The following is a 288,358-nucleotide window of genomic DNA, read 5'->3' as shown; positions in this document are numbered from 1 at the left end:
TTTGATTTTTTTTCTGTGCTTAGTCACACAGTCTGAACGGCACAGGGTCAGCCTAGTCCAAAGCTTTCTGAACATGCATCGGACTGGGATTTGTTTACTTACCCATAAAGTTATCACAGAAAATACCTTACTGTTTTTGAAACAATTTGCACAGTACACCATGTATTTCACTGTATACCCCACTAAAAAAGCAGTCTTTAAAGCTGTCAGGGGAATCAGTAGTGAACAGAACCAAATGATTTGATCCCTGAATTTCCCCCCAACTCATTGGTAGCCATTTGCAAGCAGGGCTGATGCACAACATGATGGAAGAGGCATGTACCCAGCTCCTACATGCTGAGACCACCTTGGGTCTTTCTTGCTTTTTGTTCTAAGTGTAATAACAAAAATAAAGCATTCAAACAAGAAATATACGGGCTTTTATTTAGGAAAACAGAAGAGATAACTCAAAGTGAGGTGTAAGTACCACTGAAAATACCCTCCCAGAGGAGACCGGAGCCAGTGCTGAATGTGGCCACTCACGCCAAATATTAGAGTATGAATTATAGGCGACCTGTGATCCATGAAAGTGCACCTGGAGAGTCTTTATGTAGCTCCTTTGTGTGTCACACCAGTATGAGGTCAGCAGGACTTGTAGTTGAACCAGAAGAAAAGGAAGGAGTGTAGCATCAGATGCCTGACATGTTGCTGGTGGAATCAAGTGGCCTTGAGACGAGCAGAGGAGTACTGAGTGATGGGGAACCACTGATGGCAGCAGGACACACCAATACCAACACCTTGTCCCTCAGGAAGCAGCTTTCTGTGAAAAGATGGGGCAGATGGATGGGATATGCAGAACATTCCCCAGCTGAATAACCAAGTATCTCCCAGGTGCTTGGTGCTGCTGACCCTCCTGCTGGGATTTACCTTTTTGTTCTGCTTATGGAGTCCCAGGCAGGCTGACATACCTGTGATCTTTTCCTAATAACCAGCAGGAAATGATGATACTTTTAGATTTTTTTGATACTTTTACATACTTTTACATTTTCCTTCAGCTCAGGGTGAGGTTCTGGGAGTTATTTTTCACTTTTATATTTTATATTGGTATAGAAATGCTTTCCCTTTTCAATCACATCTTCCAAGGACCAGCTGTTGCCTGGAGGGCTGAGAGAAAGAAGAGAGAGTAAAATTTTTAAATCCCAGAAAGCAGGCTTGTAAGCAGCCAAATCAGTGGCACATATTTTCCTACAAATACAAAACCTCAATTCCCTAAACTTCTTCCTTCAATAACCTCTGCTCCTCCCTTTGTCCTCTATGACATTCCCACTTGGCAGGACACATCACATGTTGTGGTAGATCCAAAACGAAGCGGGTGCTATGGCCTGGCAGCCTGCATGTGCTGCTTGGTTGGCTAGGAGCCAACAAGCTATCAGTAATAAGGTTTTCTGTGCTCTTTTCTTGGTTAAAGTCACAGCCTTTTTTGGTCAAAGAGGGACCAAAAAAATGCCTACAGGTGAGGCACACTGCACCTCGTGTTCATCTAGGAGAGCTTGGATGCTGTAGACCAGGGAGCATTGGCACTGTCCATGGATGGAAACCAAACTGAGGGTTGCTGGCAACAAAATCATGGACCTCAGTAACTCGGTGATGCACACATATTTAAGGTGTGGATTTCTGGATTTCCATGAAACATATAATAGCATAGCATCAAAATAATAAATTAGTTAAATAAAATAATCACTAAGTGAAAAGACAATTAACCGCAGTAATACACAGGGTCTTTCTCCCTCCTGGATGTTCGTCAGTGCAGAGCCCTTTCAAATCATTTGCGCAGTAGGTCAGCTTGTCTCCCTACAAAGAAAGAAAAAATAATAATTAAAAAAAAAAAATGCTTGCAGTATGAAGTGAAGGGCACAGTGACTCACGTTGTACCACAGTGGAAGCAAATTCCAGAGCCACGGGCCTTTCATCAAGAGCTGGGACCTTCCAGGTGAACAAGGTAGCCTCGTTTCAGATGCAGCAGCTCCTCTTCATTTGCTGCTTGTTGAAAGAAAACATTCCATTTTCCTGATCATTTACTAGGCCAGCTCCACTCCAGGCAATGCCTGGGCATGTTTTTTTGTATGGGGGCAGTGGGGCATGGTAGGAAATGGTTTACAGGTGGTTCTATTTACCTCTGCAACTCAAGCTCTGAGATCACAAATAAATCTTTCTCCAGTGAACATAAGCGGCTATTTCAGTCATTTTCTGCTGTATGCCTCACAGTGTAGCAGGCAGGTCATTTTTCAATTTGTTTAGATTCAGTTGGCAGTGCTAAATGAAATGTGGTTGATGATTTCAGCCTCCCTTTTGGGTGGCGTTCCAAAACCCTGCAATGAGATGTAATGGGTAGTCCAAGTGCAAAGGAACTGCCGTGATTAAGGCAGCATATTGACTGAATTTCCCATTACCCTTCAGGCAGGTAAAAACGAGCATGTACATGGTACAGACTGTAGAAAAGCTCAGGCTTTGGCACTTGCGCTGTGTTTGTCTGGCTGTCTGCTGTAATAGTCTCTTGGCTTTTGTGGAACAAATATTTTCCCAATTTGTCATTTTCTCCCATGAGCTGTGAACACATGCAAAATTAAGATAAACATCAGAGGGCAAAGCAAATTCTCTTTGCATGCTGCAGCACAACGTAGACTAAAAACCATATAGCTCCCAGCCTCAGAGGAGCTTCTGTTTGTGCAGCACTGACCATGGTTCACTTCACCCTACACCAAAAAACCTGCAGGCTCTGGCTAACACCCCGACTGTCACATGGCGTGAGCTGTCACCTGCTGAAAGATCCACTTCTGGCATCAGCATTTCCAGTGGGATCTGTATTGTTCCTCGCTTCTCTGTACAGATATGTGTAACAAGTCAGCCAATCTATCAAAGGTCCCTGCAGCCGAGCAGCAAAACACTTTACTAACAACTCTGTGTTTGTGTCAGGATACCGTAGCACGTCTTCATGCTGGTGGGAGCTCAGCTGGCTCCTTGGTAGACCAGGATGGTGGTTGTTCTCCTGTCCCCAGGATGATCACAGCCCCTACATCCCTCCTGAGCACTGGGATCTCCCTTCCCAGGATGCACTACCTGGATTATAGCTGTCTTTCAAAGTCTCTTTTTTAATTTTTATTTATTTATTTTTATGATACTCCTGGGCTACTCATCTGGGCTGTCCCCTTGGAGCAATTTACTCTGATGCACTGTTCAGCAGATGTCCCACTACCTCTTCGGTCCTAGATTTTTACCCATTTTTCCTACTAAATTTTCCCTTTCTCAGCACAGAGACACATCACTGATCTTGCCCCCTCCCGATGTTTTCTATACCAAGAAAATGAGAAGGCATTTGCCTTTTTCTCAGTCCCAGATCTTTCCCTATGGTGCTCCCTTGCCCCATCTCCCACGATGGCAGAGGACAGAAATATTTAGTCCAGCTGTATCTTCTGCACAGGTTCTTACTTTGGTTATTCTCATTGCAGTATTCAGTCACCTTCCAGAAATACACAAAGCAAAGTGACTGGCACCTGTCACATCTTTGCACTTTCCTCTTCTCCCCTAGGGAAGAAGTGTGAGCAAAGGAGTATCTTGGCTTTGAGCCTGTATATTTTAAGCTTGTTTTTCATAAAACAGGGCATATGCGTGTCATTTCCCCACCCCAGAGACTACCAGACCATCTGCTCACTTTCAATCTAACTTGACAGGGGGACGGTGGTCTTGAAGACAAGGTGTTATGGTGAAGGCGAGGTAGAAGAGAGACGGGTCCCATCAGCAGGAGAACCTGCAGCAGCGTCTCATCCCTGTTCAGATGTCTAAGAGGATGGGTCCTTGGCTCCAGAGCAACAGTTCTTTGGAAAGAAGGTTTTGTAGGTTTCCCCACTGAAGTCTGTGGCAGCCCTCTTTCAGCCCTTGAAAGAGGAGCATGCTATTCCTAGGCATTGCTACAGAGCTGGACATTGACACTGAATGTGAGAGAAGTGGTACAGCTGAGACTCATGCCATGAGTGTGAATCTTCAGAAGAAGGCACCGTGTGTAAATCGATTTCTTTCAAAACACTGCCCTATGCCTACTGCTACTGCCACCTCCATCCCACTCGGATCTCAGAGAAGGAGGATCAGATTGCATTGGAGAGCCATCTCTCAAGACTTAAGCAACCCACTTAAGTGACTCAAGACCTTCAAGCCTTTCTCCACAACCCTAAGAAACAGAAACACATTGCTGAAAGTAAAGCTGAGGCATGGAGCTCGTCACAGAGCTCATTCAGAAATGCACCCAGTCCTGGGTGGCTACTTGAAATAATGGGATTTGCCACACTGTGTGCACTGTTTCAGGGGTGCCCTCAAAGCAGAAGTGCTGCAGAGGTAACTGGGTGTCTCTGTCAGCGCAGGACACAATCCTGGGACATCTTTCTCACACTGCATTTTTGGCTGCCAAACCACAGACCAGGAGCATCGCTAAGAGGACCATCAGCCAAGGTAGCCCTCTTATCAGCCAGAGGTGTTCTTACAGCAGGTGGAGGTTGCATGAGTGGGGCCGGAGAGTGACGTCCCACCTTGCTTAGCCCTGGTGTAAAGCAGCTATGTCTCCTTTCCCCAGCCTGGGCTGGTTGCAGAAGACCTGCAGAACTTAGCCAAATGTTTTCTCTCGAATCTGTTCTCCATTCCAAGCATGACTTCTGTCAGGAAGGATTAATGAAGCATTTCATTTATTAAATGGGAGCATTTGGCTGCAGTGAACTCATCTGGTTGTTTACTGTTTTCTTTTATGAACATTTGTTTTTGACAAATGTTTCTGTTTTAATCTGTACCTTTGCTATAATCTCTTCCTTTACCCAGACATTTTTCAAAGTTAACAGCATTAATAATCATTTGTATATCACATGCTGAACAAAAACACCTGCCCACAAACACTATTTACTTAATTTGCTTAAGCCAGTATTTATTTACCTGGCATCCAGCTAAAAGGGATAGCAGACAGCTTTCTAGCTTAATACTGTGTTGGTAAAAAGTATTGTCTTTAGAATTGTACATAACACAATCATCAGCAGAGAAAAGCAGCTCTCTTAAATTATTCTGAGCCTCTGAATACCTTATCTCACACTTGACCATTTATTTTCTGATTTTTTGACTTTTTTTGTTTGTTTGTAGTGAAAGCAGAGAGAGGAAAAAAAAAAAAAAAAAAAAGAATCTTTAAAACTTTTACCAGATTTTAAAGAACACTTAAAATGTGTTTGGTTTTTCTTCTGATCTTCTTAAAAGCTATTGAGAAAATATGAAAGTTAATTTATTGGATACAGAGGACTGTGAATACTTGCCTGTGTCTGATTTAAACAGGTACAGCTTGTACTGCTTATGCAAGCAGACTAAGAGGGGGCTTGAGATGACAACTGATTAGTCACCTTTGTACCCACCATTTGTTACTTGTTTTGATTTAGGCTTTCATTTTTCTTTCACTGTCTTTCAAAACAGATGATTTTAGGAGCTTCAGATATTTGAAATAATTGTCTGGTGTCCAGTCCAAATGGACATTTCTCAAGGAAGCAAAGTATTCTTTGCCACATGGATGTGTTGGTCCTGAATGTTTTATTAAATATAATAATAATGTGAGATATGTTCATCTGATTCATGTCAGTATGGAACAATGCTAGGGCCGCATGGTATGATGAATGTGACCTTCTGTCTTACATACCCTTGTATAACCACAAGTCTAAGAAAAACAGAGTGGTTAATGTATATAATTCTTGTATCCTGCAAAGGAATGTTTTAGCAATTCGTGTCAATAGAGAGCTTGAAGGGAAATGTATTTGTAGGCTTTTCCTTGAAGTCTCTGATATCTGGGGGGTTTCAGAACAACTGCTAACTATTATGACTATTGCATGGGACACTGTGCAAGTCTCTGGCCAGGAGATTAAGGAGACTGGGAGAGCTGAAGAACAACTAAAAGACAAAGCTTGTAGGGGACGTTGCACAAGTCTCTGACATACATTCAAGTTGGACAAAGGAGAAGGACAAGAGGGAGGAAGACTATGAGCCTTCAGCACGAGAGACCCCCAGAGGGACTAACAGAGACTGATACGCATGCTCCAGTAGGAGGGTTTGGATTCCGGAAACTAATTATAATAACCCTGTTTTTTTAGAAGTAGTAAAGAATATGTATCAGCCTAGGAGCATAAAAATCAGCTGCTTGATGTACCTGGTGTGCGTCTTGGTGGAGCAGAGACTCCTGGCACACCCAGCGCTGTTTGCTTACCTCTATTCCTTTAATAAATTGTAAACTTTGATTATAGTCCTATTTTCAAGACTGAGCCATTTATTACAATAATAATAATCCTACAAAAATAGGTAGGAGATATATAAAAATGAAAATAAAGGTGGGTGTCTGTACTGTACAGCCAAGGTGAGGTTCTGGGAGAAGATAAGGTCCTAGATGTGAGATGCAGTAGGACGCCACCTGTATTATTTGGAAACATCTGGCAACATCTTGCTCGGCTGCAAAACACCATTTGTCTCTGAAGTTCTGATTGTTTCTGGCCCCTGCCTTCAAGACTGTTTATGCATTTTCTATTTCACATTAAAAACAAGGCAGCTACTAACTGAGGAACCAAGAGTGAAGCTCAGGTCTCCTCCCTCCCATTGAGGTCTGCAGTTGATGAGGGTGAAGTTTTACTCCTCATCTTCTCCCATTGCACTTCATATTGCTGGACATATAGCTGGCCCTTTTGAGACTTTCAGGTCACTGCAGTTTTCCCTTTGGAGCTGTGTCATAAGCAGAGCATAGACAGGGAGCCTGACTTCATCTCTCTGAATTACCTTGCTGTGCATAGTTTCACACAGAGGCTTAGTGGACAGCACAAAAATATTGCAATTCATATGCAGGGAAAAAGGCCTCTGTAATAGAATGTGTTTTGACTATGTGTCTCATGCGGTTTGCCTCTCAGCAGCAATGTAGAAAGCACTTACTCTTCTTTCTTTTCCATAATATGAAGGTGCCTAAAGCTTTCAAGTGAAAATCAGAGCTGCTCTGAACAGGTCATCACAGAAATAGCCAAAAGACCAGTCTTACCAGAAGGACCTGGGCAGCACAAGGATGGAGCATGAGAAGGAGACAAGACAGGGGAAACATCAAAAAGAATTAATAAAAAAAAAAAAAAAGGGACAAGAGAAAGTTTCTTACCTTTTGTATGAGAAGAGGGGGAGGACAGGTCCAGCAAAGTCACGTTGTGAGCCATGCACACATATTGCCTGTCAAAGAGTTGGAGCTGAACAGAAGCAGGGAATGGATTCAATCCACCCTCAAATTTGTCACCTGTTTCCACAGCATGAGAATCCTTTTTATGTCAAATAGTAAATTCATCAAAACATACTAACTCTTCTTTTTTTTTTTTTTTTTTTTTTTTTTTTCGTATGGGACTTGGCATAGCCAGACTAAACCCTTAAAAAATAACTGTTTTGTTTCTTTTTGTTTGCTCCAATATATTCCGAATTTCATTAGAGCATGACATTCCCACTCCAGCGATGACCCAAGGTTTCAAAAAACCCTTAAGAGATTCAGTCCTCCAAAAACAAACATTGTTTCTGATGGGGTTAACTCACTATTTGCACAGTTCTGGACCCGAATCCTGCTGACAGCTCCTGAACACAGGTGATACTGGCTGGCATCTGCCAGATGAAAACTTTCCATAATGGTCTGATTCACTCACACTGACAGTTTCATGCTTGAAATTCCAGTGTTAAAGATTATTTTAATTGGCTTATGTTTTCCCACCATCTATTGCCTCAGACCAGAACTGCCCTTGTCTAAGAGTGAACTTCTGAAATATTTGTTCTCTGAACCCTTTTTATGCAAATATCCTTCCATTTTAAATTAAAATTTGTTTCAAGTGGAGATTAGGACACTGTTTTAGAAATGCGTTGGTTTGTTTTAACAAACTGTGCCATCTGGCGAGGTAATATGTCCCTGTCATTGTGCTTTTAGCTTTATTGCATTAAAAACTTTCCCAGTATCAATGACTGAGTTTGTGTTGTGTATTAATCTGTGCGTATTAATTAATTGCCAAGCTTTAAACATACATCTTAATATGATGGCAATTATTTCTGTAGATCCTAAATGTGGATTTGAATGAATGGATTGATAATGAGTTACTTCACACTGACATTGAGTGGTGTCTCTTCAGTCAACACGCACCAGCCCAGCTGCCATAAGCCGCAACCAGCTCAGCACTGGCACAGCAGCGAGGCCCCACCTGCAGTACTGTTTCCAGCTCTGGGGATGGTAGTGTGGGTCCAGAGGGGGGCCATGAGGATGATCAGAGGGCTGGAGCTCCTCTCCTGTGAAGAAAGATTGAGAGAGCTGGGGTTGTTCAGCCTGGAGAAGAGAAGGCTGCAGGGAGACCTTACAGCGGCCTTCCAGTGCCTAAAGGGGGCCTGCAGGAAAGCTGGAGAGGGACTCCTTGTCAGGGGGTGTGGTGATAGGACAAAGGGGAATGGCTTTAAACTAAAGGAGGGGAGATTTAGATTAGACACGTGGAAGAAATTCTTCACTCTGAGGGTGGTGAGGCCCTGGCACAGGCTGCCCAGAGAAGCTGTGGATGCCCCATCCCTGGAGGTGCTCAAGGCCAGGCTGGATGGGGCTTTGGGCAACCTGGTCTGGTGGGAGGTGTCCCAGCCCATGGCAGGGGGTTGGAATTAGAAGGTCTTAAATGTCTCTTTAATGTCCCTTCCAACTCAAACTCACAGAATCCTTGTACATGTCAAGGTCCAGCCATTCATTTCACACAGCTGCATTGCTTGTTGGGTTGAGAAACACAACAAACTTCTCCATGTAGGCACCCCTGCAGCTCCCACCATTCCTGCAAATCCCCCCCCATTGTGGCTCCTGCCATGGCCAGGACTGCTCAGCAGGCATTAAGACAAATTGGCTGTTGTCTTCAGACACAAGACAGCCGGTACCTTGCAAAACCACACTCCCTGCTTTGTTGTTTTTCCCTCAGTGTGATTTGTGTGCAACTGGAGATATTCAGGCTGAGATAATTTCCCCAGCTGGCTGACGTGCTGCGGGCAGGTCCCTGCGCGGCAGGCTGGGGGGCAGCGCAGAGGTGGCTAATGAGGGTTTAACCAAAGGATGCTTTGCTGGTTTTGAAGGCCTCTCACAGCTGACAGTTCTCCTCCCGTTTGGCTTCAGCCACAAGGCAGGCAGGAGGGTTTAAAGCCCTGTTAGAAGTGACAGAAACGTGCTCAGCTGGAGGGATGAGGCTCTCGGAAAGCCGTGACTCAGCCAGCCCCCGGCACGCAACTGCCTCGCGCACACAACGCTCCCTTCCGCCGTGCGCTTAGCCAGCCTCGTTAAAGCCCAACATAAAACTAAAATCATTCATCATCCGTGATTAAATTAGTGCCCCCATAAAACTTTAATATGTTCTCTGAAAATTAGCCACATTCAGAAAGCGCTCTCCTAAATATTTCATCAAAAGCTTCCCACCACAAAGGCCGTGCGGCACATTTTTTTTTTTATTTACAAGGACAATGTTTGAGTTTAATTGCAGTGTTTAAAGACAATGCGAGTTCTGCTCTGAATTGCCCATTGCACTGCTGCTCGGGACCTGCAGCCCACTCCTGCCTTCCGATGGCTGAGCACAGCTTCTGTACAGAATGTGCCTCATTGTGTTCCAAAACATACATCATTTCTTATGCAAAGATTCATAATTTGGGGAAGTTATTTTAAGTAGGCCGAACAAGAAACTATGGGAGCAGCGTGGGGAAGGATGATTAAATGCATTTGTGCATTGCACAATGCCGTTGTTGAGGCACATCAGGCAGTCACTCAGCTTGCAGCATAGACTATGTAGGAGGACATAATTCCTCTCTGTGTGTCGTAATGACTGGGATTCGTGGTTTAAAGCCAGGGTAGGGTCTGCGGTGCAGCTCAATGCAGACAGAAGCATAAAGTCTTCATTAGTGCAGGAGTACGATTGTTATCATTAGTGCTATTTGTTAAGCATTAATTATATTCTAGGCTTAATACAAGCCATGAAATCACAGCTCCTGCTCTGAACTGTTTACAGACCTGGCGGTCTCTGCAGCATCGGGTGGTGGGGTCCTGGTTGGCAGGGGCCCTCCACGCTCCTGCTGTGGGGTTTGCCCTGCTTGGTGCTTGTGGCTGAGCCCCATGCCTGCCATGCCTTGTGTGAGGGAGAAGTTGCTTCTCCAGCAGAAACTTGGTAAGAGACAGGAGAGATTTGGAGCTGGGGCTTTCATGTGCTGCATAAATACCATCAGAAGCAAATTCATGGGCAATTTTAGAATGAGGGTGTCAGTTTTCTTATCAAATTGTAGAGGGCCCTCAATTCATCCCCATGAGGAAGGGAAATTGCAGTATTATTAATTTGCAGTAATTAGGGAGGACTCCGGTAAAGCAAACCTTGATGTGCTTTTACTGTAACTGCCGATAAACCAAGAAACAGAGCAGAGAATATGTAGGGGAGGGCGTAGGAACAATGTTGTAGAGCTCTTTGTTAAGCTGGTAACAGCATCCATCACTGGGTTTTATCAACCAGGATATTCCCCAGGGTGTTGCGTTACGTTCCAGCCCTCTTAAGAGCTAGTTATTCCTTCAGGAATGACTTTGAAATCTCAAACACTTTCACACTTTTTCTTGCCTAAAATTATTTTTAAAAAGGGCTCCCTTCCTGGGAAAAAAAAAAAATGCTGTCTCCTGAAAGCTTCACTATTTGTTATGCTCAGGAAAATACAAGTGCTTTCTGATTCATTTTTTCTCTGGGGAACTCATTTACAGAACTCGATAATGAGAGAAACTTTTTAATCTTTTAATATAAATAGGATTCTTTTATTAATATAAATAGATGGCAGGTTTTAATGTATATAAATAGACGTGCTCAAGACACCAGTGAATCCTTCAGCAGACATCACTACTGTCAGCTTTACAGGAGGGACAGGCTCTCTGTTAAAGGCAAAACCATATTAGCATTCATGACACACACAGCACTTGCATTTTTAGGTGAGGGGAATGTGTGCCACATCCCAGGTTGTTGTCTAGGCTTGGCAGGGGGATGAAAAAGCCATTCACAGTCTCTGTTTTCTAATTCTTACCGAAATGTTCTCAGGTTGCCAGTTTCTCCTCTCACCATCAGAAGGGGTTTCAGACAAGACGTGCCACATCTAAGAGGAGGGAGAAACCACACACTGCTTTATGGGTGACAAATCTTGGCTGATCCTTCAGATGAGGGTTGACCCAGAGGATTTGTGTTTACCCAGGACAAATTCCAGCCCCAGCCTCAGCCATGGGCCATGTGCACATGTTCAGAGCCCAGTGCCCCACTGCAAGCAATGGGTTTGCCACACTGCAGGACCCCCAGCAGCCCTGGCTCCATTCCCATGTGCCCATCACTGAACATTGCATACTGGTATTGACAGATAACTGGCATAAAAGCAGGCTGGGAAAGTAACCCCAAACCTCCTTCCAGTGTCATTCCAGACCCAGTGGCCACCTTGGAGGAACAGGGAAATATGTGCCCACAAGCAGAATGTTTTCGGAAAGCTCTATATATTCACAGTGGTGGTGCGCTGCTGGGTGTTGGTGAGTGATGAGACACAGGTTCAAAGAGTATAGAAACATCACAACGTGCTCTTGCAGAAAAAGAATTGCTTTTGGGTGGTATTGTGTAAAAAGAGCATGGTAGCAATAACTCTGAGAAGGAAGAAAGCATTAGGGAGCTGACAAAACAGGCTGTAGGGACCCATAACTCAGGGAGCAGAACATACTTTCCATCAGAAGGAAGAGGATTTGTGAAGTGCTGATAGCACTGCTTAGAGACAAGGTGCTGGAGAGAGGCAGTGGCTCCAGATTTTCCTTATTGCTCCAGCTGTTACCGTTTGGGCACCAGCAATAAAAAGAACAAAATTAATAGTGCAAAATGCTGTAAAATAGGTCATCCAGATTCTGAATATTCTGCAATGGAAAATGTTGAACGAGGAGCAGTTCCTCATCATCATAAAACTTGCTAACCCAGAGGCAGTAGGAATGAATGATCTTGCAACAAGAATGGCCACATCTTTGAAGTTACATAAACACAGCAGATAGGAGCTTAGACCACAAAAGATCATCATGCATGACAGTAAGGAAAAATGTTTCTGGTAAGCCAACAACTTACCATTTCTGTGAATAACTGATGAGCTTCAGCCAGTGATCACCAGGTGCTGACAGCTGACCTGCAAGCAGCCAACAGCCCAGCCATCAGGCAGACCAGGCTGCAGGTGAGGAAACCTCCACACAGGAGGCTGGAGCCTCAAGACTTGATCAACACACCTCCTTCAGGCAGGTGCTTCTTTTGTATTATTTCAACAATACAGAAAGAAAATTATGATCATTACTTAGGGTGAAATAACTGATAAAATACTCTGACAAGTATTCTTACTCCATATATCTTCATCGAAATCTTGTTTAGATCTTGTGTGTTTTGAAGGCATCAACAGCTAGCATGGATCTTATTCACATCCTAGATAAACTGGAGACTGCATGCTTTGTTCAGTTCCTGAAGAAACAGGCAATGCCCTTTTCTTCTAACAGTTAAAATGAGCCTCACTACATGACGTTTTCCTGCCAGGAAAGATTCACTCCTACATCAACTAGTCTTATCTGGGGAAACATTAATGGAAAAGTGAAAAAAGATTTTCTGCATCATGTGAATGGAACTATCCATCAGGCTGCTCTCATTGAATCACAGGAAGATGACTGAGCATCTACCATGTGAAGGAGAACAGTCTGGTGTGGACTTACTGTATTTAAACACCAAACTAAATTCCCACAGGATTAGGTTTAATCTTCTCAGAGACCTTGGAGACCTGCCTGCAGTTTGGTCCCCTTACAAAAAAATTCTGCACCCAAGGAGATGTTGCAAATCAGTCATTGCAGATGGTAGCAATACAAGAGTTCTCAAAACACTGAGAGGGAGTTGGCCAGCCTAAACCAACACGGTGATTTTTTGCTGTTATCCAGGCTCCCACTCCTTGCCCCACAGAATCACAGAATCATCTAGGTTGGAAGAGACCTCCAAGATCACCAAGTCCAACCTCTGACCTAACACTGACAAGTTCTCCACTAAACCATATCACTAAGCTCTACATCTAAACATCTTTTAAAGACCTCCAGGGATCAGCCATGTCCTTCATCCTTCTCCTCTGCACTGACATTTGCATGGCTAGAGATGAACCCCACCATAAACCTGCTAGATCCGAGACACGGATGAGACCCATGCACCAGCTCAACTGCCTGAGCAAGGGAAGGGCCACATTTCTAGGGCCAAGGTGTAGGACAACAAAAGGATGTTGTAGCCTTGCCCAAGAGCTATCAAATAGATGATGAAGGAGCATCATCACCATCCTAACTGTGCTGTAGAGCTCCACAAGGTTGCTTATGAGGCCCTTCATGCATTAACATGAAAAGCATGACTTCAGTGGCAATGGGATAATTATGCTGCCAAGTGTCCTATCACCGCTTGCTGCAAGAAGTGTTTAAGTATTTCAGCAATGTTTGTGACAACATCTGCCAGGCACAATTCAACTCAATCCCCTTTAATGATTCATTTCCATGAATTGTACATCTGTTTTAAGTGCACTGCAGTTACTTCAGAGAGAATAGTAATGAAAACTTAACGTTTTGGGTGTCTTACACTGACATGGTAATCACAAGATGCAGACCATTGCAGTCAAACCAGGCTAAGTGCCTTACCAGAGCTCTAATGTGCTTTCTTGGAAAATGATCCAGATTATTTATGGCATAATTAAGGGAAGAATACATATTTGTAATTCTTCATTTGCAGGAAGGATCTCTTTTTGATTAGTAAATATGTAAAGCTTAAATGCTATTATGTAAAAATACACCAGGCAAATGGTGTCATCGTTAAGCATGTAATTACAAATCTGTAATTATAGAAAACTCTATGTAGGCAAAGTTTAGAGATAAAGACATCTTCAGAAAAAAAAACTCATCACTGCTGAGGGGCACAAACAGTTGAATTGGGTCCCAAGCGCTGCATGCCCATCAGGAGCTGGGGATGGCACGGGGCACACCAGTGTGGTTCACCTCCCCGTGACAGCCACCCTCTGAACTTCTTGGTGGAAACTGGCTGTGAAGTAGGTCTAAAACAGAAGGAGAAAGAGGATTGTCTGCTTGGAGAGTTTGCCTTGCAGATTGTGTAGTGATTTACGTCCTGCATTGGGCAAACAAAATTGGTGAAAACTGCATCTTCTCCAGGCAGGTCACATTTCAGAGTAATTCTGCCTTCCTTCTAGAGCCATAAATCATCACAAGGCATACAAAACAGTAGAAAAACAAGCTCTGGCTGTTTCATTTAAATTCTCAGGGTCACATTTTTTCCTTGCTAAGGTCGGTGTTGAAGGTGAGCTGCAGAGCGTGGGACAGGCAGTTGGGATAGAAATGTCAGGTGACAGACCGCCCATCACTGTACCACACTGAAATGCTTCTCCTCCCCCTTTTATTGCATACTGTTTGGTACTTGTTCAGTGTATGCTACTAGTATAGCTGTATAATAACCTGCTTAAGCCATTTTGACCTGAAAATTGGACTTCAGACACTTTTTGGAAAAATAACCTTTAAATGCTGAAACCTAGACATAAGAGGATTCCCAAATAAAAGGCACTGGCTGCTCTGCCAAGCCTTCCAGAGGTTTCTGACACTCCTTTTTAACATTTTGTCCATCCAGTCCCGCTATTCACAAGGCAGCAGGGATGAAAACCATAAATAAAGCCTACGGTGCGTGATCTGCATCTTTAGCTGGAAGCTCTGACACAAAGGATCACTCCAACTTCTCTGGATAATATCGCAGAGCGCCGTGCACGTGACTAGTGGTAACAAATGTGCACACTCCCCTCATTTCGCAGAGCACACAATGTATGTGAGTGTTCATGCAGCATTGTGAAGGATCAATTTCTATGCAAACTTTGTCAGCTTGCAACGGGGCTCCTCCAATTAGTGTAGGTAGTGAATATTTGTTCTTGTGTCGCAAGTGTTCAGTCCAGATATAAACCTTTCAAGGAACTATTGAGAATAAATTCTCATTTGCTCTCTGCTTTTCAAGGCTTCTCTAGCAAAGCTGCTCTGATTCCTGCAGGTACTGAAGAATATAGCCCAATAAAACTAAAAAAAAAAAAAAAACCACAGCAGAAATGTCACTCTGAGGGAAAGGTCTGAAGCATGCCTGAGGATGCGTGGTCTCGGCAATGAGCACTCAGAGATGTTCATTTGTAGGCCAGTTTCTTGTAAAACCTTGCCCGTTGCTTTTATACACATAATATAAGATGCTTCCCAAGCAGTGGGCATTAGACCAAATGTCCAATAAATATTTAAATTGGTGTCAAGCAACCTCTCCAAAGAGCTGGCTGGAGCAGCAGCTGCTGTGGAAGCAGATGCATCAGCTCAACCAAAAGGAGCTGCAGAGCAGAGGACAGCCAGGGGAGCCACGGGCTCGATCAGCGTCAGACCTCCCCCAGCAGAGGCTGCAAATGAACTGCAATAAATTTCCACCACCTTCCCGTGTCTCTCCCCAAGGAGAAATTTGTAGCACTGCAGCTTAGATGGAGTTACAGAATCACAGAATCACAGAGAGCTGAGGCTGGCGGGACCCTCTGGAGGCCGGCTGCTCCACCCCTGCCCAAACAGGGACACCCAGAGCAGGCTGCCCAGGACCACGTCCAGGCAGCTTCTGAAGGTCTACAAGGAGGAGACCCCACAGCCTCTGTGGGCAGCCTGTGCCAGTGCTCAGTCACCCACACAGCGCAGAAGTGCTCCTGGTGGTCAGACAGAGCCTCCTGTGTCCCAGGTTGTGCCCACCACCTCTTCTCCCAGCAACGGGCACCACTGAAATGAGGCTGGCTTTGACTTCATCACATCCTCCCTTCAAGTATTTACATACATTGATGAGATATCCCCTTAGCCTTGTCTTCTCCAGACTAAAAAGCACCAACAGTCTTAGCCTTTTCTCATCAGAGAGATCCCAGTCCCTTCATCACCTTTGTGGCCCTACGCTGGACTTTTTCCAGTGTGTCCATGTTGCCCGTACTGGGTTTTCTGTCTTGTACTCAAGTGTTTCTGCACATCTATGCTAGCAAGGCTTTCACCCACATCACCTGTTCTTCTGCCAGCCAAAATGTGCATCATCCACCATTCCTGAGTGCACAATGAATTGCTCCCAGCACCTCCAGTGGGGAACTTCTGGTGCACAGCATGAGGCCCAGTGGTCCCAGCTGCCTTCTACAACTCCCTGGTGTCTTGCTGCAGCTGGGGATGAGCATTACTTCATCATCTGAAATGCCAAGCAAATACATTTTAATTTGATTCAGAGTTGATCATAATATTGATTAAAGCTGGAAGATAGCCTGTGCTTTTCTGTGCATGCAGGCAAGACATATTTGAATGAAGAGGAGCCATTTACAGCTACCCAAGGGAGAATAATTCTAGCTATAAATGATGTTTGCCAAAATACATTACCTAGCATTATAGACAGAGGGTATAAATTAATATCATGATTACCTTTTTTAAATCTGATAAGTTATCCAGGGCTTGCAGTGCGGATTCCTTTATGCTCAGTCTGTGTAAATGAGCTGAAAGATATATAGCCTTTGCCCAAGTCCTTATAGCTGAGCAATGTCCCTGAAGTCTAGTCCCAGTGTATGCCTTTAGCAGGTGTTTGTTTTTTTTTTTAATATTTTTTTCATTCTAGGGCTATATTTAGGAGTATGTAAGAAACAGAGCTGAATTTTCTTGCTCTCATTTTAAGTGAGAACAAATCTGGTGTAGCTGCTACTGATGTATATTGATACAAGGCTCTGGAAATGATGGGTGGATGAGAGGAGATGGGTTTCTCCCACATAATTAACAAGCAAAACAAACACATTCTCAGTGCTGATCTTATGGGAACAACAAATTTCCTCTGACATTGCAGCTATAAATTCTATAAATTCTGAAGTTGTTTTTTTTTTTTCATCAGAAGTTTAAGGAAACTGAGAAAAGTTTAAGTTTATTATACCCTACCAGATGGTTAAAAGCTCTGTGTGCAGGAACACCATATATTAGAAGTTATCCACTCTTTCAGGGGAGAAATAATGTCAGAGTTGAAGCTATCAGTCACCACTTACCTGTTTTATCAACTAGCAGCCAGACTTGGACTTCATCAACACTGGGACTGATCCTGACAAGCTCAGTTTGACTGTAGGTAAGCTAATATTACGGGAGGAAATGTGAGTACCAAATCAGTCTCAGAATGCAGGTTCTTCTGGGTGTATTTAGCCTGGCTGACAAATATCTGGGGCTGGGAAGAGAGGGGATTGTCAATGACATTTACAAGCATGAGGTGGGCTTCATCTCACCCCATTCAAGCTTCTGAAGCTGTGAGGACACATCTCTATTGCTAAATAAAAGCAGGTCTGATTCCTGGCTCTGAAGCCAGGTGATTGTCTCAATTCATTTGTGTGAGGGCAGGATCTTCTAGGGCCATGTCAGCTCCACGGGACCCCAAGACTTGAGTCTCTGCTGGACTCGGTGTGATGCACCTGTAGACCTAAAATGTCATTATTCTTGTGTGTGTATTCCTTTTCAGTTCAAAGGCTCTGAAATGACATGAGGGCTGTGCTGCTGCCTGCCGTGCTTGTGTTGTTACATCCCAGTTGTATCAATGCATGTTGCATGCTGTGGGGATGCTGTGAGACATATGCAGGGTACTCGAGGTCACAATTTCTGCACAGATAACACTGGCAAAGAGAGGAAGGTAGAGGGAGTCAGACCTGATTCTTTTCCTGGAGGGAATTATCCAGCAACCATGGCTACGTTTTCCAGGAAAGGGCTGGCAGGGATGGCCCAAGGCAGAGCCAGAGAACGAGCCAGCAGGTCAAGGAACGTTCTTAATAGTTTTTAAGTTTGTGATTCCTTTTAGAGTTGTAAAATAATCAAATACGTATGTGTAAAGATACATGTTTGTACTTTATCTATCTATATATATGTATACATAAGTACTGTGTCTATTATCCTAGATAAGTAGGTATCTAAGTAAGCAATAATAAAGCATATTGTAGGATACCCAACTGGCAAGCATGGGAGCTACCAAAATATCTGGAAGTCTTCCAGATTATGCTAATTTATACAAAAGAAAAAGCAGCTCCATACATTCAAAGAAAAAACAGATTTTCTTACTATTTTTTGAGCACTGACAGTGTGCTCATCTCTGAAAACCTTATCTCCAAGCATCTTACCAGTGAAGGACTGTAATCAGATCCTGATCCGCTATATGAGAATTGAGTCACAGGGCTAAGCAGTAGTTAGACATCACCCTTAAAATGTGAATATTATTATTAATTTTAATATAAAGACTGCTATGCATCATTATTTCTTGCTTTCTGTGTTTATTGTTTAATATTCACCTGTTCATCACAGCTTTTTTCTCTGATGCAATATTTTTGAACAGTAAATAACACTTCAAAATGTGTGCACATTTCTGAAATAAAATAAGAAAATAGTGTATTTGAACAGATTTCATTTTGCTTTAAATCTGCAGAATCCTTCAACACGGTCTTTTTCCAGGTCAGCCTCGGGTACACCTTCTGTTCATTTTGGTTTATTAATTAGTCTCCTATGCTCTTCTGGAAATCAGGATACACAGTTGTCTGATTTTGATGTAAGACAAAGCCTGAAAAAAAATGATATTTCCTTAGTTCGTTTCTCTTCATTTAAATTAAATGTAATTTAAATAGCATCTGAAATAAAGGTATGCAACTGGCTGGGTGTAGGTCATGATTCATATGCCTTTCATAAACAGCAGGGAAATAATAGCTATTCTGACTGCTATTGCATATATTTTTGGCTTCAGAAACCCATCTACCATGTCAGTTAATAGTCACTATTTGAGCCAAAAATAACTGTCACTTTTTCATTTTTAATTACTGCATCTGTTATCCTATTTAATCTTGGCATAATAACACAATAGGACATTGCCAAAAATAATGCCACAAATTATTTCCAGGCTCACGAAGAAACCACCGGTGGATTTGCATAGCAAGAAGGCAGACCCACAGAAAGGGTTGCAGCAGTAAACACTGCTTTTTCGGGTGCAGAAATGTTCCTAGTTAACAACCAGGTGCTTCTCTAACTGAATATGCCTTGGTGGCATCTCTGACTTGTGGCACTCACCAGGGATGCTCTGGTCCATGAGAGGAGGTGGGATGGGAGCTGATGATGTGCCCAAGCAGTACGTGGTACTAGAGCCACAGTGCTGTCTCCCTCCACTAACTAAAGTCATTGATGACACCCATGGGATCACCCAGTCCTCTCCAGGCTCTCCAGCAGGAATTGGTTCCATTTTGGGTCCCTTTAGATCATGCTGTGTTGAGTGGATGTGGAGATGGGCTAGAAAAGTGGGGGGATGCAGGTGATGCTGAGAGTCCAACCTGGCCCCTGGGACAGGTCACTAGTGGAGTCCCCCAGGGCTCAGTACTGGGGCCAGTTCTCTTTAATATCTTTATTTGTTTTAATGGAATAATTTTAGCATAGGGCTAGAGTGGAGAGAGAATTCATAACCAAAATGGGCGGTTAAGCTGGTTTCTCTGGTTTCTCTACAAAGCTGCTATTGATGTTCTTTCTATTCAAGGAACGTTTAGGAAACCTTTTCTTTTGGTCTCCAACGTATGAAGATGTAGCAGTGTACATGTGAAGTCTAGTGGCTGTCTTCCCCAGCAAATTGAAATGTATTTTGACAAAGCAACTAGCAAAAGCACTGTAAAATTTTCTAAGTATGGTTTAGGTTATCAGTAGTTGCTGGGTCCTGCTTGGATTATTATTGTCATTTTAAATGAAAATATCTGTAGAATGATTTATGACACTTACGTTTTGTTTTCATCTGCCTTGGGAGTTTTGGAAGTTAATAAAATCAACCTGCATATCTCAGTAATTTTGTTTACAGAAAGCTAGTCTGTAAATTCAGATTTTTTGCTTAATATTGTAAGATTACTGTCTTCAATTGCTCAATTAGCCATTCTAAGCATTTTCTTTTTGCTGGAAACTTCAAATAAGTTAACAGATTTATCTGCACATATCAAGTATATAAGATACAGTGTTTATTTTCCCTCCTTTTAGGATAATAACGTCTGTGGGGAATGCTGGAAGCTGTTTTTTAAGATGTTGCAGAGCAGAAGCAGTGAGAGGGGAGAAAGCAAAGCATTGAGAACACAGAAAGAGAGAGAAAGAGACTGAGCTTTATTCAAATAATTGGCTCCCGGTGGCAAATAAAAAAAAAAAAAAAAAAAATCAGAACCCCATTGCTGACAATTTAGAGGTAAAAGCTTTGAGAGAGTTGTGCCTTCATTTAATCTCAATGTCAGTCCCTGCGTGCTGAAGCCAGCTGAATTACACAGCCATATCCTTCACACGAGCAGCACAGCTGTATCTTTTGCTGAGTAGTGAGCTGTAACAGGTTGATGTTGTGTTTGAAAGGGCGGCTCTAAGGTGGCAACATCACAAGAAGATAAAACATCCACTAGCAGCCAAGACTAGTAGGTCTGACCCAATTGTGCTTTTATAAATATTCTCCAGAAATTCTGGGCTTGATTTACAGTGATTTGAAAGCTGCGTTTTCTAGTCATCAAATGAAATTATCAGAAGGAAACTACTTCAGATAAATACATCACTTGAAATGCTGATGAGTGCATTTCTGGCATTTAGGGAGCATTTCAATCAGCAATAACAACATACCCCTTTTGGGTATATTACAGGACAGATTACGAAACTCCTCTAGCATGCCATACCAAGAAGATAACTAATATAAACTGGATCATCTTTGAGGGTGCCAGCAATAATGTTATGGACTGGAGATTAACCATGAAAAACATATTCAGTAAATGCTAGAAACTGTGCTTGTCTCATGAGAGAGAATATCTTAGGAAAAAAAAAAAAAGAGGATGTATTATGGAAACAAGATGAAAATGATGTTCTTTTAAGTTAAAGTGATTGCCTGCTGCATTGTACAGTACATGACTGGAAATCCTTTTCATAAATTCATCCATTTTGATCAGACAGTGTTTCCAGACTTTGGAGAGCTGTATGTGTTTGACCTCATGGCTACACGTAATGGGATCACGGTGAGTGCACCCAAGCACCCATGTGTATAAATACCATACACGTTGTCACTCCTGCTCCCCTGGTCTCCCGCTTCATCTTCATTCAGAATCCCATCCTCAACCAACATCATGTGAATGCGGTATGGACCTGTGCATACACAAACTTCTCCCAGTTTTCATTTCTAAGATTTTTTTTCACCTACTTCAGGCTTTCAGAAAATCTTACAAAGCATTCCTCGGGTACTGCGTCTTGTTCTTAGCAGTAAGGACAAGGTTTGACTAACCTGAGCAGTGTGGGGGTTAGTTCTGAGAGAAGCTCTGGAGGTCCTGCCTCAGCCCCAGGAGAGATGGTTTGCTCTGTCCTCCTGGGGCCAGGAGAAGATCAACCTTTGCAGTTAAGCCAGAGCCCTCCTTGGGACTTGTGTCCCTTGTCATGCTGGCCATGGGGTCATCTGGTTCTGCAGAGCTGCTCTGTAGACCTCATCCTGGCCCTGTTGAGAGCTAGAGCAGTTGTGCAGTTCATTTAGCAAACCAGGAGTTTCCCTCATTTCCTTCCTCGGGCTGGGTACCAGCACCCTACAGCATTGCTGGGATGGAGGCTGGTCTGAAATGGGGCCCTGGGCCCTGGGCAAGGCCCAGGGCAGGTGGGCAGGGACATGAGTGCCCTCAGGGCCCTGCCATAGCCAGAGGCCTGCCTGTCATCACGGGGTGATAAAAACAGGGCTATAGAAAACATGATCTGCTGTCTTTACCATGGAATAAGCAATACTTTCTCTTACATTCAGGACATGATAAATACAGAGAATTATGGAGCATTTTGCCATGATGCTACCTGACTACCTCTGTGATTTTTTTCTCTAGGCGATCCCTTTTTAAGTTACTACATTTCACTGAGACATCTTCACAATTCTGTTCTTGCCTAAATCTGCTCTTTGTCGTGTCCTGCTGCTTCCTTTCTTCCTCCTTGGTTGGACTGTCTGATCCATTACCCTAACAGCTCAAATCACAGGCTGCTTTGTAGCATCTGAGTTGAGAGCATTCCTGCTCACAGAAAAAAGTCTTTGCTGGGCTTTATCCATCCCTGGAAGCTGTTATTCTTTTCTTCTTTGCTTGCCCATCTATTGAAGAAAGATTTTTCATCTGTTGCTTTCCTAGAGCTACATAACGGTTACTAATCCTAATCCATTTCCTACACGGAAAAATGCAGGAAAGTAATAAGACTTTTAAAGCTGCTCCTGAAGCCTTTGAGGGGTCATCAGAGAGCCCAGGCAGGTGGGTCCTGCTGCTAGAAGACATTTTTTCAATATTTTGGCAATGACTCCATAAGAAGCTAAAATTTAGAGAGTAAAAGCATTAATGAAAACCAGAGAAAGCAGGAGAATCTTGATGTAATGAAATCACTAGCAAATATTTTTCCTGGTAACATTTCACATATTTTGTCCAACATGAAATAAAATGAGGAGGTGATTTTAAAAATTACACACACACAAACAAAAACCAACTAACAGTCTGAGGAATAAGGAGGCAATGATTTTCTTTCCATAAAATATTTAAAGAAATTCTTCTGTACTCAAAAGCTCAAAAGACTCTTAACATGCTAAATTTCTGTTGTAACCTTATCAAGGACCTACAGCATAAATGTTCTGATTACTTATAGGCTGGCATTTATTTTCTGGGAGCAAATTCAAACTTGCTAGGAAATTTTTTATGAAATTGCAAAAAAGTTCCCCATATTACAAGGTACAACAGCACCAGTAGAAATCCATTTACTATTGCTGTTAATATAAAATAGTTGAAATGGTGGTGTTATGAGGTACAGGTGTAGCTAAGCTCTACTACAAAGAGAATTAAATTGGGTTTTAGAAGCAGCCAGACTAGAGGGCCCATGCCTAGATGACTTCATTCGAGTCCCAAGACACGTCTTCCTGGTCATTTGGTCATCACATGTTTTAACAAAAGGATTCTGATAGAGTTTAGGTAGAGCAGAAAGAAATTAAAAGCAATAAAAGGAAAGGAGGCAAGGCAATACAAGACTGCCAATCAAAACATTAATCCCTGTCCATACAAGTGTATCAATATGAGTCAACTTTTTGATTTTTCAAGCCAGTGGGTCAAATCAAGTTAAATTATTCCATCTTGTTGCATGTTCCAGAACTGAATACAAAGGCAATTTTAAGATTTCTTGGACAGATCCAGTGGACAGGTTTTCAATTTGTTTTAGCACAAGGCACTTGCTATAAGGCTTATTAAACTTTTGCATTCTGTACAAACTTGCTTAAAGGAACTCCTTTCTTCTGTAGAAACATGTTTGTAGCCTTGGAAATTAAGGTCCATCAGTTTGTATGAAAAGTACTTGCACAACCAATGTTCAGACAGTCTTGGAACTAGTACAGTGCAGGATATGGCAACTTTGGAAGTCAGTTTTGAGTCACTAAGAGCCCCATGTGTCCTAACCACCTGTGACTCTTTGGGTAGAAAATTCACTGTAGGGAGCAGATTACAGGAACCAAAGTGACCCTTTAGTTCTGAGCTATGCCCCAAGGCAGCCAGATATTTGTACACATTCACACCACGAGCAGCTGCTCAGGGGAGCACACAGAGTGCAGCACACTCAGGTTTTGCAGGGTGAAACACCTGCACTGCATCAGAAAGGTGAGGGGGCAGCATCTCCGTGTGCTCCGCAAGCTTTCTGCAACTTCAGGATGCTGTGCTCAGCTCCGAAAGTAAATTTTAGACAGATCTGGTAAACTTGAAACCTGTCAGTGACAGATGGCTTTCTTTCAGGACAAAAGAGCCAGCTCCCAGGACTCAAAGCCACCAAAGCAGCCTGGTCAAATACAGAGGGATCTGCTTTAAAGCATTTGTGGTAGGACAAGCTCTTAGGAGGAGACGCTAAGCAAGTACAAAGGGAATATGAAGGGATGGAAGGAGTACATATTTCTGTCACACAAAGCACAGTTTGTCTCTTACAAAAGTCTTCGGTTATTTGTAATAAGAGATTAAACCTATGTTTAAGAAGTGATTTCTAAATTGATGGCTCTACAATCCTTCTCCTGCTGCATGTACATAAACAATACCGAGTACCAACATTAGCAGGAATAAGTTTGTTTCCCTGGTCTTCTCAGTAGAAGATCTTCACTGGAATAGTAATGAATGTCCCATTAGCCTCTTCAGCCTTCCCTTCCCCCTGTTACCTTGAAATCTGATGTCCCCCTTCAATTTGTTTGTGTTTTACGGGACGACATGTAGCCTTTGACTCTAACCCAAAGAGATGCACTTCACTACAGATCAAAGGAAGGCTGGTTTCAGAGGGCTTATTTTAGATTCACGACCACAGGCTTAACTAAGGCAAAGCAAGAGCAGGAGGCTATAGCCTGCCTTGTGGTGGGTATCTCATCCAGGGTGCTCAGCTGAGCATGGAGATCAGGCTACGTGTACCACCGCTGGCATGAAGGCAGCCAGAAAACAGCAGATGTTCACCATGACCCAGACAGACTGGCTTAAAAATGACATATCCATGTATTCAAACATGCATTCCCGAGGTCTGGAATTTGCTGTAGGCCACTTAGATATGGCTGACGAGGTTCCTGGCCAGAGCTGATCTCATTTCTCAGGTTTGCAGAAGAGGGAACCATTCCCAAATGCAGGCTGCCCTGCAAGATCTGTTTATTTCCTCTTTTCCATCCAAATCCTGCAGTAAAACACCACTTTTAACCTTTGTAATAATCCAGAAGCACAGTCACTGACTTGAGTGTCCTGGACTTCCCAAGGAGGGTCTGCTCTTTCACTGGTGACCATGCTGGAGCCCACCAAGACCAGCTTTCCATCTCCTTCCATGGTTTGGGAGCCTCAGGACAGACAGCATGGAGCCCCTCTTTTCAGTGCTCTACACTCACACAAGGTGTTAACTCATTTTCCTAAATGAGGGATAAATATGCGAGTGGGTGTTCTTTCTGACCTATTTCTCCTGTCAGTTTACTGTCTGTCACCATATTTTCAAGGCAGTGCCTGGGGTCGTGGCTGCGTTATCCCTGCTTGAGCCGACGGAGAGCGCGAGGCAGCCTTTGGAAATGCAGCAGCTCAAGTGCCAACATCAACACAGACTGATTTCATTAAGCTGCATAAGCTGTCTGATGCTATTTAAAGCTCTCTTCGGCAAGACCTATGGACAATGGGCATGCTTGTGAAGGGAGGTTATTTAAAAATACACCAACTTTTTTTCACCTGGCAGCATACCCTGCCTTGCCATCCAAGGAAAGCTCCTGCATCGCTCTCCAGCAAGGAACAAGGTGTCTGTCCCCACAGGGCAATGTCAACACTGTCCTCATAGTGCTCGGATGAAGGCCAGGAAGGACCCTGAGTCCTGGCAGAGCCTTTTGGCACATCTCCCCAAGTCCTTTTTCTTTCCCAGTCCAAACCTTGCAGGGAGCACTGCTGGGGTGATGGGTTGCACCTCCTGCAGCCTGAGGGGCAACCAGGGTGCTCAGCAGCTGAATTCTCATTAGCAATGAATTAAAATGAAAGGCAAACCCCTCTCTTCATCCTTATGGCCAAGATTAGGAAACTGAAATACAAATTTCAGGTCTCTGTGGTACAGCTTTCTACCTTACTCATGCATCTTCCTCAAAGCCGAGTCTATTTTTCTCCGTTTCATGCTGTTAAAAATAGCTCTGAGAATGTGGCTTTTAAGTGCTATAGAGATGATGACACGATACAATACAGGGCACTTTTTTCACTGTTTTGTAGCTGATTAAAATAGAAGATCGAAAGTGCTACTTACTATAATATTAATCTCCTACACAAAGACTATTTATCCCTCCTCCCCCAAAGTAAATTGCAGGCTTCGTTACTAAAATAGTGAATCAATTTGTAGACATGCCCGAGTCATTGATAACTTTGCAATCTTCTAACCCAGCTAGGATTATTTAGGGTATATTTTGGCTCCCAATTACCAGACAGCATTTATATATGAGTTCATATTCCTTGCAAGTCTTCGCTATTTTATATCAAGAATAGAATTATCCAAGCCCTCCTCTGGGATCCTGATGCTACAGGCAAATTCTTCATTATTTTGGGGAAGGTGTGCTCTGTAGAAAAAGAATGCCCCATCAAAGTTTTAGCATGCATTATAGTAAAGAGAAGTTATGGTTTTAAAGGAGAAATAAAAATGAAAATCCAATTATTTTTTAATTCTAGAATATGGAGTTTCTTGTTGCACTGTGATTGGTACTAGATTTATGGGTCAAGTAAGAATTTACAATAAAGTAGATAAATTAGAATTAGATACGTTTTGGGCCAGATACTGCAATATCCTGTGAACCCTTACAGGCTAGCAATCAACAAATTGATTGTGATGGATGTTGGTAACATTAACGGGGAAACGTTATGACTGTTGATCACCAAGTGTGTCATCATCAGCTTCAATTACAATAATTTGTCTCTAGTCAGGTAGATCAAAATCTGAGTGATTTTCGCTATGAAAAATGCACATGCCTTCAACTAACTGTTAAAGACATCCTAATTAAATCCGCGTGGCTCAAATCAGACTACATTGTTTTGGTTTAAATCTCAGGGGATCAGAAGGCTCTTTCGCCCTGAGCTAAATCATAGCAGTTATTTATGAGAGACTGATGCACTGATATAGAGAACTGCTTCTGATCCATTGCTAGGTCTAAAATATCAGAGGAAGAACTAAACACAAGGACAAAGGATGAAGTTAAATTTTCCTTTAAGATGAATGTCTTTTGGAAATTTTGGCTTTTTGGAAACTAGTTAAGTCATCAGCTATTACCTCTGCCTGGATTCTGACCACAAGAACATGACAGACTTATTTTCTTTGCATCTTGTTTAATTAACGTGCCTTCAGAGGAGCAGTGGCAGTGGCAGCACGGCCCACCCCTGACACTCACTGAATTCCAATCAGAATCTTCTGTCCTCCTGCAGACAGCCTTTATTTGACAAGCTCTTTCTGGCTGACTAATGCGCCTTGGGTCATGCTCATGGTTAGCATAGATACTTGTAGAGCAGATATGACTTATTACAACATGTGCCACTTGTAATGAAAATCTCATACTCTCTAGGAGAGGGGAAAAAAAAAAAAAAAAAGAAACAAGCAACAGCTTTATAAAGGAATGTCTTTTGAGCTGTTATGTTTAGGCAACACCTAATTCCACGCATACCAGCATTTTATTTTCATTCAGACAAAAAATAATTACTTTTGGAAGCAGGATTGCTTTGTGTTAGAGAAATGCTGTTTTAAAATGCATTACGTTTCTAGAAATGCCAGGGATTAAAGAGAAATACAGCACCATTTGCAATGAACTGGAAAACTAACATGAAAGAGGCAGTGCTAAGGCCTCTGCTTTTTCCTTATTATCAGTGTTGTACAGTAATAGGTGAGGTGAAGAGCAAAAAATGTCAGTGTTTGAATCAGGAGCGCCCAGAGCTGTGGCTTTCATCAGTAGGTCACCTACTTGCTCTCAAGTTTTAAATCATCAGCAATTATTTTAAAGTTTCCATGAGGGAAAATTGTCCCAGATAATCACAGAACAGGAAAACTTTACATTTGCTAACACTGCACTGTACAGTTTTGTGTGTTTCTTGGACTCACTTTGACATCAGATTTATGTCATCACTGCACAGCTATTACAAGGACAATTGGAAGAGCATCCTCTTTCTCCCGGGTTAATACTAGGCTAAATAAAACCTTGAGCTGCACAGTAAGTCATGCACCAGTGAGCATAAGCAGAGGCATGGCCACTTCTCCCCCCATCCAGCGACACCGATTGCCATGTCTCTGTGCTGCTTTTCAGGCAGAAACACGTGTGTTTGTGCTTTGCTGTGTGAGGGTACCTGGCGTGCCTGGGATGCTCCCGACTGGCTGCCTGTGTGCGGTGGGGCTGATCTGCACACAGGACTGAGTTCACTTGGAAATCCTACCCAAGTTTTTCAAATCCTCTAACACTATGTGAGCGAGACTTTCAGCTGGAGAAAGAGGATGTTCCTAGGAAAACAAAGGCATGTGCTCTGTCTCCATATCCATCTGGGCTCCTGCACAGCATCAAAACCTTCCAAAAACGTTTGATTTTCTCTCCTGTGCAATGATTTGTGAGGTGCACGGAGATAATAGGTAGCTACAGCCACCCACAGAGCAGGTGCAGGGGTAGCTCCAGCACCTCCATGAAGATGTGTGCTTTTAACAGTGTGCAGCCAATGTGCTCTGAGAGCTGCACTTCAGGGGCTACTGCAGCATTTTTAGGTGATCACTGCAAGTCTGTGCCAGAGCTTATAACTGCAGTGAGTTTTTAACAGGGAAAGATAGAGAAACAAGTGCTATAGGAAAGGAGGAGCGCGGGAGGGAGCAGGATGTGCTTCTCTTCTCAGGCTGCCACCAGCAGCCCCAGCAACATCTGGTTCAAACCACAGTGTTGCCAGTTTCCCAAGCAGCTAGTGCTCCTTTTCCTTCCCTTTTTCTTGTAAATATTCAGGGGCTTATGAGCTCTGGTTACCGCTGTATCACCCCTGGTGTTTCTAATTGCTACAACAGTCGCTCACCCTGCAGCAGGTTGTTGTGGGTTGGGGCTGGGGCTGGGGCTCCTCCCTTGGCTGCAGGATACTTGTCAGATGCTCTGACATTCACAGCAAAAGCACCAACTTCATTACCTATCATTGCCTTTTGCACTCATGTTTGGCCTTGTTATACATCTGTTTGTCTCTTGGTGCAAGGACTTTCATCCCCGTGGTTATTTATATAGTACATTTTATATATATCTTCATTACAGTGTTAGTAAGAATATTCATTGCCCATTTTAACTATCATTTTAGCAAGTCCAAATCCAAGCCTTGAAGGTGTTGTCCTTTTAGTAATGTCCGTTAGGCATTTTTACGTATTTTTTAACTTTTTATAGACATTCATTTAACAAACCTGAATGCTGTGGGCTCTCATTCATGACTTTAAGAAGTACTTTAACTTCTAACAGTCAAATCCTGGTTTACTGTCTGCCATTACTACAACAGGCATGTCATCCTAGTAAATACAAATTTCATTCTTGAAAGTCCTCATTTACCAGAGTATTTTCTAGCAATGTTATTTCTGAAAAGTAACGATCTGGTATAACTCTACTTCTCTGTTAAAAAATAAATAAATATAAATATAAAAATAAATCCATGTTAGCTTTGTGTCTGGTATATCTGGAATTCCCACCAGAGGCTATATTCCTTTTCAGTAGCTTCATTTGCCTACAGATACGGCATAAAGCTTGATTGAACCTTTCCAGTCATGTCCTGCACCTGTTACCATTCCCAGCTGCTGCAAAGCCCTGTTATAAGCCCCAGTCATTTATGACCCCAGCCAGTGGCTTCTTTGCTGGTTTTGCCCCAGTTCCAGTAGCAGATTTTGCTATTCACCATCGCTTAGCTATGATGGCAGAAAATGCCAAAATAGATCAGAAGAAATAGCTACTATAAAAATGCCAAATGGGCAGTTTCCCCTGAACCAGGGTGAGGAGAGAGCAAGTTAAGCTTATAATGAGAAAAGCCAAAATCTGGGCTCAGCTGGTGGGAGGTCAGCTCTCCAGGAAACACAGAAAGTATTGCAATGGGTGTGTGGACTTCTTGCACACCATCACAGCACCCCTGCTCACTCCTGTGAAGGACCTCTTCAGATGGCAGGAAATAACCTTATTAGAAGTTTGGAAACTCAAAGATCTGTTAACAGCCAACACTACTTAACACCCTGGTTTCTCTTCATTTACCCATTATTTTTTTTTAATTGTCCAGAAGCATTATTTTTATGTGTATGTATCATTTGCAAATTATTTTTTTAAGGGGACCAACAAAGAGAAGGTTTTATAGGAGCAGCAGAGATTAGAGGATATTGACTCCTGCTGTCCAAGAGGAGAATAATACCAGTCTGTGCCTTGTGAGAGGAGCCAAAACATGAAGGTCAGCTTTTACAACCCCACTATTTCCAAACAAAGTCTCTTTTATCGTTAGTGATAAAAGATAAGTCTTCAGTCTAATGTTTTTCCTTCAGTGAGGATTTTTTTTAATCCACAAAGGAAGAAAACTATACAATATATTTCCTTTAAAAAGCACTGGTTATAAGTCTTTGTTGGGTTATATGTATCCTAAACAGATTTTAAATATTGCAAATTAAAAATAAATAAAAAAGGAATGAGAGAACAACACAGTTCTACCTAATTAACTCTTATCTTCACTTTATACTAAAACATTTTTTTGCCATAAGATAAAGGAAAAAATAAAAAGTAACACAAAATTGGAAAAAATATCCTTCTCCAGTAAGAGGAAAGACAACGAGACTAGTTTGCCACATATCACAGATGAAATACAAAAAGAAGAAAGCAACTAGAAATGAAAGAAAAAAAGTCATTTCCAAATGCCACTTATCCTCTAACAGCAGCTGCACTCATGCATTTTGAAGAACATCAAACTATAATGGGCCACCGAGAGAATCTGTCTCACCAGAAAAAAAAAAAAAAAAAAAAAAAAAGTAAGATTTTCTAATCTTTTACAGGGATACATGTGCATGGAGAGCAATGAAAAGTGAATTTTATTCTGTAGGCATATTTCTAGTGAAGAAATATCCTTTTGTGCATTATCTCATTCTGTCTCGACTACCTCCGGTGGGACACTGCACAGAACAAAAAGGAACACCACCGAAAAAGTGTTACAAGGTCATCTGGCATACTTCAGTTTTCCACATCCATGGATATTTCCATATCCATGCCACTTTTAACAAAACTACATTTAGTGAATCTCTGAGTCTGAGAGATTAAGAACACCTGACAGAAAATGTCCTTTCCTTTAATTTTGAGCCACAGGATTTCTGGAACTTGAATCATAATAATTCAGTGCTTGCGACTGGCAGGTATGTATTTGTGTCTTTGAAGTCATCTTCCAGCAGTGGTTTAGTGACACAGTTTACACTAGCTCCAGTCCGAGTTAAACCGTTAGCAAGTTCTGAAAACACTGAAATGCAGCCCCTGGATCTTGGGTTGCTCAAGAGCTACACATCTCCAGGACGAGTAGGTTGGGACACCACAGCACCTCAGACGAGGAAGCCTAAGGGCTAACAAGTTGCTGGTAATTTTGGGGCTGTCTGTAACACTTGTTGAGGGTGGAGCAATGCAATCTGCTGAGCTCGGCCACTTTGTAGCTGCCATTTTAGGACTAAGGAGAAAGGGCTTTCAGCCCCTCCCAGCTAAAATGGCACAATCATCTGGAGAGGCCTGTGAAAATCAAGACCAGCAAAGCCTCCCTCTGCAAATTTTGCTTCTGACAGCTAGGCAGGATCATCACGCACTCCTTTCCCCAGACAAATCTTTTCCTATCGAGGTGCCATCCCACCACGCTGATGATAAGTACAGCCTACGTTCAGATTTCTTGAAGTCCTTGACAGAAGGAGCTCTGGATTCTGTTTTTCAGTAGCAAAAATGATGGTAGGGGATGGCCTCAGGTTGCCAGGTGGTCAGTATGAAGTCAGTATGACTGCAGATGGCCTGTGGCATGTGCTTATGTGAAGAAGAGAAAGTTGCACCAAAGGAGGAACAGTCAAGCAGCTGCAGGAGGTGTAGGGGCTAAGATGTGGAGAGACAGGGCAAGAGATGGGGATCTCTAAAAGAGGGGGATTTAGGAATATGAAAGAGAATTGAGAGCTTGAGGAATTTGTGCCATGGAAGCCAGCAATAGGAGGCCTGGGGAGCTCTGCTTAAGGTGATAAAAAATGCAGGAATTTGCTCAGTTGCTGAAGGTGGATGGCAGGAATGATGGGTCCTTGGGTCAGGCAAAGATAGGCCTGAGGTGGGAAAAAGAGGGATGGCCTATGACGGGAGGAATGGGTTCATCCTGCAGAGGGATGAAACTGGATGCTGAGGGGCCAGGGTTGCCATTACCACAGAATATATTCCTGGCCCAAACTCTCTGCAGACACATACACAATTATTTTCATCTTTCTTCTCTTCCATGGGACCACCAGGCACAGCCCTCACTTTATTCTCTTATTTGTTAACAAAATACAGAAGTCCTAATGATGGTTCAAAGAAAAAGATCAGATTTGTTAAGGTATTTAGGTCCACATAAATGGTGATGAGCACCTGCACTATGAGGTCCTACTTTTTTAGATTCAATCCACATCTGTTTTCTACCTTATCAGAGCTGACGATAGAAAAACTGTTACAAAAAAAAAAAAAAAAAAAAAAAAAAAGTCTTTTCAGCTTATTTCCCTATATATTATCTGATTGTTTTAAATATTAAATGGTACCTTGCATAAAAAAAAAGCAGTCACTGCTGTGAGTTTTACTTCATTTTTTTGTATCATTTCATATTTTACTAAATAGACCAAATCCAAAAATCTTCCAAGGTCTTCATGACTGCTTTTTCAGTTTGTAAGACTGAGAGTATGTGGCTGAAGTGTTTGAAGAAGGCATTATTATTTCTTTAGTGTGCAAGTTCCTGTTGATTTAGATCCTCCAGATAGTGTCCTTGGAGAATGCGGTATTGAAATGAAAATAGATCCATCTCATGAAGTTGTACTTACAACAATTTCAATTAACTTAGTGTGTGAGTAATGGAAAAGAGAGTTAGATTGTAATTATCTTCCTCAACTCTGCCTCAGAAGTATATGTTCAAAGCACCCAAAAAAATTGTCAATATCCATACACTTTCAGAGTAACATTAAAGGTTAAATCTGATTCCCAATTATTCTGCTTACTTTATGTTAGATGTAATGAGAAAATAAAGTATTGAATGTAGGCTGTCAACAAGTGCCACTGCCTGCGTTTCGATTACAGCGTATAGGTCCGTTTCTAACTCTGGCATTAACATTGCAGCAGCACTGCAAAGGCAGTAGGGATCTTTCTCAATGTTCCTTGTAACTTTGAATAACTACCTTGGTGTCATGTAATTAAACATCTTACCACAGATGCTGATGCTATAGACTGCAAGTTCCTAGCTGTTAAAAATGTGTGCAGAACCACTCGCTCACTTATGTATACTCTCCTTTACCTTTACATTAGTTAAGAAGACCCCCAAATCAGGTGTTCATCTAAGAGCTAATAAAGCCAAATACTGCAAAAAGGATCCTACAAAAAGAAAAAACAAAAAGGGCTGAAGAGCATTTACCCTGAGATCCATCACAGCAAAAACTACCAGAAATCTTCTAGTGCTGCTTACAGAAAGAAAGGTGTTGACTACCAGCTGATTTTGACATGCTATTTTTTTCCCCGAGTAACTGCAGACTATCAAGATTTTATAGCTGACTTTAAAGCTTTTTCTTGTTTGTTTGCTTACTCTCTGGCAAAATGATGGGCAAGAAAATTCAAGAGCATCAAGTCCTCTATTATGTATGACTTAAATAGCAAGTTGGAATCTTTGCAAGTGTTTAACATCTTTGACTCAGATTCAGTCACAAACAACTTACGTTAACTGATCTGTACCATAATTGTATGCCAAGGTTTAAAGAAGCCTTAATTGCTGGCAAGATTGACATTTATTTTACAGAAAGGCTCCCTATTCACAAAGTTTTAATTATAAAGCTAGGATTTGAAAACGCAAGAGGAATGTGCCCACGAGTTTTGGTGGCAGAGTTAATTTGGTTTTAGAAATCAAAGGTTTCTTGCCAAGTTAAAATGAATAAAACAAAGCCATAAACCCACAAGTGGACTGGCTTCATGGTTAGAGAGTAGTTAGAGCCCCATCAGGGCAATTGCAATTTGACTTAATCAAGCTAAGGAAAAGGAAAGGTGGTCTTCCAGAGCCACCCCATCATCTGGATACCTCTACTTCAAACCACACAGGAAACAAAAAATGATGTGCTCAAATTCCACAAAGAAATCATATCTTGAGGCAAATTTAAGAAGCTTCTCAATACAACAGCAAGCTACTCAAGGTAGCCCTGGCTCTACAGACCAAGACAGCAGACGGTCTACCCAATTTACCTCCCTAAGCATTTAAGGAGTTCTAGGGGAGGGGAAACAGCCAAATCATTAGCTGCTTGGCCAAACCTCACAGGCTGTTCCCCTTTCTCTAGCCACAGCAAAGCAGTTGTTATGGGACTTGTTAGCAAGTCTAAGTTGTATTTTCTGGTATTTTTCCATTACCATGACCTTAGAAGTCCAAAAGCAATGCTTCACCTACAAGATAATGGGCACGCTGTTCAAAATAAGGGTATACAGACAAGGTGCCATGGAGCTTGCCTTGCCTAAGTAGAGCAAGCTGTATGTATGCCTAGGTTGATGATACTGCTTCTATACAAAACAGAACAAAACAAAACAAAACCAAGAAAATAAAAATGAAGAAAATAGAAGAACAGAAGAGGTCAAAAGTGTTGTTCTGACATCAATTCTGGTGACCATATTTGTTCACATGTTGGGAAGAAAAAAAAAAGAAAAAAAAAAAACAAAACACACAAAGCCAGAGGAAGAACTATCTGGAAGGAAAGAGTCCTCATGGTTTTGTGGGTCAGTAGGTTAAGACATTGGTGGGTTGTGATCTGCATGTAGCAGCATAAATGGAAGCGAGCATATCCAGAGGTACAAGAGGAAAATGGGGAGATCTATCTGTCTGCACACAGATGTAGCATAAAGCCAATAACCAGAGGAAAAAAGCTTTTTTTTTTTTTCCTAGTAAAAGTTATTATATCTTTGAAAAAGCTTGTCAAAGGGCATAGCGAATTCATCACTACTTGATGGCATTAAATAGAGTGTGTTTTCAGAAGATGTGCTCCATTTCAGCCACAAGATATTAAACTCTACAGGACTCATAATTTGGAAGCTAATTCCCTCTCAGTGGAAGTTGCTGGATGAAGTTCGATGGCCTACTGCCATGCATCAGCTGGATTGGGTCATTACAACGCTGCCTCCTCCGCCGCCCCCTCCAAAATTTAAGCAGCGTATATTGTACAAGCAGCAAAGGAGGGAGGTGGGAAATTAATAGTATTTATCTTGGAGGCAAACTTAAAGCTCCCTCCAGACATCAGAGAGCCCCAAAATCCCAAACATTATTTCTTCTTAATTCTTTAGGAAAGTGCAAGTTTTTCTTTTGGCTTTTAAGCAATGAGCTATCACTCTTCCCCATTTCAGAAAAGAATGCAGAAAATGTTTCCATCTTAGCGATAATTAACTGAACAAAACTCACTGTTGTTGAAGCAAATCTGTACCAGTATATTTTTAGCACAGACACATCCAACTCCATGCTGATTATAGTAATAATCAGCAAATAAATTCCTTTTCCTTTGACAGGCTGCTGGTTCTTCTGTAGGAAGGGAACTGGACAGGGCAAGTTATTCCCCAACTTTTCTTGAGACTTTAAAAACAAGCTAACATTTCACACTGAGCTGAAAGTTTCCACGTTTAGCCAGCAGAGTGGTTATCAGGGAAATCAGCTCAAACCTTGGTCCTTCTGGCCTAACTGCTGGCTGTGGGGGCCTCCCCAGCTCACAATACACTGCCGAAACACACCAGGCTCTGGAAAGTAGGTGCCAGCAGCAGGTAGCTTTGGCAAGACGCCTGACAGATGAATTCCTACCTTCATAGCTATCTCAGTTGACCACTGCCATAAAATCATCTCCTTGGTAATGAGAAGCATACAGTGTTTTTTAACAGTGCACAAGTGCACAGAGTAAGGAATCCTATCTGAAACAAAGAAAATGTTAGATAAAAAGCAGCCAGGCTGCTCCTGGCCAGCACTACCGTTCTGAAGTGCCTCCTCCCACCCAGCACCAATGCTGTGGCATTTGCTCAGCACTGACCCAGAGGGCAAAATGCTCTCTCTGAATTCAGTAATATTCCTGGGCGTCTCTCCTTTGTTCTTTTCGAGCTTGTCATTTAGATTCCAATTCAACCAGGCAGTGTTTTGTTTGAGATTCGATGGGAACCCAGGAAAATGAGGCACGAGTTATGTGTCTGAAATGTGCAGGTCTGAAGCAGTGCCCTAAAATTAGAGACTCTTGTCAGCGATAATCACCATAAACATTCCTTTTGCGCTGTGCAGGCACAAGATTATTTCTATGACAATACTTCTAGGACAGTTGATACGAAAACATGGAAACGTAATCTCGTTAGAGAAGATCTGAAGGTAGCTAAGGACACAAACTTCTGCAATTACATCTTTGAGAAGATATAGTGCTACCACTAATACCAATTCATACTGATTCCAGTCAAATGCACTGTGTATTAATCTACATCTGCGTAGATCCAGGAAATAAAGCACATGCAAAGACTGTTTTCAAAGTTTATTTTTTTAAGATATGAGATTTTTTTGCTTTATAAATACAGCAGAGTATCTGGACAACAAATGATCTGAAAACAAAAGCAACCCCTTCCCCACTACTGACACAGGGGTGCAATTCAAGTAGGCTCATATTTCTTGAAAACCTTAAAGTTATAGATCCACATCTACGTAGCAGAAACATCATTTGATAAACCAATTAATTCCTAAGTTTACCAAGACCGTTCTACCAGTGATCAGGCCAGCTCCAGCAACAGGCAGCCTCTCCTTCATGTGGAGAAGACATTTTCCCTCGGGCATGGCAAACCCCTCTCCCACACCACCACACGCTTAACCAAGCTACAGAGCACTGCTCAGTGCAGCAGTGCCCCAGAGCATCCCATCCATGTCTGCTGCTGGTAGTGTTGCAACAACAATTGGCTGTAGCAATCCTTTCCCTTTTGCTTCCTGCTCCTGAAATTCCAACTTTCCCCGGAGCTAAGGAACAGCATGAGGTCCTGAGCACACTCTGAGATTAAGCACAAAGCCCAGTGACAAAAACTCACAAATTAAGGACATTTTAGCTACAGGTTGCCAGCTAGGTTAGCATTTCTGTCTCATGGACAGATTCCTTTTGTCTGCAAAACGATGTTTGCTAGTAAAAAACAGTTCTCTGGATTCATCTAAAGCATACTTTTAAGAGTTTTGTTTGTTTGTTTGTTTGTTTCCTATAAAAGACATCTCAGCTGACGTACAAATGTCACTGACTCAAAAATAAAAGGTGTATACAAACCAACAAGGAAAGCAAAGCTTTTTTAAGGAAAGAAAAAAAAAAAAACAGGGCAGTGAATAGAAACACAGAATTTGAGGTAATTGGAAGCAGATATTTTCATGGACTCTGGCTACAGACTTTTTCATTACACAAAAAGCAGATGATGCATATAAAATGCTGTGTGTCAGCTACTACAGGGCTAACAGACATTTGAACATTTGTATTTTGTATGCGCATCATCTAACAAAAAGAGCGAATACTTCAGAAAATCACCATGTGTCAGTCTCAAAAGTATAATTACTTTGCTTTCCTCAGTTTGTCCTCCAATGTATTTTTCTTATTTTAAATGGCAATTAATGGACCATATGAAGGAAATAACAATCTGTGAAAGTCCGTAATAAAAGCAGAAGGAAATCTAACTTTCTAAGCAACTGTAGTGTTTAAAGTATTGACATCATGTCAAGAATAAGCTTTCAAATTTCATTTTTGTTATCTAAGACCTGACATGAAAACTTGATAAACAAAAATATCAAATACATTTTAAAGATGAGCAAAAACAGTGCTTCTTCTAAAACTTATCATACACTCTAAATTGATAATTAAAAACATGAACGTTTTAGCTAAACCAGTTACTGAAACAAGCACTCAGCCATGACAGAACTCGAAGTTTTCTAATTCTCAGGAAATAGCCAAGCTAAGAAACCTGATGCTGTGATTTCAAGCAGCATTGCATTAAGCAGTTGGTCACCCCAACAGGATGGCACAAGGCTGCCACCTTGTGAAAAAATGCAAACCAGCATTCAAAGAGCAAAAATCAACAGTCTTGTCTCTAGGCTATAGAAGACTTTTTCCTACAGTATTTTAACAGAAGTAATCCTTCTGGTTTACCTACTTGCAATCAAAGTAATAGGTAAAAAAAAAATCTTTCAGCTTGCACATATTGCTTTTGGTGTAAAATTCATACTAATTTTGAACACAAACATGTTGTCAAAGGACTTTAGAGGAACAAAACCAATACAGAATACTCACAAATAACAGAAAATACAGGTTACTGTTTACAAACAATCTACCTACCTTCCCAAATAACCACCTATATGTAACTTCGAAAGTTTTCCATTACTTTCCTTGTGTTTTTCACCTCAAAACAATTCAGCCACACTGTGGCTGTTCAGTTCTCTGCTTGGGTTCTTCTGAGAATGATTGAAAAATCGCCTTCTTTCTGTCTCAGGAAAACTGAACCTGAGCCTTTATTTTTCAATGGCAATTATAAAATTGTTAGCTGCATTTTCTTTTAATCTCAGACATTACATTTCAACGAATTACTGCAGCTTTTTTCTCTAAATGGATAGCTGATTAATAAAATTTACAGTGATAATTGTTTTAATGCTGTTGGAAGTAATTTCATTGCCAATTTACACCAGCGCAGGAATTAACCAGAAGTAATTCCTCCTGAAGCTAGAAGACCATGGCAACAAAACCAGGATAAACACAGCCCTTTCTGCATGTCTCTACACCGAATGGGTCATGCATTACAAACAGCCACAATGGAAATATTGCAGAAGCAAAATACTAAGATGAATTTTCCAAGAGATGCTCCAAGATTATCCAAGTATGTTAAACGAATTCTTATATCTAGATTTTAAAACTGCCACTGCTACTGATACTTCTGAAATGTCTAGGAAAGACTTTCTTTGTGATTAATCATAATGTAATTACAACCATCTTGATTTATGAAACTGAATCAGACTAATACGTGTAAAGTCCCTCTGGCTCATCAGCAAAAGTGAAAATACAGCTTTACTCCAAAAACAAATTTCTTCTTTCATGTTTTAATAATTCATGGATTTTCATATTTCTTATTATAACTTGTAACTTATTTCAACCCAGCTTGATTTAACTTTGCAAAAAACATTGAGAATTGTAGAGTTACATTAAAATATACAAGTACATTGGTGAATCCCATTATAAAATATTATGCTGTCTTACAACGTTCTTAAAAAACAAACTAATAAAACAGCTCACAGAAACCTCTCTCTATATAATTTTTCCAGTATCTTTTAACATGGTCATTAGTCATTATCATGGTCATTTGGGGGTCTTTTGCATTTACTTTTCTTTTTGAAACAAATGTTTAGTTGCATTAAATAGTATTTATCTAAACTAATTTCTTTTCACTGGAAACATGGCTGCTATCTCAGTTGAGGGTAAGTTTGAAGCATAAGCACTCTCATCATTAACAGATGATTACAGGCATTCAAATACCAACATGGATAGACATCATGGACAAAATAAAACAGCCGTGCCCTATAGAAGTACAGGAATGTTTTCATTTTGTCGAGGAAATGAACAACAGCTCCTCTATATAAGCCAAAAAAATCAAAGAGATCTTGAAGACAGGTCAAAGTAGTGTCCAGGGCCCCATTACTTCCCACGTTACCCTTCCAACTCATTCAGTACCACAAGTTGAGGACACATATGCAGTTGCACTGAAACATGCATATATGCTCTTTACCTTGTTTACATTTTTGTAATGTTACAGAAAAGCAAAACTGGATGCAGAAGGCATGCAAGACTTCCCCCCAAACCCATCATAATAAAATCACTGCACAGCATCCTGGCTTCTGCAAGAACCATGCTGGATGCTTGAAAAGCAAGCCAATTCAGGCTTCTCTTGGCCTGTCAGCTTGATATAAAGCCAAACAGGGAGTGATGGAAAATTGCTTTCCCTATTGTACGCACGTTGTCAGCAAATTACCATACTGGCAACAGGGCAAAAAGAAAGCAGTGACCTGGCAAATGTTTCAAATGCAATATAAATAAACCTACTCATTGAGTAGCTTTAAGGTTTCCTTAGAAGAAACAGGGTCGCAAAGACAGTGGACAGGAGGATCCGAGCCAAGCACACTCTTCATGGTGTTAGTACAGAGAAGGGCTCAGAGCCAGAACATTGATCTGTATACTATAAAGAAAACACAAAATAACAGCACTGCTGCGAGTACTGACCTTTCGAAGCGCAATTCCATTTCAGAGTGACTGGAGTGGCAATAAGATAATATGTTTGCATAGATGTGACTGCAGTATTTTCATTACAGGGCAAGAAAGACCTTAGAGATGTTAAACAGTATGTGAAGCTTTGCATCTCCCCAGCACGTAATTTAGTTATATTTATAAAACCGCTCAACTGTTAACTTGAGGTGATCAAATATTTTTTAGTCTAATTAAAGACATTTACTGACAGGAACCATTACAGTACTCAAACTTCTTTTATTCTGAAGATAATGTGCTAGATGCTTTAAAAAAATCACATACATTGTATTTTACCTTTGTAAAACAAAATATATACTCCCTTGTTCCATTAGATTTGTACATATAAGAAAAACATTTAAAAGAACAATTCAGTAATGCCATTAGTGCTTATTTAAGATTGCACGGCAAAGATCTTAGAAACACCGAGTTCAACTTGGGAGTGTACTCATATCCTACACTTCAATACAAATCTGCAAGCACAGAACTTCAGGACATAAAAGCCTTATTATTTGGAAGGGTATTCATTATACCGCATTCCACTGTGTAACGACACATTTCAGTCTGACACACGTAAATTGCTCCCCTTCTAATAGGCCACATTATCAACTGCAATTTATCTTTTGTTGTACAATAACATTTATTCCCCCAACGAAGGTAGATGCATACAGCTTCCACTGTATTTTCTAAATATCAGTTTGAAGTAAAATTTTCCAAATGTCCTAATCATTAAAGAGCCTACATTCTGTTTGCAAAACTAATGTAAGCGTTTATTGACAAAAAAACTCATGAAAATTCAGTGGGACGTAGGTGTTTTTGCAAACATTATACTTTAGCAGTGTTTCATACCTTGACCTTTAGCAGCCGTAGATGGAAGCGGCCTGTTCCAGTGAGTAAACATGCCAGAAGTAACAAGGAGGTTAAACACTTAGGTACTCTGTTTTAAAGAGAAGCCTCTGAAACATCAACTGTCATATCTTCAAGTACATTAGAGAATATATTATAATGCGAAATGACTGTAAACATCCCCCATATTTCACATTAATTACTGGAAAGTGTTCTCAAATTTCCTCTCCTACTGAATTTGTTAATTCCAGGAGCTCAGAAATTCAATATTTATAATACCTTCACTTTACGAGATACCAGACCTCACATTCAGTTCCAAGAACATAAGCAACTTCCTTCCTTCCCCAATCCCCACTGGGGCATAAATGTTCATACATAATGCAAAACACAGTACTTCATTCCAGAGTGCACAGCCTTGAAATGGTACTGGCTTTTCCTCAAGGTATGAAGGTTAAAAAAAAAAAAAAAAAAGTCACCACATAAACCTCTGGACTTCCACGCTATTTGGCCATTGAAATGTTTTGTTTAGAAAAAGAAAAAAAGCTACCACGTTCACAGCAATATAAAAAGCCAACTCAAGGAGTTGTCTGGAAAGAGAGGGAAATGGAATATTGAGCCTGTATACTAAGAATGGTAAAATAAAGTAACGAAATTCTAGCAGCTTTTGAGGAACGGTGACTGCTAATAAGCACACAAAATACATTAAGGTCCAGAATACTGGTTTTGTTTTTAGGGTATCAAAAAAACTCCAGCCAGCAAATATATAGGCTGGAACTAATGCATATTTAACAAGTTCGTGCCTTTGGAAGATTTTTCTCCAGACATAGAACGTGTAATGTCTGTTATCTGCTAGTAAATACTTATGAACGTAGGTAAATTTCCAAACCAGGAATAAAGAGATGATGGTGATTAAGCCGTATTGCACAGGGTGTTTCCGCAACGACAGAAGGAATTTGCTGATTTTAGTAGGGGTCAGTAAGTGAGGGAAGGAAAAAAAGACAGTAAAGGACAGAAAATAGAACAGCTGAGGAAAGTGCAAACAGGCTTCGTGGCTACTTCTGTCACCAACAACTATCCCACCATTGACGAAGACAAAAACAAAGAACGCAGTGACTAATACGATATACGGCCAAGTTAAAGCAACAAGCGTAACTAAGTTTTTAGGTGATGTAAGATATTCAATAAGAAACTTCAATACTCTGATCAGATCTGGAAACGATCCTTTCATGGCAGAGATCTTTTCATCTTTCTTTTTCAGTAACTCTGTCTTCCAGGCTTCATTCAGCTTCTCTGCAACAACATTTCCAGCACAAAAAACTGTCCACACAATATTTGTCTGGCGAAACATGAAGCCACAAAATCCGAGCAGAGCTGAAGCTTTATGGTTACCATAAAGGCACATTAAATATGCAAAGAGAGTAAAAAATACTGATCCCGGGTCCGTATAATAAAGGAATGTAAAAAAATAAAGGGTGGGAAATATTGCAAGAGTCAATGCAGACAAAATTCTCTGGAAACCAGACACAGCCTAGAGAAAGAGCAGAAAAATGTGATTAGTAACATCCAATAAATTTATATATTATTTGTGAGAATTCAATTACCACAATATAGCATCTCTAATGCTCTTTGATTCCATTGCTGCACGAGCACACACGCTAGTTTTGTTAAGCTCCTGCTATGTTAATATAGAGTGCTGGATGATACAATGGTAAAAGACAAACGAGAACATGGCACGTTATTGCTGGTGAGATAAAATACGGCGAAGAAAATGCACCAACTCCTTTCATAAGTCAAGTGTTCACAGATTTGTGGTATCAAAATTATTATGGGAGTATAACTGCTCCCATACCTAGGATAAAAGAACTATAACAGACAAAATAAAGAGGGAAAAAAAATCAGTTCTTCACCAGGTTCTGTTTGTGAGACAGCAGAACACATCATTCTGTGCTTTTACTATTGCATCTTTTGAGGCCAGCACACGAAACAGTCAGTTCAAGTTTCTAATCTTTGGTGCAGCTTTTGTTTTTTATTTTCATTATAATCCACAAATTAAAAAAAAAAAAAAAAAAAGAAACTTTAAAGAAGGTAGGAGATCATACAGTTAAAAACTTCTCCCAAGTATGCCACTCACTACATGACATGATGCAACTCACAGTGTTAAAAAATGCTGCGTGTTCCTGAAGGATGTAGTCTGAGATGAAACAGACGGTCACCACCAAACAGAAAGGAGAATACAGAAAACGCTCAGAGCTCAAAGTGGCAACAACACAAGCACATTTTCTCACACTTATACTACTATCAAGAAACTTTTTGTTTGCTTATATTTATATTCCCACTTCCAAACACAAACTTATTTGTACCAAAAAAAGAAACAATGTATTGAATTTGACCTAATTCTGTGTCTTATCCTGTGCTTAAGCATGAAGAGTTTTCTGTATGATAACACATCAGAGGAAGTTTTCTTTACAGTAGTGGAATCCTTGAATTAACAGAGAGCAAGAAAAAACGTTCTTATGGTTAAAAGAGAAACAAAAGAACTTTCACTAAGGCAAAAGGTTTTGAATAGGCCATTAACCACTGTAACAATTTACCTACAAGAATGGTAGATACTCCATCATTTTAAAAATACAATAGTCTTGTATCCAAGTTGGAATGTTATGTTCTGGATGGGTGGATAGCTACACAGGTAAAAAAATTGGCTGGATCAGTGTACCTAAAGATTACAAGAATATTGCAGAGATCTGTACTAGTATCTGTCCTGTTTAACATTAACATTTGTTGATGATCTGAAACAACAGAGTACAACTTCATCACGTTTGTAGGTGATGCTAACCTGTGGGGACTTGGGCAGTATGCTCAAGGGAAGGGCTGCCACCCAGAGTGACCTGCACGGGCCAGAGGAAGGGTGCAACAGAAATCTTATGAAATTCAACAATGGCCTATAGCAAATGCCAGCATCTGGGAAAGCAGACCCCTTACAATGATACAACCTGAGCATGGAGTAGCTGAGGATCTGCTGCACTTTGGAAATTGACCTGGGGTTCTCAGCAGGCAGCAAGGTGAACATAAGCTAGCAGGACGCATTGGCAGCAAAGGAACAGCAAGAACCTCTTGAGCTGCTTTAATAATAGGGTAGCAGCAGATCAAGGAAAGTGACTATCCCTTTTTACTCCGTATTTGTCAGGCTGCATTTAGCGTACCGTGTCCAGTTTTGTGCTCCACGATATAAAAAAGCCATCACTAAACTGGAAGAAGTTTAAGGCTACCTGCAAGCAAAGGGCTACCAGGAGAGACAAGGGCTGAAGCACCTGGCCTGGGAGGAGAGGCTGAGAGGGCTGGCCTTGTTCAGCCTGGAGAACAGATGGATTTGGGGTGTCTGAACAGCAGCCTACCAGTACCTATAGGGAGGTTAAGGTAAAGTGAGGTAAATGGAGCCAGGATTCTCAAATGGTGCATGGTGGGAGAACAAGAGACAATGGGTATAAATTGAAATGAGAGGCTCAGACTGGATGTAAAAAAATATATATAAATAAAAAAGAACCCCCACACACACTCCTTTTCCACCACAAGGACAGTCAGGCAGTGGAACACGTTGCCCAGTGCGGTTGTGCAGTCACTCTCCATCCTTGGAGATTTTTCCAGTCCCCACCCTGAGCAACCTGGTCTGATCTCAGGGCTTGCCTGCTTTGTGCTAGAGACCTCATGAGATCCCTTCTAACTTGGATTATTCTCCAGTTCTAAATATTGACATCAAATGTGGTATATTTCTAAAGAACGCATTTTGGTTCACACACAGCTTACAGGGCTGCATTCAGGATTCGGTGGTTAAAAGTTTTGTGGAGAATCTTAACCAACTAGATGAGTTAGTATCTAATAATTTTATATGTGCATTTCAATGGGACTACTTATAGGTATGCGTAACGCCGAAGTTTTAGAGGATCACACCCTGACAGAGAAAAAATACTACGTTTTTAAAAGAAAAGGAATGACAAAAGTGGTAGGAGTACCTGCAGTTATTTAAAACTGACAGTAGTTCATATATGCAGTGAAGTAAACACACAGTCAAGAAGTTGTTTGTACTAGTGCATAAAATAACCCAACTTTGACCGTACCTTATTTTTCTGGTGGATCTTTAGGAGCAGTAAATAGAGCAGGTAGAAGTTGCCAGCGCTGAAGAGGAGGTTGATAAAGCGGAGCATTCCCGTGGAGCACACGATGGGGCCCGTCCACCCAAAGAGCCAGGCCGCGGGTTTCACCACCCCGACCGACAGCAGGTACAGACCCGGCAGGGTCGTGATCATGGGGTCCCACTGGAGGACGGGGACAAGCAGAGAGGGGGGTCAAAGATGTGTGACAGAGATCTGAGACGTGCAGCAGGGTTAGGATATGCAATGCCAATCCCTGCTCTGTTTCATCGTGTGGGTCAGGGAGTTATTATGGTTGGAGAAGCCCTCGAAGACCATCTGGTCCAACCACCCCCTGCCACCAATGCCACCACTAACCCATGTCCCCAAGGACCACGTCCAACCCCTCCTTGAACACCCCCAGGGACGGTGACCCCACCACCTCCCTGGGCAACCCGTCCCGATGTCTGAGCACTGTTTCTGAGCAGAAAATGCCGTTTTGTTGGACTTGAGGCGTTCTTAGCCCGAGATCTCCTTCATGGCTGACCTCGCGTCCCACCGCCCTCGCTCGCCCCACCCGCGGCAACAAGCGGGCAGGGCTCGGGGAGCAGCCGAGCCCGGGGGAGAGGAGGGAGCCGGGGCACCTGCAGGAAGCTGCCATGGCAGTAAGCTTGTGCCTGGGGGACGTGGAAGACCTCGTCCATGTAGGGCTCCCGCAGGCGGCGGTTGAATGCCGCGAAGAGCAGGGAGGAGACGAGGAAGGCGCCGCTCATGGCGGCGGAGAAGCCGTACGCCTCCACGCCCTCCATGCTGCCGGCTGGGGAGGGCAGGACGGACAGGGGGAAGGAAGAATGGATGGAGGAAGAGGAGGAGTAAGAGGAGGAAGAGGAGGAGGGGAAGGAGGAGCCAGGCGCAGGCTCCCGCTGCTGTGCAGGAAGGAGCGAGGGGTGCTGCAGGCGGATCGGGGGTTTTTAGGGGTGCCGCAGCCGGTTTTTCCCCCTTCACCAGCACCCCTAGGCGGGTGCATGCAGCGAGAGCTCTGTTTGCTGTGAGAAAAGGGCGAAAGGGTCCCACAGCCCTGCGGGCAGCAGCCCCACGGCCGCCCAGCCTCGGGCATGGAGGCGCCCCGTGAGGCGGGGCTGGAGCTGCAGCAGGAGCTGGAGCTCTTCCCCGGCCGCAGCGTCGCCCTCCTCCTCTTCACCGGCGTGCAAAACGCGGCCGCCCTGCGGAGGAAAGCCATGGAGGGGGCCGTGGAAGGAGCGCTCCTCAACCCCGCCATGGTGAGGGGGGCCCGGTGCTAGCGGGGGGCGGTGCGGAGGGGCCGCCGGGCGCCCCCCTGCAGGCGCCATGGCGGGGCCGCCACGGGGCCGCTGCCCCCGCGGGGCCCTTCAGCGTCGTGCGAGGGCTCCTCTGTGTAAAACATGCTGCCAGGGAAGGATGAGAGGCATAAAAAGGTGTCTTCTTGGTTCCCGTGGCATCTGATTTCCTGGAGTTATTTAAATGTAGCGCCACCTGCAGAACGTATTATGAGCTGTGCGCTGCTCTTGTCAAAAATCAATGGTGTGGAGAGCCTTAGTGCTTGTGTAAACTCCTTACTACTTTCTGAACCGATTGTTTGTTGTCACTAGAATTAGCAAAGCAGTAGTCATGAAGGAAAACAAGATTTGAATCTGTCAACTTACCCATAGGAGATTTATTAACGCAATTATTTTTCATAAGATTCCAGTAATCTGACTGAGAGTGTAATCATTATTTTTACATCAAGCATTGCCCCTCTCAGTAAGCCATCCCACTCGCTTTGGAAGAACAAGAATTGCTAAAAACATAAAGTACACTTAATTGCTCACTCTTAAAATTACAGACTCAAGCCATCAAAGTTATTTGGTCAGGTGTTTTTTTTCAGAGTTCAGAATATTATGTTGAATTTCTGTTTAATTTATGTCATATTTTACAGATCGTAGATCCTTTTCAAGTTCTTGTGGCAGCCAACAAAGCAGTTCATCTACAAACGATAGGTAAAATGAAGACCAGATCTCTCAACGCAGAAATTATTTTCAGCCTTTCACCAAACAACAACGTAAGATTTACTGATCAAATATCATTTTTGCCAAAGAAGCTTGCTAATATCCCTGCAGCCAGATTAAATACGGGTATCCACCTAACAGTTTACCTGGAATACTAATAGAAGTTACTGTTATTTTTAGTAACACTGATATGCTGTTATTTCTTGTAAGCTCATCAGAATTCCATTATCATAAAATGTTTGTTAATTTATACTTCGGGTTTATTTGATCCAGTAGCTGAAAAGATTGTTTAGATGTAGTGAGAAAATGACTTGCAGTATTTTGATCTTTTCCATCTTTTTCCATCTTTTCATAGATTTCAGATGCATTTAAAAAGTTTGGCATTTCAGACAGTGACACAGCAGTACTCATTGTTCTGGTTGTAGACAGAGAAAAACCTCTAAATCTGGAGGATATAGCATCTCATGTAGAAGGCCAACAGGTTGCTCTAGATAAACTTTCCCAACTGACAGACACTGCCAAAGTTAAAAAGGTATGTAACCAAAAGAGATGACGGGTAGAGAAAAGAAATAACGTATATAAATTGTCTATGTATATGCTTCAATTTACATAATTCACGTAGGGTTTGCTTTTCTTTACTATGACTGAAAACTTGTTTTACATGCAGCTTTTTCTTATAATGCCTTTTTACTCTGGAAAAAAGTTGTAGTCCTAATGCTCTGACATCACAAATTTTAAGATATCAGATTCTTAATGTTGTCAGGAAATTGAAACATAAAAAATGAATTCCAGATTCATTTTGATTTTCGAGGGGGAAATCTTTGTGTATGTGTACTTTTTTTAAACGTATGCAATGGACTTTTCTTCCTGCCACAGCTTTCATGTTTTTCTTTTTTTTTTTTTCCTGCAGATGTACAAGATTACTCCACAGGAAGAAAAAATGGGCACCTTATTAGACAGTATTGTTTGCAGAATGTCAACAAAAGATGTTTAGTGAAAATGTGGAAATAAATTTATTTTGAAGGAAAAAGTGGACTTCTTAAGACGTAAAAACACTCTGCAACTCTGCATCTCAAGACAATGTGGTGTAGTACTGAGTTGTTGGTTACATCTGAGCTTTAACTGAGTAAGCTTGGATGTGGGGGTTATCCGGGCTGTATTCTAAGCACAGAGATTAGTTTGGCTGTGCTAAGCAGAATTTGCCATTGACAAATTGTCCATTTTCCTAATGATAAAAAATGACTTTTGCCAGAACCTTAAGCTAATCATAAACAGAAAGTTTGGAAATTTGTACTTACTTTTTTTTTTCCAGCAAATGTTCTGTTATCCCTCCACAGGTTTCAGATATTTTTTATCAACCCTACCTTGATTTGATACCTGAATTTGATGCACAATATCATTTTAATGATACTACTGACAGATTTTTCTGTCTCTGTAGTGTGAAGTATTGCTGATGGCCTAGGAAAATGGAAAGTTTCTAAACTGTCTTCAGTACTGTCTTTCTACTAATGGGATAATCATTGCCCAGCATTTGGGAAAAGGAATGGGGGTGCATCATGGCACCCAGCAATGTGTGCAGAGGTGCGATGTGGAGCAGGGGTTTCAGTGATGTGCTGAGGAATGATTAAGGTCAGTATGGATGGTGTTAGCACCAGACAATCTGATGTCATCGGATGCAGTGTTGTGCTGAAATACTGCTGTATTGCTGAGTTATTTTAGTGTTAGGTTTAAAGGATAATGAGAGCTTCTTTTACTGTATAACACCAAGAGGCAGTGCTGACATCTGAAAGCTTGGTTCCAGGTACAGAATTCACAGAGAAGTTTGCACCGTAGATTTACTCACTTTACATTGTGGATATAATTTACGTGGCATTCCAAAAGAATTGTTGAAATAATTTTGCTCGGCAGAACCACTGTTAGGAAAGAGCATCAAAGGCAGCTAAAGAGAATGCTGATTTCCAGCAGTCACCAGGTCTGAGTGCCCTGAGTATCATTTGATCACAGGCACCCTGATTAAGACAAATGACTGTCCTAATTATGTAGCAGTCTTTAGTTTACTGTTATGCTTTATTGTTTTTCTGGGACATGTATAAAACTGTATATTTCTCTGCATTTTTTTCCCGATGTTCTGAGTTGTTAGGTTTTTTGTACTGTAGCCCTGTGATGGAAGCATTCTTAGGACATTATTATGGGTTCAAATCCTTCTTCTGGATTGTTGCAATTAGAGATCTTAAAGAATTGATTAGAGGTCCTTTGCAGCCATTTTTTCTAGGATATAGCCAATACTTAGCAAATGCTAAGGGAATGGCAAGGTTTATCAAAATAAAATATTCAAGAGAAGTGGGTGTGCTGATTTCTTGATATGAAAATGGTTTTACAGAATGTGTTATCCTTTCTAAAGGAAATGTGAGGCATTATTAAGAGATGGAGCTTAGGCAAGGCTTGAGTCTTCCTGACATAAAATGTGAGTTACATCAGCATGGCAGAATGACTGTGGAAAATAAAAGACTTGTTTTTATTTTATGACAGTCCAGTTGGTACATGGAGTATGTCATCAGATTTGCTGGCTCCACTGCTGACATCGGTTTGAGTAGTTTAGAATAACAGCAGACAGGTATGCTTAAACCACAGCCTTTTTTGAACATGTGTAAATCATCAGTCTGGTCTGGTTAATATAAAAGAAATATTAATGAAAAGATCACTGTGTAATAACCGATACACACATTCCAAACGTGGGTTCTCAGTTTTTAATTCTAGTGAGGTTACTTCATTGGTGCAGAACCCATAACTAGTTTGTTACTGTTGTCATGTATTCCGAGTTAGATTATGAAAGTGATTTACTGTGGGAGCTGTTTTCCTGGGTGGATTTACAGGGAATGATTTCAAGAGCTGTAGACTCCATAACATTCGGTCAGAGAGGTGATTTGGATCTGTTGACAGAGAGGGACTGTGCCATCACCCTACATGACCACATTTTTCCCCTACCCATGACTGCGTTATCAACTTATTTACAAAAATAAAAACAGTAATAAATGTAGATTCTGTTGACCCTGCAAATTTCTGTTTGTCTTTCTGAATACATTAAATATTAGTGAGTTTATGCCTATAATTTAACTGTTAGTCAACTACCCCTTCTATCCAGCAAGGCAAAAGTTTGAGAAAAAATATTTAACACTTTGTAACTTACAGTATTGATGCATCCAAGCCAGCCTAGATACATTTAACAGCTTAAGATACTATTTGATGGTACAGATAAGCCAGTCTAAGAGTCCACTCTTGCTGGAAGGCTGTGGTCTGATTTCCCCTTTGATTCACGTTCTCACAATTTTCCTCGTTTGTCCCAGCATGCGTTGGACTAGCTACGTCAAGTCAATTTGCAGAACAGTAATCCAAAAAAGAAGTGGGTTGCTTTCTGCCACATTAACGTGCCAAGTCAGGAGAGCCAGCATGGGAGCAGTGAAAGGGTACGTCTAGAGAGAAGAACACCCCAGCTGTCCCAGCATTTCCACGGCTGTTCCCAGTGCTGCCTTAGCCATCAAGTGCGAGTCTGCTTCTTTGTCAAAAAACGTGGCTAGCCACTGGGGCAAAAGTGAGCCACCAGTTACCATGTTCTCTCTCAGGGTGGTGCCATTTGTTCTGCTAGTAATCTTTAATATGACTTCTTTGTTCCATTTCACAGAATCACAGAAAGGCTGAGGTTGGCAGGGCCCTCTGGAGGCCAGCTGCTCTAACCCTGCCCAAGCAGGGACACCCAGAGAAGCCTGTCCAGGACCATGTCCAGATGGCTTTTAAGTATCTCCAGGAAAGGAGACTCCACAGCCTCTCTGGGCAGTTGAATTTCATTTATTAGGAAACTTAATTCGGTACAGTCTTTCACACACAAAGAAATCTTGCAAGTACACCTGTCCTACCTCTGAAAAGTACAGTACTAGATTGCTTTCAGAGTCCTCGGTATAACTGAGAGTACTTTTCCACAAAGCTCAATGATGAAGTCTGAGAGATGATTATGGAGGAATCTGAAAGAGGCATTTTGTGATCAACATCAGTGCAGCAAGTGATTATTCCCCACTCCTGCATTGCAATCCTTAGCTAAGGAGAGCAGGGAAGAATCATGAACGCAATCTTTTCATAAGGAGACTATGAAAGCTACATTCTGCCTTCTCAACTTCATGCTGATTACCCCCCGCCTCCTTTTTTTTTTGGTGGTATCTCAAACTCCAGATACCTTTATGTATTCTTCAAGAAAATAGAGAATTTTTTTAATAAAGATGAAAATTTGGTGGTTTTCAAACCATTGAACGTTCTGCTATGTCCTCTGAACTTTCATGTTTTCTTCTCCTCTGTCATAAGGTGAGAGAGAGGAAACAACCATTTTCAATACCCTATTTGGGTCTCCAGCGCTTCACAGGCAGGAATATATCTGCAGTATTTACAAAATCAGTGAATAAATCCTAAACTCTGATGTGCAGCCAATTGCTCTAGCCTTGTGTGTGTAGTGTGCAGCCAAATCCTCCAGCTCTGTTTGTGTGTGTGTGTGGTGGTGGTTCTTTTTGTTTGTGCCGCCCTTTCACTATTAGGCCTGTACATGACATGGATTGAACAAAACCAGCAGCCTGTGCTTCTAAAAGTCAATGACTAAAACCTCCTATTCTGCAGAACAAACTTTCCTGATTAAATGCTTTGCAATACACGAGTTTCTTGGAGGGGGACTACGTAGCAGAATACACAAAGCTGTATTTTACAATGAGTTTATAGTTCTTGCTAAAGCCAGCAAATCATTACTGTTTGAGTTAAAGATGATGCCAAGCTTTCAGCCTAGGCAGATCTGATACACGACACATCTGAACTACTGGCCAGTCCATCATGTAACAGGTGTATATAACCACCTCTGGGCACGTGGTGGATATATCCTTCAGGAAAACCTCATGCTCTCATGGCTGAGGCAGTCGTCCTCCCCTCAGGGGGCTGCAGACAGCCTTCACCTGTGGGATGGTGAAGGATCAGAAGTATACCCACCACATGGCTGGGGAAATGTATGTTTTGGCATAAGATGTGAGAGGTTCTTGAAGGAAAGAATCTGATGACAGATTCTTCAAGGAAAGAGGGAAGCAGAGAGTAGGCTGCCTGCACATCCAACCAATTCCACCTGATTGTGCTCTGGCCATATCCAAAAGCAACTGTGAAGAACATAGCACATAAAACATAGCATAGAACATAGATTACTTTTTCTCCAGTCCAGTTTATGAGCTGCAGCCTGTGCACCTCTGAACTATGTGTTTAATACCAACGAAATGTGTGTTTCTTAAAGCTGTGTATGTAGCTTATGATTCTGTATATCAGGTTCTTAGAACAAGTAGCCAATCTGATGCACAAAATCTTAAGCAAAGGAAAAAAGTGCTTCAGCCCTTGGTTAAGAGTTCAGCAAGTTAATTCCCTTCACCTTTGAGTGTGCCTGCTCCTTCTCTGTTCAGTGGCTTCCTCTCTTGTCATCCTAAGCCTCAATTGCCTGGTTTTACTTCCCGAGCCCTTCATGGTTTACATCTGTCTCCTCAAGCATAAGCTTGTTCTCTTGCTTAGTTATGTTTTCAAAGCAGCAGCGTCAGGCCTCCTTCTGTGCCTACTTAAGCCAGGGGAAACTCTCTTCATCACTTTCAAAATAGGTGATTACAGAGGACCACTCCTTGACCTCTTGTCATAACCATCTCTCTCTCTCTCCTATAAAAGCCGTGATGATGGTAAACGTCCAGAGTGCTGAGCCCGGTGCCCATCTCACAGCCCTAGTAGCCTGTTTCTTTTCACACTGTTGTCAGGACATATAAATCCCTCTGTCTCCTCTTGTACTTAAAAGGTACATTAACAAGGGAAGGGACGGTGCTTGTGCTCTCACTTGTAATATTAATTCATCATCCGTGCTTTATGACTGGACCTGTGTGTTCTATGGCAATGTATTTAATACAGCAAGCATCTGTTTTCTTATTCCCATGTGTGCTGCTCTTCAGGCAGCATTATCAAAGCTCAGCTCTCATCACAAACCACGAAGAGATGCTGCCTTACCCAGGGTGTTTACCTGGGGCTGCAGGAGCACTGATTCCACACTGGCCTGCTTACAGCCGACTTGGGTCTCTGCTCGGAGCTGCACTGAGCTTTGTGAATACTCCTTGGGGTAACTCATGTAGGCCTTCTCAGAAACATCTTTGTTTCCATACCCCTCCTGGTTATGCATAGATAGCAGAATAAAGTACATTGTGCTTACAGGAATTGTGTGAATACGGTGGTAGCTTAATCTCAATTTCCAATATCCTCTTTTTACACATCCAACAATCACAAACCCTATTGGCTCTAGTAGCACACTCAGAGCTCACATTGAGTTGTTGTCTGCTATAACAGCCAAAGCTTTGGGTGGTTTTTGTTTGTTTCCTTTGTATTGCTACTTCCTAGGACAGAATCCTCTGTCCTTTAATATGACTTAAGCATTCTCCATACAAGCGTACCATCTGCCCAGATTCCAAGGAGGAAAGTCGTCTGCAGCTACTACTTAATTAAAAACATGTATCTATCCTTAAATATTAAAGATGTCTTGCAGTTCTTTAGTTATTGGAATATTATTTGTTAGTTTAGGCAATGCTGAAATCTAGAAACTAAGCTAAGTTTGAGCTCCAAAGGATCAGACTCTGTTCCCAACAGCCACTGCCCTTCAGAGCTGCCAATCAACCTGAACTAATCAGGGCTAGGTTACCATGCAAAGCTGAAGACTGAGCCACATGGTCCTGCAACAAAGGATGCTTAGAAATACAGTTTATTTCATGGGTTCATTCCTGAGGTTACACCAGAAGTTGAACGCATGCAGATGCAAGCCCCGTCATCCATATAAACTCCCTTCAGCAACTGAGATGAGAATTTGATTTGTTCAGAAGTCCTTTGTCTGCAGGATAGCTGTTTTTATTGATTGATTAATTTATTTTTTTCCTATGTTGTTGTGGCAAGGCAGATAGTTGCCTGTTCATAAAGCATGTTTTACCATGGATTTGGACAGGTAATCTTAGCAGAGGTAGAGACTGGACAACGTAAGATTAGAAAATGGAAAACTGCTTTGATATACTAAACACTGACAGATAAAAATACATGTATTAGTTGAACTCTTCTTCCCAAGAGTGTATTATGCTTAGAATGTTTCATATACATGCAGAGGGTACTACAAACAATTTTATATGTTATATACAAACAGTTATATTATTCACAATGTCATGTTCTGTACATTGCCTATTAAATCGCTTCACAGCTTCAGTTCCACAAGTAGCAGTAGTCTAGGCAGTTTCAAGTACACCATAATAGGCAGGGACCATTCTTTGTGTACCTCCTGGGTACAAATAATCAATACGAGTGTTTTTTTTTAATATTTGACAAAGAAAGCGTACTGCTACTACTATATGTATGAATCCTTCCTTGTCCAGGCTCCCCAGATTGCCATCAGAAGGACCATGACGATCACTGTGTAAAGCGTAAGGACTGTAGCAAGCTCATCTCCACGCTGTCGCTTGAACCCAGAGGTACTGTGCCAGTTCTCATGTGTGTTGGCATTGTTTCTCTGTCTGTTGTGAGCACGGAGCGAATGTATCCTACCACCAAAAAAAAAAAAAAAATATGAAAACAAAACCGATTCTGTTTATTAACAGTTCAATAGTGTTTATAACAAGTCCAGAGTGTGCGTTGAATCACAGGCTAGATTTGGGAAAGAGCTCTTCAAAGTGGATGGGGCTAATAAAGGAATTTCCATAATTGGAAACGCAGAACATTTACTGGCCGTTTGGTATATCTCTCCCACTGACACGCAGAGAGATTGGACACAGGCTCCTGAGAGGATGCACAGTGCTCTTATTCTCTGCTGTTGATACAGATCAGTTTTATGAGAAAAAACACACCCTTATGTTTGGCAATATTATGCAAGTGGCACGGTGAAAAAGAAAACAAACAAACAAAAAACCACAACAATTTCTAAAGCTTTAATCCATGGGAATAAGCACAGCATATGCTGTGAGAGTTTCCCATTCTGCTCTGATGATGGGTTTCTCTCTCTGCTTTTTAAAGGGGATTACCCCCAGTGATCTATGTCACCGTATTCTTTAGCCAGCGATACCAGTCAGGAGCAAATACACAAACAGTATCTCCAGTGTTCTCTGAAGTAACATTTTATTCTCTCTGATTCGGATTCTACATTGCTTTGCCACCTTTCCCAAATGGTTTGAAAGTGGAAGTGCTAGTCTAGAGTAAGTGACCTCCAGCTATTGTTATCTCAACTGAAAAATTGCCTGTTAAGCTCCAGTGAACCTGCTTTCTATTTATTTATTTATTTGTTTATAGAGAGAAAAATGTTAAATGCCTACAGTTTCTCTTAAATGGAACGCCAAAGGGAGATCAATCAGCCTGTGACTTTGCTGTATCTTAGGAAGGGGTCTGAGGAGTATTAGACGCATTACAGCTCTGGTTCATGCATTTTTCTGCTGTCATTATCACAAAAGAGTAGGAGTTACCAAGAAAAATGTTATGGCAGATACAGCCTATAAATAAAGAGCTTTAAATACAAACTATATTTAGATACCTATGCACTCTTGGAAGAGAGCTGTCAGAACCGAAAGAATGAAAAATGAGGAAGTGCAATCTGCAAAGGTAATTCATCAATAAAAGAGAAGTTCTGCAGCTGAGATTTTACAGGAATTTGTTTTAGAATAAGAAATGCACATTTATCAATGGTATAAGGACAAGGGCTACCTTCTGTGTAATCAAAAATTAGGTAACATAGATCATGATTATCTGGCAGCATTATGTTAAGACTGCGAGGTGAATGTTGTCAATATTTTGCTTTCCCATTTCTACCTGCCTGAGGTGAATGCAGCTTACCTCCTGCAAGCATTCATGGTATCGTAGTGATTGTGTTCCCAATGAATCGGATTTCTTCTCGCAGAGAGGAAGAAGTAGTCCTTGTTTATCCTCTTCTCTCCTTTCACAAAAGAGGAAAATCTTCACTCTACCAGCAAAAAGAATCTTTCTTCTGAGCGCACCAATTTGACCAACGCTGGTCTGGGAGTGCCTGATATGTGTCCATAAAAGCTCTCAAATTGCTGGTCTTCTAAAGCTAATTTTGACACAATTCTTCAAGAAATTCCCTGGAGCAGCTCACCAGGCAAGTGATGAGTAATCCCAATGACTGACTTCTAGCTGCTGGGATCCCTTCTTATAAACAGTGGCTAGCTGCTAAAATGCTGCCAGATTCATAGCAACAGAAGTAACGCACAGATGGAGGGTGCTGCTGGTGAAACATGCAGGATGAGCTGTAACTCAGAACTTTCTATTAGATCACAGGCTATTTTTGCGTAAAACTTAGTTCCTTTCTATAATTGTAATTGGGTTTAACTTGCCTAGAGTGAAATTTCAAGCTACCACCACTTAGATGTACTCTAATATTCAAACATTTTAATGAAAAATATGAATCTTCTTTAATAATTTGTTGATTTTTATAAGACAATCATATTCTGTAAGCAGTCAATAGCCAGTATATCAGCACAAAACAAAATATTTGGGCATTTAGGATTAATAAATAAGTCACATACATCCTATTCTTCCCTGCTCACCAGAAACCATCATTAACAAGAGACTGTGCTAATAGAAAAGTTCTCCCCAAAATTGTGCATTGCATCATTAGCTGGGTTTATGATGGTTTAAACATAATAAGTCAAACAGGCCATCAAGCATTTGTAGGGCTCATTAATAGAGGGGATTTAAATTTGTAGTTTAGAGAAACAGCCAAAAGCCTTTCTTTCCCGATAGAAAATCTAAACATCATGCATCATCTTTAAAATGCCGCACAAATAAAATAACCTTACTACTTATTTAAATGTTACTATAACCTTATTGTCACATTTAATTGCTGTTGACTTAAGACAATTCCAAACTTGTACTTCTGGTACGTGTGTAAAGGTTTTTGCCATTCTCTCCCATGGCGTTTTTGTATAAATCGTATTTGATTCCTTTAGTTTTACTAAAATCATTACCAATGCCCAAATATCTCTTGGGATATCACTTACACTCTAGAAAGTCTGTTAGATAAAATTTAAAATACAAAATAAATGTTCAAGTTTACAGAATTAAATGCTTTAAATCTTGAGACTGAGCTTGTTTACTCATGCTCTCATCTGTCTTAAAACTCTATTCCGTGAATACCATTTGTAAAAAAGGGCTATTTTGTTCTCATCAAGACTGTACCGGTTTAATAGAAACTGTTTGGAGTCTCCATTTCCTTTAAATGAAGGCACTGCAACTATAAAGGCAGTACATCAGTGTGCACTTCTACAGGCGTGCATGTGCCCTTTACGTCACAGCTATGTGAGGAGCAACACAGTGTCCCTGTAACCAGTGGAGTTACTGAGGGTATCGCATTTTTCATTATTGAGAATATTTTAAGCATAGAATAACAGAAATATTACAGTGACTTCAAGGTAGAAATGTAGACATCAGTAAAAAATTATAGGCTTCCACTGATTTTAATCAGTTATAGCTTTTACAGATCTCGTTCTGAGGATATAGACAGTTACAATTTTTGGATTCTGCAAAAAGAGCTGGATGCCTGTATTCTTAAACAGAGGGGTAGATGCCACAATAAAAGCTGTACGCTATTTTTTTTCTGTATATTTTTAGTTTTCATCATTGTTTGTTTTGTTTTGTTTTGTTTTGTTTTCTACTTTAATCCTAAGATCTATACCACTTGCTGCCTACTTGTCCCTTTCTCCATTAGTTTCATCTCATTTTTCTGCTTCTTTTTGATCATTTCACTTTTTGACTGAACTAAGCAAAAATAAGTAGGTGGAAGCCTAATGTTAGAAGTGTGAGATTGATGATCTTTGGACACACAATAAACTTTTGAGATCTCCCAAATTTTCTTCATCACTCTGTTTCTATCTCTTTCTGTCTCTTTCCCATCCAGTATCATAATTTTCTGTGGGGAGTATTATCCTTTATAGTGCACATGGCCCAGTTTTGTTAATACAGGCACGGATGCTTGCTCATCTTTATGGAAAAATAATCACTGTTGAGCTGTTGGTGAAACATTCTCTAGGATAAAGCAATGCAAGAGAAGAAAGGTAAAAGCATAGAATTGAAATGGTTACATCAGTAATAGTAATTCAGGGACCCATGAGAAAAACACAAAAGGGAACAGCTATAAAATCCTGAGAGAAAAAGCCAGAAGTTGAAAGATAGCAATTCTTAATTAGCAAAGATTTGTCCTTTTTACAAGCAACAAAACCAGACAATTCCCACCTCACTGACAAGCGCCTGCCAGGAGAGACTCAGGTACTTTTGCTGGGTGATGGGGAGAGAGGGAGAGATGGAGGGACATGAGCATGTTAATTTTCAGCCTGGTAGCCTATTAGTCCCATTCATTTACTGTTGATAAGACAAGAAATAGGACATTTGTAATAACACTCAAGTTGCATATATACTGCTTTGAAGTCTCCATCAACAGTGAAAGACACCAGAATTGGTGGCCAGATAGAGATAGAGTTACACAATATTTTCTTTGCCTATATGAAAATCTGCAGGTCATGATTAATTATTGTCATTCAGCTCCTAAATTCCAATCCAATGATTTAGATAGTCATACTCGAACGCTCAGAAAAGAATACACCACTTGACTTTTATTTCTGAAACAATGTAAACCCATATATATCTTAGGAGACAACCCTGAGCGCTGTGTAGCACAGGATTATATGTCAAGAGGTAATGGGCACAACACAGGAGGCGCTGCCTGAACATCAGGAAGCACTTCTTTATCGTGTGGGTGACTGAGCACTGGCACAGGTTGCCCTGAGACGTGGTGTATAGTCTCTGTCCTTGGAGACCTTCAGAAGCTGCCTGGACGTGGTCCTGGGCAGCCTGCTCTGGGTGTCCCTGCTTGGGCAGGGCTTGGAGCAGCTGGCACCAGAGGGCCCTGCCAGCCTCAGCCATGCTGCGTTTTGGTTAGAACTGTTAAAAAGCGGCGTTGTCCTGGTGTTTCTTAGTGGCATTATTCTAAACCTACCGCATTGATCAGACAGCCCATTTCAGCTGGCGCTGACAGGGATTGACATCCAGGAAGGTCATAGCTCCTTGTAACCTCCCTGCACGGGATTTTTCCCTTGTGTGCATGCTGCCGGGGTCAGGCAGGTGAACAAGAAGCGGGGATGACATTTCAAGCCCCTGAACTTGAGGGGTGTCAAGTGTTGAGGGGCAGCCAGGTGTGTGCGCCCAAGTGGAGCAGGAGGAGCAACCGCCTTGGGCATGTGCGCCACAGCAGCCCCTGAAGACCCTGTGACTCTCCAGGGGAGCCATCCTAATTGCAGGTGACTAATTACGTGTGTTTAATTTGTTAAAAACTGGCCGCTGTGGGAGCCGCCGGGGTCCCGCGGCCAACTACAACCCCCACAATGCCCCGAGGCGAAGCCGTATCGTTCGAACGGGCCAATGAGGGCGCGCGGGGGGCGTCACGTGAGGGGGCCGCCATTTCAAACGGCAGCCCCGCGGAGGTGAGGCGGCTGAGGGGGGACGGGTGGGCGCCGTGTGGAGAAGGGCCCGCTGAGGGGGGCTGGGCTTTATTATTATTATTATTTTAAATATATATCCCGGCTGATTTATTTTTAATTTAGAGCTGTGGAAGGTGCTCGTAGCCTTGGGGGCGGTGGGGTTCTGGTACAGGGCTCTAGGAACGTTGCCCACCTCAGTTGTGTGAGTCTAGCTGTAGAGCTTCGAAGTTCTTAAGGAATTTCGTTTAAGGAATTAAGGAATTTCATGAGTCTTAGGCATCACTGCCGTGTTTGAAAGCTTTTTATAAAGGTTGCAGAACCGTATGTATTTATATGGTCTATATCTATCCACATGTATTCATATGGATATATATCTATATGTTTAAACGTGTGTATATATATATAATCAGATAATTCAATACTTCATTTCAAAAGAGTGTGGTGAGATCTTTCTCGTAAGCCATGTTTATGTGGCTGTCACTCACCATTACATATATGGGTGTGTGATGGTTTTACCCAGCTGAGCTCTGCCACTCTCACCCCTCAAAGGGAAAAGGGGAGAAAATCTGATGGAAGGGGCTCCACAGGCTGCAGGGAAGCTTCAGATGAAGCTTAAGAAACTTCATGGTGGAGTTGGACTCAATGATCCTTATGGGTCCCTTCCAACTCGGGATATTCCATGATTCTGCTCTGGCACCTGGAGCACCTCCTGTCCTCCTGCACTGACCTTGGTGTCTGTAGGGCTGTTCCTCACTCCTCTCTCCCAGCAGCTGTTGTGTAGCAGTTTGTTTTTTTCCCTGTTGTTAAATCTGCCCTCACAGAGGCACAACCATCATCACTTACTGGCTCTGCTCTGGCCAGCAGTGGGCCCTTTTGGAGCTGGCTGGAACTGGCCTGTATCTGACATGGGGCAGCTGCTGGGCACATCTCACAGAGGCCACTCCTGCAGCCCCCCCGCTATCAAAACCTTGCTACGTAAACCCAATACAGGATCTTCAAACAGAATGTTCACCTCCTTACTAAGTTGGTGGTAACAAAAGAAATCTGTGACCTAATTGTTGCTTTTTAAACCCAACTGCATAGGTAATTCTTTGTTTTTTAGACACTATGGAGGAAGGAAAGGAAACAGTATCACGTCACTCAAGTTGTGTGATTGAAGAAAAACTGGGTATTTGCATGAGCGATGGTAGGTGGAAGAGATAATGGGATATTTTCTAGCTATTCCTCATTAAAAATTAAGACAGTTCAGATTGTTAGACCTCTTGTAATTGCTTTGCATCTTGTTTTGTGTACTTCTTTTCTTCATTGCCGGTTTCAGGCTTAAATGTCCTCAGGATTTTGTGGAACTCTGGTTTTTAGAGTATGCAGTGATGTGGGTGACACGAGGTCATCAACTTTTCTCCTATATACCCAATCTGAGCTCTTCTCTTTTCCTTATCTGCCTGCTGCTGATTCAATTAGTATTCAGTGTATATATTAGTGAACAGGAAAACTTCTTCTCATTGCCTTGTCTTAATGTTATGTAGCGGTCTCAACTGGAAGAGAACTGACTGACTGGATGTCTGGCTTGTCATCTAGCTTTTGATTATGTATTCTCAATTTTCGTGATTGGGGGCTGCTGATAACCCTTTCCCACAGTCAGATCCCATGCTCCTGGTATGGATGCTTAGAAGTTACTGTCTAGATCTTTCATGATGTTTGGGAATCTGTCACAATTATGATCATATTTGCAGCTGTACCTTTAAAATAATAAAAAACATGTTCAAAGAAGTTACATAAACCTGACAACTAAAATGTCCTTTGCCATCTGACATTGGCTTCACAGAGTTACAAAAACACAATGTAGTAATTTTTATTGAAAATCTACACAGACAGAATTCTAATGAAGTTGTTGTAGTTTCAGACATTCCTCTTCTGACTGATGAGAAGTTTGATTTTGACCTTTCACTCTCTCCTGCGAGGTATGTTAAGTGCATACAGGTAAATAAACCTTTTAACACATACATAACAAGCTCTTGATTTACTTATTTTTCTTTATAGTGGAAATGAAGATGAAGTTTTTGTTGGACCTTTGGGACACAAAGAAAAATGTATTGCTGTCAGTATTGAAGCAAAAAGAAGCACTGAAAGGAGTGAACCTGCTTCTGATGAGAAACTCATGTGGAGCCCACTGACAGGAGAGAAATTTGTGCAAATTTTCAAAGAAGCTCACTTGTTAGCTCTGCAAATAGAAAGAGGAAGTAAGACTGAACAGGATAAAATAAGCCAGGCAGAAGAACAGGAAAAGCAGACTATAGAAAAATTTGTTGAGGACTCAAAATCAAAGCTAAAAATACTGAGAAATGAAAATATAGAGCAAAGTCCCAGGGCTGTTAAGAGGGAGACGTACTGCGTGTGGGATAGCCCAGCATCAAATCTGCCGCCTGGTTTTCAGAAGGGATCAGATAAACTTTTGTCAGGTAACGAAACGTACGTTCTTCATACTCCTTCAGACAGAAGCCCCGTCAAAATTCATTTATCTCCTGCAAAAATCACTGGCACCCCTCTGACCCAAGAACAGAAAACTAAAGAAAAAAATAAGAAAGCAGCTGGCAAACTGCCAATGGCTAAGCCTTCAGCTACTCTTGGAAAGAGCATTATGTTGACTGTAGAAAAGGTAAAGACATATCTGGGTAATGATTTCCTTAAACATGCCCTTTTTTACAGGAACACTTAAACTGCCTACAAGGTTTTTATTTTTATAAGTTAACTTTAATCTTCTGGGGTTTTTCTACTTCTTAAAATCCTCAGGCAGGAAATTTGCACGTTCAAAAGAAAAGTGGGCAGGTAGTATAGTTTAGAAGCCAGCTACTTTACCTATTATGGCAATGTAGAGTAACTGCTGGCAAACTTCTTTTCCATTGTATTCTGTTTTGGGGAATACCTTTATTCCTGGCTTCTGTTTAAATGCTGTTGTTTGGTGGTTTGTTTCTGCTTGTAAAATTACTGTCTGTTCTTTGCAACTTACTGTGCAAAAATGGGTTTGTGCTGATAACTCGTCAAGGGAGCTAAGGAAAAATGCAAATTATTTTGATATGACAGGATTTTTTTTTTTAGTTCTGGATCTTGTTCATATCTCTTCCCCAATTGTGGGAAGGACTGATGAGTGGTATAAGATTTAGGTTGTGGCTATGGGACAAACTGAAAATAGAATTCTAGGAAAAATTATCAGAATTGTAAGGGAACAGGTGTTTGCTAGTGACCTTGTGCATACAAATCCCAGTCTAGTATACCTTCTGGATTTTAATGCTCTGTATTTTATGACTTAGGTTCCATTATGTAATCCAGATTTTACTAAAAATGGGAAATTTCCATCACCTATAAAAATGGAAGATTTTTTTTTTCAGGTGCTTTAAGAAAAAGCACAGACTTAATGCTTTAAGTAGCCAAATTTTACACTATTGCCAGCCTAAATAGGCACTTCAGATAATGCGATCTACTATTATAGTCTCATCCTTTGCAAGTTTAGAGTAAAGCAGAAGAGTACACATTAAATGGTGATCTTAAAGGTGTTAAAAAACAGCCATTACAGCATGCAGGTAAACATGATTACATGAAGTGTGCTGATGACAGTTGCAGAACTGTCATTTGGTTGATTTCTAATCTGTTCAAGGCTGTTCTAATAACTTACCAAATATACTTGCTAATCTAAGATAAACTATATGGTATAAAGACTAAGTAAGGGCTTGACTGGATTCAACAGCTGGTTTATTGTCTATTGTCTTGGTTTCTTAACAAAACAGCTTGAGCAAAACCTTTGTAGTGGTTTCTAGAAACACTTGCGGCTTTTAAAATGTTGTGTTGAAATTTGCAGCCCAAACAAGGAAAACCTAGTACTTCTGCAAAAAGAGATGTGACCAGCGTGGGATCATCTGAAGATCTAACTTCTGATAAATCAAGTGCTGCTTCAGATGTCTTTGAGTCTTCGTTCAGTGGCAGTTCCTCAGTGCAAGGCAAAAAAGTCCTTCCTGCACCAAGTAAGGTAATGGCAAGCATTCTTAATATGAAATTTGTCTTTGTGATGCTCCTGTAAGATGACAAAACCGAATCTAGCTTGCTTTCTTATTTAAACCTGTATTTCTGCATGTGATGGGTTCAAGGAAAGGTAGCTCCTATGCTGTAATTGTCATCTTGACTGTGTCTTCTATGTCAATAACACAATGAACATACTTGAGAGCAACTAAAATGCATTGGAGTAGTAAGCACTGCCTTTGTTTTTAAAGCACGAGCTGCAGATAAGGGATTGGCAGTTTGCTGTAAGCAGCAGTGTGTAGTACTACCTGAAAAGGCTGCCGTAACTTCCTAGCAGGAAGGAAACCTACAGCTGTCATTTCATTTGCAGCTGTAGACATCTGCTTAGCCCTGGGTGCCACTACTCTGCTGCTTTACACTTCTTTCAGTATGGTGCTGCAGTTTCCTTGAGGATGGTGTGGGTGGTGTAGAAAGGTAGAAGGAAGAAGGCATGAGATGTGTAGCAGAAGACAGATCAGTGGAACTTGGTGTTGGGTTTGGCTCGTGTGCACTTGTGGGGACTGGTTGCCATCTAGTTGGCCTTTCTGTAAGTGGCAGTAGCTTGCTTGCTTCTAAGTAGATGGCAGTGTATTTAACAGAAGGTATTTGTTCACCCTCACATGACAGCATAGCCCTATGGTCCTGAAAAATTACTCAGTGTTGTGGCATCTACTTAATTAAAATAGTGCAGAGAAGTTTGTAGGAGTCCTGTATAATATTTACAAGAGGATAAGTAAGATACAGAAAGTCCTTTTAAGTCTACACTTAGGTTTCTGGCAGAAATAGAAATCATGTTCCTAGATCTTGTATTCCAGTTCTATATAACGACCCAGTTATAATGAACTGTTTCCACGAAAATTCACTTTTTAAACTGTAATTTGAGAAAAGAATTTTTCCAATGGTCACTAGCAAATTACTGTAATGCCCAGCAGAAGCATAGCAGAGTAATGTGTTGAATAATCTTTCTGCTCACAAATGATATCTTCTGATTCAGCCTGATCTCAAGAAAACACATCTGAAACTTCCTGGTGTTGCCAGTCGACTCCCATGGAAAACTAGTTCCTCGTCATCTTTGTCAGCTTCCAGCCTGAACTCAAGTTTGCCCATTTCTCCCATAGGAAAGAATGGTAAATGCTCTTACTACAGAAATCAATTCTGAAGTAGATAAGTGTCTCTTGGCCTGTGGGTTTGAATGTTTTTAATGGTGTCTAGTACATCCAAGCAGTAAGAAATGTTTTGAGTGGAGAATAATATTTTTTAGGCTACCCAAATAAATCCCTGTGGACTAAAGATAAAATTTTAAGCTTCTATTGCTGGTGATAAATACATTCAGGTATGCATGATACCTGCATGTGAGTGACACAGCTAGAAAGTAAGCAATGCCTCAGGAAACCAGCTTTTGTTGTGTGCTATCTTTTATTATAGCCAAGCGTGTGAGCTTCTGAATGTTGTAAGCTTATCCAACTTGAATTTAAAAAAGAAAACAACCAATACAAAACACCTGGAACTACAGAAGTGAGATGGAAAGCCTAGTTCCAGGTACTGAGTTTCTGTAAGACTAATAAAAATTCAAGCAGATTGAAAAGACTCTGGAGATAATCCTCTTCGTTGTATTCAGGTTTTTTATTCCTTACTGTAGTAAGGATATTAATTTGACCCTTACAGGAAGCCTCAGAGGATCAAGAAAAAAGTCTCCTAAAAGCACTGACAGATGTCACCACACTTCTTGTAGATGTAGCAATATGCCAAATTACAGCAAATTTTTATCATGTACTTTTTCTGGACAGACTATAAGGTATCAGTAGAAGTTAAGCCTTGGTAAGAATTTTTATGAGAGGAAGTATCTAGTCAAGATTCATCCTAGTCTGTAGGTTGCTTTCTGTAGAAGAAGTAAGAACCATACTGAAAACTGAAAAAAGCACCTATGGAGTAGTTCAGGTTGTGCTGTTAATCGGCATAACTTAAAGCATTAACCACTAAATGTCTGTTTAAGGGAATGATCCCAACTCTGCAGAGCAAAAATGCTGAAAATCTAACTTGGATCTGCTAGCTGTTTTGGCATTCTTTGAAGAGTATTATTTGACTTAATTGCAGTAATTCGGGTAGTTGGTGAGAAGAGTTTCCAAAGCAAACAACACTGAGTGTTCAGGGAGTAAGTTTTCAACAGTTGTATATTTTGTCTTTAAACCTGAGTTGTTTGAATATAAATTGCTGTTTTCCTGTGTGAGCTTAATCATTTTGATTAGCCAAAAACTTGTTATTTCTGAATCATTGCTTGTTGTCTTTCTATTTCAGGAAAATCAAGCACATCTTCAAAAGCTAGCATGAGTGGCTCTAAACTTTCAACTGGTACGAATAGGCTGGCCCTGGTCAGACCTACTAGGGTGTCATCTCTGCAGTCTGTCAGCACTGAGAGATCCAGCAAGCAAGAAAGATCAGCTAGTACTCCCAAACAATCTAGTGCTGTAAGCCTGGCTAAACCTTCAGCTTCTGCAATGTCATCTGATACTGTAGGCAGTGGAATTCAGAGGATGAGCTCTCTTCCCAATCTGCGTAAGCTATGCCAACAAAGTAAAGATGGAAGTGCAATAAAAGGAAGCCTGTTTCAGAAGCCCAAGTCTAGAGTTTTGTCCGTTCTTCCAAGTCAAAATAAGGGTCCAGTGAAAGCTGGAGGTAAGCATATGCTTTACATGGCCTGTCTTCTACTGACTTGGCTGTTAAATGTTCCTTTGATTGCTTGTTGTTCATTTCACCATACTTCTATCTACCTCTTGGTAGAAACAGGTATTTTAATCAAAAGGTATCTGTAGTTATAAAAAGCAATACGAATGTGAATAGCAATTAACGAAGTGTTTCTTTTTAGATACAACACCAAACAAGTTGGCACCAAAAGTAGCACCATCTCTTGGATTAACGTTTTGTGGCACAATTGGAAGGTAGGTCCAGGTTGAATGTACCAAAGTATACTTAGAATGCAACATGGACGGTTGTTGCAACAATCTTTAAAAGTTCTAACTACTTTGAAAGAAACTTCCTCTAGCCCCTTAAGACCCTCCAGGTTAGGCTGTGTTAATGGTTATAGGAACCAATTTCAAAATTAAAAAAACACTACAACCAAAGCACTTGAGAAAGAGGGTCACTTTTGTAGGGCTAAACTAGAGTTGTTCATGGAAGGATTGTGAAGTCCCTACAGTAATGTAGTTATTGACTTCACAATATTGCCATTCTTTTATTGAACAAAGGCTAATTGATTTCTATTGTCTGGTTTAAAAAAAAAAAAATTTTTGAATAAAACTGTTTCTAGGAGCTTTTGGTTAGCATGTGTTCCTTTCTTAGTGCCATGGCAGTCAGCACTCCTGTGAAAGCTTCAGAAGATGGGGTATTTCAGAATTCTGGTGTTCGTGAGAGGTCTGTCTCTGTGACTCCTGCCAGTCTGAAACAGTCTGCCTTACCCACACCTGTCCGTCGTATCTCGGGATTTCCAGCAGCGACTCCTAGAACTGCACCAAGAATGGCATCTTCTCCATGTGTTGCATCTATTCAAAGCTCTAGCTTTTCTACCAAGAAAACGCATACAAATGGGTAAGGAACACCACCACCATCCCCCCAAAACTAAGTATTGTAGGCAAACTGCCTCTGAATAAAGTTTAATGACTTTCAGGCTTCAGGGTTCTCAGCTAAATGTGAGAATATAGCACTTGAGCATTTAGATGCTGTATAGGACGTGTGTGTGTGTGTATCTTGTGATTAGTAAAATACTGTCAGCCTTCAGATAAACCAACATTAAAGAACTATAGGAATTACTTGTATTTCTTGAGCTAGTGGGCAACTTAAAGCTTGTGTCTGATGCTTTGACTGAAAACCAGATTTTTAGCTGGTGGTTTTTTTTTTTTTTGCTATTGTCTTTTGTTGAAGAGAATTAAGTAGATAAAATTAATTTTGCCCCATGCTGTCGCTAATGGTTCTGTAAAATTCCTTGGAAGCATCAGTCAAAAGGTCAAGGATTTAGTTGACAGCTTCAGTTTGAGATTTCCATTGATGTAATGGCTTGTACAAAGGGGGAATCCTATGCAGGTAGTTAGCAACAGCAGGTTTTCTGTGAAGAGAATGTTATTGCCTTCTTATTAACTCAGCATCTTCTCACAAGTGCCATATATACACTTGCAGGCTTGCTTCAGGTTTGGTGGTGGTGAACACTCTAAGAGATCAGGCATCATTCCTACTTTGTCATGTTACTTAAGCTAAACATCCCAAATAGTCTTTTTCTCTCAACGAAACAAAATTTCTGTAATCTTCAAGATTACAATTCTTTACAAAAACCGATGTGTGAAACAGACAGCATGTATATGTCAATTTAAGATTAAAGTCTTCACCATCCTAGCTCACTTCTTTGCTATAGGCTATAAATTTATTGCAGCACAAGATATTTTGTATTTTTCAATTAACTAGCATGCTTTTGGATCAAAATATGGGAAGCTGTATAGCCATTAAAACTTGGGGTGAAGAAAAAGAGAAAATGAAGTTAGAGTGCTGCAGCTTTTCTGGAACAGTTTGACTTTATCTGTCTTTCATATTTCCTGCTGAGTAAAGAACTCAGCCCATGTTCTTCTCCCTAGTTCTAAACAGGTGAAGGATGCACAAATACCTTCCTCAGAAGATGATATATCTCCTCCACCCGTGCTGCCTCTTATGCTTGACTTCTCACCAGAAAAACCTGCAACAGAAATAGAAGAAAAATCAAAAGAGGCTGAAGTACAAAATCAGCTGGCTGAAGAGAAACAAACTAAGGAGGTAAGAAATGAGAATCCGTTTTTCTACAGAACTAAAACTGCTTGAAAATAAATTAATTCAAGCCAAGGGATAAGTAGGAAAAAACACTTCAGTACACACCATTAAAAATGGGTTAGCTTGAAGTGTGCACCCTCTAGTGCCTACTTCTAGTACTGAACATTTAGGTTTATACACTGTTTAATCCTGTGTCAAAGCCAAGTGGTCACATACTTGCAGGTTGTACAATTAAACTTCTAGATAAGCACTGCAAAGTCTTTGGATTCGGTTAGGGAAGCAGTGTCACAGGGTGGCTCCTAACACAAAGCTCAAGCTTTTTAGAGGAAAAAAATGCACTGAAGTAGAGAAATACAGTTGCTTAGCAGCGATGCAAATCTACATACAATGCTTAAGGATTAAACCCCAAAGTTCATGTAGCAATAAACTTAGTTAACTGTCACCTACTTAGTCCAGCAAATGCTGTGTTATCCCCACTGTCAGTAAAATTAATCTGGCTTCATGTTGAAAGCTGGCACTCAACAGGTATTAAGGAAAAAATCTTTCAGATGTACCAGTTCAGACCTATTAACCTGTCAAAATGTGGCTATAGGTTTCCAAGTATTCAGGCGTAGAATAAAAGCTGTAGATGAATTACATGTTATTGTGTCAGTTTCTTACTGCATTAGCTTGACCTACTGACAGACTTGAAGTATCTGTTACAGAATTACTTAGTACCTGGATAGAGAAGCTAAGCCAGACAAAATGTAACAAAGTCTGGAGCTCTTCAGATTTTGTTTAAATATTTTAATTGGCTAAGTAACATTGTGCAACTGTAGTCAAGTCTTAAATATTTTTATTACTCTTATGTTCTAAATTTGACTTAATTTACAAGGAAAAAAAATGTTTTATGTTCCAGATTTCTTTTGCTTTGCCTTACTGTAACTTCCCTATTTGTGGTGCTAGCCATTAGCAGAACAAAAGCTGAGTTTTCATAATGTGTGCAAACAATCCTGCAAGAAAAATACCCAAACTTTAAACTAAACCTGTCCTGTGATTATTATAGCTGTGTAAACCAAATTGACTATATAAGTGCTTATGAAGGAAGCATGGAAAACAGAAGAAAACCTTGAACTATTTTTTTTTCAGGTGTTACTGATAGATATTGAAGTAGATAAATCTCCCCCGGAAGCTTTGGAATGTGAAAGTAGACCTCTGATTGATCTTTCCAATACACCTGAGTTCAATAAGATTATTCCCCTAAAGCCTACGTTCTCAGGGCAGGTAAAGGTAAGTTGTATTCATGTCCTCTGGAGAAAAAAATAACAAACTGGTGCAGATATGCTAGCAGAAAAACGTCAGGTGGCTGCATATGCTTGTCTGCAGAGCAGCTCTACAGTAGTGTAGGAATTAATACCAGCTCAATATGTTCAGTATGATGCCGGATGTTAATCTGCTCTTCAGTAAAGAACATAATGTTTAAAATCTATGTGCACTGAACTAGAGCTGAGTGAACAGTTTGCAAATAAGAAAGAGGAGGAGGCTGGAGAAGAGCCTAATGCTTAAAGTATTTGTTAAAGAATGAAACTGTTCCTGAAGCAGGAAGTGAATTGTCTTCAGTAGAGTAAGCATGGTGACTACAAGTCTGTCTCTCCTGTGTAACTCCTCTCCTAAACCCCTCCTCATCTGGAAGATGTGTTGGAACCCAGTCTAAATTTGACAAGAATTTCTTGGCAATTTTTTTTTTTGTACAAAAGGTGCATTCCTCCAGATGCTTTCAGATGAATGGTGGTAACTATGAGGATGTAGCCTCTGACATTAGATGTACTTGAGATCAATTTAATATCAGGCACTTTAAAACTTCAAAGCATCCTCAAAAGAGGATCACAGAAGTCTGACTTCATATGATGTTTGGGGCTATGTGTAGAGGAGTTCAGAAATGCTCTGCCCTGCCTGGATGATAGTGTCACTTGAATATGCATAGTAGTGAAACCTAAAAGCATTTTAGGTTTTTAAAGGTAAGCATGGGGGAATATCTACCTTGTAAGAAGCTTTGAGAAGCTTGTGCTTGTCTAAGAATGAGCTAGATCTTTTTTTTTTTTAAAATACTAATCTGAACCTTAATGCTTGAGCACAGTGCTTGTATCTGTACTTTGGATACTAATAGGAATTCTAAACGAAAATTTAGAATGTTAATAGAGACTAGCTCTTTGTACATTATTAGTGGTGTTAAACTTTATCGTTTATTTTCTTTCAGTTAATTGATTTGAGTTCTCCTCTTATCACTCTGAGTCCTGATGTAAACAAAGAAAATCTGGATTCCCCTCTGCTGAAGTTCTGAACTTGGACTGCAATGAAGAGTTCCCAGTATCTGTGATTTTTAAAGTCTTAGGTGCTACTCTTCACTCACACAGCTTTATGAAGATGAATGTTGAAATGCTGTAGCAATAGAATTCTAACAGTCCTTATACAGTAAAACTCAATCTGACGTGGTATATCCATGAGGAAAACCTTAACGGCGTATTTAAACTTAAGTCAGGGATAGTCTCTGTATTGGAAGCCTGCCTTTTTTAAAGTTTCCTACTAGTTGTCCTTTGCCTCTATTTCCTATGTGCAATGAAGATGTAACTTAAAAATAAATTGGTTTAACTAACAAACTTTCCTACAAAATAGGAACCTTTTTTACAGGATTTGGTCAGACTATTTTAGCATTTCACTAAAATCTTAAAATGCAGGTGAAACTAGTGGATTTCAGTTTTTAATGCAAAACTATTGCAAGTCAGGAAATAAATTCTTTACTGTTGAATTAGTGGAATATACTAATGTTATTAGCTGAATGGTTGTATGATTCAAAGAAGAAAGCAACAGCATGTTATTGCCAGATGGCTTGGTCTTGACATTTGAAGACTTAAATTTCTCCCTTTCAAATAGCAAAAAAAATAGAGTTTGCAACACTTTCATGATATGTGGAAACTTTAAATACAGAGAGGTGAGTGGAAATGAAAATGTACGCAATAGTAGCATAACTGTTGAAGTGAGATACCTGTTTTGGAGACCAGAAGCTTCTGCTGTGCATATATTAGCTTAGTATGTCAATGTATAAAAGGTAATCAGCTTCTGGAAATATCCTACCCATGGGTAACTTTGAGACCAACAGTCTAAATAGGAGAAAGTGTTCAGGGAAGTTTGGTAAACACTCATGTTGAACAAGGCTGCTTTAGCTGGAGGTACTTTACTTTTTACCTTTCCTGTGGTTGCTGCAGTGTCAGACTTGTGAACCAAGACTTTGGCAAGGTTGTGAAGACATTCTGAGTCAGAGGGAACAACCATGCCACCTCCTCCTACTAAGTGTGACCCACAGTCATGTAGAATGTGTATACTTTTTTTTTTGGTTGTTCCTGCTTTCCCTCTGCAAAAAATGAGATGGATAACCAAGGCATTTATTAAACTTTCACTTATGAGTCAGTGCTGCTCAGTTAAAGCAATACTCAAACCATGTCTTTATATAACCTTTCAGCAGGGACCAGAAATCAGTTCTTTGTACAGTTCCAAATGAAAACAAAGAGAGAGACTTGAAAAACAAAAACAACCACCAAGGAAATGCCACACACACTCTTTCTCACCTTATTGGTGTATTCGTGATTTTCTTTCAAATCAGGTTATGCCCTATTTCAGAAACAGTGACTATCAACTGTTATGGTCATGCCCCACAACTGTGCTTAACTGACACCTAACAATAACTATTTTACTGGCAATTCTCAGTGGGCTGTGTCAGCTGCACTGCAAGGTCCTAAAGCAGGCATCTGGCTAGCTGAATAGTTTTGGGATTCCCTGAGAGCTGAAGGAGAGCTAGGCATGTAGATATATCCATCCCACTTGCCCAAACTTCACAGTGATTAGTCCAGAATGGGGGTGGGCTGCCCTGACCTGCAGCCTGTGGCACAGCTCCTGGCTCATTAAATAGTGACGAACGTGAAGCAGTCGATCCTAGACATTAATATTTTCACCGGGTGTAACCGGGGCTTGGTTTGTCCGGTACAACTGGAGTCCTGCTGCCGGTGAGCAGCTGGCAGGGGTGGCTCCCACTGACTGCGTAGGGGGTCAAGGGCAGCAAATTCAGGCAACCTCCTCTAACTTTCACACCTTAATTACCTTAATAACACCTGCTCCACCCACCTCAGATAACCCCCGGTGCCCAAAAAAACCTCCCCGGGCTCGCCAGCTGCGGCCAAGCCCCACTCCCCTCACGCCAATCCCGCCCCCGGGGCCATGGCGGCGGAAGGGGCGGGCGGCGGGGAGGAAGGGGCGGTGGAGCCGGGCCGGGCCGATTGTGGCCGTGGCGATGCTGAGGGCGGCGGGGGGTCGCCATGTCGCCTGCGCCGTGTCCGGCGGGGTGGACAGCGCCGTGGCAGCGCTGCTGCTGAGGCGCCGAGGTGGGAGAGGGCGGCCGGGGCCCCGCCGGGTCCCCCCGGGGCTGAGGGGGAGAGCGGGAGGCAGGGCGGGGGGAGCCGGAGCGACTCCGCGTTGTGTGGTGTCACCGTGAGGGGTTTCATAAACGGCTGATCTGGGTGCCAGCCATCGCCCTGCCCTCAGCAAAAATAATATGTGGTAGCACTGCTGCGGAACTCCTGACAGGCTGCATGCGTAATGCGGGGTTTCTCACGTATGAAGGACGCGGTTGCCTTGAAAAACACAATTTGAAAGCCCACCCCATAAGAGTTTGAGTTTATCAGTCACTCCCTGCCTTCCCTTGGTAGGCTACCAAGTGACGGGCGTCTTCATGAAGAACTGGGACCCTCTGGATGAGCAGGGAGCTTGCTCCGTCGACAGAGACTGTGAAGATGCTTACCGGGTCTGCCAGAAGCTCGACATCCCTTTCCACCAGGTTTCCTACGTGAAGGAGTACTGGAACGAAGTGTTCAGGTAGAAACCCACTGAAACAGGTGGCCTTTCGGAAATAGATGAACGTAGTGCCCTGTTCCTGTGAAAAGTGAGGATGGCAAAGGCAGCTTATTGTGGTGTTATCGGTGCTAAAAGGAAGTACTGATGCTCCTTAAACGCAGAATTGTGTCCTCGTTCATGTTTAACATCACATGAATGAGAGAAATACTGGTTTTAATGTACTCATTAATTTTGAAATTAATAGGTTTATCCACAGTTATTACAAATGTGTAGTAATTCCATTGTTGCAGCTCATTTCTTTTTCCTACGTACTGGCCCAACCTTATCGTAAGCTTGAGGAAAAATTATGTTATGGGATGCTATTACCCTTGTTTGTTTTATGTAATTTATGCAGTGCATTGTACATTATATTAATATATACTGAATCCAGTTTACCACAGAGCAATCATGACTTAGCCTTATTAAAATTTCTGACAAATTTGAAGTTGTTCTTTAAAGTGGATGTTCAAATTTGCTCTTCCTATGGCTTTGTTCCACTGTAATGGAAGAAAATTATGCATGGAGAAAGCAGAAAGATTTTATTGGAAGGGAGAAAAAGGGAAATATTGATGTAACAACCAAGTTTCTCTTCTACTTATTCAACATAAGCTCATCTTCATCCTTCTTTAAGTAGTGCTGTTGTTAACTTGTCTTCGAAGAAACTAAGGAGTAACCTGGTTGTTCTGTTTCTGTGCCACATTGCAGTGGCATCAAGTTAAGCACAAAACTTTTACAGTCAGTGAAGAAAATGGTCCTGATCTGGGAAGGCTCACTCTGTTTTCCCTCTTGGTGCGACAGAATGAATGAATGGTATCAAAACTCGTGTGGGGTGGGGGATGGCTGTAAATGATGAATTAAAGGTCACAGAAGATCAGCTTTCCTCTTTTGCTTCTCATCATTTATTAGTACAGCATTTTGGTTTGTTCCAGAAGCCTTTTTTCCTTACTGTCATCGTTGAGCTTGAATTTGTTCCCTGAAGTTTCTCTTTAAAGGATTATTCAGTAAAAAATACCTTTTATCAAGAGAAGTATCTCAGGTCTTGTCTTTCCCATGGTTTGTACAGAGTCTGTTCTATGTCTTTGCATCAGAGAGATTCAATAGGTCTTTTAAATACAGGTAAAGATGGTTTACCACGCTCTGCCCTTCATCCCTCTTGACTTGAGTGACCACCAAGGGCAAGCAAAATAAAGCAAACATTGGGCCTTCTGCTCTGTGCATCACTGTATGCTAGTTTAATTTTATTAGTAATTAAATGTTTTCAAGCAAACAACGCTAAGCAGTTTAGTTGCATGAAAGTGTGAAAACTAGAACTCGGCTATGAGAAACTGTACTTATTTTTTGAGGTGGGGGGAAGCAGGAAAAATGTCTATGAAAGTTAAGGCAAGGTCCCATGACTGCTTATCATATGCTCTTACAGATTAAGGTAGTGTCCTTGCAGATGAAACACAATATCTTCTGGTGCATGCTGCACTGCTCAGCTGCTTTGAAAAATTGATTAAGCTTGTTTAATTCTGAAAAGTACTTTGTAAGGGATGAGTAGGATGTGCACAGTGCATAGCCATGTCTCCCCCGAGTAATGGTAGTTTAATAAATCAGCGGTACAGTACAAGATTGTGAGTTAGATTTTGACCATGCCCTCAGTCTGTAGCATTGTTTTTTATAGGTTAAAAGCTAATGGATATTTTATCTCTTGCATAAAATGCTTCATATGACTGGGTCTCAAGTTTTCATGTTTAGCAGATCTTCCAGTCTTGGAGAGTATTATGTGATGTTAATAATGTTAATATACACGTGACTCTTTATTTTACAGTGACTTCTTAAAAGAATATGAATTGGGAAGGACGCCTAATCCTGATATTGTGTGTAACAAGCATATAAAATTCAACTACTTTCTTCACTATGCTATGGATAACCTAGGTAAGGCTTTTTGAAGTGTGTCAGTACATAGCATATGTGGGGGATGTGCTAAGATGGTAGCAGCTTTTGGAAAGGTGGGGAAAAACAGGAATTCACTTGTATGCATAAATTGTGCATCTCTGTAGCAGTATTTCAATATTTGCAAAGTATTTGGGATTGAATTTACTATTATATATGTAGGAATAGGTTTAAATCAGGGATGCATATTGACCTGAGCATTAAATTTTACATTCTTAGGTGTTCCTTAAAGTACAAAAACACAAGTTCCAACATGCTGATGAACAGTTCATGTTGATTAAATAGCAGGACTGTGATGTATAAGACTTCTTAGTATTAGACTTAGGCTTCTTCCTTCATTGTTTTCTGCTTTTTTCCTAGATGTTTATAGCCCTGCTTTACGCTGTGAATTTCAAATATGTGCCTTTGTGAGTTTTTTGTTTATGTTTTGCCTTTTTTTTTCCTTGCTAGGAGCTGATGCAATTGCTACTGGGCATTACGCTAGGACGTCACTGGAGGATGAGGAAGTTTTTAAACAGAAATATACTAAAAGACCACAAGGGCTTTTCCGAAACCGGTTTGAAGTTAGAAATAGTAAGTGGTTTTATATTTCATCCCAGGTATCAAAGAGAAATTTAAACTATATTTTGTGTCACATAATGGGGGAAGTGAGCAACTTCACATGTGCTGATTACTGTTTAAACCCCAGCCTCTAGAAGGCTGATTGGGCAAAAACAGGAGATTTGCCTCACTGAGAATTACACTGACCAGTCAAGTGTTACATTTGCTAATCCAGGTGCAGAGGGGTAAGAATGAGCATTTCAGGAGTAATCAGCATTCTAGAGGAGCTGTAATGTGGATTACGGAGACAGGGCTATCTTCCATACCCTGGAGAAGTATTTCAGGAAATATTTGTCAAGTTTTTCAGTGACTTGTGTAAAAATTACTCGATGTGTTTCTTCTATTTTCATGAATGCCTTCTTTGGCTATTCAGTATATAGCATAGATAAACCTTATCGTGGGGATATGCTTAGGTAGTATCTTCAGATTTAAGACCTTTGAAACATTAAAATTAATAACATTGTTTTATACGGTAATTGGACTCTGTATTATTTTACTGGCAGAAAAAAGAATCTTTCATTCAGTGCCTTCTCCGTTCTCCTGTAGAAGCCAGATTTTCCCAGGCAGATTAAGGTTCTGCCTATGCTGAAATTGGAAGGTACAAGTGCAGCATGTGTAGATGTTTTTAAGGCTGCAATTCCCAGCTCAGCAAAGGTACTAACAGCAGCAGCAGGTTTTGCTCTTCACTTTAATAGGCTGCCTGTGGCTGTACATAATCAGAAGTTGATACCTGCACCGCAGTGGTTCTGTTGTTACCAGTACCTGAGCCAGCTTGATTAATGCTGTTCTGGGTCTGACTCTGCATGGAACTATTGCGGTTTGGATGGCAATGTGGGCATCTCCCAAACAGCTCTGCTGTGGGCCATAAGGCAGGAAAATAACTCAGCTGAAGCTCTGGTGAAGCACATAGTACACCCAAAGGAAAAGAAACCTGCAGACTACCTCTCTTGCAAACCTGCCACAGTGATGTTTGTATATTACAGCTTCTTGACTTCTGTTCCTTTGTTCTGGACTTGAGGGGCTTTATATGATTTGTTGTTTTGGATTTTATTTCTGGGAAGTTGAAACATCTCCAGTGGGACCAATGGTCTGTCCTTGTGGCAGCCTGATTCAGTTGTAATATCTTGTAATATTCTAAGCAGGCTTCCTGCCCTGTTACTGAGAATTTGTAACAGTTGTGACTGAGCTACTGGCCTGTAGTAAGTGTTCACTTGAGCTGAGAAATGCATCAGTAGAGTTTGTACCTCCCCAGAGGTATGAGCTCTTAAAGAAAGTGGACAGAACATGACTGAAAAACTGCACTGAATTTATTTCATCTGGGTTATCAGGAGGCTTCATTTACTGTTCACTTTTTATATGAAAGAAGGAAGTCAAACTCCTCTCCTTAGATCATCTATTGGAAATAGCTGCGATGGCTGTTCAAATCACTGAGTTATAGCAGTGTGATTTCTGTGCAAAAATTGATTTATTTTAAGAACAGGATGCTCTAGCATGTTTCAATATTCATTCTCCCTTTCACATGAAACATGAAAGCTGTTTTCATCTTCCATACTGTTGATGTCCTTGCAAGAGAAACTTGCAGTAGTGTAATAGATCAGGCAGTGTAAGACTCTTTCAGATTCTGCGTTGTACAAGATCAGAATGTTTCTGTACCTTTTCAGGGGTAAGGAAATACTCAAACATTTTCAATTAGATTTTGAAAATCCTGAACAATGCTGTCTCTCACATGTATTTGAAAATAATAAAAATTAAAGTGTTGATTACTGAACGAAATGCTAAAGGAAGTTGAGATATTAAAGGCAGTTACTGAATTGTTTTTTGTGTTTTGTGCTTTGCAGCTGTAAAACTTCTTCAAGGAGCTGACCTCTTTAAAGACCAGACCTTCTTTCTAAGTCAGGTCTCCCAGGATGCTTTGAGGAAAACCATTTTTCCTTTAGGGGATTTAACAAAAAGCTTCGTAAAGAAGATAGCATCGGAACATGGCCTTCATCATGTGCTAAAGAAAAAAGAGGCATGGTAACACTTAAACTCTTTTGATTTGTATTTCTCTCCGAAATGGACTTTTCTGAACTTCCTGAACCTTAATCTCTGAGAAATCAGCTGTTTAAGCAAACAATAATAGAATAGGTTGGGAAGCAGTTTTATAGTTGTCTGCCTGCTTAAAAGTACTTTTATGAGCTTGCGGTTAGTTCTGTATTTTAGCTGGCAGATAATTTGTGTGCCATTGTGTCTGAGAAGAGCTAAGGTGGGGGTGAGTGTAAGAGGAAGCTGTAAGCCTTAAGGAAAGTGTTCTGTTACAGCAGGTGAGAAGCCTTGATGTTTATTTCCTGTAGCTTTCAAGGGCTTCTGCACTAGAAGTGTTTCTGAATATGCCTTCACAGAGACTGGGTCACACTGTTCTTCAGTCACTTTGTCTAAATAAATAAATAAATAAATCTGTTTCCCTGGCTAAGAGCTTACACTTCATGATTTGATCCTAACAAACGTGATGCAGGCAGCAATTGTAGGTTGATATGGTCTTGACTGCTCGAAATGTTCGTATTTCTCCACGTAAATGGTTATCTGAAGAATGTAGGCAGTAACTGAAAGGAAAATCTGTTTATTTACAGAATCACAGAATTTCTAGGTTGGAAGAGACCTCAAGATCATCGAGTCCAACCTCTACCTAACGCTAACAATCCCCACTAAACCATTTCCCTAAGCTCTACATCTAAACGTCTTTTGAAGACTTCCAGGGATGGTGACTCCACCACTTCCCTGGGCAGCCTGTTCCAGTGCCTCACAACCCTTTCAGTGAAGAAGTTCTTCCTAACATCTAACCTAAAACTCCCCTGCCGCAGTTGACTTTGGTGACTAGCTGACTTTGGTATTTCAGACAATTCTTATTTAAGTTTTACTTCAAGACATAGACTGAGTCTACATAATTTGTCAGTTTTGTATGTTATCTGAAAGAGACTTATGTTTATAATATATCTACGACGTAGTCACCAATGTTTTAACCTATGCCTTTACTGAACACGTTCTAAATTTATTATTTCTCTTCTGTGCTCGTGGCTCTCACTGATACTGTATAGGAGTTGTTTACATATGTTGGAGAAGATGTTGTGGGTTTGTTCTTTTTATGAGATTACATAAGTAATATGCGTTACTTCCAGTGTTTTTCTCTGCTTTTTATGGATTCAGTACCGCATTTCCTTTTCAGAGTATGGGAGTTTGTTTCATTGGTGAAAGAAACTTCAAGAAATTCCTTCTTGAGGTGAGTAACATTAAACCTACGGCAATGTCTGTGTTCTGTTCTGGTTCTGTCTACAGAAGAATCTCTGCCAGCTGGTGGCTGGCACTTTGTAGCATCTCCCTTGGCAGTCCCAAGCCTACCAGAAGGTAACACCAGCAACCTGTATGAGGAAGCTCGCCCCTGCCCCTCCACCTGTGCATAGCTGCTAGGCTCTGACATGCGACTGGGATACGAGAGGGGCAAATGGTTGAAACCTGCTGTTCCCTGCCATAGATGAGGATGGGGGGAGTGAAGCACAGAATTAGTGCTGATAGGGACTGCCCCTCCTGCTTTTCTCCCTCAGGCAGCCTGAGGGAAGAAGCAGAAAGCTGCTTGAACGGTGCTTGCTTGTTGAACAGCTATTTTCCAACTCCAAGAGAGCTCAGTGACAGAACTTGAATCACATTTTGTTTGGAGATCATCTTGTGACTTAAATCTCTTCCTATTTGGTAGTATTTAGAACCTCGACCAGGGAACTTTGTTTCCATTGAGGATAAGAAGGTGCTGGGAACACACAAAGGTAATTGGCTAACCCACCTTGATAACTGCTTTTAGAGAAATATTGCTTACATTTAGGAGAACAAAGTTTTTGTGAAATTCCAAAGATTTTTGCTAGTTTGATTTCTCTAATAATCATGGAAAACTTGCTCTGTACAGCATGTACAACCTTGAAACCCCTAGTAAGGGGAAATACTAAGACTGAAAGATAGCAAAACCACAAGTTGAAACTGAAATAGAGAAATGTTTGTCTCTTGTAAGAGTACCACAATAGAAATGGATTAGTTTGAAATCGTGTGCTTCAGGTACAGATAGAAACTTTCAGGTAGATGTTGTCTTAACTTGTGATTGGCACGCTTCTCTAAAGCACTTGGTTCTTTATTCTTTGCTTAGTGGTAAAGTTTTGGCTTTTAATATATTAAAAAAAAAAAAAAAAAAAAAAAAAAGCTTTGCTTTGAATACATTTTAAATTATTTTTTGAAAGTAAAAGATTAAAAGATGCTAGCAACCCTCCATTTTCCTGTTTTTTAGGTTGGTTCCTCTACACAATAGGCCAGAGGGCTGGGCTAACAAATGTGAAGGATGCTTGGTTTGTTGTAGATAAAGATGTCAGCACTGGAGATATCTTTGTGGTGAGTTAATTAACACTGGTGTTGTGAATGCCTCATGCAAGCATTTCATGACTCCTGCTCTACGGAATGTGATCTGAGTTTGGGCAGAATTCCTGGCTCTGCTGCTGGGGGAAACAAGTGCCAGCTAGCGCCGCATCTGCGGGTTTCAAACACCTTGTCCAGACTGGCTGCTGAGTGGAAGATTGCCTTAGATGTTGGCAGCAAGCTTTTTCCAGTTAAATGGCAAACACCGGAAAAACTCAACCAGCCTACTGAGCTCTCATTTTTTACTCTAAAAATAAGAGTTTTCTGTAATAATTGTGACACAGTACATAAAATGTGTATTGTCTTGGTTCGCTATGTTTTGCTATTTTGTTTTTTGGGTAAAGGAGGTAGCAGCCAATAATACAGTTTTATCATTTTGAAAACTGAGGCAGAATATAATATTGTGAATCATTGGCGTTTTAATGACTAATCATAGGAGATGATTGGAGCTCTGCACCTCACCAGCTTCGTTAATGTTTCCTGCTGTTCTTAAAGTTGTTATTTTGATACTGACATGATTATAATGAGGTGTGTTGCTACTTGCAGACTTGCCTGAGGGGGAAAAAAATTGTAATCAAAACAGAGGTGAGAGGAAGCAGACAGGACCACTAAGAATTTAAGGCTGTGTGTGTGCAACACCTTCCCAACAAAGGAGTGACTGGGGCTTGGCAGGCCACCCTTTATACAGACTTTGATTTCGTTCAGTAATGATGTACAAAATATGAGATTTACCCTTGTTTTCGCACAGTGCTTCTCCCTGCTTTTTCCCATTGTGAGAAACGACTCGAAGGTTTTAAATTCTGCTTTTCTGCAAGGCACATCCTCTTGATTTCAGTGAAGATGTCTGACTTGCATCTTCAATTTTATTTCTCATATGACAGCAGTAGGTTTTGGAGGGTAAAAAAAAAAAAAAAACAAGTATGAGGGATTGCATTTATAATGTTCTTTCTTGAGTTCTAAGGACAGTCCCTGTCCAGAAGTGGGATACTGAAGATTTGATTTGTAGCGTAGCCTATATTATAAACATATACTGTCTTGTGTATTTTTTCTGCCAAATGAAAGAGCTTCTTCATTATATTGCAGCACTAGAAATACACTTTTTGCTTCTAGAACGAAAGGAAGAGTGTTACAAATCAACAAGGGATCTGAACTCAGCCTGAAGAAGGCAGAAATAGGACTGGAGAAAAAAATATAAGTGACATAGCTCTTGAGATGTAGAGGACTGACAAATAATTCAGGCTTGCTTTAGCATATTATTTCATTAAAGGCTTCCACCTGGAAGCTGGTAAATGCTAATAAATTCTTGATTTTGTACTCATTTTGCCTTTATTTTGTTGTAGCTTGATGCTGCTTCTCTATTTCATGCTTTACTTCACAGCAGTCCTAGGCTCTTTGGCAAAAACATCACCACTGAGTGAACGTTGTATTTGCAGGCACCATCAACAAATCACCCTGCTCTGTACAGAGACCTGTTGCGGACAAATCGAGTGCACTGGATAGCAGAGGAACCTCCCGCAGAGCTCGTTAGGGATAAAATGATGGAATGTCATTTCAGGTTTCAGCACCAGATGGCACTGGGTAATCAAACCTTGTTCTGTTTTTCTTGTGGCTTTTTTATTTTTTTATTCATTTTTTTTTATTCTAGTATTGTGTTCAGTGTAGTTTTGCAGAAACAGCTGAAATGTTTGGTTTGCCTTTCTGTTTCTGTAGTAGCTTTATCAAACAATTCTGTGTGGTGGTGTGTTGACTTAGATCTGTTTAACCTGGTGATGAAAGTTGGTTTTGTTTTAATGTGAACATAAGGATTAACTGGCAGGTGTTTGGCCATTTTCTGCTCCAGTGCCTTGTGTGCTGACTCTGAACCAAGATGGGAGTGTGTGGGTGACACTGGTGAAGCCAACAAGAGCTCTCACACCTGGGCAGGTGAGTTATTAAAGTGACTTTCTTTCCATTTTGGGGTGTTAAAATAGAGTAACTAGTAAAACAGAGAAGTGTTTTTAATAGCTGGAGCAAAATAGGTGATTTATTTGCATGTGAGAGCAGTTAGTTTTATTTTGGTTATTCATCCACTACTTTACAAGATGTTTGTTTCCAGCTTAAGGTAATTTTAGAAGTATACGAAAAGATTTTGGATAATCAGTTTTATATGCAGAAATGGTATCTGTTGTCCTCAAGAAATAGATTTTAGAAGTCGTTAGGTTGTGTCATGTGGGTTTAGCATTCAAATTTGTTTAGTGAGGGTCTGTGTTCAGCAACCCTCATTTTCCAGGATGGGCAATGTGCAGTGATGCCTCTCAGCACCACTGATAGAAGGGTATGCTCCGTCCCATTATGAATTAAAGGGTTTCAAACATCTCCTGCATGCCCCAAAACTGGGCCTCTGTGGGATACATCCTGAGGCCAATTGTCTGAGGGCTGTTTGTAACAGAGAGGGACGAAGTAAGAGAAGCGAGCTGAGCTGTGAAGACTCCTGCCAGAGCGGATGGTAGGTCTGAGAAACCCCTGAGTGCCTGGAGCCTGTAACTGTTTTTTTTTCCTCAGAGGGACAGGCCGGGAGGTCTGTGCTCCTCCTCTCCTTCACAAACCTGCACATGAGTCCCAGCTGCTTCCTCCAGGTGGATTGTCTCAGTAGTCCTTAACAGCAGGCTACCTTGGTCCCCTCCTTTTTTGAGAAGTGCCGTGGTAGCCTGGGCAGAGTTGTCAAAGGAAAGTCCAGTGAAAATGCAGGTGAATTTATGTGTGTCATCTCCCCTGGGAAAGGAAGCTTTTTGGAACAAAACATTCCACCACAGTAACTGAAGAGTTTTCAGATAATCTTGCAGAAGTTCATGAGGGAATTCCTACTAACATACTGACATTTAGACTCTTGTGAGTCGGCAATTCCTGTACATTTTTCTTTTTTTTTTTTTTTTCTTGAGATTTGGCTAGAACAAACATAAATGCATACAGTCACTGTCCAGCAGGCATTGCACAGCCTGCAGTTGCAGAAGCTGAAAAATACTTTCCCTGTTTTCATCTCCTAGTTTGCTGTGTTCTACAAGGGCGATGAATGCCTCGGCAGTGGGAAGATCCTAAGGCTGGGCCCGTCGGTGTTCACCCTGCAACAGGGCAAAAACCGAGAGGAGGGTGCAAAGAAGGAAGACATTGATACAGTAGAACCTGCAACATAGCGTCTGCGTTTGCTTATTGAAGGACTTTGAAAAAAATGCTGCCTGAGAATGAGAAAAACAATAATAAAAATATTTTTATTGATCTGTATGTTCTGAAGGTCAGTTGACTATCTAGTCCCAGCTCTTGACTGTTAGCACTGAAGAGGCTTAAAACAAAAGCTTTGGTACAATGTTATTGAACTGGGTGGTGATATTTATGTTAATACATATCAAGGAATATCTTAAAGTTGTTTGGTAATAGTAGTTGCAAATACAAGAATTTTAATATAAAAAGAATCATGGCTGAAATTGCGAACTTATATTTTATGTATAAGTGAGATATTTTTTTTCTTGAAGATACCTGGTTTCTAGGTAAAGTCTGTGGGTTTTACAGTAAATGTGTGCTCATGCATTGAACTCTGGGAAGGGAATGAATGATGCGTAAGTCCAGTATTTTGCCTGAAGACTGAGCAACAGATATTTATTTTTAATCTGATATAGTTTTATAAAGAATGTTCTAGATTCTTAAACTGTACTAAGTAATGTTTTAAAACATTTGCTATTCAGAAATAGAGATCTAGGAGCTTTAAAACAGTCTTAATATTTATTTTTTTCACATGATTGACTAATTTTCTGTTAACTACTGAGAGCAGAGGCTGTTTTCTGTCCTGGAAGAGAGAATATGTTGTTGTGCTTCAGAAAAATGCAATTTCGTATGCATTTCTTTATTATATAGCTAACTTAATATAGATCAGATAATAATTCAATCTTGGATTGTGCCAGGTGTCAAAATGGAGTGGTTATTAGGAAGAACCAAATACCTCTGTCCAAATTATGCACAGGACTGAGTGTATATCGCAAACACCCTACACTTTCAATAAAACTTCATTATAGCAAGTCAACAAAAATAAATTCCTATATTTCCACACAGTAGTAGAAGGTAACTCATTAAAGTGCATCTATGCAGGAGCAAGATTTATTAAATGGGTGTAGAATTTTGAAATTGCATCCAATTTGGGCAGTAGGAAAGCTCTAACATGAATAGATCTCTTCAGTAGATTTGAAAGCTTGGGTTACAAATCACCTCCTGTCCTTTTCTGGTGTTTTATTTTTTTCTAAGAATTCCTTTTAGTCCTTCTTGTGAGAAAAGTTACAAGTAATCACTTTTCTCCAAAGTGTGGAAATAAAAGTGGGCAAAGACATTTTTCTGTGTTCAGCTGCTAACCTGGCAAAGTTAAACACACGGTTCAGTTCAGGGAGCATTGTGGGGGGAAGAAGAAAACAGGACTGTTAAAATTTTCGGTATTTGTTTGACATAACAAAAGATATGTTTGAGAGCAGAAAAAAGCCATCCTTTTTCACTGGTGCTGAAATCGATCCAATTTAAGTCTGTGTTCAGAGTGCCTGGCCATGTGCAGGCTGACAGTAAAGACTGTTGATGCTTCATGTCAGCTCTTGACTTGTGTTAGGGTAGTCATGTTATGGGTCTTGGTCATGATTGTGTTTTCCCAGTATTCCCCTCGTCTTTCCTAAATTTTTTCTTCGCAAAATGTGTCATTAATTGCTAATGTGTTAATGCTCTGTGTTTTCCTCATCTGAATTTTCCAGTCAATGTCCCCATTAAAATCTTCGGAGATGTTTTGTGTAATACTGGTGTGGTTTTCATTGTTACGTCCTCTTACATCACTCACAGGTGTGTTTGTTACTTGATACATCCCTGGTAGAGATAGCTTTGGCTTTAACTGTGAGTACAAGAAAAAGGACACAGATATTTCCGTGTCTTCAAAATTCACTTTCTTTAAAATTCACAGGACTGCAGAAGTTAGAAGGGACCTCTGGAGAACATGTAGTCCAACTCCTCTACTCAAAGCAGGGGCAGCTAGAGCTGATTGCTTAGGACCATATCGTCAGGTTTTGAATATCTCCAAGGATGGAGACTCCACAAACCTGCATTGATAAGATCCCTCTAACCCTTCCTTTCTAAAGGCTGGGTAGTCACAGCTTCTTCATGTCTGACAGATGCTCCAATCCGCCCTCATCGGCTCTTCCGTATCTGTGTCAGAAAGTTATTGTTAACACTCCAGAGACCTCCTGGTGCCTTAGTGCTGTCCCTCCAGCAACTATCGGGGTGGTTGAAGTCTACTATGGGGAGCAGGGCCTGTAAACACGAGACTTCTTCCAGTTGGCTGAAGAAGGCCTCACCTAGTTCTTCCTGATTACGCAGTCTGTAGCAGACACCCACAGCAACGTCACCCTTGTAGGTCAGGCCCCTAATCCTAATACATAACCCCGAGGTAGCTCCCTGCGCACCCCCAGGCAGAGCTCCACACCTTCCTGCTGCTCTCTAACGTCCTAGGAGGCAACCACAGCAAAAAACACTGAGGTGTGCTCGCTTGGCTAAGGCACAGTTGATGCCGAAGTCACAAGTGCTTTCAACATCCGTGTGAGGACTTCAGCAGTTCTGGCAGGGAGATCCCACTTCTGCTCATGGCAGGAAAGTTTCCCAGAGCTTCTTGTAGTGCAGCTACAGTAGGGGGGAGGTGTGCTTCCCTGCTTTTCTTTAAGCATTCTTAAAACTGGATACAACAGCAATCCAGGATGGCCAGTGTAGAAGAGTAAGTAGAAATTTGTTGTTTAAAGAATGGAGGCTGCAGTTTAGCCCTCGTGCCCTGGTGATGAGCAAAGAGCTTTGACACAGTAAAGCAGCTGCTGATACTGCTCACAGTGAATCTCACTGTACCTCTGAGAGAAATAAATCAGCAGGCATCTGTGAAATTCACATTGCATGGGGTGTTTTACAACAGGTTGCACACTTTGAGCAACATGAGGTTGCATGTTTAAAGCTCAGCGTTTCCAAATAGCTTGCACTGTTTGAAGGGGACAGTACATTTCTCTTTCCTTCCCACACATTTCTCCCAGGTAAGGATCTTGACTGCTCCTTGCTCCTCTCCCACGTAGGCTATCTGGCGCAGTGAATTTTATTTTCTGAGGCACATTTCTAACACTGAACCTAGGCTGTGATACAGAAGCTGACTGCATTTGTGCAGAGAGGGGTGGTTTCAGTGCTAGCAGGCAGCGCCGAGATGAGGATTCAGTGGCCTGAATCCTGCCCAGCCCTGAGGCCTGCAACCCGGCCAGGCCTGTTGTGAAATGGTGGTGAAAATGGTGAAGAAACAGCTGTAACACACCTTGGCAGCACCAAGGAAAGAGTTCAGTGCTTGAGGGCTTGGCCACCACGATGGCAGTGCCTGTGGGGCAGCCGGGCCTGGTGCTGAGCCACCACGGTCTCCTCAATGGCAGCCCCTGTGGGGCAGCCGGCCTGGTGCTGATGCTGTCTCTCACAGGAAACCTTTGTCAAGGCTGGAACTTGGCTTGGTTTAGATCAAATTTGATAGGAACGGGCTGGCTGGCATGTGAATTTTCATTTTGCTCTCCTGTGGAAGTCCTCAAGTAGATCAGTATCTGCATGCTTTTTAAAACGCATTGGATTTTTGTCATTTTTCTCCCATTTCAGGCAGCAAACTGCAAGCAGGTGATTTCACCTTCAAGTTGTCATTAGGCTTTTTAGGTCTTGAAATACTTGGCTTCAGCGGCTTAACTGAGTGGCTATTTTAAAAGGACTTTTCCCTTCCAGAGCAGAGAAAAGGATAACAAGATTTGGGTCGCGGAACTGAAAAACCATGACTTATTCCAGCTAACTGAATAGAAATTGCTCTTGTACCCCGTGAGCATGTTTAAAACCCGTGTTGCTGAGTGTATAATGTCTGAAAACTTGCACCCCGAGTGCAGTCTTTTTTCTAAAAGTGTTTGTGTTAAAGCTGGCTTCATGGCTCTCCTGGCTTTCCTCCTTCTCCAATCAAGGGACACTGTGGCGGCACCCCCGCCTGTGGCTGGCCCTGCAGAGCTGCAGGACGGGGATGTTCCCACAGGCATTACAATCAAGAGTCTCCTCTAACTTTTTTCACCTGAGCAGCTTTTTGGAAAGGTGAGGCATCTCTCAGGAGTTGTAAAGGGCTTAATTCACACTGCAGCAGCTCAGTATTTGGGGTCTGGCAATAAAAGCACTGGCTCCTGGTGTTCAAATGAGCTTGTAGGGCTGGAAGCAGCTTTCATCTCTCTGCTTCAAAATTAAATTAGCTGGAAACCACCACAGGAAACAAAGTTAATTTTTATTTTGGGATAGATCTATCTTTTCAGCATATTTGTAACAACAAAAAAAATAACAGCTTTGGATCTGGTGTCAACATTTGGATTTGTACATCTATATTGAGATTCGTCCCTTATGGACAGAGCTGAGCTCTCCTTGGGATCTGGAGCGTAGTAACAGGGCACAAGGCAATAGTTTTAGACTAAAAGGGGAGATTTAGATGAGATGTTAGGAGGAAATTCTTCACTCAGAGGGTGGGGAGGCCCTGGCACAGGCTGCTCAGAGAAGCTGTGGATGCCCCATCCCTGGAGGTGCTCAAGGCCAGGCTGGATGGGGCTTTGGGCAACCTGGTCTGGTGGGAGGTGTCCCTGCCCATGGCAGGGGGTTGGAGTTAGATGACCTTTAAGGTCCCTTCCACCCCAAAGCATTCTGTGATTCTATGTTGCAGCCACCTCACTCCAGCAGGTGAGGGGAAGGACCACTGTGAAGATTCACATGGGTTTCAGGGTCCTGCCCTTTCAGATTTAAGCATACAACCTCCTCCTCCTCCACCTTTATTTCCAAAACTGTATTTTCACATCCCTTTTCCTTTGCCCCAACAAACAAACCCATTTTCAGCTTGGACACTCCAGCACAGGAAGGTGCAGTGAAGGACTGTGCTGCCACTTTCCTATGTGGGAAGTCTTTGGGTTCTGTAGCAAGGGACAGCAGAATAAGCTACAAAGGCCTCTCTGTGTTACCAAACAGCCTCTGGGGCAGGCAAATCTGTAAAGCAGGCCATGGCAAGCGTGCAGCACCATCTGCTCTGCAGGGATGCCTTCCTCAGGCTGGATCCCCTTTAAAGGATGGAACTGCTACCAGGAGATGGAGCCTTTCCATCTCCCACCTGCTGGTCCTGATGCTGATGAGCATTTCTTCAGCTTCTCCAGAGGTCTGGTGAGCTGGAGACCAGGGAATCACTTCTGAATGAAGGAGGCTGTTCAAGGGAAGGGGGCTTATAAGAAAAGCTGGTGTGGAGGGAGGCTAAGGTGTGTGAGCTTGGAGGTTTGGGGCCAGCTGATAGCTCCGTCAGTCAGTATGAGCATGGGTGGAGGAAGTCAGGTTGAAACTGCAGATTTTTCTGAATTTTTCTGAATGCAGGTTTTTCTGAACCCAGCCTTAGGTGCTGGGTTCCTTAACTAAAGCCAGATTGTTCAATTTCTCCAAGCAAAGCAAATCCGACAGCCCTGGATACTCCCAAACCCTCTGCACCACCACTGCAATACCACCAGAAAACTAAACCTCAAGCCCAACCAGTTATATAAATGAAAAAGTTAGGCTACGTGCCCATAACGAAGCAGGTTTTCCAGTTTTTAGATTTTGCTGAGCCAGCCATTTCTGTGCATTAAAACCTTTTCTGATTTTAACAGAATTTGGCCAGGACAGCAGTGAGAGGTTCATCTAAATCCTCTGGGAGAGGGAACGAAGCTGCCCACGTGCTCCTCTCCCCTGCGGTAGGTGCAGGGAAGGTCCTGTCTCTGTCTCCTAGTCTGTTGCATGCTCCAGGGCTGATGCATGCCAGCACAGCAGGGAAATCCTGGGCTGGCCGCTGCTCACTGCAACACACGAGGGTTTCAGCAAGAGATGTAAGGGTTGAACCATCCCTGTAACATTTCATTTCTTATTTCAAGCAGTTCAGGGAGATTTCCATCTGGAAATGAGTTAGTAGCACAGATCTCTGACCACCCGCACGCCTCGAAGGTTGAGTCCCCAGTCCTGCTGCAGCTCCTGCCCGATGGCAATGCTCAGCCACCCTGGTGCAGGTTTGTGCTGCTGGGTGAGGAGCTATATAAAATTGTAAACATCAAAGAAGGGTGGATTATAAATGCAAAAAAAAGACAGCAACGTGCCATAACTAGATACGATGAGGCATCTGGTGGATTTAAGTTTGGTGCTGGATTAAAGGTAGATTTTATTTTAATCTAGTTACTTAAGGTGGAAGGGTTTTTTTTTCCTGCACACACATTTATCTATCACTCCTCCCTAGGAGTACATAAGGACTCTGCAGGTCGTGTCATGCCAGCCAGCTCCATGGCAGAGGAACTCAGCGAATTTGCTGTGTGCAGTGAAAACATGCAATTCATTTATTTCGAGGCTGAAAGGTTTGGCAATAAAGACATGGCTTTAAAACTGGAGATCAATTTTTTATTACACAGAAACAAACAAAGAAAATATAGACATATATAGAGAGATAAATGTTGCAAAAACTATAGAATCAGAATAGCCTACACTGGTTTAAAATACTAAAGGAGGTGATTTTATGGTAAAAGATTTTAACACTGAACAAGTTTTGCACCTAGCTTTTACAGGAGGAGATAACAGAAGAAAAATCTCTGTGAACTGGTTTGCAGCTGGGTGTTAAACTGTATTTAGGTAACGTGGCCATTTCATGGAGCAGAGACCAGCCACGCTTGGTGTGTGTTGTCTGCACTCAAGGCTAACACCTGTGTTTGAAATGCAGAAAAGAGAATGCGCTCCTTAGAGGGGATGTTTGGAGAGGTGAGGGCTTTAAGGTAGTTCTGTGCCAGTTTGCTCCTTATTTTTCCTGAACCTTTCTATCCGCAACCTCTCCACCCCAAAATGTGTTCCCTGTGCAGCTGGAAGGGAAGGAGTTAACCATCCAAGGTTTCTTATTTGGTTTGTCCAGTGAATTGAAATGCGTAATAAAATTTTTGGATTTTTCTCCAAGTGAAGGTGTGTTGTGCAGGGGTGATTTACTGCTTCGCCTGGAAAACTGTCCGCTTCGCTTGCTCTCCAGCACAGCTGGGGCTGCCTCCTACCAGATTTGGTGGGATGTTCCTCACCTGAAGGGAATGAATTCAGGTAAGAGGGATATTTATTTCCTTTAAAGCCAGGTATTCTTCACCCGCTTTGAACATGCAGGCCTTTCAGGAGCTGCTTTTATAACGAATGAAGTTACTGCCCTAGGTTCCTTTTATAAAAAAAAAAAAAAAAAAGAAATCTGATGAGCAGGCTCTAGAAGTGCAGCTGTTCTGATTGAAGAGCATTCTCATCTCTGTACCTTCAGGGTGCTTGCTCCATCAGAGCTATTTTATGATGGGTGGCTTACCATGTGCTGTCAACGTGTTCTTCCTTCTTTTTCTTTCCGAGTAATCACGCCATGGCAGAATCTGCCTGACTTTCTGTTGCAGACCTCTTGGGCAGATTTGTACCTCGCCCACTAGTGCCGAAGGTTTTGCTGCTTCTGAGCGATTTTATGGGAACCCCTCCTTGCTGGTGTGCTGGCTGGTTGAGAATAACGTAGGGCATCACGCACACCTAACCTCTGCATTTCTCTCACCCTTTTATTCCTGATGCAGGGGATGCTCTTCCAAGCTCCACCAGGGCAGTTGCAGCACCCTCAGCTGTGGTCCGTGTGCATCCCTCACCCTGCATGGCCCTGGAGTCACTCCCAGGCTATAAATCCTTTCACTGCATTAAAAAAATAAAAGTTTATATGTGCACAGAACTTCACATGCTCGTTATTTTTTTGAGTCTGTTGATATCTAACAAAAGGATTCTTTAACTAAGTTCTTTACTTGGGAAGTGCTATAGCCTTAAAACATAAACAAGATTATTAAAGACATACATATGAAGAGTTGCTGTTAAATGACCGAAAGCAAGAGGTTTTCCTACATGCTAGCCAAAGAGGCTGGCATTTTTGCAAGCTGTTATATTTGTAGGGGGAAAAAAAATGACAAAACAGCCCTATAAGAAATTAATTCTGGAAACAACCCAGCTGGACACACAGCAACTATTTTAATGAAAGAGAGTGGCAGCACCTGGAAAGCTCCAGCTTTGAGTGCATTTCTGTTTCCCGAGTGGATCTGACTTAAAATACTGGCTTTGCACAGGTCCAGACGGGCTCCTGAAGCTGTAGCCTGTGTGGATGGGAGGAGGGGTCCCACTTTTCTCTCTTTTTATTTCTTTTCCTTGCCCTGGCAGCCTTTCAGGGCTTGCTGCAACGGATTTGTTCTTGGGTTGGTTTGAACCCCATTTTTCAGCAGCCCATGGGTGGCACTGGGTTTTCCCAGCTGGGCTCCCTGCTGAGCACCCAAATGGAGGTGGCTGGGCCCAGCTCTACCCGTGCCACATCTCCTGGCTCAGCTCCAGGCCTTGGCTGCCTTCACCAGCTCACACAGGCACCAGGCACCCTTCAGGTACAGAAAATATGCTCAGAATACATCAGAATTGTGGCCAGCAGGGCGAGGGAGGGGATTGTCCTCTCTGCTCTGCTCTCCTGAGACCCCACCTGGAGCCCTGTGCTCAGCTCTGGGGCCTCCAGCACAAGAAGGACATGGATGGATTGGAACAAGTCCAGAGGAGGGCCATGGGGATGCTCAGAGGGCTGGAGCACCTCTCCTGTGAAGAGAGGCTGAGGGAGTTGGGGTTGTTCAGCATGGAGAAGGCTCTGGGGAGACCTTACAGCGGCCTGCCAGTGCCTAAAGGGGGCCTGCAGGAAAGCTGGGGAGGGACTCTTTGTCAGGGGTGTAGGGATAGGACAAGGGGGAATGGCTTTAAACTAAAAAAGGGCAGACTTAGATTAGGTGTTTGGAAGAAATTCTTCACTCAGAGGGTGGGGAGGCCCTGGCACAGGCTGCCCAGAGAAGCTGTGGCTGCCCCATCCCTGGAGGTGCTCAAGGCCAGGCTGGATGGGGCTTTGGGCAGCCTGGGCTGGTGGGAGGTGTCCCTGCCCATGGCAGGGAGGTGGAATTGGATGATCTTTAAGGTCCCTTCCATCCCAAACCATTCTGTGATTTGAAGTAATATTTGGGTGTGAGGAGCAGATACCCCAGGTGACTCCAGGCCCCACCAGAGGACCTGCAGCAGCTGCTGGCTCTGGCCAAGAGGACAGACACAGGCCTGGCACAGAGCCCCAGAGGGGCCCTAGGGACACTTAGAAATACTTTGTATTTCCAAGCCACTAATGAGTTAATGTGGGCTCTGCAACACACATCAGACTAATCTAATTTTCTTCTTTCCTGCGGTGCCTGGCGTGTTGGATAAAGGAGCAGCAGCAGATGGGACACGTCTTCAAGGAAAGTCTTTGATACTGCCCGGCACCATGTTCCCTCACACCAAACACAGGCAGTGAGGGCCGATGTTATTCGATATGAGGTAGGTGCAAAATTCTCTGGGCAAGAGGGGATGTTTTACAAGATCCCTCTTGGGCTCGGTTTTATGTGGTATTTTCATTCACAGGCTGGAAGATGAAATGGAAGGTAGCCTGTAAAATCTGCAGATGTTGCCAAAGGACTCCAGGCATCCTCACAGACAGGATTAAGATTCAAAACGAGTATGAGAAAATGGAGAATGGATCCAAAATCAAGAGGCTGAAATGGAAAATGAGAACAGTGCGAATTGCTTCTTACGGGGAGGGAAGGCGAACTGCCTAAGTGCAAACTGGGCCATAAAGGCGAGGCAGGAGAACATCATTAGGGCCGCGGGGCCCAAATGCATCCCGGCCTGGCCCTGGCTCTGCTGGCTATTGGCAGATATATTGGGATTGTCATTTAGGACTTTTAAGAACGTGTTAGACAAATCCACATGTGCATTTGATTCTGGATTGTTGGAGCTATGTCAGCTCTTAGGTTACTTCAGCCTTATCGTGCCATGTTGCTGTCACTGGTGCATCTTCCAGACTCTTTCTTCCTGCACTTTGCTTAGGGCAAATCTATTTTTTTGGCTGTTGGTAGGCCCGTCTCTTGCATTTTGTGGGCAACTCTGATCTCTTTTGTCTCCCTTCTATCTCAAAAAAGGATGCTTTAGACCTGGGAAGAGATGGAAGAAGGGCAAGAAGGAAGGCTGAACACGAGTTAAGACCATTTCCTTGCTGCTTGTGACTGAATCAGGCAAGCCATTGTGCACCAGAAGTCTGCATGGGTCCAAAAGCAGTAAGACAAATTATTGAGAGCTTCAGCGCTGGAACTTGCTGGGGGCTCGGCCCCTGCTGGGGACTGTGGACCCTGCGGGGCCACCTCACTGTGTAACAGCGCTGTGATATTCCTCTTTTCCTAAACATCTGCTGTTAGTTGGTACTGGAGACAGGACCCTGGGCTGTCCCATACCAGTCCTGCTGATGTGAAAGCCTGGGTCTTTTGTAATGTTCTTCTGCAGAAAAGTGGGCTTTGTGTAAATGAGACCAAACAAGTCCACTAAAAGTGAACTTGTATAATAAAATCTAAAAACGGTTTCCCTTTGGGCTAATTGCTTGGGTTTGTTTAGTGGTTTGCAAATCAAAGCTCCCCATCTTTGATTTTGCCCCTAAATCATTCCAGTAACCAGTCTTTCGCCTCCTGACCTCACACGCTGCCAGGTTATTGCCTAATGTTTAGGAACACTTACAAAAAAGCTGGATGATATTGGGAAATACTTTATTTCCAGAACGCTGGCAGACGCTTGCAGGTCCCTGCTGTGCCTTTAACGAAGAAGACCTGCACAACAGCCTAAAAAGTACAGCATGAGCAGCATGAGCAAGACCCTGGCTTAGTGCTAGCTGGGCTAAGAAAGCCAAGAACGGAGCCAACGAAGTCAGAAAATGTTCTTCTCATCGCAGGCTTTCATTGGCTCCCCTACCCTGACCAAACTCAGGGTCTGCCATATCATGGGATGTTTGCAAGCAGATTTTTCCCCTCCATGGAAATTGGGTGAACAGGAAGCCGAGGTTTGGCTTGGGTGGATGTCAATGCACCGGTGTCCTGGGGTTTCATCAGTGCAAATTCTGCAGGAACAAGGAATGTGCTTGGTCAAAGAACAAAAACCAAACCCCAAAGAAAACAGAAGCCCCCAAACCCAGCCTTCCTCCCAAACTAAGACTCAGTCTCATGGTGAACTTAGAGCATCTGCAAAAGAGGACTACAAAGGCTTTTCCAGAACCGAGTGTGCTTAATGCCTGTCTGACCCAGAGCAGAGCCTTCTGCAGTGCTTCAGGAAGGATGGGACAGAGGCTCTGCTCCTCGCAGCCCAAACCTGATGCCTAGTGCACATCAGGGGCACCTGATGGTAAGGGAGTGGTGGGGGTGAAGCTTTACAGCCTCTGCTTCCTTGGCAAGAGCAATGGGTGCCAGCCCATCTCCCCTCCTGCTACTTTGTAAATCCCTAAAAATGCCCCTTGGGCCCTCAGCATCCATTCGGCACTGAAAATAAACTCCAGAAGTTCAAAAAAAAATCTTAATTTATTGTAAATTCTCCTTTCATCTGTGCTGCAATTCCAGTGTTCTGCACATTAATAAATACACATTTGTTAAAAAAAAAAAAAAAAAAAAAAACAAAACCAAAAAACCTCCAGTGTCTAATCTGCCATAAAGCTTTAAAAAAGTCATAAAAATAGGTTTTAATTTTTTTTGTCATTAACACAACTGACCCTCCTTTACTGCAACAATTCTGATCAAAATAAGAACTACCTACATCTCACTGGGACAAAATATACATACACAGATGTGAAAACAACTAGCAGGGGTTATACACAACGCCTGAGCACACAGCCAAGTGTCAGGCACCTAAAACATTCAGAACTTTTTTGTCAGCCAGAAAATTTCACACAGCATGTTGCAGAATTTGTACAGGACCAGTACCCTTCCTCCCCCTCCCTTCCCAAAGACATTTCCTAAATGCATTTAAAGGTGCATAGGGATGCGACAATACCCAGATTGCTCTATATTTGCCTTTAGTTTTGTTTTGTTTTTCTTGATCTCCTGCATTCTATTTAGGGTGATTTTCTGTACCTTCCCTTTCACATATGCACTCATACATGAGCTGGTATTTTCCCAAAGGGCTGCTCTGGAGCGCGGGGAGCTCCTGAGAGCCCTGGTGGTCACGGCCGTACCATTGAACGTGAAACCTGAACCCTTCCATGTGCTTTTGGACACACCAGGAAGGCCAGGGATTTCTCAGAGAGCTGGGAAATGAAGCCTGGCCATCCTTCCAGCCTCGTGTTTCTGCTTTGATCAGCAACGTGCTGACTCCAGAGGGAGAGAAAGCAGCAGTAAACTAAAATGCCTGCTCCTCGTGCAGAACCTGGGAGGAGGACCCTTTTCTTGGGAGGCTGTTTTGTCCCTGAGCCAGACCAGCAGTGTCCGAGAAACCCACTCCACAGCTACACCACTTGTTTTTCTCTTCTTGCTGTGGGAAATATTGGTTTAACTTCTTCCACGCAAGGACTGTGTTGAAATCTTAAGACTAAGACACAACTTATTTTTAGCCCTGAAGTTCAGTTTCTGAACATTTCAATGCACTTGAGAGAAGAGGCCAAAACACTAAAAAAAAATATTAAAAAAAACCTTTTTTTTTCTTTAGTTTTAGAAGAGGTTACGAAAAAACATACTGTGTCCTTAAAGTCTTCCAAAATCTGTCAACAAAACTTATAAATTATGTTCCTGGATTTAGAAATAATCTTTACCGTCTTATTTTGAAAACTGAATTGCATCTGAAGGTGGTTTCCATGCAAAGTTACTTTAAATGCCAGTTACTTTATCAAATGCCAAATTCAAGTAAGATTGTGCAATGTTTATATAAAAAATATCAAAAACTCTTTTAATCGATTTCCTATTATCAAATTGAGAAGATCAGTATAAATGTAAAATATACAAAGGAACTTTTTCTTTAGCATCACCATACAAAATATATAAAAGTATCTACACTTTATATATATATATATAAAGGATTTTTATTTTTATTTTCTGAAGACGACGTGTTCATGGGGGTTTGGAGAGAGATGCTGGCATAGAAACTAAAGGACACTTGTTGGGATATTCCTCCCCAGAGCCCAGCACGCCGAATGGTTCACGCTGTAGCTGGAGAAAAGTTCGCAAGAGGCATCTCCTGGTGCTTGCCTTGAGGCGGACGGGTTGTCTTCCTGTAGGTCCACTGCAGTAGCTTGTTTTTTTCTCCCCAGCAGCTGAGCAGCTCCTGCAGCACTGTCCACACTGCAAGAAGGAACTCAATCCTTTCTAGGAATCCTTGTGGGAATCCTTGGGGCCATTTCCATGCTTTTTTGGCACAGGTTCGCGTCACGTGCGGCGTGATCACAGAGCGGCCCCATCACGGGCAGCTGGGCACCGTGCCTCCGCTGCGAGCAGCCAGGAGTCTGCCAGAGCATGAAACCACGCGGGAGTCAGAGCCACCTTCGTCCTCCTGGCTGTGCGGAGACGCCGGAGAAGTCTGAGGCGGCCAGGCAGTGACCCTGCGGTGAGGAGTCCAGAGCTCGCAGCAGCGCTCACGGTTTCCTGATGGTTCAAATTGAAGTTTCGTTACTGCCTCTGTTAGTGGGAAGAAGCAATCATGCAGGCTTGGGGTTAGACAGGCACAGGCAAACAACTCCGCCCCAATCTACCTCATCCCTTTTCATAAGGGCTCGTGCTCTGTGAAATGACCAAACATCCCCAGGGGATGCTGCCCTTGAGGAGCGTTATTTACAGGCGGTACCCAAGAGATGCACTATTTAGAGAGAACTTTACCGAGTGCTTGTGTTTGGCTAATGCTTAGGTGAAGATGTGAGGTTCACATGAAACCTTGCAAGCTGTTAGAAGCCTGGTATTTCAGGCAGGTTCATGCATTCTGCTGTCAAACAGTTTTACCGTATGCAAAAGGTGCAGAGAACAGAAGAGTTGTTTAGGACACCAAGCTGGCTCGCTTTTCCCCAGTACAGAACTTATTACCTGGTGGCAGCAAGCAGTTATTGCTTGTTAAAGACACCTCTGTTTCCTGGCTAACCAGGAGATATTCAGCAGCCAGTCCCCAGCAATCCAAATTTTTGTAGCGAGCTGAAAATGGTCTGCACACCCTAGAACAGCAATCGGTGTCTAACGCCTGATGGTAGAGTTAAAGATGAGTGAGAAATTTTCTCTGTGTTTGGAGAAGGAGTGAGCCTATTATTTGTGCTAATAAAGGGAAGACTGTGTGTGTAAAATGTTTACACGGATTTACTTAAGGCCGTCCTCGCTTTGAATGTGAAAACTGCGATGAGTAATGAGGTTTCTGAGGACACCCTTTGGTTGGAAGCTTGCTCAGCCTTTCGTTGGTGTTTGATTTCATTTGGAACAGCAAATACTCACTCTGTGCAGTGGGTGGGAATCACACACCTGCTAATTTAGGGTTAGTGGCTTGACACGACACTTCTCTCTGCAGCCACTGGATCTCACACCCAGGTAACACATCCCCCCTGCTTGGCTGGATCTCCCCATGTCCCCCCCAGGCTCACCCCACAAAATGCTGAGCTTCCTCCGGGTCCTGCTCACTCGTCTCTTGCCCCTGCCTGCCTTCCTCCAGCTGCCTGCTGGAAACCCACTGCACCTCTTGCTGGACACGCACTGAGAAATGCTGCTCTGTGTTTGCCCTGCTCTGATCCTCCTCCTAGGGTGCCTGCTCCTGGCCACGTTCTCATTAATTGCACCCCATTAGTGACAGATCCCTAATGGCCCCAAACACCCTCCTTGCTACAAAATGGGAGAATTGGTGAAAAAGAGGGGAAAAGAATGCTCCATTGGTCCAAGGCGTGTGAAGGTGAGAGGCTGGGAGCACAGAGGTGGAAGCAAGAGGCAGCCCTGAGCAGAGCACTCCTGAAGCACGCAAGCCCCACACCAAGGAGCTGGGGCAGAGCTATGTTCCTCACGCCACCGTGCCAGTAACAATCCAGTTTGCCAGTTCAGGGTGACTGGTGACAGGTTTCTATCGTGGCACCTTGCCTGTGATACCTGTTTTTGGCCTTCTTCACTGTGGTGTGGGGACGTGGTGTGGGCAAACAATCAGCAAGGCCACTGGTGAAGGACTCAAGTGCAGTCCCCAGGCGAAATCCTTGCTCGTGTGGGATTTTGGGGCTGGAAAGTGGACGGAGAGACCAGACCCACAGGAGCTCTGTCAGGGCATCCTAGTCGTGGTACTTACTCTGAGTCTGAGGTCTCAGCATGTCCCGTTCCCACGTGGACGTTCATGGCCATGCCGTTGAGCTGGTCTCGAGACTGCTCCCTCCGAGCGTTTTTTACTGTCACCCCCGAGTCCGAAGGAGAGCGGACCCCATCGTTGGTCCCCAGGGAAGTAGTCCTGGATGAGATCGTGGTCTGGTTATAATCCGACAGCTTTTCCCGCAGGCGATTCTTCATATTCTTGTCCATCAGAGGGGGAGGGTAGGTGACTTTGTTCTTTAAGATGCCTGTTATAGAAGAGAGGGAAGAATCAGAATTTTGAAACGTATCAGTAAATTCATTTACCAAGCTGAGCACATGCAAAAAGTGACATTTTATAGTTCTTAATCAGAATTCCGCTTTTCCACTTTATTTCTAAACCAAAAGATTAGACTTCACCAGCTGCCTACTGGCTTTAGTTGGTTACACAGGTTGAAGCCATTTGGAGATTGCTCTTTCCCCGTGCAGCTGCTGCATTAACTGATGCTCATTAACATCCCAGCCCCCCAGCGTGCTGTGACGTGGTGCTGGCCACCTTACCTTTCCTCTGCTCTGGCTGCTGGTTATTCTGGTGGGACAGGGGCCTGTTCTCCTTCTGCTGCCCTTCGTTCTCTTTGTCCTGTGGCGCTTCGTTGTTGTGGTTCATCTGGTTTTCCCTGTGGAGCTCCACGTTGACCTTGGTCTCCACTTTGAGTTTCTGCTTGCCGCTGGGGTCCTCGCTGTCGCTGGCCGTTATGCACTCTGTGGGCCAATAGGGTTTCACATGATTGGGAAGGGTATCGACTGCAATGCAAAAAAACACTAGCTCGAAAACCACTGTTTGATAGGTTTTCTCAACCACTGCCCAGCCTGTCTCATCTCCTGCAGCTGGGGAGTGGCTGTGTGCCACACCAGAGCAATGCTTCCGATGATCTTCGCTGGACTACGCTACTCTGGGGTGCAGCAAACCCCCCAAAACACTTTTGTCAGGATGAGAGGGTGTCCCTGCGAGGCTGCTGGCAATCTGAGAGGTGTGAGACCAATCTGCCCTCCCAGCTGTCCAGGGATGGCAATCCCTCGGGCTCCCTGGGGATGGTGGTTTCTTAGGGATGAGGGCACCTGAGGAACTTTGTGCTGTGTCTGTGCAGAGCACACAGCTCGGACACCCCCTTACCCCTTTGTCTAAGCTAACTAACCTTCCGAAGACAAACTGCACCTAGGAATGGCCATACCCTGCCACACAGCGCTGGTACTGGTGGCCAGTGCTTTGGTTCTGTGACCTCTCCTGACCCTGCTGAATCCACAAGCATCTGCTGCATGAAGAGAGGCAGGTATTTCTTCCTCCTGCCTTCAAAAGAAGCAGCAAAATAACCCTTCTTCCTTCACGTGAGATTTTGCTGGCTGTGTAACACCATTTCCAAACGTTGTATGCTAGCCTGATAAATTCGTTCCACCTACTCTAAAGCTATTTTAAATAAAATACACCCATTGCTGTTCCCTCCCACCAGGAGTACCTTTAGGTGTGCTGTGGAGAGGGCCACGCTCATTATTTTTGGAAGTGGATGTGTTCCACTTTTTCTCCGGCTCAAGCCCATCTTCCTCGCTGTCTGATGAATGGGAGGAGGCGTAGGAGCTGCTGTGTTCGTCGAGGGACAGCTCGCTGTCAGAGTCCGAATCATGCTCTACAAACGTGGAAAGGGGGAAATAGAGCAATGAGAGTGTGAGCAGGAGCTGGACACGTCCGTCTGATTGCATGAACACAAAGACAAGGCAGGCGTCTGGTTTAGGGCATGCCAGGGAAGAGCACTTCCAGCCACGGGTGTTCTCAGGATTAACTCACAAGGACTGTGGCATCCACCTAAGGAATTATGGAAGCACACTGCTCTGCTCAGCTAATGGGCAGGACCCTTTTTTTCTTCAAGGGGGCTGCAGAACAGAACGGGGATGCTTTTTTCACTAGTCAATACACAGAACAGCAGCTCCACAGCATCTCAGCCAACACAACACAGGCAGAGGTACCTAAAAATATCAGGAAATCTGCAAATGCACTCTTAAACACTGCTACAAGGCAACAAAATTTAACATCAAGACCCCGAATGAAAGGAAACCAGCCAAGAGACAGTTCTCATTTTCTTGTACAAAACACATAGCTGTAAAAGAGGATATTGCCTCAAGGTCTCAAACATGAAAAGATGTCCAATTAAAAATCAAGAGCAGCAGCGCATAATTCGTGAGAAAGAAGAGGGACGCCAGAAACCATCAACAGTTGTGACAGCTGTCAGCTTAAAACTGAGCCATCACAAGAAGCAGAAAGATCATTCCATTCCAGAATTCCCTGGTAAGGCAACCACTGCACAGCTCGTTATGCCAACAGCACAAGGGGAACGAGGCACACTGAGTCGGAGTAACTGCTCCTCCTCTTACAGAAGCCTTTGAAAAAAGTGCTGAGAAGGAAAAGGTTCACAACTGGGTCAAAGCATTTTAAAGAAATTCTTACCGTTGGATTTAGAAGGATTCCTATGAAAAATGGAGGAATCCGCTTCAGTCTGACCAGCCCTTGCTTGACTTGAGGATCCACTGAGCTTATGAGCAGCATCATCCCTTAGAGAATAAAAACAGGGGACAACTTTCTTGGTCACTTCACTGTTCTAACAACAAGGCAGACATGCAGATGAGATTCTTCTGGTCACAGACAGCTGCAGTGCATGCTAATTAACCTGTGCTTAACTGATTTTCAGAGTAGGTACTTTCACAGCAAGACAGGTTATGTCTGCCTTTGGAGACATGAATTGCACCCTGAAAAAGCCTGATGTTAATACGCTAAATCCTACTCCTTGAGACACATCTGTATTTTACCAGGCAAGCGGCACAGCCCAAATAATTAACACAATAGCCATGTTAACCACTGCACTACTGGAAGTCCCCACTGAAGATGCATGCAAAAGAAAACACACAAAAGTAAATGACAGTCACACGAAGCAGAACGGTTACAACATAAAACAAGATGCACTTGAATCAAAACATTTCTGTTTGGCTTTTTCTTTTCCACAAGAGGAATGAAAAGGGAAAGGCAAGCACCTGAAAGCCATGCACCTGCCACCTGATTACCTGAGAATATAAGCAAGGTAGCTATTGTGGCTCTTGGCTGACCTGACGGTGCTTTCTAGGGAGACAGTGGATTCCCCAAGGGTCGTGCGATACATATTTGGCTCTTCTATGTACGTGTTGTTACAGTTCAGAGATCGCTGAAGGAGAAAAAGACACAAAGGAGTAGTGAATGACAAGAAGAACTTGTTTAAGCAGCATAATGCAGTGGATTCCTAACCTTCCCAGGCAGCCCTCTCTGTTCAGCAGGGCACACTAACAGGAACAGAGGGCAATGCACAGCACCGATGCAGAAGCTTGAGCCTGAGATCTGTAATTGATTTTCTTTCTTCAGAAATTTTGTTCAAAAGACTCAGACCACCCTTCCTTACATCTCCTCTCCTACAATTGATGTAACCAACTGTAGAGTGTCATGCCTGAGAAATGGAGTTGGTGATGGTCTCCTTCAGCTTATTGCTTCTGGTGGCCTGCTGGGCACTGGGCACTGTGTGCCTTTATGGCAGAAAGATTTGAAATGTGACTTGAGACTCTGCTCTGAGCCATTGAGGACATTGGAGAGAAAGCCTGCTAATTTTTGTATTGTTTAACTCAAGTCCACACGTCTCATTAACATTACTGCAAGCAGATGGGTAATCAGATCAAAGCAAGATTTTTTTTTATCTTTTTAGTGTTTTTCACCGGGGTCTGTGGGCAGAGACCTGGTTATTCAGCGCAGTGCTCTGAATGCCCACAACTTGTGAAACCCTGGCTCACAGGCCCTGCTCATCAAAGGAGTGTCGGTGCCTCACTTCCACTGAAACCAACTGCTTAAAAACCATTGCAGAACTAGGCCTTAATACCTCTTCCTCAATTTCCCACCTGATAATAAAATCTAAGTATGAAGGACTTAACATTTCCTTGTTAAAATAGATTTAAGCAATGTCTGTGTTGTAAACCAGATGAGCAAAGGCTTGTTCTCTGTTTTGAGAGTAAATGGCAGTGCATAGCACAACTCTAGTCCGCATTACTGAACTTTTTTTTCCTCCCCAAAACAAGATTGCCAAATCCACGTTGCCTCTTTGGGAACATTCCTTGGCCCATGCTGGCCTCTCTCATCCCCAGCCATCCCTATACTCTGGGAGATTAGCTGCAAGCTGGCACAGCCAGAACCATGTCAGGGGATGCACTCACAGTTAAATCTCATGGACAGCTGCAGGCCAGGGCTCAAGCCCATGATCTGATCCTATTTACTGGTGTAGATGCCACCAGGTTTGCAATAAAGTTGGAGGGGTAACCAATTACTTCAATTTACAAGTTTCAGACTGTCCATTATATAAGTCAACAGGACTATAACCAGAACAGTGCAAGGACCAAGGTAGTTCAGCACACCCCATATACACTTTCTATGGTCTCTTTCTTTGAATTTTGCAAGAATAAAAAATAATCAATTCCTACTGAAAGTCCACGTTACCCATCAAAAGCCTCAAAGGAACCAAGTGGTTTTTGATGCCAAGGAAAAAAAAATCCCTCTCAGATGTTTTAATTGAAGCAGTAATCAAAACTTTTGAGAGAAGCCATCAGTAATCTTTGTAAAAGTCACTTAAATAAATCAGACAATTTGCTTAGTTATGGACAAGCCACCTGCAAGTGCATTTTTGGTAACTTCTACCAGCATGAAGGAAGTTCTTTTCCTTTTTTTCTTTTTTCCTTACAGTTAATAATGTAGCTCTTGTGGCAGTGGAATCATCTGGAAGAGGTTTCTTGCCAGTTAAAGTGTTCTTCAAATGCTTCCTGACTTCTTTGTTAAACACGCAGTGGAAGAAGAAAATGAACAGCCCCTGGATCATTTCAGAGAAAGGAAGAACAAATCTAAATGATTCAATACTACCAAACTGCAGATACAAATAGGTATTAGAGCACAGTCGTTTTGAACCAACCCCTGAATTCTAGGTCACAGTCAGTGATTTCAATAGCAATAACTATTTCCTGCCTTTGACTGAAATAGCATTGACTGATCTCCTAGGGCTTCTTCAATATTTGCTTCCAAGTTTAAATGTGCATCAAGGGCCTTGGAAAATATATACAATGATGTATTCCTCCAGGGTTTACAGAGCAGAGCTCATGGCAGGTCTCACCCTGCCCCATGGTTTGGTAAGGAACATTTTTCTCAATATGTCCAGTGAGGACCACAGTGTCCCACTGATGGACATTCCAGGGAGTTTCAGGGCTGTACATGTTAAGATTTTAGAGCTTTTAACACTGATGATGAGACAAAATCAATAGCAGCACATCAAAAATATCACAGCCTTTAGTGAAAACCTCTGGCAATGGGGAACTTCTGTGGTAGGTGTCCCTATTACTGTTGCTAAGAGAACCTTAGAAAGCTTTGTAAGACACGGAGAGGTACTGGGGGCGGAGAGGTCCCAACTTGTGTCCCCTACGTTCATCCATTCAGCAATATCTCAAGGAGGGAAAACTGCCCAAATCCCCAGGACTGGGCAGCTATTGGCCCGCCAGGAACACCCAACAGTAACTTTCTTTGGGGGTGGGGGACATGCACGTGTATGTTTTCAGATGTATTTGCTCTGAAGGAATTCATGCAGCTGCCAAATGGTTATCAATTCTGGTAGGAGATATAGTTTATAGAAGCCAATCACTCATGAAGTTGCAGCTGTACCAACATCACACGATGCCTGCATTTCATGACTTCAGCCAAAGCAATTGACTTAGAGTAACTTTAAACTTCAAGTTCACTTTCTAAACATTCAATCAAATGCAATCTTAGTTGGCATTAGCACTTGGGGATTATTCATTAATAAAACTCACATAAACGTCTCTTTAAGTTCAAAGAAGGTAATGACGTGAAACGCCACATACCACGGTGCCTCTCTGGGCAAATTTGGAGAATTCCAGCTGCTGGCTTTCCTCCCTCTCATTGGGTTTATATTTAATTTAATTTTATCCTAGGCTCGTGGAAGCCTGGTTTTACAGCCTGAGTGGGTATCTTTATTTCAGAGCACACCAGTTGCAGTGGCAAAATATCCTTCCTCCAGGCTGGTCCATCTGATGTGCTTCCCAGGCATGGACAGGCATGGGAGAAGACCCACCAGGCTTCTTTTTCTCCTTGGTTGCAATTTGTGGCTGTTGTGCTGCAACCAACAGGAATGGCCTGCTAGCAGCAGCTGTTTGAATATTGCAGGCACTTGCCATGACAGTTTCTGCCATCCTTGGTCACTTTCAAGTCATGACTATATGACTTCCTGACTACTTCCATGCCAGGTCTCCTACAAAAACTGTTCTGCATCTTTAGTCAACAACTGTGCACACCGGGACAAGTGATCCAGTAATCCTTAATACGAGTTGTGTTTGGAGATCATTATTTGACTCATTTTCTTAAACAGTAACTTCCTTTGTGGAAGCAACAGGATGACTGTTAACTGTAAGCATGCAGAAGAGAGTAGCAAAGATTTTCCCTCTGGGAAGACAGAGGTATAATTGCCTACTGTTATTTGTCTGTCACAGGTTACAATATTAGAGCACTTATCTTAGAATGACTGAAAGTGAGAGATGCAATTACTGAAAGCAATGACTTTGATGAAAAGAACCCTCCCTTTGAGAAAAGAGACCAAAAATTGTACTTAACAACATCTCAGTTACCAAGTTAGCCAATGTTTATCCATTTTGGGGGCACAGCAGTGCACTCAGTGAGGTTTGCCGCTGGCAAAATGCTAACTTACCTGCAGGCAGCTGAAGATGGCAAAGAGATAGTGAAACGTCATGACATCGCTGTTCACTGCCATCAGCCCCAGCAGCCACGTGGCGCTGATGAGCAGCAGGAGCAGGAATGCCGTCCGCAGCACGGAGCTGTAAAGCACACAAGGGGGTTGCAGCATGAGAGGAGACATGAGGAAAGCCCAGCTTCCCAACAGGGGTGGGACCACGTGGAAGTTCAAGTGCCCTTTCCTCCCTGAGAGCACACACAGACATGGTGAGGAGCACGCCTACAATTTGGGATCTAGAAGGGCCCTTTGGGCAGTGCCCACCAGCCCCCTGTTCCCAACTCCCTCCTTATGCTACTCAGTGACTTCGAACATTCGGGTGATAAAAAAGGTGATTTCTTTTCAAGTCTGCTTCCAAGGTTTCCTTCAAACAAACACGGCTGTTTGCCAAGCCCTACGGTTCAGTCTTGTTGACTGTGAGGAAGAGATGTGTGGGGTGAATGGTCAGGTCCATCTCATTTCTGCTTGTTGAGTCCACCTTCACATTCTTTCTCCACGTTACAGCCCACGGCTCTGGATTGAGAGCACTCAGGGGAGTATTTGTTTGCCTAAAAGCATTATTTCCACAGGCAATTGCAAAGGTTGGTCACAATTCCAGTGGCAAAAGTTTTGTGTTATGAGTAAAATAGCTGCTATTAAGTAGCAATTACACTCCATTTGTTTAGGAACGTTTAAAAAAGAAACTGAAAAAAAATCACCTGACAGCCGATGCTGAGTAAATAGCTTGAAGAAGCCTTTTGTAATCTCATTCAGCTACCTGTTTGGAAACAGGGGCTGTCTTGCCACTAGCTAATCACATTATAGCTCGCATGTAAATTCTGAGCTTTGGGCAAAATCAGAGTTAATGGGAACAGGCTGCCAGGACAGCCTGGAAAGGCGGCAGGTTTCAGCTTGTGGGCTTTCTGCTCATCCCACGGGGAGCAGGCTGGGGGTGGAGGCTGGTTCTCAGCACAGGAGCCTCAGTGCGTCCCTGCCTGACACAGCTGGTCATCCTGGCGTTCATTGGGGAGAGCTTTCTGAGCCACGGGTGGCCACAGGGAGACCCAGAATTATGCCTACCAGGAAATGCCAGGGGTGAGGTGAAGGGACAGTGTAGTAGGGAGTATGAGGAAAGACTGTAATGACACCACACAGAGACTGATCCTTTCACTCTTCCCTCTCTTCTCCTGCCTACACTTATCAGCAGTGCATAGCACTGTGGTGGTTTTACACCAAGGGTACCCATGGATAGGTGCTGGTAAAGAAACTACAATTGCCTCTGCCAATGCAGACCAGCTCCTTCTCCAAATATCTTACTTATTCCAACCCCGATGCCTGTTTTTAAGCAATTCTGTACCTTTGTTATTCTTGACCAGATTTTTTTTTCTACAGGTTTTTGAACCCCAACTTACATGACTCCAGTTTTTTCAAATGAACCTTGCCTTCGTCTGCACGATGCTTTCATTGCTAGTATGAAGATGACAGTGTTTATCTGGAAGGGAAATTGAAATAACAGCATGGGTTCTTTCTCTTATTTTGTCAGAGCTCAGTTTTCAATGACAATAGAATTTTTATCCTAACATGGTTTGTGGTGCCAAGAATATTTTTCCTTTAATTTACATGTTTCTTCCAGTTCCAAAATTCATCCTGTTTCAAGCCCACATCAGTCAAGAATGTCCTGGGACTCAGCCTGGATGAAACACAGCAGTAAGATTGCTTGAAGGCTTGAATGAAACAAAACCTCAAGAATAAACTCAAGAATGGCTGTTCCTGTCCAGACCAGAGTCCACTCGCCCAGCATCTTGTTTCAGCTGGGGCCAAAGCAGAATATAAGAATTTAATAACAGGGTTTGGTGATAATTCCTCAGAAAGCCCCTCCAGCCTCTGCTGATTTCCAGAGGTGGGATATACTCGGTGGGATGTTTGTACTTAATCACTCATTATGAATGGTGATGCTGTGAGTTTGTTCAGTCACTCACTTCCTGAAACCACGCAGAGCTCCACCATTGCTATCATCTGGTTTCTGGGAGTTTCTAACTCACCTCCCTGTGGAGTGATCCTGTTTGCTCTGAACCTGCCACCTCCTGCTACTATTTGTGTTAGAAAAGACAAAGCTGGCTCCTCAGTTACATTTTCCAGGCTACTACACTATTACAGACTTCTCCCTGTCCCCTTCTCTGCAGCTTTCTTCTCTTAAGGCTGAAGGTTCTGGTCCACTTAGATGCTCCTCCAGCAGGGGCTGTCCCCTGTCTCTGATAACTCACAACCCCAACCCACACTGCTTCCAGGTCTACTTCATACTTTTTCTGTTGAGGAGACCAGAACTGCACTTGGTATACGAGATACAGTCACACGGATATTTATCTTCTGGTGATCTGTTACTGAGAGAAGTTTTGAGACAAACTCCAGCCAAGTCTTTAGAGTTCCTGACTTACGACTTACTTAATATTTCTTTAGGACCTCTGGATGAAGTGACTTGTTACAGCTCATTCTGTTGACTTGTTTTATAAGCTCCCTGACCAACAATTCAAATATGGAACAAGGCAAATGTGAAAAAATAAGCATCTTTCTAGCCACAGAGATATTTATCAACAAACAGTCTTTGCACTGGCAAGCAGCCCTCTAATTTCCAAGAGCTTAGTTTAGCTCCTGTCTTATTTCTTGAAGCAGAAGATGCAAACTTGAGCATGTTGGCTTCAAACGTAAAGAATACTGCTGCTTTGGGTTGTGACTACTGGTTGACAAAACATAAAGGAAGAGGTAGTAGTAAGGAACAGACAGTTCAGGATGCCAACTGCACCATACTTACAACTACAACGATTACGATGGGTCCCGCAAAACTCCAGATCAGGGTGTCATGAACAGACAACCAGCAGAAATCAGGGTTCCCATAGCCTTGTGGATCCAGACCAACGGCAAGCCCTAGGTCACAAGATGGGGAAAAAGGACATCAGAAATGTACTGGTGAGATCTTTTATACAAGCAGGCACAGCAGTAACATTTTGAAATCACTGTCCAACAAACAGAAGGATAGTGGCAAGATGTGTTCAGTAGGACAGTCTGGGAAGTCAAAGTCAAGACAAGCATCGAAATAAAACTTTTGTAAACCAAAACCTTTACACTGGTCATCCCATACCAAATGACACATCCCACATCAGATGAGTTTTGCCTATCAGAATAAAGCTCAGCTACATAAAAACTGCAGTAAATGCAGGTCCCAAGTTAATTCTGTTCCAACACAATTTTATAGTCATATTCACACAGAGCGATGAAGCCTTCAGGGTGAATGACAAGCAGAGGAATTTCAATAAGCCTGTGCAGTAGAATGACATGAATCATAACCGAGGAGATGTCTATACTACAAAAAAGTGCATTCTTAACTGCTGTGAGCTTACTGTCACTAAAATAACACCAGAGACAAAGGAACTTGGGAACTCACGGGATTTAACTGCTTGAGCTCAGGAGCGGAGGCTGAGACTCCCTCTGAGCCAGGTGAGTGCTCACCTCACCTTGCTTTCAGCGCTGCTTGAAATGGAGTTTGGTGATGCCCCCAAGGCAATTGAGTTAAGAACACACCTTTTATTGTTTTGTTTTTCAAAGCCTGGATATTTCCTGGGCATTCTCAGAGTCCAACCTCCACCTACTGGTTTGCTGTGCCCTCTGATTTTGTGACCTACACCTCGTGCCCATATGGCAACAGGCCAGGATTTCTGCCTTTGACCTGCAAAATACTGCAGAGTTCCTCCTTCTTCAAGAGGCAGAAATTGATCCCTGTGAAGCCTTTGGCCAATGCCATATGGTAAATGGCTGCAGCACGTTGTTTGGGCACTGGGGCACCTACTGAGCTGAGTGTATGCCCTGCCTCAAGCAGGCGTCCAAGGTTCACGGCAGTGCCCTTCTCCATAAAGAGGATTCATGCGTATTAATAAACACCTTTTGGAACTGAAGCCTGTGTACTTTGACAAAAAGACACCAAAAAAAAAAAAAAGGGAGAGGTAGTGGTGTTTCACCCTCTCTGCATAAAACTGGCCCACAGCCAGTACTCACATCTGGTACGGGCCCATGGTCTATGAAAATTAAACTGGCTCTTTGGCAAAGCGGTGGATATCGGATCTGTTTTCTCTGAAGTGTGGAATGAGATGGGCTGGTCTCTCCCTCTGCTCCCATTGGCCCTTCCACCACTGCCTTCAGCAGTTGCCATCCAGAAAGAATTAGCCATAAATTATTAAGGGACCATAAAGTATTTTATACAGATGTAATTCTATAGACACAGGCTGTTTCCCAGGACTTGATTTCCCCATTAGTGGGACTTAAACTACGGTTCGACCAAACATCTGGCTCGGAGAGTAACTGGCACACTGCAACATTTTTTCACTCCCCAAATCCGACCCTAAAGTTCTCCATTAAGCAAATAGGGCAAATTTCGGTCTTCAGGTAGGCGGTTCAGATTTTACTGGACTCAACAATATGTGAAATAACACTTCACCCAAAGGCAGAATTAAGCCAATGGCAATTTAATATAAAGAACCATTCTGGCACACTGATTAAATGCTCCAGGCTTTAAGGACTAGACCGAGCGTGCGGGCTGCACGACAGCTCACTGGTGCTCACGGGAACCAGGGCTGAGCCCAGCAGCCTGTGGGGACCAGCACCTATCCCAGCAGCATGCCAGGAGCACACCGTGGGGGCATGCTTTGACTCTTCTGAGCTCCTGCAGGCTCTGCAGCAACTGCACATCAGCCTTGCCCTTTTCCTGATTCATCACCTTGCTTAGTATTTATAGCAAATTTGGAAAATGCCATTATTTGGGGTATACTGATGTTAGGGTGACATAAGAACCTGTTTTAACATGAGCACACCCCATGGCAAGCAGTTACTGCATGTATATGCCAACTAGTTAGCGTGTTGCCACAAAGAGGGGTCTTGCTCAGTGCCAAATCCAGCCCTTCGCTTCTGAGGCAAGGAAGTCATAAAATCCCTTTCCTAGATGGATCAAACTACATCTTAAAATGAGCCAACTTAAAGCGATTTAATTTGCTTTAAGCAAATTCCACTATTGCTCCCCATGGAGGAATATTCCAGATCCTTACGCTTTTCATGGCTGTAAGCCTTCTCTCAACTCCACCCTACATTTATTCGCAGCAATTTGCTTTTGTATGGTGTGATTAAATGGGGGTCTTCACCACTGGAGTATTCTCTAGGTAAACATTTTGCTAAGATTTTTTCTTCCCGAAGTTCAAGATTCCTGTTTTTAAGCAGCCTGGTCCCATCGCAGACCCCTTAGACTACATCCCAGTCTGAAGTGAATGTCATTTTGAGCATGAAAAATACGAAAAAAATGAACAAAACAGGGTAAATCAACTGCTACTATCAGTTCATTTTTTTTCAGGAGAGCTGTAATAGAGATATATAGGGCTAAGTATCTTTTAAATAAAATTATAAAGCCATTTGGATGCCCAAGACTAAAATTCTTTCCCATATCTAGACTTTTCCATTATTGAGAAACATACACAATCCTTCTTTCATAAAAAAAATAAATTAAAGAAATCATGTTTAAGACGCGTATTAAAGAAGTTGGAACCTTCTTATTCTTTAGATATTAAACTTTAAAATGTATAAAAGAAGCTTATTTGAAATACATACAGTAACAAAGCTATCCAGGGGCAAGAAATACCACATTGTGCTTTTTATGATGAAAGATTTTTCTCTTCAGATGATTTCTAAACCTGGAAGGGCAAGCTAATGGCTTAGCTTTCTTCACTCTTCATTCAGCAAAATCCTCTGACTTTCTCAGTAACAGAGACCTGACATTTTATTTAAGTGAACTGTCAATCAGTAGATTCAGAGTTCATGGTACAGGAGACAAACTGGAACCACAATTCATAATGTATGCATGATTTTAATACTGAAAAACAGTTCCATATTACAGAGAACAATATCTGATTAGAAAAATGTAAAAATGGGTAATATTGTAATATTCACGTTGCATAATACTGCTGTTGAGAAAGTCCCAATTCATTTAAAATTCGGGAGAAACCAAACGTGAAATAGAAAATCCTTCAGATGAAACAACTGAAGAGTTATGTGTTCTGAAATGCAAATTGTTTACTTCCTTTAAAAATATTACTTCTTTTCTACCCGATAAATGATGCTGCCAATTATCTCATGACACTTAATATTCCTGAGTGCATTGCAGTAGTCTTGTGGGTACTGATAACAGTTACGCAGGTCTGAAATGCTAGAGAAAACAAAGACAATTTCTATCTGAACTGTCAGGAGTATGTCCAGAGTGGCAGAGCCTTCTGAGCTGCATCTTCTGGTGTGTCCTGGATAAACTGATATAATTGGAAAATATTTATGCACAACTTGATATGGAAAAACTTACCACCTCTCCAGAAAGGACACCCTTTCTCACCTATGCTATGTTTTTGTATTACTCTTCGTTATGTCAAACAGAAAAAAACAAAACAAAACAAAACAAAACAAAAAAACAACAAAACTCATGTAATTGCAGAAGTCTAACTTGTTCCATAATATTTTTGCAAGCGTACATGATTGATAGCTATTTATTTGATCTGAGAGACATCTAAATCTCTGTCATTGCTGACGGTATGTTGTTATCTGCAAAAATAAAAGCAACTGGGTAAAAGTTAACTGTCTGCCTATGATTTGATTTCCCATATGGCAACAGATACATGCTGAAATAGCTGAAGCAAAAAACCCCACTCCAACTGTTCTGCGAAGCACGCTTCCCAAGGAGCTGTCTGCCTGCATTAACGCAGCACCATGTGCTTGGGTATCACTGGAAATGTCTGACTGCAAAAATAGCCACGGTGAGGGCGGAGATAGATGTGCTCCTGTGGATCACCCTGGAACAGTTTAAAAGATTACTGCCTCCAGCTTTTCATTACTTTTCCACAACTGAAAGTTATTGCCTTTGTATCTGAAATGATGTAAAAGGCTGCTTGAGTATTCCCAGCTCATTTTCATGCCAAGTAAAACAGAGCTGCTGAAAACCCCTTCAGGGAGCGTTTACTGTTGGTCAAGGGTTCTGCAGTGGGAATGTCCAGGGAGGGGAATACAATGTCCTGTGGGACCATCACTTCTGAAGCCACTGGAGCTACCTCTCCTGGGACTGTGTGTCCATATCCTGGGGCTAACAGCACAGGGAAGGAAAATTTACGAAGACTACAAGCAAAGTTGTTAAAATAAAAACACTCTTGTTCCCAAGCAATGTTAACAATTCCTGTTTTAATCTGGGTGCAATTATGTTTGTAAAACCCTCAGTATCATTTCAGCTGGCACTACAGACATTTGGTGTGCAGATCTGCCAAATTCAGGCTGACTTTCTGCTAATCGTGACTTGGTGATGCCCTCATGCAGGAAAGCACTCAAGTAACAGCAGTAGTGGAGTGCATCCGTAGCTGGATGGGGTAACTTTTATGGTTTAGTGGAGGACTTGTGTGTGGTAGGTCAGAGGTTGGACTAGGTGATCTTGGAGATCTCTTCCAACCAAGATGGTTCTGTGATTCTGTCAACTTTCCTGTATCTGGCCAGCGGAGATGACAGGGAAAGCAAACAAAGCAGTGTGTGGGCAGCTGAGGGTACCTGTTATAATGGCAGGAATGCCCCAGCCAACGACGTAGTAGAATCGCATGTGCCCAAAGTTGATGTTCCTCACTTCGGTCAGCATCCGGTAGATGTGGAGCTGCTCCACGAACATCCATGCAAAGGTGCTCATGTAGAAGTAATGCAGGAGGATGGCAATCACCGTGCACACAAACTGCAGAAGGGAAAGGGCATGGAAATTAAAATTGCTCTTCTGAATCATGCAGCCTGGTGAGTCACCAGCCCCCAAGTGCAGATAAAAAAAAGTGTAATAAAAAGGTTTTGGCAGAAAGAACATACTACCGTTAATTTACGTTTCTGTCATTTCTTCAGAGTTTCAGAAAAGCTGTTCATATTGTGAAAGCCATATGTTTTTATATTGTTATGTGGCCTGTTCTGAGTCTGGCTTGGCTTTACCCTATTGGTTCAATGTGCTGTTGGTCGCTGCCCTTGCCCTTGCCCTCCAGGTTCTGTGCTTAATTTCTCTGTGCATATTTGCTGCCCAGGTGACAATTTTGGCTCTTCTGACTGAATTCTTTCTGCTCACAGGCAGGACAGGGCTGGCAGAGCTCCCGGCTCTTTCTCCTGATGTGGAGCAGGAGGTGAGGATGCCGCTGTGGAAGGTGTAGACCCTCTGCCCTGCCTCATGCATGAGTCCCTCCTGTGTAACACTATTCCAGCAAATTCTGCAACAGCGTGTTTAACTGCATCAGCTAACCCAGCCTCACTGCAAAGGCAACAAATTGCTCCTGAGAACTGTCATCCACATCCCTATACTGACTTGGTGTCACCTGTTTCCACATCAAGGGCCAGACTATAGGTTTTCTGTTACTTTTCCAGTGAGAGAGCTATTTCTCCAAGGAATTGTGCTTAATTTGGTACAATTTTGTTTTGTTTTAAATTAGACAATGTGTTGTGCTTGATATTAGTAAAGAAAAGTACATGGAAACTCTGCTTTTGTTTGGCAAAGGTTGACAGGAGGTGAGAGAGAGAGCTTAGATTTTCAGTTCAGGACCTCCTTGCCCTAAAAAAGCTTAATTTCTGGGGAGAGAAACTGATGCAGTTTCAGACCAGGAAGAGTGAGCATGCTGAACGTGAGCAATAGAAATGAATCCAGCCTTTCTTGGAGGTATTTTCTTACTAGTTAAATGAAATGTCTCTCACAAATAGGCAGAATTTGATGTGATCTTACGTGTTACTTGCCATGGCAGTAACTCAGGAATGAGCACTGACAGAAATGATATGAAAAGGAGACAGTGAAGTTGCGTTAATATGAACATAAATAGGTAGGCATGAGACTGTTTGGCCATGCTATTATTATTCTCAAAGCTGGAATAAAAATGAACAAGAAGGGTGATGATTTTCATTTGGAAAGGGATAGCAAGATAAAGGTCTGTTTCATTTACAGTCTACAGGAAGTCTTTAAAAAAACTTGAGAAGCAAAGGCATGGACACATCCACAGGCTAAAGCAGTGGCTATCGCAATGACATCGTGACAGTCCCAGGTCAGGATTTGATTTTTATGCCACACCAGCAGTACAATGAGGACCACTCAGCTCTGCCAGCTGGAGAGCTGCAAAAATTAAGGACCTGCTGAAGCCAAAGGAACTGGGTCCTCAATATGACTAAGAGAAACAGCAACAGTGGGCAAACTGGCAGCTGAAGTCAACTTTGTGGCCAAATGGACACCCTGAACCATCTGACTTTCACAGATTTGCATTTTGGCAATATCTGCCAACCAAGTTTTTCTCCCAACTAAATAGTTTGATAGCTGAAAATAGGAATGACCACAAGATTCCTACAGATGAGATAAAATCTATTCATTAACCTCCTTTCAGAAACAAAGCAAAGGATTCTGCCAAGGATCTGTTGATAATCTTGAATTAAGACCACTTTGAGAAACCACACAATTTTTGTTTCAAAGTATTTTACATAGTGTTTTTGATTTCAGTGTTTCTTTTTAGCATTACTTTTGGTATTACTTGTGTTCTTCCATGCCATAACACTCAAAACCTTAATCCATGCTTCTCTGTTAAATTTTACTGAATAAGAGAATCATATAAAGATCGCCAGCTTTCTGAATTCACTCACTGTATCAGCTTTATTCCAACATCAAGTGTAAAAGTGTAGCTCACCAAACAGAAGACCTTTCCTCCCTCTGTGTAAGCAGGGCTTTTGTTATTTCTACCTGCACATGTATATGAGTAGACTGTTGCCCTGAACATTACCTTTTTCAGGTAATGGCAAAAAAGACAAAAAAAAAAAAAAAAAAAAAGAAATCACTTTCTATCAATAGTCCAGGGAAAGATTAAAACCTCACCCAGAAATGTGACTGTTAATTTACAGAAACCCATAAAAGCCAGGCTGGATGCCAAGTAGCACAGCATTATTTGTGCTCCAGCATTCTTTCCCTCTTTATGTTCATCAGTGCATGACTCGTTAGACAACTCTCATTCCATACAGACAGATGAATAATTGTCTCAAGTAGACATGGTTTATGGCCCTTCTAACTTCTCAAATTGACTAGGTAGGCTGTAAGGAGCGGCTTTTTGCTCTATGAAATATATTCTGCAACTTAAAAGAACTTTATAAGTGGGTTAAGGGTTTGGGGCATTTCGCTAAGTCCTGGTAACAGCATAGGACAGGATCACACCAGGAGCCCTGAAACATGAAAATGGGAAGGAGCAGAAGAGAACAACCTCACAAAGTACAACCATCAGTAGTTGTGGTACTGCTGAAGTGAACTGTTTTGCTGCTCATAAGCATTTGCTTGGTACTTCATGCTATTAGAAAAGGAATCTGGAAATGAGCAGCCATCACTTACTACCTGACTTTTGGTAAGATGCTTCAGGGATGTGGGCTTGTCCCCCTGCTCCATGGTATTCATGACAAAGAACTGAAAGTATATAAACTTCCTGTAGTGAAAGGCAGTGAAAAATGGGTGTTGTGCTCAAGAAGGCATGGGAAAGGTCAAGTTACACAGAGTGCCGTGGATCAATTGGCAAGGTGAGTTCGTTTGAGCAAGTTATTTTAAGATGCAAACTCATATATTATGAAACAAAGACAATGCAGGTCAAACATGATATGAGACCATATCCCAAGGGGCAGGTCATTGCAAAAAACCTGACTGTAATAGCAGCTAAGGGACTGGAGTTCCTGGTGCAGGTAAATATCTGAATACGGGACTGAAAGCAGCACTGTGAGCTGAAAAGTTTTGTCCAGTTTAGTGCTGACAATCTTCCAAAAGGTAAAGTGGAGGAAGAAAGCCCAGAAAAAAAGGCATTATAGAAATGTGAGTCTTAGAAACTGAAGAAATTAAGCAGCTCACTTTTACTTAGTTTTCCAAATGAAATACTGTTGATTAGAGGCTTCTTGGGAAGACAGTTTTTATAACAGAGGTCTTTCAAATCCATTATGAAAAGGTCTTGACAGCATCCAGGTATTGGAAGCTGAAATTAGACAAAATCCGGCAGAATCTTTAACTGGGATGAGACACTCTGGCACCTTAAACTAACAGAAGTAAGGAACTCTGCCATCCCATCAAATCTCTAAGTCAAGATACTTTCTAAAATATATGTTACAACGCACATGAATATCAGAATCCAGGGTGATATTTTAGGCTTAAGTTATACAGAAAGTAGTGAGACTACATGGTTAGGCATATTGGTGTCATTACCATAACAGTACTGAAACTCATGGAGTGTAGGCATTTTCTCCCATTTCTGTTGCTTGGACAATGTGGAATCAGTAGGGTTCATTTATTTTTTTATGTGTGTTTTCATCTTAAGATTGTGCTTCCCTTTCAAGATTTAGATTAAAACATGTACAGTAAAGGACTTCTAGAAGATACATATTCTGTAGGGTGTTCAGATGATCCCTATGCTGATATTTTGCATATTTTTCATATCTATAAAAACAAACTTGTATAATTTCACATGCTCTTTCTTGCATCTCATCCCCTGTATGTCTGCTGATTGTTTGGTAAAGGAGCCTGAGAAGCTTGGAAGTTCTGGAACCCTTGCCTGCTTGTCTCCTACCTATCTGCATGGCAATGACGACTTTTGAGATGTCTGCTCCTAAGAATTAAGAGCAATACTACATATAAGACTACATAGCTAAGATAGCAATGAGGTCCTAGGTACAGAACATACTTCGTGTGTGCTGTATATCTCATATTCCGTTCATTCATGGCTTGTGTTTCTTGACTTGCACAATGCTGGAAGTGTCTGCACTAAGCTTTGGCAAAAGGTATGATGAGCTGAAGCCAACGGTCACTGTGGCTGGAAATCACAAAACAAGGTGACAGGTTTCCTATTGATTCTTGGATGTAGCAAGCTGTCAAGTGGCTTTTCCAGCATGGCCATGATGGGTGTGAGACATGCATACAAACACCTGCACAGCAGTGCCTCACTGACAACCTACCAGGAGCCAACACCAGAAGCTGTTTGGGCTTGTGGGGTACCTGCTGCAGGAGAAATTGGAGAGCCTTCTACTGGACAGACAAAGCAAGACAGAAAGCATTCTGATGGAAAGGAAGGAAGAAATCGGTATTCAGGGTTCATTTCCTGGGATAAGCCTTCAACAGGGCTGCTGTCATGTTTTTCCTCTGAAAACAGCCCATAGATCTATATCCTGGCATTGCTATTTATCACACAAAATACAAAAGAAGATAATCAAACTGTGATGTTTTTCAAAAGACTGTTTAAGCCAAGCAGAAGTAAAAAAGAAGAGAAAGTGAAACAGATGGGAGCAGATAAAAGTCACAATATGAGCCCCTAATTAAAGCTTGACAACACTCTAGCAAAAAGGATGAAGTAACTCTTACCGGGTTATCAGTCTGGTTGATTCCAATGAGAAAGACGAGCTCGGAGAAGAAAAGGGCAGCCACCAGGTTTTTGTGGATGCTGTGCAAGTTGGACCGCAGCGTGCGGATCAGGACCAGCAGGATGAAGGTGATCAGCAAAGCCACCAGCGAGATGGAAACGGTTGTGTAAGTGACAATCTTCAGGGGAAGCACCTCCCCATTCTGCAGACAGACAGATTGACACAGCCTCTGTGAGTTTTTCCTTTCTTTTCCTCCAATCAACTCTATGTGCTTTCATTACTACTGAGTCAATCTAGAGATCTGCTTTAGGACCAAGAGGAGTGGGTCATGCCATCTCTTGAGTCACTCAACATTTTGAGAGTGTATGAGCCGTACCCAGAGGGAGCAGAGTTAAGCAAGAATCCCAGTGAATTTGAGGCTGGATTGCCCATGTTGAGGCTGCCTTGAGATGCTGAAAACCTGACGGTGTTTATGTCCTTGTTCATGCCATTGTAATGCTAGATGTACCTAATAAGCCCTTGAAGACCAAAGGCCTTGAAAATCACACTGGGATCACCCACCTCTCGTTTTGAAATGTCCATCAGGACGGCAAAGCTGGTCAGGTGGCTGCACTGGCACGCAATATGGCTCTGGTTTCTGGAAAACAGCTCACATCCCCGGGAGGACCAGGCACCTGTTCCGCCAATCCTGGGGGGAAAAAAGGCATTTCTGGGAGCCATCCTCTGCTCTCGCCCGTGCCTCCTGCTGCGATTACTCTCCAAGACAGTTCTTGCTCCACTACCAGAGAGGAATGTAAGTACCAAGACAGAAATATTTGTAACTGTCACCTGCCTGAAAATGTCATCAACTTAAAAAGCCTTGAATTGATGTATTTTCTGATGTGACACCTGACTTTGCCTGCCAGACTTTGTGTTTTTGTAACCTTCTGGTTTGAGTTTAAAATAATCTTTTGAAAAATTCACTTTTGTGTCAGTGACCACACAAGCAAGATGAGGAAGCAACTGCACAGAGCAAACTGACCATAACAGGGTGCTGCCACCTCTATGAGGTAAAAAATACCCAAAACACAGACATATTTTTCAGTCATCTCTATTTCCCTAGACTTAGACATTGCTTGTAAAGCTCTTACGTGAAATACATTTCTGCAGAAATATGATTTTGTCATGATGTTTCTCTAGAAAGAAGACAAGAAGTTAAAAACAATAAATAATATTTTATATCAGGAAATCTCTTGTATTAACATAATGGAGGAACTGCTCCCTTAAAAATTCTTTCCTTTTCAGCCTTGTGTAACTCCAGTGATGGCAGAAATGATTTTGTATCAATGTTAATTATTCTATTCTGAGGTTAATGAGTAATAAAAACAATGTTGTAGTTACTGAAGGAGTTTTTCTCTTTCAGATATATCACAGTGATCTTCTCCATTCAGGAATAAAACACTTGTAAAACAGCTTTAATATCACTTTCTCTTGAAAAGTACTCACTTTAAAAAAAAAAAAAAAAACTCTTTTATTATGTTTAAAAGCTGCTTTATAATTGTGGCTGTAAGAAATCACAGACAACAATGCCACTGAAGTTGCCAGCAAATAGCAAATGGATGAATCATGTTTGAGCTAATGAGTTCTTCAAGCCTATACGATGTTTAAAAATTTATGAAAAAGGACTTGCCATTCCCTCATAATTGGCAGAATCATCTATACCTACAAGCAAATAGCACATCAAGAAATTGCTTATCTAACCTTTGTCCTGATATCATCTCAGACTACTTTACATGCAGGCAAGTGGAGTAGTTTATTATTGCTAAGATAATAGATTTCTGTTGCCTCTTCAATCCTTTTAATGATATAATCTTCTTAAGCGTTTGACTAGGAGGCAAACATTTCCTAGGCTAGTGTGCTCTTTTATTTCCAGCACAGGATATTGCCTTTTAGTGAATTTTTCCATAGGTTTACTAGAGTTTTGGGGTCATTAGGACGTGAGTAACAGCTCTTCCTCCTAGCATGGGCTGATAATATCATCTTCTCACTATATACCTGGTTTTATGATTATATATGTAATATTTAAAATATTATTAAATCTTTACTTGCAGAACATGTAGCCACCTCTGGACACACTTTCTTTTTTTTTATCCACACTCCTGAAATACCTCCAACAGGACTGTGCTGCTTCCACAATCCCAAAACTCAACAAAACACTCATGAGATTATACAATTCTTCATGTTTTGTAGATCTTCAAGAACTATATGTCTGTATTTTTAACTTTACTAAATACAAGAGACCTAAATGAACTATTTTGGAATATTTCATCTCCTCACTCACACTTCCTTCCTAGAGTCAAACACCCTCTGCTTATGCTTGCTGTCCTGTATCAAAACTGCTTTCTAACAACAGCAAGAGGTCTAAGGTCCCAAAGAAGGTATTTTCTTTCCCTCCAGTTTTCACTAATATAAATAAAAACAAATACTTAATGGATGATGGAAGGAAAGGTAAGTTGCTTATCAGTGTCACTTTCTTTGGGTTGACTTTTGATTCAAAAATGATCTTTCAGATTTATAACCTTTAATCTTATCATTTTATCTGCAAAGCCTCAGTTCCTTTTACCAATGTGAAGGCTCATTTGTTTGTTTGTTTGTTTTAATATTTTTTGCACTGGCCCCAGCTGAGGCATCAAGGGTGAGTGCCTGTTTGCCTTACACTCTGTCCATAGTCACTAGGGTGTGATAGAAGATGCAGCCCATATACAAGCTGAATCATCTTCTGGAGATGACCTCTTAAGAGGAGGGCACGGGGCAGTTAGAGTCCTGACTTAAGAACCTCAGCTAAGTCATGAATCCAGGCACTGGAGCTAGACCACAATGAAGCTAGGTACACATTTGTGGGCAAAAAGAGTGAGCAAACATATGAAGATTGTGAGATTTATTATTGCTGGGTGAAAACAAACCCTAGAAAGACATGATGGCACTGCGTCTGTTAGAAACCACATGGCCAGCCATTTCTTTGAAGAGTTATGGTGATTATTTTTATTTTTCTCAGGTTGATGGGAAGGGAGTACTTGGCTCCATTCCACCAGGAACTAGTTGCCAGTTGAATAAACTAAGTGAAAAAGGTTTTCCTCCAGAATTATCCTCCTAGCCAGGACTTCTCTGCTACCGAGACAGTTGCCTTGCACAGCCTTAGAGAAAGCAGAGACATACGTGATGGAGTGATTCCAGAAGACACAGACAGGCTTCGTTCTCTCCTCCGTTTCCAGCATGGCATACTCCACTATGATGGGCTTTTCCACCAGATTGGGAGGAAGCTCCCTGTCACTGTGAATGGCTGTGCTCACTACGGGTGTATTGATAATAGGGCGGTTTGGTAATCTGCAGAAGGAGAAAAAAATCACAAAAATGAGCCAAACATTAAGATGCAAAGCACAGATTTGGAAGGTTCTGTAAATAAAAGATTTCCAGTTGCTTCAGCTCAGACAGAGAGGTAGTTGCACCATCAGCCTTTCACATAGCTGTGTTTCCAAGGCCTGTTGGCTCTACTGTTGCAGTTGGGCTCCTACAAGGTGCCAGAGGAGGACAAGAGACAGCACTGCAGTGAGAACTGCAGCACAGATGACATTTGGTTCATATAAAAGCAGCTCTGACTTCTCTGCATGCTCAGAGAAAGGCTGGACAATTCACAAAAAGGTTTAAAGCTCACCTCAAGCTCCTTCGGTCGGGATCATAATTTTCTGGCAGGAGATGTCCTAGGGACCGGTAGATAATGACCATGGCAACAGTATGATGGCTTGAGTCATCTGGGTGTCGCTTCCTTCTCTTTGCAAATGTGCTCTCAGGGCTTAGTGCATCACTGTTCACCTTGGAGGATAATTTTTGATTTGAAGGCTTCATTGTAGGTACTGCTATGGAATTAACACAAATATTAAATTCCTTCCACACAACATCAAAGCTATCACTGAAACTGGTAATTTTGCTTTGCAAAGATTCAGAAATATTTCCGTTGTTATAATGCTAAGTTTACAGCGCTGAGCATGCTCCTAATGTCACATTCTGTATTTTAATAAAATTTTAACACATTTCATGGTTATAAAACTAAATCAAATATCCATTGAACCGTGAATAAGCATTTTGCCTGACTACAAAATAAGCCATTTCTAAGCTAGAAGATCTGTAAGTACATAAATAATCCATGCATGATTTAGGGAGAACACTGAAACAACATCCATGTCATTATATTGCACATATTTATGACAGAACTAATGATAGTTACAAATACAATAGGTCACACAGGATTGCTGTGTGCTAATTCTTTTGTATAGTGAGCATCCAGTTTTGGCAAGAACCTCTTAAAATTCACATTCCTTTTTTTGTTACAGAAAGGATACTCCATGCAAGCAGGTGCCTCATTTCTGAGGAAGAAGACATACAGATGTACAAGTTTACTCATTATCGTGTATTATTTGCAAAAATGTTATTATTTCCCAATTCCAAGGATATTCAGCCATGGTACTTGTATAATTACTGCAGAATTACTCTCTATTGTCCCTTGTCCAAGATGCTGTGGTTTCCTCTCAACCATCTCCAGGTACTTCAGACGCATGGCAGGTACCCCATGGACTCCACAACGTGCCCCCCGTCCCCCTGCCCTACTCAGGACCTTTTTATTCGCTTTCAGGCTGCGACAGCGCAGCTCTGCTCCCAGCTGGGGATCCCCCACCTCCCACGCCCCCTCCTTCCATCTCTGCAGGGACCAGGGAAGGTGGCCGCGGGGGGAATGTCTTGGTGGGAACGGAGGCAGCGCATTTCTCTTGCCTCGACACGGCGGTTCGAGGGGCCGCCAGCGGGACCCGACAGACGAGTACAGCCAGTCATGCAGCCCCCCGCGCTCCCCTCGCTGCCAGCAGGCAAAATGCCTCAGAGGTATGCACAGCTGCTCCGGCCCTAAATAATGTTCGCTTGTGCAGGCAATCGCCCCGCTCTCACCCCAGTTCCACCACGACCAACCACGTGTCCTTGGGAGCTGGTCAAAGTTGCCACCCGAATGTCAGCAGAAGGATTTTACCTTTCCGGTCTGAAGGTCTGAACAGCGTATCTGGGAAGATAACAGATGATTCCAGATCTTTTGGATAATCTTCCTTAATCTCATGAAATCGTGGTATTCTAGCTCCCGTAAAATTAGACTTGTCAAAGATGTCAACAGCAATAACTGAAGGAAAAAAAAAAAAAAGTTTGACATAAAACTCACTTTAATTCTTTCAAATGTAATATTGCAACAAAACGGAACATGACTGAAGGGGTAAAATATCTCCACAACACAGAGAAGGGATTTAAAACCCGCAATATAGAGTCAAATCTCTCTCAATTAATGCTTTGAATGACAACTAAAAGTCTGTGTGTCACCATTGATAAATTTATAAAATCACTAATTTATATGGATTGTGTAGGCAAAGAAAAGGCATGTACAGCCCAGTACTGCAAACATTGGAAATAAAAGTGGTATGTTCCAATATCAGACTTGCTTCTGCGGGGAAGGCCAGATCTGCTGCTTCAGGAATATACTTTTTCTACATCTGCTTATCTGATTTTGCAGTTTAAAGAAAACAGCCTGGATTTTACCTGCGAATACTCCTTAGTCCTCCAGCTCCCTTTCCTCTACGCTAACAGTTATTCTCTGGCTCACCTCATCAGCTCTGGCTGCTGTCTAACTGCCAAAATATTTAAATGCGGCTGAGTTGGCTTGAACTTTCCCATTTATGAAAAGTCACCGAGTGCCAATTTAGATGTTATAATAAAAGTGAGAAGCTGGAAGTCCTGGGGGTAACCCTACACCAATAGCTGTGATCCATAGCAAGTTCCTATATGAAGAAATATCCAAGTTAAGATCTGCAAATTCCCATTCCTTTCCTAGTCCCTAAATAACTCCCAGATGAGCCATTAGGAAACTCCATTAACACCAAGTTCACCTGGAAAAACTGTTCAAACGAAAACAGAACCCTTTCAGTGCAGGGTTGCCTCATCCCTCCCAAGCTCATGACTTTTTACACAGGAAGAGCTGGTCAAAGAAATCAGGGTTTACAACCTGCAAGAAATTCTGGGGTTTGTTTTCATCTCAGTTCAGTTAAAACACTGAACACATGTTTTTCTGAATGTGAAGATAAAACCATTTTGATTCTGATACTCCTAAATGAAAAGGAAATCTTTTGCTTTGGTTTATCAAAGAGAATCAAAGTATTTGAATTTGGCTCAGTTCAACAACAATCCTTCTCCCCTGGAGTCGATGCAGGACTTTATCATAAACTTTGTAGTTTGACTGCCTCATGCCTCTGCTTTCCTCTGGAAGCTGGGATACGCTGACTCCCATGCTGAGCTCTGCCCATGTGTGGACACAAAGCCCTCTGGACAAGGTTTGTAGGCAAAGGTGAATTTGCTTCCTATACCAACTGGTGTAGTTGGGAAAATCAGGCAAGCTTTTGCTCTTTCTTCAGGTCTGAAAACACAAGCTGAGGTTGATAATAATTCAGACCACCTGTGAAAGAAAAACAGAACTGCAGAGCCATGGAAATGCTGCTTGGGAGTGACCTCTGAAGGTCATCCAGCCCAGCCTCTCAGAGCAGAGCTGTCACCAACACCCGACCAGCTCAGACTGTTGGTGCCTGGGGAGAAAATGGAATAGAGAGGGAACAGGAGAAGGGGAAAGAGGCAGACCAGGCTGTGATTGCTGTGTTTGACTTGCAGATGTACTGTGGGGACATCTGTGAAGTATGTTACAGCCCTGAAAGTGCAGGTACTGCTATTAGGGGAGGCATTTACTGTGATCGGTAGGGAAAGAGTCTTGGTATGTCTGATGTTTACTTCTCAGTTGAGACCCATTGAGGATTTATTGGACCCCAAGGATCTTGCTCTGGCGATGGGTTTTGCAAGGCTGGGAGGGGTGTTTGAAAGCTTGGATGGATGATTCTGAGAAAATATCTTTCAGCACAGGAACTTCTACAGAACGTGAGTTTGTGGATAGGTTTCAGGTTGGTAATGTGGTATATGATCAATAGCAGATTTTCATTTGTTTGTTTTTGCAGAGTAGTAATTCTTCAGGAGGTGGTGTGATGATTCTTAGAAACACATGACCCAGTACGTTCAACTGTAGCAGGTGGTCTCAAAAGGCATCACCTTTACTTACAAACTTTGTCCACCCTATCGTCTGGAAACCATTGTGCCAGGCACAGTAGTGGCACAGCCCAAATGGAAAGCAGATGAGACATCTCCCAGAAAGCCCCCACGGCAACTGAGAGGTATGGATCAAGGCTCAATTGACTTGAAACAAATGCACTGATTAAATCAGAAAGTTCAACGTTTTTGTTTCTCAGTGGGTACTATTAAAAATAGTTAGTACTTCTGTCTAGAACACTTTTAAAGCACTAATACAAAACAGGCGTTTTCAACACGGATACTTACTCATGTTAGTGGCAACGATGACAAAAGGTCTCATGTAGGTTTTCTTCATGTTCTGGGCCACGTTGTTGAAATAATCCTCGTAGTGTCTCAGCAGGTGAGCTGTGCCACCCTCTGTTCGCTGAATGTGTTCCCACTGCTCCTTATTGCTGGGATCCAGTAGGGCACTGCCCACTTTGATAATGTTCTGAGAAGCAAAGGACAAACGTAAATTATGAGGCAAACAAAGCACTGGATTCTGAGTAAGGAAGATTGAAAATGATTGGCGTTACTGCCCCAGGTGAGTGTATAATGAAATATTTTAATGTAGGCACATTTTTCTTGCTCTTGACCATGTCCAAGTGGCTTCTAAAGATCTCCAAGGAGGAGACCCCACAGCCTCTCTGGGCAGCCTGTGCCATGCTCAGTCACCCACACACCACAGAAGTGCTGCCTGATGTTTATAGGGGACCTCCTGTGTTCCACATTGTGCCAATTGTCTCAGAGAGATGAGAGACAAGAAAAGCAGAGTGCTTGGTATGTACACTACAGAACTTACCTAGGGAATTGAAAATAATGGGATGTTAAAACCAAAAAAAAAAAAAAAAAAAAAAAAGCCACTGATAGAAGTACTGTTTCCTCTTCTATTTTTTTCTAATTTATTGACTGGATTCTTGGATAATTATGTGAATTTCCATGAAGAATAACAAAAGCAAATATTAACTTGCATTTACACATAAGACAAATTATGTTGTTCTCCTCCTGTATTTACATTTCTCCCCCATGTTTATGTTTCTTACAAACGCGTTTAATAAGGAGGTCCTAGATGAGGACCTGCAGCTTCTGCTCTTTGTTATGAGAATATTCAAAGGAAGCCTAAAGAAGAATGGAAGAACAAGACAAAAAGAACCCCCAAAATAGTGTTAAGTGGCTTAAATGGGAAAGGTACAGGGTTTAAATGGGAAAGGAGCAGTATTTAATCTTGGTATACACATGGACTACATTGTTGTGTTAAAATCCAATTCCTAACTAAGGTAAAATTAATTAATTATCATCAATAAATGATGATAGAATTAATCACCTCAAGCTCTACAGTAGCAGAGGTAAGTATCTGGATGTACATAACCCTTCATTTAGAAGCAGACAGGGAAAGTGCTGTATTCCCTAAGTATTCCCTGAAGCTGCAAGCTTGTATTTTGGATAAAAAAGGCTGCCTTTATCTAGGATGAGAAGCACTACATGGTTCCCCAGGAACGAGGAGACACATGCTGTACTTGGTACCAGGCCTCCTCACCGCTTGTGAATGTTATTTATGTTTTTTGGATCTGTTATATTTTTCAGGCTTCTTCCAAAGACTATTAAAAAAAAATCCTTTTTCTCATGAGCATTACTGATTAGTTTTCAAATTCTTGACCTACCCTAAAAATATTTAGGGAGTTTTTGAAAACATCATCCGTATGCATTTTAGTGCCAAGTGCAGAGAATAATAAATTAAAGCAGGCTCCTTTTTTTACTTTTGTTCTTATTTTTTCTTAAGAAAGCATGTTAAAAACTCAGTTCCTTCTCAAGATCTGAATAGGGGAGTTCATTCACCCCGGAGCCAACAGTTTGTCAGCAAACGGTCTCCTTATGGAAGGAAACATGGAATCTCTTCAAACCTGGTTTATCTAAGATGATAAATGTTTTCGAAGTTCTTCATTGTCTGTTGACTGCACAGCCCAAGACACCAAGGGATTTTCTTAGCCATGTTCCCATCTACTCCCACCTCACGGGGAGGTGGCGCAGCTCCCTGGCTTCCTGGTGCATCCTGGTTCTGCACAAGGTCTCCGAGTTCACCCTAACATCTGCCAGAGCTGGCTGGTTCCACTGGAGCCCCTGGAGTGGTGAGCTAGGTGTAGCACGCCTTTGGAGGGAGCCAGCCCACCTCTGGCCGGCACGAAGGCTGGTCTTAGCCCAAGGAGGGTTGCTCCAGCATCCCTATGCTGGCACAATTCCAGCTTGGGCTCTGTATTGTGCCACGGTTGGGATCTTGGGAGCAGCATTGCCAAATGTGGGCAGCAATATCCTGTACTGCATGCGGGATTGAGGGGAGCTCTGCCAGGCTGAGCACAGGACATCTCACCTGGTCACAGAAAAAACACAACTTCCTCCATGTCTGACATTTTTCCACCACAACAACAGGTTCCCCCTGTCAAAGAGGGTGCTACAGCTTGTTCTCTACACCTCACCAGGTCTTTGGTAATAACTGGGTCTTTCATGAAGGTACTGACTAGCAGAAGCCTTCTGGCATGCATTTCCAGTATTTGCATGTGCCTGTATCACTTAAAATTTCAATATAGTTTGGAGTCTCTTTCAGCATACCAACTGCTTAACAGATATGATTCGAGTGTTTCCAAAGTTGAATTGTAAAAAAACTTCAGAGTCAGTAGCTGGCTCAGATTTCACTACATATTTAAATTAAAATGATCAAATTAGGCAGGTTTCCCAACAAAATTAAATACAGTAGACAAAACCAGGACTATCCAGGAATAGTACATCAACTTGATTAGTTTTTAATTTGAGGAATTTTACTTTTGGATGTTAATATTATGCGATTTATTGTAACAGTGCTTTCTACACATGATGTGCTTTCTTCACACATGATGCATAACCAACTTCCCACTCTAAATTGAGAAGACTGACTCATTTGTGAGACAGGTTAGAACAATTACATAACGTTCACTCCTTCTTGGTCTAAGACAAATTCAATTATCAGTTTTCAATTCTCACACAACTTTTCAGGGGAACTGTAAAGGCTGAGCACAGTGCATACTATCGCTCTTACCTCATTGAATTCCACATCCCTCGTGGCCGCCAGGTCAAACCCTTGCTGCTGGCTCTCATACTTTAGGACCCGGATCATCATCTGGTAAGCTGTCCTCACATCATTGCCATACAAGCTGTGGGTGTATTTGGTGGCGTTCTGCAACACTCTCACAATCCGTATGGTTTTGTCTCCATCCAGCTTGGTCTCATTGCGATGTAACTTCTCATTCTGAACCAGAGACAAGAATGAAGGAAAAAAAAAACAACAACGTGTGATTTATGTATGTATGTATGTATTTATTTATTTATTTACACTCTAGTTACAGAGACATTCTTCATTTAGGGAACTTCGACACAAAAGTGTCATCTGATCCAAATGGTGCTTGTCTTGAGGAAGGGTTGATAGGACAGCTCAATGGAAAATGTAACTCAAGAGCCAGAAAAGCACAAAGGTCCAGATGGGAAATGAGAGGGTCAAGGATTTGGTCAAAGGATGGAGTTCAGGGACTTCAAACTGGAGTCTTACAGATGATCATTTATAAAATAAAGACAGAAACTATAGGATGTCTTATGAAGTGTAAATATTAAAAACATGTTTATTAGTGCTGAGAAAAATTAAGCAACAGGTGAGCAACTAGAAACAAGGTAAAACAAGAAAATAAAGAAATGTCTTTAAATTCAAGGAAAAATTACAATGGATCACTGGAAAAAAAATGATCATTGTGCTGGATTATTATCTATGTAAATCAACGCTGTCCATATGAAGTCAATGACAACATGAAAATTCATATCAAATAGGGATTTGGACTACACTGTTAATAGTTACTGGATGCTACAGTGCACACCTCAAAATATGGTTATGGGGTTATCAAGAATAAATATATCCTTTCCAGACTTCACTAGATTGGAGAAACAGTAGATCTCATTGTGTTCTGGGTGTGTTCATTATATGCAAACACTGCTGGGTCCTGACAGGCTGATCAGACTCTGGAGGACTAAACACAAGAAAACACAGCTTACCATGATTTTAAGATCCACAAAAGTGTTGGTGGTACAGTTGAAAAGCTCGGGAGGCAGCCAGCCTTTCTCAATGTTACAGTGGCGAACGGCATTTCCTGAAGGAGACAATGCATGAATAGTAAATAACATCCTGAATTGCTCTGGATAAACCTTCATAGATTTCTATTTTCAGATTTCTTAGCGATATACACATACTTCCCTTCCCAAACTGGCATTCCTTCCTGAGAAAAGTTAAAAGTTAGACAAGCTTCAGATCCACGCAACCACTCTCAGCCACCCTGCCCCAATGTTCTGTAACAAATTCACCAATTTATTTATATCAAACATGAGAATGACTGTGCATTTCCTAAATATTTATGAAAACATAACCCTGCTCAGATTTCTGTGCAATAGCCTGTATAGGAAGACCACCCCAATAAATGCTATTTTCATGTCAAAACATGCTGGTGCCTTCACACACAGCGCGCAGTAGACACTTCAGCCAACACAAATAATTTCCTTTTGCCACTTGTGAGTGGTTTGTGAGCGGCCTGCTGTTTAACCTACTATATTTTACTATTTGTCAAATCATTTTAAAAGGTGATTCTTGGCTGTGAATCCTTCAAAACGAATCGCAAGTTATCAAATTCAAAACTAACATTGTGCTAGTTAACTTTGGATACACATTGCATGTGTCTAAGCAATGTAATTACTACTATCTAAATAACAGAACTGTAACTGATAGAACAATATCTAACTATATTAATTCTTTTCCATGAATACACATTCAAGCCTCAAATTCCTAATTGAATATTCATTATTATAAAGCTGACTTTCTTTGAATTCACTGTAAAACATATTCTGTAAAATTTACTTAAAATGTGCATCCTAAGAGCATCCCTGACTGCTATTTGCTAGAAGAGACACTGGCGTCAACCACAGGAACAGTGCGCATTTAGTGAGAAAGCTTATTTTAATTCAACTTTAAGGTGTTTAGCAATGCAAATACTGTCTAATTAAAAAAAAAAAAAAAGTGTGGGGAGAATTTTACATCTTAAAATCTTCAGAAGTGGAACTTGGGTGACCATGACTCTTCTGAACTCCTGCATCCTCCCAAGTAATAATTGGAAAAGTTACACAGTCATTGTAATTCATTGAACCTGAAGAGTGCAGGTAAGAGTTCCTGGGTCTAGAAATTAGACAGAATTTTGTTTCTGACAGAAGAGCCTTAGGAAAAGATTGTGAACACTTGTTTCCAAAAATCTGCTTTGGTTTTCTGTAAGATAAATGTTTTCAGGGACATGCATGAAAAAACAGATTGCTATTCATTCACAGTACAAAATGACACAGCTCATATGCTCGGTAAAATACGTCTTTCAGGCATGTGAATTATGGTTTGCAGAAAAGATATCTGGCAGAAAAACGCAAGTTCTGCTGTACCTCTTAGCACTGCTAGTCTGCAATGCCAATAAAGTGATCACCATGCAAACATTTTTCATCATTTTATCTTTGCCCAGAGGAGCTGTGTTGCTGGAGATGATGTGTAAGTCACTAGAAACTAAAAGTTACATTGGTAAGAAGTGTTTGAACAACAGTAACCAGAATATTGGACTGTGCTTTTCTGAAAATGCGGATACAGAATTTCTGTTCTTTGTGTGTGTTTACCTGCTGCACTTTCGTATTTATATTTTGGATATTTCAAATGTATTTTAACAGTTCTTGAGTTTCAGCTAAAGTTTTGTCCTTGTGACATGCATAAGCTATGTGGTAATCTCTAGACTCAATGAATTAACACCATTCCCTATGCACACATTTTTTGCTGTTCCCCCTGTGCCCACATGTAGATAAAGCAGTTAATGTTTTACCCAGGGAACTTACCCACTGATCCCTTAGGACACGGCACGGCAGCTGGCTGGCCAAACTTGGTCTGTGGCCACCAAATACCAGCCTCGAAAGCTTTGGGACACCCATTATAAATTACTGAAAGCAGAAGAAGAAATGATGCAATTTTTCGGAGAAGACTAAATCACAGAGGAACAACTAGAAGGTATTCCAGATTGCCAAAGGGACCTTCCAACCATTTCCAAGCCCCAATAGGATGCTTGCTCTTTGCAGCGCCTCCCAAGCTTTAGCCCATCACCTGCTCCTGGTTCAGCAGCACAGTTGGACAGGTACAGGCATAGGAGACCTCAGGGTGATTATGGGGCTCTGCATCTTGGTTCTGCATCTCTCTGCCTGATCCTTTATTGTGGGAACACATTTCCCCATCATTTCACCCACACGCTGCGGTGAGATGACTGCTGCAGCAGCTTTGTGCTGATCGCAGGTGGAGGGTGGGCGGGTGAGAGGACAGGCAGGACAGGCAAGGCAGGGAAGAAAGGCAGCTGGAGTGTGGCACAGGACGTGAGGGCTCTCACCCATCTCATCAGCTGTGGCACAGCCACATTATTCTGTACTGGTAGATGAAGTCAGGCTTCTTGCAAAATTAGGATTAGGGTGTTTTGCTGTTTCCCTCTAAGCTAGCTATATTTCCACTTGATGGAAATATGAATTATTTTTTCCTTTTTTTTTCCCCAGCCCCTGTGAGTCATACTGGCACAAATTTAGGAGAAGGGGTGCAGATTTAAGCTACTGCACTCCCATTGCCCTGCTAGAGCCACCCCACTGGTCTCACAGGCACCCCAGCAGGCAGCAGCACACCCAGCACTGCGCTCCCCACATCTCCCCACTGCCCTCAGCTCCAATCCTGCAGCCCCAGCCCGGCACTGCTGGACGGGGTGTACCTTCACAGCCCTTCAGGGTGACTTCGGCAAAGGGGTTGTCGCAGCGGTTGCACTGCCGCCCTATGACTCCGGGTTTGCAGGGACACTGCCCCGTCTCCATGTCGCAGGTGCGCGTGTGGGAGCCCGAGGGGAAGCAGTCGCAGGGATAGCAGGTGTCGCTGCTCTGTGGCCGGTAGTAATTCGCCTAGAGAAGCAGAAAAGGACAGACGACGAGGTATTTTACTTGTATCCCAAATATAAGCATTTGCTCGTGTTTCTGAAATGCTGGTCTAGCAGCACGTGCTTCATAAAAGGGCTCATTGAGCCGAGCACAGGATAATGATGGTGTTGCAATTAACAGAAAACATAACGTTTGACCATTCTTTCTGCTAGCCCATAGTTATCTCACTGTGTTGGGCAGACTGAGCACAGCAGGGGTTGCTGGGCTGCCCAGGCCCAGGGCACAGGCTGCTGATTGCAGTGGGGGCGCAGGGCCCACATCTCTCATTATGTACTTGCTGCCTGTGCCCAGCGAACACATTCTTGAAGGATCTGCAGTTTTCTCTGCTTTGCAGTTCGACTCCTGCCTAGCATGGAGAAGCCAGGAAGAAAACTTCTTGCACTGTCCATTTATGTCGCATGTACAGGGCAGGGAGAAATCAATGATCGTGTATTCAAATTGCATCTGCAACTGCTTTTGATCTGCGGAGTTACACGATTACACGAGACAATGGTGCTGGCACCCCGCTGACTCGATTTAACGCAACAGTTGCTGTGTGTCCTGCTGGCATTTAGGAAAGAAGTGCTGGGCCAGATTCACTGCTGCTGGTTCAAATAGGCAGGACTTCTCTGAGGTCACGCAAATCTATTGTAAAACCTATTGTGGACAGCCCATTGTAAAACCTCCAGGAGGGAGGCGCCTCCCTTCCCTACTCTCTGCTCCATCCCCATATGTCTGCAAAAAGCCTTGAGAGAGCAGTCCCTGAGGAAAGTGTTCAACCTCTTATTTTATTCAACTCTTCCAAGCTGCGAGGTCTTTGCTGACCTGCTGCAGACGACAGCTTCACCCAGCCAGCCCAAGCTGCTGCCCGGAGATCGCTTGCTTGTGACACAAAACCCACCACCAGCATTCCTCTCCGCCCAGGTCTGATCTCCCCCAGTAAATCAGGCTGCACTTCAGAGAGAGATCAGAGCCAGGCTTTCCTTCTCTCCGTTTTGCTTTACAAAGGCAAATAAGATAAGGGCTGCACAGTATGATTTGGTGAAGGGCAGTGCCAGCAAAATGTTTTAGGTAAACATTAACTGTGGTGTGCACATATAGGATACAAAGCACAGCTCTGTATACTTTGTCTGGGTTGCTGCAGTTATTAGTGATGTAGTTACTTTTTAAGCTAAAGAATTTTTTACTTCAGACTGCTGCTTTTTGCTTACCTTGCAGTGGCATTCCCCATTGGTCTTATTGCAATCAGGATCAAACCCTTTACTCGTCTCACAATTACACGGGCCGCAGATAGGATTTCCCCACCAGCCTCTGGGACAAGGCAAGTCAATCCTATAAAAGAAAATCACATCCAGAGAAAGTTCTTTTAAGATTCCTCTTAAAAGGTGGGAAAAAAGAGCTTTGGGCCAAATCTGCACTCAACTCCACCAGCTTATAGGGTGCAACGTACCTCACTGCAGCAGCCAACACTTTATATATGTGTGCGTGTGTGTTCACTGTAATAATAAAGATAAAGAATATCAGTTCTACAAAAGCCTAGCGGGAATACTTCTCTAAAAGGTTTCAGGACCGGCTCATCTTTTTAAGGTGTATACATCTATAAGAGCAAACTGTTCCTTCCTCTAGGAGAGGGTGATGGCACCCACGTTGCCTCCTGGAAGCAGTCCCTGGTCCCAGCAGCCCCATGGCTGGGCGCTGATGGGGTCAGCACTGGCTGGGGCAGGCTGGACAGCCCATGCCAGGCTGTGCTAACCCTCCAGCAGCCCATGCCCTGTCCCTAACTTACCCATCGCCACCAGCACAACCTCAGGCTGTTTCCCCAATGCTTTACACCTACGTGAGGGCTGCTGTCTGGTTTTGTCCCCTCCCTATGCATTCCTGCCCCATGGTGCAGGAAAAAGCAGGTACAGCAAGCCAGAGGCTGGGCATCAACCCAAAAGCTGAAACATAAACCCTTGGTTTTGCTGGTTCTTTTTCTCCAGAATAAACTTCTGAGCAGGTTTGTCCCACAGCCACTGCTGCCAAGGATGCCCTGGGGTGGGATGAGGTAGTGATCAAGGGAGCCTGATGGCTGGAAGTGCATCAAGATGTAGCCTGAAGGATGATGCTGCCGAGGCTGCCCTCAGCAATAATGCAGAAAGGAATCCCTTCCCTGCTGTTCACCTACAGGGAGAAAAGCTGCTCACTGTCTGTTCCAAAGACCACACTGAATTTTGTTTATGGTAATTGCTTGCCTTGTACTTCTATGCTTTATAATACAGGAAAAAAATCAGCAATGCTGCACTTGACATGAAGTCAGCAGATAATGACAAGGGACTACTTCTCTTTGTTGTTAATCCAGAGGAGTGACAGACGAATCTGGCAACAGCAATGTCAGTGTTTGCAAGCCCACACAACAAAAGGCAGAGGAAGAAGCTTGCAGTTTTCAAAGGGAAGGAAACAACATCACATGAGCTATTCCTAAATGTGTAGACAAATGCCCTCAAATGAATGATGTGCATTCATTTGCACATCATGAATGGCCCACATTAGAGCAAATCAAAATGCCATCTTGGGGATAGGGCTGGTTGCTGAATGCTTATCTGAGACCAGGAAGCTGCTGATGAGGGAATCTGCACGTTTCCACCACACAGAGACAGGGCACAGACCTCCTAGGCTGTCCAGAAGACATAGATTTTTGCCAGCCCAGGGTCCAGAGCCAATCTCCAAAGCCATTTTATGTGGCCAGGCCACTAAGTGGGTGCATTGATCTCTGAGCGTGTTGGGGCAGCTGAAGGGGAAGCTCAGAGCCAGCTCTGGCCAAGCCTACCAACAGGTATGGGTTAGAGGCCATGCTGTGTAACACAGCACAATTGGTCTAGCCCCTGAACTGCTCATGAAGAAAAGTGGCCCCTGAGTGTATGGAAGTTTGTCTGGTATCTGGGAAGAGAGCTTGGGAGCACCGAAGGACAGGGGGCCTGCAAACACCATCTACTAGGAACACGTGAAGTAGAACAGGAAAGCTAACTGAAGCATAAAAGAAATTGATGGACTGCTCCCTTAGGAGGAGAGGCAGCTGGGAGGATCAAGGAACCAAAGAATAATTCTCCTACTTGCTCTCGCAGTACTGCCCGTAGTAGCTCTGTCCACATTCGCAGGTGTAGCCATGGGATGAGCTAGGTTTGTGCACACACGTGGAGACATGCTCACATGGGTTCAGGTTACATACATCAACACAGTCTCTTCCAAAGTACCCTGGGGAGACAAGGTCATAAAATTACAGCAACCATTGTAATTTACGATTTGCATGTCTCTAAACGACCATCTATTTTATGCTCATACACTAATAACACATCTTCAATAATCAGTAGATTCTCCCTGAGATACTGTCAGAAGAAGGTACTCTTTTCCCTCTCAGCCAAAAATATAGTGGGCTGTTCTTTTCGACAGCCTGTTAACATGCTTCAGGCACCCTTGTGTCTCTGGTTCCCAATTTTATATTCAGGGCATGTGTTACAAATAGTTTTGTATTCTCTCCCTGCACGTACGGGAGGTGACTGTGCTGGGTGCTGACAGCATGTGCTGGCTACATGCACCAAAACAGAGAAAACATTCAAAGTATCTCGATTAGGATGCAGGCTGTGAGACTGAAATCCAACAGCAGAAAAGGCTGGGAAAGAAAAAGGGAGAAAAGAAAAAGAAAAGAGAAGAGAAAGAAAAAGAAAACAGAAGAAAAGAAGAAAAGGGGAAGTGCACAGAAAGAGCCGTTTGGACCAGAAACTGTCTTTCTGTTTGGTTGACACATTTCATAGAACAAATGATCCTTAGCCCATGACTGTAGTTGCAAGGGTGGTACAGTAGGGCAAAGAAGGATTGGATGCTGATTGGAAGGAGAAGAAGCACTAGATGAGCACCACCAGCAGCAGCAGGAGGTGGCAAAGTGCTTGCAAAACATCCTGCCACGGTGGCTGCTTCTCTTCTGATGAGCTCAGGGAGATGGGATCCAGCTCCTGTCTGAGTGCACGGGGCGGTCAGTGGGTTACCTGGGTCACACACACAGGAGTAGCTGTCCCAGTCGTCGCTGCAGTAGCTGTGCTGGGGACACGGATTGGAGTCGCAGGGGTTATCCACTTCACAGCCCTCCTTCACGTTGATCTTGATAGCCTGTTTCATGTTGAGTGTGGCTATATTTGTAGACGTCTCTCCCATTCTTACTCCCTGGTGACAAAAGACAATTATTTTTAATTTAGAGTCCTCATTCTGGATACAGTACGATGTGTTTCACTACTTCCATTAATCCTTGAGGCTGCATTTTACAGAAACATCACCTGATCAGTCAAAACCAGATTTTTTTCAAATGCTTGTCTCTGATTAAATCAAATAAGCAAAAGAAAAGGGATGTTGCTGTGTGAGAGTAGATTTGTACCTGGGAAAGTGGGCAGACTTTACTATTTTGATTCTAAGGTATTTTGATGGAGGAAACAGAAATATTTGGGGAAGGATTAAAAAAGAAAAAATATGCATTTTCATATGGGTATTTTCTTAGAAGATCAACATTTGCTTCTATTATTCTCATTTCCTACCTGCATACAGCCATAAAACCCCTGCTGAACAGAGATTTGGTCACCAGAGACACCTCCCACAATGATGCTTTTCATTTTTAGCCCGGGTAGTTGATTTCCAATTTGCACAGTGCTCTGTTGAGGAAAAGGACAGTTGATTAGCAGCACTATCATCCTCTGCAACACAGACAGCTACTTTCTCTAGTGATGGAGCCAAGCAGTAGCCGACTGTACATCACGGAAAAAAGTATTGAAGAAGTGAGGAGCTTGGATATCTGCATTTGTTCACAAGATGTATTATCATTAGGTTTAATATATAACTTCTTTAGGCACTAGTCACTGCAGAACATTTCTCAGAGCATAAGTATTTGTCCACAGTCTCCTTACAAAATATTTCTGTAGTGCTTAGTGGCAAAGTTATAATGCTGCCGTACCTGGTACATCCCATAGTCCAAGGACATGACGGCCAGGTACTTGATGTCTTTTCCATCTTTAGCACTCTTTAGCTCGATTAATAAATGATGCCATTCCCCATCACTGACTCGTGTCTGGGTCATCTTCAAACTAGCAACCTGGCTCAGGCCACTGTACACTTCAAACTGCACATAGTTGTTCAGTATCTGTTGGGAAAAAAAATCATGTCTATTCTTTGTGACATGGTTAGATTTAGTGGGACAGAAGACAAGATAAAAACCATTTCCTTAGAAAACCCCAAAGGAAAAGAATACAATAAAAAAAAAAAAAAAAAAAAAAAAAAGAGAGAATACTTGCAATAACTCCTTGTATAATTTCAGACATTCAGTTTCAAACTTACCCTACTGGGGGGTGAGGGAGAAGACAACAGAGACATTCTTTTCATTTGTATTAATGCACACTACTAACTTTGTTTAGGAAACCTTAAACCACAGAATTTCAAGTTTAGAATGATCAAAAGTAGAAGGCTGAAGAAATCATTTGTATTTACTGATGAGCATTTAGCAGAGTGGATGAAGCTGTGTAGTTCATGTGGCCGTATCCACTGATAGGGATGGGGGAGAATCTCTTACTACTTTTCTAAGCATAAAAGGCCACATTTCTACCTGGATGTTGATCTTGGATGCAGCTCCAGCATTTGCTTGCATTAACATGCCATTGACTTTCCGGGTTCTGAACATCAGCCCAATGTACCACGGCACAGAGATGGTAATGTCAAGGTCACTCCAAATGATGATGCTCTCTCCACTGAAACGCTGAGGAGAAGGCATTACTGTAAAACAAAAAAACATGACAGAAACACTTTATATCCTTCAGGACAGAGGTTAAGAGTAGAAATAACATGGTATCACAGTGGTGGCACGAGGCAGCACCTCCACACTGCTACTGCATTATAGAGGCGAGAGACGTTCCTAGAAAGGCAAGCTTTGGGATCTCTGCTGATAGATTTCTGCTGGTGAGTGGGTGGACAAAGCAGGAAACGCGAGGCCAAAACTTGCTGCAGATGCTTTCAACATATCCTTGATTACCTGCTTCTAATTAACAGATTAAACGCAGAGGAAAAGGCTCTGAGGCAACAGGAAATATAAATTAATTATAAATAAGCCGGGGCCAAATTATTCAGCTGTCTCAGCTATGTGGTCTTTTTGCAGGGAGAAAGCTCGTGAGGAGTCACCAGAGCCATCTGCCTTAGACATCTCGAGCTGATAGCTGAAGTGTTGCCCTGATGTCTAACCCTGCATGAGCATGTGGTGGCTTTGGTGTGGGATCTGCAGCCAGGCAGCTCCTGAGTGATGTCCTCGCTTCCAGCAATGGTGCAGCAGCTTTTTCCAAGTGGAAGCTGGCCCCTTCACCCAGGGATAGGTGCAGGAAGCCTCAAGGAACACCTGCTCAGGCTTCCACAAACACAAGCGGGGGCATGGGGTGGGACAACTAAAGCATGGCCTGGTCTTGAAATCCACAGAGCAATTTAAAAGTTATCCATTGTACATAGACCACAGAGTCACAGAGGGGGGCCGGGGCACACCTTCCCCTGCTTCTAAAAGAGAAATCTCTGTCCCCCAGAGCTTTGGCCTCTGGCATCCCCCCACCTCCGGCCCTTCCCCATGCCTGGGACTGAGGCGCTGCAGGTGCCAGTGCCCCCAGATGGGACCTGATCAGCTCTGTCACCTCAGGGAGGGGGACACGTGCTTCAGAGCATCCTCCTGCCACCAGCAAGGCAGTGATGCAGCAATGCGAGCTGTCTGCTCAGGGCTTGTCACTTTGAAGTGCTGCCTGTGTATCTACATAGACATTAAGAGACTCCTACATTTTAAAGGTCAACAGAGAGGGGGACCTTGGAAACACGCTGCCAACACACACCACACACACACACACGCAATGTGTTCAATCAAAGAAAAACCCAGCAAAACTGAAAGTGCTGGTGCTCAGCAGAGGCTGCCTTCTTGCCAAGGAAGTGGTGATTAAAAATGCACATTCAACCCCGGTCTGAGTCAAAGCCTAATAAAATCAGCGGGATTCTTTCCAGTGATTTAAGGGGGCTTAGGATCAGGCATTTTTACTATAAACAAATTACTAAATACTGCCAAGTTCTGTGGAACTCCTTTGGTCTCGTAAATAAATCAATGAAAGCTGCTGTTACTCATGACAGTAAGTCGGCTATCATATTTACTCTAGAGGTGATCTCACGATCATTTCAAATAGACGAGAGGTGATTTTTAGTCTCAGTTGCAATCTTCTGTTACCTATCCCTTAAACATCACAGCGGGACATACATGCTCTGGGATGTCAATGGCTGGTAACGAGACGTGCACAGATGACTTCACACCAAGGGGCCCCTGCGTCCTACCTTGCTCGCAGTTTTTGCCCCCGTACCGTACGGGGCACTCGCAGATGTAGGTGTTCCACTTGTTGACACACGTGCCTCCGTTCTGGCACCAGTTGGCTTCGCAATAGTTCCTCTGTGCTGCACAGCCTGGAAGTCAGGAAAACGGTCACTTTGCGTGGCTTTAGCAAAAAAAAAGGGCTCTGGATAACTGACTGTGTCTGAGTTTCTTTGCAAAAAGCAGACACAAACACTACAGTATTTTATTTTATTTTTTTTTAATATACTTGAAGTCAGTGAAGCAAAATGTGGATGGCAAATGTTTTCACGAGCTGGGCAAGTGTCACATTCATAAAGACAAATCTATCAATGGCAATTCAATACAGTCACCAAGCTGTAAATCTCTGGGTGGTAAGAGAAAATTTGGGGCACATATCTGGCAGCAACTGCTGCAGACAGCCAGATAGACCAGCGCTGTGACTCAGCAGCGTGGTTCTCAGTTTACTGTCATGTAACCAAGGAACCAACGTGTAGTGTTACGCAGAGGAGTAACACTATTGTAGGTCAATGTTTTAAACCATGTGGGAACATGCTTTGAAATGAGGAAAAGAAATCCATCCTAAAGAAAACATTTCTTTTATCATGCCCTTCCTGATGTGTATTTCCACAAGATAAAAACTTGTGTTTAATTAACATTAGAGATGTGAATGTTAAAAAAATGCTCCAAAACAAAATTGTAAATTTAAGCTTCTGCCACCACTTCCTTCTTAATCCATGATCTGTGCCAAGATCATACATATAAGAACCAAAATTTAGGTCTTACATGGAGCTTCAGCAGGGTGGGAGGAAAGGACCTGCCATTCTTCTGTGCAAGAGACATTTTTATGTTGATGGAGCACTTTGTATATGAGCTAACCCTCATCATTGATCCAGGGACTAGAAACCAAACCAGAAACTCCAACAGGCTGCTGCATGAAGCAGGCTTCGGATTTGAAGGACTGCAAAATTTGTCTTACAGGATAAACTTAATTTATGAAAAAAATCATTACATACTTTGCCTTTTTCATGAACTAATCCCATTGGCTTTCAGAGCAAAGTAACATTGAAAAGGTAATTTAAAAAAAAAAGAAAAAAAAAAAAAGCCTAAGAGGAGGAGTAAATTCCCTGTGCAAATTCCTGGGTGAAACTCATAATGATGCAGAAGGTTTAAACAAGCCCAGTTCTTTTCTGCATGGCACTTAATCCTTTAAGTGTGCACCTTGCCACAGGCTACCGTGTGTGTCCTTGGCACAGGCACTGACCGCACCCTGATCAAACAAACGAGGTGTGTTGAGCAGGTCTGGCTGCAGCTATGCCAGCGAGGGGGCCCCTTGAAATGCTGAAATGCTTTTTTTTATATACAGCTATGGCAGAGAGTTTTCTACTGCTGATTTTTTAGGTTTTTGGTTGTTCATACCTGGCAGCGTCCCATTATTGGCGATGTAGCTGGCCATGTCGATCGGCTTGCTGTCAATAGAGAGGTTCCTCATGCAGCCGATAAACTGTCTATTGTGCACTGGGAAATCTTCTGGCAAGTTTGGGACCCCGCCAAGCAAAAGAGGGCCAGTCAGGTCCAAAGATCTGAAGAAACAAAGAAATAGTCACTATTTCCTGCACACAATTTGTTTGGTTTTCTTCCTTATCCTACTGTTTCCATAAGCACATCGGAGATGTTGAGTTTACTCGTGTTGCCACACAACTCCCTCTGCTACATCAGTGCTTTCAGAGCTCATAATCAAGTGACTTTCTGGTAAAACAGCTGATCTCAGTGTGCAGAAACACCATGATCTGTAATTTAGGAGTTGATGGATCCATACAAAATTCAGTGACCTCTCTCTATGGCTTATAGATGGCTTACAGTCTGCAACAAAAGGGTTGAGGTGCTGTAGTTTTTAATACAGTGACTTAATTACTCTACAGTGCCAGCCCTTTTTAAATCTTCTGAAGATCTTAATCTTCATAACATTTGGTGGAAGTAGGTTCTGCTGATCGACTCCATGCTGTATGAAAAGTTTATCATTTGGTCAGTTTGAATTAGCCTTAATTTTTATGATGTGCCCTCCTCTTGGGATTTTAGAACAGCACATGCCTATCAATGGCCTTTCTGCTATCAGTCATTATTTTATACGCCTACCGTGTTGCTTGCTATCCATCTCCTCTTTAAACTCAACAGTAATAATCTTTTTTGGTCTTTCCTCATGGGAAAGCTTTTTCTTTTTTTTTTCTTTTCTTTTTTTTTTTTTAACACTAAATGATTTTTTCCATGCCCTTTGAAGATAGGACTGTTAACTTAAATTATGTAAGTAATAAGCTCTTCAGCAGTCCCCTTCCTAATAACTTGTAACATTTTATTTGCCCTGCTCTCTAAATGTTCATACTGAGTAGATAGTGTTGGGATGCCATCTGCAATGTTTTCCAGTTCTTTTTGTTGCATTTTACAAGCAATTTAGGCACATGTCTGTATCTATGTGAAATTGTGCATTCCACCCAGTGTGCCAACACTTGCAGTAGCCTCCACCAAATTTCATTTGCTGAACTAAAACCTGTAATTTTTTCTTGTTAAGTTGTATCCCTTTTTCTAACTTAATTTGTTTGGCAGTTAACCTAGTATTGTTGACTCTCCCCTGGAAGAAGAGAACGATTGGAAAACACAGATAGAGGAAATCCTTACTTCTTTGAGCCAGTCTGAGTCCCCTGGGCAGCACAGGTGTAGTTCCCAATGAGACTCCCGAAGCGCACGGCCACCGCTGTGTCACAGTCATCCACGGTCACCACTGCCACCTTCTCCCCCGAAGGCCCGTGGGGAATTCCTAAACGCCCAATGTTGGGCTTCAAAGAGTAAATGGCACATGTCACACAACACTGTATACACACAGGATTTAAACGCTGGTTCAGCCAGCTCAACAACATCTTCCTCTCAAAAAGGGACTCAAATAGGATGTGTAAATGAAGCAGCAGAAGCTAAGTTGACCTATGAAACTGAGGCAAGAAAATAAACCAACAGATGGATGACTTTATAGGGTTCATACACGCCCCAGGTGATACACAGCATGGTCAGAAGTGGCCTCAGTCTTTGCCACTGCTGAACCACTTTGGTGATTGCAACAGAAAGGGATGCCTATGGGACCGAGAATCCAGACCCAATCACCTCCACCACAAGCACATCCTTCATCTCTGGTACGTGTCCCTTAATTTCCCAGTGGAGGGGCACAAGCTTTACCCCAGCGTGGCTGACGGGAGAGCACATCTGCTACACAGAAGCTCAACAGCTGCCACCTCTCTGGTGGAGGGATGCACCACTATGGTTAAAAAAGGGACCATGTATACATGTCAGCGTAATAGCCTTGGTGAAGACCTAAGAAATTGTATAAGGAAATTCTTTTTCCTGTTTAGTGTTTGTAGAGAGCTGCAGAGTCCTAATCAACCACTGGTACTGGATCTCTGAGGATGTTTTAGGCGAAAGAGAAGCAATGAGCTGAACTTCCCTGGCTTTGCTGCTGCTCCTCTATGGGCAAAGGGACACCTCACAGGAGGGAATTCACGAAGATCTGACCCAAACGTGTAGCATAACTGAAAGCCAAGAGATATTTTTATAATGTGTTGATCAACAAGGCTTGTAACCATATGAAAATGGAAGATGGCTGGGCGTTACACCCTAGTTTGCTGTACACTTTAAAACAAATATAGCTCAATTGTGTACCAAAATCCCTATTATTATTAAATAAAATTTCTAGAGCAAACAGGGAAGCAGCATGGGGATAAAAGCCTATTCTTACTGCTTCAGTTGTACAGACATAAATTTATTAAAATACTTAAAATCGTATCACCATATGTAAAGAGATACAGATTCATTTTTAAGGGTAATTATCCTAATGTATAAAAAAAAATAAAAGGATATTTCCTGGTGTCGATTCCAGTTAGAAAGTATTTTCCATTTCCTCTACCTAACGTGAACACACAGTCTGGCCGTTATACAGTATAAGGTTTTGACCTCTCCTAATTGATATTAAGGCAGATTTTATTTTTCCAATACTCCATTTGTTGCTGCCTAGCTTGGAAAGACAGGAAGCAGACACAGTTGCACTGCTGAAAATATTGTATGCAATGATGGAAATGTTAGAGAGCAGCTTTTCAAAGCAAATGAAAAAATACTTAAAAAATAAACTAGCCGACGGGCAAACTTTCCCTTCCAAAATTAAAATGTTTACATTCTGGGTGCTACTTCTATTCATTCGGAGGAATGATTTGATTAACATTCATGTTCTCTTGCTTCACTGAAATAATCTATTGTTTCTTACATGGGAGCCCTGACAAAGGGAGGGTATTTATTCTCGCAGCAGGGGGGATCTGCCCAACGTTAATCAAGACTGCAACCTGATGAGACTCATCAGTTTGCAGCTGCTCCTTCACAGTCAAGTAGTTGCAGTGGCAAATGGAGTTTTTTTTTTTTTTTCTACTTTTATTTAACATCGAAATTGCAAGGCTTTTCTCTAGATGTTGACTGGTAACTGCAGTGCGGGCCTCTGGCATCTGATGACCACACAGAACCACAAGATGAAGCAAAGTAAATGGATTATTCAAGTGGACAAAAACAAACCTGCATGCAGTTCAAACTCTTAGTTCAAACATCTCTTCCAACCTAGAAATTCTGTGATTCTGTGATTCTGTGATAATTTTCTGACCACATTAAAATACTCATTTGATAGAAAAGGCTAGAAATTCAAGAATATATTGCTGGGAAAGGAAAGAGATTCTCTGAGTGATTTCATGTGAGCTGGATTTCTTTTTTTCTTTTCTATGTCACAAGTACTACACCACTCATCTTTTCAGCCCCTAGCTTAGGGAATACTTTATAACTGAAGTAATGTGAACAAAAATAAAAAGCTGGAATGGAGGGAGCCTAAATTAGGAGTTCATGCAGAACTGAATCATGAAACTGATTTTATTCATTTAATATTTTGATTAATACTGAATATATTATTATTTTTTTGGTAACTGAAAGGGTATTTAGAGTATCATGCATTATTAAAAAAAAAAAGATTCACTTTATATATCTGAGTCCTAGAAAGAGAATTAATCACACAATATGAAACTTGGGATCTAATGACAAGAATTTCTACTGTAAGCTTAGAGATTGTCAGCCAAAAATGATGAAAAGTATGGAAGAATTAACCGTATTAGCCGTGGCTACAAAACAATTACGAAGCATGGTGTGATTAAAATGTAAAATTGGCAATGCAATAGCGGGTTGTTGCAAGGATGGGTATTAGGCAAATTTTATGACAATGAATAGCATAAATGTTGTGGACAAATTTGAGTTCATTTATTAAAAATAACTTCAAACCAGAGCAGATGCACAAAAGTACAGCCAAGGCAATGTAGAGCTTACCTTATCAATCAGACTAAAAAGTTTCAGCATGTTTAGGCTAGCAAGGTAAAAGGCTGAGGAAGGGTTTTGGAACTGAGAAGACTATCACTGCAATGGACACATTACAAGAACAATTGGGTAGAAGATGCCTGTGAGTTACATAGGCTGGAAATCACAAGGTGATGCCCAGCCATCAGAAGGGTCATCTTTGGGAAAGTAGCAGGGGCAAAAATGATAAAAAAGAACTTAATTTATTGGTGGTTATAGGAGCTGCTGTTAGCAGAGAACTGACCTATGTTCTTAAGAAAATAAATCTAAGTAATTAATATTTGGAAAATGCACTAGAAAGTGAATTCCCAACACTAAATGACAGTACAAACATCTACATTTCAGGCACGAGCTTTGCTTCTGTGCAATACAACTGGAGCAAGACTGATCCCTAACAGTAGGAACAGCTAACACAAACCAGCATTAATTCACACTATTATTTTCTGGAAATATGTTCAAGGAATTAAAAGCCAGACTTTCATCTGGGTACTTAGCAGTCCTTTCTGCCTGTCAGACTCATCTCCTGAAGCACCATGCTACCAAAAAGGCAAGTTTCATTAGCTGTGCCAATTCTGCACTCATGAGTAAATGTTCAGTGTGGTGTACAGGAATTTACCAGCATGACCCCCATTAATGGCAATGCAAGTCATGTAACTAAGTTCCTGCTCATGGAGCTGAAAATTTACCTTGCGCTGCCTACCCCTAAAGACTGCCTTTTAATTTAGCGCTTGTCCAGAAAGAGGTTGGGATTCAGACTTCAAAGACCACATGCTGTAAAAGCGAGTAGCAAGCAGAGGAACCAAACAGTGCCAGAGAGCGCACTGGGTCTCATTTAAACAAACTATGAAAGAAATGTACTCCTCCTAGACTGGGGGGGGGGGGGGGGGATATTCTGAGTGTTGCAGAATTTTATCACCATCATGTATGTAATGATTCTTCAAACATTCAGTGTATAGAATCATAGAATCACAGAATATCCTTGTGGGAAGGGGCAGAGAGTCCAACTCCTGGGCCCGCATGTGTCCAAGAGCGTTGTCCTAATGTTTCTTGAACTCCATCAGGCTCGGTGCCATGTCCACTGCCCTGGGGAGCCTGTCCCAATGCCTGACCACCCTCTGGGTGCAGACCCTTTCCCTAACACTCAGCCTGACCCTCCCCTGTCCCAGCTCCATGCTGTTCCCTCAGGTCCTGTTGCTGTCCCCAGAGAGCAGAGCTCAGCGCCTGCCCCTCCGCTCCCCTCGTGAGGGAGCTGCAGGCCGCCACGAGGCCTCCCCTCAGCCTGCTCTGCTCTGGGCTGAGCAAACCCAGGGACTTCAGCTGCTCCTCATGCATCTTGCCCTCTAGGCCCATCTGTATGCATAGCCAGGGCATCCCATATTAAAATCTGCTGCACTGACATCTATGCTTGCTTGTCAGAACTACATACAGAGTCTTTTGTCAAAGTGAAAGAAGCAGGGCCCTGACACATGAAGGAAGCCCCTATATTTCTCTTTTTCTTTAAAACAAGATGAATGATATTTATGTTTCTCAAATAATGGCAATAAGTATAAAAAATAGTAAATAGTGACATGAAACTTAAGTTGATCTCTCCAAGTTTGCAGGAAGGAGATTAGAAGTTTTGATCTATGGGTGGATAATCTCAGATTTCAGGTCTAATGCATGGCATTCTCCCTGGCCCAGACAAAGTCACAGGAATGGCAGTGTCCCAGGAGGGCTTGAAAACCGCAGCATCCTTCCCAACCAGAGCAGAACTAATAGTGAGATGTCCCACACATCTACTGTCCTCAGTGGTGTCCTGGAGGGACGACCTTCTCAAGCTGCGAAGGTGATACAAGTCCCTTGGCAGCCGACATGGCCACAGGCCACCTGGGTGATTTCCTGTGGTCTCGGTGGTGGAGCGAGAGAACACCACCCCAAAGATATTTCACTAGAGATGCCAAATCTGATTTTAGTGAAACCCAAGGACGGAACAATGAACTGTTTTGACTTTCCCCCACAATTTCAACAGAAAGAAGCACGTGGAGATTCTCACAGGTGCATGTTAAATGCTGGGAAGCTTCATCTGTGAACTTGCTTTGTATAAATGGAGACTGGAGAGAGGAGAGAAGGTCATCAAAACACATCTGTTTATAGTTTGCATATCTACTGCACAAATCTACTCCCATTCCACTTAAAATATCACAGAGATATTCTGATGCATCTCAGTTTCATTTAGATCCTCTGTTATGTTAAAGTAAATATTTAAACTGCTGGAACCCACAGAGTTACTTATTAAGGATACAGATGATCTAATAATGCATAGGGAATGGAAAAGACATACAGATTAATGGATAATGGAAGCCTTTTCTTATATACTTAACTATCTTATTTTTACATTAGAAATAATAGTTTCCAAAGTCATAATGCAAAATGTTGGAGAGGTTTAAGCAAACAGTCGATTTATTTTTAATTAAGCCAGACTAGATGCTGTAGATGTAAAAATATTACAAAGTGCAAATGTTTGTTTAGTTAATCGGCTGCAGCAATGAGGATTAGGTGTCTGGATCTCACTCCATATTAGTTAATCCGCAAGATACCAGGGCTTTTCCAAGGGTCTCACAAATGTCTACTCCATCAGGAACATCTTCCAAATTCCTAGTTCCAGTCTCATATTAAAAAAAAAAAGTCATTTGAATTTTTGCAGGGATGGGAAGAGGGATACTCTTGCATTTTTGTCACCTACAGGAGAGTGTTCCAACTTCACGGATATTTCCTGTACTCAGACTCAAAGCTGTGCTCTTCAGTCCGAGCCTCGGCCACGATTACTTCCGTCTGCTTCAGCCACCCCATTGAGACTATTGAAGGAGCTGACAGCAGAGGAGAGGACTCAGTAGCAATCTGTAAATGTGGGCAAGAATTTGAGAACACAATGGGAACTCTCGAAAGCGAGACCCCACTGATCTAGCAATGCTTGGCATCAGGAGACTTGTTTTTCTCAGAGGACAGATATGTCCCCATGCTGTAAGCACTGCCCTTCCTCAGCTCACTGTACACATAAAAAAAAAATCTGTTTTAGAAAGCTGGTCTTTTATCCAAATGCTTTGTGTGCCATGGCTTAATATGCAGAGCTTGCCTTGTTTGTCTTTAAATAAGTCCAAATCTGTAAAAAGAAAAGCCATCCTGAAGTCAGTGCCAGCCTTTTAGTGTTTCCAAGAGTTTGCTTACTGGACAATAAGTTACCCTTCTGTTTTTGTTAATCAGTAGCTAATGATTTATTGACTGTTAGGAGTGGTTAAAGGTTAAAAAGAATCTGTTTCCTAGCTATTTTTAATACAAAACAACACTCCTCTGCATTGCTAACGTGCCAGTTCAGCCCCCAAAACCCCGTGGTGCTCAGTGCAGAGCACCTCACCCTCACACCCTCTGGGGCTCTTTTCTTCCCAGCTCCTCCAGCTAGGGCGATAATGGGGGAAAATGGAGCCAGTGCAGGAGGGATGCTGCTGTCAGGGTCTGTCCCCCCTCGCTGGCTCCCTGGAGCTCATTAGGCAGCCTGCCAGCCCCCCCAGCTCCTTCATTAACCCCCCGGCCCCTGCTCCACTATCCAGCGCCTGTAAGGGAGCGAAGCTCTCTGATTCCCAGGCGATGCCGTGCTGCTTCAGTGGTCAAAAAGCTCATTAACCGCCTGCCGCCATGGCCTGCCTGGGCCAGCGGCCTGAGTCCAGCCCCCACAAGGACGATAAATAAATAAACAAGCAGGAAAAAAACCAAATGCATCAGCCAGCAGCAGGCAATGCAGGGAGGAGAGGCTAGGAAATGCCACAGGAGCTTAGTGCCGGGATGTGAACTTTTCTGATCAGTCGGGAAACTCCAAATTAGGCTAGATTAAGAGACACCATTAATGTTAATCTCTGCCTTTTTTCGAGTTTCCCCCTAGAGATTTCCAAAGCAACTTTAAAATTAGCTGGTGTGAAGAACAGAAAATCTCTTACACACATCCACTGGATCCCTCCTGATTAGTCACCAGGGAAAAGCGGGCTGCATCATTTCACATAAAACCCTTCTTCCTTTGATGTATGTATCCCCTTTACTCCCTGAATATTTTAATGGCATTTCTTTATACAAACTTGGCTCGAGCCTGTAGAGAAACATGAGAGCCTGTGACAGTGAAAAGGAAAACCCCAAAGCTTCCCATCAGTGAGTCAAAAATGCAAATCCTGAAAAGCCACCAGACCAGTTCCTTTTCCTAGACAAACTCCCTGCAACACCGCAGGGTTGCAGGGAGTCCAGATCCAGGCTGGGCAACAAAGCCAAGCGAGTTTTGCTACTGATTTGTTATCTCCTGCCTGGCTGCATCCAGAAGCTAAGCTTTCAACGCAGCCAGATGTGGCACGTGGCAGTGGTGGTGCCCAACGAGCTGCTGCTCTCCTGGTGGTACAGCAGGGACAGGGAGCAGCCTTCCCATCCCACCAGGAGTGTCCCACCACGTGGCAATGGCATGGTGCTTTGTGACAAAGCTTTGAAAAGCCACGGGTATCTGCACACGGCATCCAGCAGTGCACCTTTACTCCACGGTGTAACCTTCACAAAGAGCATACAGCTCCTGCCAAGGGCAAGCTCTTGGATTTGACTCTTTTTGGCCATGTCAGCTATAGTGCTGACGGGAAGAAGGAGACTTCCCTGCCTGAAAGGGAAATTTTATTCCCCTATTTGTATTATTAGATGCTCCTCAGCTCTTTGATGCTGAATCAGCTAAGCAGCAAGAAGGACCTGTTTTGGCTGCCAGGAGACCTTGCCCACCCCTCTGACAACATCCAGCTTGCCGCTTGGAGGACACCAAGCACCCTGTTGCTCTGCTGCAGGACCCCTTGTCTGCCCTCCATGGCCCTTTCCTCCTCCCTGGGCTGCCCCTGTGGCTGTGCTCCTTCTCTCTGACCCCTCCTGCCCTCTGAACCCTTTTTCTGCCTTTTTTTGCTTCCTCCCTCCCTTCCACATGCTATTCTTTTGCATGCTCTCCTCTCCCACTTCAGCAAACCCTTCCTCATTCCCCACTTGTCCCTATGCCAGAACACTACTCCCAAACATTTTTGGCTTTATATAGATACAGCATTTTTTATATCTTAATTTTGCATCCAGGACACAAATGTTATTGCTCTCAGAGTGCAGGAAACACCTAGAAATAATAGCACGACATACCAGCCAACTCCTTCTCCTTAACCTAGTCCCTGGGGACACCTTGCCAAGTGTGCTGAAGCTCGGTGTGGGTGATGGGGACACAGCTGGGTCCATCCCAGGGGTCCCACACTGCTGCATGGGCTGCCCCCAGCTCTTGGCGAGGGTCTCCCAGACCCCTGAATGCCCAGGTAATTGCAAAGCCCTGCTTCCCCTCCTTCCACAGACAGAAGCAAAATACCTGAAAAGTTCCCCATGAATCAGCGAGTTACTGTAGATTTAGTGTGTGATTAAAGGGAGATAGCAGTGCACTTCAAAGCCCTTGCACCAAATTCCTGAGGTGCCATTTCAATGACTCTGCTAGAAGCAGCGTGCCATGCTAAATCGGCGATTCACCCCCACCAAAACAGAAGAGAGGGTGAAAACGCTCCTTTGCCACAATAAAAGGCACGGGGCATTTTCTGAAAGAACTGCATACTTGCTCTGAAATGGAAGAGCACAAAACGGTGTTTGGGGACGGGAAATGGTTGTAAATGCAGGTGGAACTCTACTGGCAGGAGCACAAACCTGACAAACCTGAAGGAAATGATGCAGTGCCACAGCGCCAGTGAAACCAGAACCAAGTGCCCCCACCGCTGGATGTCACTTGGTACCCCTGCCACACGTCCCCTGTCCCCAGCTGGCTTTGCAGGAGAGCTCAGCTTGCCAGCCTGCACAGCAAGCTTTCCAGCACACTCTTCAAGGCCTGATGATTAAAGACCCTTCAGGCTGTGCCACCCTCCCACCTCCTCAGCTTTCGGAGGAGCTGAAAATCACTTTTTGGGGAGGTGCCCCTGAACCTCTGAGTTGTGTGGTGTGGAGGTGGCAGGCAGCTTGAGCTAAGCAGGCTGACGGAGGGCTGCCTGCTACCAGCTCCCCTGGGACCAGAAAGCCCAAAGCCCTGGGTGAAGCCTCACAGCCGAGACCCAGCCAGGAGAATGGACCCAGGCCTTGAGCTCTGCTTGGTTGTGGCTTGCAGGCCTGGTCCATGACGCCAACCCTCTGCGTGAAGACCCTGGGGAGCGCTTCTGAAAAAGTCCTTTTTATATGCAAATTGCTGCTAAAACAGGTATTTTCAGGTGTTGTGTGCAAATTCCGCAGCAATAACACTTCAAAAAGCACACAGGGGAGAAAAAGACGGGAAAGCCTTCGGTACTGGCCTGGTGTGCTGCTTCCCTAGCAGTGCAGGGGACTCCTCCGAGCTGTTACAGATAGCTGAGTGATCCGGGGCTGGGGAGCAGGACACGCTCTGCATCTCAATGACCTCCGAGTGACTTTCACTGCTTTACACTTTCATTTCCTGAGACACAGATTTAGAGGCCAGTTATTTGTTATTTTGTGTCAAGACAATGGAATGTCGCTCTGCAGCCAAGCCCCGGTTTCCTTTCTCAGGTATTAATCACTTTTCACTTACCCTTTACCAGAAAAAAATAAAAAATAAATAAAAAATCAACAAAAACAATTACTACTAACCGAAATCTGAATGAATAAATATCCTGTTCTGCAAGGGCAGATGGGATACCCCCTGTTATATCCCCCAAAACCTGCAAGGGCTCTGCAGCCACGTCAGAGCAGGACCAAAAAAAAGCAAATATCAGCCAGGCGGCCCTGTGGTGATTTTTAGGAAGTGTTGGGTGTGTAGGAAAGGTTGCCACCAGCCAGCCCAAGTCCTGCTGAGGGAGCGTTAGGTGCACGTGGAGGAGCACAAGGCCAGCACAACCCTACAGCGACGTTTCTCCTGCCTTCCCGGCTCTTGCCTTTCTTGCCACCTGCAGCACTGCAGGTGGAGCTCTGGATGGGTTTGCACAGAATTTTATGGATGAAAGGGACTAATTTGATTAGCTTCTCGTGCTTTTGGCTTCTACAACCACAGAACCGGTGAGTCCTGCCTCAACAACGTGGCTTCACCTGAGCTAAAATATTCCCCGAGAAAGGGAAATGCTGACTCCATTTAATGACTTCAAAGGCTGGTAAAACTGCCAGAATTTGGGCAGATAACCCTGCGGATTATATTCCTTCACCGTTAATGACATTGTGTGGTATTTCTGATCAGAATTTGTCAAAGGCTTTAGTTTCTCTATATCAAATCTATGATCTCATCCAGACTAGGACTTCCGTTGATGATCCTCAGGATTTGGGTGGGAGATGATGAGTTGGGCCTCAGCAAGGATGGGAGGCTCGAAATCTTCAGCCAGGATGCCAGGAAATGACTCAGAAACTGAACTATTTCTGCAGAGATTACCTTTTCACATGGCAATTTAAAAGTTGGGTTTTGAGCACGTAGGAAACGACATGTTTTGAATTCAGACATTGGGAACATTTTATGTGTTTGACTGGAACAGCATTTTGAACTTTAAATGTAAAATCTTGGCATGCACTCAGCAACGGGAAATCTAATTTCTTTCCCTTCCTCTAGATGCTTGTAGTTTTAATTGCTACAATTTTTTTTTTTTTTAAACAGCCGTGCCCACTAGCATCAAAATACATAATGGTGCAAAGATAAACACAAGATAAATAACACAAGTGCATAGAGACAAATTCCTCTCATTAACAGGTCATACCCCATATCATGCAGGTGCCTCCAGCACTAGCTACTGTCATGCTTCATAAGCATACAACTCTGTTCACCAAAAGGCACAAAAATCCACTGATGCAGTAACTTTGATTCTTTTAAGAAAGTTGTCAAAAAATTACCACGATGGGATCTGACTACAATATTGGTAAATCTGTAAAAACTTCTTTACCTCTTAAGTTGGAAAGTGAATTAAACACGCATGCCCCTCAGTACACTGTTAAAAAATCTGGCCCTGGATAGCAAAGCAAGTGATTTTTTTCAATGAAATTGCTTTTCTTCCTTGTATAACTGAAGAAATTCCTTTCTCTTTGAAAAGGAGGCCCCATCCTTTTCCAGGTAACCACAGACAAATCCCTGCCAAGACCAGAGGTAACAACTCGGCTGCAGTCCCATTCCCTGTGCCCTACAAACTGTCCTGTGCCTAAGCCATGCAAGAACTTCTGACCCCATGAAAACTCTGGAGAAGGAAGGCATCCAGCACAAAGCGATGATCTCTTAGTTTCTTAGAGATGTTATAGATTTAGCTTTGGAAATGCAGATTTGAAAAAAAAAAAAAAAAAAACCTTCTGGAAAAAAAATGCCCAGAGAAGTGGTTTGTCCCTAGCTGAATGACTTTTCTAGTGTTCAGAGCACCCCTCCCCGTCCCCACCCCCCAGTATTTGCTTAACATTGCGATTAATGCTCTGCATTTTTCTCCTCCAGGCAATGCCAAGAACTGCGAGGGCAGGGCCGAGCTGACCACGGCTGCTGCAGGCACAGCGAGTCACTCTGAGCCAGCAGAAGTCAAACTCTGATCAACAGTGGCATTATCATAACCTTCAACAACCGCTTTGTTTATTTAGAAAATCTCTCTCAATCCTTCAACAAATTAGTTTGGAAGCCACCGGGAGGATTAACTTCAGAAATTCTCCCTCAGATAGCAATTATGTCTGCTCAGATGTCACGAGTGATAGACATTTACATAAGCCGTATCCAATCTTTATTGCAAATTACATTTCCAATCATTTGACTTGTGTTGGGATCTGTCTCTTCCAAGAGAGCTCCAAAAAAATGACAGGGGGAAGGGAGGGGAAGCCTCAGCAGGTGCTCCCCAGCACAAGCTGTAATACCCAATACCTACCGAAGAATTTCCTTCTCAGGTGCTTCTTCTGACTGTTCAAACGATACTGGGTGGCATACTGGATCCTTTTGGGGCAAAATCTTTCACCCAGGGTCCAATGGCTAAACGTTATGCCTAGCTGGTGGCAGCTCCGTGGCTTTTGTCCAAGGAGCTGGTAATCTCTATTCAGCTGCAGGCATGTGCCTGCCTCGTAAATCACCGGGGCTGCTGGCAGCCTCGCTGGCTGGCGGGGAAACCAAGGGCTGGGCAAGCAACTCCTTCGAGCCCAATGGGGACGGGGGACAGGCAGTGATGGGGACACAAGGAAGGCTGTGCTGAGCCCCTGTGCCATCCCTAGCCCATGGCAGGGGGTTGGCACTAGGTGATCTTTGAGGTCCCTTCCAACCCGAGCTGTTCTGCAACTCTAATTCAGTCTGTGTTGAAGAAATGGAGTAGAAGTGGAGCCTTGCCCAAACACTGCTGCTAGCCCTGCTGCACAGAGCTCCCATGCAACTTTCTTCTTTAACCCCAACTCATTCTCTAAAGAATCAAGTGAAGCCCTGACCTGGCTTGTGGCTGCCTTTTTCTTCCTGATTTTACCTTCTTGCCCCTGTCCTTCTACTTCATTCCGAGTCCCAGGCAAATGCAGACAGGATTTGTTCCTCTGCTCAGAAGTCCACCACCTCCACCACTGATGCTGATGCTCCATGGTGCGTGCGACTCGTGGGCGCAGACCCCAGATCACTCATTCTGCTGATGCTGTGTCGCAGCCGTACAGGCACAGTTAAATCACCACTCGGGATCAGCCAGGCCGGCCAAGCATGACATGAGAGCTGCAACATGCACCCAAGGTGCGGAAAATCAATTACAGCATGGGTCTTGGCACTGCAGCGGAGGGGATTTTGGCACCAGGAACCAGCCTTCAGTTGAGGGATAGGTGCAAGCTCTCCAGGAAGGAAAGGCACTGGCAAATTCTAGCCCTGGAGTGGGCTGAGAGCTAAATCTCTGCAGCATGAGCTCAGTCATCGGCAGCGCTCAAGCTCCAGCTTGCCCCAGCTGAAGGCCAGCTAACTCCATCGCGCACCACAGGCAGGAGGTTTTTGAAAGCATGTGCAGCTCTGATTTAGAGCAGCTCACGCACTGCGCTTTGAATTCACGGCACGCTGAAGATCAGCCCGGAGCAGCTCTCGTTTCTTTCAAGTTTATCTCCAGCTGAAGAATTTGCCTGTTTTCTCCGGAGGCTGTCTCCAGGCGAGGCGCAGGTCTGGGCTCTGCCGGCTGGGAGCACACAGCGGTGGAAAGCAGCAGGTCCCTGCTACCTGTAACCGCTGCGAAAGGGGGGGTACTCCCCAGGCAGTCAAGGATCTGAATTAACAACCTCAGTGCTCCCCAGCAGCCTCAGGGAATGCAAGGAAGGAGTTAAAAAAAGGCACCTTGCTATCTGTTGGCACAGGTGAGAAGAAACCTTGGTCCAGTTATGTAAAAAACATGATGTTTGTCCCCAGTATCTCCTTGCAAGGAGGTGGAGGCTTGAGTGACCAGTACAGCCAGGACTCCAAAATGCCTGGCACCCGTTGTGTTTGCACCTCTGGGCTGTGGAGGAGCATCTCACACATGCTGCCCCATCTCAGTCCCATATCTCAGTGTTTCTTCTGTGAGTCACTCTGTGAGTCATCTAAGGATTTGTTATCCTCCACAACTGCTACTGCACATCGGCCACCCTGTGATAGCTCGTTTCTCTCTGCCCTGCTCAGGTTTTCCGTCATTTAGGTAAAATTTTCCTGTGCTCCTTTAAACAGGAGCAGAAAGAGCTTCTGCCTACAGAAGAGTAACGTCCTTAAGCAACTTTGATGTCATGTATATGTAAGTAATATATGAGATACACAGTACATAAATATACATGTACATGCCCTCTATAATTAAAGGAACATGTCCATACGTAAAACATTTTTATCTTGTGCCAAATGATGAATTCTACCCTGAGGTGATGAGTCAGGTAAAACATTAACATAAATTTGATGGAGTATCTTAAATTCTGAACAAAATTGCGTTTCTATCAGAAGTTTGGGAGAACAGCTTGAAGTTTTCACTTAATTAAAAACATCACCCACTACCCAGGCTGAAGAGAACCCCCCGGACCGGGCACATCCTACATTGATACGTGTCCCTGGTGCTGTATGTGCAGTGAACAGCAGCTCCTTGCTGTGATATCACTGATACTGAGCATCGCTACCATCAAACATCCCGGTGGTTTTGGTCATATTCCAAACTGACAAATGCCAGCATCATCAAACCTATTGACTGTCGTTCACCCCAATAGGCTCAGGAGAGCCACAGGACTGAATAAAGATCAAACTCTCTCTCTTTCTCTCTCTGATGTGCTCTCTGCTGATAGGAATCAGGCCACCAAGGCAAAGAGAGCAGCTCGTTTCACTGCTGCCCCTTACACCAGTTGTCCTGTGAGCAAGCAGCAAGTTACTTCTATTTCTCATCAATGTTTTGTTTGTCAGGTTCATAATCTTCCCCTTTCTCCCACCTTTCCTTCCAAACTAACAACAATATCCCATTTCTTCTTATTTTCTTGTAGATATGTCTACCTCTCAAGAAAGCAGGTCGTGCAGGTCACCCTTAATTCCATGCCACCCGTTGATTTTACTGGCTGCAGGATCAGGATCCCAGAAGTTAACGTGTTTTAGCTAACAGACGTGGTGAATGGCTGTCCTCCCTGCCTTCCCCCCAGCTGTCAGCAAACAGCTATAATTGCAGAAACCACCACTAACAGGTAAACTGATACCTTGCTACTGGGGAGCTGACAAGACTTTTAATATAGAACTGAAACTAGAGAACAGTTATAAAACACTCCTTTAGCTCTTATAGCTACTAATTCTTTCCCCTTGGTGTTTTGCCTCCCAGAAACCCAATACAGAGCCAACACTTACTTAGTGAGACATCTATTTGACTCCCTTAGGCATTTCCACCGAAACCAAGTGTGGCAACAGGAAACATCCATTTCCATCACTGTACGCTGCATGAAACAACGCTGCTTCCCGTCTTCTTCTGATATAGCCTGGTTTGTTTCTGCAGTGTGTCACAGTGCCTGCACATGCTTGTTTTTTGGGAGAAAGCACCAAGTACTTGGTCTGGTACAGAACTGCTTTGCTGCTTCTCCGCAAACACCACCATGAGTGGATGGGGTTGGATGAGAAATTGCAGTGGGCATTGCCTACTGGTCAGAGATCAAAGAATCATAGAATGGCTTGGGTTGGAAGGGACCTTAAACATCACCTAATTCAATCCCACCACCACAGGCAGGGATGCCACCCACTAGATTAGATTAGTCAAAGCCCCATCCAGCCTGGCCTCGAGCACCTCCAGGGATGGGGCATCCACAGCTTCTCTGGGCAGCCTGTGCTAGGGCCTCGCCACCCTCAGAGTGAAGAAATTCCTGCTAATGTCTAGTCCAAATCTCCCCTCTTTTAGATTAAGACCATTTCCCCTTGTCCTATCATTATTTACCTGAGTAAAAAGTCCTTCTCCATCTTTTTCATAAGACCCTTTTAAGTATTGAAAGGCCAGAAGGAGATTTCCCTGGAGCCTTCTCTTCTTCAGGTTGAACATCTTTAGCTCTCTCAGCATGTCTTCACAGGAGAGATCAGCCCTCTGATCATCTTCGTGTCCCTCCTCTGGACCCCTTCTAACAGCCCCACATCCTTCTTGTGCTGGAGGTCCCAGACCTGGATGCAGGGCTCCAGGTGGGGCTTCACGAGGGCAGGATAAAAGGGGACACTCACCTCCCTCACCCTGATGGTCACACATCTTTTAACGCAGCCCAGGACGCAGTTGGCCTTCTGGGCTGCAGGCACACACTGCTGGCTCATGTTGAGCCTTTCGACCACCAGAGCCCCCAAGTCCTTCTCTGCAGGGCTGCTCTGTGGAGCAATGCCCGTGACTGGCTGCAGTGGGCCTACCTCTTTTTTTTCTGACTTGCACTCTGTATTCAAAAGGGCATCTAGCCACAAGAGAGACTTGCTGCAAGCATAACATTTATTTGTGTGAAGAAGGGCAGGCACAGACTGTCAGTGACAGGTCTGAGAGGGGTCTTGACTGACCTTTTCTTACCGAGTCCAAAACATTTGTCCCTCAGGGGTAGGAGACCCATACAATGAGGAGTTAATTATAAAACAACATTTTTTAGAGAGCTCTTAAGGTATCTTTAATTTTACCAAGCACACTTCTGAGTTGAGCAGAGAAAATAATCTGCAGCAGTCACTTCTACACTTACTCCATGTTTAATTATCTTTATTACCAAGCTGACCCTGCAGCAAGGCGCCAGCTCCAGGGTGGCAGCATCATGTTGCAGGACCGCGGGCTGTGCTAAGGAAATAGCTGCTGCAGAAGTTTCCTGCCAGGGTTACCCCCTGCGTCTAAGTCACCCCCTCCTGGAATCCAAATTTCAGTGACACTCAGCAAAATATCATCCACGGAGCTGCAGATGCCAAAAACCATTCAAACTTTGCTCGTATCCAGCCGCAACCAACTCAGGTTTCAAGAACAGCTTTCAGAGCTGTGAAAACTCATCTATAAAAATTTGCTTTGGACTGAAGTGATCCATATTATGTGTCAAAGCCTGTTAGCCCCTCTCCTCAAAAACTTCAGATGAAAAATTAACCTTAGCTGTGAAGAAACCTAATACTGCTTCTGAGAAGTGCAGCAGTATCCGGAAGCTCCACACAAGGCTGGGCACCTTTTTTTATATTACATGTATAAATGCAGAAAGAGGGAAATAACCTGAACGGTTTCTAGCTTTAAAGAAGTTTAACAGGAAAAAGGAACTGAGGTAGAACGATGAAGCTAAGAGTACTGCTGCTCGGGGAGGCTGTTCTGTGCCTCAGCAGGGGAATGGGGCAGAAGCAATGATGGAATGAGGACCTGCCACTGTGCAGCAGGATTTTGGGAACAGTGGAAGGATGCATCACCTCCAAAACAATAAGAGAGCAGGACATGGTGCAACCCGTGTCCTGCCCCTGCCAGCCTGCAAGCTGTGTGTAATTTAAGCCAAGTCATGAGTTTTGGGCCCTCTGTTACTCAAACATGTCTTAGCTACATCAAGTTTAGACGCAGCATCCCATTTAACTTGGCACAACACAACCCCCTAAATTATCTCTGCCTTCAGCCTCCTCGCAGGGATTTTTCTTCCAAGTTGGTTAAAACACAAAGTAGCCAGGGAACTGCTCTGCAAACAACTAGCAGCTGGCACCAAGGACACCAAGCCCCACAGGGCTGCCTCCGCTGCATCTTTCACCACTGGTATGGAAAGGTGGTGAGATCAGTGGTGGTTCTCCCCCTGCTCTCCCTTTCTCCCCTGAATTTCCCCTTGTACAATGGGGACCGATTCATTCTCCTTGAAAGAGGAAGAATTCGTTCTCCTTGGGCTGAGGAAGAAAATGATGACAGGGCGTCCGTGTTAACGCCAGGAAAACACCATTCCCTGCACCGCTAGCACAGCTCACCTACCAGTCCGGCTGAAAATGAGGCAGGGGGTTATTTTTAACACCCGTGTCAGTTCTCTTTGCCTTTTAAAGAGTGTCCCAGGCCCCTTATCTGCTTGACAGCGTGCCAGCAAGCTGCTCCAGTGGCCGTGCTGCAGCCATCACCTCCTTGCCCCCTGGGGAGCCCGAGAGCTGGAGCATCTCTCCACCAACTCTGCAAGTGCTGTTTGCTCTTCATTAAGGAAAATGCAGGGAATGGGAACGCATTTTGCACTCTGTAAGAAAGGCCTCGTGGTGTCCACAGATGCAAGCACGGTGACACACCAAGCTTCACTTCTCTGTGTCTCAGACAGTACAGAGCTAAAAGTATATTGGTTTTAAGCAAAATATATATATTTTTTTTTATTTCCTCAGTAAAATATCCTTCAGCTAGGAGACCCTTTGGACCAGGAGTCCAAATAAAACTGTAATCCTTGCATTCAATCTGCTGTACAAACTGTGATGAAAGGATGCAGCAGTGGGAAATCAAGAACTTGCTGATCATATTAATCCTTCATCTTCCATTCAGCTTCCCACATTAGTATCCTGTTTCCTTTTTAACAGCCAACAATGCTGCTCTATTTCCTTATGTAATCCCTCATAGTGCTATCACAGCAGACTTAAAAGCAGCGCTCCTTGGGAACTAAATTAATTCTCTTATTTTTGCTATAGATGACAAGCTTTGACATCTCTCTGCACACAGTGACACTGCACACCCTAAAAGCCTGCACTTTGCTCTTCCTGAAGCGGCTGGTTTGCACAAATCCCCATCCAGTCAAACCAAACCTACGTGTGACAGCTTCCAAGAGAGCAGATGTGTGACCGGGTCCTCTGGGGACTGCACCTCTGAGTGCCCTGATGGCATGGAGCAATGCTGGCTGCTTTTCTCTTGTACATCCTCTCATAGAGCAGACAAAAACGATGTAGTAAAATAGCTCCTGATTACTGAAAAAGTGTCAAACATTTCACAACCAAATTTTTCAAACCACAGAGGCTGGCACTAACTAAACAGGTTATTTTATGCAAGAAAATAGAGATATATGGAGCAATTTTGTTTTGCCTCAGAAAATTCTGTGTCAGTGGTTTGTAGTTACTGTGCTGAAGGGTCCTGCACTGTGCAATTCTTCAGAAACATCCAAGTCAGTGCATCAGTCATTTTAGATACATTGACACTTGAAAGGGTTTGAAGAACTGAAAACTAAAGGAGTTGCAGGTACCTGGAGGTATGCCTGGTGGTATTTCTGGGGAGGACACACTAGGTCAGATTTTGCCTTCTTGAGACAATGCTCAAAAGCCCTCAAAAGGATTTTTTGATCCAGGCAAGGTGAGTGAGACCAGCACCATTTTTGCAGAGCTGGTTAAATAAATAAAACTCGGGTCAACTGCATACATCAGTAGAGCTCAATGACCCGTGCCTCTATTACTTTACAAATCATAGGGGCATCGCCGACGTGATTTCTCTTACCTTGTTGTAGTACTGCACCTGGACCGAGTGCCACTGACCATCACTGACCCCTCCAGGAACGAATGGTGCCACCGTTGTGGTCGTCTCCCCTGCAAGGGCAGGTAGAAGAAAAAAATGTCAGTGCAACTGCAAGCTCCAATTCACCCTAGACTGCAACATGGAGTGACCCACATCAGGCGCAGGATGTGGTGGTCTTAACTCATCATGGAGGAATTCGGGTTTTTGTCTTGTGAGGAGGCAACTCATCACTACAAGAAGGACACTGAGGTGCTCGAGAGAGTCCAGAGAAGGGCAACAAAACTGGTGAGGGGTCTGGAGAACAAGGCCTATGAGGTGTGGCTGAGGGAGCTGGGCTTGTTCAGCCTGAAGAAGAGGAGGCTCAGGGGTGACCTTATTGCTCTCTACAGGTACCTTAAAGGAGGCTGTAGCGAGGTGGGGGTTGGTCTATTCTCCCATGTGCCTGGTGACAGGACGAGGGGGAATGGGCTTAAGTTGTACCAGGGGAGTTTTAGGTTGGATGTTAGGAAGAACTTCTTTACTGAGAGGGTTGTGAGGCATTGGAACAGGCTGCCCAGGGAAGTGGTGGAGTCACCATCCATGAAGGTCTTTAAAAGATGTTTAGATGTCGGGCTCAGTGATATGGCTTAGTGGAGGACTGGTTAGTGTCAGGTCAGAGGTTGGACTCGGTGACCTTGGAGGTCTCTTCCAACCTAGATGATTCTGTGATTCTGTAAAATCCTCAGTTTCATGGAAATAGTTTGGTGCACAAACACAAAAATAGCTTCTGACCCATTCTGGTGAATTATTATTTTCTGTTATGCTTTTGCAGAGTGCAGTAGCTCAGGCATTGGGTAGATACAGCCACTGCTGCAATGGCCAACATGAATTTTTCTACATGTCTGACAAAAATGGCACATTGGAGTTTTTTAATATGAGGAGTATCATGCTGGGATATTTGTAAGGGTGGGAAGCCTGCTTCTAGGCAGTGGAGAGGAGTTGAAATGCAGCTGTGCTCCCTATTAGACAGGTACGTGTATTAAACGTGGACAGTAACCTTGGGTCTTGGCAAAATTTTACTAGCGATTTATTAAATTATTGGCAGCCTTTCAGTATTTAAATTAGAAAGCAAGTTCTTCACATTGCAATTGTAAAGCAGAAGCCTTTAAATCAGGTCTGAATCAGCGCAACCAGCTCAGTAACCAGGCATATCTGTGCCGAGGTAGCAACAAAATAAACATTCGTGTTGAAAGGACATAAAAGGCCTGGCACGGAGAGCAGATTGCTAGGCTTTGTCTTTTTTTTTTTTTTTTTTTTTTTTCCTTTCTTTTTCTTTTTTTAAAAAACAGTTGGAAAATTCAACATCATAAACCACAGGAAAATAACTCTGTTCCATAAGCCAACATTATTGCGCTTAAAACATACTCTTTATTTACAACTAATGCTTTATCCTGTGTGAAGCATTATTCCTATGTCCTCTGCTTTCCTTTAGCTCTTGTCTTATATAATTCTGTTAATTAAAAACCACAGATTTCAGTTTAACACATTGCTGAGATTTTTTTTTTTATCATTTACTGATAAAAAAAATATGCGGTTAAAAATATTTTTGTTATTCAGTTAGAAAGCTTCCCCAAAAGGAAGCTCCTGGGTCTCCAGTCCTTTTGCTTTGCTTTCTGTGAAAAAGTTGTTGCGACAAGTAGAGCAGTCAGATCGGATGTCCAAAAATTGCATTGTTCGTTAAATGCCACTTAAAACTATAAAACATAAACCATTCCCCTTCCAAAGAAAATACCATTTGTAACGTGCAGGACCAGACCTGCTCTCAGGTGCAGTAGTGCAAATCTAAATTTAGTTTCCTGTATTTTAAAGGAGTTCCTCCACATTTAAATGCATATAAGTGCAAGTAGATTTTTTTTTTTTCCCCTCATTCATCCTCAGGGTGCCTGCCTAGTGATTTGGTTCAAGTTTAGACAGGCGGAGCACAGAAAGCAAATCTCTCCACCGGCAGCATGCTACTTCATTACACTAATCCATTCAAAAGCCTACGTCAAAATCTAATTTGTGCATCTTCTGGTTAATAAAGCAGAAACGAAAGCAGAGTATCTTTAACCCAAAGGGCCCAAATATGCACTTAAGCATCACTGGTAAATCAGTGGGGTCACATGGGATTTCCTGTGGGGTCTGATGGCCATGGGCTCTGGTTCTTGGGCTCTACCTCCATGCTTCCTTGACTGTACAACAAGAACATGTAGGGACAACAGCCCTTCCCATTTATTTGTTTCTGTCCCAATGGAAAACATCCCCTAAACCTGTGCCAACTAGAGGTTGCTTGCCCTAATGAGATTTAGCAAAGCTACCGAAGTCTCCACACCGAACTCCCAACTGGGCTAATGCAGGAATGCGAGAGGTTTACCAAGAGCATCAGCAATCCTGCTGTAGTCTGGAGGATCATTTCTGGTGGCTTCAATGTGCTTCAGCTGCATGCTTCAGAAGCTGACAGCTTCTTGTGCTACCCCTACTGTGGAAACTAGCGTTGCTGGTCATGATTTCTTGATGGAACTAGTTTATTGGCTTTGTTTGTTTTTAAACCCAGAAAACATCCCTACGTTAAGGCTGGATGAGGAAGAGCTCGTTGTAATTGTGCATTCATCAGGAGAAAGGTTGTCACTGCCAGGACTGATTTTCTGGGGCAAACCTCTCCCCTGGGAGAAGGCCACAGTGACAGTGACATGGTTTGTCCTGAGTATCATTTATTGGCCTTCCACTCTCCCTGCTCCTGGAAGCACTAAAAGATGCCAAGTTTGTCCTTAAGCAGAAAGAAAGAAAATGCCAAAGCCTCCAGTCTGTGTCTTCTAGCCCACCCTGGCAATGAGAGGGCAGCTTTGTTCTCATAAATACACTGTGGCTTGCATGAAGGAGAGCTGCTGTCAGAGGGCATCAGCGGATTCCAGCGATGCATTGCTTGTCATGAGGCAATAAAGAACAGCAGGCATTTTTCATTTGTCTGTTAGCTTTTCCTTTGGCTCAAGTGTGTTTTTTAGACAAGTTATGCACCTAGTTTTACTGATAGTGTAGTGTAAAAGCGCATAAACACACAAGATTTATCACAGCATCATAAAATGAAGATTCATTTACACAAACATTGGCTGTCAGACTAGTGCCAATCTTTTATAGTCCTCATAAACTCTGGGTTTTATAACTGATACGTTGACAAGCTCCTGCCTATGACAGCGAGTGTTACTACCACAAACTGCTACAATCTGGATTATTTTGCAAAACCCTCCATCAGTTATAAACCGTACAACGTCAGCCAGTTACTCAATTAATGAGGCAGCAAATAGCTGTATAAAGACATGGAAGCACATTTCCAACCAGACTGAGACGATCTCAGGACCCAAAGTAGAAGTGGGTGACACTGGGGTGACAGCTCACCTGCAGAGAACGTGAGCTGTATCTGCTCCTCGATGATCTCCAGCGCAATGAAGTCGTGCTTCTCGTTGAAACGCCCGTTGTAGAGGAGGAGGGCATTCCTTTCCCTGGTGGCGAACCTGGAATGCAGAGACCAGTAGTCAGGTAACGCTCCCAGAAATGCAAGACTTTGACTCCTTCTTTAGACAGAAAATTATACAATTAATTAAGAGAGAGGTCAAATACTTTATTTCACAACCAACAGAGGCAGCATGATGGAAATTAGGGGAATCTCTGCAGAGATCTGCTGTGGATGCTGGCCCTAACGAAAGGTAAAATGATGCAGAGACACAACTCAGGGTGAGTATCTGACTCTGCCCAAACAGTAGCAGTTATTACGCTTTGCAGGGTTGGAAAGCCAGAAAGCATTTTGACATCAAAGGCGGGGTACTTGCTGCCTGCTTACTGTCTACTTGCTGCATGCTACAAGGAGAGTCATAAACTGATCAAAAAGAACTGCTGGGGAGGCAAGGGGAAAAAAAAGATAAGAGGCATTTTAATAATGCCATGCAGATAATCAGGGTTCCTCAATCAACAGATAAGTCACTTGGAGGGAGGAAAATAAACACTTTAATGAGTCCAGCTCCAATGGGTGTTTTTTTGTTCCTATTTTTCTTGTGTTTCCAATATGGGATGTATCACACCTTTCCTGCAAAAATAGAGGCAAATCCACTTTCAGAAAAGCCTGCTTTTTGGTCAGCACAGAACATTTTTTGACAATTTCTGTGTGTTCTGTGCATTTTATAATTTTGAATTGAATCCTGTTATCTTTGGGGATTTACAGACAGCTCTCATCTATTTACAAAAGCAAAAATTTGTGACACTTCACATAAACACTTTCACGAAGATTAATATATAAAGGGGGAAAGACAGGGAAACCATGGGAGTTTCTTGTGTTTCCAAATGGCAGCGTAGTTTGATTTTGTATTTTGAACTTCAGGAAATATGCCTGATTTAAATTAACCCACTTTTCCCACAAATGAATCAACTGCTGAGCACAGCCAGTGAAAACTGCTTTCCGCAGACAGAAGAAATTACTCTTGTGCGTGTCAAGAAATATCTGCTAGCAAGGCTGTCATGCAGTGCAACAAAAACTGCATTCAGAGATTATGAAAAAACATCGAGATCTGGTATTTGAAGTAAATTTTTTCAAGACCAAAGAACATTTTTAAACAAAAATTGATTGTCAGACATATGTATGCAGTGGATCACACAGAGTAGAGATCTGTCAGAACTACGGGCCTGAATTTCGGCTACATGGAAATGGGAATTTTTTGGTCTATAAAATGTATTATTTTGAAGGAGGAGAATTAATTGGTCTGGTTCAAAACATGTAAGTCAAATTCTTGAAATTTCCAATAAAGTAAAAATTGAAAAGAATATGCATTATATTCAATCAAAATATTATATTACCATTTTGGCTACTTTTAACCATTTAAAATACATATATTTATTTCTAAATATATTTAACAATATAAAATAATACTTAAAGAAGTAAAAGTTAAACTAAATGAATTAAGACAATACAGCTGAAATATTTCAATAGTATCAAAATACTGATTTAGATTTTACTTTTCACAGTCAAGTCTTTCATCCAAAGCAGTAAATCCCTGTAAAACATTTCACAAGAACTGCATTTTTCAGTGGATATCTGCTTCATCAAAGCTGTTTTGATCAGATCTAACTGGAATATGTCTATATGCAAAAGAAATGGGAAATGTATGAGTAATGCTTCCTTAGTGGGCAGAAAGAGTTATTTTAACCAGCAATAACAGGATCTTTACTTCTGTTTGAAAATATTTTGTTGGATATGCTTACAACTGTCTGCCATCATTTTAACTTGAAAAAGGCAAAGTGTCTTTCTACTTCTCTACCTGTTAACTGCGTGTGTATTCAGTTCCACTCTTTGCCACTAGCCCAAGGCACCTTTTGCATCGTGCTATTAACTCAGCGCTGCTGCTTTTGAACTTGCTGAGGTGTCACCAGCCGGGGAATAAAAATATTTTTTTTTTAGTAGAAGGGATCTTTTAAACTCAGGACATAGGAAATGAAAGACAAACTTTCTGGAAGGGTTTTGAATAAATGGTGAGAAAACATCTCCACTGACTGTGTCTCGGAGTGAAGAAGGAGTAGCAACTGCTGGGAGGAGGCAGGGAAGAGGTACAGTGCTGGGAGCAGAAAGACATGCCTGGTCAGTACCCGACATAACCGCATGACACAGCAAACAGGAAAAGTGTTTGGGGTAAATGTGCTCACGTGTTTTTGCTCTTCTACCCCTTTCATTAGGAATATTGTGGCATTTATCCTGCTAGCAGCACCACATGCTATATAAAATCCATGTGCCCCAAACCATTTTTGCACTGGAGGTGTTAGCTGCTCTGCTAAGCTCGTAACAATTATATGGACTTCAAAGAAAGAGCAACATATATTAGTTATGGTACTGGAGTACACAAACATGCTGCTTTTTGTCAGGAGCAGGTTGTGAGTCTCTGGAGGCTGAAGGAAGCTGGACACCCTGTCATATGAAGAATACTCCCGAATCACAAAATATGAAGTGGCAAATTCTTTGCCTAATCAAACCACTGATTCTTGCTTATCCTCATGTTTTCCACCTGCACTGAAGGATAATAAAAGCCAGAGAAATAACAAGTGTGAAAAAAGTGAACTGCAGGTATGAAAAGCTAAATGTGTCCCCATCCTGGACAGCGTGGGATGAAGCCCTGGATGACCATGGCTTTTTATAACCACACTGCCTGGACTGTGCAGTGTTTAGCTCGGGACTAAATATGCCATCTTGGTTTAAAGACGGTGAAGAAATCCCAGTGCAAGCACTGCCATGTGAAGGCAGCTCGCTGTTTCTCAATAACCCCCACGCAGAGAATTTGAGTCACTTTAACTTGAAGCACCCTACACATCAAAGATCTCTTCCCGAAAGCCTGAAAAATGACACCATGTGGCTGCGGGGACAATCCAAGGGTAGTGCAGGTAATTTATGCTGGCAGCCAGCCTAGACCGCTCCTTTGTTTGCACTTACTGTGGGTCTGACAAGTCCAACGGAGCCTTTTGCTTCTCAGCTTTTCCCGGTGCTTAGATCTAAACCAAACTTCTCAGGCGAAATTTGTCCCTGCCTTGGCTTGCAAGCAAACCGTGTCTGCACATCCTGATTTAACCAAAATTTCAAGAGTCCATAACATTTCTGGCCAGAAATTGCCCGTCCCCTGCCAGGTGTAAAACACCAAACAGCTGCTGGTTGCAGGATGGGACAGGTGCCTGATTTTGCCTGTCCTGAGCACTTTCTCTAGACGGACACACAAACATGTCTGTTGTTCTACCGACCAACAAACCCCTGACCTTGCCCTCCGGGGTGAGGGCTAACACCTTTTGTGCTATTTGCTCAAAGTCAGCCCTGAGGGACAACCAAAGGTCAATCCTGACCAGATAAGCCATGGGAAAGCTGCAAGCCTGCACCGTCTCCAGAGGAAACACCAGTGTCCATCTGGAGCTCTGACTCCACAGAGGATAAGCCCTATGCATGGCCTGAGCAAAGAAGTCTTCTCCAGAACATTTTTTTTTAAACCTTGGGAAGTCTGAAGGGGGGAAGGAGAACCCTGTTGCACACAGTGTGGCTGCCACCATCACTCCCCTCACCCCAGAGCTCCTCGATTGTCCCTATGGGAAAAGTGACAGATATTCCCAGAAAAATCTGTCCAAAGAGGATCTGTCAGGGCAGACAGGACAGGTATGAGGCTGCTCACACCTGGGAGCCAAGATGGGACCAGAAGCAGCAGGAACTGGTCATGAAGGCCAGATGGAGCGAGGTGAGGAGTTGGGACAGTCGGGGTTGTCCCAGGCATGAGGCTGGGAACCAGAAGAGAGCAAGGACCTGAGGAGCACCAGGCTGTGCTCAGCCATGGCCTGACCAGACCTCATCCTCTCACAGGCTGGTAAACAGGGGAGGGGAAGAATGCTCCCAAATAGGCAGCATGGATTCTCTGGGTCTGCAGCTGACCTGAGGGTCATGAGACCCAAAAAGCCTCCTAGAAAAATGCCTGACATGCTCTAGAGGAGGCAAACCCAGCACCCGCCCTCATACCTCTCAGAACAAGGGCTGCTGAGACGTGGCCAGAGGTTGTGGCCCGGCAACACCCCATGGCCTGGGAAGGCTCCGGGGTCCCCCCTCCCCACATTGCACAACCCACTGAGAGCACTGAAGCAGAGGAAGGTCAGGAGGACACAGGCAGCCCAGCTCCCTCCCTGAGAACCAGCACAGTCCCAAAACCAAGCAGGCAGGGACTGGACCCTCAGTAGGACACACTGCTCTGGTGGTGTCTCCTGAGCTGTGGTATCAGCTGCTGTCCAGATACCGTCACTGCTGCTGGTCCCCCCCAAACCTGTGAGGGTTGAGAGGAGTCCTCTCAGCTGTGTGCAGCACCTGGCAGCTCTTCACCAAGAAAGGACTATGCATACCCAAAATCTCCAAAGAAGAGGAGGTGAATAAACTGATTGTGAGGCACTGGAACAGGCTGCCCAGGGAAGTGGTGGAGTCACCATCCCTGGAAGTCTTCAAAAGACGTTTAGATGTAGAGCTTAGGGATATGGTTTAGTGGAGGGCTGTTAGCGTTAGGTTGGAGGTTGGACTCGATGACCTTGAGGTCTCTTCCAACCTAGAAATTCTGTGATTCTGTGATTATTTTCAGTAAGGAAGTTTTTAGTAAAGGTCTGTAGTAAAAGAGGCTGTTAGCATCTCAACAGCATCCTCAGCAGGGCAGAATGATTTCAAGTAAGACAATTTTGCCCCACTTGAAGGAATCAATGCCAGAAATCCCTCATGGTGACCTCTACACACAGATAATTTGTTGAATGTAATGAAATTTAATGAATATGCCCCAAGCTGGAGCAGAGAAGCCACCAGACCCAGACATGTGCCACGACCCTTCCATATGGGGACAAACAGGGAGGCCAGGGACTTACAAACAGGGAGACCAGGGACTTACATGAGGGAGACGGTGAAGTGGAAGCGCTGCCGCAGCCCCTTGAAGGTGATGAAGGACTGCGGGGGGAAGCTCCTGGTGGTCATCTCGCAGTAGGGCCGCTCGTATTCGCCCGGGGGGCACTCACACTTGAACCCCCCGATCAGCAGGTTGACGCAGGTTCCTCCGTTCTTACACACCCCTGGGGCGCAGCGGCCGGAGCGGGAATTCACCTCGCAGTACTCCCCTGGAAGGGCAGAAGGAGACATCAGGGAAGGCAATATCCCACCCAAGCAGCAAGATGCAGGAGACGTCGGGACCCCAGTGCTTGTGGGACCCCCAACGCTAGAACTTCAGCTGCTTTCCAACATCTGTACCCAGCCCCATCTGCAACCGAGGCACAAATCCGCAGTTGCAAGGGACAAAGGATGCTGCATTGTCTTTCAAGTCTGAATTCTCGGGGTGGTTGAGAATATAATCCTCTTCCAAATATTTGGCAGTGTTGGCCCTAGTTTTCAGATTCCTTGGCCGCTTTCACAGCTGGTGATAAATATAAAGCTGGTGATAGATAGATCTGTATGGTAGAAGGTAGCACTACCATTTAAAAACTTGCACACTCCCTCTCAGCCGAAATATGCGTAAATTGTTCCAGCATTTCACTGTGGGTAGGAAATTGTGTAAACAGATAAGTGTTTGCACTTCAGCTCGGCTGGAATTCGGCTTTGCTGCCCATGTCAGCGGCAGGGCGCGGCAGAGCCTGTGACAACGCTTGCAAAGCATTTATAGAAAGAATGAGCAGGGTGCCGATGACATATGTATTGCTTCCATATTTCCAGCACATCCTGCAGGTGACAGTGATTTTCTGAACAGTTCAGCGATGGGCACATTAATCTATGCAGAATTTAAGGATTATGTGTACCACTTGCTGTAGCTGTTCCCCCCCCTCAAATGTTTCATCTTGTTTCTATTCAGAAGTCTGTATTAAGATGAACACATCTTAATGAACACATCTTAATACTGAAAAATCAGGTATCTTACTTTGTATGTACACTATAATCTTTCTGGCATTTTCCCTAAATCTGAATGTGGATTGTAGTTTAAAAAAAAATCAATTTGCAATACATGGTTCGTAATGTACAGAGGACATTTAAAAAATCTGCTGTGGTTGGGACAAAAGCAGTTGCTCAATTAATCATTGTACAGAAATGTGGCCCTCTGTGTGAGTTAATTAGTTAACATTTATGCTTTGGCATGTGTCTTCCTAAGGTAACTGTGTGATGCTCTATTGCGTGTTCAGGTCCTGCCTGTAAAGCTGTTCACAGAAATTGGAGATGGCTTGTAGAGATGAATTTTACTCGGTAAGTACAGTCTGACAACTAAACGCTACAGAGCACCAGTACCCAAGCCAGCCAGCTGAAGGAACACATTCCCATCAGTTTGATGTTTGCATGATGACTCGCTACAAGATTATACAATTACATTAATTCAAACACGGTTAAAATCGTGCAAACACATTCCTGGAGGAAAGCAAAAGCAGCAGGAACTGTGGGCAGCGATTCACAAACGAAGGCAAATTAAAACAGCAAGTTGTGCTGAAGCAGCTGCTCCCCCAGGTTCCCACGCCAGCCCCAGCCGCGGTGGAGCCGGGTGGGAGCTGCTCTGGGAGCATCGCCCTGATCTAGACCTGGGGCTGCACCTTTTTTCGGTGCCAGGCTGTCAGCTGCAGTGGTTTGCAACCATTTTGCATGGTTTGGTAGCACCCTGGGGACGAGGCGAGGGAACAGCACTGCTGCATTTCTCCTCGCACATCAGCATCACGTGCCTTTCATGCCAGTTCAACGTGCACTGGTGAAATGCTTGAGCAAACTCAACAGTGCTCTGATCATTTATTGAGGGAAATGTATGCCATCCAGGTAGGTTCAGGTCCGGTGGCCTGCAGAGGACCGACCTCTGCTCCCTGTCCTGCTCCCATGACCAACAGAGTCACCAGACACCGCCTAAGACAAGCATGTTTGCAGGCATCTCCTTGCAGACAGGATACAGGGCTTTCCAGTATGATTTAGAAGGACATCATACGAGGCACAAGGGACCTAAACAAATATTGCTATAATAATAATTCTCACAGTTGACGAATTAAAAAATAAATCTTTCCCACCATCCTAGAGGGTGTGCAAGCCCTAACTTCTGAAGCAATAAACCATGTAGCCGAGGGTTCAACTTCAAGCCTGTGCTTAGAGCTTTTCTGATTCACGACTGATGTTCTCATATTCTCTTTTTAACATTAAGATGAAATGCTGTGAAAAACACTTGATAAATATCTCCCCGTTTCCATTTATTAACTGTGAGTATCAGGTTAGGCAAGATTATGTGAAGACACCTTCCTTAAAAGTTTAATGAGGAACTCAGCAAGATTAAAATGCTCTGCAATGTGTTTCTTCTGAAAGAATGTTTATATCATCTGAGACAGAAAATGCCCTCAGTGTATTGAATATGCCAAAAATGCTCACACAGGCATCACATGCACAATGAGGACATTACAGAAAGTGCTTTTTGATGATGCGTGGCATTAGCAAAGTCAATCTGCCCTTAAACCAAGAATTGCACAAATCTTTGATACCAAAACTCTCCAAAAATTGGAAAAACAGAATTTCTGCATAAAGGCAAAATACAGGTTTATCCCTTTAAAAAAAGTACTAGGATATTTTATGAACTAACTCTCCAGCTTGAAGTGGAATCTAATCTTCCAGGCTTTCTGAAAACAGAATGATATATTTGGCAACAGCAAATAATGGGCAGACCTGAACACACAGGGAGAAAAAAAAAAAACAAAACCGAAGCAAAAAGGAGAAATTCCTCTCACTGCAGCATGCTCTGGAAATGCCATGGCAATACAGAGGGGCAATATAAAAGCCTAAGGTGGAAGTCACTGCAGGCCCTGTATTAACTCTATGATGTAACAAGAACCAATAGGCCATTTGTCTGGGTACCTACACAGACACAAAACTATTTAAGAGAAAAGAAAGCTCATAGAAAAGATCTATTTAATTATGTTTATTATTGCTTTTCATTATGATGCTTAAAGAAGCAGTTTAAAAAAAAATAGTAGTTCAACTTTAAATATGATCCTTTGCCCTATATTCATTCAGCTGTAGCATCGTTGATGTCCCAGTTCCTAAAATTATTCTGAATTCTCATTAGTCTGTAATGTAAATGAGAACTGAATTTGAGGAGCATTCTTTGATGCTGAATTTTCATATTTTGTGTATATTTACTGAAATATACTGAAACAGCATTTTTGCAATCTCTACAGTAGCTCCAAGGCTCCCCATGCTTTAAGGTGCCAAGTCTACCAGGAAACTTGACAAATCCTTTTTTCTATTTTTCCAGAAGTACAGAACAGTGCCTGGGCTTATTTAGAAACACGGCCATGGTGGCTTTATTATGTAGCCACCTGAGCAAGCACTTATTTGAAGCACTGCTTTGATCAGGAGCACCCAATCCATTTTGGAAACACAACACCCCCTTCGCGCAGCTCTGCAGCTTGTCACTCCCAAGGGCGGCCACCTCGCCCCAGCCACATCTCCATCCCACAGCACTGTCCTACGGGAGTGCTCAGGCCTGCAAAATACGCAAAAATTGAAGTGAATCCTGCGTGTACTCGAAGGAAGAGCTGGTTGCTGGCTGACGTGCAGAAGCCGAAGTTGGAAGCCCCTAAGGGAAGAACTCATGAAGGAGCCAGAACGGAAGGGATCTCCATCAGGCACAGCACCCGCATTCAGGATGAAGAATGAGGAGCCTGTGCGCCCGCTCCAGCTGAAGGTCAGAGGGCTGAGCCTGCAGAGGAGCCAGCATGGTTGGAGGCAATGTCTCGCAGTCCAGTGGGAAAAAATAGTACAGAGAGGAAGGCGAGCTGCTGCAGGGGGCTGCAGGGGCTCAGGTGAGAAGAGCACAGCCCAGAAGGCCACCACAGGCAGCCTGGGGATGGTTTGTGAAGCTGGAGATGTCGACGAGGCTCACCCTGCCACCTAGGCTGCCCTCCGCACCTCACCATGTTTCCTTTGTTAATATAATTCCATTTTTTTTCACGTTGGCCAACTTTTTAGAAATCGCCTAAAAACTACTTAGACATCACAACTCGGTGAAATCCACACAGGAAACATCAAGCTTAGTCCCTCCAGCTGCTAAATCCAGAGCATGTGCTGTCAGATAACACGGGCTGTGTCTGCCGGTTATCTGCTGGGCAGATTCTTGGGCTGTGAAAAGCTGCTGGACCAAGCCTGCATGTGGTTTACTGTTACAGGATAGTGGCTGATCTTATATTCTCTCCATTAATATTGATGACTCTTAAAGATACACATCCTGTGGCTTTTACATGGCCCTTTATGTCGTGTTTCCCAGTTTTAAAGCCCTTGAGATTACGATAGCTGCGCTTTTGACACTGATTCCTCCTCTAAATCGTACTGCCTTTCATACGCCTCTTCTTCAGTTTTAGGATTAACTTTACAAAGATGTTAATCATAACATTTCTCACAGGAATTATATGTAAGTGAGGGCACCATGGTATCAGGCATAATACAACAAGAACAGGCAAAGAAAAGATTGGCTAGAAAATGGCTTCATTTGGTTCCCCTCTGACACATCGTCCAAATAAAGTAATGGAATAGTTTGATGAATGAGCAATAAATGATGATAAACAAGTGGAAAGAAATAAAAGTAAGCTACTTCAAATACGAAATCATAATCTTATAAATGCAAATATGTTGTGAGCTGAACATTATGCACACCAACAGTACACTTGCATGCATCGGAGTCATCTTTCCAGAAACCCGCCTGTGGTTTTGTTGGTGAGTTTCTTGATGACCTTACAATGACAGACAGTGCATAATGTTGCGAAACTTGCTGGAAACAATGTGATGGCATTGGAATAAAGACAGAGTTATTCTACTCTTCAGTTTACTGCAATATCCCTGTTTAAGACTAAACCTCAAAACTTTGTACAATTCTCTGATGGTCTTCAGGTGGTACACTATGTTAAATATATATATTTACATGCAGACCTGCACTGATGTTCTTGTTTCTTTTTCTTTTGCAGGTTCCCCAGACACGTATTAATTTTTCACTCAGTGTCTGTAATTGTTTGACTTGAATTGTTTCTTCTCTCCTTTCCTCCCTCCTGCCATTTGCTCTAGATACATACTAATCTCTTTCTCCACACTTGTAGTTGTTTCATCTGAATGGGAAGCACTTTGAGAAGCTGACTTAAGCAGCCAGCCTAAAATGACATACTTTAAAGTGGAAAGGAGAAACCACAAGAAATAGGGCAACTGAATTCTTCAAGAAATCCCCGTTGACCCATTGCCCTAATAAAGAAACAACCATAGTTAAAAGATTATTTGGTATCTTGCACATTAGGGGAAAATCAGTCCTCCTCTTCCTCTAAGTAAATAAAACACTACCTATTCCCCAAATATCTGATATCTGATTTTAAAATTTCCTTTGCAGTGGATGCACTGGATGGCAGAGATGCAAGATGACTCTTGGAGGAGAGATAGATGTGGTGGAGTGGCTGAAGCCAGGTCCACGGCCTCCCCTGTCACCTGTGAAAGCAAGACATGGCTTCCTCCCAATATTCCTCCTTTTTGTCCCGCACTGCAGGACTCCCATTTATAGACCCATTGTCTTTACAAAATAATGCAGAATCAGCATGGAAATCTGTACTGGGATGAGATAAACAGGGTGGGATTCAACGCCCCCACTCTGGGGACAGTTTCACTGCTGTTTAGGCTGAGCAGAGTTACCACAGTCCTCTTTCCTCAATACAATGTACTTTCCTGCCCCTCCTTTGTACTCATGTAATCCTGAAGCAGGCTGATTTGAAGAGCTAGTATGGCAAAACCCCACTGAGACTGACTTTTCTAATGTAGGGTTAATGATCTTCTGATTAGGCCCCTCCTAGGATCGATGGGATGAATAGCACAGCAGGCACAAAAGAAGGAGGCAGGAACATGCACCCAGTAATAAGAACGAAGGAATGGCCTTAGAAAGGTTTAACTGTTATGGAAATACTGCTTTAAGTTATTTTATACAGCTCACGACTGGGTGTAGTGGCTTACAGTTGACTTGGGTGAACTGGATCAACACCTACAGCAGACACCCACCTCCCTTCACAGACTGTGCAAGCACATACTGCAGGAAAATTGACTCCTGACACACCTCCAATGTAGGCACAAGTCAAGTAATGAAAATAAATAGGGGAAATATGCCCATAAAGAGAAATTAATGGCTTTGGTGACTCTGTGGGGTGTGAGTCTATTCCCAGAATCAAACAGGAGATATCAGCCTTACTGTCCAGCACAGTCCATTTGCAAATGAAACATTAAACAAACAAACAAACCCAGAAAAATGCTCTGTTGGTTTTATGGGAGAAGTCAGAGGGCAGTTACCCAAAGTTACCAAGCCATTCTGAATGAAGAAGTAGGATCAAAGAGAAATTGGAAGCCACCTGTGCATTGGTGACCGTGATTCATTAGGGGATGACTACATTCATGAACCACTTTACACAAACAACATAGAAGCGCTACTTGAAGAGCAGAGGCAAATTTGGGCTCCCTTAAAAATCAGTGGCCAAAGCCCTGCTGCCACTTCAATGCCAGAAGCGCTCATTAGACTTAATACTGACATTGGTGTTTGTTGCTTTGGGAGGTTCCTCCATTAGCCAGCTACTAAATGTTCAAATTAGAAAACACGCTTTGGTGTTTCCTTTCACATGTTAATGTAGGTTTTTGGATTTAGAATCGACCTAGGAAAATTAAAATCAGTCCCAACCTCCGTACAGGGATAAACATCAGCTTAATGTCCAGGGGTCTCCCTCCTCCCCCTTACTTTCTGCTCCCTTTGCTGCTTTCTGAACTATAGAGGCAGATCATGAGAAACATTGTAAAGTACAATAATACACGCATAAACCTACACAACCATACACCACATACAGATGTGTGCCTGTGCGTGCACACAAACACACTGTTTGGGACTAAATCCCACTGACTCACGACAGCTGGCCTTTGTAATTTAAGATGCTACCTGTTCCAGGCTTAAGAAGGTATATTTGCAAGAAAGTAACCTGAATTTAAAGCACTAAAATAACAATAAAAACACTCCTCTCACAACCTATATATTTATAGCTTGCCAAGTAGCTCTCTGAGGTGATAGACAGAAAACGATCCTATAATGCTACTCAGAAAATTGCTGTTTTATCTCTGGATATGGTTTAATTTCTCTTGTGGGCACAAGCCCTAAGCTCTGAGCTGGTGGGAAGAGATGGCACAGAGCTAGCAGGGCTCTTCCAACTGTGTAGCACTGCTCTCCTCCATCACCACCCTGCTCCCCTCTCTGGGCCTTTTTCCATGAAGCTCCCCCCCCAGCATTCCTAACAAGTCACAAATCAGATTCCTAAATATCATAGGACTGGGTTAAAGGTCGTGTGATCTTTGATCATGAGATGCTCAAAAATAATGAACACGGGATGTTTTTTTATTTACTTTTATCTGCCCCTGAATCTATGGATGGCATCTGCTGGCTCCAAGGCATGTGAGAGCTCTTGGTGGTCAATTCCAGCCTGAAACACACATCAGAAAATGGCTGCTCCGAGGGTTCTCACAATTCCCACTCCCATCCCAAGGGGAAACTGCTACTCATCCTCTTCCCCATCCCTTCCCACTTCTTCTTCCCACAGGGGTCCTTGAAGTTGGCCACTGCAGCCCGGCTGCCCCACGACCCTGAGATCTCCTGGGAGGAGGCCCACAACAGGAAACTCCCGTGGTCAAATGGGCAAGGGAAAAGCCAGAGCCCCATCCCACCTGCTGATCCTTGGGAAGGACCCTTCCCCTACAGTGCTAAAGTAGCACCACACCGTATTTTACAAAAACAAGAGCAGGGGAAGCTTAGGTCCCTTTCTCTCGAACTTTTTCAGACCATGCACTGCACATGGTGACGTGGCGCTGAGCTTCTAGTCATTCCAAAACCAGGCCCATGCCCATGTGCAAAGCACCAACCTCAACAAAGACGTGCCTCTTTTCCTTACCTCTTCCTCTCCCTGATGATAAAACAAGGCAAAATAGAAGACACCCTGCAGGGGTGGATGGATGGATGGATGAATGGATGGATGGATGGATGGATGGATGGATGGATGGATGGATGGATGGATGGATGGATGGATGGATGGATGGATGGATGATTTGGGATTTGGGGGCTTTGCATTTCAATGAAAAAGAGTAATTGAAAAAAAAAGGAACAACGCTAAGGAGGATTAGTGATATTTGGGGCACATCTGTTGGAGAAATTAATTAATCTGTTGATTTCAGGAACAATGAGCATGTTCTCAAGATGCTATGTGCTCTATTTGTATGGTCACTGCACCTTGTACCTCCCACGTAACTTCCATCAGTGTTGACAGGAACAGAGTACAGGCAAAAGTCATAACTGAGTCTTGGGACTTCACAACTCAGGCATTAGCATCAGTACTCCCTGAAAAGCCCCTCTGGGTTGTGGAGAACTCTTCAGGCCACGTCTATCACCCAGGACTACGTACAACACAAAATTACAGAAGAGGAAAAGGAAGCACACAGAAATTTCCAGTTCTTGTTGAGTTCTGTGGCAAGTATATGTTATACAACTTATCGTAATGCAAATTGCACTGATTTGGGGTAAGATATGGTGATGAAGCACTGCCTTTCAAAGGCCTAGGCTTTATCTCTGGATATATTTAGTAAGGAAAAAATTTGACTGTAGATGTTCAAGATAAAACCCTAATTAACTTATGTCATTGTGTCTGCAATTTGCATCATCTCTTACCTGGAATAAACCTCGTGGAACAGACCTTCCTAAAAATCCTGCTTTCCTGCCATTCTGTTAAAACCAATGGGAAACCCGGAGGTGTAAGAACAAGACACTCCTCCACTCAACACAGGTAACTCATTTGCAGAGGAATATTCCTCCCTCCATTTATTTTTAAGAGAAAGTCTTCCTCTACCTTTACTACATATACTCCTGATGTCATTTGTTTCTCTCTGCTCTCTGTGCCACGTGGTTTATCTCTGAGGAAGGGCACATAGAGGGGTCCCAAGGTTGGAGCAGCCCCTGCAGCTCACAGGACGCGCTCCCTTAGGGACAGGTTTTGCAGCCTGGTCCTTATTTGCATCCATGTGCACCTGCATGCTCTGCAGCATGGGAACCAGCTGCCGTACCTGGTTCTCACATCCTTCTATGGGCAGCCGGCGTAAGAAGGAAAAAGGTCACTCATGACCTCAGCATGCAACTGCTCCAATGACAAAAAAGATTATTTTTGTAAAGTAGCAATTTTTATTGGGCACTGAATGCCACCATAGGCACCGAATGCCACCATGGGCACTGTAACTGCCCCAGGACGGTGTTTCACAGGCCACTTCAGACCCACACAGTGCTTTTCAGAATATATTAAGCTATTTACCTGACTGAGGAATGAAAGCAAGGCACGGTGGCTGTGCTGTGTGTGTGCAGTAATGACTTTTATCAGCAGGAACTCGGAGTTGGAAAACTAGACATGCTTTCAGGCACAACCCAACTTCCTGCCCACTTTCAGCCTGTTTTTTTTCCCTAAACTGCTTTCCATGGAGGAGGACACCAAAGGGCTGCAACTCCCAATTCCCAAATTGCAGGAAAACAGCTCTACAAACCTACAATAAAGGCACATTAGTGAGATTTTGCATTTTGTGTTTTCCACAAGCCTGAAATTTTTACAGAAAAATCTCCCTCTTGCATCTTCTGTGTAATCCAACACTCTGGTAAAAATGATGGCATCGGGGAAACAAGCAGACCTCAAACAAACTCATGCCCCTTAACGTCCTAGGTGGTCACAAAGCTTTGGTGGAATGAAGCATAATGGCCAATTAGTGAGAATACTTGAGGAGAAGCCATCAAATATTAATAAAGCAGCTGAAAAACATGCTTAAAGTAAATCTATTATTGTAATTACATCTTGGGAGGCTGGCATTTCAGAGCTTTGTATTTTCATTTTACAGGAGAACTGTTAGGTTAACAGAAAGTTATGCTGGGAAGCACAATACAGCTGTCATTACTGCAGACCGTGAGTTCAGAGGTTTTCCTTCATGGGGTATTTAGAACCAGCAAAAGCAAGCTGATGCTCATCAAATTCCCATTGTTATGCATTTAAGGGAAATTTTGGAGAAAAAAAAAAAAAAAAAAGCTCCTTTACTTCCCAAATACAAAAGATTAGGGTTAAAAAATAATCTCATAATCTTATGTTTTAATAATCCAAAAAATATCTCTGACATGGGTCAGTAAAAACAAACTGAAAACAAAGCAGCTTAATCAGGGAAGCTGACGTTTTCTTACTGACTCTTGTCAAAAACATCGTGAAGTTACACATCCTGTGCTGAAAACCTTGAAATTGGTGTCTTTTTTAAAACAGTAGCTTTTAAAAAATTTTAAACAGACTAATTGATAACAAATGCAGCCAGCTTCCAGAGTGTAATCCTTCCTAAAACTGTTAATAGATTGAAATTCAGCCTTTTGTACAATAGTTTCACTTTGAAATCACTTTAAATGATTACCTAGTCTTGATAGAGTTAATATAGTTTACTGTGTCACCTAGATTGTGTTTAATTATTAATAAAAGACACTACTCGTCATAATAATGTTTCTTAAAATGAGCACATCGGTGTGCTGACCTCTTACAGGCCGGTTGCCCTAGCTACTCAAAGTATGTTTTTTAATTATTATATTGAAAATGTCTCTTACACGGTTAGCTAAAGAGAATTTGAGAGCCCAAAGTAATGTATCTTTACCTCGATTTTTAGAATCAAAGAGAAAATTCAGGCTGATGACTGCCCTGAAAGCTGGGCTGACCAGGGCAGGGTACAGTACCGGGTCCCCAGCGGGAGCAGGGGCTGCGGTGCAGGCAGTGAACCGTGATGCTCTAAACAAAAGAGCATTTGCACCAACAATGAGGCTGCGGTTCCCACCACGCTCTGCACAACTGTATTGCGGAGTCGTAATTATCTTGATGTTCAAGGCCAAGTGCCTCAGCCTGGTGCCCAACTGTCGAAACTTTCAGTCATCGTAGCACAAAGGAGCGGCACACAAGGAGCCGCACTTTTTTTCCCCTCCCTAACAGGACATCACCCTGAGACCCTCCTCTCTGCACCCAACCATCCTTCCTGCTGGCCCTGCGATCGCTTTCCTGTTGTTGAGCTACTGATGAAAAGAGAAACGACTAACCCCGGAATTACAAATGTTTTTCACAATTCAGTCTTTTGTTCAGTTCTGTTTCCCAGTTATGTACTCACAGCCAGGAGAAAAGGAGGCCCATTACCTTGTTCCTTGGAAGTTACATTTCTTTTTATGTGTATATTGTTTCAGAAGACCTAAAATATTTAATTCCAACCTTCCTGGAACTCGATTTTTTAGCCTTCATCTCTGCTATGAGAATTGTGAGGGGGTTTCCAGAACACGAAATATGCTGGAAAAAACACTAGCTCGTGATGATTTTATCTTCCCCACAGCTAACAGAAAGGCAAGTGCTTTTTTTGTTGTTGTTGGGTTTTGCTTTTTCCCCCTTTTTTTCCTCTTCTCTTCTTTTTTTTTTTCCTATTTGGTTTATTTTCAGTGAGCAACAAACCATCGAGACACCTAGCAGTGGTAATAAAACACTTACAGGGTAGTCTAATGCATGGGCTACTCTGACACTTAGCAAGTACGTGTTTTGATGTATTAGAATTAATTTGTGTGGCTTGCATACATTTTAAAATTTCATCCAGCTAGCTTGTCTTGACACACACACACAAAAAATAAAACGATGAGAAAAAACCCCGAATCATATGTTACACATGGCTCGACTTGGCTAAATTAATGAAAGCACAATCATAAACGATGGTCACGGAGAAATTTGCAGCAGTTTAATAAAATGCTATTTAAAATATTTTAATTAAAATTCACTTAGCGTGTGTAGTTTTTCTCAGATCAATGTTCTTCAATGGAAATACACATTCACAATGAAGGTAGTGTATGTGGGAACTTAGCTGCGTCACTAAGGAGGGTTTTTACATGTACCTGTAAAATTATAATATCAAATAGCTCCACTTTGTGTAATTACTTTCCACCTTCCCCTTTTTTTTTAGTTACACCAGTGAAGATAAGCAAATGCATTGCAACAAAGGTTTTCAAAAAGCCTGGGAGAATTGTGACTCCCATTTAGGTGTGGTAGCAGAAATCCCATTAATATAGAATCAGGAGTAAAAGTCAAAAGCAAGTACGAGCCCCCCAAAATGATGAAAATTCATGGAGCAAGACATTCAAAAAGACAAATACATACAACTGGTTAAATGCATTAAGAGAGAGTATTCATGTATGCTAGAAACAAGAAAATCCTGAATTTTTAGAGAATCGCAATTTGTTATTAATTGGAATGGCAATAGGTATCAGAGGTGCTCGACCTGTATTTCTCTTCTATTGGAAAAAAAAAAAAAGATATGGTCACATTCATAGGACATATTCTTGCCGAGGGCAGGGAAGGAGAGGCCAGGTGCCAAAGCCAAGCAGGCAGCAATGCCAGGTCAGCAGCCTGCCTACTCATGTAACTGTGAGCATGCCAGTAAGAACCTACCCTGTCCCCAAATCACAATATAACACACGTCAATGGCATTAATAATGGGCAGGCGTAAAAATGTAATCGTAAGCATGGAATCCTCCAACAAGTTATTTCCCACATCCTTCAGACACTGATTTTTAGCTATATGCTACTTGACATTGTCAACAACTGGAAGGAAAGCCTACGATCGTCAGTGATAAATTCTGCAGGTGACTGATAATGAGAGCAGGGAAATGAAGGGAAGACCAGGCCAGGTACTCAACCATCTTAAGGAAAAGCAGAACAATGCAAGAGAAAACCCAAATGATGAGCTGTAGTCACTAGGCAGGATTTTCTAGACCCTAGAAATTTTGGACCCTGTAATTTTTCAAGACCTTAGACATTTTTGACCCTATAATTCATAATTGTTTTGGAGATGTATGACTAAAGTAGCTTCTGAAGGCAGGGCTAAGTGATTGTACTGGTGAGGGACCTGTTGCTTTCTTTTACAAAGCACCCTTCATGCACCTCGTCAGACCGCTGTAAAACTAATTGAAAAGACCAAACAAAGCAGTAAGTCCATAGCTAGGTTTCCAGATGACAGCGAAGGGCTTTGATCAGCGCAAGAATTTCCACGGGCAAGGAGGAGAAGACACGAGGCTCCAGAAGAGGCACTCAAACCACCGGCAAATGCAAGACTTCAGCTGAACCAAAAACCATTCGCGGGCAGCAGCTGGGGTGGATGTAAGGGAGGGTTGGTGCACGTCTGGGAAGGCTTTCAGGCTTCAAACAGTAGCTAGTTGATACACATCGGGATGAGGGTAATGTGATAAAACTCTTTTCCGGGCTCTCGGAGAAGGCACAGCAGATTGATGTTAGGGCTGCAGGCCATTTACACAGTTTGAGAAGTGTCAACAAATACACCACAGTAATCCAATTAGAGCAGGCTTTCTGCATCCTGACAAGTGAGCATAGGTTGAAGATTAGTTGAAGGAAACATCCGTCAGGGAAAAATCCCGCTACAGGAGAGGGGGACCTCTGCAGGGATTCCTGTCATAATCTGATGCAAACTCCAGGCTCCAGATGTTCATCTCCTGAGATTCAGCAACATTTAGAGAAAAACAGTCGACAGGAGTGTGACAAAGTTTAAAAGTTTAATAAACTTCAGCTTTTGACTCTATTCTATAAAAATATAGCTTTACTCTGTATTAATTATTTCAGTTGCCTTATGGAGCAGTATTTCCATGGTCATGCTATCAGCCTCAGGTCCCGCTGAGCACCAGGAGGTTCCAGCCCAGCCACGAAGCTGTTGTGTGCTGGCCCCATCCCTGCACGCCCTAACAGTGAGCAGCACTGCAAAAACAGGCAAGGACACATCTTAACGTGCAGGGGCACAAAAGATCTCTGCAGGAGAGTGTGTGAGAGCGCGTCAGGAAAGAAATCCCTTTCACAGGGCTCTCCTCCAGTTTTCCAGCCACCAGCAGCCCAGGCATGGCTCACTGGAGCTGCCCTTGCTGCTCGGGATTTTGGCACCAACTGCTTTTATGGGACCTAGAAGATGCTGCGCCGTGGTTGCCACCCCTTGGAGTAGGGGGACAGCATTACTTTTTCTTAAAGGGGTGCCTCATGGCCTTCATCTGTTCAGAATAACTTTTTTGGAGTCCAAAGCAATCCTTGGATGAAAAGTGCTTTGTACGGATACGGCTTGTAATGAACTGAAGTCATAGTTCCTTGACCACATGTATACCCAAAGGCAAGAATTTTGCCTGCTGATACCTCTTCATCTGAATATCCCAAGCCAGTACTTATTTTCAGAAATCCATGATGCAAAATGGACATCACAGTAAAAAGAGAGAGAAGAAAGTAACTTGAACAATCGACTGCTGTGCTCTTCAAATGCAGCGTGCACTGTGTAATACTCAATGGAAGACTTATTATCCATGGCTAATTGCAAAGAATAGGTTGTATAAGTTCCTCCTCATATGTTTAGATATTAAGTCAGCTCATGAGACAACATCTGTGGTTCATTGCTCTGTGGCATGGGTAAATGCAATGGTCATATGGGGAAACTTCAAAGCACTGCGAGACAGATTTATGAGACGCTACGTCTCACAGTACATAGCTGAGTGGCAAAGATCATAAAAAGAGGAAAAGATAGGCTTTTGCAGCTCTTGCACCAGTCCTGCTCTGAGAAATGTTTGGAGGAGCTCTGCCTCTGTACTGCTCACAGAGCCCTCACCAGCTGGCCAAGCGCCGTGAGCTGCTGGGGCTTGGAGAGGTGCCGGTCTGTGCCCGGCTGCTGCCAGCAGCAGGGATGGAGCTTGCCATGTCCACATCAGCTCAGATGTCTGCTCATTCAGTAAAGGCAGAAGAGGGTTTTGCTTACACAAATTCCATGTGGATGAAACAGAAGAAGCTGAAGAAGTGATGGGAAAGCTGTGCAGAGAACAAAACTAAGGAGTAGTAATCCTAAGGAAGGATCCTGTACATGTACGTTCCTTCACCAGGAAACCAGGACTAAGGGACACTGTTTACGTAGCACCAGTACAAAATAGTGTAGTAACTTCCTTTCATTCAGCTTAATACTTGAATGAGGTATCCTTCAGAGAGATGATCCATAAAGCTGACCCGTACTGTGGACGAGGCCCCTACATTCATGGAAGTGTTTGGGAATAACACAATTCCTTATGCAGTGTTTTGTGCTCAGGACAAACTTGGTCACAGGTGTCTGAAAGTGCTGGCAAATCCCCACGGCCCTGGGATGATAAACTTTCAGCCTTGCCATTGAAAATTTCCTAAAATATGAAGATATGCTGTACAGGACTTTGCTGTTACACACCTATGGGTGCAGGGCTCTAGCAGAGCTGCAGAAGTGTAACCGAGACTGGAATTTCAGACACTCTCGCCCAAGATAAAATGCTCATTACAGCTACCCTGGCTGCCAGATTTCTGTACTTGAAAGCTGAAATTCTTCCAAATAAATCTCTCTGGCCTGAAAAATGAGAAACTAGTATCAGACCAAGCAATGAAATTACTATCTGAAGGATGAATATGAGTTAAGAAACCAGAGAACCAGATCTTCATGTTTGCTTTTACTGCTAGATGTTGTTTGAAAGAGCCAAACCCTGAGAACTTGCTGAGCACCATGAATAGGGCCTTCTGGCATGACTCTGCAAAACCAGCTACAATTACCTCCTTGTGGCACACACAGAGAGAACTCACTGCGGTGAAGTTAGATGGCACGATTTCTCACATTAATATGGTATCACAAAAATAAATGAGGACTAAAAAAAAATATAACACGTAAAAGATCTCTAATTGCTGTATTTGATTACTACAAGATTTATGACCACTTAAGATTTCTCCCCTCTCTGAAGTGAAATCCAAGGAGAGATGCTGAGGATATGGGAAGTTCTCTGGCAATATCTTTTTTCCCCAGAAATTGCTCCTTGCTAGGGGAGAAGTAGCAAAGGAGGCTGAAAGAATGCACTGTGCTACGGAGAACTGTGGGAACATCAACTCTCTTCCTTATCTCAGGATTATTTTTTTTTTTTCCCTTTGGATTGCTTTTGTTCTGTGTGGTTCAGTTTTACTTTGGGGGACTGGGACAGCAGAGGAGAACGCCGGTGGCTGCTGCTGAGCAGAAGGACCGCAGGCACCGAGCTGCCACGGGAGCTGATGGCAGGGCAGGAGATACACCCAAAGAGGTGTCCACAGCTATATGGCCTATAGGAGGCTCAACTGTTCCTGCAGCACTCAAAGATACACAGAACGTAGCTGGAAAAAAAAGAAACAGGTTTTCCACAGTGTCTGAGTTCATTCAGTCTGTTTGCTTAACTTAAATTACGTCCTTTAAGCCTGTAGTCATGCACACAGCTCCCTGCTGTCAATAGCACCATTGTCAGCCTGCACTGTTGTTCACTACTGTGCACGAGTTTCTATACAAAGAACAGAATTTAAAGCAGTTGCTGTTTTGAAAAACATGATTAAAAATATATGTCCTTGTTCCCTCACCTCCTTCCATCACAGGAAGTGAAGCTGATTCCAGCTCACCGAAAACTAGCCAGCGTTCAGGTTTCAAAAATATCTTATAAGAGCTCAGTTTACCTTCGTGCACGTAACAGAAGACTCCTGAAGACAGAGGAACTTTCATCATGTATAAATGACTAACAATTACTTCAAAACAAATGGAGGGCTTCAAAGCAGGGTGGAAAAATGGGGGGAAATTCCATCTGATTATGATAGGACATAATTATCTGCCACAGGAAATAAATGCTATATTTTTAACAGGTGACCAGTCAGATAGATTCAGTACAGGGTTATGATTGTGTAGTGATTTATCATCGAGTTTCAGTGTATGTTAGCAGAAAGATGACAGATCTTAGCATTTTCTTGCAATTATTTTTCGACATAGGCTCTTAATTGGGAAATTGAAACATGAGAGCTGCCAGAGCAGGCTGCATTTCATTGACAATTACCATTCATATTTCATCTTTTACAATTATTTCAGAGATTCATAAGTACTTCGTATTGATATGTTACTACTCTGAGTTTATCCCATGGAAACATGTCTGTAATTCCAGCATCTCCCAGTATTCAGCCTTAGCAATGCTCTGTCCATGCCATCAGCCACTGTTCTGCTTTTCCCATTCACAGTTGCTGCATTATGAGTCAATACACACTGCTGTTCTTGAAACAAACCTGTGCTGCTTAAATGTTAGATAGATATAAAATCTGTATTGTTGCAAACAATAAATATTTATATACAAGCAGCAAATGCAATATTATGATTAATAGATCATAAACCCAACTTACAAATTGATATTAACTTATTTTAAAAAAGGTCAAAAATTGAAGGCAAAATAATGCAGTTCTTCAAGGAGATCATGGACAAAATTCTACAATGGATCAAGTACTTTGTAAACTATTTTTGGTAATAGATTGCTTGTTGATAACATTTTCCACCTCGTTCTGTAAAAGGGGTGAAAAACAACCATCTAATGACCACCATATGTGGCCAAGTGTGTCAGGTCTGATGGAAAAAACATTGTCATGCAACACTGAGCCTAAAGGCACTAATGTAACATAAACCAACCACAGAGTGGATACTAAATGTCTACTGCATTCATTCAGCAATAAAACAGATATAGTCAATAATATTTGTATCAATTTACAGGATAAGGAATTCCAGAGCCCTCTTGAACACAGGGCAAACTGTCACTCCAAAAAATAAAGTTTCACTGAGGCATGGTTAACTCTGAAACCTAAAGTTGGCATGCCTATGAGCAGTGCACATTCCTTAATTTCTGATCACTTCAATATCCTGGCAGGACAGTTAATTTTTAACTCAAGAAATATGTACTGAAAACACAGTTACAGATCAAATCTTTCTTTGTGCATGAATATTATGCTGCTGAATATATGAATATTCATATTATATGAATAATATACGTACAGTGACTGTTCTGACTACAGAATTAATTATTAAGAATGTTCATGAATTATTAATATAAAATTATCCTCTTTCATTTTTAAGCATATTTAGTCTTTTTATTCTGAAAATAGCAAAAGACCCTCAAAATTTGATATGAGAATGGCATGTTTCTATCATTCTATGTCATTCCAAAACTTTCCAAGACCTTTACTCATGGATGAATTAAGTCTATTTATATGCATACCATTTTCAATGAAACTTGCTATTTCTAAGCATTCCTAATCATATATAGTATTACATAAACATGTTAAACTAAATGAACTGGTTATAAAATGTATTGTGTGATGCCAAGTGTTTTCCATATCATGCATCAACTGTATGCACAGAAAATGGACTTCATAATGCATTTCACTGTATAAGTCACACGCAAAAAGCCTCCCAGGAACAATCATTCCTCAGCAAAGACCAGAATCCCAGCCATCACAGACAGATTCAGGGTTTCAATGGTCAGGCAAAAAAATTGTCTCCAGCACCTTATGAAGATTCTGTTGCCCTGAGCCCCTCTCATCTCAGGGAGCATCTCCTGCCCCTGTGCTGGGGAAAGCCCAGTTCCCTTACTGATGCCATGTCCCTGCTGGCTGCTGGTTCCTTTCACCACTGCATTTTTAATTACAGTCCTGAGCCAACAGCCATGTAAAGTGAAGGAAAACCCTTCCGCCTAGAAGGCTGGATGCAGCCCTGTAGGCATACACATCATGTTATTTTTTTATATGAAGACTTAAATAATTTATGTTTTCAATTTTTTATAACTTCAGCACTGAGAGGCCGCCTTGGGAGCAGTCCCCTCTGCTTTACACCTCATTTGTGGGGGTCACAGCAGATGTTGACAAGCTGTCAGCATCAGTTACAGCCAGGCAGCACCTCAGCGCAGGATGCTCACATGCACGTGCAGCTTCAAACACTCAAATAATCCCACTGCCTTTACTGAAGCACCAGAAAACATTCGGCTGGTGTTCCTCCCTAACATCTCAAGAATGTTTGAGAAGCAGCACTTTGATCTTCACTAGCTTTCAAGATCATGATGCGGCAAAGTGTGTTCCTCAACAGGCTGCTGGATATGGGCCTGGAAGAGGCTTTCTGGAGTCCACGTGGATGCTTACAAACTGGAGCTGCCTCGCAGTGCTTCCCATAAATGTATATTGTGGCAGTTTCTGGTCACCGTGAGCCACCCTCATGCTCTGCACTTGTCCCAAGGGTTGGTGACCTTACTGAGGCTGCCCACCCACACCATGCCCTGGTGGGCACTGCTGAGGTGCCAGGAAGGAGTTAATATGCAAAACCATGGGACAGGGCCCACCTTTTTCCTTCCAAGTATTTGGTAAAAGAAATACGATTGCACAAAGTGGGTAGAAATTCACATGAGGGAGATCATTTCAGTAGCTGTTGGTCCCCCTGGCACGGCCTGGAGCAAGGCACGGCTCCTGTCACGGCATGTCCTTGAGGATATCGGCCTTACCCCAAGTGATGTGTGGCACTCAGAAGCCTTCCCCCTCCCAGAAGGCACCGCCAGGAGTTTTTCTCCCTTTGACTAAGAATGTCAGCAATTCCAGCTTGATACAGAGCTGGCCTGGTTGACGGGCTAACATATAAATCATGGGTCAAAGATAAGATAAACACATACCAGTGTAGTCCTCGTAGCACTCACAAGTGTAGCCCCCTTCTCGGCTCCGACACAGCCCGTTGCTCCCACAGGGGTTGGAGTAGCAGAGGTCGATCTCCGTCTCGCAGTAGTCGCCGGTGAAGCCGGGTGGGCAGCGGCACCGCAGCCCATTGATGGGATGGATGGGGCGGAACAGGACCGTGTTGGAGCTGATGAACGGGGCCGAGCTGTCGAACTTGAGCACGGAGACGCACTTCATGTAGTTCTCGCAGGGCTCCCGCAAGCAGATGTTGTCGTCGAAGGGCAGCACCCTCTGCGTGGAGATCAGGGTCAGCAGGGTCCTGTTGAGGTAGATCTGCTCCTGAAGGTCCTCGGAGGGGAAGAACTTGTTTCGGATGCCACCGGGGAGCAGAGCCGAGAAGGTCACGTTCAGGATGTTGGAGCTGACGTCCGTGTCGTTTTGGATGTTGAACACAAAGATGCCATCCTTGGCAGTGGACAGCACTGTTGCCACCCCCTCCACGAAGAGGGACAGGAGGGGAGAAAGGAACCTCTCCTGGGACATGTTCTCCAGCCGCACCGTGATGCTGTTGGTGAGCATGTCGTCGGTGATGATGGTGACGCGCAGGGTGCAAACTGCTGTCACACTGTGGACACCATCTGAAGGGAAAAGAGAAAGATTACAGTGGTGTCAGAGACTGGGCTTCAACCTATGGGCAAGGACGTCCCTGCAGTCTCCTAAAAATTAAACGGACTTGTGAGGCATTTCAGGGCACCAGAATTTGAGTAGGAAATGCATCTTTCTGCAGTGATTACCAATGCCTTTACTCAATAAAAATAAATAATAAAAATAAACAAACAAATTTTCTTAAGGATTGCAACTCAAATATCTCAAACAGCACACCCAGAGTACATCCCAGGCAAACAAATGGCGAGGGCTAGTGAGCAAACAGACAGCCTGACAGCCCTGGGATGACCAAGGGGGCTCTCCTGATAGCAACTGAAGGGATCTTAAATACAAGTCACGGCTAGTCTACAGCCGGTGCTGGGAAGCTGTTGCTTTTCACAGCACACCACCAAAATTATCTTCTCCAAGCGCAGTCTCAGGCTTAAGGAGCCAGAACTATGCACAGACAGAGAGTTGTTACCAGAGCTTTAGATAAAAGCCACCTACGGAAATATTCACATTTAAACATCTGAATTCATTCATTCTACACACCTTCTTCAGAAAATATTATGAAACTTAGAAAAAAAAAGTCAGTAATGAAAAGCAGACATTTAAAAACTCTTCAATTTAACCTTTATTTAAAGCATTTCTAGTACAGCTGTGGATGTTTTGCAATAAAACCCATAAATATGTGCATAGTAATAATACCTGACACTGGACTGAGAGATGTCACTGTAAAATCTTAATATACCCCAGGCTTACTGTAGTGTTATGAATGTACAAACATTCTTTCTTTACAAAACATAATTATGATGATACAGTTAATGCTATAATTAATCCAAATTCAATGTGAGCATGGAATGGGAAATTGCATCATCACCAAAATCAAACCACTTAGTCTGATTCTGTCTCCTTGCTAACATTAAGGACTCATTAAGAAAATACAGATCACATTACTGAAAATATGATTAGTACTACAGTAGCATCAAGAGATCCCAGGAGAGATCGAGACTGAGTTCTGATAAGAAATGTTCCCTCTCAAAGATCTTACAGAGCAAATAAACAACTAAATATGGGTGTGAGTTCGTCTCATGAGGGATGAACTGGCTTGAGTGGCCACTATCCAGCCCACAGGGGTGTTAACAACAGAATCCAGCTCTCCTAGGTCCCAGCCTAGTCCCATAGACTTGGCCCAAAGCATCCCTGAAATAACAGTTTCACAAGTGACCTGCTATTGCATGTGTTTCAGTCAAACCATAATGCATGTGTGGAAATGGATTTTGCATTAATATATAATCACAGCAAAAACTGCATTTGAATCAATCTAAAACCAGTGTGAGATTAAAATTCTAACAGCACGGATTGCCAAAGGTCATCTTCCCAAGGACTGTTATCTGAAAGTGTAAGTTTATGATCCATTATGGTCTCTTCTAAAAGGTCTTCCAAGAACAGAAAAAACAGAATGGCTCTTTTCCCATTCACAGTTATTGCTGCACCCCAAGTGCTCTTTTTTCAAAAATAAATGTAGTGTTAATTGCTTATATTATATTAATAAATATATCGTTAATTATTGCATAATTAACCAAATGGCTTTCAACTCCATCCTCACGATCACGATATCTGTAAAAGCTCAGCTGTTGACTTTTTTTTTCACACTGAAGTTGCTTTAAGGCAAACAGAAAATTCTTCTCTCCTGTGTGTTACTTTACTACTGCCTAGCTAAAAGCAAACACTAAGAAGAGGTCATTATTGGGGGTGATCTTTTTGATGTGCCCATCATAGCTGCTCACATGCCAGCTTTTGCTTTCTCCCAGAGATCCTTACCAACTCTTCCTTGGACTCACTCTAGAAACATTTCTGCTTCCACAAAGACCCAAAGACACTGAATGCAACCTTTAAGAAACATCAGTAGCCAAAATTGTCATGTATAACCACCTCTTCTGGGGTAGTCTGTGGATGTCTGGACAACAGCTAGTACAGGATGCATTTTATTTTCATAAATGACAGCCTCCGACTAGTTTACCCACTTCTGTCAACTGCACAGCTCGTTCCACTGAAAGAACAGAAGCAGAATAAACTATTCACATTTTTTTCCTAAAGCAATTGACATTTGATTGCCTGTCCCATAGGGTCCCTGAACTATTTTGCTATTTGTTGCACAATACCCTACAGAAGTGCTCTCATACCAGTGAGGAATGAGAATAGTGGACAATGGGCCCTTTTTTTAAAGAAAACACTATGATCTATAGTCCATGGTATGTATAGTAAGAAGACAAAATACTATCCACTGTCTGACAACACACTAGAGTCTACAAACTGTCATAATCAATATAAACTGTCACAATATACAAGAGCTTCCCAGCATTCACAACAGCTATTCTGACACAATTAATAAATCACTGGAAAAAGCCCTGTGTCAGATACCACACAGCCTTGTTGTTCTGAAGGCAGCACAAAAGAAAATCGGGCACAGACATATAGCGATGGATTTTGCAAAATTAAGTTATGTTTCAAAAGCAAATTTGGCTTTGTTCAGCCCCATTGCAGAGCATTAAAATAAAAGAGAGTAGAAAGGAGCCAGGCATGTGTGCCATGGGCAACAAAAGACCGGCATGGCTATACAGCCTGCTGGACAAGCAGCTCTTTCATATCCCCAGTAGGTTTGAGAGCAGAATCACTGGATTTGATCATTCTATTCATTCAGAAATTCATGGAAAGCTGAAACAATCTGTGGTTTTATGTGACCAAATTAGTATCTATTCTACTTTGAACAGGCAACATTCCCTTTGAGGGTCTGAAGCAAGTGCAACGAAGGAAGTGAAAATGTTGCCTTGTCCTTATCAGGAATTGAGTAAGTCTGACATACATGACAATATACGTGTTTTGAGCCTCTCAGATGAAATACTCCAAGAAAGTTTTAGAAGTTTACTGCCAGAAAATGGAGAAAAATAGTATTAGAAAGTATTATTTTATGGAGCAGTAATACTTCATGTCCTTTCACTGTCTGACATGCCTACCATATGCAGCTACTCGATACACAAGCACAATCAATCTGTTATTCTGCTAAAAAGGCTCTAACACAGCCTGATTTTTCAAAGGTCTTAGGATGCAGATATAAAAAGCCTGCATCGTGTTTTGGCAGGTGCAAGATGGCTTCAGTCAGGGGTGTGAAACAACCTTCAAGGGATGCTACACAGGAGAAACGCTGGACACACTTTCCTCCTTGGAGCAGACCTAGGCACAGATGAACACGTCCGTGTGTGCAAGGCCTGGCTGTCACTGCTTCTCACAGCCATCATCTGCCTGGCTTCAACAAATGGGCTGGGTGCAGGAGTGTTTCTGAAGGAGCTCTGCAAACATGAGCCACGCTGGCAGATGAGATGTGTGGGCATCCTGCTAAGAGTGTCTTGAGTGGCCTGTGTGCATCTTAGCAGCCAAAGCCACTGGAAGGACGGATCAACAAGAAAAATAGGGCTCCAAACATCGTTTTGTGGGCTTGGCTCCTAAAACCTCTGTCACAGTGGCTTTTGTTGCTCTGTCCCGGAGTTTCTCTTATGTACATTGTGATAACAGCACTTATGTGTAAATTGTGGAGTATGGGATGCAGATGTTGAAACGCTGAGACACTGGGGTAATGAAGGCAACAAAAATACCCTAAAAAAATCATAAAATATTCTTTCAAAAGGTGTCACAAGTAAGTTTATCAAAAGCAAGGTGGAAAAAAATAAGGGGAAAAAAAATCTATTAATGTTTCACACTACTGTGAATGGACCAATATCTGTATTCTGGACATCCGGGTAATTGTAGAGGAAAGAGGCGTTCATTACAAACACAGTTCATGCACACTGAACTTATAGCCAGGCAATAATGTTCTACATATACTTTCTGCAAAAGACATCTCCAGAAGGTGGAAATCAAAGTAGACATATTTTGTGTCACTGTCATTGCTGAATATGCTCCTTAAAAAAAAAAAAAAAAAAAAAAAAAAGCAACTAATCTTTACACTCCATCAAACTAAAAAAAAGATTTAATACAACTACTATTGACACATTACAAACAAAAGAGAATACAGTAAAAGCTGACAAAAGCACAAACCTCTCTAAAATACAGTAATAACTGAGAATTTATTAAATAGCCATTGTTTCGTGATTACCTTTCCTTTACAACAAACCCAATCAAATTTGAGACCTTAATCTCAGCTTTCTATCTTCTGGCAGTCCATAAACCAAAGAATTTTATTATCTAGAAATGTAAACACAGCAATGTTTAACTGAAACACGTATTTGGCAATGGCAGCACCTGGCCAGAAAGGATCTTTTTGTTTGTTTTTGAAGTTGGCAGAAATAAAACAATTAACACTTTTTTTTTTTTTGGCTTATTATATACAAGGGTCTTAGGGATAATTATCAAAGCTGTATATTTTATATAAATATTTTAGCATCAGAACGTTTTTTCATAGATATCCCAACCCACATCTATTCTAATCCTGCTTTATAATGTATCTGGAAATAGCAGATGCCAGAGTTTACGACACAGCCATGCAAACTCCTTGGCCAGAGAACAGAATAAGGACACTCCATAGGTTCACATAAACCTCTTGCTTTTCCCAGCTCGTAGGAAGCAGGCATATCCATAGGCAGCAGACGTCATTTGGTAACATGCCTTTGAATGATCAGACTTCCATCCCTCACTGCTTGCAGCCGTGTCTTTACATATGGGAGCAGGCTACACTGTGCAGAGCTGCAATCCTCTGCAGGTCAGCAGAGAAGAAACAGATGGGTGGCAGTGGCTGCCAAAGAGAAAAGCCACAGTGGCAGTGAAATCTGCAAAACGCCTCATTTTTTTCACCTCTTTGCTTAACAAGTTCAGTTTGCTTAACAAGTTCAGTTCAGCCTTGAATTAATGTTGAAGATGCCATAGTTTTAGTGTCATCTCCACTGCTTGGGTGGCAGCAGCATGTAAGTAGCAGCAGCTCATAGCAGTGGAGACAGCAGGCAATATTTGGCTGCCTGAGCAGAGCTGGAACCTAAAACACGGGTTTCACTCAGCTGCCTGCTGAGCAAACAGCAGTAAAACCCAGCAGACATCCATAAAAGTGACATGAGCAGTCCTGCACTAAGTGTTGGTTGTTTGTTGCCTCGCAAAGTCTGCAGTGCAAAGCCCCTGCCTTGCATGTGTGCTTGCACACCATGGAAAAAGTTTTAAAATACATAAGATATTAGTGTATTAAAATTATCCCTTCCAAACCACTGCTGTATGCACTACAAAGCCATTCTATGATCAGACAAACTATAAGACAAACCCTTTAAAACATTGTCTACATTATGGAGAATTTCAGGGGCTTACAGCACAGAGAAAGCATCCTAAAAGGAAGTAAACTGCACAGAAAATGGAGGATGGGAACCTAAGCAAGATTCTATGCCAAAACAGGAGAAAAACTACCACAAAAGTAAAAGGAAAATAGGCAAAACTGTGAATTTAATTTTGGTCTTAGTTGTCCAAAAGGGCAGGACAAAGGTCCAGGGGCAACCATCCCTGAACATCCCCAAGCAGTCCTTGTTATGTAATAGAAATAGATGAAAATAAAAATTTCTCTTTTGCTAAAGGAAAGCAAATGTTGTGATAACTAAATGTTGTGATAACAAAAAAGGGGACAAAACAAAAAAGGGGACAAACTGAAGTCTTTGAGAAATACTCTCCATCACCTCGTTTTGGTGTAAACACATCTTGTATAACACCCTATCATTTCTTAGACAGGCAGTAATGGATCATGTTAAAGCTTCCTGCTCTGGGATCAGAAACGCTGCTGATGACCAATTCCTTCTTTACACCACATTGAATGAAACGACACAGGAATGATTCCCCTTGGCCACGGGAATTATGGCTTTTGTCCCTCCCTTCATTTCAGACTGCTGGTATCACATTTGCACGCTTAGGACCACTGACTGCCAAAGCAAGTTGTGGACTTTGGAAAGAATATATGAAAATAATTATCTATTATTCACACTACGTCAAATGTTTACATTAGAAACACTGGCCTGAAGAACATCAAGGCTGAGGCCTGCTCCAAAGCCCATTACGTCAACAGGAAGATTCCCATTGACTCCAGCAGGCTTTGCTCCTGGCCAAAATTGGGCCGGCGGCCTAATTCTGTGTGCGCCCCTGCCAGCAGCCCATCGTGCTAGTGCAGAGCTTCCCTCCTGACCTGGCAGCCCCAGACACGAACCACAGTCTGTCAGGAAAGGGTAGTGGTTTAAAACCAAGACGTCGAGAGCAGAAATGAAAACATGAGGGGTGAGCAGGGCGAATGTGCAGACGAGAGCATACAGCCACTGTGGTTTATGTGCCACACGTAGAAGAGGTGAAAGCTGTGGCTGACCACACTGTGAACACTTTAGACAGACTACAACAGTCCAAATCCAGATTGTGGCTATGCCATGTCATGCCCTGCCACCATAGCAGTGTTGGCTACAGACACACTTGTGGAGTGATGTCAGGGTCGGTGCAAGCAGAGGATCCTGACAAGCGTGTCCAGGCACAGAAAGCGTCTGGCTTCTCCCACATGCTGCCGAAGAGCTTCCAGGGAAAGCCACCTCTCACACCCCACAAGCTGCAGATGTTCTTGAAAACCCTTAAAATTAAGCTTTCATGTACTTATTTTTGCTTTCATGTAGTTGCTTGTGCAAGATGAGTCATCTCTTCATCCTGACAGAGACGGGTACCTGTGACACCTGGGGGATGGTGGAGCAGTGGGTCCCAAGGCAGCTCTCACCCACTGGTCCCCCTGGCAGCAACAACAGCAGTACGAGCTCAGTCAGACAGCTATGGAAAGGCAAGCTGTGGGAGGAGAAACTGCAGAAAGCAACCATGAATTCCTGGTGTGTTAAAAAAAAAATATAATAATAATATTGACATCATTATCTTTAATTCAGCCTGTGCTATTCAGGCTTATTTACTTTGTACACAATATTGAAAAAAAAAAAAAACAACAACGTATTTCAGTTTGCTGCCTGAACAATCACATAGGGGATTAAGAACAAATCGATGCCAACTGGATTGCTCAACGCCACACAAGGTTGCCATTAACTCCTCTGAAACCAGCACCTGCGAGCTGCGAGTTTTGAAACACGAATTGGGTTGGTCATAGCAGGGAGTGTTTCCAGAGGGTGGGAAGTAAGGCACGTTGGATATGCTGGCAGGAATAAGCACCGTTGATTCTGACTGTGGTGAGGCTGAAAATATACCCAGCTTTCCTCAATATTTCCTTCCAGCATTGCTGCTTGCTCTCAGAGACCTGCTGCCCATAGGGTACAGTCGCGGTAAGGGAAGAGGTGTGGGCAGGGAAGCCAGCAGGGATGCACAGCCACAGGGCAGGCGGGGGAAACAAGTCCCCATCCTGAGCACAGGCTGGATGAGGGAAGGACACTGTGTAGGAAGGCAGCATGAGCACACTCACTGCCATCTCCTTCCAGACCATTTTCCTGACCAGGAGATTTTCCAGCTTGCCAAAATGTAAAGCCTTTTTCCTTCCTGGGCTCTGCTCATCTCCCTGCACCTAAGCTGTCTTTCCCTACTAGCAAGGACTGGCAAGACTGCTCTACCTGGCCACGTTTGACAGCAGGGCTGTGCCAGCTCCCTGCACACCACCACCCTGCTGTCCCCAGCCCTGTCCCCAGCCCTTGGAGGGGGACAGCCCAGGATCCCACCCCAATGCCTCTCCCCCTCTCATGCAGCCTTTGGACTGCAGCTGGAGGGCCTGGTTCCCACTTCATGCTAATGCCCATGGAGACTGCACATATCACAGCACCCATCAGACCTGTCTGGATGAAAAATCCCACTGGAGATGGCTGCACCTGATACAGACACAGAGCGACTTGCTGGGGGCTCCACCGCCTTGCACAGGGCTTGATCTCGCTTCATACATAACCAAAACTATTGCCTAATTACCGTGATGATTTCCAAGCCTCTCTGAACTTTAAAGAGAGAAGGTTTTAATATCTTTTGCATTTTCATTCTGATTGAATGCATAGCTAAATATCCATAGCTAAAAGGCAAGAACTGGTTTCCCAGCCCACCACCTGGGTCCGCATCCCGCACCTCATTGCAGCGGTGGCTGCAGCAGCAGGGACAGCACAGGAGATGTGCCTGTCCCTGTCCCCTGGTCCCCCAGTCTTACAGAGGACTCAGACAGGCTTCTTAAGAACCATGAAAGCACCCAACAAACTGTAAACTTCAGAAGAGAAAGTGCCCATTTGGGGTATCCCACTGTGCTGCCCACAGAGCTAACCAATGGCTGCTCACAAAATGCTTCATTCTCTTCCCTGCAAACGTTTTCACTCATCTGGCCTGATGACAGCAAGAACTTCCCCAGGGCTTGATAGATTAAAACAATTTTTGGGATGGGAAGACTTGGGGTGGGGGTCTGGGAGGTTCAAAACTAGGGGCAGCAATAAGGAAATAGCTTCTCTGCCTCGGTGTTCACACAGAAACTGAGTATTAGTGGCCTCAAAGGCCTCCTTTCAAAACAGTGTCAGCAACACAAAATCCATCACATTTGTTTTTCTGAACGTCTCTATATTCCCACGTGTCATTTGCCTTGGGATACGCTTTGCTCTTTACTCCTACGAGGTCCGCAGCTCACAGTGAAAACCCAGGGATGCTTCCCGCTGGCCTGAGTTCAGATTTGCTATCTCGACTCAAAAACAAAGGAGGGAACACTGACAAAAGGCAACGGCCCCTTTTTCCTGATGTCACTTCTGTTTACAGCTCAGCTTTCAAAACAGTTGCGTATCAGCTGTAAGAGCCACTGATATGCTGGGCAATGCACAGCCTTGCCCACGTCCCTGAAGCAGAAAAACACAAGAAAAAATCAGCTGTGACAGCTCAGCGGGCTGCTCACTGTGTTCGTGATCTGCAGGAGCACAGCGTGGGAAACTCGGAGGGTTCCTAGGCATGTGTGCACTTTTTCCAGCTTTCTCTAGTTGCAGTCATCACAAGACCACTTGTAAATCAGTGCAGGATCAAAACAGGGGGCATCCATCTAGGGGAGGACAAGGGGAGGCTTCTTTTAGCAATAATGGCCATGCATCACCTTCCACACACACCAGGCATGGCAAAGGTTGCTCAGCTGCTCCTTCTGCTTGAACATGCTTCTCCCAAGGAGGGACCCAGACAAGCAGAGTTACCCCCTCATGCCCTCCCTGTGTCACCTCAATTCACATCGAAGCTCTAAATGCTGATGGGAGCAATGACTGGGGCATGGATGTCCCACCTGTACAGGCATGCCTGAAGTGAAAGGTTTCAGAGCCTTTACCACTCCCTTTTGTCTTTCTCTCAAGTTCAATTAATGTTTAAGAGTTTTGTTTTGTTTTGTTTTGCTTTGCTTTTTTTTAATAAGAAGCAGATGAAAATCCAGAGGAGTGATGGGGAGCAGCCACCCCACAAATGAGCAGTGAGTAGTGTACTCAAGGTCCCTCCACTGGGATCCAACATAAAATACAACCATTTTCCATGTACTGAGGAATTCAGACTTTCAGTTAGCTCACCTCCATTAGAAATCCCCAGAATGAAAATAGTTTTGTCAACAAAATACCACCCTTTCCCCAGTTTTTGGTGTCGAAGGGAATAGGTATTCTTTACCCTTACTGTTATTTTCAACTGACCGGATTTGCTTATCTATTTTTTTTTAACAGAGGCCTCCTAAATTAAACAGAATAAGAAGCAAATAAGCAAAAGGAAACTTAAGCCAATAAGAAACTGCAATAAGATTTCTTTTGTATCATCTGAATAAAATAAATAGACAAATAGAACAAATAGAAGATAAAATAGGCAAAAACCTTTAAGGAACTTTTGTAGTTTTGGAAAAGACCGACCAGACACTGGCAATATTTATAGAAGAAATCCCAAGTATTTTGTTCAGATTCTGCGTTTATAGGCAACACACACTATTTAAAAAAAAATATATGATTCGAAACCAAAAAATAACTTTGATTAGTTAACCAGCTACGTGTCACTGGCCACTGGCAATGAGATCATTGTGGTTTTGGCCGCATGGTCAATCGCAAAGGTTATTCTTGGATCCTGGCCATTAAAACTGGTATGCTGGACACTAATCAAAAAGGACAAAGCCCTCGTTTCCTGTTTCTGCAGTCTTGAACCTGGAGCGGGTGTTTTTCTCCTGTGGTTTGCTCTGCAAAACTTGCACAAAGAGGAAAGCGGCCCCACGGACCAAGTCAGAAGAATGCCAGAGCCTACCTCTTATCGCCGTGCGTCATCTTGGAAAGCCGAGGCAAAGAAATGGCACGTCAAGTTCTGACAGATTCGGATGGGGAACATCAGTGACTCTGAGCCACTGCTGAAGAGCAGAAACTACACTGATCTTCGGAAACGATACCGCAATCTCAAATGCCTATCTAATTATTCCCATTCAGCCGAGCTGTAGAAATGGATTTATAACTGCATGATTCACTTCGGCAGGAATCAGATAAAAATTTCTGCCAGACAGTTTGTAAGACACAGACCTTGAGTGAAGCATATTTTGCATTCTAGGACTAACATAAGGTGACCCAACAATTTCTATACATAGAAGGTTACCTTTAAAAGAATTCACTTCAGTGAGTAAGAGAGGAAAATGCTGGAGCTCTGAATGCATCCTTGGTCTTCCACAGCATCAGCAGAGCAGCACCAGGAGCACTGTATTTTGTAATATTTCTAATTTTTCAAAATAAGCCTGCTGACATCTGAGGTGAGTACCTAAACCAGATAAATCCTCACAGCATTCACTGCTTGAAGCTTCTCGAATGTCTCACAGGTGGACCCTTGGGAAAGGGAAGCACAGATTTAAGATTTACGTGGAAAAAAGGAAATACTTCTTTTTGGACTTGACAGCTGGTGACAGGGAGAAAGGAAAAGCAGCTGCAACACGGGTCAGGAGAGGTTTATAATGCTGCTAACTGAGTGTACAAGCAGCGCAGGCAGCAGTGGCACAGCATGGGGCAACGTCCTTTGAAAGGCCAGCAAAATTCCCATAAATACCGCCGGGAAGGGAGCGGGCTGTGGCATGCTGCAGGTCAGGGGCAGCACAGGCAGGTGATGCCTGGCTGTCACCCAACACGGCTCCACGATTTGTCACGCGGGTGTTATCCTCTGCATCAAACAAGGACAGACCGAGATGCACACAAAGGTCTCCCAACAGCTGGCCAAAATTGGGTGGTCGAGGAAAAACATTTCTACCCAAAATTTGTCAACACTGGGTCACCAAAACCAGTACCAGAAACACAGCTATTTCAGTGAATCTTTCATTGGGAATGACATAGGTAATTTCTGCTGCCCCATAAATACATATTTAGTCTATATATCTATATCTAACTCAAAATCCTGTGCTGCTAAGGATGATCAGGTAGAGTATCTGCTCTTGACCGCCAGCTCAGGCATCCCCCATCACAGCAGACTACCAATGAGTGGCTGAAAAGGCTCATCCTGCGATACCCCTTGGAGCAGAGTCTTGCCCTAGAGAAGCTGGCTTTTGCTTCTCTTTTCCCCTTTCTGCCATCCCAGCCAAAACAAGCTGCTGCATTGGCACCTATAAGATGGTGGGAGGAGGACTGGACAGCTTACACAAGTGAGCTGTGCTCAGCAAGGAAAGGGAAACAAACTTCCATAGTCTGTTTTGGGTGAGTGGGAAAGCCTGTGGGTTTGCGCTGTGTTCAGCCAGACCCTAGCCTTGATCACCTCTAACTTACTTTAATTTCATTACAGTAAAATGTGAGAAAATTTAAAGGGCTTCTGCAGTTGCCAAGCATATCTCCTACCTCAGTTTCATTAAAACAAAACAAAACAAAACAACAACAACAAAAAAAAAAACCAAAAAAAAAAAAAAACCAACTCAACACTTTCTAATTAAGCATGGATATTTCCATATATTTTTTTTTTAATTTCACAGCAGGAAAATTTAAATAAATATTTAAGCTCAAAATAAAATATTCTAGTGCCCCCAAAAGCTACCAATGTGTTTTCCCCTCTTTCTCTTAGACCTGTTTGGCCAAGAAGACATTTCAGTCCCCTCCTATGGAAATCAAACTCCATGTTTGTGCTCCAGGACTGCTGCTGGCTCTGTGTTTCATGGTTAAACCCTTCTGCATTCATCTCTGAAACAGGCTCCCATGAACAAGAAGCTGGGCTGTGACGCCAGGCTCCCATGCTGGGCATGTATTCTTTAAAAAAAAAAAAAAAAAAAAAAAGCCTAAGCTCTGTAAAATGACCTCTCCTGGCTCTCTGAGTAGGCTGATGACATCTCCTGCACTATTGTTCCTACAGCCGTAACCTGAGGCTTCAGAAAACGCCGTAACCTCGGTGGTTAAAGTTAAGTCAGTATCCCCACAGAGGAAATGTTTTCCCAGCCTGTACATTAAACTACATTTTTCCTTACATCCACACTTGTAACTACTTTTTTTTTTTTTTTTTTTTGAACATGTCCAAGGCCAATAGAAAGGATACTGCAATTTATTAACAGCTAATGCCATTCAGCATCTGCTGCATTCTGCCATCTGGGACGTGCAGGACACTTTGCAAACAGTGGGAGCCCAGGGGCTTCTTAGGTCTGTGAGTGTGCCCCTGCTCCACAAATGCTTTCATTTTCCCTTTAATTAATGACATTTCCATAATGACTTTAAAAGTACTGATCTCACTCGGTGCAGGCTGTGGTGATTCAGAACCAGTTTGTCAGTGGTGGGATTTGTAGAGAAGCTTCCCAACAGCAATCCCATGTTACCAGCAGAAAATCAATGAATCAGTAAGAAATAATGGACAACAATGAGGTCGTGTAGGCACAAAATGCACAACTACGAAGACTTAGGACTCTAAAATACACTTGGTGCTTCCCTGAGAGCACTCATGAGGACAGCTGCCACCCCAAGGAGGAGGTCAGAGGGATGGCCCTGCTGATCCTTCACCTCCCACAAGGTGGTAACACCCATGGGTGACTGGAGGTACGCTGGGCGTGCACACACGTACCACGAGCCAGAATCCGGCCAAAGCACTTTAAAAAGACTGAAGTGCTTGAGATATTAAGGCCTGAGAGCCCACCTCTTAATACGCCATTGCTCTAATTTCTCTTCTTAAAGCATTTGCAGCAGTAATCAGAGGTGATTGCTCAGCTCCATCCTGCACCTCTAATTAAAGTCTGTCTCTGAAAGCCCTGTCTAGAGGCTAATCCCTCTCTACTCAGCTGCTAGGTTTTCAAAGCAGGGCAGGGAGACAGATGCATGTTTTGGGAGGTGAACGGGGCCGGTCTGGTGTCCCAAGCTGTGACAAAACATCTCCTGATACTGAAGCCAACCAATTCACATGCAAATTGTCAGCGGTTAGTAGGGAAGTGGGGCAGAGACGCACAAGCAGGGCAAAAACAATGAATTGATATGTGAAAATGAATCATTCAAGGGTAACTGCACATTATTTGAGTTCCACACTGATGGTTTGGGCTCAGGTCCTGTCCAGTCCTTGTCTGGCACAAGTGCTTCTGGTGGAGCAGATGCATAGACCTGTGGAGCTTGCAAAGAAAATGGGCACCAAAGGTGCTGTAGGAAATCCTACCTACAAGATCTCAAAAGAGATGGGAAAGAAGGGAGAACTGGCACACCAACAAGGGCAAATTTAGTTCTCAAAGTGGTTGTGTAGTGGCTCACATGGTCCTTGTGAGCTAAGGAGCTGTGTTGGAGAGCTCGTGCTTCAATATTGACACAATGCTCTGCTAATATGATGGTGCTCAACCTTCTGGCATCAGAATTCCCCTGTGTTTCATCTCTCCTCTATCTGCCCCTTCCTCCACCTCTCAGAGTCCCATAGTCCTCCTTTCTATTCCCCCTGTATATTTCTCTCTCCTGCAACACCTACAGGAATCTGCCTTCCTGTAATGACAGCTGAGACCAGGCTCAATTGTTTTTATGTCTCTTCCACTGATGCTTTTTTCACACATTAATGTGGCTGAGAAAGTGTCTCACCTATAAACATACATGTAAATTTACTTTGGAGGTCCTTTTCCACCAGGCAGGGCCACCTGGAGCAGGTTGCTCAGGACCACATCCAGAATGAGCTGGACAGACATTTACCATATTTTTCCTTCAGCCCCAGGAGAGGAATTTCTGTTTTGTTTGTACATCTTTGCTTTGGGTCTCAGCAGGCTTCTAACATACAATAAGATAACAGTAACACAGCAGAGGAGTCTCTGCAGAAAAGGATTTGTGGCCCCAGTGCATGTGCTTATGGAGAATTTACTTCATGGCTTAAGGATGGCTCAGGCTGGCTGGGCTGCAGCTCCTCCAGGAACTGCTGCATGGAAAAGAATAGAGAACTCTCCAAGCATACAGTTAGGATGAAAACACAAGACAATGAGGGGAGACAAAGAAGTAAAATAAGTGACCATGATCAGTGGCTTCTTAGTGAAGAGCCAGACCTGTGGCAGCATGGGCTGTGACACAGAAAATGGGGTATCATTGTGGGAGCCAGGATGGGATTAATACAATAAAACAATGGAAGGGAAACAACCTCAGCAATACAGAGGAATTTTTTGAGTCATTATCTCCAGGTGAAAACCAACGGGATGAGCAGAAGGCAAGCCAACACCTAGCAGGACCGGGCTAGAAGGGGAAGCCCTTTCCGTGATGGTGCTGGTCCATCCAGCGGCCTCAGGATGCTGGGGGGCTGCCGAAAGGGACTTGCAGGGCAGAGCTCACAGGGGCATTCTGCGATGAAAGGTCAGTGCTGAGATTAGACAGCCTTAAGCAAAGAGGGTGCTAACCTCCCCGTGTTCGCAGCTGACAGTTCAGAAGAGCTTCAAGATAAGTGGGGAAAAATGAGAGGGGCAGCGCTGCCTGGGCTCAGAGGTCTCACCACTGGCTCCAGCATAAAACTGAAGAAAAATTAATTACTTTTCTTACTGCCTAACTGTATACATCACACTTCTCAACTGCAATACACATGACGTGAAGCTAAGGTGCACATCATGTGCTGATGGCTTTTGTTTTTTTTTCCTCCATCGCTGGCAGCCCTGCAGCATGAAAACATCTTCCTAACACACACACACACAAGTCTCAGGTCTGTGTAATATGGGTTTTCTGCAAGCCTGGGAGAACGGCTGAATATGTGACTCTGCAAATCCAACACTGCTGGCCCTTCTCATGGCTTAAAAAATCCTACAAGTTGTAAGGAAAACAGGAAAATGTAAGCGCTCGGTGGCAGCGAAGTTAATGTACACACACACAATGCAGAGGGTATGGGAAACAAGCAAGCTCTGGTAAAAACGTTAATAAATCATGCAATTTGTGACCTAGGCAACATCACTAAACAAAGAACAATGGTTCTTGGGCTGGCAACGGGGAAGGAGAATACAAAAAGAGGCGGTGGGGTGATGCAATGTTAGAAGTACAGACGTTGCTAGCAGAAGAAATTCTCTAACAAGAAGAGCAGGGAGGTGAAACATTAAGGGAGTGAATTCATGGGATGAAAAACCAAAACAACTTTAAGTCAGAACTCACAGAGATCACAGCACAATACAAACCTGCTTAGCATTTTGCACTATGCAGGGGGATAGGGAATTTTAAGACACTATGTATTTTCACATGTGGTAGCAAAAATATCTTTATTTTCTGCTAGCAGAGCTGTAAAACTGCTGCGATACAGAAACGGCAGCATCTCGTGACAAAAGAAGAGGCTTGAGAGGTTCTTACAAGTGAAAACAAGAATAGCTGGCAATGCCACACCAGGTATTTTAGTACAGGTAATCACGGGCTAGTAACGAACACAGCAGTCAGCACTTTTAGGAGTGATTTGCAAAATACAAACGAATCTGTACTTCCAGTGACACTGCTATCTTCATGACTCAAACGTGATGCAAGCTGATTTAACCTACAAGTGTCACTGGCTGCAATTTCCTTACATAAAACAGGTCAACAGTTGGACGTGATGATCTGAGAGGTCTTTTCCAACCCAAACGATCCTCTGATTCTCTGATTTTAATGTTACATGATGAAAGCTGGAGGTTTTACAAGTGTTCTTATTTGAGTTAAAGAAGTAGCTTCATGTCTGCCTGGCCCTGAGAGATGACCACAACACTGAGCTTGCATCTGCTGCATGTGAAAACGTGACTGCCAGCACCACACCTACCTACTCGGAGCTGTCGCCTCGTCTAGCTTCATTTCTCTTGCTGGCTGCTGGCCGCGGTGCAGCGTGTGGGCTTGGCTCCGGGCGCTAAATGAAGTCATTCTGAGAATGCACATTCAAAATTTCCAATCAGGACAGCACACCGAGGGCAGGTTTCGTGTGCCCCCGGAAGGGAGACGGCTTTTCCCTCCAGCTAGCAACGGAGATTTAAGCTCCTGTGTTTATTATATTCTGGCTGGCTACAGAAATACATATGCCTGTATTCAGCCTGGTGACAAAGAGAATTAGAGGCACCAAATTATGCCTGCAGATTTTAGAGCTAGGAAATAGTTGGTTTCAGTTTGCGATATCTTTGTTACACAAAGTGAGTGAATCACGTAGCTGAGTGCAGAAACACCAGGTGCTCTGGTTAATCTAGTTAATATGTTGATTAAAGTGAAATAATAGAGATGATTTTGAAAAGAATAATGAATATTTTTTTGTGATTCCCCTCTGTAAAGTCACCTCTGGAGACACCTGATCACATTTGTAGACCCCACGCTGCATCGTCCCAGTAAAGTCTCTTTTCAAGCTCTGCCCACCGAGAGTATCCCAGCACCTTGCAGTCAGCTGGCGGCATCTTTTCCCAAAAAACAAACCCCAAACAGCCAAAAATCTCAATCAGGCTTCACACATCAAGCCTACACCAGCTCTGCCTTCCACAGCTGGCAGCACCCGGTGGAGGCATCACCTCGGCTGCTGGCCTCACCTAGGCCACCACGCTCGGTAGCCTGCTCTTCTTGACGCTACCGAAAAAATGACAAATGTTGGCTTACGAGCTGGGAATTGCTTAAAGGGTGCTCCTCCTCCTCCTTGCAGGGTGAAGAGCTGAAAGGTGATGTGCGTGAGAGTCCCTTTGATAAGAGGCCAAGAACTGACACTAACAAGATAATCGGGCCTTCAAACCAGCCATGCACATCTGGGCTGGCTATCTGCTGCTTCCATCTGACAGGGGAATAATCCTATTAATATGAGTCTTTGACACCAGCTTGAGTGCCACAGCAAAAGGCAAAGACTAAAAGCATTTAACTTGGCTTCCCTCTGGCTTGTTGGTGTCCCAGACACCAACTCATGAAGCAGGGGGTGGAGGGTTTTGCACCGAGCCTTGTTCTCATGAATAGGTTCAGTCTCGGCTCGGTCCCTCCAGGACATTTTACATTAAAACTTCACCTACAGAAGTTATGAGGAAATACAACAGCCTCTCAGACACAACTGTGGGACTTCATATGGACCTTGCAAAAAGCTGAGCCCTGCACGCCACCCCGATGGGGCCGTGCCCACACCACATGGTGTAGGACAGCCCTCTAGACCCTGCATGATGTGAGGTGCTACAGCCGGGTGAGGATGGCACCCGAGGGCACAACACAATGCCTCCTGCACAGGGCTGTGTACAGCAACACGAGCACCCACCCAGGCCTCTCACTATCAGCAGACACCACAAAACTTGCCACAATTTCTTTGCCAAAGTCTTGGGGTCTTGCCATGCTGGTGGCACCGGCTCGCACGCTGGGCTTTGTGGGAGCATTGGCTCATTTCATAGCCATGAAGAAAAAAAGATGTTATTGTTCTTAGAAGATCTCCACAAGATGCAATTTCCATCCCACTTTGCTGTGTCCTTGCCTCCTTACCAATGGGTTTGGACAACAACTTTGCAGCCCAACACTGCCAGTTTTAGAGAAGCTCATCTCCAGCTTGTCTAACCCTTGTTTTCCTTCTCACAGAGCCAGCTAACCGTACCTCTGAACACACAAGACAATGAGAGAAAAACTGAATCCAGATGAGTCTTCAGGTCTTTCAACTGTTTTCCTGATCTGGCTTTCCCTGCCTCCCCCACCTTTGTTTTTTTCTCACCAGTCTGGTGTGGGTAATGAAGAGTGAATATGCATGTTGCCTCTAGCAAGAGTTTTTTTAGTTCACATCAGCTGCCTCTGACTGGAGTTGATGACATCTGGTACAAGAATGGGATGCAACCCACAGCAGACTGAAAGAAGAGAAACCCGAGGGCTAATTTACCAGGCTTTTCAAGAAGAGGCCATTCCCTGACCGCTCGCTGCCTGCAACACCCAGGTTGCTTTGACCTACCGCTGCTCTCCTGCAAAGAGCAAGACCGTACGTGTACCTACAGCCCTTAGAGAGGCTGCTTGAGAGGCTGAGATGCTGTCTGAGCTTTTGGAGACAACCAGAGGTCTCCTCACAAAGCTGGAGAAGGGGACTGTCCTGCAGGACACCCTGCTGCAGCTCCTGGGAAAGCCGAGCGTTCGGGTGAAACCCAGCTCCATTAAAAAAAAAACAACACAGCAATTAAAGTCCCACAGCTCTCAGTACAAGAAAATCAACTACCGCACCACTTGAAATGTAGCACATGTACATACATGAAAATACGAAAACGGAGCTTCAAAAGATATGCTGGGGAGGAAAGGAGGAGCTCGGGAGGCTAAGCGCTGCCCAGAAAAGAAGCCTACAGCAGTTTTTGTCTCAATGCCTCTGCCAATTGCCTTTCATAAACAATGTTTGGGAGAAAAAGCCTCCATAAATGTCAACAATTGCAGTTTATTACAAGATCCATGACCTATTTGTAAACTGACTCAATTTCTTAATTATATTCACCTTCAGATGGTAAGAACCATACAAAAAATTGGTATCTTTTGTGGAGCTCTAAGTGAGCAAATTACTGGCTTCCTGAGCCTTCCCAACCTTTCAGCGACTCCTGGCACAACTTCATTCACGGAAGAGCATGGAAAAATAACACGTTTGTGAGAAAGAATTCGTGCAGCCTCTTATTCCCATCTTGGTTCAAACCAGAGCAAACAGCCAGGCTCGGGGAAAGCTCAAGCGCCCACAACGTGCCTCCCGACAGCGCCGAAGAGGGAGAAAATTCGGAGGGCTAACTTGTAGGGACTAGCACTTGGAAGGTCTCAGCAACCTTTCTAAAACATGCTGCAAGACACACATTGATCTGTCTACACTAGACTAACACACACGGTAGCTCAGGGGTCGGCAGTCGTTCAAGGCTGGCACGCCAGATGCTGTTTTGCCTACTTGGATTAGAGACTGAATTTGCCAAGAGAAACAAAGCGAGCTCTTGGAGAAGCTGCTTCCAGAAGAGGTAACATGCAGCAGAGCCCTCGGTCAGTGATCAGTAGCATCAAGATCTAGGCAAGACAGTGGCACACTGCTGTGGACAGACTTCATTTATCGTTACCCCCCATTTGTTTTTCCTCATTTAGTGAATTTCAAGTGTTATTTTACAGGACAAAGAGAATTAACATGGTTAAACTGCAAATGTTGGTCAGGGAAAGACTTCTTAAAAACAAAGTTAAATAATTAAAACTTAAAGACTAGCCTTTTGGCACTGAATTAAAGTTCAGCTTACATGTTCAAGGATAATAAATTGAATAAAATAATGCATTAATGGAACACAAAACACCAGTGGGACATCTTTCCCTGCTTAACGCCTGATTCATTTCATGCTCCAGCCTATTTGGCTGATCATAACTCTACCACTTATCACACCACATAACAAAGAATTAAGAATAGAAAATGAAACACCTTGCTTTTTTTTTTTTTATTGTTATTATTTTATTTTTGTCTAATCTGGAGTATGCAGTTAGTTGTTATTAGGAGGCACAGCCCATTCCTAAACTACCCTTGCTTGCCTCTAACAGTCCCGTTTGGACTCCTTGACTCCTTTACACTCAAGCACTGGACTTTGCTGAAATGTCCCACGCTCAGCAGGCTGCTGAGCACTGAGCCAGCTAACACTCATTGAAGCCCCTCTATGTAAGTTTGCAGAAGCAATGCCCAGGATTTTTTGTGCCACCTGACTTCTCTGAGCACAGACGTGCAACCCTACCGGCAAACACTACGTTGAAAACCCTACATTTTCCAACGGGCACAGAAGAGTCTCCCCATGCTACGTTGCAGACCACTGTTGCAGACCACTGCAGCTCACATTGGTGCAGAGCTCAGATCCAATTTGCTCAGAAGAATTTAAAGAGTAAGAGTTTCAAAAGCAAAGCTAGGCATATCGAAAAAAATAAAAGGAAACAACTCAAAAATCATTAAAATGTCTTGTATCCTATTGCATGGTTTAAAAAAGGTTGGAGGATTCCCACCTTAAATTCCTTCCCAGTTCAATCTACAGCTGATTTTATACATTCAGATCTTCTCAAGTGATTTTTTTTTCCTAGGAAGGTACTTCCCTCCTCCCAAAAAGTCCATTAAAAACTTGGTTGTGAAAGGTTTACAAGATTCTTTTTTTTTGTTTTTAATGTGATGGAAATCTCATTATCTGCACTCCAGCCTCTCAGCATTTTAAGACTTGTTGCAACCTGTTTGTGGTGCATCCCTGGTTGCTTGGGAAGCAGCAGCTTACACGTACCAAATTCACGGCTGGTGACTAAACAGCACACAACGGGTATCTGCAGGGCACTAGTGAGGTACAGCAGGCCTCCATTTCCAGAAACTAATTCCCCCATCAGAAATCTGTGCTGAGGAGATCTCAGGGGAGCCAAGTGGTGTTAGCCCCTTCTGAAACTCCTCTGCACTGGTTTGGGAGGGTGATGGTGTGCAGCCTGGTGCCCCAAAGCTCCCCCATGACCCTCAGCCCTACAGAGCTCATGGAATGACCTGGGATGGGTTTGCAGACAGCCAGGATCCTCACCTCAATCAGGAACAGGGTAGCTTTTCCTTTTCTCTGCTCTGTACAAGGAAAATGGTCTTTCCAGTAAAGCCTTTGTTTATGAAGGGTGGAGACATTTGTTTTTACAGTCCTTACACAGACTATTTGTAAAACACATCTTTCTTGCGCTGTGTTGTGTAAACAGAGAGAAAGATTTGCCTATCACTATTTGACTTTAGCTGTTAACAAGTAACCCACCTCTACTAAGCCTTTCGTAAAAGAAGGGATAAAAATACCCTATTACTATCCAAACAATCACAAGATTATTATTTGAGCAGTTCTGTTCTACTAAGCTTGTGTTCACGCATGTGAGAGGCCTCACAGAGAACATGAGGGACCACAGGTTTCGGATGAAATGCCATTATTTTCAAAAACCAATTTATTATGCAGAATTTTAGCCCAAATCAGAGCAGTGGCAAAGTGCTGACCTCACAGCAATTACACGGAAATGCTGAAGGATGACGCCAGTGGCTGCCAGCAAGCTGCCAGCCAGCAGTGCCTATTTTAAAAAAGATTTTTGTGTATGCATGTGCAAAAGGTGGTGGTACATTTCAGGGCCCAGTATGTAACACCCGAGGCAGTGCTATTTGCTGCGGGGCTGTGCAATACCCCAGATTTGTCACCACGTGCCATTTAAGAAACTAAATGTACTTAAACAGAAGCAGAGAGGTCTTTCTAAATCTGCAGGTAAAGGACAATTTTATCATCAATTTTTGAGTTGTAAGATCCTTTAAGATTGAAAACGTGCTGGTTTGATGTACATTTCCAGGGAAATGTTGCCCAACAAGGGAGCACAAAGAGCAGCTACACACAATGCTGCAATGCATGATGAATGTAAAAAAAAACACCCAAAACCATCCAGACCTGGCTGGAGAAAAGCTGGTGAGCTTGCAGTGAGACAGAAGAAGCCAGACCTTTTTTATCTGTGTATTTGAAGTCGGGTGGAAGCTACTACATCCGTCCTCCTTGCACCCAAAGATGCCAACATGAGGCAATTCCATCGATTTGATGCGTTTCACACAATTTTTACTGAAGAGAGAAGTTGGCACCACTGACTTCCAACATAAAGCTGACTCAGCTTGGTGAGCCTCAACCCAGAGCTGAAACCCTAACACAAGTGCCTCGGGAACAGGAGAATGAGCCGGAACACCCAGCCCAGCAAGACCCATCTCAAAAGTGCTTTTAGAGTTGAAACCTGGATTTGCATGTGTGGCAGCCCACCTGGGCTGGCATCCCGCGAGGGCTGTGCCGCCGGTTCTCTGCCCTGCACAGGCTGCTGAATTCGGGTTTCATCTCTTCCCTTTTGGCAATTCGCATTGAAGTTTATGTAGAATAAAAAGAAGGGGAAAAACCTACGGTGTCATTAATATTTACATCAACTGGTTTTATCTAATCTCATCTTTTTCTTGTCCATGCAGGGCAAACGCATGAAATATCTCACGCTCCCTAGCAGCCACTACACAGCCAGCACTTGGTGACCATGACGTGCTCTCTAGCCCCGTATTATCCCTATTACAAAACTGCCCTGCCTTTCAAATGAGGAAAATACAGTCCTTGTCAAGATGTCTTTAATCGACTGCAATATTTGCTGTTTGAAGTGGTAAAACAGAGCAGCAATGCTCCTGCAGCTATCCTGTATAAAAGCTGGAGGCGAATGCACTCGTGTCATAGCAGCACACAGCCAAAATGGAAGAACATGCACTGGTTCCCCACCACAAACACTGCAGACACAAATGCACATCATAAACAAAAACTAAATCCTAATCAGTCTGACTGACAGCAGTTGCACCCTGAAAGCCCCCAGTAGCTTCCATTTAATGCCCACTGATTTCCATCAGCAAAATCTGAGCTAAGTCTTACAACATCTAAATCAAGTTTAGGATTTTTCAGCATGATGGAAATGTATAAATGACCAGAATGAGGTCCCCTGTGACTAACTGACTTTGTGGATACTGTTTAAGGTGCAGTCATTTAGATGCATACGTGACACCTGCAGCATCTGCACTGCCGGTGCTCCCAGATTTCAGCTGCAGGAACCTCTCTCAAGGGAAAAAGAAAGGATAGTTCAGTCTTTTTGGTTTTTCTTCCTCACTGAAACTTGATAATGGCAATCCCAGTGGCTGCCAAAATACAGAGGCTATTTCCACGATCTGCGTTTGTCTCCATTGGTCTGGGGGTGAACGCTGCCAAGCACACTTCACAGAGGCCACGTAACAAAGACCACGGAATAACACTGGAATGTTTCCTTAAAATACAACCTGCATAATGTGTTTGATTTTTTACTATCCAAATACTAACTGTAATGTAACTGAAAGACCAATTATTTTCAATTAATTTGATACTAGAGAAACTCCTGGAAAAAAAAAAAAAAAAAAGAAGACAATGAACTAAGAATTGATTAGCAAATGAAAAGAAGAAAGTTTGGATACTATTGTTTGGCATAAAGAGAGAAATACAGTGATGTGAATGAGTTTAAATTTGTATTCATTTGCATAATAGCTTAGGTGCATTAAGTTGTTTCTTCACCGAGTTTCATTATAATGTATTTTAAATCTGTAATGACACCGTAATGGAAAAAGTGATTGTCAAGATCAAGATCAGAACGAGAAAAAGAATTCAAACTGGCATGATATCAACAAAGGTATTAATCCAGCTCCCAACAATAGGGCTCCTGGCATTAGCTGGAGTGGAAGCAGATCTGAGCCCAAGTATCTGCACTTTGGGACTTTGCACAACTTCTCTTTAGCTGCCAGCTTCAGCACTGACACTGTCCCACGCACCGACTGCCTCCCCTGTGAATCCCTTTTTTCAAAGGAAAGTATCTGTGTGCTTTATTTGTGGGTCTGAATTCAGGAGAGGAGCTAAAACATCAAAAGCGCTAGCCAAATGTTGTTCTCATGTTCCCAGACGCCAACATGAAGTAATCCCAGTGATTTTGATGAGGTTTATCCTATTCTGACTGAGAACAGATGCACGTGTGTATGTATATGGCAAACAGACAAACACCTTTACCTTGTTTAGAGTATTAAAGCTGGAGTTTTTAAAATAGAATGCACATTTCTGATATCCTGATTTTTTTCTTTTACTCAACTCCTTCTTTTCAAGGAGTTCTCACTTTCAGGTTTGAACGTGAACCACTTGCAGCTGCAGAATATGATAAATTTTCATTTATAGGAATATTTTTGTGTATTTTTTATTTAAAGAAGTATTTTTCTTCACCACTTTACATCTTGTCCAAATGCTATGAAGTATTTATAACAGTACTAGGCAATTTCTCACAGGTGGAGAACCCTCAAAACTCTTTTTACAGAATTGGAAGCTGCATTGCCCTATACAAGCCCAACATATGGTTATACATTAGATGAACCCATACACACATATGCATTCGGGATAAATGCATAGTTTGACAGCCATTAACCCTCGTGTCCTTCACGTGCCAGGAAACACAAGGGCTTCCAGCCCATCACGTGTTATTCCCACCCTATTTCCCCTTTCCATGTATTCCACCTCTTAATAAAGCTGTGAGCTCCATGAACAGAAACCTCTAGGCTTTCAGCAGAGGTTTGGGGCACAAGGTAGTTCTCACCGAAGAGGGCTGGGATGCTCAGAAGAGGCAAACCTCTGGGATTAAGTGAGCGTATCAAACACCAGCAGCTTCCTACAAGCGATAACCTTTTCCTCTCCCTCCCACTTCCCCCAGTTCTCACCCTTCCCTCCTTTACAGCAGTGGGCTGCTTTGCTTCACAGCCAGCTCCCGACTCTGCCTGGGGTTCCTGTTTGAATGAAGTCAGGATTAGAAGGAAAATTAACTTTATTTCTTTTGGATTATAAACCCCTAGGCCCTGGGACCACAGCTTCTGGAGACAGTGCATCACAACCTTTTCCCACTGGGGCCAGGTTGCTGTTTCCTCTCCTGATCACCAAGCAACGAAGGTTTTCCCTATGTTATTCAATCCCACTTTTGTGAACCAGAACAAAATACGCTGTTTCATTTCTTTTAAAGAGGCTTTATTGTGACCCAGAGCTGGAAACACTTTATGTATGTGTTCGTACAAAGTACTCCATCACAAGCTTCAAAAGACCATCACCCAGAAAGCTGTGTACGTAAAAACAGACACGTCTCCCCAGCAATGTTATCTTTAAAGCCAAAGCAGCAGCCGTGCCAGTTACTGTCATGGTTCAGGCCTGAAGGACTCAAAGCAAAGCTTTCATCCTCCCAGGCAGCTCCTCCTCTGACATGGTGCTCAAGCAAAGGGGCGAGCGGGGCTGTTTTATGCCACCACTGCATGGAAGTGTCCAGCGACTGCCAAAGCAAGAGGAAAAGCCCCTAGCAGGCAACACAGGATACAAGGACAGCAAATCTAAGAACTGTACGTTTCAATGAGGTTAACCATCTATAATTATTTCTGTATTTTTTCCTTGCTCATATTTCTTTCTTTCTGTTCAAACAAAGAAGCAACTTCCATAAATATCTTTAGTGAATCTGCCTTAGTGCTTGTTTTAAATTAGTCTAATTATCAAATTTCTCCTTAGGCAAAATTTTTACACAGTTAACATGGATATCTAAGGGTTTGACATATGTACTTTTATACAGGTAAAAATCTGTTTTACTGTCTGGACAAAACTGCTGGGAAGAGAAAGGAGACTTGTCCAAGAAACCTAGAAGTGTGATGACTTTATAGATAATTGTTACTGAATTCATAAGCAAATTAAAACAATTTACTGCCTATCTGATTTGTTAATACTTTCTGAAAGAGACAGAGGTTGAGATAGCGCTTGACATATTCAGTTCATAACTACTCTGTTTAAATTAGCCAATTTCTACAGAACGGGAGATGAAGTGCAATAAAAAAAAAGGACTCAAGGGTAAGGTCTCTGCTATATGTAACTCAGAAACCAAAGGTTAAATGTCCAGGAGCTGCTTTTGAATCTAATAAAGTGGGAATCTCAGTAAAGTAAGCTGATTTCTTTCTCCCCATCACAGAAAGGGAGTTCTTCATTCATCACGGCAGCACGTCAACGAGCCCAAATCGTAGCTTGGAGAAGACCATTGTTATCGACACAAAGATAAAGACCTCCCGGGCTGAACAAAGTAATCAGCATTTTGAGATTAAGTCTCCACAGTTTTAATATTTTTCCTGGATTCAAAATCGTCTTTTAATACTTTTTCTCATTCTTGCACTGTCAAAATTAACACATAACTACAGAATGTCCTTGGTTTTAATCAAGACTGCAGCTCTCCAGCAGGCAAAGCTGTCACTATCCCTATTTAGGGCTTAAACAGCCCCATGTAAAATAACTTTCTGGGCTCACACTGCCTGTAGTTGTTTAAGGCCCTCTGTCCCCTTTCTGCTAGAACAATGATAAATCATTCTACGTTAGCTCACGCCTTTCTGCCTGATCACTTCCCAAAGCTAAGAATGCGTGGAATTGCTTTCCCCAAAAACACCCAACAATGCCAAGAATGCGCTCCTGCCTCAAGGTTTCTAAAAGCGGCACAAAAAGAGAAAAAGGGAGCTAACATTTCAAGGGAGAGACAGTCAATGAGCGGTGACCAAAGGGGACAGTTACATCACCCCGGAGAGGGATGCGCGGCTCCAACTGTACAACACATGTCCCTTGTGGGCTTTTAAACATCTACCCATCTCAGCGGGCAGTACAGAAAGCTCATAAACCCCCTTATCGAATGTGAAACAAACCCTTTCCCCTTCATCTTTTACTGCAGCACCCACCCGGCCCAGAAGCCAGGAGCTGCTTTCCCTCTGCCAGCCCTGCTGCTGGCAGGGCGCCGTGCTCAGCCAGCGCCGCCCTCGGTTTCACTCATCGGCTCCGGGTGAAAACACTTAGTCATCAGAACAGCAAAATATAATTAATGAAAGAGATCTCTATTAATAACCGAGAGCAGTACGTTGCACATAATTAAGCACTTTTCATAACCGGGCGTATTATGCCGCTCAAATGATTTTTATTTTACTAGGTGAAAGTTTTAAAGGGGAATTTACAGATTCGTTCTTTGTTTAACTTCGCAGAGGTTCCTGCTGCAAAGAGGAGCATACTTTCTCTTTCTATTATCTCCTGCTTTTCAATATTTCAACACTACCTGACACGGATTCCTCACTCAATACTTTGGAGAGTGCAAAAGGAATGAAATAAGATCTTTTTTTTTTTTCCTCCTGTGTGGGAACAAGAATCACGTGAGGTCTTTCTGTGCCACAGGGCCTGACAATCACACTGTGCAGGAGGTGGGGCAGATTTGGTGCCTACCATATCCCAGCAACCTTGCAAGCTGCAAGCAGAAACAAAGCGGGAGGCAGGACTGTGCCTGGCTGCTGCTCTGCACCGGTGCCTTGGTCATCAGTGCTGTCGGCTGACCTGTGGGATCTGAACAATCATATTTTAAAGCCTAAACACAGCTACTTTGGTGCCTGGATATGTTCATTTAACAGTCTGGAACCCCCTTTGTCTCTCTGCATGGCCGTAAGCAGGGGAGGAAGAGTAGGGAGCTGTTGGAGGATTTCCAGTGATGCCCATCCCCACAGCAGCCCAAATGGAAGCATATCCCAGGTTCTAACCCAGACCCTGGCCCAAGCTGAAAATATCACCCAAGCTTAGGTGAGGAACTTCTCTCTGGGGGAAGGAAAAGGATGAGAGGGGAGATGCTTAAGCAAAAGCACAGCCTGTCACTGCATGTGCATCCCACCACACCTGCAGCTCAGGCAGACAGTCGTCTGAGCAGATGTTTTATGGTTAATTACGAGCACATTTTTTCTCTGCGTTTCACCAAAGGTTAACACCCCAATGAAAATCCTACCCCAAAAGGCAGAGCTGCTACAGGCACCTATGGGCCGCAATACGACAGATAACTATTTGCCAAGATAAAGTCAGAGAAATTAAACAAAATTATTGGGCTGGTATTTTATAAATAAACAGACCCTAGGTTATGCGCTTCCCTAGCCGCACAAAAAGTTCAGACGACGGACAAACCAACACATTGTGCAACCCTCGGGATCTGGGATTTGGGAAGCAAAGGTGATTTTAATGCTGGTTAGCTAATGGCTCTCCCTGCCCGGCACGTACACGAGCTCTGTCACAGAACTTCCAGGCACCCTTCCCGGCCACAGCACCTGCTCCAGCATGAGCTGCAACACAGATGAGTGGAGAAGAGAAGGCAGCCAAAAGAGGCAACCTGGCTGGTCTGTGAACCAGCAAGTGAAGAGAGGAGGCAGATCCCAGTTCCTTGCCTCCTGATGCCTGCATGTTTGCCATTGGAAGAGGTTTTGTCCCATCTCGTTGGCTAATGCTGCTGCACTGAACCTTCCCGGTGCACCAGATGAGTTCCTTTCACAGAAGCAAAGCACATGTGATTTGCCTTTATTTATTTATTTATTCAGGAGAAGACACTTCCTTCTCAGGCAAAAACCTCCATCCTCCAATCTTGCCTTGTCCCATCTCTCCCAGTTTGCTTTCCAGGCTTTGCAGGAGCAGGTCCCAAGGCCTCCTGTGCCCCTGGCTTCCAAATTCAAGGTGTTGGCCCCTGAGAAGAGTCACTGACCGTGTCAGGAGAGGGCTCAGCTGGGAACCCAGCGTGACAGCTTCACGGTGACAAATGACAGGCAGAGAGATCTGCAGGGCAGCAGAACGCCTCTCAAAAAAAACCGCTATGACACTCATCAAAATACAATTAAGAAAAACTATTAAGAAAGCCATTTGACCAAGGAGTGCATTTATCTTTATGTCAGTCCGACGAGGATAAACTCTGTGGCATGTAATTCCCTCCTCTGAGCTACCTGCAAACATAACCTATTGAGGCAAGTTTGGCTGGGAGAGACACTTGCCACTCCCTCTGAAGGAAAATCTGATGAAAGGTGATTAGTGTGTTGTGTGTAAATAGACCTGAGAGGCGAATTTTGCTCATAAAGCATCTCCTGTTGAAAAATACTCAGTGAGGAGCCCCACCAGTAGGGAGACGTGAGGTGTCCTCGTGGGCTCCGCTGCTTTCCCTCACAGGGCTCTCCCATCACAAGCCTCTTCAGATCCCAACAAGCTCAACTGTGGCACACGCAGCAGACTTTATTTACAGCACAGGATTTAGGCTGGTTCGTTTATCGGTGTTAATTTAGAGCTGGCATTAGCTCCCTTTATTCCCACTCAGCGGCATCTACCCGCTGAAGCAGTTGCACCAAGGTCCACGGGTTTTATCATGAGAACGCGACCAACACCAGAGTTGCTCGACTGGTCCCTCCGAGCTCGGCAAACCGATCTTTATCTCGCTCTCAGCCAAGTCAAAGGAAAAATTCCCATCACTGCGAACAGTGCAGGCTCCAGCCCGCACCGCGCTCCTTCCACACCGCAGCTGACTTTTCCCATCCCGTTTTTACGGGCAGTTCTCAACGCCCTCAGCTTTGAGACAGAAAACAGCTTTATCTAGCCTTAAAATAAAATACAGGCTACAGAAAGGTCAATATTTCTTTTCAGGCTAACGAGAATCTTCCACCAGGAAATTAAACCCCACGTTCACTCCTGGTGTGCACGGACGCAGTCACGGCAATTGCCATATGACTGCTCCTGGAAGAAAGCGTTGCTTAACACAAACACGGCACGATTACGCCCTAGGTCTCTATTAAAACACATCACAACTGACAGAGCAGGGCTTTTTCATAACAACGTGATCTTAAAATGAAATTGCAGTGGGTTGAGAAATCTTGTATTAAAGCCATTAGGCATTGGCTCATTAGGGTGGTTTAGGTTTTTTCATGCAAGCTCTCAATCTCACCCAGGCTGGAGACTTTTTTTACAAGGGATCACACTAGCAGTAATACCCAGGAACAACAGGCAGAGATAATGATGCCAAATCCTCTTTTTTTTTGAGAGAGAGGGCGTAAGCTGGACCCTTAACATTAGCTTAACACCATTTCCCCCTTCCTCTCTTCTTTTTTTTTTTTTTTTTTTATTTAGCCTAAGATGCTCAAAGTGATCTAAAGGACCTCATTCCCTGCCCCACCATCCCCAGTGGGGGGCTACACAAGACAGCAAAGCTGCAAAGGTCCCCAGGGACACCACAACACCCAGACACTGCAGCACTTGTAGGTATCTGCCCTCGTGAAGCTGGTTCCACCTTTTGTGCTCAGTCATGGTCACGTAATGCAATGGTGGCTGCAAAGCAGCATATGGCTGGGGAAATGAGCAGCCTGGGTTAAAAGGCTTTGTGGTGTCCCTGCTGCTGTTCTCCTCGTGTGTTGCTCCAGCATGGCATGCTCAAACCTGATGAAGTGCCCTGACCTCATGTTAAATGGTGTTTGTCATAAGGGGACGCGCTCTTGCCGTCGGGCCCACCTAAACCACCTAATTCCACCCATTTCAGCAAAGCTGGCCTGGTGTACACTGAGTCTGATGGCTAACAAGCAACGTCTCAACAGCCCAAATCCAGACTTAATGAATCCAGGACCTGACTCTGAAGATGTTTCTGATGGTATCAATAAAGGAGAAAGAAGAAAGGCCTGAGGCGCTTCCATGCTAATGTAGGAATATTAGCTCTCCCTGTTTGCCGCCCAAGAGACTTCATTTACAAAAGTATTTGAATGTTTATGATGCTTTTTCCAACCCCATGCATTCAAATGTCAGGCATTAAACCTCCAGAAGAACAAAGAAGTTCAGGCAAATAATAATAGATATTGGTATCTTACTATTTGCATTATAAAATTAAGCCATTAAATGGCAGCGGGGGCTGGGCAACTTCTGAAGCTTCTGTAGAAAAAGCATGTTTCTTAAAGAGGGAAAAAAAGCTTTTATTGTGAAATAGCAGAGCTCCAGGTGCAAGGGCATTAAGCAGTGTGACTGCCAGCAAGTTTCACACCAGAGAAAAGTGATAATGCTGTCTTCGTGCCATCCCACTTGGTACCAGAGGAGCGAGGACACACCTGCAGTCCCTGACGCCCAACTTGAGATGTGCCAGGGCAAATCTTTTCTTCTAGAAACCTGAGCACTGGTTTTACCAAGAAAGGGCAGGAAAATGCTACGAATTTACAGATACCAAATGATTTCATAATAAGAAACTTCCATACCTAGAATGAAAGAAGGTTTTAACCACTAGCAAAGCTGCCACGTTTAAGGAAGAAGGACTTGCTGAAAGACCAACAACTCAAGTACTTCTGTGAATTTGCTGGCTTGGTGAAATCTGACTGACTAACTCAGCAAGTCAAAAGTCCTTACGTGTGAGTCAGGACCTGCTTCACAAACTGATTTTTTAAGGCTGTTAATGCACTCATTACATCCCCAAAGCCCTACTAAACCACTCGCACTGCAGTTTGGGCCAAATTTGAGAACAAGGCAACATGTTTGTTTCTCTTACTAACACTGTAGTTTATCGCATTGTCTTAAGGAGTTTTATGGAGTTTTAAACTTCTTTTAAGAGAAATACTTACAGTATTGGCACATTCATGTATATAGGTATACAGAGACCATTTATACAGAAAAATGCATAAAGGAAATGCAAGCCTGAACTCTGGTTAAATTTGGGCAAAACCACTATCTTGCATCCCATGAAAACAGACTGATCTAGAGCTACAGACAGCACGACGAACTCTCCTGTGACCTACAGCTACAGGCCTTTGGCTTCTGTATTTAGGTGCACATGAGGACCCTTCTCCTAGATCAACATCCACATCCAATGGGAAAGAGAGATGATCCACCAGGGTTTATCGGGAACCCAGTTAGCAAGAGCTACGTTGTCACTAACAAAGTCAGCAGAAGCCCAAGAAGGAAGTTTAGGAGAGTATTCATGATCTGAATTCATGGGAAGGGGTTTTGTTTTGTTTTAACTGCAGTGAACTGGTGCATGCCACCAAGCCGGAGGTAAATGACAGTGAAGATAAGGCATTCATATTTTCTGTAAGGTCAGCTCCCAGGGCTCAGGAAGGAAAACTCCACTGACCTCAGCAAATTTGCAAGAGGATTACAGAAGTCCTTCATCTTCTCGGTACTGTGCCTTGGATAACTGAAGGGAACTATTTGAGTCACGACAAAAAACACGGCTTACTTTCCATAGTGAAAACAACCCCAAGTAGGTATTTTAGGCAAGAAACTACTCTTGACGTTGCAAATAATTGAAGAAAAAATACAGAACTAATCTGCCGATAAAGTCTTTGCATCATTTCCAAAGCAGAAGTGCCACACAGAGAGCGAGAAGATCCACCCAAGCTGGGGTTGCTACACATCTCCTGCTTACAATGTAAATGCCATCAGTGCATGTTTTAAAAAGCAATTGCACCCTGAGGAAGAACTTGGCCTATAAATATTTGTTTCCTTTCTTTTTCCATATAGCCGACAATTGAAGTGCAGGTATCAAGAGCAGCCAGTGCCTCTCATCTTTCCAACAACCCATGATGCAGGTACAAAATCATATAAAGAGGCAAAACAATTCTTCTGAGGAAGTCTTTGATTCCCCTGTCCCCCCTAAAGAGTTTATATAAATATTAAATAACACTAGCAGGACCTCGAATACCTTTCCACCAGTGAATCACAGCACAGAACAGAACCTAGGAACTTCCACAATAATAACAGTCAGCAAAATAATTTGGCTTTTTTTTTTTTTTCTTTTCTTTTTTTTTTTTTTTCAAAGTAAAAAGGACATTTTGGAAATTAAAAGCTTGAGATGGAAAAGGCTGAGTGCTCCCTGCACCAGCAACCTTTGTGGGAGAGGCTGGTGCCCTCCAGAACAAGATAATGAATTATCTGCTTTATATGTGTACGTGCACCATGTCTGGGTCATTATTACTCATCCCTGCAACTGTTTGAGCATTGGTGAAGGCAAAAGTTGGAGACAGGGCCAGGCACAAGGTGCTTATATGCGCGTGAGGGCCTTAATGAAGCTGCCAGACAACGCAGAAAAGATCAGCAGATGTTCCTGACGGCCTCACAACAATGGTTAATCCGACCCGCAGACAAATGCACGAGACATGGAAACCTCGCAGAATCACTGTGCAAGTGACCTCAGCTTTTAGGTGTACAAATCACCACAAGGGTACGGCTTGTGTCGCAGTAACAGCTCCAAGCAGAACAAACTCAACAGAACAAAAACATTACAAAACCCCTACAAAACCCATATGAACAGGAGACAAGCAACAGGGGTTGGACTGCTCACCAAAAATCACCCGCCCTCCTCAAAATGAATTAAAAACAGCAAAAAGCAATTTGCTGAAATAAACTCTGGCACCCTGTGGGAAAGGAAGCCAAACAGTAGATCCGATCTGGCAACCTTCTTCCTACCCAGGCAGGTACACTGAAGTTAATGAAATTGCTCAAGGAAGAGAGGCCAGCTCACGCAGGTAAGAATTTGCAGTGTCAGTGCCCAGAGAGGTGTTTGCAAGGGACAGACAGCGTTTCTAGATTTGGAAAGGATTATAATAAACCTTCTGTGTCTATGTGCTCTACAGCGATTTGACTTGTTTATTCCAGAAAAAAATTGTTTTACTGCTTGCAACCAAATTATGTGTGTTCTAGTATTTCAGGTAGGAACAGCCGAGGCTATCATCACCAGTCACGTCAAATCTTGCTGAGTATCCCTGCAAAATTTATCCTCATTAGCACTGCTCTGAATCGTCTAATTGCAACGGAGCCTGTTTGCCAACAGTTTCCAGAAGTAATTTATTCTGAGAGTCAGCATCACAGGCCCACTGTCTGCGATGATGTGTGATGGCAGCACTGGTTGCAAGCAGTCGGTGTCTGCCTGGGAGCCGAGTTCCACCAAAAAGTGAAATTCAATGAGCATTTAACTCATAGCAGAAGGAGCAGTCAGACATAACTCAGCAAGTTTCTAACAGGTTTAAGGTATTATTTTTTTTTGCAAAGATAAAAGGTTTTTGATAGGATGGATTTCCCTAATGCAGGCAAAGCTACTTACATGAGTGTGATATTGCAGAGTATCTGCTATTTTAATTTTGATGATACAAAACTTGGATACTTTGGATGATTTTTGAATTAAACTAATGAATAATATAAACTCATATGCAACGGTTAACACTTATAAGCAAATATCTTATCCTAGTCCATACTGATGTGACACTACAGGAACTAGAAACAACACACCGCCAGTATGACAGTGACAGATTTCACTGTGACGTGAGCAAATACAAAGGGATGCATTTTATATCTAAAATAACTAAGATGTGCTATATGATGCGAGGTAACCAAAATGCACTGCCAGAGGATCAGAGACAGGCTGCTTACAAAAATAAAAGCCTGATGGGCTTCTTGGCTGCACTAAAAAGAATCACAGAATCATTAAGGTGGGAGAAGCCCTCCCAGATCACCTGGTCCAACCACCCCCTTCCATCAATGCCACCACTAACCCATGTCCCCAAGCACCACGTCCAACCTCTCCTTGAACACCCCCAGGGACGGTGACTCCACCACCTCCCTGGGCAACCCGTCCCAGTGCCTGACTGCTCTTTCTGAGCAGAAATGGCTCCTCATTGCCAGCCTGAACCCCTGGTGATGCCATAGCTGTCTTGCTACCTCCATACAGGGCTGTGTCCCTGCAGCCATACACAGTCCCAGCCCACCCCACCACCGTGCCCCCTTTACCCACACGTCTGGCTGAGGACATCTTTCCATCACTCCAATTTTAAATGCATTGGGCAGGCCAGGGCTTATTAACTGTTGCCATTGACTGCACAAGTGCTGGCATACATGTATCTTTATATACATGTATGATATACATATATATTTATATACATGTATGATATACATATATCATACATGTGAGTTTTGAAAGCAAAAAATGTGATGCCTTGCTGCTGATTTGGGTGTCACAGAATCACAGAATGGCTACTTGATGGCTCAAGCAGGGACACCCAGAGCAGGCTGCCCAGGACCACATCCAGGCGGCCTCTGAAGATCTCCAAAGAGGGAGATCCACAGCCTCTCTGGGTGACCTGTGGCAGTGCTTGGTCCTTGCAATTCCTTACAAAAGGATTCAGCAGGAAAACGAAAAAGAAAACAATAGCAGAAGGAGGTTCCCAATTTGTGAATTAATTCTGAAAACTCCTGGTGGTTGGTAACAGATACGTGTGGTCTATGGATACAAACTCCTATGAAAAATAAACTTGTTAATATAACAAGAGATGTAAGACGAGCCACAATGGGAAATGAAGCGATATTATTATGGCTCCAGCACCCAGACACTGAGTTTGGATCATGGAAAAATCCATCCCCAGATTTCTTAATAGGACTGCACAGGCCAGCCCTGAGCCCCTGCTCTGCAAACCTGCTCCACTGCGGCACTCGCTGTGTTAATGGAGCTGGGCCTGACAGGTGATACCCTGGGGCAGGTATCAGCTGGCTACCACTGCTGAAAGGCTCATTAAAACGTTCTTGTTGTGAGCAGACAAGCACAAATTTTGAGTGACCTTACAGCTCTGCAAACAGCCAGTGACAAAGCCCTGGCCAGCCCAGCCCTTGTATCGGTGTTACAGAAAACGAGCTCAACAAGAGCACAGCTGTAAATATCCTCATCTGGACACTCGAAACTTTTACATTTGCCATTGTTTCTCTAGCTGCAAAGCAGAGAGAGAGGCTTTCAGGCAGAACAAGCCCCCGTGCCCCCCGCCCCGTCTCAGATAACTTTTTTCAGCCCAGCTTTGCCTTCTCCGGGAGCTGTGGGAATGCCGCAGCGGCGCTGGGCACGGCCAAAGATCACATTTACAGGCGGGGTGCGATGCTGCCCGTAACCACAGAAACCCAAAGGCTCTGGTTTATGAGTAACCGCCAGGACAATATCCCCCCCTGCAAGCCAGGTGGGGGCCTAGGGGCTGCGGGATGAGACCAGCCATCAAGCAAAGCCTGAGCCCGGGGACACCGGCAGCTCGTGGCAGTCATCATGATGGGCTTCTCCAAACGCCTTCACTGTCCTCCCGTCCTAGTGAGTGTCTGTAGCATTTTCTCCCCTGGGAAATCAAATGCAAGTGTAACTTCAGCTGCAAAAATCCAGGTGTTGACTGCTCTTAACTTTAGGTATCAAGGAGAAAGTGAGCAGACAAAAAATGTTTGCAACATTTTGACTGCAATTAACCTGTAGGAGCTGCTTTGCAAAGCGTAACTCTGAGTCCACCATGTCATGCTGCATTAAAAATCTACCATCAGATGTATTTCCACTAGCCCAGGAATATTTCTTAAGCATGTAAAATCAGCTGCTGGTCTGAAACGAAAAGCTTTTCTAGGAAAATACTAATGCAGTGGGTGCCGCAGTGTCCCAAGAGCAACAGAAGGTGAGTGCAGATGCCTGCAGAAAGGAGAAAACCTGCCTTGTGCTACCAAAGCTCTTGCAAGCTGTGATCCTCTGATGAATTTTTGTCACCTGATGGGACCCCATGGACTCACACACACCTCAAGTCAGGCTAAGCCAGAGACCCACACAAGTACGGAGAACTAGGAACCTCGGGGTCGAGCTCATGTCCAGGCTAACATGGTGGCACACACACGTCCAGTGCAACAGGATCAGATCCATGGGGTAAAGAAGGAAGAGCTGACAACCTCTCAGTATTCATTTCAGGGGTTTCTCCCCTGGCCCTCTCCCCAGGACTGGCTGGCAGTGGTTAGTGTGCATCCCCTGGATTGATTTCTCCTGGAAGGCGCCTGGCTCACGGCTCCCAGACTGCTCCAGGATGCCCATCAAAGCGGAGAAAGTGGGAACAATCAGCAGGTTTCCTTCAAAAGCACACTCATAATTCAGACTAAGATGATAAAATGGATGTGCCCACTCCAAACCAGATTTAAACTCCACTGCGGCTTTGTCAATTCCCAGGACACCCTGGTGCAGTATAAAAAATAGGCCCCGTTTCTCACCCAAAAGGATTTTCCCATGCCCGCTGATGCTGAAGTCACTATTTTAGACCTGATGAACTTTCATGCAGGGGATGAAAGTAAAATAAATGGCTCACAGGTCCTGCTCCTTTCAAGTCGATTGCAGAAGTCCCTTTGACTTCAGAGAGAACAATAAGAACAATAATAGGTTCTCATTAGGCCCCCTTCCCAGCAGGGCTTTGGGTACTTCCAGAATTAACAAGATCTTCCCAAAGGTCTATTCTTTGTCTCTTCCTTTAATCCCCAAGGGACTGGAATTTGGGGTTAATTTTGTTGCGGGAGCAGGCATAGAAATCCAGTGCAGCTTGCATCAACACCTCTCACTCTGCTATCATCTCCAAATGTCTCAGGATTAGACCTTTCTTTTTGGGCAGTCAGGTAAAAAAAAAAAAAAAAAAAAGAAGAAAAAAAAAAAGAAGTGGGTTTCTAACAGATGGCTCTGGGCTAGCCATGAGTTTAGTTTTGATCTAATTAATATTCCATGCATGTGCATGTGTTATGAAAGAATTTAAAGCAAGTGTATGGAAAAAAACCCAAGTACCGAAGGATATAATTGCCAGGAGGCTTCCACAACCTCACCCCGTCCCCTATGCGTATTTTATTCCTAGCTTAATTCTCTTCCAAACTTTTCCTAGATTATCCAGCATATGTATAGATTTCACTTGACTTTATAGTGAAGTTGCTAATCTTTTGGTAAGCAGAAATATAATGCAGATATAACAGTGATTCAAATGATTTATTACATCTGTATACAAAAATACTGATTAAATGCTATATTGCCAAATAAAAGTGATTTGTTTGTATTCCCAACTCTCTCTTTTGGCATTTCCACATGCAGACACACCGGTCATATGTGGCATCAGCCTGCCTGGGAGGTAACAGCCACGTCCCAACCTTTATTAGCTCTGCTCAGTCAAAAGACCAAACGTAGCAAGGAAAGATTTCCCAGGCTGTGCTTTTCAAGCCTGCCCAGAGCTCATTCAGGGCCAGGTTTGAGTGTCTTCTTCGGATCTTTCCCTGTTAATCTGGGGAGCCAAGCTGTGATCCTGGTTCAGCCTGAAAAACACCGAGCCTTGCAATAGCAAGAAATTGGAACTTAATTCCCATTGAGGCGTTTCTTGTAGAAAGTAATTAAAATAAGCATTGATACACAAACAGCACTCCAGAGGACTATTGTTTTACAAGTGACAGAAATCTGCATTTTGACAATGCCATAGGCTCTTCAATTTAAAGGGTCCCTTCCTTAAAAAAGGGACTACAAAGGTGCATCTTGCAGCCTACTTTTCCTGAGGAATGTCTATGAGGAGGTTTCAATCACTATGACAACCTCTTTTTAATGCCAATGCTTTTCTAGTCCAGACAACTCTTTCCTGAGAAAGGGCATGTTTCGAGGCTCTGCCAAAACTGTGGTTAAAAGCGGTACTGACAAGAAGATAATCTATGAGGTTACCGTTTTGGCAAACACCGGCTTTCTAAAAGAACTGGGAATTTTGCATTATTGCCGGCCAGAAGGTTGCTGCTGTAAAGGGAAAAAACAATAGAGTGAATAAGTAAAAAAAAATAAATAAAAAATCTGTCATAAGCCCCATGTATTTAAAGCACAGGCATCCTGGGTTCTAATGTTTTTGGCATCTGGGGTGCCTGCAGCCCTATAAAGATGCATTGCAGAGGGACAGATAAGGAGAACATGAGGCGCCCTCTCCAAATCTGCACTTTGTTTCAATCCACAACAAACAACCTCCAGCTTTTGCCGGAATATTTATGTGCTGAGTCTCTGCTACATCTCCATCAGAGAACAAGAAATCAAGAAGGACGCAAACATTTCTCATGGCTCGTGTATTTACAGCACACATCTGGTCCTCTGTTGCCACTGCCCTCTAGAATAAGCAAATAAAGGTTTTCCCTTTCACCAGTCCTTCGATGCTGTTCTGCAGGAATTACCTCATGGGGAATATGATAAAAGAAACTCTTCAATATTCACAGCGCAGTCCCAGCCCTTGTCAATTTAGGGGCACATCAGCCCGGCCCTGTATGGGCTTCGCATTCCTACGAGCTGGCTGCAGCCATGTGGCCCCGTGGTTTTCCCGTTCAATGAGGGTTCACACACACTCAGGTTCTAGCAAACGTGTGCTCACTTTCTGCTCTGCTTTCTGACCTGTTACTACTTCCACAGGCAAATAAATTAACAGAGGGGGAGGATATAGGCACGGCCACAGGAGCTCGCAGTACATCCATGGCAAATTCCAGAGTACAAAGCGAGGATTTTGGAGCCCCCAGCCTCTACGAGCACTCTTGCTACCCACAGCCTGCTGCAGGGGCGGATGATGGGCATGGCAAGCAGCAGGCAGAGAATGTTTTTGCAACCGTAGCCGGCACAAAAGCCCTTGCAGCTGTTGCTCTCACATCTGAGGTATGGGAAAAGCCACACTTGCACTCCACCAACTGCTCGCATCGGCGGCTGGTGGCAGCAGCAGCGTCCCAGGAACTGTTTGCTTCTGCTGCAGTCATGTTCCTCATGCATGTGGGCATGCCCCAAATGCAGGGATTTCTGTTAGACAGTAACAAGCCAGTGCTTTACAACATACAATAGCTATAAGAAAGGAGGTGATTTTATTTAAGAAGTGCCTGGGTAGAATATATGACTGCATTAAAAGCCGGGGTAGCCCCTGACATGCTGAGAGTACAACTCAACTGTATTGAGCCTTGTCCTCTGGAAGCAGCACTTGTGTTGTAAGAAAAAGAGATGTTACAAACACAAAACCAGCAAATAAAGGGGCTGGAAAAACACCTTTGCTTCTGGAAGAATCCACGTGAAGCTGAATACCTGCATCTGTGACTCCCACTAGGATCTGTTACTTCAGAAAGCTGTCGACACGGTCAAACTAACAAGATACTGTCTCATGTTAGTGCTATTACTGACAAGATCAGAAGTAGGGTGGATCTCTCCGTATTTTGACCTCAAAAGTAGTTGCAGTGACATACTGGGATATGGCCATGTGCACACACACAAGTGAGCATGAGCAATGTTGTAATACCAGGATATTTATACACCTCGAAGTGAGTACACAGCATCCCAAATAACTGGTAGCACTTGTATTTCTGCCATGCAATCATCAGGGAAAAAAGGAAAAAAAAAAAAGAAAAAAGAAAAAAAAAAAAAAAACTAAGCTCCTAAGTATTCAGCCCGGGGATCTGAGGAATTTTTCCACAAAACATTTATGAATGGCTGTCCATCTGGGTGAAGAAAATCAGCTCTGTCAGAAAAATGAGATCAGCAGAGGGAAAGGCAGCCAGTTCCCAGTCACGACAGCCAGCCCAGGCTGCGTGTCCGCAGCTATCCAGCCCACGCAGAAAGGGCTCTGCGGTGCAGACCTCAAGGAGGGGACAAGACACAGGACACAGGGCTGGCGATGGTGCTCCGTGCTCAGTTACCAGTGTGCCAGATTCCTTTCCTGAAACGCATCCTGTTGTTCCGGGGGCAGCAGGGCCAGCAGAGCTATGCGAGCATACATTTAGCCCTGGGCTATCTATAGCTTCTGCACACAGATGATACTGTCTCTCAACTGAGAAGAAGGCTGGTCCTCGTCTAGCCGTCCAGGACGGATGCTGGTCTGGCTGGGAGGAGGCTGACCAGTGACAAACTCACGTGTACGACAAATTCAGCTGAGGCACAGGTGCAGGAAGCCAGGCAGAGCCCAACAGGTCTGCTGGCAGCGCTGGGAAAACATCAGCCCGGAGGCAACACAGCCCAGGCTACAACTGGAGACACAGGCCCATCAGTTTAGGAAAGAGGTGCACAGGCAAGAGAAGCCCAGTGAAAGGTCGACAGGCACAAACACGTGAACTAGTCTAGACCAGGAAATTAGAAAGGAGCAGTTTTCACTGGCATAGTGCTGCTGACCAGGTTGTTTGGGCACAGTGTGTTCATATTTGGAGACTCATGTCAGGATACCCTACCCACAGAGTGAGTACAGGTGCAGCACAACAGGTTTCAACATCCCCCGGGTTCCTGGAAGGTGAGCTTGGCCTCTCCAGGAGCTGACGGTGAGGAAAGGCTCCTGGTTCTGCTGATATCACTGCTTCCTCTGTCTCCAGGGTTTTGGCAACCTGGACAAATTCCTTCTGAAATGATCTTAGATCCAGATATTGCAGATATTGGCATCGAGGACATCACTTCTGCAGTGAAGGATGATGAAGGAGCTTTAAGCAGCAATATAAGCAATAGGGTAGGGTGTCCAGACCCCAGCTGCAGATCAATTTGATAAGAAAGGCTTGGCCACAGTCACTGAACGGGAGAAAAACCTCATTCACCAATGCAACAGATGCCATCTTGGGCCGTCCAGCTCCACAAGAAATGCAGTGGTGATACACATGAGACCATCTAGAGCAACATGGACTGTTCAGAAGAGGAACGTGCAGAGGAGAGGGCATCTCTCAGCACCAGTCAGGAGGGAACTGGTGGCCACAGTGGCCTGTTCTTCAGGCCTCAACCACATGGGAGGCCTTCAGATGTCTCCATCAAAGCTTTTCCTTGCATAAGGAAAGATGTGGAGCCTCATTTGGACTGTCAAGAGTCCACAGTATTGCTCTATGCCAATGATACCCCAACCTGGCAGTGCCCAACCTCAGCAGAGATGCCTAGTTTAACGCTGATGACCCAGGTGTCAGCTGTATGGAGGGGCTAGCCAAAAGAAGAAATTTTATGATTCAGGTAAAGATGGAGATAGCCCACAGGACTTTTAGTAAGAGGTCTGCAGTAAGAGCTTTGCAGTCAGCTTCCAGTAAACCTGGGAACCCCAAGAACCACAAGCTGCCATGTTCCCTCCTACCCAGATGAGGGAATCAAGGGAGCTTCGTGGCCACTTTGCCCTGCATCTCTCTCACCAGCCAACTAAAGAGAGGCACAAGACCCTAACAAAAAACAATTGTTAGAAGTTCAATCTCCCATGACAGGTGCCTTGCAGGTGTCACTTGAAGGTCTGTGACACGACCACCACCCCCTGCTCAGTGACCTCCCTGCTCACTCCTGCCCTGTCCTCCAGAGGACCTCCCCTCCAGCTATCCTGTAGCAGGGCCCCTTGTGAACGAGCTTCCTGCATACTGAGCAGTCCCTGCTGTAATAAAGAGGCTGTTTAAGCCACAAAAAGCTCCTGAGTATTTCTAGGTCACGCTAACAACCGCACTAACAGATCCTGCAGATCACCTGAAGGTGCTCATACACCTTTTGTCTCAAAGCTGGTGGGAGAATTACTGTTAGCTTCAGTGGGGGCAGGCAGGCAGAGTCTGGAAATGGCTTATTTTGGGGAGACACCAAAAGGGGTTTTAGCACCACAGGTGCTGCCCTGTGGGAGGGCAGCTAGGCCCTGCAGCACGGTGCTGGAGCTGCTCGGCCCAGACAAAAGGGACTCTGTGAGCCCTGCCTGAGGTGGCCAGGGGCTGACAAAAGGCCACTGGCAGTCCCCTGGCACGGTCTCGAGCAATCTGAACTCTCGGCAGCTTTTTGAGTAACACAGTGCACTTCAAGCTGACACAGGCAGGAACTTTGCAGTAATCCCCATGTTAGCTCTTGGGCTGGGTTAATAATTCCATGCTCAATCATCTGTGGCCGCGGCACCACCAGTACAATCCCAGTTAAGTCCCACCTATTAAAAAGAGGAGTTAAAAACTTACACACAAGACTTTAAGAAAATTAAATGAAGCAAATGCTCTATCATTTGTGCATGCACAGAAGTGCAGAGCTGTTGGTTGCTTTTTTTTTTCTCATTTTATTACAATGATTTGTAATCCAAAATGGGATCAATACCAAAGTCCTACACTTGACAAACAGAACAGGAACAGCAAATACTTCCTTTCTGATGTCCTCTGAGCAACATTGCTGGAGATTTTCTCATTTTCACTTTCCATCTTTTATAAAAAAGAGACAAATTCAAACCTAACACCTAAAATCAAAATGCATCCAATGCTGTGGGCCCTGAGAAAAGCTCTGAGATCCCATTTAGGGACGAGGTGTTCTCCAGCAGGCTGGTGACAGGGCCCCTGTGCAAAGCCTCTCCTTCACCACCATCAGGCTCCCAAAGCTCCTTGTACTTTCTAGATAATATTATCTGTGCTGGTTTGTTTATTTTTTTTAATTGTTGTTTTTTTTTGTTTTTTTTTTTTTTTGTCTTTTTTCTAAAGCCTTCAAAAATCTTCTTTCCTGAACGAACTTTGGCTTCGTAAAGAAATTCAGCATGTTCTGATACTGGTGGACAGATGTCTTGTAAAAAACAAACAGATATGTACACCCACCCCAATTTTTCCATCATAAAGGGCTCACAAGGGGTCTGAAAAATTGGGCAGCTTTACCTGTCATACCTCAAAGCCAAGTCCCAGCCAGGAACACAGCATTAACAGTTCAGACGCACACCGGGATTTTCCTTAGTGATTCAAAGGCAATCCATGGAGCAATTAAAGTTCCAATCCAAATAGCAATTAAAATCGGGTTCAGATGCACTCACAATTCATGTGGTTATTGCAGCAGAAGTGCCCAGATACATAAACAAACAAATAACCCGACAAGGGGGGTGGAATATTTAGCTGGAGTCAATGCTCCCTGCCGTTGGTGTGGTGGCTTGGCTCTGCAGGTGGGATGCGCAGATACTGGGTTAAGGTGGGAAGAGCCCCTCAAGTCCTGGGCATCTCCCACCTCCCCCTCCTCCTGGGCATTTCTATAACCAGCAATTCCCAGGGGACAGGACGACGTGGAATCAAAAGTCAAGTGGGACAAAAGCAGGAGAAGCAAATGTCTTAATTTCGACAAGAAACCCACTGCAGGTCCTGGCTGCCCTGCATCACCTGCAGCAGGAGAGCAAACCCTGCGAGGCATAGCTCTCCCGCACTTGTGCTGGCAACCCACCAGCTCGGAGGCTGCCAACAAATACAAATAGAAATGTAAAAATACATTTGCTGCACCTGGTTCTTTATTCTCCTCTGAAATATATGACTAATCTCTCCTCCAACACGAGAGGGGAGGCGATATAGCGTGTATTTGTGTATTGAACTGGGTATTAACTGTATCCAAAACAGCCCGGTCAGGGGGATGAGCAAAGAGAATAACAAAATCTGGATGGGGCACCCTGCCGCCTTCCAGCCAGCAGCAGATACCCAGGGAGGGCTGCTTCTTCGGCCAAGGCTTTGCAGATTTTGTGGAGAAGGGTTTTTAAAGAATGATGTAAGCATAGCAAACATTTTGCATAAAAAATGCAGCTCAAAGCACCTGAGAACAATGCAGGCAGTTAACAGCCCTGTAATTTGTGCCTTCCCTGAATATGGTTTGGGCATAAATACACTAAGTTAGAGCGGGATGCTTTCATTTGCACCCTCCTGGGCAAGTCAGGCACATCTGCAGAAGCTGTCAAGGCTGTCTTCACAGCAGGGCACAAGACCAGGAGCACTCCCTCCAGGGTGGTCAGGCAGACAACCAAGGGGGGGCATGACAAGGAAATTTAAAATCACAAGAAGGGGAGCGGAGAACAAGTAATCCCTGTTCCTCACAGTGTACGAGCTAAAGATCGCCCAGTGAAATTATCAGGCAACGCGTTTTCATGGAAACAAAACACTTTCTGCAAGCGTGTGAGTCTAAACTGTGGGGACTCTGATGAGGCATTGGGCAAAGCAGAAATCTCAGAGAGGAGTTAAATAAACTCAGAGATGAGCAGGCTGTAGAGCCCCAAAAGCCTTAAACATCTGCCTGCCAGCAGCTGGGACAGAGCAATAGAGGAAGGACCAGCCTGTACTTGTCCTGTTTCTCATACTCTCCCTAATATTTGTTACTAGGCAGAGCTAGAGCAGGGATATTAGCTCAGACACCCCTCTGGCCTCGTATAATTTAGCAGCGATGCTTGTGGTAGCAAATTAAGCAAGATCAGGATATAGGCACAGTGCGCGATCACCTGCAGCAGTCTCAGTGCTGGACCTGAAGCGTTTTTGGCAGGTTTTGGCAGCGCCCTGCCAGGCTGCCTCGCTCCCCAGGGACAGATCCTGGCCAGGCTGGGACGGGGCTGAGCAGGGGGAGCAGCACCAGCACAGCCAGGCTCTGCCATTTCTCCTCCGGGGCATGCCAGCATCCCTGCCTTGCTTAATGAGCTTCTGTAAACATCAGCAAGGGCAGGTCTTTTATACCATTAAATTACTTAAACATGCAAAACAGTGGTTAAAATCATCCAGGCTATTTTCTGCTATCTGTACTGCAAGTGGGCTCATTGATCTCGCACATCAATAGACGGGCCACTTAGGCTAATTGGAGGGTATACCTTAATTACCTACGCATGGTGCTGAATCAGAAAGGCAGTTGAGCTAAATCCTGGCCCCTGTGCAGCCCTCTGTCCCTAAAATTAGCTGTGCCAGATCCTCTTTGCCTGATTACCTGCCTCTCCTCCAGACTCATTTCTCCTGGAAGAGAAGGAAGAAGTCAAGTTTGCTTTTTGACTAACAAACTCATCCCAAAAGGGATGTAACTCCCAGAAACTGCAACTCCTTCACAAAGCAGGATATGCATAAAAACTTCTCTGGGGAGCACCAGCTTTTCCAGGGGGCTGCTCTGGGGCATGTTATATTCAGGAAGACGTTTTATCTGGGTGATGAGGCTGCTCCTGTCTGGGAGAAGCCCTGGTGCAGTGATGGGTGGGAGCGAGCTCCAGGCTCCTACTCAGATGCCCACAGACTCGCAGGACCATGGGGCTGGCTCTGCCTCATCTAGAAATCAAATGAAATTCTCCTTGCTGGGCTTCTCAGCTGGGTCTACCTTTTATTTTACCTCTTACACAAGGTTTCCCGAGCTGGAGAAAGAGCATTGCTGGCTGGATTTCTCTTCTCTGACCAACCCATACTAAGGGACGGGATAATCCTAATGCCCGTGCTCTGCCTCCACCTCATTCCCGTGAGTCCATTAGGATGAAGGCTGTGGCTGTACACAACAAGAGAGGTGGAGAGCTCAGTGTGTGGTAAATATCTTTAATGCAAGGACTCTGGGGAGCAGAGTAAGAGGGAGGGTGATTTGAAGTCAAAACACAGCTCAAGAGACATGAAAGCAGCTTTCCTCTTTGTGCTACACAAACCTGTCTCGAGGTAAACAGTTGCCACGCTTTCTAAACCAAAAATGATTAACAATTACGGACGGCTTAACCTCGTGCTACCTATTGTGCAAAGTCCTCCGTGGATGTTTGGAAACAAACAAATTATTTGGGCTTTTTTTGTCATCTTTGATGATGGAGAAAGCACAAAGGGAACCCCAGGTGCACGGACTTAACTTCATCCTTGGCGGTTGCCTTGGAGTAAGAGGAATTTCCCCACCTGGAGCCCCTTGGGAATTCAGTGTTGGCCAAGCAGAGCCACCTTTTGATCCGACGATGGTTGAAACAGAGTTTACTTGTTTTCTCCCACACCTCTGAAGAGAAGCAAACCAAAGGAAGGTAACGATTTCATGACAGTGACAGCCACTTCCAGCATTTCACACACATAAAGCAATTAACAGGAACCTGGTTCTGGTGAGTCACCCTCTTTGCTTTGACTCATCTCCATCACCACTCGTCACATGCGAGTGGCACGGGACAGACCCCGCATGGCTGATGCTGTCTCGTGAAGGCGGTTACAGCAAGCTGCTCCTCAGGCATCCTGCCTGCTCCTTCGTACCTGGGTGCAGCTTCCACCCGCACACGGGCACATCCTGCACGCCAGGTTTGTCCCCATCCTGGTTTATTTCATTCTCCACCTTTCCTAAAAACACTTATTCCCTGCCATGTGCTTCAGACGAGACAAAGTAGGGGGAAAATAGGACAGGGCTCAAGGTAGCTCTAGATAAGATGACGCCTCAACCACCAGCAGCCTCCCTGGAGCCTCTCCGTTCCCTTTTCTAGCAACAAGCCTACCGGTGGAGCTGCACCGGTCTTTGCAAAGATAGAAACTTCTCTTTTTTGAAGCATAGCCAGAATTATGAGCACAATCCTCTGAAGCCGGAAAGGTTTCCTGAAGTGTGAGAGAGGCCAGGGACCAGCCTTTTATATTCTCCCTCTTTGTTCAGATCAGGAATTTGCAATCCAAATCCCAGCCACACCAGGGCAGGCAGTGAGCCCAGCCACTGTGAGTAAGAAGCATCTTAAAGAGTTCACGAGGCTGCTTGCCAAGGAGCTGCTGTGAGACAAGGTGAGCGCAGCTTAAAAAGAACTGCATGCACATAATGCCATTAAGATAGCAAATAAGAAACCTGTCCTGCAATGCACAGGAATGTGATAGTTACCTACTGCTCCCCTACAGCTGCAAAGAGTCCTTGAAATATTAACAGGGTTATCAGCATGCACTTATCAGTTACAGTAGTGCCTAGATAACTCAGAGGACCGAGCCAGAGCACATAACACATCCACTTTCTCAATGCAAAATCCTTATTATCATGAAATTTACCTTTTTAAGCCAGCATTTGTTAAAACTCTTATTAACAAAACCAGAAAGGCAGCAACCTACGGGGAATGAAGAACTAAATTAATTCAGCTGTTTGTTTCTGCATTCATTTGTAACAATATTTTCTTGGACTCTGGGTGTTTCCAAGATACGTGCTTTTAAACATGCTCACCAATTCTCCTGTGGTTTTGCAGTTAGCAATACAGGTGCATTTCACACCACAAAACCCGTGGTAGGTTCAAGCTGTAGGCAGAGCTTTGTGCAGATGAAACCCGGGAGTTTTGTACCCACAGAAGAGCTGTGAGTGCAGACACACTCACCTACATGGGCTAGGTGCTAACCACTGTGCAAAGAGCACTGGAAGAAACTCTCCCCAAGTCCAAGTCAATGTGTCCATAAGCCAAAAGGACTTTCTAGAGACTTTCTTCCTTCCAGAAGAGACAAAAACCCAAACGTGGCCAAACATACATAATCTCCTCTAATAAGAAGTAGCAGAGAACCCACCAAGCTGAGGGCAAAACCTAAGCCCACCTAGTTGCTGCCTCCTCCGTCACGCCAGCCCTGGCAGCCATCCAACCATGTGCTGAACTCTTCTGGCACAAAGGAATAAAAATCTGATTTAAAAAAAAAAAAAAAAGGAAAAAAAAAAATGGTTTTTAGACATTGGTTGTGCATGCATGGCAGCCAGCCCTTAGATTATCTTAGTCCCATCTCTTGCACTGCACTAGTACTCATCTGATACTTCTTCAAACTGTTTCTTTCCACTGTCAGAGGGTTTTTTGGTTAGTTGGTTGGTTCATTTTAATTAGTACTTTGTTTTTTTATCAACTTTCACCCCCTTTTGCCACTGTGCTACTGCCTCTGATACTCCCTTGACACACCAAGATATTTCTTCTTGCTAAGTCAGAAGTCTGGCTTCTTTTCTTTTTCTTCTTCTTCTTCTTTTTTTTTTTTTTCTTTTTTCATTTTTTCTTTCTTTCCTTTTTCTCCTTTTTTTTTTTTTTTTCTAATGGTGGACTGCCTTTTCAGCAACGTGGTGCGTGGCAACAGCTCAGCACAAGGTCACACAGGTACTGGGAAGGGTAGGACTGCCGCAGCCAGAAGCAAGATTCGCTCAGATTTGCTGCAACTTGCAGCCTGTGACATTTGTGAGCAACTTCCAGACCCATTAATTTACCTGCTGAACCACACTGCCTTGTGGATTCTTTATCTTCTTTTGATACCAAGTTTAGGAAAAGACAGCAATGCTGCTATCAACAGACAACAGCTCACACAAGCTAAGGCAGTTCAAAGGGCTAATGCATTTGCAATTTGTTAATGTGCGTGTTTAATTTCTGCAGCAAAAAGAGAATGGGAAGGAATTTTCCCATCAACGAGTTCAATTTGCTATTCAAGGAAGCTTCTCAAGGAAGTGTGTTCTATATACATAATATTAATCATCAACTATCAAGCGTTCCTTAATTTATCAAGCTTCATCTTAATCCCAGCTACGTTTCTTTGGATCCCTTCACAGAGAGGTTGCTCCACAAATCTGCTTCCCTAAAGGTTTCAAACTGCCTACTAACATCCCACCTAAATTTACTCAGAGTTTTTCTTTACTCAGACTTTTTCTTTACTTTAAACTCCCATGCTCTTAGCTTTACTTTCCATAAGTAATTCAGAGAGGTAGGCAGAGCAATCAGAGTCTTCCTTGGCTTTTATTCTGCAAAACGAAAGACACAATCTTCTGTCATGAACTGTACCTCCAGTGAAACCAAATCTCTCTTCCCCAACTTGTCCTCTTCACAGCATACATTAACTTTTCTAGAATGGGAACTAGCAGAACAGTACAGACATGAGACATCAGCGATGCCTGGTACGACAGCATGTACTACTTCACTTGCTTTAATAAAACCAGTCCATGTAACAAACCCCTGAAGCTGAAGACCCACGAATGCAGGTGTCCTGTTATTTCCTTCTTCCTCAACCAACTCAGACACATAGACAGGGGTTGAACAAGAAGAGTAAGTTACCTAACCAGTGTAATTTCAGAAAACTGAATAATTTTCCATGCCAGTATTGGATAATCCCTGATTATTCTCCCTTTCCTCATTTTGAATGCACAGCATGAAAAGAAAGATCGCGATTCCCTCAGCATTTTCAATATGCAGTGGCTCAGAAGCAGGGCTAAGAGGCTCATTCAGCCCAACCACGAGGGACCACCAGCAGTCCATCCCACAGGTCGCTTCTAGGGAGATGTTTGCCAAATGGTAATCTTGTTCTTTTCCACATTCTCCTAGTCTTAAAATTAAAGGAGTGCATGTGCCCACAGTGCAGACCTTTGCTGGTGGAGCCACATCTCTGTCTGGGAGATGGTCTCCGTGTTCCTGGTGGGACCATGGCTTCAGAGGAGGGTGATGTATCTGGCAGGGATTAATCCTAAGGAAGAAACACTTAGAATACTACTTAATTAGGAGGAGGGCTATGTCTCCAAAGACAGAGCATATCATACCCACATAGCAATGTATTACTTTTTAAAAAACGTTAGCATTGCCTCTACATAAGTGGCAACACACTGAGATGCAAAAGGTGCTGAAATGCCATCACACAGAGGCTAATATGTTCCAAGAGATTTCACGACTCATAAATTATCGAAGAGAAAATTAAATGCTATGAAATCCCTCTGAACAGAAATGAAAAATGAATTAAGGCATCTAACAAGGAACAGAAGCAGTGGCAATTTGTTAGTGTGGGATTATTAACTATTGTGCTTTCTAAAATTGAAACAGCACCCTGAAGCTCTAATGGACTGGCGTCTCACTCGAGCAGCAACAGCTCCTGGCTGCAAACTGGTGCCCCTCTGCCTCTCCCACCGCTCCCTGAGGATGGAGTGAGTGCCACATGGCAAAAACTCCTGCATCCCATGACTGACCCTAGAGGCATCAGGAAGAAGGCACAGGCTGCCCAGAGAAGCTGTGGATGCCCCATCCCTGGAGATGTTCAAGGCCAGGCTGGATGTGGCTTTGGGCACCCTGGTCTGGTGGGAGATATCCCTGCCCTGGCAGGGGCTTAGAATTGGGTCATCCTTAATGACCTTTCCAACCCAAACCATGCTGTGATTCCACAACCCAGCCAGCTTGCTGCTGACTGCCAGAAGTGGGAAGTGTGGAAGGATCATGCTTGTTAAAACCAAGTCAGAGCCTTACTTTCAGTAATCACTGCACAGTAAAATGGAAAAGTACTGCAGAGAGGAAAAAGCACTGGAAAGGTGAGTAAGGACATGTGGCCCTAAAATCATCAGGCTGAGCTCTCTGCTGAATAAACGGAGGGAAGCAGTGACCTCGACAGAGTCCTACCTGGTGAATGAGAAAAGAATATGCCTTCCCAGGTATTGGGCAACATCATGTAACAGGAGTAATGTGGCACAAAAACCAACACTAGGTATTTCACAACTGCAGAAATCTCAGGCTGATTTCTTTGAAATTCAGTTTCATCACCTGAATAAAATTTAATTAGTCTTTTCTTATCATTAGCCATGTATATAACTTCTTTGAAATACCTTAAAATATACAATATGCCAACCTTATGCAGTGCTAACCCAGCAAAATGTCATCCTACATGATCAGTTTGGGATGTACAGAGCATGAGTTAAGTTGTTTACCTCAAGGGACAGTTTTCAATCTGAGTAGCACCAGCAACCAGGCCTGGGGGAAAGCTTTCCAATCAGCCAAAGTCATCACTTTACTTTCCCTTTAGGCCTTGAAAGAGCAACAGGATCCTGTGACAGCTCAAGGGTGATCAAGAAGACAACAGCAGAAAGGAGGGAGTAACCAGCACCACTTCCAAGCAGGCAAAACTGCTTCTTCTGGAGGATTTCCCGCAGAAAACAAAGGTATTGATGCTAGACTGCCACCCATACTCTGAAGAATTTGGATAATTTTATCTAATCATCTCAGCACCTCATTTCAGAGCAGCCTGATGCATGTTCCCGCGCCAGGGAATGAATCAGCCATCTCGGCTTAAGAAATTCCCGACGATCTGGCAAAGGGACGTATTTTAAAAGCAACTGTAGAAAAGTTTGTAAAATTCACTCATCTAAAACAAGCTCACTGCATGCAATACAAAAAAAAAGTCCTCATTTCTCATTCCTCACCTGAGTTTATTGCTATTAATTGGTCATATCTATCAATGCTGCTGGTAGTAAATAGCAATTTCATAGTCTAAAGCCTTTTAAAGCTGAATGAAGTCCCAGGCACTGCTGTTAGCTGAGCTGTAAGGGAGACGAAGCATGAAGGCATCAGCTGCATGTGGCAGCAAAACCTCGATGGTACCACCACCACTTTATAGGTAATGTTAGTATTGTTAAGTATTAATCAAATTTAAAAGCTAACAATGTAAGGTAGCCTTGCATGTAGAAGCTGTAAGTTACCCTATCTTACCTAACTTTGCAAAAACACACAGAAATTTGCCCACATCACTTCAACTCTTAACAAATCCTTTTCCAAGGAGCCTGCAAAGCCCACCAGAATGAACCAGCAGGTTTGATGATCTCAAGAACTGGAGTTAAAATGGGATTTAAGCTCACAGGCAATTATCTGCCAGATGGGGAGCTCATCATGTAGAGCACACACTGCTAAATTATCCTGTGTCAATACAGGGAGGCCAGCATCAGAAATACACCCCATGGGAAGGGAAAATAAACCAAGGGGTTAGCTCGACCAAGACATCGCTGCCAGGAGATCTTTACTGCATGTGTCATGACAATGTCGGCTAGCTGTAGCGTCAGTGAGCACATTGCGGGAACAGCCACAGGATCCCAGCAACAAGCAGGAACACGTTGGTAATTACCAGCAAGTCTATCATCACAGCAAACTGCAGTGAGAAAGAGAATTAAACGGTAGGTGAGGATGCCTCCAACTCTGGATGTTTAGCAGTGTTATTTAAGTCTGATCACACGAACCCTTCTGTAACTGGCCCTTTCATTAGTCAACGTGGGGGCTTCTCCACATAAAAGCAAGCCAGAGGAAGCGTTTTTTAAAGTACATCTACAAATAGTGGAAGCCAGAAAGCAAGCAAATCAGCCCTGATCGATAGGAGAGCACTCCCTGCAGAGCCCTGGGGTTCCTGTTTCTGCCACCTTTGAGTTCCCAGGTGGGAAGATCCAAGTCCCTGGCTACAGCCAGCGCTGACCTAGTCCTGATATGGCCTGAACATCTCATGCTCCAGCATTTATGGCAGCTAAAACAGACCCCAGCAGCTTCAGGTCAGGGCCAGGCTGCCTACACTGGGGCTCTGCTGAAGCGGAGGTGCCCAGACACAGGCCGTGAGCCAGGAAGCCTCGCCGGCGCGCGGCAAGTGTCAGCATGAGCCCAGAGCTTATGGCACTAACCCAAGAGATGGGAAATGTGAGGCCCACAGCTGCTTCTCTATCTTATTCGGTTCCTCTTTAATGCACAGCACAGTAAGAGCTCTGAGATCAAGGCCTGGAGCCCGGCCCATCTGTGCCCTCGCTAAGTGTCCCGATCGCTGTGCTGAGTGAAGAGCCCGGGCTGCAGCGGGATGGTATTTCAAGTGCTCCCACTTTATAGGACACTTGACTGCCTAAATCAGGATACTGCTCCAGAGAGTGGACACCTAGCAGTGAGGCACCGTGGCATGTAATAGCTAGATATGTAAGTTTTCTCCTGGATCTGAGCTGTGAAAGGTGCCAAGCGCCTCTTCCCAGCCGCGCTGAGAGAAGTTCGGCCACGCAGCCACGCCTGGTGCTGTCTGCAGGCTGGCAGTCACACGCTGCCAGAACAAACAATGCTCTGGTTAATGTGTGACAACTTTTACAGGATTTCAACTAAATTCAGACAGCTATATAGAAACAGACAATACAGCTGGGGTGTTAAAAGGCCCGCTTTGGAATGACACCCAGCAGGATGAAAGCTGGAAGCACGTGAGTAATGAGGGGCTGGGTCTCATGGAAAACACAAAAGTGCCATGACATGAATTCAATCAAATACACTCAATGACTGGCTAATATCAGTTTTGAATAAGGTCAAGGACTGTGACCTGGAGCTCACACTGACGAGGCCACAGCTGGGGTGCTGTGCCCAGTCCTGGGCAAGTACAGACAGTACAGGACAGACGTGTATACAGGTGAGAGTCCAGCAAAGAGACATGATGAAGGGACTGAAGTACCTCTCCTATGAGGAGAGGCTGAGAGAGCTGGGACTTTTCAGTCTAGAGAAGAGGAGGGTATCTCATCAATGTAAATAAATGCCTGAAGACGCAAAAGAAGATGCAAAGAGGACAGGGCCAGGCTCTCTTCAGAGCACAGCTTGGGAGACAGGAGGTGCTGCCTGAACACCAGGAGTACTTCTGTGCTGTGTGGGTGACAGAGCACTGGCACAGGTGGCCCAGCAAGGCTGTGTATGTGCTTCCTTGGAGACCTTCAGAAGCTGCCTGGACATGGTCCTGGGCAGCCTGCTCTGGGTGTCCCTGCTTGGGCAGGGCTTGGAGCAGCTGGCTCCAGAGGGCCCTGCCAGCCTCAGCCTTTCTGTGATTCTGCCCCGAAAGAAAAGAGTGAACCCAACAAACCAAGCAACTTTTTGAACCCACGGTACATGCTTCAGTGGCCCAGCAGCTACTGAGAATCACCTTGACTATATTTGCTCCTTTACCAACATTCATTCTTCTGAAGACTTCTAAACCTAACTGTCCCTTGGGATTTAGCAGCAAAGACAGACTACTAGATGCTGGTCAACATGCCTGTGAAACTAAATTTGATGACATAGTCAGGGTCCAGATGGTTTTGCTTCTCCCTGAAACTGGATATAAACTGCAGACTCCACACTAGGAAAGAGATGCAGTGTTGACAAAGGTTGTTAACAATGGCCTTTCCTTCTCTCTCCCTCAAAAAGTGTTGAAATATTTTGACCAGATGTGTCATTTCCAAAAGTGCTAGAGATCTGATGGAATGTAGCATCCATCACACATTTGGCAATGGTGTTGAAAACAGATTACTTTTCTTTGTATTTGATAAGCATAACGTGTCTATGTTTATTATGTGGTCCCCTGAGGATGTATTACAGGTTTACCATTTCATTTATTTGCTTTTTCTGTACTTGGCAAGTGTAAATAGTAGAATAAATACGAAGGCAGTTACAGCTTAGCAGCATTAATGGCTTGTTGAAACAAAGTCCCAAAGTCTTCCTTTCTCTACAGCAAATCCTACTTTTCTGTCCAATTGCTTTTTTTTTTTTTTTTTTCCAAGTGCAAAGATCGCCTTTCTGAAGTATTACAGAGTTTTAGTTCTTTGTTGAATGCCAAATTCCCATAAAAGCATATTTTTCCTCTTCGTACACTTGAACACCTGAAAACATTTAAAGTATATCCTAACATTACTCATGGTGAAACATTTTCCTGCTTGCAAGTTATAGCCTCCCCCCATTCTTTCTATCTAGTCTGCTAAGCCTGTAAATACGGGTAGTTTGCTGTAACAGAAATAAGTACAGTCATCACTACAAAAGAAAACTAACCCTTCCTTCCTGGCACGTACAGTCAGGGTGGGTTCACCCTGCTGGGCTTTGGCCAAATAACAACAAGGCAATTAGCCCAAGTCACTCACCTGTGTTCCCTCTTTAATCAGGGGGGTGAGGTGAGCACCTCCAGCCCACAGCCCTCCTGCCTAGCGACTAATCGTGGGTGGGACCTACATGTTTTACCTTATTTCTCTCGGGGGTGGTGCCACGTGACATAAATCTGACCATCAGAAACAAACCGTGCCTTTGATTATGCTATTTCAGTCCAACAAAATCAACAAGTTGCAATGAAATCTAAACCTAAGGCTATGCATCCATGCCTTATAAACAATTGTGCGAGACTAATCCTCACCAAACAAACAAGAAATCGCTGAATGATGGATTTCAAAATTTTCCATGAAGATTACATCCTGCCCCTGTTTGGAAACTTGTGTTACATCTATAAATAGTTCTGTGTTTTTCAACACTGGAAAAAGAGCTGCACTGGGGGAAAAAGCAGTAAAACTGTCACTTGTCACAGGAACGCAAAGTGGCAAAACTGAATTTAATCAGGTCTTAGACATTCTTTCTTTCAAGTGGACAACTACTGTGAACAAGGCTTTGAAGAACTGAGCCCCTTGTCAACTTGTTCTGTACTATGCTTTAAGCAATCTTTTGGCAAAATGGTCTTTAAGAAAGGAGCAGAAAACAAAAAAGCCAATTACTCCTAAAGGACAGAATTGGCATAATTGTTTCTTAAATGTCAAAGTAGATGTCAGAGTAGTTTGAGTACTATTTTGCCTAAAAACATTACCATTCCCCTAGAAACTGGGACAGAATCATTATAACATGAACAATTGCCAAAAAGGCTCATAAGATCTGATCTGAGTATCTTCGGCTCTTTTAACCCTTCTACATTTCCTAGTGGCTCTCCATTGATATTTTTGGAAGTACAAGTCTATATGCCAAAGGAAGCCAAGAGAGTTGCCCAAATCCTGTAAGTTAGGCAATACCGACTTAAGCACAGAAATTGCATTATCTCAAGCACTCAAATGAAGCAAGTCTGACCCCACCAACTGGCTCTCAAAATCCTGAGGGCTTTTCGAAGTGAAGGAGACGGGATGGAGAGTGTATAGATCGCGTGTTATGACTGACATTTGATCCTCCCCTGTCTCATCTTCTATGCATGAGCGTCACAGCTAGAGTTGCCTCTTAAATATTGAACAGGTATTTGTAGCACGTAGGTTTAGAAGAGGTCTCTGCTTCACATTTGCTCGTTTCCTGTCCAGAAAATGAAATCCAATGGGGGGTCCAATGAAATTGCCTTGCTTGTACCGAGGCCCTGCTATAGTGCAGTCACTGCGGTCTATACCCCAAATAACCAGATGCACGTGAGCTCAGATATACCTATGTATGCAGCAGATACACATCTGGCTGCACTGTAAACACAGCATGGGTGCTGCGTGCTTTCCTACCCAGAAGGGCAGTGAGTGTCCTACCTACCCTCTCTAAAGCCCAGCATTGCATTTCTCAGTCATGGCTTGTCTGACGCGTCACTGTGAATGGAGGTGTCTGAGAAAATCCATTCAGCTCAAAGATGGGAGTTTTAAGATATTGGGAATATGTGCTGCAGGAAAACAGACCACTCAATGAGCAAGTGTAAAATTATACACTTTATCAGCAGCCAGCTACTTCCTCGGGTTAGGATGTTGGAGATAATAAAGTATAAAATGCCACTGCTTCACATCACCTGCTTTCCTCATGACTACTTCTACTGCATGCTTGCTATCATCCTAACATCCAAACCTAGAAAACCGTTCCTTTATTCTAAACAAAAGGTTCTTTTGTCATTACCCTTTACTACAATTCAATATTTATTCTGTATGGGACCCTTGGCAGTCGGCTCCACAACCTCTGCCTAAAACAATTCTGAACCACAGAGAAACGTGGGACCAGAACAGAACACATAGGGAATACTCCCAATCCCCAGGTGTAAATCACTTGAAGAAAAAGCATTTCATTAACTTCTCAGAAGGAAGAAAATCACAAGTGAATACAGCAAGGAAACCAATTCATGAACAAACCCTGAAGCTTAAAAAGCAATCCAGAAATAATAATAATAATAAAATTACAAATCCAATTTAAAATGGTTATTATCACTATCTCCTCATTTGCAAATAACTTGAAAATAGGGGAAAATAAGTTTTCCAGGTAGTATTTCTCTAATTTTCATTGGGGTCTCCTCAACATACGGCCAGGTTTAGGCTAAGTTGCCTGTCCCCAGCAGCTGTCCCTGGCACCCCTGCATCTCCATCAACCAGTTTCCCATCTGTAGAAAAGACATGTGTTATCCTACTTTATATACACATTTTTTTCTGTGTCAATTTTCAGGGACAGCAGCAATGCTGCTACATGTCAAATTCTGAGTTTGGTCCACAGACACAGGTGTTTTCTGGTTTGGGTACAGCAGTTTCCAAAGGAGGAGATAAGTGATGTGTTTTCATTGATTTTTTGTTGTGTTTTTCTCTTCAGGAACTGATTGCAACCCCTGGTATTTACAGTTCGAAGTTTCACTGTGTGGCATGAGGTTAAGAAGTGCCATCTGTATGTGCTTCAACCACTGAGATACACCAAGGTAGAAACATCTTTTTAAACACTGTGTAACCAAAAAATGGGTGTGTAGAGCACACACAAACAGGGAGAAACAAACATTTTTAGAGAGAGCTACTTTTATAGTAGCTTTTTAGCTAGTTTTATAGTAGCTTTTTCTGAAAGAAGCTGATGGACAAAACTGTCTGAGGTAAAACATCTCATTTACTTCCCAAGGTATGGTGTGGTAAACATTTCTTTTTTATAACTGGAGATCACTATTTTAGCAAAGAAATTGCTTATTTACTTTAGCTGCAGATAACTTGCTATTTATTTACATGCAGAAAACACCTTTTATCTCAGTAAAAAGTTTATTTTCTCAGTCAGACTTCTATTAAATATTTTTGCACCCGTAGCCATAGACGCTTTCCTGTCTCTGGAAACAAAAATACACCACTCCTATGAAATCCAGGAACGAGGTGGAAGGAAACACATACGAAAGCAACGAGGCAGCAGCAGCAGCAGCTTTTTATCAGCTGGACCAGATCATACAGGGGAGGAGGGCAAGTCTCCCACCCGTGACTTCTTTTACATGGGGGCAAGGAAGGCCTCAGGTAGCTGCAGCAGCCTGGTAGCTCCCCGACTTTAAAAGGATGGTCTTTATTTTGGATTCACTTTTTTAGGAACACAAACGTAAGTGTTCAAAAGCACTGTGTAAAGGCTGATAGCCATTATTTCCCATTTTATACACAAAGCAATGACCATGGGCAGCAAACACACAGCCCAGGGTATCGCGGCCTGCTGCTTTCGCAGTGAGGCCTCTTGTTGCTTCCTCCCTGGCCTTTGCAGGCCCCTGGCTGCCCTTTTTCCTTCCCTTGCCCTCATGCTGGATGCACACATGCAATGCAAGCACAGGCAGGGCTGCACAAGCTCCCCAGGAACAGCCAAGTGCAAAATCCCTGTTCTGTCAGGAAATGTGCTCTGTAGGAAAGCCGCACCTCCGCTAACCGAGGGGAAGGTGCAGGGAGAAGCAGGAAGGGAGCATTCTCTCATTTCTATAATCCCGTAATTGTATAACCCGCAGGGTTTGCATCAAAGCTGTGTTTTAGGTGACATGAATTTACTTCCTTGGTGGATAGGGGAGGCCACAGAGGGTAGTTTGGGTGCCAATCCCTCCTCGATGATACCTAAAAGCGGTCTGGCTCCTCTGCATCCTGGCAGCATCTACCTGCTGACCACCAGAAGCATCTAATGTAGCAGAAGTGCATCAGAGCTGCTTTCTCTGCCCATCTGCACCCCAAAAACAGCCTCAGCAACCCCGTATACCCTCATCTAGAGGTGCTGGAGGCACAGCCTCCCTGAACATGGAGACAGGAGATCAGCACGCAGCTTGATGCTCCCAGCCCATATCCAGCGGCAGGGGCATTTTGGGGAGTGGGGCAGGGGAGTGCCAGCTCACACACACAAATAACCCCCCATGCCACATATCTCAGGCACAACCACGGTCTTGAGTTTGTCCCAAGGGTTAAACCCAAGTGTTATGTCTCCTGTTACATTTGTATGGGGAAGGCACAGAGCTGGAGATCCAGGAGCATTAGCATAATGGCTTTTAAATTACAATAATAATGAAGATCCTTTACCAGCACAGGAGTTAAAAATAACAGAAGTTTATCGCACCAGGCAGGAGCTCTATCTTGATTTGTATTTGCTGATAGTCAATAATGTCACTGAATGCCAGTGGAGATTTAAAGTCAAAGAAATGTAAAGGCAATAGTTTAGCTTGCATGGCCCCCCAAATGCTTGGGTATCTACCCCATGCTAGGGAAACCAGCCCATGTGAAAGCACAGAACTGAAGATCACTGCCTTCCAAAAATTACATGTTTATGACATTATTTTACATTTCTCTGGAGCATCCCAAAGCTCTAGCATACACTCAGGTTGACTTGTGCCTGCTCTGTTCCTCGAGGAGGGTGCACACACTTCTATTACGGTGCCTGGGTGAACTGTCACTAATGATGAGCAGGGCTGCTTGTGGCAGTAGCCACAGGTGCAGGCAGAGTGTGCAATGTGACACCCAAGCAAACTCGTGCAGCATCTGTGCACAGCTGAGGCCAGCACCAAGCTGCACAAGCAGGGACCACAGCACAACACAGGCCAACATCGTGAGACTGAAGCAACATTCAACCAAAGAAGAAAAAGAAGCAACATTCAACCAAAGGAAACAGAATCAATTTGGCATTACTGTAAGCATCACTGTGGAATAAAAGTAACCTTTTCTAACAATCCTGTCAATTCAAGTTAGATATTTATTAATAACACTAAAAAGTCACAGACTGACCTATGCATACCAGAACCCCAGAGTAAAATTCTGCCCCCCCGGAAGGCAAGGGCAGGATTTCAGCAGGGTCCAAGTAGTTAACAGAAACCTAATGATGCTATGTGCAGGCATGGCAATATGAGGCCAAGCTCTGCCTTCCTGCAGGAAAGCCTGGAAGGTATGAGGGAAACAGGAGAATGTGTCCTTCTAAGTGACCCCAAGCCTGCGCTGCGAGTACCAGCTCCCAGGGCAAAGGGTAGCTAAAAGGAGGGGGCTCTGAGGGATACATTACTAACCCTGTTCACCCCTCGCCAGGTGAAAGAAAAATCCACTGGGTGGAAAAGACCTTTTTTTTTCCTCCTTATTTATTTATTTATTTATTTATTTATTTATTTATTTATATTTTTCTTTCTTTCCCCAGCAGTACCTGGGGGCTGTGTGAAAGGCTGGTGAGCGTAGGTGCCCACGCAAGGCGGCAGCAGCAGCCAGGAGCGGAGGTGGGCAGCGGGAGGCAGCTGGTGCAGGATGCTTGGGGCCAGTGTGGGATTTCCCTCGGGAGCTGCCATAGCCTGGCCCTGTGCACTCAACCCGGAGACAGAGCTGGGGCACTCGGGGCATGCCTGGAGTGCATCTGGATGAGCTTCATCCCAAAGCGGGCTGGTCCGCTCACTGCACGCGACAGGCACAGAAACCAGAGAGACTCGCTTCAAAAGAGCCTGACTTCAAAAGCTCCCGCTCGGGATCCAGCATGCAAATACCCACACGCCCACGGGAGCCCCACCATCCACATTCCTCCTTCCTCTCCTCGGCTCTCCTCCTGACGGGCTGTGGGGGCACGGCCTTGCAGGACTCACGGCCCCAGCGTGGGTCTACACATGTAGGGCCTACACACTTAGGGCCTTCACACGTAGGGCCTGCCAAGGGCAGCCCACGGCCCCACGCAGTGCTGAAGGTGTTTACTTTAGGTGAAGTTTTAAAAACTGCCACTCTCAAGTTTTTTTTAGATGAATTCTCTCAGTTTTCTTGTTTTTTTTTTTTTTTTTTTTTTTTTGTGTTTGTTTGTTTGTTTTTTTTTGTTTGTTTTTTTGGTTTTTTTTTGTGACTTTTCAAGTTTTGTTTATATGCATGAGGACAAAATTACCATTCCTACTCAAACAATTCCCAAATCAAACCCAAGGATACTGGGCTTAGCTACATATCAAAGCCTCACAGTGATTGAATTGGATGGCATGGCTCCTCACCAGCCTCACGCACACTCACATGCCTCAGCAGCACAACGCAGCTCTAGGTGGAAACCAGATTTTTACAGCAGCACTGTCACTTCCGACTCGTATATAGATCAAATTCCCCAAGTTCATAAAGAGCGCAAATTCCTCCCTGACCTGCACAGCAGCTGCGTGCAGGGCAGGACTTTGTGTTTGTCTGGGTTGAGAGGTTAATGGCTACTGCATAGACACGTTTTTCAGTTAACTTGCAGGTCATTTTAGCAGATGATTTGCAGGTATTTTGCAATGCTTATAGATAACCAGGTGGAGCTCTGTCTGAGCTTTTTTTTTTTTTTTTTTTTTTTTTCTTCTTTTTTTCTTTTTTTTTTTTTTTTTGACTGTATCAGATAAACCAGAGAAAGCAAGCAGGTGAAAGTTTCCTGGATACAATCACAAACTGCAAGACTCCGCCCTTCTAGTTTCCAAACAGCCAGCTTCTCGAAACAAATACCACAGGGAGCTCAGTGCTTGTCGGAATTACTACAGACTCCTACTCATGAAAAGCCTTATTTCAGTTATCTCAGAACATGCAGCAGACAGACAGATCAACATCGCAGAAGAGCTGCAAAGTTCAGACCTTCACCCAACATGAGAACGATGCAAAGCTCCAAGCATTATAAAACCAGAGGTCTCCAGTCCTTCATGTCCCTACCTGAGACTTCATGCACCTAAACTGCAGTCAGACTGTTCCTATAATCTATTTTTCTGTCCTGAATACTCTCTTCAGTCTAGCAAAATGACTTCTCCAAGCTCCTTGCTCCAAGTCAAGTTCTTATCTTCTGCTATTAGCTCAAGAGCTACTGGTTTGGGCAGACAATGACCACGCAGCCACCTGAGCATTAATCCAAATGTTTTTTTAAGGCCACAAGCCAGTTGCTTGTTTTTTCTGCAAGTCCTCACAGGACACAAAAACGGCATTTATGAGCTAACTTACCACCTCAGCTGCCCCCCAGCATTTTGTAAGAAATAGGAGTCGCTTGTCAGGTGACGCACCCCCACAAATTCAATCAGTGCAGTTAATATCACTTTCATTTTCCTGAAGCAAAAAGGAACACAAGCCTGCAAACACAACAGAGAGCACGGCTCTGTCCCCTGAGGCCCCGCCGCACTTAATGACTACTTACAGTAACAAGCACTGCCAGGATTACGCCACAGTTTGGTATTTTTTTAATACAATCCTCCAAAAAAGAAGCATCTCCCAAAGTGTCGTTCTATGTGCCTAGTACTTGCAGCTATTTTATGCAAAAACGAGTACAAATATTAGCTTTAGGGTTGCACGGGGAGGCAGCGAGGAATGTATCTGGTTATAACGTTTGAAAGTCAACAGAAGTATGGGATCAGGTCCACTGTAAACTTTATAGAGTGGCACCTGCAGAGGAAATTACTCATAGCATGATTGATGCCACAATTAGAGGCATAAAAAGTAATTCCATGATAAACAAGCGACAGAGCAGAAAAAGAATATCCTAAGAGCGTATGCGTGCTTGCATAAAAGCACATATTGAACAGTCTACCTAACAGAAGAACCAGTTTTCACTGACACACACAAGTTCTCTGAGGCAGAAAATCACACAATACTCATCCCTCTTCGCCCCCACAACACTGGGATCTCTCAGTGCTGATTTTGGTGCTGTTGGGCCATTATCTGCCCTTCGCTCCGAGGCAGCAATCCCGGAGCAATGAGCCAAGTTACACAACTATTTCACAGCCTCATAGCTTCAAGAGTCACCGTGTCCCACAGCGGCACGGGCCAGCAGCACTCTGCTGGTCAAACCAGCACGGCCCCACTGGCCTCACATCTACCCAGGCCATGCCAACAGAGACCTGAGCCAAAACCTAAGGACTGACCAGCCAAACCAGTGTGCAGATGAGAATATCAACTGAGCTATGTCTTGTTAAAAAAGCATAGATACAAAATCTCACCCTTTTTTTAAAAACAAAAGAGAATAGAAGGGTGACAGGAGCTGGCTCTCCAAAGCCATCACATCTTACCAATCATAGGCTTAACCCCGAGCACTACAGATACGTGCGCATTCTCTGCATCTTTACAAGTTAAGTTAGTTACTCCCTTTATGCAACCACATCAGAAAAGCTTTAGCCAAAGTACCACCTAAACCGAGGGAATATATACCCCCCCCACATGTATTATTTACCCTCGTGATCCACATTTACCAAACAACTTCAATGCACCACTTCAATGCACAGCACATGGGCTCGACCCATTTTTGTGGTTCCTCTCCAAGAACTTCACAGATAAATTGCTGCCTCAGGAAACTGAAAGCCGCACGTTAAACTGCAAGGAGTTTATTTCTGCCCATGCCCCCACGCTGGTCCAACAATCAGACACTTTATGAACCTCGAACGCTTGCTTACCTGAGACCGACACTTTCATGAGGGCTTCCAGGGGCCTGTTGTTGTCCAGATCTCGACTGAGCTTGAGTTCCCCAGTGGCAGAGTCCAAAAGGAGCAAGTTTAATTCGTTGCCTTGCACAAAGGTGTAGGCCAGGCTGTCAGACACATCGGGATCATGAGCAGGGATCTTGCCAATCACGCCAGAGGGGAAGCTGTTGGACTTGTTGGTCACGTAGTTGTTGAAGAGGATCTGGAAGTCCTGCAGCACCGGCGGGTTATCGTTCTGATCCAGGAGGCGGATGTGCACGGTTGCCCGGCTCACAAGAGGGGCCGAGGTGGCCTGCACAACAATCACGTACTCTGTCCGGCTCTCGTAATCCAGGTCCATCAGGGCCGTGAGGTCTCCATTCAGCAAGTCTAGCTGGAAGACCTCGGGGATGTTGCCCTCTACTATCTGGTACATGATCTGTGCATTGGTCCCCTCATCGGGGTCAGCTGCACTGATTCGTGCCACAATAGAGCCCACGGGGCTGTTTTCCTCCACAAAAATGTCAAATTCATCCTTCTCAAAGACAGGAGGGTTGTCGTTAATGTCCAGCACAGTCACCTGGATATCCACAGAGGCTTTCAGGGGTGGGCTGCCCCTGTCTACAGCAAAGGCCCGCAGGCTGTAGACAGCCACATTCTCGCGGTCCAGCTTGCGTAGTGTGCGTATCACGCCAGAAGTGGGTTCGATGTAGAAGTCTCCATCTCCATCATCACCACCCTGGAACGTGTAGAGGAGACGGCCATTGAGGCCCGAGTCGCGGTCGGTGGCCGAGAGCTGCAGGACGCTGGTGGAGAGAGGCACGTCCTCGAAAACCGAGCCCTGGTAGCGGTCGCGCAGGAAGCGGGGCGCGTTGTCATTAGCATCCAGGATGAGGATCTCGACGTAGGTGGTGTCCGATTTCTGGGGGATGCCGTTGTCGTGGGCTGTAATGGCCAACGTGTAGGAGGCTTGGTCCTCGTAGTCCAGCTCCATCAGGGTGGTGATGGTGCCAGTGTCGGGGTCGATGCGGAACTGGGGGATGTTATCATCCAAAATGTAAGTGATTCTCGCGTTCTCCCCCGTGTCTTCGTCGGTGGCACTGATGGTGACGATCGAGGTGCCAATGGGCTTGTCCTCACTGACACTCACCGTGTAGTGGGAGCTCTGGAAGACCGGGCGGTGCGTGTTGGCATCCGTGACATTGATGAAGACCTGGACGGTGTCAAAGCGAGTGCCGTCAGAGGCAGTGACTGTGAGCACGTACTGCCGTTCCTGCTTGTAATCCAGGGGCAAGGCCAGCGTGATCAGGCCCCCTCCGCTCTGACTGGTGATGGCAAAACGGTTCCTCGTGTTGCCACTGGTGATCTGGTAAGTCACGACACTGTTCACGTCCCTGTCCACTGCCGTCAGGGTCAGGACGCTGCTGCCCACAGCCGCGTCCTCGTTCAGCCTGAGGTGGTACACCTTCTCGGTGAAGGTGGGGTTGTTGTCGTTCACGTCCAGGACGGTGATGGACACGCTGGCCGAGGAGGTCATGACCGGCACGCCGTGGTCCCTGGCCTCCACCCCAAAGTGATAGTTCTCCACAGTTTCTCGGTCCAGCTCTGCGGCCACCGTGATCCACCCCGTGCTGTTGTTGATCTGGAAAGGGAACCCCGAGTCACCCGCCGCAGGGGCACCCCCGGCGGGCGGTGCCATCTCTATGAGTTTGTACTCCAGGCGCGCGTTCTCCCCAGAGTCCGCATCCACGGCCTGGATGTGCAGCACCGAGTAGCCCAGGGGAACGTTCTCCAGCACCGTGGCCTGGAAGGGAGTGCTGACAAAGATGGGGGCGTTGTCGTTCACGTCCACGACCTGCACCGACACCATGCCGCTGGAGTTGATTAAAGGAGGCCTACCCCCATCCTGGGCTTTGATCCGGAGTGTGTACTCCCGAATAGTCTCATAATCCAGAGGGTTGATCAGGTCGATGGCACCGGAGAAGGAGTGGATGTAGAACTGACCTTTGAGGTTGCCGCTCACGATGCTGTAGTGCACCTGGGCATTGCTGCCCCGGTCCCGATCCGTGGCCTGCACCTGCAGTATCTGGCTGTTGACCGGGGCATCCTCTTGCACCTGGACCAGGTAGCGCTTCTCGCTGAACTGGGGGTAGTTGTCGTTCTCGTCCTCGACCGTGATGTGCACCATGGCCGTGGCGCTGCGCGGTCCTGGATCCTTGCCCTGGTCGTTAGCTTCCACCACCAGGTGATACTCAGAGACCTCCTCACGGTCCACCGGAGCTCGGGTCCTCACGACGCCCGAGCGTGGGTCGATCTCGAAGACCCCATCGCCCGCTCCCGGCTCCAGCAGGCGGTACAGCATGTTGGCGTTGGCCGGGGCGTCGCCGTCGGTGGCACGGATGGTCAGCACCTCGTAACCCACCTCCAGGTTCTCCCGGATGCTCTCCCGGTACTCGGGCTGCTCAAACACCGGCTCGTGGTCGTTGGTGTCGCTGACGGTCACCGTCAGGTAGGTGGTGGCCGAGCGGCGGCGCGGGGAGCCGTGATCGGAGGCGGTCACCTTCAGCACGTGGGTGTCCTTCGTCTCCCGGTCGAGGCTGCGGGCGGTGACCACGCTGCCCGTCTGGGCGTCGATGGAGAAGTAATCGTTGGAGCGCTCGTCGAAAAGCGCCTCCATGGAGTACGCCAGCCTGCCCGCTTCCCCTTCATCGGGGTCCTGGGCCCTCAGCACGATGACGGCCGTGCCGGCGGGCTCGTTCTCGGGGATGGACACCTGGTAGCTGGGCAGCTGGAACTGCGGCGGGCTGTTGGGGCTCCTCGCCCGCCGCGCTCCCCGCCGCCCCCAGCTCTCCGCACCGCTCCGGGGTGGCGGGGGGCAGCCTACCGAGACCCCCCCGGCTCCGGGGGGCTCGGGGACCCCCCGCCGCCGGGCTCGCCGCGGGCAGAGCCCCCCACCTCGGGGCTCGGCGGGGCCGGGGGCTCGGCGCAGCGCGGTGCCCGCAGCCCTCAGGTGCCCGGCGGGCGGCAGCGCGGGGGGCTCGGGGGCGCGGCGCCCCGCAGCCCCCGGGGGCAGGTGGAGGAGCGGGGCGGTGCGGGGCGGCCGCAGCTCCCCGCCGCCCGCCGGGGCCAGGGCGCAGAGCAGAGCGGCCCAGGACACGCAGGAGGCGGCGGACAGCCGCGGCATCTCCGGGGCTCAGGAGGCAGAGACGGCGGGCAGGGGGCTGCCGCACAATCCATCCACCCGCCGGGCTGCCCAGCCGCCCTCATCCATCAGCCCCGGCCGCCGCCGCCGCCGCCTCCTCCCGGGCTCCTCGGACGCCCCGTCCCGGTGCCGGTCCCCGTCCCGGTGCCCGTCCCCGTCCCCGGGCGGCGGGTTGGAGAGCTCCAACTTTTCCACCTTCAACTTTGAAGTGAGTTCAAAATGGCTCCTCTCCTCCTCCTCCTCCTCCTCCCGCTGCTGCTCCCGAGAGGGCGATTAGCATAAACCTGCTGCTCGTCTCCTTCTCCAAAAAAAAAAAAAAAAAATTAAATACCGAAGCACTCCCCCCTCTTTCTCCTCCTCCTCGTCTTCCTCCTCCTCCTCCTCCTCCTCCTCCTAGGGCGCAGCGCCCCCTCGGCGGGGCCGCCCCACGGACGGCTCGGTCCCGCGTGGTCCCTGCGGCCACCCCGTCCCCTTCCCGTCCCTGTCCCCGTCCCTGTCCCTTTCCCCGTCCCCGTCCCGTCCCCACAGCTCCGCGGCGGCGCGGGGGCTGCCCGGGGCGGGGATTCCCGACGGCCCCGCCCGGCCCCTCCCGGGTGGGGGCCGGGGGCCGGATCCTGCCCCCGGGGGCTCCCGCCCCGCTCAGCTCTGCGCCGGGCTCCGTGCCCCGGCCGGGCTCGGCACGGCTCGGCTCCGGGGGCAGGAGGAGGGAGAAGGTGCCCAGGGTGGCCGCGGAGCGAGCGGCTGGCTTCCCCGTGCGGCAGCCACCTGTCGCCTCGGGTTTGGCGTTTCAACCGAAATTAAAGGGATTGAAAAATAACGAAACACAAATAAAATATATAGAGAGAAAGAAAAGAAACGTGGGATCGCTTTGCAGAGCGAGGGTAACTCCGGTTCTCCCTCAGCCGGAGCTGCGCTGTGCGCTCCCCGCCTTTCCCGGGGCTGCCGCTTTGCTGGAGAGCAGCAGGTAGGACCCGGAGCCTTCAATAAGGATTTCTTTGGGGCGACTGCAAATAACGCACGAGCTGCAAAGTTAGGCAGTTTGCGAGCAGAAGCAAAGCCAAAGCCCAACGTTTCGCTGTTGCCCCGGTGAGCGCGGTGTCGCTCCTCTCTCTGACTTTCCGACGGGCACTTTCCGTCGCTGTGATTGCACTATCCCCGGTGGGTTTGCAATGTTCCCGTTGGGTTTGCAGCATCCCCGTTGGGTTTGCAGCGTCCCCGTTGGGTTTGCAGCATCCCCGTTGGGTTTGCAGCGTCCCCGTTGGGTTTGCAGCGTCCCCGTTGGGTTTGCAGCGTCCCCGTTGGGTTTGCAGCGTCCCCGTTGGGTTTGCAGTGCTCCCCTGTGGACGCCCGGCCCCATCCCCGCGGCTGCGGCGTCCCCTGCTGGGGGCGGCCAGAAGCGCGCAGGTTGCGCGCCCGCGCTGCCAACCGCAGCAGAGGGAGCAGGGAGCTGGGAGAAAGGAAAAAAAACGGGCCACAAATGCCAAAAAATGCCAGCAATACCAAAAAAGTGATGGCTCAGTTACAGAGAAAGCCAGCAAGAGGCAAGCGAGAAGACACCAAAGGTGCCACGCTGCGTTTCTGCGATGTGCTCTGCCCCGTGTAGGCACGACGGCAACTTTTAGGGCAAGTTGTTGCTCTTTGGATTAGGCTTCTCGAGATTAGGCTGTTCGGCACTCATGAGAAAGCTGTGTAAATTAAAAAAAAAAAAAAAAAAAAAAAATTCTTTCAACTGCTTTTTATCCCCGGAACTGCATTATTTCAAGGAGGAGGGAAAAAATGGATTATTGCCAATATGTCTGTCAGGAAATAAAAAAAAGCTTTATAAATTGCAGTTTTGGAAGGTGTTTAGCTGATTCAGCTTTACTCCATCAGATTTTTTTTAATGGAATTTAGAAGCTTAGTTGCCTTTTCTGATCCTCTGATGAAAACAGTAGTTCATGAAAAGGAAGAAGAGGAAAATAGGTTCAAAAGGAATTAAAAATAACTTCCCCATTATCACATTTGAGTGCATGTAGTGGTGCCTTTTATACTCACAAAAATCAAACAACTCATGCTGTACTTGATTTAATTCATATCAACATTAACTTGGCATCTGGATAAAAAACACCCTGGTGTTAAGTCTATGTTTTTCTCTCTTTGCATTTTCTTCATGCAATACTGAATGCCCACATCTTGAAGAAAAAAAAAAAAAATTTGTGTTACAACACAATCCTTCTCTACAGGTTTTTTAATGTGAGTTCCAAGTACTTGTTTCAGGAGTTTTTATTAGGTTAAACAGATCCACAAGAAAAGAATGTTTAAACTTTTTTCTTCCCATTTTATTGCAGCAAGAGGCAACATCCAAGAGTCTGGAAAGGGAAGATATTGTAAAAGCATTTGTATGAAACTAATTATGAGCATAATTACACAAAATCCTCTGTTCTGCTCCTTTTGTGTTACTTGCCTGCTTCTTTCTTGGAGCCACTTGCCAAGCAGTTAATTTTCTCTTGTTTATCTGACGTTTCACTGTTTTCTCATTAATTACACAATTCCTATTGTTCCGAAGCCCTTTCACGCATTCTACCACTTGTCATATAATCGTGCTGTAAAAATGTATTTCAAATGCTAAGCAGCAAATACAGTATTCAAATGCAAGGTCGACTCGTTGCCCTGGTGAAAGGAGTGGCTTATTTAACACATGGCAACTCAAATCTTTTCAGAAAATGGTGAAATGTCCCTGCCTGTCCCAATACTGCTCCGTTAAAACTGGGGTCATCGCTTGGGCAGGGGTCAGGCCTGGACCCATTCCTTTTTGCTGCTCTTTCTGTGGGGTCTTGCTTCCAGAGGGTCGGAGACGGTAACAGTGAAAGCCAACCGCTGGTAAAAGAAACTCAAGGTGGGGATGAAAATCAGAATTATGTTTCATGTTTTGGCTGGCAGGTTTTCAGCAAAGGCTGATCCTTCAAAGAAAATTAGATACTCCCTTTGGGTCTCATTCCTGGTATTAACTGTCCTTTTCTATAGAAGGAATCACACCGACATCAAGACGATGGGAGACTTCCATAAAAATATGTAAGTGGGCGAGGTTTTGCCTGACCCTTTGTTTTCTTGGTACCAACTGATGACATGTTCATTTCACGGTTCAAAAAATGCTCTGTTTCGACTTGCCTGGGAGTGGAGTATTTCAAGCTTCTTTCCAAAGTGAATTTAAAACAAAACTGAGATGCTAAAAAAGAAAAGAGATTAATATATATATATATATATATATATATATATATATATATAGCACTGTTACCCAGATCCATTCAGTGCTCAGCGCAACAAAAAATAAATTAAACTTCAAGAGATTTTCTTAAAACGTGAGGTTTAAAAGAGCAGGGAAAAGACCCTGTGAGTAGTGGGGAGAATTGCTCGTTGTTTTAAGTTCTGCTGTGAGATCTCCAGACCAAAGGAAGAGGAATGTGGAGCTGGAGTTGCCTGTGTCTGGGTCTGACAACAGTTTTTAAGGCTGATTCAGCATATCATCCATCTTTGTGAGGGAAATTGTTCTCTCGTTGCAAGAAAAAGGAGCTTTTCTCATCTCAGCCCATTAGAACATCAAGAGAATGCTTAAAAATTCATGTACATTAATTCTGTGTTACAAACGGTTCACTTTTTTTAAGAATAAGACGGGTGAAAACCTTCCTGTCATGGGAATTTTCAAGTGTATTGCAAACAGGTAATGTGTGGCGTGCCCCCCAGCACTCAGTGGTTTTATCTGCCTAATTTTTGCTTGGGGAGGGGCTGCACATATGAAAAATTATCCTCAGGTTTAGGCATCCGTGCAACACAAACTATATCTTGTACAGGATCTACATGTACATAACGTTAAACATAAATTTATACCTGTAACTTGTATTTATAACTGCATTTACTCACTTCGCAAATGCCCTGGTGATCTATTCCTGCTAAAGTAACGCTCTGAGAAAAAAATGTTAGAAACCACAACAGCCAGCCATAAAGAAGCCTTTAACCACACTTTATTCATCAACTTTCCAATTTTCCAACACCTGGAAAGAAAATACAAGCTTTGTGCCATAAGTGAGAAGCGCATAAAGCTAAATTCTGTAAGGGAACATTATTTATCATCTCGGATACAACTAACAACACATTAGACGTGCAAACAAAGTGTGCCTGAATAACAAGTAACTTGCTAGCTTTTAGGCCACCTGTTGGTGGGTCCTGATATCTCCTGCCCTGGACGTTTAGGTTGGCAATGAGGAGCCGTTTCTGCTCAGAAAGAGCAGTCAGGCACTGGGACGGGTTGCCCAGGGAGGTGGTGGAGTCACCGTCCCTGGGGGTGTTCAAGGAGAGGTTGGACGTGGTGCTTGGGGACATGGGTTAGTGGTGGCATTGATGGTAGGGGGTGGTTGGACCAGGTGATCTGGGAGGGCTTCTCCACATTAATGGTTCTGTGATTCTTTGTTATCCAGGATCTCACACCAGCACAGATTGGCCTGCTGGGATCCCAGATGAAGTCTAACAAAAAAGAGAGAAGCGAGCTGGGACGTGACACCTGTGCTGCTCCCCATGTGCCCATGGCAGCCAGAATCCGGTCCTGGGGAGGATGCAGGTGCCCTCCTAACACCACGTGGCGTGTGTTAGGAGGGCACCTACTGCCCTTAACATCCCCACCACGCGTGGTTGGGAGCCCCAGCCTGATGCTGACCGGCTCCTCCACAGCTGGGGCACCACGTGAAAGTCTCCTCCTGCCCGAAGCCCCAGCAAGAGACTGGGACCCAGTGCGGTGTGTCAAACTGGTCTGAGCACCAGGGCTGATTGGCAGGAAGAGTGGTTACCTGTGGCATCACTCCAGTGGGTTCATGCTGGATAAAGCCAGCATTTTAGACAATTGCTCTAATCGCTAGGAAGAAGCACGACAAAAGTTGGTGTATGGATGGGCATTTGGACCTCTAACTCCCATGGGAAGCTGTTCCCTTTCCAGTCCAAGGAGTCTCATATGAGCAAAAGTTATTACTTCTTTCACCTTTCGTCTGAGTTTATTTCGAGAACTGAAGAATTAGTTGGAGCTCCGTGAGATGAAATCTGAACCTTCACCTATTGCAGGAACCACACAGGTTTGGAAAGGTTTCAGAAAACACTTCTGTTGCTAACAGTAATTATTCTTAAAGTCAAGAGCAGATTCCAAAATGCTGGGATCCTTCTTGCAGCAACAATGTTCAAGGCTTCTTGGCTGTGTGTAGCTTCTATTGTGTAGCGAGAGGAGAAACAATTTGGAGCTGTTAGGCAGGGAGTTTGCTTTAGCCTATCACATTGCTGCTTCTTTTAAAATCCTCTGTGGAGATAGCAGTGATTCGGTGTTGTAACTTGTTTATTTCCTTAGACTTAATACCATCCATTTATAATTTACCCTAAGGAGCTCAGCTCCACCCTTCTCAAATACTGTAGCCTGTGAATTTCCTCACTCCAAATAGGTTTGGTATTCTTTCCCCTCACTTACATTAGCTAAAGGTTCAACTAGTTAAAACATGCAAACAGACAAATACACCAATAGAAGAGCAAATCTCATGCCCAGAAGTTGCACGGCAGCTAAGAGCAAATAAAGTCTGAGTGTGGCTCGACTCTGATTTATGGGAAGACTGAGGTGGTGAGGAGGCGAATGCATCGTAAATGCAGTCCTAAAAACACTCTGTAACAGCAGAGTATGCCAAAACTGATGCTCCAGTTTAAATAAGAGATGTGGAAAGCCCTGATTTATAGATTTGTATGATGTTCTTACCTCAGAACCATAGGATCATTCAGGTTGGAAAAGACCTTCAAAGTCACCAAGTCCAACCATCAGCCTGACCTACAGAGACCCATCACTAAACCATGTCCCTCAGTGCCACATCCATGTGTCTCTCAAATACCTCCAGGGATGGGGACTCCACCCCTTCTCTGGGCAGAGTCTCGTGCTGTGCAACCAGGTCCAAAATCAGCTCTGGTGGCTTTGCCCAAGAGGCTCAGATGAGTTTGCTGAGGGAGCAGTCCCTTCTCCCTAAATGAAGGAGCAGCACGACAGATGTGCTTGCTTTGCCAGCTCCTGATATGTAATCGGGGGATTAAGGGACTAGTTAATAAGAAAAGAGTGTGGAAGACAGACATATTTACCTGGGCTAAGAGACAGGACTGGAACAGGCGGGAGTCCAACACTGCCTTGCAGAAATTGTGTTCTTGTGGCACAGGAGCATCAGGAGCAATGAGGTGACATGTAAGAGGGAAACTAGACTGAATATTAGGGTCCCAGTTCTGGTACAGAGGGGTTTCTGTCTGTGAAGCAGCCTCCCAAAGGAAAGAGAAGAAGTACTGCACAGGACTGCACAATGTATTTGTGATGTAGGGTGTGTTCAGCTTTTACATAGGGTATGGATATTGAGTTTGGATACTCTCAGTTTCTCCTCTAATAATTCCTAAAGCTCTATTTACCCTTTTGGCACACATTTGATACCAAAATGCTGTTTTCCAGAGATTTGAACGTCTCCAAAATCTTTTTTTTTTTTTTTTTTTTTTTTTTTCTGGCTATAGCATTGCATTAGTAATATGTATTATTATGGAGCTAACATTAGGATTTTCCCATCATTTGCCACAACTTCGTGCTTCTCGGTGCAGCATCACCTGCCATTAGGTTGCCCGTTCACTCAGCGCTGCAAGATGTGTTGTCACCCCTCCAGAAGCTGGTTAGATTTGATAGCATCAGATTCATTCATCCTGGGTATTTCTGTGCCATCCACACACCCTCCTGTGCAAATCTTTCCCAGAAAAGGGGACCACTGCTCTGCAGCAGAGCCCCCTGCTGCCTTTTCCCGTGAGCTCTCTGTGCCCTGACTGCACTCAGACACAGAAGCCTTTACACAGAGAAATAATAAAAAAAAATAATAAAAAAAAATTCTTGCAAGTCTTTATTAAAAAACGTATCTAAAGAATGTCTGGTGGAGAAGCATGAAGGCAGAGTGAAAGCCAAGGCACCTTCAAATGGGTCTGAACTGCTGCTTTCCAGAAATTCAATTACATTCAAAGACAAAGTGTTTCGGGCTTTTATGGGAAGAAGCACACAGCTGTAATGAAACACTTTCAGGCAGGGGATTAGTCGCACTGCTGGAAAAATAAAATCATGGACCGAAATGCTTAACAAGAGGATATGAAGTCAGCGTGGCAGGTTGCTCATACAACAGCAGTGGCTGAGAGCTTGCGGCTGTCTCAGCAAAACACTGGGAGTGTGACGTAGGTGTCCAGCACCTCTCCTAATCGCCCTGTTTCTGCACAAGGCATTACGGCTCTCACTGTTTCCTTCCCTCTCTCAGTGTTATTTCACACCCAGGGTTTGATGGAAAGGGACTGTCTTGATTTCTAGTCCTGGCCTAGAAGCTCACCTTGTACCACAATCACTTTTTCATCTTTTTTTCCAAGAGGCCTAGAAACAGCCTTACTTTTTTTCCTCCTAGATGCATTTCGCCATGTATTTCTGCATGTTCAGCATCTCGCCTGTAGCCTGACACCTTTGCATGTGAAAAAATAGAAAGTGTTTGAAAAGCCAGCATGAAAAATTGCTTTACAAAGCATCAGCAGAGCAGACCCCTGGAGCCCACCTGCTCCAACCCCTGTCCAAGCAGGGCCACCTGGAGCAGGCTGCCCAGGCCCATCTCCAGGCAGTCCTTCAGCCTCTTTCAGCAGCCTTTATCCATCTCAGGCTCGGCACGTATCTGCAGATCACGTCTCTGGCTGCTGGATTTCTTCAGCAATCACTCAGTATTGTTTCATAAAGGAGAGGAAGAACATTCGCACTCCTGATGAATGTAGTTGTCATCACTTGTCAGTTTCGCGCACTGAGGTCTCAGTTAGGTAGGGTAATTATCATTATATTTATATATAGGTAATTATAATCTGGGAAACTTTCCAAATTCTTCTTTTAAATGAGATTGGTCAAGCCTCTTTGCAGAGACTGGAGCCCCTCTGCGCCAGCATCCTGTGGCTGCGTGGAGGCAAGGAGATGGGCTTTCTTCCTCGGGCACCACCACAGGTCATGGCTTCTTCTCCTGGCACCCCCCAAAACACCCTTATCTTCAGACATTTTGGCCTGGAAGCTGTAATCAGGGAAGAGGACAAGAAGAGTCACAGTTTACATAGGCTGGGGATTGGGAACTGAGCTTCCAGGCTTGTTCTCCATCCCTCCTGCTGCTGGCAAGCTGTTTTCCCACACTGGCACACGCAGCCCCCACACCCCTCAAGATGGTAATCCCAAAAGACAATTTATTACGGTGAGCTTTGTCTTCAAATCCCACCAAAGTGTTCCCCACCTGCTGCTCCAGACCTGACCTATGGATATAAATGCTGTCTTGATGGTTTGTCTGACTTCAGGGGAACAAAATACATTTTCAGGTGCAAGACCTCCCCCGAGAACATTTCTAAAAAATCCCTCTGGGGCATTCAGCATCGTCCAGCTGCTGTATCTACAATTAGCAGCACCTTCTGCCATGGCACTTCAGGGAAACACAAGGCACCCTCTGCTTCTGCATGCCATGGGTGAAGAGCAGAGATGCCCAGCACCAGCCCTGCTGCTCGTGCAGGGAGCATCGCCACGGCACCACAAAGCGCTCATTGCCATTTCCACCCACGGTGCCAAAAAATAAAATGTTTTTTGAGCTACGAGGAGGCTGGAAGACTTGCGACTAAAAATATTCCCACAGCTGCCACTGTCAGTGTTGAAAAAGGTTGTTCTGAAACTTTTAGCAGGCAAAACACGCTGTCAGCGCCAGCAGGGGCAGAGAAGGGTCCTGGGCTGTTCACGGGGCACAGTGTGGAGATGCTGGGTTTCTCATGGGTTGAAGCTGCTGAGCATTAATGGGTTGTTTTTTTGGGGGGGGGGAAAGGGAGGCATTCTGGCTTTTTGTTTGGAAAAAGGAATTCTCCTACTCACCCTCCACTTTCTCACCCATCATCTCACCCTAGGGATGCCAGAGCATTTGTACATGATGCAGCTGGTGGGAGCATATTGCCCTGTACCTGTGTTTTATTCTAAAACAAGAATTTTTCCCTGTACTAATCCATGGTCCCCATCTGCTGTACTGTGATTCTGCTGCATTGTGGTACTGTGTGGTATGTTCACCCCTAAGGCAGCATTTTTCTAAAATACAAAAGAGAAATACAATTCTAAAATACGAAAGGTCAGCCTTGCTCATGCACTAGTTAGGAGCTTGGTGGCTATTAGAGTACATTAAATGTAACCTCTGGTCTCAGGTGAGATCTGCAGCATCTCCTCCTTGTCCCATGCAGTGGAGGAATGTGTTTGTTGGTCAGGTTTTCTGCTTGGTATTTTGTAGAGTGTTTCTTTGCCTGATGTCCAGTGGTGACGTGTCCTTCTGGTGAGCAGAAGGAGGGTCAAAGTCGAGGGAGGAGACCCTTCGCCTCTCCTGAGCCCTGCTGAGGCCACACCTGCAGAGCTGTGCCCAGCTGTGGGCTCCCCAGATGGTCAGCCTCCCCTCTCTTCTGGCCACCTGAAACCAGGACATATTGAGATACGGTGCTGCAGTCAGAACTGGCTGCTAACTGATAAATGGCAATAATGTCACAGCTTGGCAGGCTCTTTACCCGGTATGGAGCTTATGGGGATGGCTGTCAGCAGTCTGGCCGTGCCAAGCCAGCTCTCCTCCTGTGACACCCATCCAGTGCTCCTGGAGGTGCCAGAAAGCTGCCCGGTGCCTTTGCTGTCCCTGCTCCTCATCACAGATGTGTCCATCCCTGGAATGGATACAGAGATCTCCTGTGGATGGTGGGGTGATCTGAGAGACGTGGCTCCTAACCTATCATTTTTCTGTGATTTTCCCTCTCTCTGGGAGTTTGAATCTGGCACTGGAACTGCTTCGGGGCACGAGCTTGCGGCCACACACCGCTGATCAGAAGCAGCTGGCACGTCAAAGCACAGGCAGTCCTCACCTGCAGTGTTTATTTAGATTGCTAAATTATCCCTTGACAGTTGTGCTAAGTGAGATACGCAGGGATGCGATAATCACAGCTGACAGGCTGTCTGCTGGCAGGTCTGAGCCCAGCTCCCTTGCGCCACTTGGATTGCCACCGTGTTACTCCTATCACTGCCACTGGGAGAGCTCATCCGTCACCCATCAGTGTATCAGAAAGCCATACAGAGTTGTCCTCCTGCTCTGAGAGCTGCCAGAGGCTGGCCATACAGCACCCTGCCCATGGTGGGCGCTCAGCATCCCTCTGGCCGGGCCTGCCGAGCACCCACACACACCACAGGCCACAACTGGGGTCTGGTGCTGTGGGAGCACTGCCCGCCCCAAAACATGGTCTGACTGAAGGGTGCTGGTGGATGGGAGCTTCTGGTGGGGTAGTGCCCATGAGTGGTGGGTGGATAGGAGCTTCTGGTGGGTCAGTGCCCGTGAGTGGCATTGGCCTTGCCCCTGTAGACAAACAGCTCCTGCTGAGGTTTCAGGTACAGTACAGCGTGATATGCATTCCAGCAAAAGCTTCACAGCCTTTGGGGTCTTTTTTAAATGTAGAAAGTACAAAGAAGAAGCAGACCAAAGGGCCAGCTTGCTCATTCCCCTGTTTCTGACTGTGGGCAGTTTGCAAGTCCTGCAGGAAGAGCACAAGAAGAGGACAGGCCCATACTGGTGCTTCCAGAAGGTTCTGTCGGACTGCAGTGACTCATGGTTCAAAGATCTCCTAACCAGAAATGATGCCTGTGTTTTTAATAGCACCAAAATGATTTTTTCCCCTCTATCTTTTTCTTTCACAAATTTGTCTGATTGCTTTCTGAACTGTGTAAACTTCATCATCCTGCTGCAAGCTGTTATGATCAGTGCCCTCTGATCCCTTTCTTCACAGTGCTCAGAACATCACGAGTCCTCCTCAAAAACTGTTTTCAGGGTTCATGGTTGTGATTTTGTGTGTGTGTGTGTGTTTCTAATATATTTGCCATGGGATGAGGGTCCAGAACTACATATGGTATTTTGATTTGTAGTATGTTATATCAGGTGGTATCCCTGCATGCTGGAAGGTAGAACCATGCTTTCTAATGGGTTTCACTTAAATTTATCAGCACTTCATCTGAAAATTTCATCTGCCATTTTACTGTCCTGTTTCTGGCTATGCTGAGACCCTTTTGTAACTTCAGAAGTAATTTTCATCCTGATTACTTTGGACAGCTTCGTGCACTTGGCCGATTTTGGCTGTAGCCCCCGAAGGCTTACTATTCATCTTCTTTTGCAGAATTTTTTAAAATCAGTTGGTCAGAGCAGCTGTAGTAGGACTCCAGCTGGGATTTCCCTTCCCTGCAAACACTGCCTGCCTATTCCCTTTTCTGTTTCCTATTTTTTGCCAATGGCTTGCTCACATTTAGGCACCCCCTTGTAATCCATGGCAGCTTCTTTACAAGCTGTTGAAGGAGCTTGCCCAACGCCTTTTGAAAATCGAGGTGACTGCATATCCATAGATATGTGAGTCATGACTGCTCCGTACTGACTCTGCACTATAAATATATCATATGTATTCACATATCCACAACACAAATCCTATACATTTTTTTTTTCCAACAGACTGTGGAATGGGCAAAAGTGAGTCCAGAGATAGCTGTAGCTTAGTGTGGGTTTCATGTTTCTATATATTTTCTTCTGTTGTATTTTCTTCTGATATATTTTCTTACTGCAGAATTCCCACCAAAGGATAAAAAAAAAAAAAAAAAAAAAAAAAAAAAAAAAAAAAAGGAACCATGCATTTCATCTTCCAGCCACTAGGTAGAGGCAAAAGCCACTGCAAAATACTCACCCAGGAGATAATGTAACAGTATTTCCAAAAAAGCCGCTCTACTTGACATCAAATGAAAGCTTCTGGCCAATCTGTCTTCACGGTTCTTAAAATAGGTCTGGCCAAATTCGAATATAAAAATTAATTTTGAATCTCATTAGTTCTGTAGTCAATTAGTTAATTAGAAAGCAGTTGCAGACAATCTGTATGAAGAGCACTCTAATTATCCCTTCCTACCCAGTGCATGAAAAATTAATCGTGGTAGGGTTGTTCCACCTTTTAAGACAATGATAAAAGCAGTGGGGTGTTAGCCATCTCAAAGAGCATTCAGTGGAGCATTGTAGAAGGAGGCTTTTCTTTTTCATAGAAAAACTTAATAATTTGCCTATTAAGGGTTCTCGGAATCAGTCTTTTGAAATCTGGCTGTGTGAGAAGAGTCATAAAAAAAAAAAAAAAAGACAAATATTAGCAGAAAAGCTCAAAGGTATTAAATACAGAATATGCGGTACATGTGAATTACTGTATGAAATACAGTATCTATATTCTGGTCATGGTCTTTCAAGGGGTTTGCAGGGGCTGCTTATAAGGAGGAGAAACATTTTTAAAAGCCTAAATTGTTTGACTACCGAGGACAAAATTTAGACAAATCTCTATGCATATACTCTATGCAGGAACAGCACCAATCCTGACTTTCAAAGTCTTAAATCTATTCTTGATCTAATGCATCACCTGTAACTATTATTATTTGCATTGCAGCAGTCCAACAGAGCCCTTGGTGTGGATGAGGACTCCAGTACTCTGCAGGCTCTGCTATGAACTCAACGAGACTGTCCATAGTCCATGTCTGTCTTGGAAAGAGCAGGGTGGTAGATGTTCGGCTAGTAGCTCTCCCCAAAGATTCTTCCCCTCCCAAAAGCAAGCAAAACAAAACCAAAAACTTTGGAATGTACTTCTGTGTAGAGGTGGCTGGAAGCCTTGAAAGTCTACTAAAACTGCAGCCAAAAATCATCGGCATTTCAATTTACTGAAACTGGTGGATATTTAAATTTGTTTCAGATGTCATCACAGGAGATTGAACTTAGAAGATCTGTATGGAGAAGAATGAAGCAATATGCCTGCTGGTCTCCTGAAATATATCTGAGGACTAGAATCTGATTTATGCAGACTGATTTCCCTGCCTCCCTTCACAGCTCTGCTGAGGCTCGGAGGAAGCCACTTGGCCGGCTGCTGATGGTGAGGGAGGTTTTTGCTTTCAGCTGCTGCCCTGGTGCCCAGGGAGGACAAACTTGCCTGCTCTTAGCACAAGTGTGTGCAGAACTTTGATGGTCCTGGAGGAGATGGGGAGTTACTGTAAAGTGATCACCTCACCTGATTTATTTACTGTTTTTCAAACTACAGTGGGATAGATTTTGGCTATAAGTGCCATGAAACCTGAAAAGGAGGATTGAAACTTCTTTTTATTTATTTACTTTTGCCTGATTGGTAAATGGGGAAAAGCCAGAGAAGAGCTCTGAGAGCCAGCAGTGAGTCAGCAATGCCAGGAGGGTATGTTGGGAATACTGGGTTTCAGCTCCTTGCCTTTCCCAGCCTGTCTCCGAAGAGCAGCCTTCTGTAATCTTAGTTGTGATTGAATATTTAACTGTGTGAAAATGGTAGCCTGCACCTAATAATATCCCCTTGATGAGGACACTGCTTCAGACCTAGGATAGTGGTGCAGGCCAAGGCTTGGGTGAAGATCTGGGGCCCAGCAGCCATGTGAATGGAGCAGTTCCTGACCTTTCTTGTAATGAAAACATGATGGGCAGAAGGACAGGGCATTATTCTGCAGATCCAAGCATGGCTTTGCCTTCTCCTGGTGGAGTTTCACAGCAGACAGCAGCTACAGCCCCCTTCCCTCCTCTCTGCCTGACTTTTGAGTGACTCACCCAAGTCCCACAGCATCCCAAAATGCTTCAGTGACCAGAAACACCAAACTACTTCCCTGCTTCACCTGAGCCATGAGGTATTCACCTTCTAAAAGGCAAACGAACATGAATGACGGCGATGTCCTAGGTGTGCCCAGCTTCCTTGCCAGAACATAGAAATAAAGTGCGTGCTCTCACATTACAAGGCTGTGAAGTCCAGCCCCAAAATTCAGCGTGGATTTCACCTGTGTCAGCTTCTGTTTGCTCTAAGAGCAGGTGGTGTTGAAGCTGTCAGAGTGACAGGGGAGGAAAGCTGGAGCGACCTGGGCTGTCCTCCCTTTAGTGTCAGGAGGCTTGATGAAGACCTAAAATAACCCCCCACGTGCCTGTATCTCTGCACAGGTTTGTCAGCATCAAGGCGTTTTTAAGACATCTGCAAAGGGGAGAAATGGAGCTCCCACCTTTAAGGTGACTGTGCTGAGTGAAACCAGCGCCTGCCCTGCAGCTGGATAAAATCTGTCCTGCCTGGAAACATTTCATGCTCTACTTCATTTCCCCCCCTCAGGTGGCTTTGCCTTTCTCACGGTGGGATTTAGAAATGAGTGCTGTGTTTTCCTTTTTGCAAGAAGGCTTCCTGCAGGGGAGCAAGGCACTCCTGTGTGGTATGTGAGTGATAAAGAGCAGAGCCGTGGGCATCGTCTTCTCCAGAGGCTCTCCGCTGCCAGGAGACTACACCTGGGGTGTAGTTTACTTCGTCCCAGTGAAGGTCAGCAGGCTTACACCACCAAAATTCCTTCTTACCCCATGGGCCATACAGGCAAAGTGGAGTAAGGCCAAGTGAAGTGTCTCCAGAGGAGCTGGGTTCCTACAGCTGCCAGCGTGTGTCAGGGCTGCAGCCTCCTCTGTTACGGGGCCAGGATGAGTACCTGTGCTTTGAGGGGCTTTGAGACAGATAAAAATCTCATTGCTTGAAGTTAAATCTGCTTCTGGGGGCAAACAGATTGTTAGGGAAGAAATGGTTGAAGACACCTGCAGTGGGGAGCAGAAGTAAATGAGAAGGTTAAGGGACACATTGCAGGAAAGATTTTGAACCTGACACCCAGCACTTGGCTGGAAAAGCTGGAAAGATGTGGGGGGCAAGGTAGGACGTAAGCAGATGTTGTCAGATGTGGTTTTATGCTGACAAAGCAGGCTGCAACCAGGGGTGTCATGTGCATGTCTACCAAGCAGTGGAGACTTGTTTCCTGCTAGCTGGATTCTGCTGCTGTTGCAGGATCATATAGGAACATAACATGTAGGAACAGAGGTCATGGAAAACACTCTGCAGAGCCAGTTTTGCTTAGAAAACTGCTGTCTTCTGTGCAGAGCAGAGCAGCTATCATGCATAAATCCTGACCGTGCATATCACCTACAAATGGCCGCACATGGTGGTGCCACAGCAGCCTCTCACCACAAGCCCCGTGCTCATGCTGCACCTCACCAACAGGGCACCACCGGGACTGCTGAAGAAGGAACAGATTGCAAAGTGTCTGTAAGCAGGCCAGGTCTGTGGAGCCAGGGACAGGCATTTGTCTTCTGGGTCCCTGGCGTCCAGCAGTGTGCCGCAGAACCCTCCTGAGTGCTTCTCCTTGCTCTTCTGCCAGCCTGTCCTTGCACTGGTGGGTGAGCGCTCTGGCACAGAAACTGTTTTCTTTGCTGTAGAGACCTGCTCTCATTTGAATTATTTTAGCACCGCAGAAATAAAAATAAAATAATTGGGATGGGTGACATTCTTCTCGGTTTTATTTCATCACCGACACAAGTTGGCTGCATTTCAACGATCTGATTTATACCGAATAGCTCCCTGCTGTACCCACAGCTTATCTTTATCTGCAAGAATGAAAATAACCGTCAGCAGCAGGCTTAGGGCAGCTCGTGTAGCAGCTGCTGGAAGTAGCTCTCTGTGTGTGTTGTCCTTCAGGGTCAGGGCTTTGGATCGGATTCCAGGTGAGGGTATTTGCTGTGCCCAAGGCTTTTTTCTCTGTGGCTGCCCTAGTGACTCAGCTCGTCAGCATGGCCTGGGCACTGTCTCAGTTCAGGGTCCAAAGCCCAGATGAGATCGCAGCCATTTCTGTGAGGACCAGGTACTGCCATCTTCGGTTTTGTGACTCATCACCTCGTGGGGGATGCTTAGCTGGCTGACTTGAAGGAGAGATCAGAGTCTAGGCAGATGAAAAATGATTTTTTCCACCTTGCTAAAAATAAGTTGGATTCTTAGTGAAATCCCACTTAATTATAACCCAAGGAGCTAATCAGGATCTTACACCAGGGCTTCCTGAGTACAGCTGCTGGGCCTCTAACAAATACTGCACAGGATGTGCAGTATTATCCACGCCATAACCCAGTATGGCGTGGATAATACTGCACATCCACATCTTAAATCTCAGTTGGTAGTGCTCGGTCACAGAGCTAGGAAGGTGCTAGTAAAGAATAAAAGTGGTCCTGCACAGTGAAACACAACCTGACACGTCCTGTGCCATGAAATCCCACAAGTGATCAAGGATGTCAGCTCAGCCACATGTCTTCTGATAAATCTTTCATAATTCCCTGGCAAACCTCATACCTTGCTGACTCTAGGGGGCTGGGAGGACTGTCTGATATTGCAGCTACCTCTCCTGGGTCAGTCCTCATCTGACAAGTGCAGGAACGCCACATAACCGGGATGTGGAGTGGACGCTGTTCTTGGTGTTAAGGTAGCACCAAGGGATTCCCTTTTAAACTGCCTGCAGGGACGGGCAAAAGACCTTCTGTAAAGGTTAATAATAACAACAACAACAGATGCTGCTATTACTAGTGCTTGGATCTTCAGACCTAGCTAAGGACAGGTCTGCTGTCTTGAATCCAGAATGAGAAGTGGGGTTTGGATTTCCACCTGTGTGCAGGCACTTAGCTGTGCTAGAAATGTGTGCGAGATTGAAGTGACACCTCATTTCCAAGGAGTCCTCCTCCTCTCCCAGACTGACCCCTTGTATAAAAATATTAGAAGGGACATGGAAGTCCTCCTGATGCTGAGCCTGGAGGTGAAAGCAACCACAGGGGAATGGACTTCTGCTCCAGGTCACTTGTACCTTTTTCATTAAGCATATAAGGGAAACAGTATTTAGGTATTGATCTGCTATTTCTTACTTTGGAAATGCTTCTTCTTTCATATATTTTCCCTATTTTATTTTTTTTTCCAAACAGTGTCACAACATCAGCAGGAAGGGTAGCTTGGGATACCCTGGCCTGGGGTCAGGAAGTGGATGGCTACAGCCAGCAGTTCATGTGCTCCTCCTAATCACTGGTGGTTTTGTTTCAAGCCCCCTTTCTCTCTCTTGTAAACAGAAGAAGGAAAGAAATCAAGGTTTTTGTTTTCTGAGCTATAGGACTAGGAGAGCAGGGGCTCAGTCCTCTTGCTTTTCCTAAAACAACTTGCTAGAGACACCACAGGCATATATATCAGTCCAGCGTTGTTCAACCTTGCATAGGCACAGAAGCTTTGGCATACTTGTGCCTGGAAGCAAAGCTGTAGGTGCTTTTGTTGACCAGATTTTTTCAGGTCATCTCCAGATGACCCCAGTGTTGCCCCCTCAGGCCTTGGCAGGCGTGTGGCTGGGTGTCAAAGTTGGCCACAGCCAGAATGGGTCCTGGGATCCTGAGGAAAATGTGACAAATGTGATCCAAATGGTAAATTGCAAAATAAAATAAAATAAAATAAAATAAAATAAATAAAATAAAATAAAATAAAATAAAATAAAATAAAATAAAATAAAATAAAATAAAATAAAATAAAATAAAATAAAATAAAATAAAATAAAATAAAAATTGAGTATTGCTTTCTGAACAGTCCAAACTAACTATTCATTTGTGTGATGGGGGCAGATATGGCATGAATTTCTGTTCAGCCTCTACCTGGTGTAGGATCCCGGCCAGGTGTGGGGAAGCTGCAGGGGATCCTGAGGATGCTGCAAACCACTCTGTGGCTGATGGGGTGGGATAGGGTCTCCTCCTGCTGCTCCCTTGCAACTAGTTAACTCTGCCATAAAGCAGAGAGCTCCCGTTGCTTGCAAACTTGCATGTATTTAGCCTTTTGTCATTAAAATTCTCCTTGCCGTACACACTCCTAATCCCTTTAAAATACAGCCGAGCCCTCTGTTGCTGTGATACCCTGTGGCATGGGGGACCCTGTGTTCCTTCTTCACGGGGTGCAGCTGCTTGTGGGGAACTGTCCCTGCTGCTGTTATCCATCATCCCACATGAAAACGTGGAGTAACCCAAGTGGTGATTCGCTTCTGCTGGCTCTGAAAGAGAAATTGGTGCTGGCGGTGTCCTGTGAGGCCTAGTGTCTGCACATAAGGGTTATTAAACACCAGGAATGGCAGGCGTGCGAGGAGCGGTGGATTCGGGGGGCTGTAAGGGTTTTTGTCCCCTTGTATTGAAAGCCTGAGCAGAGGCGTGATGAGGAGAGGGGTGAGCTGCCCACTGCTGAGCCATAAAGGCTTCTTTGTGTGAATCGGCCAGGCTAAGAAGAGCTCGGGCTGTCCCCTGCTAACAGGCTGCTGACAGGCCCCACGGTGACCGCTTTTGTTAGCCCTGGGGCTGCAAAAGGGGATGGGGGGACCTGAATTTGAATTTCCTTCTTTTTATTTCCCACGGCTGAATTTTCCACATAAAGCTGCAGCTGGTTCACCCTAGATTTGGGCCCGAGGGTTGCAGCAGGCCTCAGGGTGAGCCCATGCAGATGTGGGTGGGATGTTGTGAGAAGGAAGGTGAAGGTGCTGCAGCTCCCAAATCTGCACCTGGATGTGACTCTTTGCTGCCTGAAGGACAGGAGGAAGAAGCTGTGGGACGGGCGTTGGTCCCAACAAAGCAACCTCTTGCCAAAAGCACCTGTCTGCCTCTCGACCTGCTCAGCCCGTCCCTGCTGCAGCCCCCCAGCTTCCCACTTTGCCAGCACTAAAAAAACACTTCCTGCAAAGACCAGGTTTATTGAGATGGAGCTGCTCAATAGCCTGCTTTCATTGCTGCCCGTGAGACCAGGCTTGCTTGGAACCCTTGGATGCTGCACCACTCCACAGAGGCAAAAATCCTATAAAAGGCAGGAGGTAAACGGCAACTGCAGCCTCTTATTTCCTTCATTTTAGTTAAACTGCATGTGATGCTCTTATGTTCCCTTCTTCTGTTGATCACCAACCTAAGGGGAACCCAGGAAACATGACTGAGGACATCACAGCACCGTCCCTCATCCTCAAAAATCAACCCAAAGATGGAAACCTGTCCCCTGGCGTGTGTGTGATGGACAGACGGCTTGGATACACCAATCTCACGTGGGTACAAGAATATGAGCATGAGGGAGTCATGGTGATCAACCCAGCTTTGGACATACCTTCTGTGCCCTTCTCTTGCTGGCAGTGGCTTTGCTCTGCCTCCTGTGTGTGCTGGCATCTTGTGGGCTCCTCATCGGGGTCCCAGCAGTGCCTGCAAACCTTACAGCATTCACTCACAGTCTCCTGTTCCTTCTGGAGCCTCACACCCATCCATTGCCGCTCTTTCTCCATGCTTAACAATCTTCTCTTTTCTATTACAGCTCTCTAGAAGACAGCTAAATCTGGAAGAAAATTTTTCTGAATGAATTTTGTAAGAGCTTCTGTAGAAGATTTTAGGGGAGGATTAGTCTTACGGACATTAAAAAGCAGGAAATTGTGTATATATTTATATATATATTTTAAAACAACTGTATCAAGAAAACGAGAAATGTTTGAGAACAGTTTTCCTTTATATGAGAAAGCAGAAGCTCCTCTCTCTTTCTCACACCATCTGTGTTTATTAACTCTATTTTAGAAACAAAACATCTTTTACATCTTTCTTGCAAGCCAGCCTCACTCAATCCACATAACCATCGAGGCAAGCGAAGGAACAATGTAGAAAAGAAAGAGAAAAGGCTTTCTTTTATGCTCTCTTCTTAGGCCTCTTCTTCAGAGGCCTAGGAGAACTGCTTGAAACTCTCGACAGTTCAGGAGGAGTCAAGGCAGGCATTACCTGAGTTTATGTAGATGTCCTTTGGTCCATCCAACCCAACATCTTGTTTCCAGCAGTGACCATGAGTGAACAGGCAAGAAAGATTGAAGGAATAGTGCAGAATAATGTAATAACTACCTATTTAATCATTTTAAACATATGTGTTTAGTACCTCTCAGTGAATTTCTCTTCCACTAATTTGTCCTTGAACCAAATTTGACCTCCAAAATCCTTTGGCAAAGGGCTCAAGAGGTAAAGTGCCCGTTTCATCAAGTTTTCTCCTTTTCACTTGTTTTAAACCTGGTTCCCTCAGTTTCTTTTGATGTTCCTGAGTATTTGGTTCTGCCAACAGCCTTAGCCATGAGGCACCCTTGTTCAGCTTACGGTCTTGGAATAACCAGGTCATAATAACTGAATAATAACGGAGTAACCAAGACAAAATGTTGGCTCCCTTCTCCCAGCATCCTGAGGGAGCACAGCCACAGGTTTTGCTCTAGCTGTTGTAATCTGGTCTGGGTTTTCCCAAGGCCCAGATGTCAGCTCTGTTATGAAAGCACCTTGTGGGTGCTGCTCTGCAAAGGGCTATCAATGTGGGAATCAGCAGTTAACAGTATTTTTTTTTCTCTGGAAGGAAATACTCCAGGTTCAGATCAGTTAATTACAAGGTGTGTTTTCTCCAAGTGCTGCTTTTCCCAAATTATCTTAAACTGATGACTCTGTTTTTAGAGAAACTTGAAACCTCTTTAGCTCTGATTTCTCTTATACAGCACCTCTGAAGTCTGAGTTTGTGTCTCCAGCACATGGCATTGGCAAAGCACACACATTTCCCACTGCAGTGAGTGCATTACCATGCTGATGTCCAGCCGATAGATAAGCTTTTCACTTGAGAGTACTTACGAATAATTCTTTAAAAGAAAGCTCTTTCTCTTCCTGGGGTTTTCAGACGCTACATCTTATTCCATATCTGCTGCTTGTAAGCTTCTCATGGTCAAAAGAAAGATGTTTCTGGCAGCAGGGATCACTGAGTCAGATAAAGAGAAATTCTGAAGGTGCATGAAACACTTCTCTAACCTCACAGTGCTTCTGTCTGTGCAAGGGGAAGGTGTTGTCCCTTGGGATTTATAGGACAGGTGCCAGGCAGTGCACACCACAGGCAAGGACCGGCTGCGTGCAGCAAGGAGAGGTGGGTTTGATGCAGCCTGTACTGGGGACAGGGTGGCTGGTGGCAGCACACTGAATGTGCTCCACACTGTGACACCAGCAGCTGTCCCCTCCCTGGGACACAGCTCATGGCAGACACAGAGGATCATACATATGCACAGCTGACTGTGTCACATCTCTGCTTGGTGCCAGAGGTGGCTGTGGGAGGTCAAGCTGCTTTTTTGCCACCCTTCTCCTCACCCCTAGGTGAAAATGGATGAACCAGCAGCAGAGCGAGCTGGATCAGCTCTGCCCTGGGCAGGTTGCGTTCTGGGACTGCTTGGGTTCCCCGAGCCCGAGACACTGAAGGAAATATGATGGAGAGTGAGAAACGTTGGGCTGGGAGGCCCCGTGATGTGGCAGAAGCAAAGAGGCCTGAGAGCTGTGTCTCACCTGACTTCCATCAGGTCTGCATTTATGTTTTATTCATACACTTAACAGAAAACAGAATTAGCTGTAACATATGCCCTAAAACAATGGTGATATAACATAGGTTGTACAGTATGTAACACATATTCTCGGAAAAGATCTGTGCACGCAAGCCCACAAGATACCATGCACAGCTAGCAAGCAGGAGAGATTGCCCCCCGGCACTAGTCAGAGGGCACTCCCCCGGATCCTGGTAGCAAGTGAGTTTTATTGTTCATTTCACAGTCTTTCTTTCCCTGTAAACAATTTGCTCTGGATGTAAACTGTCAGAGGGCGCGCTGACGGGGCGAAGGCTCAGGGCTGTGCACAAGCCATGCCAAGCTTGGCGTGGTGTGGTGGGGCGCAGGGACACGGGGCTGCCTGGCACTTGTCAGGGGCACTTGTCCTCTGCCTGCTGCTACTCGTGTTCTCCACATGTTTGACTCAAAACCTACCTGGCCTGAGTGGGAGGAAACCCCCAGACCGAGCACGCAGCCACTCAGCATTTCTGCGGGCTTAGACCTGCTGTGGTGGGTGGGCTTTAGGGAAGCAGGTTGGAAAACCACAAGTAGATCTATCACAAAAATTTCTCTCCGAAATTGTACATGAAAACAAGTAGCTTAGTGCAATGACCTCCATTAACACGGGGTTAGTCTCAATGCAGTGTTATTCTTCTGCTGTTTCCTTTTCTAACTTTCAATCTGCAGCTGATTTGTTTAATTTATTTATTGGTAAAACATGGGAATGTCCCAAAAATGCCTCTGGAGCTGCAGTTGGAATAAGGTGGGGTCAGGGGGGCTTGGTGTATTATCTTCGTTGTTCAACTGTTGTATCGGTTCAAGAGCTGGAAAGACATATTTTGAAAAAGCACCAATCCTGAACTATAACCCCCCTTCCCTGCAGAACCCCTCCTTGCCAGGGATCTGTGGAACAGGCCACACCTCAGCTTAATAAATTGAAAATTGACACTATGATCTTTGAATTTTTAGAACATTTGCTATTGTCTCTACTTTTAAGGCTCAAACCAAGCCCATCCCACTCAAAATAATTCCCATCAAAGTGATCTGTGAGCCTGCACAGATTGCAAGAGCCGCAGATTTCCTTTTTTCACATGTCCTTTAACACTAAGGCCATTGATTTCACAAGTGCTTTTGAGGCAGTCCTAGCTGATGCCTTTCCTGAACCAGCCCCTCCCTTGTCTGGCACAAGTGTCCATGGGACAAATCAGACCAGACACCAGAACTGGGTTAAAATGAAGCTTGCAAGAGGGAAAAAAAAAAAAAAAAGAAAAGAAAAAAAAAAGGTTCATTTATTTATTTTAACCTGGATAGGTTCCTCAATCCTCTTCTCCATGTTGTCAGGGGCAAGTAAAAAAAGTGGTATGAAGGGAGAGTGAAGAGCAAATTATGGGTGAAAGGACAGCCTAACCTCTAAATGGATGGAGATGATCAGCCTCGCTCACCTGGCTTCAACACAAACGCCCTCCTTAGCCTTCAAGTATCTCTGCAGCCTTATATCGCTACTTCTCCCTTCCCTGGAACAGCCTCCAGAAACGGAGAGTGGCAACTGTGGCACAGCACAGGGAGGAGAATGGGAGCAGCACTGTGACTAGGAGCGGGACAGGGCCGTGGCGTGCACACATCGCTGGAACTGAACAGCTCCTGCACTGAGGTGCAGCCCTGGAAGGGGTGGTTTGTGACTCGCAGCTCCTAGGGACCGGAGGAGAAAGCTTCAGTGCTGCCAAGCAGTGCTGTGCTTCACGTGTTCCCCTTCTGCATCCTCTGCTTTCTGGTTTCTGGTGTGAATGACAGTGGCTCAGCAGTGCACGTGTGACAGTGCAGGAACATTTTCATCTTTGGTATCTGATTTTGACTTTTTAACTGAAAATAAATAAATAAATAAAAAGGAAGTGAAGTGCTAGGCTGTCCCTTTCAAAGCACGATGGCCCAATGGTTCAGACTGATGGCAGATTGCTGCTACTACATCCAGATGGTGCTGCTGGGAGCTGCTTCTTGTGGGTGCCACCATCTCGAGACCTGGCTTTTGCTCTTTCTGAAGGATATCACTAGTGACTCCTGCTGCAATTACTGTATGAAATGTGGCTGAATGCAGAATTCTGCATCTCCAAAAGCAACGTGAATTTGTCAAGGGTCGCCATCACTCTCAAAAGGGTAAGATGGAGGCCAAAGTAGGAAAAAAGGAGAGGTGTATGACAAGGGTGTTATCTGGGGGTAGGAATTTATCACATGACTAAAAATGGTGCCTTGGATTTTGGAGAGACCCTTCACTTAGTTCTGGAAGCTGTGTCTTTGCTGCCCTTTTTATTTACAGAACAAGTTGCAAAAAGCAGTTGTTATTTTAAAGACATGAATATTTTTGATCTGAAGTGCTACAGCCCACCGGAGATTTTGATATATTTTTTTTAAAATGTTGGCTAATTTTGTATTTTGAGTAGGAAGCTTCAGCTTCACACCACTTCTACACATGCTCTTGCTCTGCTATCCAGCAGTCCCTGCATGCTAAACTTGTAACCGAGACGTTCCTCCACTAATCTCTATGGCTTTTATTGGGGTTTTCTTATTGCTCACCTTACTGTGGACTTTGAGGAGGGGAATATCTGAATTAGCTCAAAAGGATTTAACCCATAAAACACCACTGGGATGCAGTGATATTTTACATGTCCCTACATACCCACCCAGCCCCAGCTTTTGCTTTGCTTGCTAGCAGATGAGTGCAGCAGGGAAGGCAGGGGCAGGGCGAGCTGCCCTCAGTGAGCGTCCCCCCTCGGACACCACCCCGCCGTGCCCACCCTCACAACGAACAGGAGTGCACAGGCAGAAAAAGTCTCCAAAAAAGCAGCAGCATTGGTGTCTTGCACACTGACGTAGGTCATAGAGGAGGCAAAGCAGCAGCGGGAGGAGGTGGTCCCACACTCCCCTTGCCCATCCGTATGCTTTGGCACAAGCTGGGAGGCAGCCGGTGGCTCCAGCATCCTGGTGGGCAAGGACACGTGTGCCTGCACCACCAGCCTGCTCATCCCTCCTCCATCAGGGGCGAGGAGGAGCAGCAGCGAGTGGTGTGACCACAGCATCTTGGAAAGAGGCCTCACACACTGCTGCCGAGCAGAGATCTCTGCTGGATCCGCATGGATTTCAGTCTGAGGACTGTGGCTGTGGCTGTCGGTGCCACCTCTGCCCGCACAGGAGGGCTGTGGACAACGGGCTGGGGCTGGGCTACCAGAGGGGATGCAAGCGCCGACTCCCCAGTGCCCATTTCGGATGACGGTAAGAAAGCAGCCAGGAAGACTTCAGAGACAGGATCTCTGGAGTGGGCAGCCTCCCCTGCCGGCGCCACACATGCATGGTTTCCAAGCACGGAGGAGAATCTGGATATAGTGCAGCCAGTCCTTCAGATGGGATGTGAAAGCAGAGGCCTCCTCCACCAGCGTCGCCTGAGGTGCAGCGTGCAGAACCCATAGCACGTCCCGAAGTCCCGATGAAAATGAGCCAACACCCAGCTCGCCGTCTCCTCTTCCACTCGACAGCTCCCAGCGCCCATCCCAAGCCTGTACATTGCCGCGGAGAAGAGCTGTGACATTCACCCAGGTCGTAGCTGCCTCCCTGCGCCTGCGCCGAGGGTTCGGTGCTCAACGGTCCCGTCGGAGGGGCAGCGTCCGGCTACTTGGAGCTTGTGTACTTGGTGACAGCCTTGGTGCCCTCAGAGACGGCGTGCTTGGCCAGCTCCCCCGGCAGCAGCAGGCGCACGGCCGTCTGGATCTCCCGCGAGGTGATGGTGGAGCGCTTGTTGTAGTGCGCCAGGCGCGACGCCTCGCCGGCGATGCGCTCGAAGATGTCGTTGACGAAGGAGTTCATGATGCCCATGGCCTTGGAGGAGATGCCGGTGTCGGGGTGGACCTGCTTCAGCACCTTGTAGACGTAGATGGAGTAGCTCTCCTTCCTGCTCTTGTGCCGCTTCTTGTCGCCCTTCTTCTGGGTCTTCGTCACGGCTTTCTTGGAGCCCTTTTTGGGGGCAGAAGTGGACTTGGCTGGCTCTGGCATCCTGAGGGCTCTCTCCTCTGGCCCTCAGAGCTGCTTGGAAAGAACAACAACAACAACAAAAAAGGTTTGTTTTCATTCTTTTGCAGGATAATTCTACTGAAAGATGGGAGAGGCTGAGTCAGTGGCACCTCTGGATCTGAGACGAATGCCTCGTGACCCTGTGCAAGCATTTTTGTGCTGCCGTCGAGGACCATGCTGCTTTGTGCACATTTTTGTGCTGTGTTCTGTCTAAATCCCCATGATGCTGGCCTTGTCAACAGCACTGAACCCAAACCCAGTTGGCATCTAACCAATAAATATGGGCTGGGGGTGGACATGTTTCTGAGAGGAATATTCAAGCTCCGGGGAAAACATTAACTGCAGCACGGATTAAGTTAAGCCTTTCTGGAAAGGGCTGGAGACACTTGGATGATATCACTGCAGCCACCTTCAGATGAAAATGTTCAGAAGTGTTTTATACAGTAACTACAAACCCCAATAGCTCCTTCTTTCTTTAAGCACGTGCACAAAGGTTTACTCTGAGAGTGCCCATACTGCTACTGGTTTATACCATGCATTACAGTGCAACATAAAAAGAAGATTTAAGCCAGCGGGCTGCAGTGCTGGAATCTCTCAGCATTAATATTAGCTAGCAAAAATACCAAGGAGTAGAAAAGCTCAGAGGAGGTGGCAGGAATCACCCTACAGAGAAGCAGGAATGGGGACAGGAAGAAAAAATCGAAATGCTTTAGGGCCACATGTCGACTGAGACAACTACGTGGACTGAAATTATTTGGTGTTTGGTGCTTTCAGCTCTGGGGGGAGCAGGCCCCTGCTGGTCAGCTGGTGCCAGAAATGCCAGGTCCCCTCTCTGACTTTTAATCCATTGTGCCCCAACTTGCAGGGCCCTGACCTTTAGCTGACTGCTGTTGTGGAGAAGTGCAGGAACACAAAGGCAGTCTGTAAAAAGGTCATAAAAGGGGCTGCCTCCTCCTTGCTGCAAATTTACATGCTACGTGGGCCAAGGGAACCGCGATGTTGCAGCCTGGTCTGCTGATACAAACGGCTTTGTGTTGGAGTGCTCCCTTGGAAGGCAAGTCCTGTCCAGGCTTTGCTGGAGGATCAGCTTCCAGCATCACTCTGGGGCTTGCGCTTTCACTGCTCTGCAGCCTCCTGCCTCCTGCCAGGGCTGTGCCCCCCTCGGGGCTGACCTACGAGTTGCAGTCGGATGGCTGAGAGAAGAAAAAGGAGCTTCAGGGCAGATGGCACCTGAGGAAATCACAGAATGGTTTGGGTTGGAAGGGACCCTAAAGACCTCCCAGTTCTGACCCCCTGCCATGGGCAGGGACACCTCCCGGGTTGCTCACATGGGTAGAAGTAAACAGGAGAGAGAAAGCTGGGATGCTCTGCAGGCTGAGGGGGATCGATGTGCCCACAGCTCAGTGGGTACCAGCCTCGTCTTTCCAAACCCTGTCAGATCAATGTCTAACCTTTTCCTTAAACCCTCCAAAGACATCACTTTCACCAACCTATTTGCTTGGCTCTGCCGCCCTTCTTGATTCTTTCAGGGTGTTTTTTCCCAGTGGAGGGATTTGGAAGGGTAAGCTCTGGATTGCCCCAAAAGTACAGGAGGTGCCTCAAAGCTCTGCATTTCCTCCTGTGGTGACACCAGAATTTGTCTTCCCTTCTTCCTCTACTTGGGAAGCAACACTGGGAAAATAAATCCCCTACTGTTTGTGTTTGCAGACCTGAAGCATTGGAAAGGCATTTTTCCAAGACAAGAAATAATCGCGCGCTTGCTTCTTTTTCTCCGGAGCTAATTCCCTGGCTGACAAACACCGCAACTGAAAAATGGGAACGGCTGCTTCTTGGGCTTTTTAAAAAGGACGTGCTTCCAAAATACCCATCAACTGTTAAGTGGACAGCAAGGCAACTTCTAAAGAAGGAATGCAGCACATAAAAGGCACGGGGGTGACTTCATTTGTCTCCAGAAAAGGTTACGCTTAGCGGACAGCTCTGCCCGTTCATCTCGCTGGAGCCCTTGGGTAGCACAGCCAGGGTCTCGCTCCTCTCCCATGTATGGCTGCAAGGATGCTGAAGTTCAGCAATTAGCACAAAAGCTTCAATGTTGTTGCTTCTCTGCACCTATTTCTTTGCAGCACACAGTTTAACAGCTAAATAATACCTCCTTTGGGGACCGGCTGCCTGCCTTCCAGTCTGTGGGAGAAAAAAGAAGCAGTTGTGTTTCTTCTGGCAGCAGCTGACCCTGCCAGAGCTGGACCAGACGATCTCCAGAAGTGCCTCCAGCCTCAGCCACTCGTTCTGTGGCTGCTGGAAACCGAAGGACCTTTAATCTAGAACAGGCTTCATGAGCTGTGTTCCCCACATGGACATCTCGCATAGGATACTGCAGCTCGAGATGTCTACAAGCACCCCTAATGAGGGCTCTCCAGGTCCAGGCCCCCCTGGGACACTGGGTATGGCCATGCAAGAGCAGACAGTTGGAAGGACCAAGGTGAGGTTTTCTCAGACTCTTGAGGAAAGCCTTTGGGCACATTTTTCCTTTTCAGCCACTTTTAATGCTGTGAGGCAATCAGTTATCAGTGAACACAACAAAATCAGCCACAGCATTTCTCCCAGCCTGTCCTAAGCTGTAAGCAGCAGCCCGCCTGCTGCCAGAAACCGGAGCAGCAAGGGATGACAGATACATCTTCCCTCGAGTTGACACCCCTTTCCTCAGCATCATTAAAAGCAAAATGAGCTGAAAACATATTCAAAGATACAAATCACTGCAGTTTCTCGGATCTGAAATGGAAGAGTCCTGCTGAGAAATCCCACGTGAGGCCTGCTGCTGTCTTCGTTTTTCCTAGGCCTGATATATGATAGCTAGGCAGGTGGAGAAGCTCCTTCAGCATTTTTTGATTTATTTTTTGCTATTTTTGGGGCTTGCTGCTGAGTCTGGCAAACCTGTGCAGGGATGACAAGGGACATTGTCTGGCCTTTGGGACCTCTCTTCATGCAGAGGTGGAAATGACACTGGGATTTTTCTTTCTTTTTCCCTCTTAAAAGCTGTCCTCGCTGTCATGAGCTCTGTGACATCCACTGTAAATCCTTGTGCCCACTGCGCTGCTCCCTTGTTGTATCTTACTAATCAGCCGTAGAGGTTACAATTCTCTAATTGGCACTTTGTTCTGAGGATTATCATCCCTTTCCTTAGTTTCTCCTGTGATACAAAATAAAGAAAACCCGGCTTTGATCCTCCAGGCCTAGAAACCTACAGTGAAATTCGCTGCTGCTGTTTGTTTTAGTCTCGAACACAAGGAAGGGCAACAAATCACGGAATGTTTCTGCAGGAAATAGGAGGCTTTGTAACAGCTTCATCTGCTCAGAAATGCCAGTAAAAGCACAGACAGAAGATCTGTTAAATACAGTTTACAAATTACCAGATGTCAGCAGACAACTGGTGCTGGAACAGCGCATTTCTGCAAACCCTCCCCTTTTACCTCGCACCCACCTCAGCTGTTAAACGAGCATTCCCTGATCCAACAGGTGCCCTTATGCAGCAAGGAGAGAAAAATATCAGGGAAACTGAGAACTGAGGCAGCTATTTCATGGTTTTTTGGTCGCAAGCCTTGCCTCGGCAGCAGAGCAGATCAGGAGTGTGATGAGTCACAGCGAGCCACCGGTGCTGCTTCCTCGTGTGCCACTCATCTGTGGGATGGGAAAGGGTTTTTCTGCTGGCGTGTTGTCTGGCATGTGATGATGAGGTAGTGTTTGCTTTCCTCTGAAGGAATGAGGAAAGTTGTTTTCTAGGATAAGGTAAAGTAAGCTGAATCGGCTGATTTCTTCTAAAGGTGGAGGGGCAGAGGTCGGTGTCAGGACGCCAGGTAATTCCCTATCAGTAACAGTGCCCAATCCTGCATACTCTGCTCTATTTTATTCGATTGCTCCTCTAAAGTTATCATTTAAAAGGCTAAATTTTAACTTAGGAGACACACATGCAATTATTCTTGTGAAGACATTCATGCTTACCATGAAAATACATTAGCTCAGCAGACGCCCCTGCCCCTCCCCATACAAAGCAAGGCTCCAACTCAGCGCCACACACAGGCACCCTGTGCTCCAAATGACCTACAGCTTTAGCATAAATGCAGGCAGAACTGAGCACAGAGATGCCCAAGCATCCTAACTGACTGCTCCTCATCACTGCTTGTGGCAACACGTTATTTGGGATTTTGGTCCCGGACACTCCTTCTAGTAATCTTTTCTTTGCTGTTCTTTGCAGGCATTTCTGGTTACAACTCCAGCAAACACATTTCTGAACACCAGCAAGAGCTGCAATTTCTTATGCTACCTCTGCCAAAGATGCAAATACTTCTCAGGGCTCTGGGAGCATTCACCAGAGATGCTTATGCACAAAGGAAGGAGCAGGACCACAGATCAGAGCTATCTGCAAGGAACATATGCTGCATTTTTAAAGAAAAGAAAATCTTATTCATGAGCCCAGCAGAGACACAGTACTGCAAGGAGAATGACTGTCAGAAGGCTAAACATTGCTGGGTTTATTCTGATTAGGTGCCTGGGGTCAGTGGGGGTTTAACCTGGGCCTGAAACAACAAGTATGATGTTTAGAGATGCTCAGCACCAACAGCCAGCACTGATTTCCTCTGGAATCCAGGAGGCTCAGCGCTTAGAAAAATCAGACTCCATGTTTTGTCAGGGTTTTGTTAGAGCAAATAAATACCTGAGTGCTTAAAAAAGCTACTTGACTTTTATCAGCTCTTCATAGGATCGCTTGTAAGCTACCTCCTTTGGAATCTCTCTGATCTGCACACTTGACTAACAGGACCTAATAAAAGAGAGTATATCCAGTACTGAAATCTGCTACAATTATCCTCCCATCAGCTTTCCCACAAAGTTTTAAGAGATGTACATTATCACAGCCATCCTCTGTACTCTCAGTACTAAAACCATCCAACAGAGAACACAACCAGGCTCTCTCCCTGGGGGCTTATCAGCAAGTCAAAACCTTAACACAACATAAACTTCAACACCAGCTTCCTCTCCGAGTTCCACAGTTACCAGGATTTGCTTCTTTTGCCACAAATCCCTTCCTTAAGCAGCAGCTTTCTTTATATCCCACTGTGACTGATCTGGACCTGCCCCTGTGTCATCAGAGCAACGCCGCGAAACTGCTCTGAGTACACAAGGGTCTGCAAACCCCATACCTGCAGATGATCTCAACCTGAACTAGAGCAATCCTGCTCTGCAGAAGAAAGCAAGGCATTGCATCAGCTCAGCTACCCGACAGCATCACCAGTTGTACAAATCTTGTGATTTTCCACGTGCAGATGACTGAAAATGGTGTAAAACAAAACTCAGAGGTGGCTGGGTTCTGTAAGGCTAGCCACGTGTTACCCATTACTTACTCCATGATGCCCTATGCTACTGAAAATGCGAACTGTAGATTCCAAAAAAAAGGCTCTATGCCTAATAAAAAATGAAAATTGCTTCATTTTCGGCCATGATTAGGTCATGTTTTTCTGGAAAAACTGAAGACCATATACTCACCAAGTCTCCTGTATCTAAGTAACTCCTTCTACAGTGGAGCCATGGTCTCTGAAGGAGCTATAGCAATAAGGCTGAAGAATTGCCTTTAAGTAAACTATTCTTATAACTTTGATGGGGTAATGGAGAGTTACCAAAATCCGAGACTATTTTCATTGGTGCTGAAAATGGCATCCATTACAAATGTGCTAACTTAGCACTTTTGGCCAAAAATACGACAAGTTACAGCCCATCACCTGCAGGCCATAAGGGGAGCGTGGGTGGCAGAGAGAGAATAAGAAAGCCCGGGAGATGAGAGCTGAGACAGGAGCTATGTGGGAACCGACGCAGACGTATGTGGCACCTCTTCCTCCTACGAGCCCCATTCCTGGCTTTTAGGAGGTTTCTGTGACCTTCTCGATCTGCTACAGCTTTGCATAGCAAAAAGAAACAAGAGCAGAGATCAAACCCCAAAATGTTTCCTGTGGCCAGACCACGCTGATTGGGAATCGTACGTGTGGATATAAAACCAGGGGGAAGTGGAGAGCTACGTTCTGAAATTAAACTAAAGATCAGACCAAGGTGATGAGGGTTTTAAGAGCGATATGATGGGCACATCACAACACCAACCTCCTTTGGCATTGGTGAGACAAGCCTAGCAAAAATGTTAACAGCCTTTGTGCCCCGTTTATAGGTCTGTGCTCAGGGGAACTGGGCAGTGAGCATCACAAACTCTCCCCCACGCTGATAGCAGTTTTACTGTGAAATGAAGACGTGTGCCTGCAGGGAAACAGAGACCAGCGTCCTTCCCCAGACCTCACACCATGCAGCAGCAGAACCAGGAATACAGCCCAGGGCTGCCGGCACCTTGCTCTGCTGCAGCCAGCAGCTCACACTGCCACAGCCGGAGCTGTCCAAGGGCTAGAGGTCATCTTCCAGGCATGGCAGCAGGGGAGCACGAGCCTCTTCTAGGGCACGAGACAAGAGAAGCACAGCCTGTGAAGTGCAGCAGAGCTGGCTGCTCTCAGCGACACAGGAGGGGGAAGGCTCAGGATGCAAGAATAATTTAAGGCGAAGGCAAACTCCGCCACAAGAACTGACAATAGGTCATAAATAGATTTGCATTGGAGGTGGGAAGTAGGAAGCTCACACCCTTTACCTGGAAGTGGAAGGGAGATGGAGAGAGAAGAGGAGAGAGATGAGGAAACCTGCATCTTCCATAAAAACTGATTTTTTTTTTGAAAACATTTCTAGGACATAGCTCTGGCAATACCAAGTAGCTGCTCTGCATTAACCAGATGATCCCATTCTGTTCCATATTGCTGTGCTACTGAAGAGTGGTTATTAACAGGTAAAGAGGCCCTCCACATTACCTTGCTCTTTATTATTTTCTTTATTGTTCCTTCCTTCCTTCTCTCACATCCATTTTAAGTGCCAGGAGCTTCAAAGCCCCAGGAGGTCCCCAGGAGGTT

The 288,358-nt window shown here is 44.1% G+C and overlaps 6 protein-coding genes across 8 annotated transcripts; 3 read left to right on the top strand and 3 right to left on the bottom strand.

The window, feature by feature from the left end:
* Positions 1-18,504: 18,504 nt before the first annotated feature.
* Positions 18,505-45,963, bottom strand: ALG10 (ALG10 alpha-1,2-glucosyltransferase). 3 transcript variants are annotated; one of them, XM_084291598.1, is made up of 4 exons: positions 45,774-45,963; positions 45,118-45,315; positions 42,204-42,533; positions 18,505-18,716 (listed from the first exon to the last, which is right to left on the bottom strand). In XM_084291598.1, exons 1-4 carry the CDS (start codon positions 45,936-45,938, stop codon positions 18,660-18,662), a joined length of 750 nt encoding a protein of 249 aa, XP_084147724.1. In that variant the 5' UTR covers positions 45,939-45,963; the 3' UTR covers positions 18,505-18,659. The 3 variants fall into 3 exon arrangements, with proteins under 3 accessions (XP_084147724.1, XP_084147725.1, XP_084147723.1); XM_084291599.1 differs by lacking the exon at positions 42,204-42,533; XM_084291597.1 differs by lacking the exon at positions 18,505-18,716 and having other exon boundaries at positions 40,379-42,533.
* Positions 45,964-46,050: 87 nt separating this feature from the next.
* Positions 46,051-48,199, top strand: TPRKB (TP53RK binding protein). The gene is made up of 4 exons (XM_084291789.1): positions 46,051-46,409; positions 47,084-47,206; positions 47,509-47,685; positions 48,064-48,199. Exons 1-4 carry the CDS (start codon positions 46,245-46,247, stop codon positions 48,145-48,147), a joined length of 549 nt encoding a protein of 182 aa, XP_084147915.1. The 5' UTR covers positions 46,051-46,244; the 3' UTR covers positions 48,148-48,199.
* Positions 48,200-60,810: 12,611 nt separating this feature from the next.
* GTSE1 (G2 and S-phase expressed 1) lies at positions 60,811-71,175 on the top strand. Its single transcript, XM_084281652.1, has 11 exons — positions 60,811-60,890; positions 61,602-61,665; positions 61,745-62,360; positions 63,558-63,725; positions 64,749-64,881; positions 66,050-66,427; positions 66,618-66,690; positions 67,091-67,336; positions 68,371-68,545; positions 69,668-69,808; positions 70,776-71,175. The coding sequence occupies exons 1-11, from the start codon at positions 60,812-60,814 to the stop codon at positions 70,857-70,859; spliced, it is 2,157 nt and encodes a 718-aa protein (XP_084137778.1). The 5' UTR covers position 60,811; the 3' UTR covers positions 70,860-71,175.
* Positions 71,176-72,828: 1,653 nt separating this feature from the next.
* Positions 72,829-85,219, top strand: TRMU (tRNA mitochondrial 2-thiouridylase). Its single transcript, XM_084296683.1, has 11 exons — positions 72,829-72,951; positions 73,276-73,441; positions 75,270-75,376; positions 75,845-75,967; positions 77,833-78,005; positions 79,197-79,250; positions 79,722-79,788; positions 80,298-80,398; positions 81,856-82,000; positions 82,263-82,345; positions 83,446-85,219. Exons 1-11 carry the CDS (start codon positions 72,861-72,863, stop codon positions 83,590-83,592), a joined length of 1,257 nt encoding a protein of 418 aa, XP_084152809.1. The 5' UTR covers positions 72,829-72,860; the 3' UTR covers positions 83,593-85,219.
* An 11,770-nt stretch (positions 85,220-96,989) lies between these two features.
* On the bottom strand, positions 96,990-255,958 carry CELSR1 (cadherin EGF LAG seven-pass G-type receptor 1; the record flags this gene model as incomplete). Its single annotated transcript, XM_084306525.1, has 35 exons — positions 96,990-97,014; positions 98,639-98,903; positions 99,196-99,438; positions 100,149-100,316; positions 101,132-101,235; positions 101,743-101,879; positions 103,431-103,556; positions 105,456-105,582; positions 106,889-106,968; positions 108,286-108,398; positions 113,085-113,259; positions 117,910-118,110; positions 118,470-118,596; positions 121,104-121,271; positions 121,600-121,801; positions 122,962-123,105; positions 125,349-125,532; positions 128,149-128,358; positions 129,150-129,244; positions 131,007-131,108; positions 131,912-132,095; positions 133,322-133,442; positions 135,203-135,344; positions 136,133-136,307; positions 136,673-136,786; positions 137,086-137,271; positions 137,731-137,897; positions 139,473-139,598; positions 140,905-141,068; positions 142,159-142,316; positions 160,758-160,846; positions 164,187-164,302; positions 169,217-169,439; positions 188,927-189,565; positions 252,769-255,958. The coding sequence occupies 35 exons, from the start codon at positions 255,956-255,958 to the stop codon at positions 96,990-96,992; spliced, it is 8,790 nt and encodes a 2,929-aa protein (XP_084162651.1).
* A 25,021-nt stretch (positions 255,959-280,979) lies between these two features.
* LOC311211353 (histone H2B 5-like) lies at positions 280,980-281,360 on the bottom strand (the record flags this gene model as incomplete). Its single annotated transcript, XM_084290008.1, has 1 exon — positions 280,980-281,360. One exon carries the CDS (start codon positions 281,358-281,360, stop codon positions 280,980-280,982), a length of 381 nt encoding a protein of 126 aa, XP_084146134.1.
* Positions 281,361-288,358: the final 6,998 nt, after the last annotated feature.

The sequence above is a fragment of the Netta rufina genome (assembly GCF_964035555.1).
Source record: "Netta rufina genome assembly, chromosome: 1".
Classification (NCBI taxonomy): Eukaryota; Metazoa; Chordata; class Aves; order Anseriformes; family Anatidae; genus Netta; species Netta rufina.
Note: the sequence above shows the minus strand (reverse complement) of the source record. Positions and strands in the feature narration are given on the sequence as shown.

Excerpts from the sequence above, each read along its gene's own strand:
- GTSE1 (XM_084281652.1), top strand. The coding sequence starts at position 60,812 with ATGGAGGAAGGAAAGGAAACAGTATCACGTCACTCAAGTTGTGTGATT. Across the intron at positions 60,891-61,601 it reads GGGTATTTGCATGAGCGATG|TTTCAGACATTCCTCTTCTG; the intron begins GTAGGTGGAAGA and ends AAGTTGTTGTAG. Across the intron at positions 66,428-66,617 it reads GGGTCCAGTGAAAGCTGGAG|ATACAACACCAAACAAGTTG; the intron begins GTAAGCATATGC and ends GTTTCTTTTTAG.
- TPRKB (XM_084291789.1), top strand. The coding sequence starts at position 46,245 with ATGGAGGCGCCCCGTGAGGCGGGGCTGGAGCTGCAGCAGGAGCTGGAG. Across the intron at positions 46,410-47,083 it reads CGCTCCTCAACCCCGCCATG|ATCGTAGATCCTTTTCAAGT; the intron begins GTGAGGGGGGCC and ends CATATTTTACAG. Across the intron at positions 47,207-47,508 it reads GCCTTTCACCAAACAACAAC|ATTTCAGATGCATTTAAAAA; the intron begins GTAAGATTTACT and ends ATCTTTTCATAG.
- ALG10 (XM_084291597.1), bottom strand. The coding sequence starts at position 45,938 with ATGGAGGGCGTGGAGGCGTACGGCTTCTCCGCCGCCATGAGCGGCGCC. Across the intron at positions 45,316-45,773 it reads GCCATGGCAGCTTCCTGCAG|TGGGACCCCATGATCACGAC; the intron begins GTGCCCCGGCTC and ends CCCGTCCTCCAG. Across the intron at positions 42,534-45,117 it reads AGATCCACCAGAAAAATAAG|GCTGTGTCTGGTTTCCAGAG; the intron begins GTACGGTCAAAG and ends CTCTTTCTCTAG.
- TRMU (XM_084296683.1), top strand. The coding sequence starts at position 72,861 with ATGCTGAGGGCGGCGGGGGGTCGCCATGTCGCCTGCGCCGTGTCCGGC. Across the intron at positions 72,952-73,275 it reads GCTGCTGCTGAGGCGCCGAG|GCTACCAAGTGACGGGCGTC; the intron begins GTGGGAGAGGGC and ends TTCCCTTGGTAG. Across the intron at positions 82,001-82,262 it reads TCAGCACCAGATGGCACTGG|TGCCTTGTGTGCTGACTCTG; the intron begins GTAATCAAACCT and ends TTTCTGCTCCAG.